This window comes from Vulpes lagopus, chromosome X (genome assembly GCF_018345385.1).
Source record: "Vulpes lagopus strain Blue_001 chromosome X, ASM1834538v1, whole genome shotgun sequence".
In the NCBI taxonomy this organism is placed as follows: Eukaryota; Metazoa; Chordata; class Mammalia; order Carnivora; family Canidae; genus Vulpes; species Vulpes lagopus.
Window position 1 is genome coordinate 45,935,110 of NC_054848.1, and position 246,423 is coordinate 46,181,532.

Sequence of the window (246,423 nt, forward strand, 5' to 3'; positions counted from 1 at the left end):
ATTAATCTTAAAGCATGAGAGTGAAATGATCTATGTTCAACCTACTTGGCATACAAGATATTTTGTTCAAAGTAATAGTTGCTGGCATTTATGTAGCACTTACTATGTGCCATGTAATATTTTAAGCACTTGCATTAAATCATTTAAGGCTCACAACAAAGTGTGTGATGCAGGTATAATTACTACCCTCATCTTCCAGATAAAGAAACTGAGGCACAGATAGGTTAATTTGCCTGTTTACATAGCTAGTAGGTAGGAGAACAAGGATTTAAACCCAGGCAATCTGGCTCCAAGATCTTAGCCATTATGCTACACTAATTATAAGAAAAATGTTCTGGAAAAAGTTTAAAATGCAACTATATTGTTTTATAATATGCTAAAGATAAAGGATTTTGGTGTCAAATATATTTAGGTTTGTATCTTGGCTCAACCATATTCTAGCAGTGCAACCTCAGGCCAGTGGCTATACTGAGTCTGTTTTTATTTTAGCCATAAAAAATGGAGATTAATACATATCCTGAGGATAGTTATGAGGATTAAATGGCATAATGAATCTATGTAAGATACTCAGCCCATGTGGTAGCTATTATTACCACAACCAAGAGGGAATTTATTCTATAAATACATTGCTAGGCAGCTACCAAACTTACTTAACAGCTCTGAAATTCCATTTGGAATTTAAGTTGATTTACATGGAATTAATATATAACATTATAAAACACAGGCTCTAAACTCTTATCTGACCTTTAAAGCTCCCCAGTTAGTCAATCAACCAATCTCTCTCTCCCAACAACCATTATTGTATACAATGTGTCAAGCCCTAGAAGCAAATCCCTGCCCTCTTGGAATTCAATTAAAAGAGAATTATATACAAACTTCAGCTTATAAAATAAATAACTTCTGAAGACGTAATGTACAGCATGGGAAATAAAGAGAACTAAAATGAAGTGATATGAAAATACTATGAAAGAGAATAAATGAGAGGTAATTAAAGAGCATTTGTGTAGCACATCATTCAGGCTGGCTGGAAAAGATTCATAGTGATAACTTTTGAGCAACATGTAGTAATTTGCTATGCCAAGAGTGAGAGTAACATAGACAAAGCACTAGATGAGAATACTCTGTAATCCTAGGGAACTAAAAAGTTCAGGATGGTTGAGACATACCAATGGTTGGAACAGGTATGGGCAGAGTAAGCACCAAGTAACCTGGAGAGTTTGGGATCAGACTGTAAAAGGCAACTGCAATGCTGAAAAGTCTGGTCTTGGGAGGGTAGGCAGAAAGTAGCCAGTCGGTATCTTTGGGCACACAATGAAGTCAGCTTTGGTCTTTAGGATGGTATCCCGGATGGCAAGGTGTAAGATGGATTACGGCCCAGAAGTGGTAAAGGGAAAAGTGAAGCTATTTTCATGGTTAACATAAGAAATGATGGCAGCTTGAACTAAGGCAATGGGGGTGGGAGTAGCTGAACTCAGAAGACATTTTTGAGGTAGAAGTGAGAGGACTAGGTAACCAAGTGGATATGGAAAGTGACAGGAGAGTGAAGAATTAAGGACTCCAGTATCTCTGGCTTGAAATAGATAAAAGACAATGTTCAAAGAAAAAGCGAATACTGGAAATAGAACAAGTTTTGGGAGAAGATGAGTTACATCTTGAATACTATTAAGGTTAAGTGACCTATAAGACATTAGTAGTAGAACTGAAAAGATATGTCAAAAGCTCATGAGAGGGCAGGCCGGGTGGTTCAGCGGTTTAGCGCCTGCTTTCCACCCAGCGCGTGATCCTGGAAACCCAGGATAGAGCCACATCGGGCTCCCTGCATGGAGCCTGCTTCTCCCTCTGCCTGTGTCTCTGCCGCTCTCTGTGTGTGTGTGTGTCTCTCATGAATAAATAAATAAAATCTTAAAAAAAGCTCATGAGACAGGTTGAGGGTAGGGAAAGAGCTATAGGAATCATCAGAATATAGTTAATATTTAATGCCATAATAATGGTAAGCTTGCTCAGGAAGTGAATATAGAATAAAATGACTAGGACAGAAGCTTTGAGAGAACCAAAGCTTAAGGAAGCAGGCAGAGAAGAGTAACTAAGGAAAGGAGAAAGAAATAGAGAATTACAAAGAGAATCAGAAGTGAGTAGCATTATGAAATCCAAGGAAGGCAATTCAAGGAATGGATGGCTCAATAGTGTTAATTATTTCAAAGAGGACCAAGAAAGGGTAAGAGTGGAAATGGATGTGGCAGCTTGAGAATGGTGACATCAGATATCAAGTGACAACAGGCTAGGGAATGGGAATTAATAGTCTTCTTTGTTCATGATTAATGGCTAAAAGGGAAGAATGGGATAAGGATCATGACTTAAGGGAATAACAAAGTAAAGGCAAAGTTTTTGTTGTTTAAAGGTTGTTTATGCTGTAAGTCCAAGAAACCAGAGGGAGAGACTGAAAATGCAAAAAAAGAGATTGGTATGACTTACTCATTTGGCACTTAGCTTACACATGTGCTTTACATTGGTAGTATTGTACATTTAGCAATGCTGGAACAAACTAAGTGCTCAACAAGTTGACTTATTATTGTTTTTCTTCTTGTATTTATGCATATTATCTGGCCAATAAGTGTACAATCTTACACAGGAATATACAAAAAGAAGGAAATAGTGTGGTAGAAATGTGGAAAGGGACTATGAGCAACACAGACTCAGAACAAGGATTTTTACCCAGCATGTAATACTGTACAGATCAAAAAAATATCATCCCACCTCTTTGTACCTCAGTTATTCAACTGTTAAATGGGGAAGAATACTGTGCATTCTTGCAAGCTTGTGAGGAATAAATGAGATATTTAAAAAGCACTTTATGTACAACTTGGAACTCAAGAAGTAGTAATAATTATTATTAGAAGCATTTTTCTGGGGCATCTGGGTGGCTCAGCTCTTGAGCATCTGCCTTTGGCTCAGGTCATGATCCCAGGGTCCTGGGACTGAGTCCCACATCAGGCTCCCCGCAGGAAGTCTGCTTCTCCCTCTGCCTATGTCTGCCTCTCTCTCTCTCTGTGTCTCCCATGAATAAGTAAAAATCTTAAAAAAAATCATTTTTCCTACCATTAGGGACCTAAGAAGTATCATCACGATGTGTCTATGACTGAGGGTAAATAAATAACTCAGAACCATAGCAGCCATTGCTATACTGTATGCTATACAAAAGCATAAAAAGACACCAGCTCTTGGTCAGACTTTTCAAAACTTGGATTGTTCACCTACCACCAATATGATTTCTGCCACATCCAAGTACTGCAACTTAATACTTTTCTTTAAACCAACTAATTTTTCTTTAATTGGTCCCATTCTAAAGAATTAACTGTGAAGAGGTGGGTTTGATGTGTTCTTTTTTTCTAATATATATTAACCATTAAAACAAAGCAATCATCCCCAGAGCCACCCCCATGTCATCTCCCAGACTACATTCCAAAACTGCTTTTGGCTGCTCGACTTTTGAGACCCTTAGGAAGAGATCAGGCTAGCAATTTGTCAGTTTACTTAATTTTCCTGCTATTGACAATTACCACTTATAAAGGTTTGCAGAACATACCAATGAAACCAAATGACAAAATTCAAGCCAACAATATACATTGACTCTTTTAATGGGAAGTCTCAAACTGTCTAAAGCTAATAAACAGCCCAGCAATTTATCTTTTATTTAATCACTCCACCTTTATTTTCTCTGTTACAAATGAAAATGAGATTAGGAGGGCGGCTGTGGCTCAGTGGTTTAGCACCGCCTTCAGCCCAAGGCCTGATCCTGGAGACCTGGGATCGAATCCCATGTCTGGCTGCCTGGGTGGATGGAGCCTGCTCCTCCCTCTGCCTGTGTCTCTGCCTCTGCCTCTCTCTGTCTCTGTCTCTCTGTCTCGCATAAATAAATAAAAAAATAGATATGAAAATGAGATTAGGAATAAAGACCCATTTTGTGGTCTAGGCTGAAGAATAAAACCAAGAGGAGGAGAAATACAGTAGTAAGTTTTGTTCTGAAGCACTAGCAGTTCAGTCAAAAGAAACGGGACCCATACAATCATCCAAGTGAAAAACTGCTATCTTAAAGACAGTGGAACACACTCCTCTATAAAGGCAAGCCATTATCAGTTATTAACCAATAACTTTTAAGTCTGTACTATAAACCAGGAAGTTCTCCATCACTCCAACAACAAAAATCACCAACCATAACCAGAAAAGAGAACTTCATTCATTGTAACAACTACAGATACCTTACTATATGTGACTTTGGAGCCAGTTTTAAATCCACTAGATTAAGAGTCAGACTACACACTTTTTAAAAGTTACTCTTATAAACCACTCTCTTAGAATTCCTAAGAGAATGTATCCTAAACCTAAAATATACAAGACATTATGGAGAATATGAAAAGATGAAAGAATTTGTTTACAATCTAGCATAGGGAACAAGATTTATATATTCCCCAAATGGTAGTTCTCAGGACTGAAGAGGACTTTTGGGGATTTTTCCCCAATATCCTATTATGAAAAACTTCAAACATATGGCAAAGTTGAAATTTTGCAGTGAGATTCCTCCATTTTCACTAGCCTTATCAATCCATTTATCTAATCTATCTTATTAGAATGAACTGCTGGAATTTTAAAAATTAAATAATGTGCGATAGAGAATTTTGGTAGGCCGTACTAAGGCTGCTTCTCAAAACTTTTGATTGATGGGATGCACGAACAAAAAGTTTGGAAACCACAAATCCACACTTAGTGTTTAGCTCTCTTGCCAACCTACAATCAAAATCCATTCAGATCTCATGGCTGGCCATTTTAGGTCTCCACACCCTTGTCCACTACCCAAATTATCCTTCCCAGCCCTCTTCATGGCTAAGCACCAAACCGTGAAGCCTCTCCCAACTTTTAAACCCTCACTCAGAATTAACCATGCCCCCTGTGGGGCCATATTTTTCATCATTTGCAATTAGCTCACAGTATCATATCTGCAACTTGGTTTTGTCTTTTACTAAACTGACCTCCTTAAGTATAGGGATTCTTTTTTTTTTTTTTTTTTTACCTCTTAACCCCTGGCAACAGGCATAGTACCTAGTCTACAGCAAGCAATAAATGAAATAAATTAATGACCCAGACCTGTCTTTATCCAGAACCAGGAAAGATTTTAGGTGAGTAGGGGGAATGATCTAATCACATTGGCACTTTAGAAAGATTCATCTTAGAGCACCATTGTTAAGAGCATGAGCTCTGGAGCCAGACTGCCTGGGCATGAACCTCAAAATCTCAGCTCTGCCATTTATTGCTGGGTGACTTTGGGCAACTTTCTAAACCTCCTGTGCCTCAGTTTCCACATTTGGATAACAGTGATAATACTGCTTCACAGGTTATTGTGAGGATCAAATGAAAGAAATTTTGTTGTTACAGCACATAGATTAGCACCTGGCACAAACTAAGCATTTCATCAGTCATTGTCACCAGCAACCAGGTTAATAATGCCACTGAGTTAAAAAGTCCTTAAAGCTTGAGTGGTAGCAATGAAAACAAAATGGAAAGAACCGTCATGAATGAAGAATCTACTGAAAAATGTTCAGTCTTGAGGGAAAACAAATGAATGCCTGCTATATTATTTTTTCTTACTTTGTATATTTGAGATGGCTCTTTACTGGATGTTGTATCCAACCCAGGCACAGATTTAAGAATATGCACAAGGAGTTAAGTTTGTAGCCACAAACTCTCTGACCACTGCAAGCTTCTTGTTGCAGGTCTTTATAGTCTCTCAGATGAGTTTTCCCTCCACATTACTCTACCCAGGACAATTTCTTTATGATGCTCACAATTCCCTGTCCTGTCTTCTAATTGTGACCACATACCCAAGAGCCTTGGTTGGAAAATGGGTTTGAGGTTTTGTCCTACCCAACCCTGTACTACTTTTTCTTCTTCCTGCCCACCTCCTTTACTTCTCAAAAGCCTTGGTATTCCTTCCCCACACGTAAGAACTTGAAACCTGAGTATGGGAGAGCAACAGAGCAATAGGAGTGGTGCCAAGAACTGGAGATGCTGCTGCCCAGCTGTTCCCCAGACCCCATATGCAGTGATCAACTACATGCAGAGATTGGACTTAACTGTCCATGGGGCCTGACATGCATATTCCTTTTTGCTTCCGCTCATTTTCTTTCTCCCACATAAAGCAGCCCTCCCAAACCTGTAACCCGTTCAAATCCAACCCATCCCTGTAGAACTAGAGATCCAGTTCTTCAAGGAAGGCTCCCCTGATCCATTTAGCCCACAAATATCCCCCAACACACACAGATACTGTACTTACAGTCTGTATCATAAAAGCATAATCACATACACTTAAACCATTAAATAAATCTTTCATGTTTATATACTTGATTTTCCAAGGGCAGGAAATCACGTCTCACATGTCCTTTAAATCCCTCACTCTCAGTGGTCTAATATTTGTTGAACAGTGACTGAATCAGTGTTTTTTTTTATTTGTTTAGGCTAAGGCAGGAGGAGATATCATGTAGAAGTGAAAAAAGGCTGAATGGACAGAAGTAAAAAAAAAAAAGCGGACAGGGTCAAATGGTGGGGAAAAATCTAGAAAGGTATTCGGTTAACATGTTTGATTTGCTGCAAGGTTGGAAAGAGACATACAGAGGTACCAACTGGTAAAATTTGGAAAAAAGCCATTTCAGCGTGAGGCAGAAGACAGCAGGAGAAAGATGGGGCGACAAAAGAAATTCGGCTAAAACCCTGGGATAGGCCACTGGATAAACGAAGGTAAAGGGAGTTATTGGGATGACATGAGTAGAGATGTGGTTGTGTTGGTGGGCGAATTGGTATGAGGTGGTATGAAAGGGTGGGTAAATGGATAGAATAATAGAGGATAGTTAGGCAAGTGGATTAGCTGATAAGGCGGTGAGTGAGTAAATGGGGAGCAAGTTAGTGGGTGGGTGGTTAGGTGTTTAGCTGGGAGGGAATAGGTGTGGGCATATTATTTAAGATCCGGCCCCTCCCTCACCTTGACCCGGAAGCGGATGAGTGCTAGCCTCACGCAGTGGCTCAGGCAGGCCGGTGGCAGGAACCAGGCCCGTGGAGGAGGGGTGCCCTTGTTGCCCACGTGTCCCACGATCAGTTGCGCTGTCTGCCGCTCGGCCTGGCACCGACGGCCCCATTCGGCCAGCCGGTCCTTTCCAAGGCCCCCAGGGAACATGACCACCAGCTCCAGGCCGTCGCCGCCGGGATAGGCACAAGCCTGGCACAGCGCTGACAAGTAGCCCAGCATGGCGTTCCATTGGCCGCCACACACCCAATCCGTCTGGTAGCCACCATAAAGCCGCGGAAGCGCCGAGCCCGCGTCCACAAGCACCCGGGCCCCGGGCAGCGGAGGGGGAAGCGGCGGCGGTGGCGGGTGCAGCCCAGGGTGCGCCTGGCCCTGGTGGTGGAAGTGGTGAGCGGGGTGATGGTGACGAGTCGGCCCCGAGCCCCCGGAGTAGGCACCTAAGGCAGCGGGCGGGAGCGGCGGTTGCAGAGGTGAGGAGCCTCTGGCGGCGCGTGGAGCCCCGGGTGCTAGCGCTGCCGTAGGCGGCAGCTGACGATGCTGGTGCTGTTGCTGCTGGCGCGAGACCGTGCGCGCGAGTTTGAGGAGGTCCACGGGCACCACGGCCCCGGGACAGCGCTTCTCCAAGAACTCTTGGAAGCCCTGGACGCCCATGCTTCGTCGGTGGGCAGACGAGACGGCGGCTGCGCGAGCAGGTTAGGCGGCGATCTGGGCGCGAAGCTGGGGGCGGGCGCGTGCGCACTCCGCAGGGGGCGAGGGGGCGGGAAAAGGAATCCTGAGGGGGAGGGGGGAAACGAGCGAGAGGACGAGGGCGGGGTGGGGAGGAGGGGTGAGGCCGACCGGACTCAGGAGAGGCTAGGAGGATAAAAGCGATGACGGGCTCTAGTAACTTCTTTTTTTTCTCCCCCCTCTCTGGCCGATCTTCACCGCTTCAAAAGGGGTGAAACCTCTTCCTTCCACCTCCGGGAGCCATGTTGCCTCGTCTTCTCTATGGTACACGCTTTCTAGCTTGGGGGAGGGGTAGTGGGGCGGGGCGGAGGGGGCATCCTGGGAGTTGTAGTCTTCTTTACGGCCTCAGAATGCAGTCGAGGAACAAGATTACCAACCCTTTCTGCCCTTGCGCTCACAGGACTCGAGGTGACGGGGCGTGAAACGTGTTTAGGATTTGCAATCCCAACTCCCGGCATCCGCCGAATTGCTTCAGGCTATTTACCTCCTTTCCCAGGAAAAGGAGTTTGGGGGAAGAAGTGATGCATCATGGGAAAGGAAGTAGAGTGGATTAATTGAGTTCAGCTAAACAACGCTAAAATTCCTGAGGAGGGAGCATTTTCCTGGGGGGGGGTATAATATGCGTATCTTTTAATGAATGAGATGGGACACACATGAAACGTAAAAGTGGTAACCAACATTTCTGTAGTACTCTACTTAACTTTTAACTACCGTAATTCTTCGAAGAGTTGTTGGCCCCAGTTTATGAGTAGTGAAGTTGACCTTATTTGCCCAAGGCAATGCAGAGACAAAGTGAAATTATCACTTTTTTTTTTTCCAGAACATCTTTGGTCTGGGAAATAAGCACCAACACAAATTAAACTGCAAGGTAGTCATTGAGCTACAGTGTCTTTTAGTTCAGACCTTTGTTTCCAAACCTCATTGTGAATCTGGGAGCTCTTGCAGAATAACTGCAAGGGCTACAATTCCAGACGTACAGAATCATAATCCTTTGAAAAATAGACTTTCAGCATGCTTTTTAGTTGATTCTGATGTAGCATCAGTCTTCTGACTGGCTTTTAGGGCCCACTCTTTTAGCAGAAGGACAGCAAAATAGAAGATCTGTTTGTAATAGGGAGTAGTGTAGCCAGACCTGGCTTGGAACATAATGAAAGATGGGAGATAATGGTAGGCCAAGTTAGAATGCAAAAGTGCAGAACCCAAGAGTAGTCCAGATAAATGAAAGTCTGAGAACAGTCTATCAGGATGCAAAAGCTGAAAATGCTTCAAGCTCCATAAAGGAATTTATCATGAAAGAATAGTGCAGATAGAACAAGCCATACTGGCAAAGAATAGATGGTGAAGCAGTGCACATAGGTAACTCTTAGTAAAAGGAGAGAGCAGTGGCTCAAAGGGATGAAAGATGGAAAGAATAGAGGTTTTCTAGTTCATATAACCATAGCTGAATGGGTCAAAGATAGACAATCCAAGCTGGATCAATCAGAATCTCATTCCCTGGAAAGTTGGAATTGGACCAGAGAGATCAGTTTTTCTCTAAACATAAAACTTGGAAGCTGTCAGCAATTTCACCACCAGAGGGAAAGAAGTAAAATGTACTCTATAGAAAGGGAAGAAAAATGCAGATTCTCAGCACAGAGGTGAGATATAGTCTTGTGTTTAAGTTCCAGGTTCTGTATCATTCCTGAAGCATTCTTGGTCATTGGTTTCTGTGAGGCAACCCCATATCCTTACTATTATTACTTTTAAGACCGAATTGGATTAGAAACTACTTATGATGGAAAAAAAATCCCTTCAAAAACTGATAGGAGAAATGGAGTGTGGCAATTTACAGATCCCAAAATATGGAACTGGCAGAGATTAGTGATTTCCCACATCAGTTAATGGGAAGTTGGCATTTTGTGTTATTTGGCAGTGAGGCAGTTGCTTATTACTCTCAGGACTCTAAACAGAGCAGCCCTTCTGTCTGTATCAAGAGATCTTCAATTGCTGAGTGTCAGATGTTCATGGGCTTTGCTAACTTAAAGCAGAACTTTCTCATTTCAAATGTTCACTGATTAGGAAATTGGCATCTAGGTAATTGGAATGTGGTTATCTGTCTAAGCCTCCATAGATTCCTTGTCCTCCAGATCCCCAAATGTGATGATATTTTCCTCTGTAAATACATTCAGCTGAAATGCAAAGAAGAGAGAATAGGTATAACATGCCCAAAGCAGATCGGAAAAGAGAGGCAGGGCACCTGGGTGGCTCAGTCAGTTAAGCTTTGGCTCAGGTTGTGATCTCAGGGTTCTGGGATCAAGCCCCACATCAGGCTCCGCACTCAGGTGGAGTCTGCTTCTCTCTCTCTCTCTCTCTCTCTCTCTCATAAATAAATATTTTAAAAGACACACACACACACACACAAACTTCACAGCCTTGAACTCAGCCTATTATTATCTACCCAACCTCTGAACTTGGGTAGAGCTTGAGTAGAATGCCAGGGAGAATAAACCAAGTCATTCAGTAGAGTGCTAAGAGAAGCTGCAACAGGCTGAGCCAGATTATTCCCTTTAGTAGATCTTAAGATTCAAAGATTATAATTTGACAAGGTTCTTGGACTTGTTATTAGCATTCTGAGTCCCCTCAAATGAAATCCACAGGCAGTCAAGTGAGGTTTTGAGGAAGTTGTATCACTAGAAAATCATACCTAGTGAATAGAGACCATGAGTCATGGTGATTTTCAAAGGATGGTCCCTGGACCTGCACATCAGCATCACCTACAAACTGTTAGAAATTCTCAGGCTTCACCTCAGACCTCCAGAATCAAACTCTGTGAGTGGGGCCAGCAATCTGTGTTTTAAGTAATGTCAAAGATAAACAAAACCTGACATTAGTTAAAGCAGTGAAAACTGGGTGATGAGGGCACTTGTGATGAGCACTGGGTGTTATATATAAGTGATGAATCACTAAATTCTACTCCTGAAACAAATTTTACCATGGTCACTAGAATTTTTTTTAAAATTTTGAAATAAAAGCAGTGAAAACATGTTATTCAGTAACTACTGTCAGTTGGGGGAAAAGCTGGGCTCTGTTCCCACTTGTGCAGAGGTGACTGGGTATTTTAAAGGAAGGATGAGGGAGGATGAAGGAGGGTGCAGGGGCTCAAGTAGAGTCAGGGTAGTAAAAAATTACAAAGAGTGGGCAAGAGCGTAAAAGTGATTAGGCCAGCTAGGTCTGCTAGCTGGCACTTATGGAAATTAGGGTGCTGTCCTACAGAGACTGGGAAATAGAGGCCTAACCTTCCTGATGATTACATTTCAAAGGAATGGCTCTCAGGTCCTTAAAGATCTTTCTGAGTTGTAAGAGGGGACGGAGGGAAGAGCTCACAGGTGTAAGCCTTTTTTAGTAAATGCTCTAAAAATGGGAGGTCAGGGGGCTATCTTTAAGTGTTGGCTAAAGCAAACTATAAATTCTGTTGACAGCCCTGAGCTTTCCAAATGAGAAATGAGTCATCTCAGGGACTAGCCTTAGGCTTCTAGAAGCCATACTAAAGTTTGGTAAAGTCTCTTGACCTAGGTGTTTGAAGGGACTGTTTGTGTTGAGAAAGTTTTTGCAGGTCTCACCTTCAGGTGACTATTATAATGCACTCTCAAATTTGAGAATCACTTCTCTTCTAGAACATGCCCTCGGCCCAAGTAGACTGGTTAAGTGAGAAGGTGCATCAGTAAATTGACTCCCATAAGTTTTTCTATGCCTGTAATTTACTTTTATTCCTATCCAGGCGGAAATAGTGCATATTTGGACCTGGTAGCTGATAATGGTGTGCCTCTCTCCTCTCCTAAAAGGGGATTTTGATCATGGTTAATCTATTTCTCATATTAGATCTATTGGTAGTGGTTAAGTTTACAAAAGCTTGCAGGATCAAGAGGAGCCACATTTAGACTGTCACTGAAGTAGAGGAAGGGGCATGTGACTTGTAGTTAGCCGTGGATTGTTAGGTATTTGCGTTTTTGGAATTGTAGATATAGGGAAAGTGGCATGTGTTTATGGGCAGTTTAAGAGGAGGAGTATAGGTAAACATCTATTGTTTTGTCTTCCCAGCACCCTTTCTCTACTTTATCCTCATGGTTGCAGCAGGAAGCATTCTTTATGTACCTTCACAGAGAATTTGGGATTGAGTTGGTGAAGAGGTGAAAAATCCTGGCTGCATTCAAGCACCTGATGTATTTGTTCCTAAAGCCCATTTGCATTATCCCTGGGTTTTGTGAGACACCACCATCTTTATAATAAATTCTTTTTGCTTAAGCTTGTTCAAATTGATTTCTATTACTTGGACACAGGAGTCTTAACATACCTAATACAGGAGAAACTTCATGCTGGATAGACCAGAGAGGGTAGAGATAACATAGGTCAAAGCCCTGAGAGCAGAAGGGGATAGTAGATGTCACAGAATAGTAGTTAAAGTGCGTGCTTTGGAGCCAAGATCTGGATTCCAATACTAGTTCAACTCCTTATTAGCTATCTAACAAGTTACTTAGCCTCTTGATCCCTTACTGTATCTGTGAAATAAGAACTTATTAATTCATTCTACAGATTTGGTACCTGCTACATGCCAGGAATAAAGCTGGACACTGGGAGAAAGCAGTTTTCGACAGTTGAGGAGCTTAGAAGGGAAATGGTAATGATACTTACCTCAGAAGCTTGTGGAGGTTAAATGATGTAGAGTGCTTAGCATAGTAACTGGCATAGTACACACCTAATTAACATTCATTCTTATCAGGAAAGGTGGAAAGAAGCATAAGAAGTTGGTATGGAGAGTTCACATTGGACTCAATCTTCTGATATCTTCCACTCAAGTAGCAACAAGCTGTTCAGTTTCTGCAAGGGGCCCACTTAGCTTTCTCTATTGCCCAGAACCTTGGGGCCTGTATGAGAGGCTATAAGCTCATATGGTTATAGGAAATAGTTCATTAGGAGGTCTAATGAGGCTGCCATATTTCTTGTTTTTCTTGAACCAGCAACTGGCTAGTAGCAAGCAGGGAAGTCATTTGATTAGTAAACAAGGACAGTGGTTCTCAACCCTAATTACATTAATATGTGTATGTAACGATACTGGTTGTAGGGATGGGACACACATGCGTTTTTTTTTTTTTAATTGTGGTAAAATACATACAAAATTTACCATTTTAACCATTTTTACCTGCACAATTCAGTAATGTTAAGTATATTCACATTGTTGTGCTTTACATAGCTCCCCAGGTGATTTTAATATGCAGTCAGGGTTGAGAATCTCTGAGCTGGGATGAAGAAACCTTACAAATACTGGTTAAATTCCTGAGGCTATCTTCTCATTTGTAACATGCATGTGAGCTAGTCCAATTCATTTATCTATCACAAGGTCCTGCTCCTATTTGGACCATTACCTATGCTGTACACCTTTATTTCTGTCTTGAGCTTCTGTTGTAACACCGTACCCTCTTTTCCCCGACTATTTCAGCTCCTTCTAAACTCTTTAGGCCAGACAATTCTGCCATCTCATTCTTTTATCTAGTGGTGCACACTTTACATGGGTTTTATATGGTCTTATCCCCCAACATAGACACTTTCACCTCTGAACCCCACTCTGTTACATCCTCTAGTACCTTTTGGGCCAATACCTAATCTTTTCCACCAATGAATCTCACATTGACTCACAGGTTGGGTTCAGTTTTGTCACCTGTTTCCTCTTCTTTTAAAATAGTGATAATGGTCCCTTGAGTAGTCGTTACTATTATTTGAGCAAACCTACTATGTACCAGTCCTTTATATGCTTTATCATTTAGTCTAGAAACAGCCCAACTAAGGCAGCTATCCTTTTTTTACAGATAAAGAAGTTGAGGTGGAAAAGTTTAGCAGTTTTCCCAAGTTCACGAAGCTAGACTACAAATCCAGGTCTGCTGCACTCTAAAAAGTATATCTGTATTAACTGTAGTAAGAATGAGGGCCAATTTCCAAACCAGCCTGATTCCTAATTACAAATTTAGTGTGAAAGTCACCGGAGAGAGATATCTCACAATAAACACAATTAGTTCATTAGGGACAGACATAGCTGCTTCTACAGATCTCATTTAATACAACCACCTCATTTTACAAATGAGAAAATGGAGGTTTGAGAGGTCTGTGAATCAAAACTCATGCCATGCTTGTTCCACTATGTACCTTGTATCCTTCCTTTAGGGATCATCTAAGATAGAATGCCTCAGCATTACTGGGTCAATATATCAAGGTAATAGATTTTTAAAAAATATTTATAAAATCCTCAGCTAATCTTAAATATTTTTGATAGGCTTCTAACCTCCCCCAGGGCTGTTTGCATAAACATATGCACTATTCTAATAAGTTATCAAAGTGAACAAGTGATCGCACCTCATTTGGCAGTTTCCCAAGTCACTGTGGTGTGGTAAATGAGAAATGTGGGAGGGAAGTTTCCAAATGTAATTTTTTCTAAGGGTGTACCATATACATTGTCAATATGAAAGGAAATCTCCTTAATAAGTTTGCACAAAGGACACATTTTGAATCCTTATTTGTACCATAAACACATACTTCTACTCCTAAAATTATGAAACAAGCACTGGCTACAACCTAATGAAAGATATGTTAAAAAGAGTACATACTAATCCTAATAATAGATGAAGACTTATTGTAAATGTATTTGCATTACTTTTCCTTACAGTATATCCAAGAAGTGTGTGGCCTGGGGTTTTTCCCATGAGCTTGGGAGTCAGACAGACCTGGTTCTGGATTCAGGCTTTGCCATTTCCTAGCTATATTACCAGGGCAAATTCTTTAATCTCTCCGATACATTAATTTTCTCTGTAGAGACAGTAACAGATTTAGCGTATAGGATTGTTTTGTGAATTAAAACTATCACAAGTAAAAGTCTAGATAACACAATAAATACTCAGAAAATCATAGTGACAGTTACAAGTATAGTTCCTTGACAAGAGTGGAGAAGAGGTACAACTCAATTTTTTCTAGAGCTGTATACATCAAGAGATAATCTTGATTATCTTGGTTAATTTGTTCAGCCAGCATAATTTATAGGACTAAATTTTTTAAAAAGATTTTATTTATTTATTAATGAGAGACAGAGAGGGAGAGAGAGAGAGAGAGAGAGAGGCAGAGAGACAGAGGCAGAGAGGCAGAGACACAGGCAGAGGGAGAAGCAGGCTCCATACAGGGAGCCTGAACGTGGGACTCAATCCCGGGTCTCCAGGATCAGGCCCTGGGCTGAAGGCGGCGCTAAACCGCTGAGCTACCGGGCTGCACTTTTTTTTCTTAAGATTTTATTTATTTAGGACTACATTTTTTAAATCTGCTAAATTACATTTGATAAATGAAGAATCAGTTTAAGACAGGTGATTGCAGTGACTGTGAAAGCATTTTAATAAGATAGCATACTCATTTTATAACACAGCCTTTATTTTCGTTTCAAAACAAAACTTCCAAGAAACAAAACAAAATACTTACAATGGCTGGGTACAAATGAAATAAAAATCACAGTTTCAAAGAACCAAAAACAGACAACTGCTTAAAGGCAGATCACTTGGTTTACAAAAAAAAAAAAAATGTCAAGAAGGATTAAAATTGAGTTTAACAACATTCTATATAATGCTACATTCCCCAATTAAGAAAGGAGAGTTCACATAGACAACTAAATGTTAAGTGTAGAGAAGTGGCTGAAAGTCTGCATACTTCATAGTAAATTATGCATGAAAGTTTATTAATTGCATAAACTTCCTGAGTGGCTCCCATGCTGCACTAGGTCTACATGCTTAATATTCATATCAAACAAATGACAGCTTTAAGAGATTGAGCATGACAGACCTTGAACAACTGCACTTTCCGATCAGTCACTATTTCTGCTGCGGGTATGTCCTAGACCACAAACCTCAATCTGAAATCTTAGCTTATAGTGAAAAAGAAATGCAACTTAAAAAACAAAAACAAAAACCTAAAAGGATGACAAGCACACATTTAGGAGTTTATTTTACACCCGCACATTTTTTCTCAAGGGGCCAGTTTCTCTTTTCCCTTCTTGCTTGACTTTAGCCTTTTTGAGTTTTTTTTTTTAATTAAAAGAAAACCTTCCAGAATGGAAGCTGTGGTTTGTATACTCTTTCAACTATCTCAGTTGAAAATAACTTCAGTGTAACCTAGCCACTATCCCAGGCCCCTGCCTATGTTAGCTAGCAAGGACCCTGACCAATGTTTGTGTTCATCCTTCACATACAAAGACTACTTCCATGATGATCTGAAAGCATTTGGCTCCAACAAAATTTCATACCAATTTCAAAGGATTTTACCAAGTTTGAGTGTCACAATTTTACAGTCTGGATTGTTTTTAAAAGAAACTGAATCCCAGAAATTACATTTATCAAATCAATGGCCTTTTCTACAACATACCCCCTTTCTGGTTCATCTTCAAAACAAAGGGGGGGATAAAAAGTCCCCAGTACACTACAGAATGAAAAAATGAACAATCTATTGTAGAAAATGGCCTGCACACCACCTCAAATCTCAAGTTTTTCTAAACCAAACAGAAGATTAAATAACCAAATTTCAAACTGATCAAATAAACCTCAGGAATGTATTTGTGCATGAAGCCTGAAATACAGTATTTGCTAACATTAAATATGCTGTAGTGTTACAGTAAACATGTGAAACAAGGAGCATGTGGCTTACAAACATTAGCTAGGTTTTCTGGAAAAAGAAAAGGAATGCATCATTTCATCATTCAGAAAAGACAACAAAGAAAAAAGTCAATGCCTCCAATAAACTTTAGAGATCAAATAAACAGTTACCACCAACTACAATTCAACTAAAAGCATATAGCCATTTTAAGGTAACAAAATGCCACTGCAAGTACCTACCAGTATGCTGAATGACAGGCCACTGCTATAGGATTTATCAAATATTTCATTGTGGTAGTTAAAGCAATTTCAACCTTTAGCCCTTTAGGCACACAGACAAGAAATGCATCTTTAATAAAAGATGCACAGTTACAGGCACTGTACTGTCTAATTTAGATACTTTCTTAGCATTTATTTTATGACTGACCCCTAAACCAAGTCCTATATTGCCACCAGCTGGATTTATTTCTCTGCTGTCATCCACAAATCCCCAAAGCTTATTCTGCAGAGGCACATGGCTCTCATCACTTAAACACAGATTGGTGGCAGAGTGATGGTCCCTCTCAACTCGAACTCATGGTTAGCACTGGGACTAGGAGGCAGGCCAGATTTATAACCTGAAAGTATACTGAGAATCAAGGCAAAAAAAAAGCAAGTTTCACAGGCAGTGTTCACTTCTGTACCCCCAAACAGCACTGAAAACGAGGTAGATAAACAAAAGTAACTGGACTGGAATTAAATATGGGGTTCTAAAATGATACATCCCATCATACTGCACATAACACTCCACACTCAATCCAAAAATTATAGCGGAAAAGTGCCTTTTAAACTTTCACAGATAATTTTGCTGTCAAACCATTAGAATTCATGCTTGATATAAAATTGGCAAGAAAAGGATGAAAAACAAAATGGATATTTGTTATATTACAGCAAATTACCTTAAATAGAGATTCAAGACTGCTACAAATATACATAGGGTTATTTTCATTAGATTTAGACCAATACTGGTTTCATAGTCTTATGATGTTACACCCAACTTCACAAACATAGCAGCATGTACTTCATGATGAAATGCTCACATTGCCACATATGGAGATACAGTACTATTTGTCAGACTTGTACTTTGAGAAGTAAACATGGTGGTTGAACATAGAGACTATCCCCCAAATAAACTTTACAAGCAGGGTACTTTAGTACAACTGTTTTTCTCCTATGAAAAGGACAGGTTTGTGTGTTTTTTTGGAAATGGGAAGAAGGCTCCTGTTATATAGTAGGCTCATAGTTAAGTAAGAAGGGAATTTCTGAGCTTCACCTCAAGAGTTAATTATTTCTGGGGAGGAAAATCACCTCAGCAAGGATGAAAATAGCACTATTATATGAGTTCACAAAATTATGAAATAATGCAAAACCCCTAGATAAAAAACTAGCCAATATTCACAAAGTGACTATAATCTGAATCAACATTTAAGTAATGGGAAAAAAAAAAACCTACAGTGATGTAACACCGTTTCTTAATTTCTGCACAAACTCACTTTTTCTGTATTTTTAAACTTATACATGTTACATATACATAATATATACATAACATATATGTTAATCCAACTACTGCAGTCAGCACGGAGACAGCAGTACACTATTCACCATCTTCAAACTTTAGAAGACTACTTTTCTTTCCAGCAAAAAAATCTGAAAAGATTCTAAATATTACAAGGCACTGCAAAAGTCTGCAGGCAAATGAATGATGAATTATACATAAAACAGAGGTGGTGGCAAAATGTGGGACATTTGATGTAGAGCAGTCAATAATAAATGTAATTGTGCATGTCATCCATGGAGGTTTTTTCATCCTGGGGTACACGGTTTAAAAAGATTACATCTAGAGAAGAAGGGATCTTAAAACCTGCAGGATTTTTACTTTATAGGTTGTAAGTCTTAGTGTAATTACACAAAACCAACTATTATAATAAAACATGAGCAGTTTTAAAGAATTATGGATTTTAGGTGCATTGTTTTTGTACACATGGAAAATACTGCAATGCAAGCATTTGCATTAATGCTAATGTCCTAAAATCACTGCAACTTGAAAACCAATACTGTAGAAGAAATTTGAAGAATCTGTACATAAGATTTAGAAAGAATCACCCAAACCAGAGTATGTTTTATGAAAAGAAACTGTGACTCTTATAAACGGTAATTCTGAAAATGCTGCCTTAGACACCCCAAAGGATAATGACAGAATCAATCTTTATGATGTTTAGTGTGATCCTTAGCTAAGCAATATTAGACACATTTTTTGAAAAGGGGTACTGAATGTCACAAAGTAGGCTATGCAAAAAAAAAAAATGTATACCTATTAAATTTTCCTCATTACCTGGCAAGCTCTTAGGGTAAAAATTTTAGGGGAATATGGAGGAAAATCTGTTAAAAGAAATGTTGGGTGAAATTTTGGAATGTTTACCAGTAGACAGCTCATTATCAGGTAAATGTGTACTAGAAATTTGAGCTTGAAATTTTCAGAGTGGAAAATATTTTAAACATGTATATGTGGTAGTTGATTAATACCATTTAAGAATTCTATTTGGGTTTCACAGACTGAACATTAGGTAACTCTGTGACTAGCCTTTTAAGATTATTATAGTTAACCTCCTCAAAAGCCAAAAGTGTATTTTGACACTGCCTCACCTCCTCCTAAAACTGGATAAAACCCAGTAAAGTGCAACTTGACAGTAATCTCTCTCAGATTTTAAAGAGGCTGCCAAAATCATCTAAGATCTAAAATCATCTAGGATGCTATATATACTAATAAGAAATTATAACAACTAAAAAAACTGTAGTAAAAAAAAAAAAAGCTAAGGGCAACTTAAATAGTGTCCTTCGAGGGTCTACTATCTCACTGCAGGACAGTGTATACCCCACATCTTAGAACCCTGTAAAGCCAGTGTTTCATGTGTAAGTCTCAAAACCTACAACCAACTTGTCAAGTACATTTTACTTCAGAAGAATGGATTGAGAGGTGTAACTTGAATCCTCTTTGTTAGGAATACAAAGATTCCCCCAAAATGAGATTCATATCAGCTGCAATATATCCCTTGCAAAAGAATGCAAGCCAAACCAATGCCTCTCAGATGCCCCAAAACAATGTAGTGTGCACATGAGAAACAAGGAGATAGCTGCTTTGAATTACTATTGAAATCCTAAAGCAGCTACAGTATCTGCAGAATCAAGGAACTGTTACAGTTCTGTTTTTTCCTTTCTCTCCGCCTCACCTAAAACAAGGCTTCACTTCTCCTACTGTGAAGACGGGAAGAAAATCACATTAAAAAGGGCTCACGGTCTATATTGGTTGACAAAGTTATTCTAATTTTATATACCAAAATGTTTCCTGCAGTAAGTTACCCTGCCTTCTGTGAAAGTAAACCTAAGATAAACATGTGAAGAATCCCATAAGACTCCAGCTTTTGGAGGGTCTCACTTCATCCATGTTTGGGGAATATCAATTTAAATAGTTTTTATACATTTTAAAGTATCATCCAGCTGCAGATAGCAGCAGTAAAAAATGGGGGCTTCTCAGCAATTCATGGAAAGTGTCCTGGAAATGGTAATGCTCAAGCTGAGCTTATTAAAGCATTCTGAACGGTATTTTTTAAAAAATCAAGTATCAAAGAGGATAGGATTTGAAGTGAAAAAACATTTCTGTGTGCAGCGTTCTATGTACAAACTGCACAGTTCTACAGAATGATGAGCTATATAAAATACCACAATGGAATGAAAAAGTACAGTGGAAAGTAAACTCAAATGAGGGAAAATGTGGCAGAGCCCAAGAAGAAGAACGTTTAGTATCTTAGGTGTCCTGAAAATAATTCTGAAAAAATCTCCCATTTCTTCATCATCTACTCTGATTCATTTGGGACCAGGAGGGATTGCAGATGGATTCTGCACTGATGAAGCTGGAAATGCCTGTAAATTCATTCCTGGCTGGAATGGTCCCCCAGATTGAGTAGGAATTACTACAGACTGTTGTGGTGTTCCTGAAATTCCTACCCACTGTACTGGGTACCCTGGCCCCCCCACAGCATTATACTGACAAACATGGGGCATTCCATATGATGATAATGGCCCAGGAAATGAAGGGAGTGGGAGTCCTTGTGGCATGGAGGTTGGGACAGCTCCACGGATTTGGGACAGAGAAGAAATCCATGTTGATGTGTAGCCCATAGTAGATGGAGTATTCTAACAAAAACAAAAATAAAAACAAAAGATCAGTTCATTTGGTTGATGCTTTTACCCATCTATATTCCTTCCTATTCTTTCTGGCTTACTATTCCCATTATTACTATAAGTGGGTACCACTTTTAGACCACCTATCTGTGTACCAAGCATTGTTGCATACCTTCTTTCACTTCCTCTTCACTACTGCCCTGCAAAGTAGGCATTTTCAGATTAAGGAAACTGAAGCTCAAAATTGGTAACACCTAATATCACTAAGCAACTTTATAGCGAGGTAACGATTTGAATAGAGTTCCAGCCTACTCCAAGGACCCTGCTAAATGTCTGTCCAGTTAGTGTCATCGCCTTTCTTTATGCTAGCACTACTCTTCTATCTTTATTTCCTTTTGCCAGCCCTATGAATTCTCTCATTCAGCACCACAGACAATAATAGCCCAGCTTACTACATAATTCTTTGGAGACAGAGAAGCATGATTTAGTGTGACACAAGGGAAAAGAGCCTGGCATATATAGTAAGTGCTCAACAAATGTCACCTCCCTACCCACTTCTACTCATTGCCTTAAAGTCTAATGTTCCTGTAGCATTTTTGGAAGTTTAAACTCAAGACAATTATGTTTTTGGCAGTATTGTGAAAATATATTCCTGCCTGACTCTTCTTATCATGTCCTCTTGTGATTATGTACACATACAGAGATTACTGAAATCTTATGCACATGGTAATAATATGTCTAATGAAAGTAAATAAATCCCACTTAGAGTTTGGTATCAGTCCCAAATGCTTAGTTCTTCTAAACTGAATAGTCAAGCTAAAAGCCTTTCAAATAAACTTTCAAACTAAAGCTAAAGGCTTTTGCTTGATTCAAGAATGAATGACTACATCTCTTGAGGTGAAAAAAAACTTTCACTTCAAGTTCAGTAATCCCTTCTTCATATCAGTGTTTTTGTCCTGTTAAAGTAAAATTAAATTTAATACTTCTGATTCAAAAGAGCATATATATATATGATTGCATTTTTATAAAGTCATTTCCACGTATCTAAATACAGACATAGAAAGATATCTGAAATGGTGTTTATCTAAAGTTAGTGACAATAATTTCTAGGTAGTGGGATTAGAAGGTGCTGTTTTAAGATCTGTACTGCATTTATTAAATTCTATGATGAACAATATTATTTTACAAATAATGTGATTTTTATTTTTAAAAAAGACAATGAGAGATGATTTGTTATACTTAACCTTCTCTTGCATATTTCAAAGGGATTTGAGATTCAAATAACCCATGGTCTTTTCCTCTACCAAAACACACACATGTTCCACATCTCAGTAATTGGCATGCTGGAATGAAAGCCAGTAATGCCAGCCAGAAACCTAGTCTTGATACCTTCCCTCTGCCATACATCTATTCCATCACTAAATCTTGTCCATTTTCTCTATCTCCTTTTTTTAAGTAGGCTCCATGCCCAGTGTGAAGCCTAAAGCAGGGCTTGACTCATGACCCCAAGATCAAGACCTGAGCTGGGATGAAGAGTCAGACACTTAACGGACTCAGCCACCCAGGCTCCCCCATTTTCTCTCTTAAACATTCTTGGAATCTGTTCACTTTTCTTCATCTCAACTTCTCTTTATCTGTACTACTGTGACTAAATTTTAACCAATCTATCAACTCGTATCCTTACCCCCAAAAATCCTTTCTTCTTGCTTCAAGTCAGAATAACCTTTTCAAAAAGCAAATGTGATGTTAACCCTAGGGCTTCAATGGCTATCCAATTTTTTTTTTTTTTTTTGCTATCTAGCTTTCTTAAAATAGACAAAGTTCCTTATCATCACTACTTTTAAGGCCCTCCCAACGTCCTTAGAGTCACTGTGCACCAACTCCTCTCTGCTCTCTTCACTTCAGCCAAATGGGCCTATTTTCAGTCCCCTTGTGATCCCTTTAGCCATACATGGCTTTTGCATATGCTCTTCTTTCTGCTTGGAATCATATCCCCTCCCTTTTTCACCTAGTCAACACCTACTCATTCTTCAGATCTCTGTTCAATCATCACTTTCTCAGGGAAAGCTTGACTTCCTTTTATTAGATCAAATCTCTTACTATGATATCCTATATTTTTCCTTTGTAGTCCATATTACAGCTACAATTTTATATTTATTTATATTAGTCTGTTCATATCTAACTGTCCCACCAGAGTGTAAGTTCCATGAGAGAGAGCACATACTTGTTTTTGCTCATCAAACCCAGTGCCTAGTAGGGCGCTTGGCACAAAGTAAAGGGCCTGACATAATTGTGACAAAATTTTCTAAGTAAGGCCACAGACCAGTAACAAGCAAGAACATTAGATTAGGAGATGAGCTTTCCACACAAAGATGTAATCAACTGAACTCAAAATACAAAAATATTACTACTTTGTGCTAGTCACTTTATAGGTATTACACCTCATTTAACCCTCACAGCAATCTTATAAGGCAGGTAAGTATGTCTGTTTTAAGGACATGGACATTGAGGCACAGATGACTTGCCTATAGTCACACAACTAGTAAGTGACTGAGCTGACACTGGAACCCAATTCTGTGTCCTTCACCACTTTTGTTCATACTCCATTTTCTACTCACTCTCCCTCCAAAAATCCCCCATTATACTGCAAAAAACCACCCTCCTACTAGTCAACAAAAGTCTCCATTCACAGTATTCAGAGGATCTCTCAATGGCAGCACCAATGCATTTATGCCTTGAAACTTGCCTCTAAAGCCTTCCAATTTTTACAATGGTGATACTATCTGTGTATAAATCAGTGCCATGAATAAGATAAATACACAAAGTCCCCAAGAAGATATGCTGCTTACTAGTTTGGGAAGTCTAGGTTTTTGAAATTTCTATTCAAGATTAACACTAAACATATTTTCAGACTTTCTTTACTAAACTATATACAATGACTACAAATATATACATACATACATGTGTACAAATATACACATACATAACACAACACACACACACAAATATATTTCTTTCAATTATGAGGGTTCAGATTCTAAACCCTGATACACATTTTAATAGATTTACTAATTTTGAAAAATACTTTAAAAATCCAAACACAGAAGTACAAAGTAAAATAAGGCCCAGATTATACCATCCAGCCTATTGTTAATGGCTTTTCTCATTTCTATGTGTATATACATATATCTAATATACGTAATTTTAAACAAATACTGTATGTACTGTTCTGTAAGCCTGCCTTCTTCCCAATCCAGAATGCATTCAGGACATCTTTCTATATCTCAAATGCATGTACATCTGACTAAGGCCATATGCAATTAACTAGGCATCTCATCTGTAAACTTAAGATGCCTTTTATAGTATTCTAGCTTAAAAAGCTTTGAAATTATTTTTTAAACTGAACAAATGAGATCACTTAATAGTTCTAAGAATATTGACATGTAACATATGATACCTTTTCCTCAAAACCCAAACTTTTCTTGTACCACAGGACTGAATTAATCCTCGCTACAGATGCTTTCTTTTGATACTTGATGTTTATTTTTTCAGGTATAAGAGTCTTAAACAAGGGACAGAAATCTACAGTCTGCCACCTCTTTTTGCAAATCAAGTTTTAATGGAACAAAACCACATGCACTCATTTATGATTTGTCGATGGCTGCTTTTGCCCTATGACAGAATTGACTAGTTGCAACTACATGGCTTGAAAGTATTTCCTAGCTGGCCCCTTCTCAGAAAAACTTTGCTGACCCCTTATCTAAAAGATAATTTGCTCCAAGACATAATGAATCTAGACAAGGATAAAAATCTCTATGTTGTCAAATCACACCATTCTCTCATAGTGATTTTAACCATAGGCCTAAGTGAATCAATTTTTATGGTTTTAGTTCTTTTTTTTTTTAAGTAAGCTCCATGCCCAGCATGAAGCCCAATGTGGGGCTTGAACTTACAACCCTGAGATCATGACCTGAGCTGAGATCAAGAGTCAGATCCTTAACCAAGTGAGCCACCCAGGTGCCCCTGGTTTTAGTTCTCATAAATAAAGAGGAACACATAAAACCAACTTACTTCATATACTTTGTTCCAGTTTTCTGTCTCGAGTTTGTGTTGACTCTGTTTGAGTTGGTTTAAACTTGGCTTAATTAGAGAATTTCCTACTGCTTCCTTTGTCCAGTCATCCACCAATTTATGTAAGTCGTCTGTGAACATCCCTTTTTTACTAGCTGGAGATTGCTGGCATGATGCTACATTACTTTCCACACACAGTGGATCTAGAAGAAAAAAACAGGAAAATCATAAAAAGGAATTAAAACTGATAAATACTGATTTTGGCCAATAATGCTGTTGACAGAAATTCACATATAGGGTACATATAGGGTAACCAGATATTTGAGTTTATCTGGGACAGTTCTGGTTTAAAAGCTGTTGTCCTGGAGTAATTATTAGCTTTCAAAAGTTTCCTCTATTTGGATGGCAAATTATATGGTCACCTTGGTTTAAGTCAAATAAGGTATAAGTTATAAGTCAAATATAATAAACAATATTTCTAAAAACAGTATCAATTATAATCTTTATGTTAGTTTCCTCAGATAGATATTTAGAAGAGTTCAAAAAACAACCATAGAATGTTAAAATTGCAAAGAATCTTAAAAGTCTAATCCAAACCACTTGTTTTATAATGGGTGAATGAGCCCCAGAATAAGTATGATGAGTTCTTGCAATTAGTTACCAGCTGAATCAGGCCTGTGTAGACAAGGATGCTCTCTCTTTTCAATATACCATACTGACTTTCAACCAGCATCAGAAAACCAGAATCTAATTTTCTAACCAATATTTTTGTTTAATGATAAATGGCAGAAACAAGAATGCAGATGGTCTGTGAACCTCAAGAGTTGTAGAGCATAAGATGTCCAAATAAATGAAACAAATCAATTATAGAAGTCTCTGCCAAAAAAAAAATTTCCTAATCTGAACATCACACTAAGTCTTTAAATTATTTAGTACTATTATACACATTCACTAAATCATTTTCACAGAAAAAATTCATGAAGTTCCAATTCCTCTGATTTACACAGCAAAACTTAAGAGAGTGGGTTTAAAATGAATTTTAGGAAATAGAGTTGTGAAATATAAGCACAATAACATTTTCAGGGATTTTATTAAACAAGCATATGAAAATTTCTTGTACATTTATTATGGTACTTTTTAAATTATGAAAATATAGAAATTGCAGAAGATGATACAAAAAGCCTCCATATTGACATTTTCAAAGTAATTTTCTTTATCATTTTTGAGACTTACAACGGGCCTGTGATATAGGCTCAACAAGTATTCTTTTTTTTTTTTTTTTCAATGAGAAGAATGGGATCCAGAAGCTGAGGCTATGTGCTCAGCTGGAACCCAGGTATCCAGACAATTAGGTCAGTGTACCTTCTACTGTACCACAGAAGACACTGGGAAATGAATGGGGAAATTGCTTCAAAAGGAGGAACATGATAATCTTAATGATTGCTTATACAAAATCTGTGATTCTCAACGAATTCTGCACTACTAAAAGCTTAGATTCAAGGAGATTAAATCTTAAATGAAAATATATTAATGAAATTTGCTTAAGAATAGCTTAATGAATTAATTGGACCATATTCACATATACAAATGAGTTTTATCAAAATCATGGATACTACATTTTGGGCAACCATGAGATACCAAAAGGACATACCAATTTTGCTGGAAGTCTCTCCTTTTCTTATTTATTCATTCATTCATTCATTCATTCATTCATTCATTCATTCTCCTTTTCTAAGACTTAAAACTCAAAGACACCAAGTCAGCCTATAATAAAGACATTTTTTCCTGTAATCCCTCTGCACATTCATCTAATTCTCCATCAACTCCAGTGATGGAACAAATAGAATGATATTGGGTAAGACTCTGGAGCTGAAACCTAAGATTGTCTTCTTACCCTGGAAAAATGTCAGCAGGCAGGAGTAAAAAGGAGAAGATAGCCAGAACCATATTCAAGTTAGTGCCAGCATTTTTGCCCACCCCACTTCTTCCAAGGAGTACTTTTGTGCTTATTCCCCTTAGTTTCTTAAAAAAAATTGTGTCACATAAAGCTAAGTTGGAATGTCATTCATTTAAGAACATTTCTGCACTAAGGGAAAGCCCAATGTCAGGATTCTTGTGTACAGCTCTGATGGAACAAGTGATCTCAATTGATGGTAATGATGGATGTTGCACCAGTGGCACAAAAGCCAGCAAGTGAAGAAAAGATTAGCAAACCAAACAGGTATTTAAATGAAATAGGGGCCAAGGGCAAGACTCCTAAGTAGGCAACAGAATGATATGCACACACATACCTTCCAGAAGTTATCAAGAATAAAGTGCTACATGAGAAGCAGAAAATGTTATTTGAACGTTATCCAGGGCCTAACTATACTATACACATGAAAAGGACAATTATTTATTGATTTCATTTAAGAGTTTTTCATATACCATAAAAGATCACTTAATTTGAAGTTCACAAACGAGAAAATACCTACATGAAAAGAAGTACTGTACAAATGTTTTACCATTTATAAAAAATGTCAACATTACTTATGACATTACTTAACTTCAAAGATGTTCTTTAATATTCATTTCTTACTGATGAAATGAATAAAACCAGAGTATGGTACTTGGTGTTCTTTTTGTTTGTTTGTTTGTTCCCCAAGGTGATGCCCACATTCAGATAGTTTTAGTGACCACCCAACTGCAATGGGTTCCCATCTCTTATCTCAGATCTTGACTCCTCTTCAATCCAATTTCAAAACCCAAATGTGTTTTTTCCCCTTGGATGTCAATAAATTGTTCAATTCAATACACATAACAGTTCACCTAAGTATCCTATTTCTGTGATATCTTTCACATTTTCTCCAAGTCACTTGACTCTGAACATTTGGATCTAACCAAAAACAGACAAATATCTAATTCATTACCACATCATTGCAATTCATCCTATACAACACCTCTTGCCTATTTTCACTTCCATAATTCTCTAAGCCCTTAATCATCTCATACATGGAATGCTGTGAGTACAATGATCTAAATGGACTCACTCCCTAGCTCTAGCCAATATATTCTTCACACTACCACCAGATTAGTATCAGCTAACTATTTTCGGTGTCACTCCTCTTCCTCCTCCCCCTTAAAGGTTTCTTTTTATTTTTAAAAGATTTTATTTATTTATTCATGAGAGGCAGAGACACAGGCAGAGGGAGAAGCAGGTTCCATGCAGGGAGCCCTACGTGGGACTCAATCCCCCGGGTCTCCAGGATCATGCCTTGGGCTGAAGGTGGCGCTAAACCTCTGAGCCACCGGGGCTGCCCTAAAGGTTTCTTAATACCAACAACAGTGGGTTTTTAACTTGTTGACGTGGTAAAGTCATTGTTAGTAGTCATGGTTATCTTTGCAGAACAGGTTTTTATTATCCTTATACATACTATATCTCATGTATTAAGCTTAAACATATCATTATGTGTTAGATAAATTATCTTACACCAAACTGGAGCATAGACAAGCCAAAAGTTCTTCTTGTAAAGTATGTAAGAAAAACCTTCTAATTCTAATGTAAACCCTCCATTTCACTCAACTGTTATATTTTCTTTCTTGGAAATAAATCTTAAATTTTACCATTTGCATGCCTTTATATCATGCAATTCTACCTATTGACAATACTCTTCCCACAGCACTTCACCAATTTTAATCCTGTCTATTTATCCTTCAAGACCAACTCAAATACTACAATCTATATGTAGCAATCTCAGACCACTATCATCCACTATGATTCTCCATTGCTTCCTCTCAACCCACTGCAGACACAATTTTTGGTATTGGGAGGCAATGCAGAATAATAAAAAATAACCAAGTCTTTGGGGTTAAACAGATTTGGATTCCCTCTATTATGAACTGAGGTCTTAGGTCTTAGGGAAGTTGTTTAGCCTCACTAACTTTAGTCTTCTTACCTATAAAAGACAGACATTAACTTCTATCTACCTTAAAGTTCTTTTGAGGATTGAGATTATGCAATTATGTTTCAGGGTCCTCAAAACCACTCACAGATTCAGTGATTCAAAGTTCTGAGGACTCAGCATGTAGTTGTACTCACAGCTAAGTTTATTACAGCAAAAAGATGCATGATAGATCAGCAAGGGAAAAAGACAGGAATCTGGAGAAATTCATGCACAGACTTCCTTATGCTCTCTTCCTATTATGAAGGGGCACACCTGAGCATACTCCTTTCTCTCAGCAACAAGAAATGCAGTACACCAAAGACATGAGAACTGAACTAAAACAACTGCCAAAGACTGAGATTGACCACTTGGAGACCCACATGTGGGAAAGATCCAAAGAACACCACAGAGGCAATGCAACTGAGCTAACATTGGAACAACAGACCAAAGAAGATAGGCTACAACTCACAAGGTAAATTCACAGGGGCGCTTAGGTGGCTCAGTTGGTTGGGCAGCCGACTCTTGGTTCTGAGTCAGGTCATGATCTCTTGGGTCTTCGGTCTGAGCCAGCATAGGGTTCCACACTCAGTGGGGAATCTGCTTGATAGTCTCTCCCTCTGCCTCTCCCCCCTCTTGTGTGTGTGCTTTCTCTCTCAAATAAATGAACAAATCTTAAAAAAAAAATAACTGGGTCCATTACTTCTTATAAAAAATAAGCACTCTAGATAGGGTTTTTTCCTAAAGATTTTACCTATAAATCTTTAAAAAATCATCTCAGCAACAAAAAAAAAATCTTAGCTTCCATTTAAGGAAATTAGAGAAAGGGGCAAAATAAAAACAAGGCATGGGTAAGAAGAGAATATGAAGAGCAGAAATCAATGCAAATTAAAACAGGTAAACAATAGACAAAATCAGTAAAAGCAAACACTGGATCTCTTTGAAAAGATCAACAAAATTGATAAGCCTTTATCAAGACTGACAGGAAAAAAGAGAAGACAAAAATAACAAATATCAGAAATAGGTGATGTTACTACAGGTTTCCAAGAGCTTGAAAAGGTAATAATAAACTCTAAACACAAAGATTGAACAACTTAGATGAAATGGACCAAGCTTCAAAACCTACAAACTACCAAAACTTACTCAACACAAAATATATAAACTGAAAAGTCCCACAACTACTATTAACTAATTTGAATTTGTAGTGAAAAATGTCCTTAAATAGTAATCTCTGAGCCCAACTGGTTTCATTGGAAAATTCTTCCAGTTAAAGAAGAAATAAGCTCTTTCAGATAATAGAAAAAGAGAAAAGAGAAGGACTTCAAAAATGCAGAGTAAGGGCCTAAGGTGAATGTGGGTTTTTTTTTTTAGATTTTATTTATTTATTCATGAGAGACACAGAGGGAGAGGCAGAGACATAGGCAGAGGGAGAAGCAGACTCCCCATGGGGACCCCGATGTGGAATTTGATCCCAAGACTCTGGGATTATGACCTAAGTCAAAGGCAGACACTTTATCACTGAGCCACCCAGGTGCCCCAGTGAACGTGCTCTTTAAGATAATAAAAATATGGGCAAAACAGCTCACACCAACCATTTCAGAACTCTGACAATTATCCAAAGACACAGAATGAAATAAAAATCATTTATCCAAGACAAATTACTGAGGTCTGTGACATTTTTAACTTTTGGCACTTCCCATCCCTGCTTCTTCCTCAGCTCAGTGTTATGATAGCCAAAACCCAGCAGCAACTGCAGACAATAGAGACTAGACCTCTTTTTGAGTTTCTTTAAAAGTACCAACCCCAGAGCACAGTCAATATTGTGTCTAAATTGCAACAACCTAAAAAATAAATCTCTATTCTTAAAGTGCGGTGGATATTTGGTTTCATTTCAGAGCTCAGGTCAGCCCAGGGAGGCTGGGCATGGGGAGTGGGGTTGGGTAGGGAGCTACCTCCAGGGCATTACTGAAACAACAGCAAAATACTGGCAACACCTTAGATGCAGAAGGCTGTGATTCAGTTGGGGCAAACTAGAGGCTGCCCTAAAATTTAAAAAATTCTAGGATAGTTAGATGACCATTGGAAACTTTCAAAACCCCTGACATATTCCTAGGAATATAAATGTCTGGCATGCCAAGAAAGACGTGAGAAAGGAGAAAGTACCACTCAGTTCTGGCTGAACTTCAGTTCCTGGCAAGCAGAAAATTATTTCAAAGGTTGTCTTATAAAGTGAAGCTTGAAAGTGTGCCTTCTCATAGAGATCCCCTTGGCAAAAACATCCAGATGAGGCATTTAATGAAAACCTCTGAAAACTCATTGGTTCACCACTAAATGTACTGGCCACTGTCCACATGTGAACATTAGCATGCCAGATTTAAAAATAAAAACAATTTTTTTAAAGTTGCAAAGAATTCAATGGCCATACACCGCAGGGAATATAGAGTAGTGTTGGAAACTCAGTAAACAAATAAGCAGCAACAAGAAAATACAATAATAAACAAACAAAATGGGAAAGAGGGTGGAAGAATCTGATACCAGAGTTGTTACAATATTTTACCTATGATGTCCAGTTTTTATCACAAAACTAAGAGACATTCAAAGAAAGAAGAAAGTATACCACATATACAGAAAAAAGTCAGGAAAATATCCTGAAGGGGGCCTAGATCTTGGTCTTGGTAGACAAAACCTGTATTTGAATTTTAGGAAACTATGCCTAAAAGTTTAAAGTATGATATCTGTATCTCACATCAAATAGAGATTATCAATAGAGATAGAAATTATTTATAAAAATATAAATTCTGGAGTTTAAAAGTATAATAATTGAAATTGAAAAATTCACTACAGTGGTTCAACAACAGATATGAGAGGGCAAAAGATAGAATCAATCAACAAGATTGATTAATGGAGAAATCCACTCGAGAAACAGTAGGAAAAAGGAGTAAAAAATAAACAGTGCCTTAGTCACCTGTGGAATACCATCAAGCATAAGATGTGCATAATAGAAAAAAAATCAATGATAAAAAATATCAATGAGAGCTATACCTATACATATCATAATTAAACTGATGAAAGTTCATGTGTTTAGGTATGGATCTTGCTGTGTTTATTCTAGAGAAAGTAGAAAAAGAACAATAAACTCAAAGCAAGCACAAGGAAGAAAATAATAAAGATTACAGTGGAAATAAATAGAGAAAAGCAACAGAATCAATGAAACCTTTTTTGAAAAGATCAGTAAAACTGACAAACTTTTAACTAGACTGACCAAAAAAAAAAAAAAAAGAGAAGATCCAATTACCAAAATTAAAAATGAAAGGAGGGACATCACTACAAATCTTCCAGAAATACAGAGGATAAGAGAATACTATTAACTACTGTATGCTGACAAATTAATTTAGATGAAAGGGTCAGATTTCTATAAAATTACAAACACTCAAGAGAAAATTTTAATAGAGCTATAATAAGCAAAGAGATTGAATTAAAATGAAGGCCCAGATGGCTTTACTGTTTAATTCTACCAAACATTTTAGGAAGAATCAACACCAATCTTCTATAAATCGTTCTACTTCTAACAAACAGGAAAGAAAAACTGATAAAAGACTTGAGCAGGCACTTCATCAGAGGATATATGGATCACAAATAGGCACAAGAAAAAATGTTCAACATCACTAACCATTAGGGAAATGAAAATTAAAACGACTATGCTATACCACCACATACCTATTAGATTGGCTAAATAAAATATACTGATAATACCAAGGGCTGAAGAGCATCCAGAGAAACTGGAAGTCCCATATAGTGCTTATGGGAATGGAAAATGATATGACTGTTTAGGAAAACAGTTTTGCAATTTCTTAAAAATGTTCTATATATATGTACCATATGACTCAGCAATCTTCTGTTTTATCCAAGTGATCTGAATACTTATATTCACTCCAAAAGCTATACATGAATATTTACAGTGGCAGTTTCATTTGTAAAACCCAAGATGGGAAACAACGTAAGTGTCTCTCAACAGGCAAATGGATAAAGAAGCTGTGGTACATCCATACCACAACATATTATGCAGCAACAAAAAGGAATAAGTATTATAACATAAAATAATTTGAAGAATCTCAAGGAGAATATTCTGAGTCAAAAAAAGCCAGTCTCAAAAAACCTGTTTTTACCATGAGATTACTCGCCTCTAGCTATAGTTGACTAGAAAGAAGTGGTATAGTGTAAGTGCCTGACAATCAGCTTTTCTGATTGTAATGCATGCACCTGATGTTAAGCTGTTGATTTTTGAGGCATTCATTTCAAAGACATCCATTTCCAATAAACACATGGCCAGCTACACAACTAGATAAAAAGCCAGTCTACCCCACCCATGACATTCCACTTTTAAAAAGTCTGGGTTGACCCAGGTAACTAATCACTTGAGTGACCCCATTTTTCCTTTCCTGTGCTTTTATTCCTGCTCTTATTAAAACATAAGAGCAAATTCACCAATAAAAAGTGAACCTGCAAAATCCCTGGCACCCTACCCTCAACCCAACAAAAGCAGAACTCAGGTCTGCTTGTGGACCCCAGGCATGTCGTGTACCCTCCAGGTCCCATGAATAAACTTTGCTTTTTCAAAGTCCCTGATGGCTGCTGCATCTTGTAATCAAACCATAGATTAGTGACTAACATCCATACCAACATAACGCAAATTTATCATCTTATAGTTCTGTAGGTTAGAAGGCAATCATGGGTCTCACTGAACTACAATTTAGGTGTTGGTAGGGATGCATTCCTTCTGGAGGCTCTAGAGAAGATCTGTTTCCCAGCCTTTTCCAGCTTCTAGGGGCAGCCTGAATTCCTTGGTTTGTGGCCCTCTTCTTTTGTCTTCTTTTATTTATTTTTTTGTTATTATTTAAGACCTTTATTAATGGGTGCTTGCTGTTTGTTGACTTTTTTGAAAAAAATCAAGTTGTAAACTTTTATTACAAATTAAAAATGAGGTTCTTAAAAAAATCTCAACTTCACCAGATATGAAACAATTTAAAAACCTTTAAAGGTGTATTGAGAAAAACCAGGCTTTAAAAAAAAAAAAACCACGCTTATCATTACCAAAAAGAGACGTCTTTAGGTAAAAATAAAAAAACCCCATGCTGCATAGATAATGCAGATAGTTTTATTTATCTGGTCAGTGGGCAAAAAGCAAGCACTTACTTAAGGTCTTCAGCTCCAATCTTTTGTTCATTTCTTATTGCTGGAATTTCATCTTCATTTTTTCATACTGGATGACTAAACCAGATGATGGTAGAGATGGTAAACTGGCATTTACTCAGCCTTGCCCTGCTCAGCCTCGGTAGCAGACGAATTCTCAGCTGGTGGAACGGCTGCTTTGGTCTCTTTGCCATCTTGTGGTTTAGGGTTTTCTGGGCGTCTGTGGTGGTAATTGAGGTTGCTGCGGTACTGACATTGAGGTGGCTGATGACCTTGGGTCTCATCTCCTTGATTTTCCTTATCTTCCTCATTGCCATCCTCTCTAGGTTGTCTTTGGCGAGGAGGACCCCTACAGAATTGTGGTCTATAACCTCGATACATATTCTGTCTCACTGGTCTACCTTGCTCTGCTGCACCCTAGTTCTCAACACCTTCCATCACTTCTTCCTGCACAGGAAGGTTGGAATACTGTGGTCGATGCCCATAGGGTCTCTGCATGTAGTAAGGTGGGAACCGTTGCCTGTGGTAGGGCCAGCGCTGTTGGGCCTGGCCTTCAGGAGCACTTTCTGATCCCTCGTTCTTTTCCCCACTCTCACTATTCTGGTAATTCTGCTGGTAATTGCGTGGAGGACCCCTGCGACGTGGATAGCATCTATGATGGTTACAGTCTGCTGCATATTTACTGCCTTGCACTGGAACTCCACCAGGGCCTGTAACGTGTGCTGCCTCCACACCCTTTTTTCCTTCAACAACATCAAACTCCACAGTCTCTCCATCTCCTACACTGCGAAGGTACTTCCTGGGGTTATTCTTCTTTATGGCAGTCTGGTGTACAAATACACCTTCCTTGGTGTCATTCCTGTTGATGAAACCATATCTGTTTCTTACACTGAACCATTTTACTGTTCCCAAAACCTTTGTTGCAATGACCTTTTTGTCCCTGCTGGCAGGTGCGGCTGATGTAAGGCCGCTGCTTCCTATGGTGCCAAGCTTGGTATTGGCAGCACTGAGGGCGGGGGCGGCAGGTGGCTGCTGGGTCTCCGCCTCGCTGCTCGTGGTTGCGGTGATGGTGACTGGGGCCGGCTACCGGGGTGTGATGGTAACTAGGCTCCTCCCGGGGTGTGATGGTAACTAGGCCGGCAGCGGTGGTAGGGCTGCTCAGGGCTCTCTGGGGTCAGCTCTCTGTTTCTGCTACTGATCGAACTTCTCTCTTCTTTTTTTTTTAAGTTTGTTTGTTTGTTTGTTCGTTTATTTATTTATTTGTTTATTTATTTATTGAGAGAGAGAGAGAGAGGCAGAGACACAGAAGAAGCAGGCTCAATGCAGGAAGCCCGACGTGGGACTCGATCCCAGGTCTCCAGGATCACACCCCGGGCTGCAGGCGGTGCTAAACTGCCTGCGCCACCGGGGCTGCCCACAAACTTCTCTTTTATCTTCAAATCCAGCAATGTTACATCTGTCTGCCACTGTTCCCCTCCTCACATCTTTTCTTTACCCCTGACATATTCCTTGGAATATAAATGTCTGGCATGCCAAGAAAGACGTGAGAAAGGAGAAAGTACCACTCAGTTCTGGCTGAACTTCAGTTCCTGGCAAGCAGAAAATTATTTCAAGGTTGTCTTATAAGTGAAGCTTGAAAGTGTGCCTTCTCATAGAGATCCCCTTGGCAAAAACATCCAGATGAGGCATTTAATGAAAACCTCTGAAAACTCATTGGTTCACCACTAAATGTACTGGCCACTGTCCACATGTGAACATTAGCATGCCAGATTTAAAAATAAAAACAATTTTTTTAAAGTTGCAAAGAATTCAATGGCCATACACCGCAGGGAATATAGAGTAGTGTTGGAAACTCAGTAAACAAATAAGCAGCAACAAGAAAATACAATAATAAACAAACAAAATGGGAAAGAGGGTGGAAGAATCTGATACCAGAGTTGTTACAATATTTTACCTATGATGTCCAGTTTTTATCACAAAACTAAGAGACATTCAAAGAAAGAAGAAAGTATACCACATATACAGAAAAAAGTCAGGAAAATATCCTGAAGGGGGCCTAGATCTTGGTCTTGGTAGACAAAACCTGTATTTGAATTTTAGGAAACTATGCCTAAAAGTTTAAAGTATGATATCTGTATCTCACATCAAATAGAGATTATCAATAGAGATAGAAATTATTTATAAAAATATAAATTCTGGAGTTTAAAAGTATAATAATTGAAATTGAAAAATTCACTACAGTGGTTCAACAACAGATATGAGAGGGCAAAAGATAGAATCAATCAACAAGATTGATTAATGGAGAAATCCACTCGAGAAACAGTAGGAAAAAGGAGTAAAAATAAACAGTGCCTTAGTCACCTGTGGAATACCATCAAGCATAAGATGTGCATAATAGAAAAAAAATCAATGATAAAAAATATCAATGAGAGCTATACCTATACATATCATAATTAAACTGATGAAAGTTCATGTGTTTAGGTATGGATCTTGCTGTGTTTATTCTAGAGAAAGTAGAAAAAGAACAATAAACTCAAAGCAAGCACAAGGAAGAAAATAATAAAGATTACAGTGGAAATAAATAGAGAAAAGCAACAGAATCAATGAAACCTTTTTTGAAAAGATCAGTAAAACTGACAAACTTTTAACTAGACTGACCAAAAAAAAAAAAAAAGAGAAGATCCAATTACCAAAATTAAAAATGAAAGGAGGGACATCACTACAAATCTTCCAGAAATACAGAGGATAAGAGAATACTATTAACTACTGTATGCTGACAAATTAATTTAGATGAAAGGGTCAGATTTCTATAAAATTACAAACACTCAAGAGAAAATTTTAATAGAGCTATAATAAGCAAAGAGATTGAATTAAAATGAAGGCCCAGATGGCTTTACTGTTTAATTCTACCAAACATTTTAGGAAGAATCAACACCAATCTTCTATAAATCGTTCTACTTCTAACAAACAGGAAAGAAAAACTGATAAAAGACTTGAGCAGGCACTTCATCAGAGGATATATGGATCACAAATAGGCACAAGAAAAAATGTTCAACATCACTAACCATTAGGGAAATGAAAATTAAAACGACTATGCTATACCACCACATACCTATTAGATTGGCTAAATAAAATATACTGATAATACCAAGGGCTGAAGAGCATCCAGAGAAACTGGAAGTCCCATATAGTGCTTATGGGAATGGAAAATGATATGACTGTTTAGGAAAACAGTTTTGCAATTTCTTAAAAATGTTCTATATATATGTACCATATGACTCAGCAATCTTCTGTTTTATCCAAGTGATCTGAATACTTATATTCACTCCAAAAGCTATACATGAATATTTACAGTGGCAGTTTCATTTGTAAAACCCAAGATGGGAAACAACGTAAGTGTCTCTCAACAGGCAAATGGATAAAGAAGCTGTGGTACATCCATACCACAACATATTATGCAGCAACAAAAAGGAATAAGTATTATAACATAAAATAATTTGAAGAATCTCAAGGAGAATATTCTGAGTCAAAAAAAGCCAGTCTCAAAAAACCTGTTTTTACCATGAGATTACTCGCCTCTAGCTATAGTTGACTAGAAAGAAGTGGTATAGTGTAAGTGCCTGACAATCAGCTTTTCTGATTGTAATGCATGCACCTGATGTTAAGCTGTTGATTTTTGAGGCATTCATTTCAAAGACATCCATTTCCAATAAACACATGGCCAGCTACACAACTAGATAAAAAGCCAGTCTACCCCACCCATGACATTCCACTTTTAAAAAGTCTGGGTTGACCCAGGTAACTAATCACTTGAGTGACCCCATTTTTCCTTTCCTGTGCTTTTATTCCTGCTCTTATTAAAACATAAGAGCAAATTCACCAATAAAAAGTGAACCTGCAAAATCCCTGGCACCCTACCCTCAACCCAACAAAAGCAGAACTCAGGTCTGCTTGTGGACCCCAGGCATGTCGTGTACCCTCCAGGTCCCATGAATAAACTTTGCTTTTTCAAAGTCCCTGATGGCTGCTGCATCTTGTAATCAAACCATAGATTAGTGACTAACATCCATACCAACATAACGCAAATTTATCATCTTATAGTTCTGTAGGTTAGAAGGCAATCATGGGTCTCACTGAACTACAATTTAGGTGTTGGTAGGGATGCATTCCTTCTGGAGGCTCTAGAGAAGATCTGTTTCCCAGCCTTTTCCAGCTTCTAGGGGCAGCCTGAATTCCTTGGTTTGTGGCCCTCTTCTTTTGTCTTCTTTTATTTATTTTTTTGTTATTATTTAAGACCTTTATTAATGGGTGCTTGCTGTTTGTTGACTTTTTTGAAAAAAATCAAGTTGTAAACTTTTATTACAAATTAAAAATGAGGTTCTTAAAAAAATCTCAACTTCACCAGATATGAAACAATTTAAAAACCTTTAAAGGTGTATTGAGAAAAACCAGGCTTTAAAAAAAAAAAAACCACGCTTATCATTACCAAAAAGAGACGTCTTTAGGTAAAAATAAAAAAACCCCATGCTGCATAGATAATGCAGATAGTTTTATTTATCTGGTCAGTGGGCAAAAAGCAAGCACTTACTTAAGGTCTTCAGCTCCAATCTTTTGTTCATTTCTTATTGCTGGAATTTCATCTTCATTTTTTCATACTGGATGACTAAACCAGATGATGGTAGAGATGGTAAACTGGCATTTACTCAGCCTTGCCCTGCTCAGCCTCGGTAGCAGACGAATTCTCAGCTGGTGGAACGGCTGCTTTGGTCTCTTTGCCATCTTGTGGTTTAGGGTTTTCTGGGCGTCTGTGGTGGTAATTGAGGTTGCTGCGGTACTGACATTGAGGTGGCTGATGACCTTGGGTCTCATCTCCTTGATTTTCCTTATCTTCCTCATTGCCATCCTCTCTAGGTTGTCTTTGGCGAGGAGGACCCCTACAGAATTGTGGTCTATAACCTCGATACATATTCTGTCTCACTGGTCTACCTTGCTCTGCTGCACCCTAGTTCTCAACACCTTCCATCACTTCTTCCTGCACAGGAAGGTTGGAATACTGTGGTCGATGCCCATAGGGTCTCTGCATGTAGTAAGGTGGGAACCGTTGCCTGTGGTAGGGCCAGCGCTGTTGGGCCTGGCCTTCAGGAGCACTTTCTGATCCCTCGTTCTTTTCCCCACTCTCACTATTCTGGTAATTCTGCTGGTAATTGCGTGGAGGACCCCTGCGACGTGGATAGCATCTATGATGGTTACAGTCTGCTGCATATTTACTGCCTTGCACTGGAACTCCACCAGGGCCTGTAACGTGTGCTGCCTCCACACCCTTTTTTCCTTCAACAACATCAAACTCCACAGTCTCTCCATCTCCTACACTGCGAAGGTACTTCCTGGGGTTATTCTTCTTTATGGCAGTCTGGTGTACAAATACACCTTCCTTGGTGTCATTCCTGTTGATGAAACCATATCTGTTTCTTACACTGAACCATTTTACTGTTCCCAAAACCTTTGTTGCAATGACCTTTTTGTCCCTGCTGGCAGGTGCGGCTGATGTAAGGCCGCTGCTTCCTATGGTGCCAAGCTTGGTATTGGCAGCACTGAGGGCGGGGGCGGCAGGTGGCTGCTGGGTCTCCGCCTCGCTGCTCGTGGTTGCGGTGATGGTGACTGGGGCCGGCTACCGGGGTGTGATGGTAACTAGGCTCCTCCCGGGGTGTGATGGTAACTAGGCCGGCAGCGGTGGTAGGGCTGCTCAGGGCTCTCTGGGGTCAGCTCTCTGTTTCTGCTACTGATCGAACTTCTCTCTTCTTTTTTTTTTTAAGTTTGTTTGTTTGTTTGTTCGTTTATTTATTTATTTGTTTATTTATTTATTGAGAGAGAGAGAGAGAGGCAGAGACACAGAAGAAGCAGGCTCAATGCAGGAAGCCCGACGTGGGACTCGATCCCAGGTCTCCAGGATCACACCCCGGGCTGCAGGCGGTGCTAAACTGCCTGCGCCACCGGGGCTGCCCACAAACTTCTCTTTTATCTTCAAATCCAGCAATGTTACATCTGTCTGCCACTGTTCCCCTCCTCACATCTTTTCTTTGACCCTCTTTTCTCTCTTTCACTTTATTTTTTTTTAATTTTTTTTTTATTTATTTATGATAGTCACAGAGAGAGAGAGAGAGGCAGAGACATAGGCAGAGGGAGAAGCAGGCTCCATGCACCGGGAGCCCGACGTGGGATTCGATCCCGGGTCTCCAGGATCGCGCCCTGGGCCAAAGGCAGGCGCCAAACCGCTGCGCCACCCAGGGATCCCTCTCTTTCACTTTAAAGGGCCCTTGTGATTACATTTGACCCACCCAGATAATCCAGTATACTCTATTTTAAAGTCAGTTTGTTATCAAACTTAATTCCATCTACAACCTCCATTCCCCTTTGCCACATAACCAAATGTAGTCACAGGTTCCAAGAATTTGCATAAGGACATGTTTGAGGGCTGTTATTCTGTCTACTACAAATTCTGTTGAGATCTCACATATATCCTTATGGTTCAACGAAAACCTCCACTTGACTATGCACATGTAAGGAAGAAGTCTGACTCAATTAACAACTTCTTTATTAAGTAGAGACTGATCCTCTTTTTTCAAATCAAATAAGTACATTTTTCTAATATTCTCATAAATAATAAACGATGATCTCTACATCACATAGAATATGACTGTAATTTTAAGATTGTCTTTGTTACCTAGAAATTCCTCAACAAACTCCAAATGCAAACCCACAGTTCCCACTGACTGCTAACATTTCAAAAACTACGTGGGGGATTGATGTTGGGCTTCCAGGTATTTTTTTTCCAAGTAAAAACATAAAACACACTCACCTGCTCTCCAAAATCTATCATCTGTCCTTACCATTATTTCATAAAAGAATATTTAATATCAAAAAGGTAGAAAAGAATCTCAGGATAATGTGTACTTCTTTAAAGCATCTTAGCTTAATAAGAAATAAATTATAAAAAATAAATATATTATCATGATATTTCTAATTTTGCTGATCTTTGACCATGTTTTTTAAATCACTTTTAAGACCAATTTACCTGCAGCAGCCGCACCACTGTCCACTTGTGTCAAGGACTGGGGGCGGCTACGAAGTTTGCTTTTGAAAGATCTTGGTCTACGTGGTGATGAAGGTGGCTGAGGAACCTCTGATGACTGGATTTTGCTATCTTTAATTGCCCGAAGGCGTTCATAGAGCTCCTGCAGCTCCTTATTCTGCTGGGTTTGAAGATTTACCACCTCCTGAATGTGTCTAAATGAAAATCATGCAGAAAGCATTTTAATAGCACTGGCACCATATAGATTATCCAAGAAACTCTATGTCAATACAAGTAAAGTTTAACAAGGAACTTAGATTAAGAATGTGAAAATACAGAATATTCCCAATTTTAGGATGGGATATGCCTTCCTAAACACATTAAACTAATCAGACACTAAGGAAAAAAAGTGAAAAAATTTGACAAGAACAAATTTCTAAAACTTCAATATAGTGAAAGAGAATAAAATAAAATTTAAAGTCACATAATATTGATAATGTTAACCTTTATTATATGCTGCAAATATAAATAACAAAATATTTGCAACATATAGTAAAAGGCTACTATTCAGAATATACAGATAGTTCCTAAAAATCAATAAGAAAACAAGAAACAACCTTATAGGGAAAAAGGGGAAAGAATATATGAAGGCAACTCCAAAGAGGAGGAAATAAAAGGAGCCATATGAGATGATGTTCAACTTCACTATTAATTAGGAGACTACAATTATTTCTTAAGAAATATTTTTAGTTCATCTGCTTGGAATAAAAGTAAAAGGATCAATAATATCCAGTCCAATGTTGTTAAGAAGTGGGGAAAAAAGGTACTATCATGTATATGTATTTTTAAGTAATCTCTATGCCCAACATGGGGCTGGAACTCATGATCCTACAATCAAGAGTCACATGCTCTACTGACTGAGCCAACCAGGCACCCCACTTCCACATATATTTGTTTGGTGTATAAAATGGTATAGCTACCTTGGACAACAATTTTAGCAGTAGCTATCAATTTAAAGTGTACAAACCTTTTAACCCAGATATTCTACTTTTAGGGATCTATCCCACAAAAAATATGTAAGTATGTAAAAATAGAAGGATGTTTACTTCAACATTATTTACATAAGCAAAACATGGAATAAAGCTGAAATGTGTATTAATGATGGACTAAATAAACTTTAAATGACTAATGTATGGAATAAAGATTATTTGTGCAAATATGTATATATATATAAGCAATAATGTTAAATAAAAAACTACATAATAACATGTATATTATGACCTCACTTTTATAAAACACAAATGTATATATTTGTGAATGCAGAGAAAAATGACAGGCAAGATATATAACAAACAATTCATAGTGGTTGCCTCTGAGAAAGGAGACTGGGGCATGAGAAGTAAGAGATTGATTTGTGTGTTTTCTTACTGTTGCGATATTATGATTTATATTAAAATATATACATTTGGTCTTTATCCCTGTTCCTGGAATACAGCTCCTAAAACCCTAGTAATCTCCTGAGCTATAAAGGATTAGGAGAATCTTTTTTATCATTTTTTTTTGTTAAAGATTTTATTTATTTATTCATGAGAGACACAGAGAGGCAGAGACATAGGGAGAGGAGAAGCAGGCTCCATGCAGGGACCCAGGATGCTGGGATCATGCCCTTAACCAAAGGCAGATGCTCAAATGCTGAGCCACCCAGGAGTCCCATGAGAATCTTTTATTTTAATATTTGGTCTGTTGTCCTCAAATAGCTTCAGTTCCAAAGTAGCTCTGGAGTGATAGAGGTGAAAGGAATCTTATTATTTATAACAAGCCCCTTGGAATCACACCTAAGTTTATATAAATGCACTAACTTGGGACGCCTGGGTGGCTCAGTGGTTGAGCGTCTGCCTTTGGCTCAGGGTATGATCCCAGGTCCTGGGATCAAGTCCCACATCAGCCTCCCTCTATGTCTCTGCCTCTCTCTGTGTGTCTCTCATGAATAAATAAATAAAATATTTTTTAAAAATGCACTGGGATGCCTGGGTGGCTCAGTGGTTTAGTACCTGCCTTTGGCCCAGGGCATAACCCTGGAGTTCAGGGATTGAGTCCCGCATTAGGCTCCTTGCATGGAGCCTGCTTCTCCTCTGCCTATGTCTCTGCCTCTCTCTCTCTCTCTCTCTCTCTCTGTCTCTCATGAATAAATAAATAAAATATTTTAAAAAATGTACTAACTTTTAAACAGCCCCTAAGGATGGGGGCTGATTGCCAGGAGACCCAACCAAGTGATTAGGGAGAGGAAGGACTTTCAGCCCCTCCCACTATCCCTCTGGGGAGGGGTTAGAAGGTAGAGATTCAATTAATCACCAATGCCATTAATTTAAATCAATAATACCTACTATAATGAAGCTTCCATAAAAATCCCTTAACTATAGGGTTTGGGGAGCTTCCAGGTTGGTAAATAAATGAAGGTGCTGGGAGAGTGGCACTCCCAAGAGGGCATGGAAGCTCCATGCCCCTTCCCCTATATCTTGCCATCTGGTTGTTCCTCAGTTGTGTCCCTTTATAATAAACTGATGATCTAGTAAGTAAACTGTTCTTTCTGAGTTCTGTAAGCTGTTCTAGTAAATAACTGAACCCAAGGAAGGGCTTGTAGGAACCTTTGATTTACAACAGGTTGGTCAGAAGCATACGTAATACTACCTGGACTTATGATTGGCATCTGTGGAACTGAGACCTTAACCTGTAGATCCAATGCTATCTTTGTAGTTTTCAATCATCAAAAATTCCCAATCATTAAAATGTCACCAATTGTGGGAGACCTGGGTGGTTCAGTCAGTTAAGTGTCTGACTTTTGGCTCTGGTTCAGGTCATGATCTCAAGGTTTTGAGTTAGAGCCCTGTTCTGGGCTCCACTTTCAGCATGGAGTCTGCTTGAGATTCTTTCCGCTCTGTCCCTTCCCTGCTCACTCTCCCTCTCTCTCAAATAAGTAAATACATATTTTTTTAAATGTCACCAATTGTAAATTAGCTATCAGTCAAATACTTAATTCTATAAAACTTCAGGCAGAATTGTGATAAAAGAGAATCAAAAAAAAAGAGAGAGAGAGAAACAATCTTACTTTTCTCGTAATCTTTGAAGCTCTGCCTTCAAATCCTCATCCTCTATTTCTGACTCATCATCACTGCTCATTGGAGAAGATGGCAAATAGAAGAGTGAGCTCTGTATTTGAGCACAGGCTTTTTCTTCACGGAGTGGTAAGCACTGACCACTCTCTGGACCAGTGTTTGCCACTGACTTCCCTCTGACAGCAAGAGTGGCTGAAAATTCACTATCAGAGCTTGGCTGTTTCCCAGCAATAAGTATCTCTCTCTCTTTAAGCAACAATTCAAGTCCAGAATGCATACTACTTTCCGTGGCTGAGTTTTCCCCCAATTCTTTTTCTGGGGTCATTGAAGATACATCAGCTTCATGAGCTGTGCTGAAAGATGTGAGGTTGTCACCTTGTTTGAGAATTTTTTTATCTTCTTTAAAGGTTTCATGAAGAACTCGTAACTTCTGAGAAGGAAGTGAAGTTTGTGGATTGTATGTGGCAGGTTCCATTTCCACTAACTGAGACTTTGCCATGTCCGTAAAGACGAAAGCTTCTTCACTAGAATGAGTTGTCATTTTATTAAATGCTGGTGTGCGTTCTATTCCAAAAGATGTCACTTTCACTGACTGTTGCTGAGGAACTGTAATCACCTGAGAAACAAAAAGGCAAAAGTGGCTGGTTCTGTCTAACCAAAGAGTAAACCCACAAAGAAATTCAATATCAAAATATGGCACAGACAAGTGGACAGTCTGCTGTGATGTACACACATTGATAATATCCAAACTTAAAATCCCATCTATAATTCCCATTTTCAAAGTCTTTCACTCGGGCTCCTTGGGTAAAGAGAGTGGGCTTCATATTACTCAAATAAAATACTACAATTTAAAAATTTTTGATAATTCAAGTTGCTGAGATTCTAAAGGACAAGAAATAGATTTATAAAAAAGATGATCCAACCACCCACTGAAAAATGATAACTCATTTCTGTGCTCTTTTCCAGCTACTAAAATTACTACTTCTTTAGACTTGCCTTTTACTGGAAGGCTACGAAAGGTAACGGGCTGTGTATAAGGGGAAAAAATTAAATATGACAATAATCTACATCTAAGATAAATATCCTCTAAATACCAAGATCTTCAATGCCCGTGTAGATAAAGATTCAACCAAAGACACAAACCTGGAATCGACCCCGCTGAAATGATCCACTCATTGCTTTACATCTACTCAAAGCCCTAGTATCAGCTGTGGACTCTCCTGTCAGAGGAATGGGATCAGGACCAACTGCTGATCTCCTATCTTCTGTTTCCACTGCAAGTTTTATGCAATTGTAAGCAGAAAAGAGAAAATTGTTTGTTAAGACTAAATTTGTTTATATTACCAAAAAAAATGAAGAAATGTAGAAAAAGCTTAACCCTGCTAGATAATTAAAAAGTGTTAATGTAATAAGCAACATTGGTAGAAGTCCCTAACTCAAAATCAGACATTGTAAGACTTATCCCGAGACTTAGTATCTACATGAAATGAGTAACTATAAAATCAAATTAGTTACAAAAGGAAAAGGAAAATGGCAATGACATTAATGGGACATGTCACATACATGGGCTATGTGGAAAAAGTGGTTAAGATTTGTATATGAACAAACAAACAACAACAACAAAAAAAAGAAGTAAATGAAAAGTGATGTTACCTAGTCTATGTCCCTGACTGTAAGCACACTACCTTGACGGACTTTTGATCTCTTGAAAAAGCTGGTTGACTGCCGTAGCCTGTATGCCCAGCTTTTTAATTTGCGAGTCCAGGATTTCTTGCTAATAGGATTTTTGAGACTAGGACAAGTAAAGCTTAGGCCAAAATATCCACCTCCTGTCTGCAGATGAATGGCTCCACCGCTTGACACAGCAGCAGGATAGGCCTCTGGATCTCCTGGAAGTGAAGCATCTGGAGACATCTCCTAATGGAGACAAAAAGAGAAAAACCAAAATGGTAATAATTTATATAAGGTGAAGCAGTTGTGTACACCACTGGAGTTTCTTGCATGGACTAATGAGTAAGCATAAATAAAATGCTATATATATTTACATATCAGAGTGAATCTGAAATAGTCAACTTCTAGGAATTAATCCTTTCCTTTTCTTTAAAAATATTATCTGAACTTCAGATAAATAAAGAGCAGAATATTAATCTTCCACCCTAGAATATTTTCCATTATAGCAACTTTGAAAACTGAAGATTAAAATTTAAGTTATTTCCTTCATAAACTTCATTTAATAAAAATGGTTACTGAAACCCTATGCTCTTAAAATGAAACTTTCGTTTATGCTCATATTTGTGAGAGTTAAAGATGCCTAATACACATGATAACATAGAAAAACAAGATATCTAGGCATTTAGATTTGTAGAGAAATCTTACCAAATTGAATTTCTTACTTTATGTAAGCACACAGAAGTTTACAATGGGCCTCAAAATTATTTCAAATTCTTGCTCTAAAAATTGTTAACATCAGGCCATAGTTGGCTATAAAATCACTCTCCTCTTCTTGTCTTCCTACCTCTCCCAACAACATGTCAGAATTAACTGCTGTATTCTGAGTACTTTAAAAATAAATCCTCCATAATAATTAATACAAAAAATACTCACTTTTGAGAAACATGAAACTAGAATTTGAACTCCCATTCCTGACTTACTCACTGAATGGGAGAGTAAACTGGTTGGCGTACCACAGAAAAAAATATATAATGCAGTTCTTTCCCTCCCTATCTCTATACAAGCAAAAGACAGCAGGGGCATCTGCTCCCAAATAAGAGTGGTGAGAGGAAAATGTGGCCAAATCAGCAATGTAGGAAGGAGACAACTTCCACGAGGAAGGAAAAGCACTTCTATCTTTGAAGACTATTAAGCAGCATTTGGAGAAAAATTATAATATTCAGAGCCAAAGAACATGTCCCATGCCTTTCCCACAATTATCAGAGGAAGGCTACAATAATTATATATAGCATTTAGAGAGACAAACAAATAATCTTAACAGGGGAAAAAGAAGAGTACACAACTAAGAACCATCAAATGTGGGAAATTGATACTATAAGAAAATACTAGGGGCACCTGGCTAGTTCAGTCAGTGGAGCATATTACTCTTGACCCCAGGATTGTGAGTCCACACTGCGTGTGGAGCCTGCATAAAAAGTAAGTAAATAAAAATTTTTAAAAAGAAAGCAAGCACTAAATTCAACAACAACAAGAAGAATAGCCAATAACACAGAATAAGACTCTAATTAATCTCTAGAAAGATGTGTGAAGATAATACAAACATAAGAAAAATAATGAACTATAGTTACTGGAAATTAAAAATGTAATCCTTAGGGTGCCTGGGTGGCTCAGTGGGTTAGGTGTCCAACTCCTGATTTTGGCTCAGATCATGATCTCAGGGTTGTGAGAATGCATCCTGCATTGGGCTCCAGGCTGGGTGTGGAGCCTGCTTGAGCTTCTCCCTCTCCCTCTGCCCTTCTCCCTGCCCCTTTCTTAAAAAATGATAAAAGTAAAAATAATAAAAATGAAAAAACAAAAATAGAATCCTTGACATAAAAAATAGCTGAACAGGAAATTGGAAACAGCTTAAAAATTGAGAAATTCTCTACAAAAAGCAGAAGGGCAAAGAGATGGAAAGCATGCAATGAAAAGTTAATAGATAAGGAAGTGAAGAAATAAACTATCTCTTTGCAGACAATATGATCTTATGTATTATACATATAATCCTAAATAATACACAAATTCAGCAAAATTGAAGGATACAACATCAACACTTCAAAATTAGTTATACTTTTATACAATAGCAATGAAAAATCTGAAAAGGAAATTAAGAAAACAATTCCATTTATAATAACAACAAAGAATAACAATGGGCTGGAACAACTGGACAGTCAGATGCAAAAGAATAAGGTAAACTCTTATTTCACACCATATATATATATCAACTAACTCAAAATGACCCTGCCACGTATACTTAATCAAGTGTGAAACAAACAAAAGGCATTTTTGGACTTTAAAAAAATAGTCACCCATACAACATACTTAAAAATATTACTCATAGAAGCATTTCAGGGGGGGAAAGGGAATTCTAGGACACCAGAAACAGTGGCAAGTTAGGACTGATCCAGATGTAGCAGCGGACACTTAAAAGAATCTATTTGACCTTGACATTTGAAAGAATGTCCTCTGAGCAACAAAATTTAAATGACAGAAAAATCTATTTCATTTCCTGTGCTTTTAATCATATTACATCATCAGATACACATATAATCATAATATAAATGTTGTTTATTGATCTTCAATTCTTCAAATCAACCTACAGACAAAGCACAACCAGTGTTACAGAAAAAAATGTAGATGTTATAAACTTTGCCAGTGTTAAAAAGTAATACAAGTAATAAAAATTGGGAGATGTATGGGAAAGAAGAGGAAAGGGAAAATACAGTAATTTCCTCACTCTTCACAGCTGTGAATTATTAGATATTATCTAAAATTATTACATGAAAAAATAGATGAATAAGTATATTATTTACAAGTTATTAATGCCAATGGCCTCAAGAATTAAAACCAAGAACTTAACAGTGTTTGTGAAATAGGATGGGGTATTAGAAGTTGTTAACATAATTACTTTAAATTTTTTATCCTTCTGAATTGCTTTCCTGTTTATATATTAATTGCATAATTTAAAATTACTAGTTTATAACTATAAATATTTGTTATATCTATTCGATGGAATGTTATGCATTGTTTAAAAAACATAAGTGAAGTGGAACTACGTGTACCAACATGGATAAATGTTCATAATTGAAAAAAAATGCAGAACAGCACAAGTATGTAAAGAACCATGTGTATATAAACATATATATCTATGTCTTTGTAAATATGTAATAAGGAAGTATGATTAGGGCACTTGGGTGGCTCAGTTGGCTAAGCATCTGACTTTGGATCAGGTCATGACCTTAGGGGGAATGGAGCCCCAAGTTGAGCTCAGCCGGGAGTCCTCTATCCCTCCCCCCTGCTCATGCTCTCTCTCAAATAAATAAAATCTTTTTTAAAAAATTAACTATGATTACATAAATATTTGTATGTTAATTAAAACCATGTCTGCAAAGATTCATTAATAGTTATATCTAGTTTGAAATGGGATGGATTTTACTTTATATACACACATATACTACTTATATAATAATAAAAAGATATAGTGAAGATTTAGAAATGTATCTATATATACTATAAATGAAAAGGTAACTTTGCAGATCAATATGCATATAGCACACTCCTATTTCTGTAAATAAAAAGTTATAGGTATGTAAACAGATCCGTGTAAGCATAAGAAGGGTAAGTACCAAATAGTGGATAAATGCCAGATAGTTGTTACCTCTGTAACAACTTAAAAAACCTTCAAAAAATACCATAAGATTTCACTTATATGTGGAATCTAAGAAACAAAACAAACTGAGGCAGGGCAAGAGGAAAACCAAGAATCAGACTCTTAAAACTATAGTGAACAAACGTATGGTTACCAGAGGGTGGTGGGTAGGCTATGAAGATTAAGGAGGGCATTTGTGATGACACAGGGTAATGTATGCAAGTGCTGAATCACTATATTGTACACTTGAACTAATATTATACTCGATGTTAACTGGAATGTAAATAAAAACTTCATAAATAAACCATTTTTTTCAAAATAAAACCCACCAAACAAGATTAAACTTAAACCATGAACTTTTAAGAAAGGAAATGGATAACAGGCACTTTTAAGTGGAAATCTAAAAGTCAGTTCTTCCTACCCACTAAAACAATCTACAAATCAGCCCTATTGCGCTATTTTGCCACTAATACAAAAAACAAAACAACAACAACAACAACACCCACATACACACACAAAAAAACAAAACAAAATAAAAACCCATCCTTGCAAGTTCCTAGCTAATTCACCAGAGGGCTCTCTCACCAAAAACTTCTGTCATCTCTTTCTAGAAATTCTAGGCATCTGCAGCTTAAGCCTTGGCCTTCTTAAATACCTGTGACCTCAGAATCTTGTGACATAGACAATTTCATTTTAAAGGATAGAACTTTAGAAAACAAGGAATTTCTTTAAAAGAGTAAGGGTAAGAAATCGATTAGAAAGAATAATACTTACATGTAAACATAATTCGCTGGGTATAGAAGTTATCACATTCAGGTCCCTTTTGAATACTGATATGTTAGCAGGCTGACTTGCAGCCACATTGAACAGAATCTTAGAGCCTGTCTGCTGAAAATTAGGGGACTGTGCAGGACTATCTTGAAGTCCACTGTGGCTGATGCCTATGACTTCTGGCACTGGACATGAGAGCGTATCTTCAGCAGAGGAAGAAAATGGAGAGTCTATGCTTTGGGTATCCTTCTGACTCTCAGGATAGATGCTAGATATGCTATGCTCCTGATAGAGCAAGTTTCTTAACTTTTCATCCAGAGTTTTAATTCGGTTGTCTGCAAACTCCATTTTTGGAGGTCTTTCCCCTTCTGATTCCAAGACAGCAGTAGGTAGAAGGGCAGTCAGTTCAAGGCCAGGGGTCTGAGTGGGAATGACCATCTTAGGAGAACTTGCTTCAGCGTTCATTGTGGTTTCTCCTTCTTGGGAAATAAACTCTGCATCCATAGATGGCTGCTGCACTACTAAGGACTGAGGCTTTTGATCAGACATAAATGCGAGAGTTGTAAGAGAGTTACCAGCAATCTGAGTTGACTCGCCAGGAGGGACCATAAGTACATCAGCCTGACTGGCAGCTTGGTGACATGGATATACAGGTAGAAATATGCCTGCTTGGTTAGTGAGTCCCTCACATTCAACTGCAACTGCACGAACTGAAGTAGCAGTATAACTTGAACTACTAGTAACTGGTGCCATTATCTGCCTGTCATCTTCCACTTGGTAAAATATAGCTGGATGCTTAGTTTCTACACTGGCATATTCAGAAATCTTACCATCAACTACATCCTTGAGTTCTGACTTGGAGGCAAAAAGTACACGCTGGCATGGATTACTTTCTAGAGTGGGCAGTGTGTCCTGTGATAGTTCCTTATTACTTGTGGTTCTTGGACCTGGAACAATAACAGAGAATAGCTAGGCATATATTAATAAATACAAAGTACAGACTGGTAACCAAACTCAAAGGGGACAAGAGGAGCAAGGGACAAACAAGAACCTGTGTGAGTAAGTCTTATAAATAAGACTCAAAATACACAGAATTCAAACTGTCAAGGAATAAAAACCTCTTATTTTTTCATAAATATTATAATTTTAAAAATATTAATTTTAAAATGTTTTACATTATACCCTGATAATAACACTTTCAAAAATGCTTATGAAAATTCTCCTAAAAAAAAAAAAAGAAAATTCTCCTAAGAATGAAATACCCATGAACACAAACTAAAGATATGGTAAATATTTTGTGACCCCTCCAAGTCTGGATAAAGTTGGCAGACAATGAACACTTACTAGGAAGTCGAGATAGCCCAGGAACTGTAGACAGGGACTGCTGAAGAGAAGGAGGAGACTGAACCTCACGGTTTCTTATTGTCTGATTGATACAGAATCGCCACCGTCCAACTGGGGATGACTGAGAAGCAGATTCATCTGCAGAAATAATTAGTAAAAATCAATATGCTAAGCAATTTTCAACATGTTTACCCTATTAAGGAAACCAAGTTAAAACATCAATTTGTCTTGTATCTCCATTTCCAACAGCACTGGATATGTGTAATTTATAAGACCAGACCTCCCAACACTGGCAAATACTCTAAAGAACTAAGCACAAGATAACGTTAGGGAAGGATTTTATAATCTATGAAACAAACATTTTATCAATAGCAATTAGAAGCAGGGCACATTTCTGGGAAAAAATGGAAAGCACTTTCTCCAATAAAATCTGTTATCTCCTGTTCTGTATCCTGATTATGATGATGCTTACACAAATCTATGAGTATTAAAATTTACAGAACTATACACGAAAAGAAAAACATCAATTTTACCACATGACAACTTAAAGTAAATCCCTACATCTTTACTCCTACATTGTAAACTTGTCAAATAAGTAATTTTTTAAAACTCTACCCTACTTTATTAGTCAGAAATCTGCTCAAATTCCTCCTAACAAGAAAGAACAGCGGAGGACCCTGGCATCCTAACACAAAGTAAATTTCAGGGTAATGGTATCTGATTTCATGACTCCCACACCACCTGTTGCTTCTTCATGTTGTTATAATTCCTTCACAGGTCCTCATTTGTCTATGGCTCTTCGCCCCCTCCCAGATACTCTAAATATAACCATGACCAGAGCTGAAAAGAATGGAGAGATAAAGTCATCAGAAAAGAAAACAGAAGACCCCATTTTTAGTCCCTGGAAGTTTAGTTAGTATCTGATAATTACAAAAACTTATCAGTGATCACAGCAGAAGTATAACACTAGTGGAAGGAAATCAAGATATAAATGACTATATTAAAACATGAGGCAAACTTAGAACATAGTGATATTAGTTAAGTTCTGTCTATCTCATATTAGTGGTTAAAAAAAAAACCAACTTACCAGTTAAGTTCAAACAGTAAAGCCGTTAAAGGTCATCAGTACTGTGACTGCTTTTCTGGTAACATACCATGCAACGACTCAGAAATAAATTAATTGGGTAAAGAACCAACACTTGAAGGAAATCTGGAGAATGGTTTTACTTCTTACGTCTGGCCTTTTTAAAAAGGCCTTTCAAAGTACAGGAAAACCTACATTAATAATTTACTAATTTCCTTTATTGGCTAAAGGAAATGTTTCCCAATGAAGATGTGTAAATTAAAGTTCAAATGTCTTCAAAAGCCACATGGTAAATTTTATTAAATATACTTACTGCTGGTTTGAGTGGATGCAGAACTTATCTGTACTTGTTCAGACGATCCTGTCTGAATTAAAAATGAACAGATAAATAAAGAAGTTCCTGATATAGATCTGAGAAGACCTATTTGCTAAACAACTGCTCTTACTTGGCCACTGTTGGGTTCCACAATAATAGAATCAATTCCGATGGCTCTATCTGCAGCAGACTGGACATGAAGCGTCTCCTGGGCTTGACCTACAATAGCCCTCAGTTCTTCTACAAATTTTTCTTTCTCACTTTCTAGCACGAAGTTATCTTCAACCTGTCCAAAAGTAAGTCTATTAATTTCAGTTTTCTCAAAATTATAATATTGTATCAATGTTGACTATCATAAAGAAAAATAAATTAAAATTAATTATTTAGATACAAATGCCACAGTAGAATTAAAAACGACCAGCATGGGGCACCTGGGTGGCTTAGTCGATTGAGCATCCAACACTTGGTTTCAGCTCAGGTCATGATCTCAGGGTCGTGAGATCAAGCCCTTTGTCGGGCTCTACACTCAGTGGGGAGTCTGCTTGAGATTCACTTACTCTGCCCCTCCCCCTGCTCATGCTCTGGCACTCTCCCTCTAAAAATAAATAAATAAATCTTAAAAAAAAAACTGACCAGCACTAAAATACCACATTATACATTAAATTATTCTCTTTTTGAGACCACTGCCAATTGTCAGATTGTAACTACCTACCAGCAAAAAAGCCAGCATTTTAAAAAATATCTTGCATTCTATAAATTATCATTTGAGGAACATAACTGAGACAATCTTTATGATTCCCACTAGATATCCAAGCCCAAACATTTTTAAATCACAAAATGAAATATCTCTAAAGTTATAAAGAATGGCCTGGAGAGAGTTCAGAAGATACTATGTTAAACAAGAGGCAGAACTGACAACATTATTAACTTTTAAAATGCTTAATTCTATTTCTCTAGGAATGCATATCTAAAGAAAACTGGCAGAAACAAAAGCATTATGTACTCTTCCTTCCACCCTTGCTTATCTGCATTTAAAAAGGGCAAAACTACTAACTTAAGACTAACAATTCAAAGAAAATATGAAAACTAAATGAAATGATGAGCATTAAACATCGATTAGTAAGATGATATATCAGAAACTAACACGTTAGGATTATGTGGCATATACTAAAAACTATTGATGCTTAGGCATTATGTCCAAAGATTCTAATTTAATTAGGGACCCAGGCAATGGATTTATTTTAAAAACTCTTAAGGTGACTTTAACATGCAGCCAGGGATAAGTATCACTGACCTAGATAATGTCTTAATAAAACCCCCTCACATGTTAGAAATAAATATATTGGAATGAAAAAAGGTACAGTGACTTAGTTTTGATCATAAGCAGTGTAATTCTGTGCAAATTTTAAAAACTAATGGTACCCCCAAAAAGGTTGCTTTGAATAAATGAGGGGAAAAAAAGAGAATGCTGAAGGGAAGATAATTTGGTTTCATTGTATTTACCATATAGTCTGCAATATCCTCTGGTGCATCACCATCAACATCAAACTTGAAGGTGACCATCTTATTGTTGTGTGTCTCCAGTTGACACTCCACCATATTGTCTCCAGATACTGACACCTGGGCACAAATATTTCACCAATTTAAGAGTCACAATTATTACCTTCTCTTTGCAAATGGACCAAGGAACATGTATGTAGATGAGCTAACATTCAAATATATGGAAAAATAGTTTAAGTTGCTGAGAAGATAAAAAGAGTGCTTTTCCCTATTGAAATACTGCCTTAACACCCATTCTATGAAAATATGAGTTAAATTAGCAAAATATAAATTAGAAATGTGATCCCAATGGGAAAGAAAAAGGAACACAACTTTTATAAAAAGACAAAAAAGTCAGAAGACTCACTATATTTTTCCAAAATGCAAAGATTGTTCAATCATCCAAAATTCTCTTAATCCCACAAATTGGCTCTTTAAACAAAAGAAAATGCACCGCTAATGGGGGCAGCCTGTGTGGTTCAGCAGTTTAGCACCGCCTTTGGCCCAATGTGTGATCCTGGAGACCCGGGATCGAGTTCTGCGTTGGGCTCCCTGTATGGAGCCTGCTTCTCCCTCTGCCTGTGTCTCTGCCTCTCTCTGTCTCTCATGAATAAATAAATAAAATCTTAAAAAAAAGAAAACTCACCACTAATGGAAATGTATATTGGTCCAACCTTTTGGGACAGCCCATCTACCAATACATATTTTTAAATTTTTTAAACCTTCATACAGTTTCACTAGTTTTATTAATTTATTTTAAATTGAAATATAATTAACATACAGAGTTATACTGAATTCAGGTGTCCAACATACTGATTTAACAATTCCACATGTCACTCAATTGGAACTGGCTCATCAAGGTAAATGTACTCACCATCTGTCACCAAATATCGTTATCACAATGTCACTGACTATATTCCCTTTGCTGTATATACATCCTCCCCAACAAAACGACAAATCCCCAACAAATCCTGCCTGCCAACCACTTTTATTTTTTGTATTAATGAGGTTAGTTTTTTGCTTTTTGTCACTTTTTCACCCATTAATTCTAAGAATGAAGCATTAAAAAGAATCTGGGAGGCTTATAAAGATCTGTGTTCAAAAGTGTTTGCTACAGAGAGACACACACAGACAAATAGACAAAAGGAAAGAGAAAGCCAAAAAGTTAAAGATGACAGACTGGCAGACAAAGAGACTGACAGAAAGAAACAACCTAAATGACAAACAACAGAAGAAATTAAACTAATTACAAAAAATAGAGAAGGAAAATTTCCAAATTCATTCTATGAGGCCAGCATTAACTGGATGCCAAAAGCAGATAAAGAAACTACAAAAAAAAAAAACTAACTATATGCCAATATCCCTGATAAACATGGATGCAAAAATACTAAACAAAATACTACCAAATTGAATCCAACACAATAAAAAAATCATTCACCACAATCAAGTGGAATTTATTCCTGGGATGCAAGGGTGGCTCAATATTTGCAAATCAATCAACATGATACACACATCGACATGAGAAAGGATAAGAACCATATGATCATTTCAATAGGTGCGGCAAAAATATATGACAAAGCACAACATCCTTTCATGATAAACCCCTCAATAAAATAGGTTTATAAGGAACAAACCTCAACATAATCCATAGATAATATCTATATTATATCCATAGACATATATAATATATACATAGATAATATATCCATAGATAATATCACGCTCAATGATGAAAAATGGAAACCTTTCCCCCCCAAGGTCAGGAAAAATTCAAGGATGTTCATTTTCATCACTTTACTCAACATAGTACTGCAAGTCCCAGCCACAGCAATTAGATGACGAAAACAAATAAAAGGAATCCAAATCGGTAAGGAAGATGTAAAACTTTCATTATTTGCAGGTGACATGGTACTAAATATAGAAAAGCTAAAAAAAAAAAAACCCTACTAGAACTGATAAATGAATTTACTAAGGTCGCAGGATAAAACATCAATGGACAGAAATCAGTTGCATTTCAAAACACTAGTGATGAATCACCAGAAAGAGAAAGAAAGCAATCACATTTACAAATGCACCAAAAATAATAAAATACCTTGGAGTAAACTTACCAAAGAGGTGAAAGACCTGTACCCTGAAAACTATAAAATACTGATGAAAGATGAATATGACACAAATAAATGGAAAGATATTCATGCTAATGGACTGAAAGAACAAATATTGTTAAAATGACCATACAACCCAAAGCAATCTATACATTTAACACAAACTCTATCAAAGTAATAACATTTTTCACAGAACCAGAACAAAATATACTAAAATTTGTATGTGACCACAAGAAACCCTCATTAGCCAAAGCTATCCTCCAAAAGAAAAGAAAAGCTAGAGGTAACACAATTCCGGATGTCAAGTTATACCACAAAGACGTTAGAATCAAAACAGTATGGTAATGTTACAGAAACCAACACCCAGATCAACAGAATAGGACAGAAGGCCAGAAATAAATACACAATTATATGGTCAATTAATCTTCAACAAAAGAGGCAAGAATATACAATTGGAAAAAGACTGTCTCTTTGAAAAATAGTGTTGGGTAAAACTAGAGAGCTACAGGCAAAAGACAGAAACTGGACCACTTTCATATACCATACACAAAAATAAATTCAAAATGGATGAAAGAATTAAATGAGAGGCCTAAAACCATAAAAATCCTAGAAAGGGACACAGGCAGTAATTTCTGTGACACTGGCTGTACCAACATTGTGCTAGATATGTCTCCTGAGGCAAAGGAAATAAAAGCAGAAATGAACAACTGGGCCTATATCAAAATAAAAAGTTTCTGTACAGCAATGGAAACAATCAATAAAACTGAAAAACAGGGATGCCTGGGTAGCTCAGCGGTTGAGCGCCTCCCTTCAGCCCAGGGTGTGATACTGGAGTCCTGGAATCAAATTCCGCATTAGGCTCCCTGCATGGAGCCTGTTTCTCTCTCTGCCTGTGTCTCAGCCTCTCTCTCTCTCTCTCTCTCTCTCTCTGTCTCTCATGAATAAATAAAATCTTTAAAAAAAATAAAAGATAAAAAACTGAAAAACAACCTACTGAATGGGAGAACATATTTGCAAATGACATATCCAATAATGGGTTATTATCCAAAATACATAAAGAAATTCTACAACTCAACACAAAAAATAATCTGGATACAAAATGGGCAGAAGAGAGAATCAGAGCTCGGCAAGATGGTGGAGTAGGAGGACCCAGAGTCACCCCATCCTGTATTTTCAACTGGGTATCATTCACATCCAAGTCAATAAACTGGAGAGTGATCCAAAGACTGGTAAAACAAACTCCATAAATAAATATAGGGAAGAAGCTTCATCTCAAAGGTTAGTAAGGTGAAGGAGGCCGCCTGCAGAAGGGACTAGTTGTGCATACAATGAAAGCAGAGAAACAGGCCCTCACACCAGGGAACTCAAGTAAGGAAGACTACTCCCTATAAAGTTTGGCTTTAAGAACTAGAGGTGTTGAATTCTAGGAGTTTGCAAAACCAGTGGGGCTTTAGAGGTCAGCTGAATCAGCACTAGGCAAGCCAGGAAGGCAAGTGATAGCTGGGCTATCACCCTTAAAGAGACAGCAACCTGTGGAGAGGCAACATAAAAATGGCAGTTCACACAAAGCTGGAGGAAAACAGGAGACAGATATGTTCGTACTGATTTTGGAGCTGGCAGGTGCCAATTTTCTCCACTGCACCTCAGCCTAAGCACAGAGACATCCGGAAGATGGGACTGCAAAAGTGCTTGCTACCTAACCCACTAGCACTGTGCCACACCCATGGTTTTGGCTGAGAACTTGCCTACTACAAACCTGCTAGTCTTGGTGCTAGGCTTAGGGCAAATTTTGTTAAATATGCATATGTACCCCACTCAGCTGCAGGGTGCACAGCTGCCATGGGGCAACAGGTACATCCACCATGTCCAACCATACAAACCCACCAACCCTCATGTGTATTGCCCAGCCATGATCCCCCAGCCACTATTGTGAGTCAAGCTCAACCACATGCCCCTGGCCTCAATAGCGCATAGTCCCCAGACATGGCAGCACTTCAGGGGATCCTGGATAGGACTCATGGCACAGCACAAACTTTGCTAACATGGCAGCCCCACTCCCAAGTTCCTCAGTGGGCACAGCCTCTCAGATGGGCCTGCCTGGGGCCCACTAACACCAGAGAGAGCAACCACAGCCACAACAAGTAAAGAGACACTGCAGATGACTGCAAGAAAGGAAAACTGACCCAGACACAACAGCAGGTTGTAAACAACACACATAGGATACTCTCCTGAAGTCCCAGTTTCTGGTGAACAGAGGTCCTTGAACTCCAGAGCACTCCAGGGCCCCTTCCTCATAAAGTCACTAATTTCTTTCTTTTTTTCCCCCAAAGATTTATGTATTCATTTTGAGAGAGAGAGAGAGAGAGAGAGAGAGTGAGAGAGAGTGCAGGAGGCAGAGGCAGAAGGTGAGGGAGAGGGAGGAGGGAGAGGGAGAGAGAATCTCAAGCAGACTCCATGATGAGCATGGAGCCTGATGCAGGGCTCAAGGTGGGGCTCAAACTCAACTCTAAGATCACAACCGGAGCTGAAACCAAGAGTCAGACACCCAACCATCTGCGCCACCCAGGCGCCACATAAAGTCACTACTTTCAATAGCAAAAGATACAAGTGACCATCTTGTATCTTGTATCAGAGCCAGACAAAATGAGGAGACAAAAACTTACCTCAAATAAAAGAACTGGACAAGGCCATACTCAGAGACATAAGTAACATGCCTCATAGAGAATGTAAAAAAAAAGATAAGGAAACTCACTGAACTGAGAAACGAATGAAAGACATAAGTAAGACCCATAACACAGAGATAAGTAAAGACATAACAGAGATAAAAGGGCACAAAGAAATGAGAAACATACTTCATGGAATGAATAGCATGATAGAAGTAGAGAAATTAATTAGTGACCTGGAAGAAAGACTAGTGGAAAGTAATTAAGCTGAACAAGAGACAAAAGAACTATGCAAAAAAAGAATAGACTTAGGGAACTTGGTGAATCCATCAAACGTAATAAGATTCAAATAACTTGAGCCCAGAAAAAGAAGAGAGAAGGGGGTGGAAGCAGAAAATTTATTTCAAGAAATAATAGTTGAAAACCTCCCCAATATGGGGAAGGAAGCAAAATCCAGTTCCAGAAGCCACAGAGAACCCCCAACAGAATAAAAAAAAGCAGAGACTGACACAAAGACATACTGTAATTAAATTTGGAAAATATAGTAACAAAGAAAAAAATTTCAAAAGCAGTAAGATGAGAGAAATCCTTAACTTACAGAGGAAAAACCATAAGACTAGCAAGAGATTTTTTAACAGAAACTTTGCAAACCAAAAGAGAGTGGCATGATCTATTCAAAGGGCTAAGTGGGAAAAAATCTGCAGCCAAGAATATTCTATCCAGTAAAGCTATCTTTCTGTATAAAAGAAGAGATAGAGTTTCACAGACAAAAACTAAAGCACTTCATGATCATTAAACCAGCCCTGCAAGAAATACTAAAAAGGACTCTGAGTGGAAAAGAGAATGCAAAAGTGACAGTTACATGGGGCACCTGGGCAGATCAATAGGTTCGACATATGACTCTTGATTTCAGCTCAGGTCATGATCTCAGGATTGTGAGATTGAGCCCCATGATGGGCTCTGTGCACAGCAGAGGGTCTGCTATAGATTTTCTCTTCCCTCTCTCTCTGTCCCTCTCCCACCTAGTATGCAAGTGCTCTCTCTCTAAAACAAACAAACAAACAAACAAACTTTACAAGTAAAAACAAAAAAGTGACAGTAGGGATATAGGAAATAGAAAGTAATAAAAGTGAGTATTTTTGTAAAAAATCAGTTAAGAAACTCACTTAAAAAAGGATAAAATGAACTACCATATACCTGAACTACCATATACCTGAAACATGGGGAGGACAAGAGTTAAGAATGGGTTCAAACTTAAATGACCATCAACCTAATACAGACTGCAATATGCATTAGATGATATATCAAATTTATCATACATCAAACATTACATCATATATCAAGACCACTAATATTCAAAGAGAAAGAAATCCAAATATATCACTAAAAAATCAATACATGAAAGAGAAAAAGCCAAGAAAGGGTTGGAGAAAATCTTTAGAAACAACCACAAAACAAGTAATAAAATGTAATAAATACACATCAATTGAAGTAATACATCAATTACTTTTGATGTAATAACCAGATTAAATGCTCCAATGAAAAGACATATGGTAAAAGAATGAATAAGAAAACAATGCTCATCTATATGCTGCCTATAAGAGACTGATTTTACACCTAAAGACACCTGAAGATTGAAAGTGAGAGGATGGATAAACATCTATCATGGCAAATGGATGTCAGAAGTAAACCTGAATAGCAATACTTGCATTGGACAAACTAGACATTAAAACCAAGAATGTAAGAAGACACAAAGAAGGACATGACAAATAAAGGGGACAATCCAACAAGAACGTATAACAACTGTAAATACTTACAAACCTGACATGGGAGCACCCAAATACATAAAATGGTTAATACATAAACATCAATAATAATACAATAATAGTAGGGGACATTAACACCCCATTTACATCAATGGACACATCATCTAAACAGAAAATCAACAAGGAAACACTGGCTTTGAATGAAATACTGGAATAGATGGATTTAACAGATACAGTCAGAACATTCCATCCTAAAACAGCAGAATACACGTTCTTTTCAAGTGCACACTGAACAATCTACAGAATAGATCACATGGTGGCTCTCAAAACAAGCCACAACAAATTCAAGAAGACTGAAGCCATACCATGCATATTTTCTGACCACAATGCTATGAAACTAGAAGTCAATCACAAGAAAAATCTGGAAAGACCACAAATACATGCAGGTTAAATAACATGCAACAGTCAATTAATGGCTCAACCAGGAAATAAAAGAAGAAATAAAGAAACAAATGAAAATCGAAACACAAGGTCCAAAACCTTGGGGATGCAGCAAAAGCTGTTCTAATGTGGAAGTTTATTAGCAATGTAAGCCTACCTCAAAAAGCAAGAAAACTCTCAAACAACCTGACCTTGCACCTAAAGGAGCTAGAAAAAACACAAAACCTGAAACTGGCAGAAGGAAGGAAATAATAAAAATTAGATCAGAAACAAATGATACAGAAACTGAAAAAAACAAACAAACAAAGAAAAACAGTAGAACAGACCAGTGAAAGCAAGGACTAGCTCCTCTACCGAGACTTATCAAGAAAAAAAGAAAAGGCTTAAATAAATAAAATCACAAATAAGCTAAGAGAAATAATGAACACCACACATAGAAATTATCTTGAGAATATTATGAAAAACTATATACCAGAAATTGGGCAACCTAGAAGAAATGGATAAATTCCTAGAAACAAACTATCAAAACTGAAAACAGAAGGGAATAGAAAATTTGAACAGATAACCAGGAAAGAAAGAGTAATCAAAAAATTCCCAAAAAACAAAATTCCAGGTCCAAATGGCTTCACAAGTGCATTCTACCAAACATTTAAAGAACAATTAATACCGGGAGGCCCTGGTGGCTCAGCGGTTTAGCGCCACCTTCAGCCCAGGGCCTGATCCTGGAGACACTGGATTGAGTCCCACATCGGGCACCCTGCATGGAGCCTGCTTCTCACTCTGTGTCTCTGCCTCTCTCTCTCTCTCTCTCTCTCTCTCTCTCTCTCTCTCTGTGTGTGTGTGTGTGTGTGTGTGTGTGTGTGTGTGTGTGTCATGAATAAATTTAAAAATCTTTAAAAAAATAAAGAACAGTTAATACCTATCCTTCTCAAACTATTCCAAAAAATAGAGAAGAAAGGAAAACTAGCAAATTTACTCTATGATGCCAGCATTACCCTGATACCAAAATCAAATAAAGACACCACTGAAAAAGACAACTACAGGAGCTCCTGAGTGGCTTAGTCAGTTAAACATCTGCCTTTGACTCAGGTCATGATTTCAGGGTCCTGGGATCAGGCCCCACTTCAGGCTTCTTGCTCAGCGGGGAGTCTGCTGCTCCCTCTGCTTCTCCCCCTGTTCGTGTTCTCTTTCTCTCTCAAATAAATAAATAAAATATTTTTAAAAAGAGAGAGAATTACAGGCCAATATCCCTGATGAACATACACACAAAAATCAGTGTTTAAAAAGGAAAAGCAGGGGCACCTGCATGGCTCAGTAAGTTAACTGTCCAACTCTTGATTTCAGCTCAGGTCATGACCTCAGGGTTGTGAAATCGAGCTTCACATTGGGCTCCACACTCAGTAAGCAGTCTGCCTCTCTCCCTTTCCCTGTACCCCTCCATCAATTCATGCACTCACTCACTCTAAAATAAAGAAATAGATCTTTAAAAAATGAAAAAGGAAAGAAAACTGGAGGCTTCACAAATCTTCACGAATCTGGACATCAAGTTATACAACTGAGCTGTATTAATCAAAATAGTATGACACTCACACAAAAATAAGCATATAAATCAATGAAAAATAATAGAAAATCCAGAAGTAAACCCACAACTTTAGGGCCAGTTAATCTTCAACAAAGCAGGAAACAATATCTAATGGTAAAAGGACAGTCTCTTCAACAAGATGGTGTTGGAAAAACTGGACAACACACAAAAAATGAAATTCCACCACTTTCTTACACGATATACAAAAATAAATTCAAAATGGGTTAAAGATCTAAATGTAAGACTTAAAACTAAAAATCCTAGAAGAGAACACAAGCAGTAACTTCTTGACACCAGCACTAACAACTACTTTCTAGTTATCTCCCGAAGAAAGGGAAACAAAAGCAAAAATGATCTAATGGGACTACATCAAAATCAAAAGCTTCTACACAGCAAAGGAAGCAATTAACAAAACAAATTTTGTTTTATATATCTGTATATATCTGCTAGTATAGTGTATACTATATTGCTAGTATGCAAAATATATAAAGAATTCATAAAACTCAACACACAAAAACAAATAATCCAATTACAAAGAACATAGACATTTTCCAAAGATTTTCAAATGGCCAACAGACATGTGAAAAGATGCTCATCATCACAGCAACAGAAATCAAAACTACAATGAGCTATTATCTCTCGCTTGTTAGAATGGCTAAAATCAACAACACAAGAAAGAACCGCTGTTGAGGAGGATGTGGAGAAAAAGGAACCCTCAAGCACTGCTACTTGGAACACAAACTGGTGTAGCCATTGTGGAAAACTGTATGGAGGGTCCTCAGAAAGTTAAAAATAGAACTACCCCACAATGCAGCAATTGCACTATTGGGTATTTGCATAAAGAATACATAAACACTAATTCAAAGGGATATATACACCCCTGTGTTAATAGCAGCACTATTTAGAATAACCAAGATATGGAAGCAGTTCAAGTGTCCATCAATTGATGAATGGATAAACAAGATGTGGTATATTTATAAAATGTAATACTATTCAGCCATAAAAAAGAATGAAATCTTGTCAATTGCAACAAAATGGATGGAGCTCCAAAGTGAAATTCTAAGCACAGGAAGTCAGTGAGAGAAAGACAAATACCATAGGATTTTACTCATATTTGTTATTTAAGAAATAAAACAAACAATTGAAAAAAAGAGAGACAACCAAGAAACAGACTACAGAGAACAGGTTTTTAGCACAGGGGAGGAATATGAGGGATGGGTGAAATAGATGATACAGATTAAAGAATACACTTATCATAATGAGCACTAAGGATTGTACATAACTACTGAGTAACTATATTGTATACCTGAAACTAATACAACACTGTATGTTAACTATACTGGAATTAAAGTTAAAAACCTAATAAACTTAATATATTTGTTCTGCGTGTATGTGTGTTCAGCAAAAGAAAAAGAATATGGAATTATATATATAGGTTTAAGCATCCATCCAAAACATATATCACATTGGTTAGAAATAACAGCTTTAAAGTCTGAACTGGATTCAGATCTATCACTTGCTAATTCAATGACCACAGGATAATTACTTTACTTCTATAATCTTTAGTATCTTTATTCATAAAGATGAGTATACCAACACCTATCATACAGGGTTACTGAAGGATTAAATGATAAAACAAATGCATAACATTTGAAGTTCTACCACAAAAGAATACAATAAATTTGCTACTATTACTAGTACTATTACAACCTTAATCATGTAAAATACTACACATACATACAGAGGGAAAAAAAGATGAAAACTAAAACACTGATAGGAATTATTTCTGAGAGGTGATAAAAAGTAATTTTTATTTTCTTCCTAATATTTCCTAGTACATAATACTCGTACCAGAAAAATTTTTAATGAAAGATATGTTAGCATTTCACAATGCTCTATACTCATGTCTAAAGCAACATGGCCCCAATCTGTCAACAAAGACCTCTACACACACTCTTAACCAAATAATATTTACACACTGACCTGAAGGACAGTAAGTTGGAATTTAGTCCCCTTCTCTGGTCGAGGACAGGAAGCTCTTCTTTGTTTGATCCGATCTTGTTTGCCATTTCCACATGGGATATCGGGGGTATTGATGTTTTCCTTCACAAATGCCACATCATGATTCAAACTAGTTATTAGAAAAAAACAAAAGCAACTCCTATTCAATTTCTCAGAGAAAACAGTATTCGATGATTCTCAAAGCACAGTACTTAACCCAAATCAGAATTAACATCTGAAATTCTATGATGTCTAGAAGAATTCCATTCTGATGGTAAAATTCTAGAAAAACTCCAATTATAAAATTATACATAATGAGTTTAAGGAAAATAAGAAATATAATATCTGAGAATATACAAAAAGCAAATTTTATACTTAAGATTGGTTAATTTAATGGTATGTGAATTGTATCTCAATAAAGATGTTTTTCAAAGTTATGAAAAACTGAGATAATATGTATTTATCTGGCAGTCACCTGACAGTAGTAGGAATGAAAGAAAAACACTGTCATTGATGGACCTTTATGGAACCTTTTATCAGAGGATGCTCTTGATCAATTTTATCTTGTTTGTTTTGGGGTATATTATTAATGTGTTCAAATACAACTCCTAACAATTTTCTATCAAAATATAACTGTTTATGTATTGAACTCAATAGGGTATAGACAGATGAAGTGCAGGACATAAGAACAGGGTAGGAGAAAAAAACAAAAAATGAAAATGAGACTAAAAATATGTAGTAGTGACTTCTTGGAAGATGGTAGCAGAGGAAGAGGACCCCCTATGCTCACCTGTCCCATGAATACAACCAGGTAACTATCAAATCATCCAAAATACACCAGAAATTAACCTGAAGACTAGAAAAATGAACTACACAACTAAAAGTAAAGAAGAGGCCACACTGAAGAAGACAGAAAGTGTGGAGACGTGGCTGGGGAGAAAAATAGACTGCAGCCACTGGGGTGGGGAGGAAGCAGTGGTCACAGGAAAGGGTTACAGACTACCCATACAGGGTAGTGAATGGGAAAACAAGTCCCCGTAGCAAGAGAGGTCAAATTTTGTGACTCTTGGCAATCAGTGGGGCATAAAGCCTGGAGTTTTAAAGCTCACTGGGCTTGGCTGGGATACAATCCACAGGGGATTGTTCTGCTCTTGCAGAGTAGACAGACAAACAACCTGTGGGTATACAGTGTGGAAAGAGTGATATGAAAAGTAACTGGAGTACAAAGTGGGGAGGTTATTTATTCATTTCAGACCACATCCCAGAAAGGCAACATTCACGGAGAGAAACCTTTAGGAAGAAAGGAGCTAGGTGGTGCTATTTCCTTCCCCTGACCCTAAGTGTAAGCACAGGGCCACCACAGGAACCAGCACAACTCTGACAATCCCTACCTAACATGCTTACACCAAGCTCTGCCTCTCCCACATTCCAGTGGTACCTCGATTTCCCAGCTCTTTGCCATACTCCCACCTTGGCAGGCCACCTCCCCAGAAGACTGGCCCCAAACTCTGCTTACACATTGTCTCCTGACAGGAATTTTGCAGAGCCTCAGTTACAGTGGTGGTGAGAAACAGACCAGAGCACACCTAGTTAAAACATGCCACTTCAGGAAAGGGGACAAAACGCTGCCCACAACCAGCAAGCAAAGTCTCTGCAGACAACTGATCTGAAGGACAAAATGCCTAGGACAAAATAAGAGCATACGCAGGACATACTGGAGACACTCCAGCAAGCTACAGGCCCTGTGGAACAGGGATACTACTGAGCAGGGCACAAGGACCTATTCATCATAAGGCCATTATCCTTAAGAACAGAAGATGTAGCTGACTTTCCTAACAGAGAAAGAAGCACAGAAATATCAGTAAAATGAGAAGACAGAGAAATTTATCCCAAATGAAAGAATAGGACAAAGCCACAGCCAGAAATCTAAGCAAAAAGGAAATTAGTAACATGCCTGATAGAGAATTTAAAGTAATGTTCACAAACATACTCATTGGACTTGAGAAAAGAGTGGAAGACATTAGTGAGATCCATAATACAGAGATAAGGAATAACATAGCAATGATAAAGGGCTCATTAAACAAAATGAGAAGCACACTTGACGGAATGAAGAGCAGGATGGAAGAAGCAGAGGAACAAATTAGTGACCTAGAATTCAGAATACTGAAAAGTAATCAAGTTGAACAAGAGAGAAAAAAAAAATTATGAGAAATGAAAATAGACTTAGGGAACACAGTGACTACACCAAATGTAATAACATTCGTATTATAGGAGTCCTAGAAGAAGAAAGAGAAAATGGAGTAGAAAATTTCTTGTAAGAAGTAAAAGCTGAAAACTTCCCTAATCTGGGGAAGGTAACAGACATCCAGATCCAGGAGGCACAGAAAATGCCCAACAAAATCAATAAAAGGAGATCCATACCAAGATATATTGTAATTAAATTGGCAAAATACAGTGATAAAAAAATAAAAGCAGCAAGGCAAAAAAATATAGTAACATAAAAGAGAAACTCCATGGAGCACATGGATAGCTCAGTTGGTTAAGCATCTACCTTCAGCTCAGGTCAAGATCTTGGGAGTTGCGGAATCAAATCCCACATTGGGGTCCCAGCTCAGTGAGGAGTCTGCTTCTCCCTCTCCCTCAGTTCCTCCCCCCACTCATGCTCACTAAGTAAGGCTCACAAAGTGGGGCCAGCAGAGGATTTTTCATCAAAAGCTCTGCAAGCCAGAGGGGAGCGGCATGATAGATTCAAAGTGCCCAATGAGAAAAATCTGCAGTCAAGAAAACTATCCACCAAGGCTCCCATTCAGAATAGAAGGAGAGATAAAGAGTTTCCCAGACAAATAAAAACTGAAGGAGTTCATGACTGCTAAACCAGCTCTGTAAAAAATATTAAAGGGGATTCCTAAAGTGGGAAGGAGAGAACAAAATTATAAAGGTAGGAAACTAAGCAGTAAAGATTAATATTTCTGTAAAAATTCAGTCAAGATATTCACAAAATAAATGCAAAACACGTAAAATATGTAACTATATGAAATATGACAAAATATATCTAAAATGTGGGGAGGAGAGGAGTAAAGAATAGGCCCAAACTTAAACAACCATCAAATTAATACAGACTGCTACGTGCAGAAGAGGTCATATACAACCTAATGGCAACCATATCTCAAAAACCACTAATAAATATGTAAAGGACAAAGAGAAAAAAATCCAAATATAGGAAAATATATATAAGGAAAATCACCAAACTGTGAAAAAATAAAACAATAAAGTATCAGAGAAAATCTTCAGAAACAAACCACAAAACACAGAATAAAATGACAATATATCAATAATTACTTTGAAGGTAAATGGACTAAATGCTCTAATCAAAAGTCATAGGGGGACAGAATGGATAAGAAAATAAGATCCATCTGCAAGTGGCCTATAAGAGACTCATTTTAGATTCAAAGACACCAACAGATTGAAAATGAGGAGGTGGAGAAACATCAATCAAGAAAATGGATGTCAAAAGAAAGATGGAGGAGCAAAGCTTATATCAGAGAAAATAGACTTTAAAACAAAGACTGTAACAAGAAACAAAGAAGGACACTATATAATCATAAAGGGGATATCCAACAAGAAGATATAACAATTATAAACATCTAGGCACCCAAGAGATGAGCAACAAAAGACAAAAAGTTAATAACAAATACAAATAATCAATAATCATAGTAGTTGAGTACTTTAACACCCAACTTATATCAATGGACTGATCATTAAACAGAATACCAGGGTGCCTGGGTGACTCAGTTAGTTAAGCATCTGCCTTGGGCTCAGCTCATGATCTCAGGGTCCTGGAATCGAGCCCCGTGTTGGGCTCCCTGCTCAACAGAAAGTCTGCCTCTCCCTCAACTCCTCCCCTCACTCATGCTTGCTCGCTCACCCTCTCTTAATCACTCAAATAAATAAATAAAATATTTTTAAAAAGATAGCAACAACACTGGCTTTGAATGAAATACTGGAATAGATGGATTTAACAGATACAGTCAGAACATTCCATCCTAAAACAGCAGAATACACGTTCTTTTCAAGTGCACACTGAACAATCTACAGAATAGATCACATGGTGGCTCTCAAAACAAGCCACAACAAATTCAAGAAGACTGAAGCCATACTATGCATATTTTCTGACCACAATGCTATGAAACTAGAAGTAAATCACAAGAAAAATCTGGAAAGACCACAAATACATGCAGGTAAATAACATGCAACAGACAATTAATGGCTCAACCAGGAAATAAAAGAAGAAATAAAGAAACAAATGAAAATGGAAACACAATGCTCCAAAACCTTGGGGATGCAGCAAAAGCTGTTCTAATGTGGAAGTTTATTAGCAATGCAAGCCTACCTCAAAAAGCAAGAAAACTCTCAAACAACCTGACCTTGCACCTAAAGGAGCTAGAAAAAAACACAAACAAAACCTAAAACTGGCAGAAGGAAGGAAATAATAAAGATTAGAGCAGAAATAAATGATATAGAAACTAAAAAAATAGAACAGACCAATGAAACCAGAAGTTGTTTCTTTGAAAAAAATTAATAAAACAAACCTCTAGCCAGACTCATCAAAAAGAAAAGAGAGAAAAAAAAAAAAAAGAGAGAGAGAGAAAAAAAAAAAAAAAGAAAAGAGAAAGGAGGTGCACCTGGGTGGCTCAGTTGGTTAAGTGCCTGCCTTCAGCTCAGGTCATGATCCTAGGACCTGGGATCAAGGCCCACATCAAACTTCTGCTCAGCAAGGGGTCTGCTCCTTCCTTTCTCTCTGCCCCTCTTCCCACTTGTGTTCTCTCTCAAATAAATAATTAAAATCTTTAAAAAAAAATGGAAAGAGAAAGGACCCAAATAAACAAAATCACAAATGAGAGGAGAAATAACAACTGACATCACAGAAATATGAACAATTATTGGAGAATATTATGAAAAATTATATAACAAACTGGACAACCTAGAAGAAATGGATAAATCCATGGAATTATATAAACTCTCAAAACTGAAGCAAGAAGAAATAGAAAATTTGCAAAATCAGATAAGGGTACCAAGAAAAAAGAGAACCACAGGCCAATATCCTTTATCCTTGATGAATACAGATGCAAAAATCCTCAACAAAATACTAGCAAATCAAATCTAACAATACATTAAAAAATCATTCACCACAATTAAGTGGGATTTATTCTTGGATTGTAAGGGTGGTTTAATAGTTGCAAATCTATTAATATATTACATCACATCAATAAGAGAATGAATAAGAACCATGTGATCATTTCAATAGATGGGGCAAAGCATTTGACAAAGTACAACATCCATTTATGATTAAAACTCTCAGTGAAATGGGTTTAGAGGAAACATACCTCAACATAATAAAGGCCATCTATATAAAACACACAAGTAACATCATACTTAATGAGGAAGAACTGAGAACATTCTCGTTCTCCTAAGGTCAGCAACAAGTCAAGGAAGTCTATTGTTTCACTTTTATTCAAGATAGTACTGGAAATCAAGCCACAGCAATCAGACAACAAAGACAAAAATAAATAAATAAAAGGCATCCAGATTGGTAGTAAGAACTAAAACTTTCACTATTTGCAGAAGACATGATACTGTATATAGAAAACCCACGGGCAGCCTGGGTAGCTCAGCAGTTTAGTGCCACCTTTGGCCCAGGGCATGATCCTGGAGACCTGAAATCGAGTCCTACGTCAGGCTCCCTGCATGGAACCTGCTTCTCCCTCTGCCTGTGTCTCTATCTCTGTCTCTGTTTCTCATGAATAAATAAATAAAATCTTAAAAAAAGAAAAGAAAATCCAAAAAACTCCACCACAAACTGCTAGAACAGATAAAGAAATGCAATAAAGTTGCAGGATACAAAATCAATATACAGGTATCTGCTGCATTTCTTTCTTCGTTAAAGATTTATGTATTTGAGAGAGTGAGAGAGAGCGCGAGTGAGCATGAGCAGGGGAGGGGCAGAGGGAGAGAGAGAGAGAAAAAGGATCTTAAGCAGGCTCAACGTGGGGTTTGGCCCCAGGTCCCTGAGATAGCAAATGCTGGCAAAAATGTGGAGAAGAGATAACTCCTGTGCAGTTAGTCAGACTGTAAACTGGTGCAGCCACTCTGGAAAACAGAATGGAGGATCATCAAAAAATTAAAAATAGAACTACCATATGACTCAGCAATTTGACTTCTGGGAATATATCCTCAAAACCAAAAAAACTAACTCAAAAAGATATCTGCACCCCTGTGTTCATAACAGCATTATTTACAAGAGCCAAGACATAGAACATGGAAACAACCTGTCTGTCCATAGATGGATGAATGAATAAAGAAATTGTGGTGTGTGCATATATACACATACACACATACACTCACACAGTAGGATATTATTCAGCCATAAAAAAGGGAAATCCTACCATTTGCAACATCATCAATGGACTTTGAAGGCAGTACGCTAAGTGAAATAAGTCAAAGAGAAAGACAAATAATGTATAATCTCATAAGTGGAATGTAAAAAAAAAAAACAAAAACAAAAAAGTAAAAAAAAAAAAAAAACCCTACACAAATTCATAGAAAAAGAGATCAGACTTGTGGTTACCAGAGGTAGAGGGTGGAGGGAGGGAAAACTGGAAGATGGTGGTCAAAAGGTACAAACATCCAGTTACAAGATAAATAAATACTAAGATGTAATACACAACATGCTATATTTAACACTGCTGTGTGAGATACAGGAAAATTGTTAAGAAAGGAAATCCTGTGAGTTCTCACCACAAGGAGACAAATTTTTTCCTTTTTTTTCTTTTCCTTTTATTGTATCTATATAAGAAGTTGGATGTTAGTTGAACCTCTTGTGGTAATCATTCCACAATGTATATGTAAATTAAACCATCATGGTGTATGCCTTAAATGTATACAATGATGTATGTCCACTATTTCACAATAAAACTGGAAAAAATTACAATCATAGAATTAAAAACTCATCAAATGGGTACAATAGCAAAATGAATCGAACAATGGAAAGAATCAGTGAACTTGAAGAGAGAACAATAAAAGTTATCTAATTTGAACAAACACAGGGAAAAATATTAGTTTACAACTACCAAAAAATAACAGTTATATACCTAGTTGTAATTTATTTCTTTAAATTAGATGGGCTTTTACTCTAAATTGCACTATTCTTTCTTTCCTTTAACTCTCAGAAGCTTTTCTTAAAAATAGAGTATTATAATAATGAGAACAAGAAAATGGTGAATAATTTAACAATCCATATGATCATTATTAACATAAAAAAGTAAAAAAAAACTTTTTATTTTTATTGAACATACACACAAATACAAGAACACAGAAGCTTCTCTAATCAAGAATCAAGATTCACCAAGGGGATGCCTGGGTGGCTCAGCGGTTGAGCGTCTGCCTTTGGGCTCAAGGCATAATCCCGGAGTCCTGGGATCGAATCCCACATCAGGCTTCCTGCATGGAGCCTGCTTCTCCCTCTGCCTATGTCTCTGCCTCTCTCTGTGTGTCTCTCATGAATGAATAAATGAAGGAATGAATAAATAAATAAATAAAATCTTTAAAAAAAAAAAAGATTCACCAAGCACCTATTGAGTACAAATACTTCAAAATACTCTCATTGTTTTCATGGTATTAATGTGAAAATACTCACCTTCTAACTAAATCCGGTTTTAGAAAAGCTGCTTGTTGTTCAATTCCAATGGCCTGGGATACAGGCTGTAAATAGTACAGAGATAAAACTTGTTATAATAGTAAACTTCAAGCTAAAAATGCAATCTGCAATTATTTCCAAAAACATGGTTGCTACATTCCATATTTTGGTTATCTCACAAACTAGGTAGAATGTCTACATTACTGAATGTTTGCTGTTATTACCAAACATAAAGAAAAATAAAATATACCAGTATTTATATTCATCAATATTTTTCATTTGAAAAGGTAGCACTATCTTATATACATACTTTGGTTTGTGTTATTTTTCAATGGAGAATATGGACATTCAGTTTCCTGTCCTGACTGTAAAACCAGTACTAAAAGGAAGAGTTGCCATTTCACAAAAAGATAAATAAAATGACTCAAGCTTTAACTTACTTTGTGCTCTGGCTCTTTCTTGCTCTCTTTCCACTAAACTACTGACAACTATCTTTTTTGAGGCATTAGTAATAGTAGTTGTAATACTGGTCCTCTAAGAAGGAAAATGTCAACCATGTTGGAAAACAATTTTAAACATTTATATAACCCATCCTACATACTCTCATTGGTGACAGCAGAACATATTTAAAATGCATATCTACCAAAATTGATCTCTTTCCTACCTAGTTTAAACCCTCTATGATGGCTCCTCATCTATAAGGTTAATTTCCTTTGGATGGCAAAGTCTTCCATGAACTGGTACCTGCCTCATTCTCAGACTCCTTTACTTGAAGCCACACTGAACTGTAGCTCCTTTGAATGAGTTGGGTTCTTCTATATACTATGACTCTAATTATGTCCCTTCATCTTCCTGGACTATTTCAACTCCTCCTCAGTCCTGTCCAATCTATGAACAGAACTCCTATATACAAGAAGCCTTCATTACAACAGGTTCCAGAAAAGCCAGCAAAACCACACTGGGTACTCTTTATAAAACATACCTTAGCTCATATCTTGTTTTCTAAACTATAAGGGATGAAGGTTTCCTAGAGAAATGGCTGATTCCAACATTAGGGCAAAGAAAGTACAAGATGAGGCTGGATTATCTTGTTATGTCAAAAAGTAAAGAACTGCTCAAAGAATGATGGGAATATATCAAAATTATACAGGAGCCAGCCTGAAGGGGTTCCTACTGCTCAAATATTGGACAATTTGGGCATCAAGATAATGATAGTAACAATATAACCAATTTGATAGGATGAGAATACATAAGTTCATACCGATACAAAGTTTCTACAGCACAAAGCCAACTAATAAATATAAGAAATGATGAAATCAGAAAATCATCATTAATGATAAAACTAGTGGGTAAAATTTACATAGTTTAAGAATATATCCCCACAGATTACTTATTAATTACAAAAGCAAAAAAAAAAAAAAAAAGGTTACTTTATAGTAGAACACTATATATAGCAGGCCCCACCTTAACCAAAGAATTAAACTTAACCTCAGCAATAATGGGACAAACTGATATCACATGCCTCATAATATGGTATGATGTGCAAAGAACACATCATCACTTATATGGTATTCCTGACAAAAATGCATGATCTGAATCTGAAAAAAAGGAAACTTCAAACAAACTCAAATTGAAGGACATTCTTTTTCTTTTCTTTTTTGTAAGTAGGCTCCATGCCCAGTGCAGACCCCAATGCAGGGCTTGAACCTACAACCCTGAGATCCTGGACATAAAGCCTAAGGAAATAATACAAAGGTAGAAAAAAGTACATAGTATAAAGTTCACTTCATAGTAAATACTCAATAAATGGTAGATGTCTCTGTGTTTTGATTGTGGTATTATACATAATAAAAACTGCTGCAAGTTAGTTGTTCAGGAATAGGGATTAAGTTAGGTAAATATGAATATTTATTGCACTATCGTGTGGCCGTTTAATACTGGAATTATGAAGGACAAGTAAAGGCAGGAAAATTACTTACCCGTACTTGTTCCATTAAATAAATAATGGTATATTCATAGAAAGGATATTATGTAGCTCCTTAAAAATGTATTAAAAGACATAAGTTAACACTATAGGTGAAAAAAATTATAAAAGAGTATGTATAGTATGGTTACATTAAAATTACATATATGTATAAGCATATAAAATGGTCTGGAAGAATATATGACAAGGTGTTAAATAAGCTTACCTATATATTCATCTTTCTTTGATAATAAGAAGAAAGATAAATTCAACTTTGTACAGATTTATCAACCCTCAAATCTGGTAATTACAGGGCAGGTCCCCATTATTTCAATGCACAACATTATAGTCATTTTAAACAAAAGTAAAAAGGGAAAATTTCATTAAATCTGAAAGACATGTATAAAAATAGCCCAGCATCGATTTGTAAATATTAGTTTTGAAACTCCTCAAAATATTATGAGAGAACTTGATTTGAAGCTTTCACATAAAAAAGACAGATGAACCAACTATTAGCCATGATTCTGAGGACACAAAATAGCATTAATAATCCTGTTTATAATTATAAGTGGTTATAAAATATCATTCCAAATTATTATCATAGTAACCATGTCTTGTTTCTCTTTACTTAATCCATAGGCTTTACCTCCAGATTTATGCACCAGGACACCATGTCAGAAAACCTATATATCTACCACTTACAGTCTACAGCACTTTAATATATATTTTCCATATAATATATATGTTCCATATGTTCCATCTTGCTGGGACTCAATATAATTCTTTTAAACTTTCTTTAATACAACCATTTGTTAAGTTGGATACATTTCGTTGAATCTTGTGTGTATGAATAAAAGAAATCTCATTGCCAAAATACTTGTTTTCATGTTTAAATAGTGATTATGTTAAAAAGCTAATTATCTAACCTACAATTAGAAGCTAATTTGTCCAGGAAAAAACCTCAGGAGGGGTTGACTAGGTTGGAAGGGAAAAGAGAAGGCAGGAAATGATACTTTGTGCTTATTTCTCAACTACTCCCCACCTTAAAGTCCAAATGAAAGACAGGCACCAATCCCCTTTCCTAATGAGACCTTGATAATCTGGATGCCTGAGACCTTAGTAACTTGCTAGCAAAGTTCGATAATAGTGAAGTACATCTGCACACATGCAAAATGAGGACAAGGCCAAAATGAGAAGCAAAATTAGGCTTGGATTCCATGGGCCAGACGATCCCCTCCTCTCCATTTGGACATTTAAAACACTCTCTTATATTTGTTTTTAGATCTTTCTCACCCATGAGGCTGTGAGCCATTTGAGGAAGCTGTAAAATTTATCACAATATTGCCAGTGCCTAACCAACAGCTGAAATAGGAATAGATGCTCAATAATAGTCTTTCATTATTATAATATTCTCATTTTTATTAGTTTTTATTTTTATTATAGCAACAAACCGATCACTATTAAGCATTCGTTTAAGCTAAGCATTTCATATACATTATTTAACTAAATTTAACCCTATAACAACTCTGAGCAGTAGGCATTGCTATCTTCATTTTACAAATGAGCAAACTGAAGCTGTGATGGAAGCAAAAATTGAGTCACTAAGTGGAAATTAATGAACAGATAAATGATTCCGAAGAGTATTGAGGATGTGCACACCACAGAGGCTTTTCTGTTAGTTTTTGTTGGTTCCTAACCCTCTTTCTCCTTTATTTAACTTCATCATTACTTGTCCTCCTCCCACCAGTGATTCTTAGCCCTGGATGCAGTTTATAATCTCAAGGGAAGGAGAAGAGGAGGTAAGAAAGAAAAAGGAAACAAAAAACAAGAAACATTTAAACATTTCATAAACTGCCTTATTGTATTCACAACACTACAAACCATGTCTTCCTATGATGTGCTTTTTTTAACAACCACCATTTATTAAGCACTTACTACATGTCAGGCACTTCTTACATATATCTCATCTAATCCTAATAAGCCTGCAAGGTAGGCATTTTTTTTCTGACAAGATGAAAATTATCCACATACAGAAAAGTTGAATATTCGTTCAGTGAAAACCTATATATCTACCACTTACAGTCTACAGCACTTTAATATAATTGCATATCACATGTATATCCATCAATCCATCTAACTTTTTACATTTCAAAATAAGTTACAAATGCAAGACAGGCATTTTAAAATGTCATTTTACAAATGAAAAGAATCAGAGCTAAAATAAATTAAGTAACGTTCCTCAAATCATATAGTAAATAATTCAGAAACGTTATTCAAACTCAGGTCTAACTAAAGATGCAAACTTCTCAAAGCTACATGTATGATGTATATAGCTGTTTAACAGTGAAATTCTTATTTTTAAAAATTATCATTGTATATGTCAACTTCCATATCTTTATAAAGTTATTCATCTATAAAGTCATTGCTTATCTAAGGCCAATACCTGGCCAACCCAAGATTCTGAATAATGAAATTTACTCTAAGAAATAACTGATCCACAGCACAGTTCCATGGATAAACTCACATGACACCCAAGCTATTAAACAGGCAAGGAAAAAAAGATGAAAACATATCAGCACCACAAAGATCAACAGATAAGAGTGACAGAAACTAAGAGGAAGATTCATTAATTATAAGGCAAGTAGAACTAGATAAAATAAAAAAAATTATGTGGGCTTTACTCCACAGTCTTCCAAGGGAGTACCTCATGAAAGGGAACTGAAAGTCAACTTATATTTTATACTTTGCCCCTATTATCTGTCCCCAGTTCAGTTATCAAGGGTCTGTACCAACCATCAAATTGATCAGACGCTGCTCTTGGTACAGCCCTCCAAGCTTTCTACAGCTATTTGGAGAGAGCAACTAATCCTGTTTTGGTTTTTGTTTTTTTTGTTGTTGTTTTGTTTTTTGTTTTTTGTTTTATTTTGTTTTGTTTTGGAAGCAGTGAGAAAGCCTAACAGTAGGGTAGAGAGAGAGAGAGTCTCAAGCAGAATCTGTACCAAGTGCAGAGCCTGATACCATACGGGCTGGATCTCACAACCCTGAGACCATGACGTGAGCCTATACCAAGAAACCAAAGCTTAACTGACAGATCCCCTAATGTGCATTTTATTTTATTTATTTTTTTAAAGATTTTTAAAATTTATTTATTTATAAAGATTTTTTATTTATTTATTTCAGAGAGAGAGAGCACACAAGAGAGGAGAGGGGCAGAGAGACAAGCAGACTCCCCCCTGAGCAGGGAGCCCAGGATCATGCGGAAGGGGTAAAGGGAAAAGCAGACTCCCTGTTGAGCAGGGAGCCTGATGTGGACTTGATCCCAGGATCCCAGAATCCCAGGATCATGACCTGAGCTAAAGGCAGACCTTTGCATTTTAAAACAATCACTCTGCTTCTTAGAATGAGAAAAGGGTTATAAAGGAACAAAAGCAGGAAGAACAACAATTAGGTGGCTACTCTAATCATTCAAGTAAGAGAGATTAGACCATCACAATAATGATGGAGGTGGTGAGTAGTCAGGTTGTAGATATATTTTAAAGGAAAAACCAAAAGGCTTTCTGATGATTTGAAGGGAGATATGAAAAAAAGATAATAAAAGATGTGCATAGATATATGGCTTGAGTAAAAGGAAAGATAGTTTCCATTTGCTGAGAAGGGGACAACCAAGGAAGGAAGACCCTTGGGGCAGTGGTGGAGGGGAGTGCAAAAGAAAGTGTTTTATTTTGGACATACTGAATTTAAAATGCCCATTCTATATAATCAAGTAGAGATATTGGGTGTAAAATGAAGAAATATAGGAAAGACAAACAAAAACAAACATTCTTTCCAAGAACACAAAGTCAAAAGCAAGGTGGGCTGAAAATATGAAATACGCGCACATGTGCACACACACGCACACACATATTCTGGTCTGTCTGCTGAGAACTCTGGTAACTATAACCCGCAAGTAGCAGCAAACACACCTAACATCCATATTTTGGTTTCTAAATTATATTGCCACTAGTTAGGGCTCCATGGAGAAATGACCAATTCCATTGATGGGGCAGGGAAAGTACAAAATGAGCATGAAACATCATGCTGTGCCAGAAAATAAAGAAGTACTCAAAGAATAATAGGGACATGTTAAAATGACACAAAATCTACCCTGAATGTGTGGCGATTAACCAAGTCTGGGGTACTTTAACCATCAAAATAAATAATGATAACATTATATCACAGCCTATTAAATAATAGAAGGCCCTATGAGTCCACACCTAATAAATAAATAAATAAATTAATTAATTAATTAATTAAAGCCAACTAATAATAAACATAAAGAGGAATGATGAAATTAGAATATCATCAATAGATACACTGGTGGATGAAAGTTTTGATGAAAGGGATATTTACAGTCTCAGACAGCTACCTACAAATAATTCATAAATTATAAAGGTAAAAATGGCAATTTATAGTGGAAAAGATTGGCAGGCCCTACTTAAAACAAGTAATAAACGTTAGTATGCCCTGAGCAGAACAGAATGTCACTTACATGGTATTCCTTACAAAAATCCATGGAATCAAGTCATGAGAAAAGTTCAAACAAATACGAACTGAGGGATATTCTACAAAAAAAAAAGGCCTGTGCTTATCAACACTGTCAATAAAACAAAGAAAGGCTGAAGAAATGTTTGACATTAAAGCAGACTAAAGAGAAAAACAATCACCCCAAAAAAAACCCTGATGAAGCACTTCACAAAAGAAGATATTTGAATCTCTAAGAATTACCTGAAAAGATGCACAACTTTGTTACTTATCAGAGAAATGCAAGTTAAGACCACAATATATATTACATCACGTTCACCAGAATGGCTACAATTTAAAATACAGGTCATGTTAAATGTTGATAAAGATGTAAAGAAACTAGAACACTCATGCATTGCTGGTAGGAATGTATTTTGACACAACAACTTGGAAAACTGTGTAAAATTACTTAGTATAGTTAAATATACCTTTTCCCTGTGACCCAGCAATCCCACTCTTACATATATACACACAAGAGAAATCAGTGCATGTGTCCATCAATAAAACATATGGGAACATTAACAGCAGCTTTATTCCTAAGAGTCAAAAACCAGAACCAATCTCAATGTATGTATACAGGAGAACTGATAACTGAACTGTGGCATATTCTAAAATAGAACATCTCATTTTTTTTTACAAAAAAATAAACTACCTATACATGCAACAATATGGGTGGATCTCAGTGAAACTTCTAGGAGCATAAAAATATTCTCTATCTTCATTTGCACTTAATGGAGGAATACATATGTGAAAATTCAGTAAGCTGTATATTTAAGATTATGGTACTTTAATGTATATGTGCCTTCTATACTTGAATAGCAAGAAGAAATCTTCTTAGAAACTGATATGATCCAATTCTGATAAAATAATACTAAAAAATGTTCTGTATATGTGTATGTATAGAAAAATTTCTGAAAAATCTTAAAGGTTTCGTTTCTGAGAGCTGAGATAACTGGTAATATTAAAACTTCAGGGCAATTTGAATGTCTTTTATTTCTTTCTGTTGCCTGATTGCTGAGGCTAGGACTTCTGGTACTATGTTGAATAGCAGTGGTGGGAGTGGACATCCCTATCCTGTTCCTGATCTTAGGGAAAGGCACCCAGTGTTTCCCCCATTGAGAATGATATTGGTTGTGGGCTTTTCATAGATGGCTTTTAAGATGCTGAGGAATGTTCCCTCTATCCCTACACTCTGAAGAGTTTTGATCAGGAATGGATGCTGTATTTTGTCAAATGCTTTCTCTGCATCTATTGAGAGGATCATATGGTGAATGTTTTTTCTCCTGTTGATATGATCTATTACATTGATTGTTTTACGAGCATTGAACCAGCCTTGTATCCAAGGGATAAATCCCACTCGCTCATGGTGAATAATCTTCTTGATATACTACTGGATCCTATTGGCTAGTATCTTGTTGAGAATTTTTGCATCTGTGTTCATCGGGGATATTGGTCTATAAGTTTGGAAGTATTCCATCTCTTTATATCTTTCCGAACAGCTTTAGTAGAATAGGTATTGTTTCTTCTATAAATGGTTGATAGAATTCCCCTGGGAAGCCATCTGGCCCTGGACTTCTGTATCTTGGGAGGTTTTGATGACTGCTTCAATTTCCTCCCTGGTTATCGATCGGGCTGTTCAGGTTTTCTATTTCTTCCTGGTCCAGTTTTGGTAGTTTAGGGTTTTCCAGAAATGTGTCCATTTCTTCTAGATTGCCTAATTTATTGATGTAAAGCTGCTCAGAATAAGTTTTTAAGATCGTTTAGATTTCCTTGGTATTGGTAGTGATCTCTCCTTTTTCATTCACGATTTTACTAATTTGAGTCTTTTCTCTTTTGTTTTTAATAAGGCTGGCTAATGGTTTATCTATCTTATTAATTCTTTCAAAGAACCAACTCCTGGTTTTGTTGATCTGTTCCACAGTTCTTCTGGTCTCTATTTCTTTGAGTTCTGCTCGAATCTTAATTAACTCTCTTCTTCTGCTGGGTGTAGGTCTTATTTGCTGTTCTTTCTCCAGCTCCTTTAGGTGCAAGGTTAGCTTTTGTATTTGAGTTCTTTCCAGTTTTTGGATGGATGCTTATATTGTGATGTATTTTCCCCTCAGGACTGCTTTTGCTGTATCCCAAAGATTTTGAACTGTTGTATCTTCATTCTCATTAGTTTCCATGAATCTTTTTAATTCTTCCCTAATTTCCTGGTTGACCCTTTCATCTTTTAGCAGGATGCTCTTTAACCTCCACATGTTTGAATGTCTTCCAAATTTCTTCTTCTGATTGAGTTCTAGTTTCAAAGCATTATGGTCTGAAAATATGCAGGGGACGATCCCAATCTTTTGGTATTGGTTAAAACCTGATTTGTGACCCAGTATGTGGTCGATTCTGGAGAAAGTTCCATGCGCACTTGAGAAGAATGTGTATTCAGTTGCGTTTGGATGTAAAGTTCTGTAAATAACTGTGAGATCCATCTGGTCCAGTGTATCACTGAAAGCTCGTTTCTTTGGAGATGTTGTACTTAGAAGATCTGTCAAATACAGAAAGTGCCGTGTTCAAGTCTCCCAGTATAAGTGTATTATTATCTAAGTATGTCTTAACTTTGGTTATTAATTGATTGATATATGTGGCAGCTCCCACGTTAGGGACATAAAGATTCATGATTGTTAGGTCCTCATGTTGGATAGATCCTTTAAGTATGATATAGTGTCCCTCTTCATCTCTTATTACAGTCTTTGGGATAAACTTTAGTTTATCTGATATGAGGATGGCTACCTCTGCTTTCTTTGGAGGACCATTTGAATGGTAAATGGTTCTTCAACCTTTCATTTTCAGGCTGTAGGTGTCCTTATGTCTAAAATGAGTCTCTTGTAGATAGCAAATAGATGGGTCTTGCTTTTTTATCCAGTCTGACACCCTGCTCCTTTTGATGGGATCATTAAGCCCATTCACATTCAGAGTTACTATTGAAAGATAGGAATTTAGTGTCATCATAATACCTATTCAGTCCCTGTTTTTGTGGATTGTTTCCTTGGACTCCCTCTTTCTTTTACAGGGTCCTCCTTAATATTTCTTGCAGAGCTGGTTTGGTGGTCACATATTCTTTCAGTTCCTGCCTATCTTGGAAGCTCTTTATCTCTCCTTCTATTCTGAATGACAGCCTTGCTGGATAGAGTATTCTTGGCTGCAGGTTCTTCTCATGTAGGACCCTATATATATTGTGCCAGCCCTTTCTGGCCTGCCAGGTTTCTGTGGAGAGGTCTGCTGTTATCCTAATACTTCTCTCCATAAAGGTTAGGGATTTCTTGTCTCTTGCTGCTTTAAGGATCTTCTCTTTATCTTTGGAATTTGCAAGTTTCACTATTAAATGTTGGGGTGTTGAATGGTTTTTATTGATTTTAGGAGGGATCTCTCTATCCCCTGGATCTGAATGCCTGTTTCCCTCCCCATGTTAGGGAAGTTCTCAGCTATGATTTGTTCAAATATGCCTTCTGGGCCTCTGTCCTTTCGGCGCCTTCTGGAACCCCAATTAAATGTAGATTTTTCCTTCTGAGGCTGTCATTTGTTTCCCTTAACCTTTCCTCGTGGTCTTTTCATTGTTTTTCTCTTTTTTCCTCAGCTTCCTTCCTTGCCATCAACTTGTCTTCTAGGTCACTCATTCTTTCTTCTGCCTCATTAACCCTCATCGTTAGGACCTCCAGTTTGGATTTCATCTCATTTAATTGATTTTTAATTTTGGCCTGATTAGATCTAAATTCTCCAGTCATGAAGTCTCTTGAATCCTTTATGCTTTTTTCAGAGCCACCAGTAGCTTTATAATTGTGCTTCTGAATTGGCTTTCTGACATTGAATTGTAATCCAAATTCTGTAACTCTGTGGCAGAGAGTACTGTTTCTGATTCTTTCTTTTGTGGTGAGTTCTTTCTTCTAGTCATTTTGCTCAGTGCAGAGTGGCTAAAAGCAAGTTGCACTGGAAAAAGGAAGGAAAAAGAAAGAAAAAAAGTGGAAAACAAACAAAAAACAGGGAGGAGTATCCTCTGATTCTATATACTGTAAGCACCTCGACTTCCCCTGGAGCTTTCCAGTGCTGCTTGGTCAAGAAGTTGCTCTTCCCCTGTCCTTCCAGAGGTCTTCTGGGGGAGGGAACTGCTGTGCTGATTCTCAGGTATGTGTACCTGGGGGAGCTGCCCCACCCCCTTCCAGGTGCACGGCTCACTGGGAGTTGTTTATCCTGTGAGGCCCCTGCTCCTTGGTGGCCCTGCTCAGTCCCAGGCACAAGGGGACACCAGGAGGAACAACAATAGTGGCAACAACAGCTCTACAGCCCTGGAGTCAGCTCCAGCAGTAACTACCAGTCTCCTAGTCCACCGGGGCCTGGATGCTCCGGGGGCCAGGGGCGCTGATCTGCACAGCTCGGGACTGCCTGGCAGTAGGAGCATCCTCGCTGTGCTGTGTCTTCCTGGCCTCCTCCTGTCCCAAGACGAGCACCGGATCCTGGGCTGTGTCCCCCAGCGCCTTGGGCTCCATGTCCTGCGCTGCTGGAATCTCCCTCCCGAGGGCCGTGCAGCCCCCTCCGCGGGGAGCTGCCGCCTGAGCTGCTCCCGAGGGCCCGTGGGGCATGCACTCCAGCCCTTTAGGGAGCTCCACCCGAGATGTGTGGTGCGCTCTCCCCTGGGGCACACTTCCTCTGTTAGTGACCCCAGGAACCTGGAGGCTCCACTGCCCCTCCTGGGATGCTGCCCGAGTTGCCTGCAAGCCTTTCCCTCTGGGAAGATCGATAAAGTTTCTGCTTCTCCCAGACTGGGCTTTCATGCCCTGGAGGCTCTCGCTGCCCGGCCTTAGCCAGGCTCCTCGCCAGGGCTCCTCCCTCTTGAATGCTTTTTATTTTGTTTCCTGTCTTCCTACCTTGTTAGAAGCGCAAACTGTTCTCACTGTAGAATTCCAGCTGTTCTCTCTTTAAATCTCAGGCCGAATTACTAAGTTTTCAGGATTATTTGGAAGTTATTTAGATAAGTTGGTGGGGACAGGTGACTTGGGGATCCTACTCTTCTGACATCTTGCCCCACCTCCACAAGATTTTTTTTAAACTAGAATAAAGTCATAACATCCCAGAAAAATAGAAAAAGAGTGCCATCCACAGATCATAAATAGTGGGCAATCTCCAAAGGAACAGAAAACAATAGATCACATCCACAGGAAAACAAAATCTATGGAAACCAAAGCTTCAAACACATACGTGGAGAATACTACTACAAAGTTAGGATTTATTTGGGAAGCACCAAACCTACTCACAGTGGATGCTAAAACATGAAGTGGCTTTGGGAAATTCATCTGGATGATTAAATGGGAAGGTAATGGGGGAACAACCAGGCAATTCTACCCAACCCAAACCTCTCTTGTGCTACAACGTAAGCAGCAATGAAGTTTGCCCAAAAACTCAAACAGGATCTGAACCAGAAAACCAGGAATCACCAAACCCCTGAGAAACACCAAAGCTTAGAAAAAGAGAAGCACCAAACTCAATAAAGTCTTTCTGACAATTAACTTGAAGTAGGTATTTAATGCTTCCTGGCAGTCTTACTACCATTTATTTTATCATTCTCTTAGAAAACTAATTTATACCTTCTCCTCTCGCCTCAAACTTTTAACACATACTCCCTCCCTCAAATTCATGCTCTGACGATGACCATGCTTCTATTTCACCAAGAAAATAAAAAAGAAACAAGAAAAGAATTGCCATAAGCTCCCACTACCACATCTACTCACCTATTATCATTTGTGCCCACACTCTCTGCCTTCACCCATACTATTAGGGGCAACCTGTCTGGGCTACTATGCTAAGGCCAACCCCTCTATTTAGAAACTAAACTTCATCTCCTCTCACCTTCTCAAGAACATCACTCCAGTAATTCTCCTTTCGCTTTCCTATATTGCCAATTTTCCCCTCACTTTGAAATCATTCCTATTATGAGACTCTATCCCCATTAAAACAAACCCTCACAATCAGAATCCATTGAGCTATGACCAATTATGATGCTAGGGCAGGGAGTAATTGAATAAGCCTATAATAACTTGTTGTAAGATAAGTTACATTGTGTAAATGTAGGTTCAAAGAATGATGGGGACATGTCAAAAGTGTGAAGGAACAAGCTTGAAGAGGATCCTACCAGCTTAATATGAGATAGCTGATGCATCAAAATAATGATACTAATGAGTTAAAACCCATAGAATAAAATAAAAATCTCTACTGTTACACATTTAAATAAATCAATTAATAAATAAATGGGAAAGAATGGAAAGCTGTAATCTAAATAATAAATACAGAATTTGAAAAATACCATCCGCAATCACCATAGTAAAAATTATTATAGGCAACAATCTTCAAATGGCTACCAAAACTGTGAAAAAAGGTTTATGATAAACATAGTCTCAAAGTAACACCCCACAAATTACTTAATTATAACATAAAAATAATGACTTTTCAGTGGAAAACTATAGTAGACACCACCTTAAACCAGTGATCAAAATTAATATCACAAATAATAAGACAATGGATATCATGTGCCTCTTGTTATAATGCACTGAAAAGGACCCAACATCACCTTTAGAGTATTCCTGCCACAAATGTATAACCTGATCTAATCATGTGGAAACATCAGGCCAACCCATTTTGAATACTGATCTATAAAATAACTGGCCTATATTCATCAAAATCATCAAGGTCATGAAAGACAAAGAAAGGCTAAAACAATTGCTCCAGATTAGAAAAAGCTATTCAAGGAGCATGACAATAAAATGAAAACAGTTATCCTAGATTGTATCCTGAAGCAGAATGGTTTTTTCTTTGCTATTAGGAAGAGAAGTCATATATTTTAGAAGAAATCTTCTTTAGAGAACAGTTAAAAATGAAGATCTGAGAGGATTCTGGAACACTCATTAAACATCCCACTCAGTACAGCTAACTACAAAAGATCTCACTGCTATTGCAAGCATTCATAAGATGTGAGGTGAGGCAATGTTAACCTAGCAGTTACAAACTTTACACACTTTAATTGAGGAAGCCCAAATTAGCTATCAACGTTGATCAATCAGGCTTTCATTTTAGGTATAAAGCAACACCCCCAAAAAAATCACTAAACATGGGAGGAGATTTAGCAACTATAAAATTAATAACTTATATTCTGTCCCAAAGGAATGACGCATGAACATGGAAATAAGCAAATTAATGGATAGAACTCAACTGTACACCAATGGGAGAAAGGGAAGATGAATGAACTAGAGCTACATATATGAACATGGATGAATTTCATAAATAATATTGACTTTTAAAAAATGCAAAAGAATGTATATGCTAGGATACTATTTACATGAAATTTTAAATCTTGCAAAAAAAATAGGTATCCAGAAGACAGCAAATGTGCTAATAACTTATTTCTTAAGGTGAGTAATAGGTATATGGGCATTCCTTGTGTTGTTCTTGATATCCTTGCATATATCATAAAGATTTCACTGTAAATATTTTAAGTCAAGAATATAGGATAACTAATGAAATATTTTAGCAATAGTAAATCCTGTTATATAAGAGGTTCTTACATATACCAATTATGTAATCCTTAATACAAAAAATGTACTTGCTTGGGACACCTCGGTAGCTCAGTGGTTGAGCATCTGCCTTTGGCTAAGGGTGTGATCCCCGAGTTCTGGGATCAAGTTCCACATCAGGCTTCCTGCATGGAGTCTGCTTCTCTCTCTGCCTATGTCTCTGCCTCTCTCTCTCTCTCTCTGTGTGTGTGTGTGTGTGTGTGCGTGCGTGTGTGTGTGTGTGTGTGTCTCCCATGAATAAATAAATAAAATCTTTTTTAAATGTGCCTTTATTTATTTATTTATTTATTTATTTATTTACTTAAGACAGAGAAAGAGAGAGCACAAGTGAGGGCAGGGGAAGGAAGGGCAGAGGGAGAAGCAGACTCCCTCTTGAGTAGGGAGCTTAACACTGGGGCCGATTCCAGGACCATGAGATCATGATCTGAGCCAAAGGCATACACTCAACCAACTGAGCCACCCAGGTGCCCCAGAATATGCCTGCTTTAAAAACAAACAAAAAACAACTATCGATAGTCCCATCAGTTCAGATCAGGTTTGCCACCAAATGAATTTAGGCAAGAAATTAAAGAAAAATCCTTTCAGTATACAGAAATTTTTAGAATTAAGGCATTAGGAACTATAAGAAGGAGAAATCTACAATCGTAGTGGGATACTTCGACACATTTTTCTCAGAAAGTAAAAGAACTGGACCAAAAAAGATATAAAGAATTTGAATATGATAATTAGGAAGCATGATGTGATACAGAGAAAACTTGGAATACTCCTCCCAGAATGGAAAATATAAATCATTAGCAGATAAAGGAAAAAAAATTCCAAAAAGTAGAAAGCTGGCCCAACTACATGAAGAAAAAATTTTATTAGATGAAAATATAGAAGAATGTTTTATGCTCATGAGCCTTCCTAAGCAGGATACAAAATCCAAAAGCAAAAAGAAAAAAAAAACAGTGAATAGATTTGATCTTATAACAAACTTAGCAGATAAACAAAAGCTTCTGTCTGATAAGGGACACTATAAGCAAATTAGAAAGACACTAGAAGAAAGCACTTGCAATATATTTAACAAATAATTAGTATCAGAACATATAATAAAATCAAAGAGAAAAAGGGGAAACCCTCAAGAGACAAATGGGCAGAGAATATGAATGGTTATTTTCAAAGAAAAAAATGAATATGCAGTAAACAAATGAAGAGTAAACAAACTATGGTATAGCTGTATAAGGGAATACTATACAAACAATAAAAATAAGTAACTAGTGATACATGTAACAAGTTGAATGGATCTCAAGTCAGTTTCAAAAGGTTATACATTGTATAGCTCCACTGATACAGTATTTTCCAAGGACAAAATGGTCATGATGGGGAACAGATTAGTGACTGCCAGGGGTTGGAGGTGGAAGAGAGTGTGACTATAAATGGATACTCAAAGGACTTTTTTTGAGTGATGGAACTGTTCTGTATTCTGTTTGTGTTGATTGCTATACAAATCTATACATTAAATAAATTAATAGAACTACAAATACACATAAAGTAAGTGAGTGCATGTGATAACTGGCAAAATCCAAACAAGGATTTTAGTTTAATAGTATTGTATACCACCAATATCATGGTTTTGATGATTGCACTACGATTAAATAAGATGTTGATATTGTGGAAAGCTGAGTGAAGGGTACACAGAAACTCTGTAGTATTTTGGCAACCTCTATGTGAGTCTCAAATCATTTCAAAATAAAAAGTTAAAAATAAACATATGAAGATATGTTCATCATCTCTAGTAATCAAGGAAATGTAAATCAAAACAATATTTTATTTTTAATGTATCACCTTAGCAAAAAAATCTGATATTATCAAATATTGACAGATTGTGCCACCAGCTGATGAGAATTTAAATTGGTCTAGTCCCTTGAAAAAGCAATTTGGCAATATGTATTAATATAAAAAATGTATAGAACTATGGTCTAATAATTCTGCTCCAGTGTCTCCTCTAGCATGATCTACTTTGTTCATTGTAATATTAGTAGTGAAAAATGAAATAGACAAAATGTCCATCGGTAGGCAGAATAGCTAAACTGCAGTATAGTCTTATTAATGAATACTATGGGACAATTAAATACAATCCAATATACCTATATGTAATGACATACATATATTTCCAAGACACATAATTAAGTAAAAAAAAAAAAAAACAAGGTACAAAGTGACACATACAGTAGAATCTCTTTTAGGCGCTTAAAGACAAAAATCTAACCAGGAAATGGTGCTATGTATAATTTAAGCATGCTATATATCTATATATGTAACTACATAGAAAAAAATCTGGAAGAACATACATTAACCTGACAACACGAGGAGCAAGGACATGGGTGGGTCAAGTGAGGCTTCTCAGCACTGTTTTAAATTTTTACCAAAAGTATATAGTGGCATATTACTCATGTGATTAAAGTAATTGAAAAAAGACTTTTTAAAGAGGAAAAAGGCAATTGTGGTAAAGACTCAAAGTGATATTCAAACATTATATTGAGTAGGAATGCAACTGCATACAAAATGCTGAGGTTTAATATTTCTCTCCAGCATCTGAAAATGAAACCATCTAAATAGATGTTTGATGTCAATGTCAAATGAAAAGAAATCAATCTTGACCACCAGAAGTACTAATTCACTAGTACTAACACATCACACCAGAGGAGGTAAGAAATGCTGACCTTAGTAATAGATAAATATCAGAATAAGTGGTTTTCCATATGATTTGATAAAATTATCAAAACCACAATTGGCACATTTGAACTCATGATTCATTTCCTGTCTCTTATATGCCCCTGGTCCATTGCTAAGTAGGAAAATAAAATGGACAAAAAAGAACAGATATTATTAGGTTGCCCACTAAACACAAGTTCATTATCAGTTTGGAAGTCCTGATTAGCAACAAGAATAATTAATATCAACAAAGAATCCTTCTGCCACTGAGAACAGGCTGACAGGTATCTACAGATATTCTTATTAATTTATTCAACAAACATGTAACAAGCAACTATTTGTATCAAACGCTGTGCTAGGTGCTAGGAATACAGAGGCAAATAGTGTACAGATCTCTGTGCAAAAAAATTTCATTTTTATTGTGGAGGCTGACAGAAAATATAAGCATAGCTTGCTATTTGACCGGACTGAAGATGTCTCTTTCCTCTACCTTAGCAGTAAATTAACCCAAGTATCAGAAACTGACGCCATCCCTTTGTCATCAACTTTCTAGGGTTTACTGACAAGATTACAGTGGTTATCTCACTTAAGTGATATTTTGCAATGACAAAATTTAGGAAAGTGAGGTTTTACTTCTAATACCCTCTTCCATTCCCAGCAGTTACCAATGAAAAGTGCTGGACAATGTAAAAAAATGACTCCCTAAAGGCATAAGAGAGAGCAAGCAAAAGCAGATAGAAACAGGTAGGAAGGTGACAGTGGGAAAAAAGGAAGGACAATGGATTGAGTTTGCCATTTTTATGGCTTTTCACCTGAAAACAAGCCGTATAGCAGCTAAAAATCAGAAGAACCCCAACATTCTTACAAGATTGAACAGAGGAAGGAATCTGACAATACGGAGCCTTAGAGATCACAAAGCTCCTGGTGCTCCACCACACAGCAGGAAAAGATCCAGGCTACACAGATGCCTCCTGACACTTCATCTAATGGCAGAAGGCAACCCAAATCATTATGTCCCCACCCTCCATCCAGTGGCAAGAGCCCATATAGACCCCTCAAGTCCTGACCAGCAGTAGATAGTGACCAGATAAGTGCTTCTATAATCTAGTGGCACTAGAAGAGATCAAACAAGAAGGGTACCAGCATCAGGTGGCCAAAAAAGAGGCCAGGGAAAATGCTTTCCATACTTCAGCCAAGCATACAACACTCTTGAAATCTAACACTTGCAGCCCAGAAAAGCCCTTTCTACTAACTGCACGTGGCACTAATAAGGGCCCAGAGAGGGGTCAACCTGAGCCAGAAGACCAAGCACACCAGAATAGCATTGCAAGAGCTCAGGAAACTAAATTATCTTTGAAACTAGAGGGGATCCTAGTGGCTCGGTGTTCAGCGCCTGCCTTCGTTCGGCCCAGGGCCTGATCCTGCAGTCTCTATTTATTCATGAGAGACAGACAGAGAGAGAGGCAGAAACATAGGCAGAGAGAGAAGCAGGCTTCATGAAGGGAGCCTGATGTGGGACTTGAACCTGGGACTCCAGGATCATGCCCTGGGCCGAAGGCAGGTGCACTCAACTGCTGAGGGATTACTTAAAAATAAAATTTTAAAAAAGAATTGTTCTACCAAGATGTCCTTTGTTTTTTTAAAGATTTCATTTATTTATTCATGAGAGGCACACATACAGAGAGACAGGGAGAGAGAGAGAGAGGCAGAGACACAGGCAGAGGGAGAAGCAGGCTCCATGCAGGGAGCCTGATGTGGGACTCAATCCCAGGACTCCAGGATCAGGCCCTGGACTGAACGAAGGCAGGCGCTAAACCACCGAGCCACCCGGGCTGCCACTGTTGGATCCTCTTGGTTAGCATCTTGTTGAGAATTTTGCATTTGTGTTCATCAGGGATATTGGTCTATAATTCTCCTTTTGATGGGGTATTTGTCTGGTTTTGGAATCAAGGCAATGCTAGCCTCTTAAAACGAGGTTGGAAGTATCCCATCCCTATCTATCCTTTAAAACAGCTTTAGTAGGATATGTATTATTTCTTCTTTTAACGTTTGATAGAATTCCCCTGGGAAGCCCTGGACTTTTGTGTCTTGGGAGGTTTTGGATGACTGCTTCAATTTCCTCCTTGGTTATTGGCCTGTTTAGGTTTTCTATTTCTTCCTGTTCCAGTTTTGGTACTTTGTGGTTTTCCAGTAATGCATCCATTTCATCTAGATTACCTAATGTGTTGGCATATCGTTGCTCATGATACCTTTTTAAAATTATTTGTATTTCCTTGATATTGGCTGTGATCTCTGTTTCATTCGTGATTTTATTAATTTGAGTCTTTTTCTTTTTAATAAGGCCGACTAGGGGTTTATCTATCTTATTAATTCTTTCAAAGAACCAACTCCTAGTTTTGTTGATTTGTTCTACATTTCTTCTAGTCTCTATTTCATTGAGTTCTGCTCAAATCTTTATTGTCACTCTTCTTCTCCTTGGTGTAGGTTTTACTTGCTCTTCTTTCTCCAGTTTCTTTAGGGGCGAGTTTAGCTTGTGCATTTGAGTTTTTTCCAGCGTTTTTGAGGGAGGCTTGTATTACGATGTATTTCTCTCTTAGGACTGCTTATGCTATATCCCAAAGATTGTGAAGGGTTGTATCTTCATTCTCATTAGTTTCTATGAATCTTTTTAAGTCTTCTCTAATTTCCTGGTTGATCCATTCATCTTTTAGTAGGATGCTCTTTAACCTCCATGTGTTTGAATTTCTTCCAAATTTCTTCTTTTGACTGAATTCTAGTTTCAAAGCACTGTGGTCTGAAAATATGCAGGGGATAATCCCAGTCTTTTGGCATCAGTTGAGACCTGATTTGTAACCCAATTTGTGGACCATTCTAGAGAAAGTTCCATGTGAACTTGAGAAGAATGTGTATTCATTTGCATTTGAATGGAAAGTTTTGTATACATCTGTGAAATCTACTTGGTCCAGTGTATAATTTAAGGCCCTTGTTTATTTCGTGATGTTCGCTTAGAAGATCTGTCCTTTGCTGAATATGCCGTGTTGAAGTCTCTTACTATTAGTGTATTATTATCTACGTATCTCTTTACTTTGGTTATTAATTGATTGGTATACTTCGCAGCTCCCACATCAGGGGCATAAGTATTCATGACTGTTAGGTCTTCTTGTTGGATAGACCCTTTAAGTATGGTACAGTGTCCCTCTTCATCACTTACCACAGTCTGGGATAAACTTTAATTTTTCTGACATGAGGATTGCTTCTCCAGCTTTCTTTCAAGGACCATTTGAATGGTAAATGGTTCTCCACCACTTCACTTTCAGGCTGTAGGTGTTCTTAGGTCTAAAATGAGTCTCTTGTAGACAGTATATAGATGGGTCTTGCTTTTTTTATCCAGTCTGATACCCTGCGTCTTTTGATGGGATCATTTACCCATTCACATTCAGAGTTACTATTGAAAGATAGGAATTTAGTGTCATCGTACTACCTGTTCAGTCCCTGTTTTTGTGGATTGTTTCTTTGGACTCTCTCTCTCTTTTTTTTTTTTTTACAGGATCCCCCTTAATAGTTCTTGCAGAGCTGGTTTGGTGGTCACATATTCTTTCAGTTTCTGCCTTTCCTGGAAGCTCTTTATCTCTCCTTCTATTCTGAATGAGAGCCTTACCGGATAGAGTATTCTTGGCTGCATGCTCTTCTCATTTAGTACCCTGTATACATCATGCCAGCCCTTCCTGGTCTGCCAGGTCTCTGTGGAGAGGTCTGCTATTCATCTGATATTTCTCCCCACATAGCTTAAGAATCTCTTGTCTCATGCTACTTTACGAATTTTCTCTTTATCTTTGAAATTTCAAGTTTCATTATTAAATGTCGAGGTGTTGGTTTTTATTGATTTTTGGGGAGTCTTCTCTATCGCTTGGATCTGAATGCCTGTTTCTTTTTTTTTTTAGAGAATTTTTTTAAGATTTTATTTATTCATAGAGACACAGAGAGAGAGGCAGAGACACAGGCAGAGGGAGAAGCAGGCTCCATGCAGAGAGCCTGATGTGGGACTCGATCCAGGGTCTCCAGGGTCTCCAGGAACACGCCCTGGGCTGCAGGCAGCGCTAAACCACTGCGCCACCGGGGCTGCCCTGAATGCCTGTTTCTTTTCTCACATTTGGGAAGTTCTCAGCTATTATTTGTTCAAATATACTTTGTGGTCCTCTCTCAGCGTCTTCTGGTATCCCAATTAGACGTATATTCTTCCTTTTCAAGCTATCATTTATTTCCCTCAGCCTTTCCTCATGGGCTCTTAATTGTTTTTCTCTTTTTCCTTCAGTTTCCTTCCTTACCATCAACTTGTCTTCTATGTCACTCACTCTCTCTTCCACCTCATTAACCCTAGCAGTTAGAACATCCAGTTTGGATTGCATTTCATTTAATCTATTTTTAATTTCGGCCTGATTAGATCTCAATTATGCAGTGAAGAAGTCTCTAGAGTCCTTTACGCTTTTTTCCAGAGCCACCAGTTTTATAATCGTACTTCTGAATTGAATTTATGACATCGTATTGATATCCAAATTCTGTAACTCTGTGGCAGAGAGTACTCTTTCTGGTTCTTTCTTTTGTGGTGAATTCTTCCTTCTAGTCATTTTGTCCAGTGCAGAGTGGCTGCATGAGCAAGCTGAGTCAAAAATATCAACCACAACCTAAGTAAAATACAGCCTAGGTGATTCCGAAGAGGTCGGAGACCAGAAAATAAAAGAAAAAGAAGAATAGAACAAAATAAAATGACCACTAAAGTGAAAAATAAATTTTAAAACAAAGTAGTAAAAATAGAAAGCCAAAAAATCAAAACAAAGAAGAAAAAAAAAAGAGAACAAAAAGTAAAGAGGGAAAAGAAAAAAATGAGAGGATGATGATGGTGAAGAAGTGGTAGTAGAAAGAGAATGTAGTCTACCTGAGGGGTCCTAGAGAGTGATCCTCTTTGTTCTGAGTGTATTTTGTTCTGTATGTTAGAAGATGCTCAGTCCCAAATTTATATAAACCAGCAATACTTCTAGAAAGCCTCAACATTGACCACGAAAACATAAAGAAGATAAAAGAGGGGGCGCAGAACGGGAAGGAAGAGAGAATATAATCTCACAGAATGAACCCATACAATGTTCCACTTGGTTTTGTGTGTATGTTGGTCATGTTTTAGAAGGTACTAACTTCACCACTGAAAAACAAAATGAGGTAGAAAAAATTAAAAACAAAACACACACACAAAAACCCATATCTTGTATATGTACCAAATTTTTTTTAAATTTTTATTTATTTATGATAGTCACACAGAGAGAGAGAGAGAGGCAGAGACATAGGCAGAGGGAGAAGCAGGCTCCATGCACCGGGAGCCCGACGTGGGATTCGATCCCAGGGCTCCAGGATCGCGCCCTGGGCCAAAGGCAGGCGCTAAACCGCTGCACCACCCAGGGATCCCTATCTACCAAAATTAAATTGAATATGTAGAAGGGAATGCAGAAGTGAAAAATATATCTAAGACATGTAATTGTAGAAATATGAAAGTCAAAAAGGAAAAAACTTAAAAATGAAGAGCTGGTAAAATATTGTAGTTAAGGTGGGGAAAAGAGAAAAAATATTGGAAATTTTTAGTCTGATATAAAAACGAGTTGTAATGGAAAAAGAAAAGGAAAACAAAAGGACCCTCTAGTTCTATATACTATTTTCTCTTAGTCCTGGAGCTTCCAGTGCTGCTTGGTCAGTAAACTTGCTCTTCCCTTGTTCTTTCAAGTGGTCTTCTAGGAAAGGGGTCTGCTATGCTGATTCTCAGGTGTGTGTGCCTGGGAGGAGATACTCCACCCCCTGTCGGGCTCAGTGGGAGCTGTTTACCCCCTGAGTCCTTTGTTACCTAGAGGCCCCACCTCTCCCAGTCACAAAGTGAAACAAAGAGGAAAAACAACAATGGCAGAAGCCAAATTTCCAGCTTTGCAGTCAGCACCCACTTGTAACTAACTGCAGACTCCCAGTTTGCACTTGCCTAGATGTTCCTGGGGGCAGGCCAGGTGCACTGATCTGCATAGCTTACTGGGCGCCCAGCAGCAGGAGAGTTCTCACTGTTCAGTGCTCTCCCCATTTCCGCCTGTTCCAGGGGGCACGGAGGATAGTCAGGTTTGTCTGCTTGGGCACCCTGAGATCCGGGGCCCTGTGCCACTGGACCCGTGCTCCCAGGGACCGCTTCTCTCAAAGGGATTGGGGCACAGCCACCTTCATCCGGAGCCAGGCTCTAAGGTAAAAGCAGCTCTGGAGCTGGCCCCCCTAACTGACTGGCTTTTCCCAAATGCCCCAGAGGGCTGTGGCGCCCTTTACCGAGATTTGACCATGGTTTGTGGTGAGCTTTCCCCTGGGCACCCCTTCTCTTATAGTGACTCCAGGAATCTTAAGGCTTCACTGCCCCTCCTGCTAAGCACTTTTCTGTCAGGGAAAACTTAGAACTTTTAGAAGACAAACTTAGGAGAAAATCTACATGATCTTGGAGTAGGCAATAGTTTCTTAGATACAACATCAAAAGCACAAAGCAACCAAAGAAAACAAGTAAGTTGGGTTTTATCAAATTAAAAAATTTTAAGCTACAAAGGACACTATCAAGAATGTGAAAGGACAATACACTGAATGGGAGAAAATACTGGCCAATCACAAATCTGATAAGGGTGTATCACCCAGAATACTTACAATTTAACAATGAAAAGACAAAAAACTTAATTAAAAAATGAGCAAATAAAAAAAAGAGCATATGATTTGAATAGATATTTCTCCTAAAAAGAAAAAGGAAGCTATACAAAGGGTCTACAAGCATAGAAAAAGATTCTCAACATCATTAGCCTTTAGGGAAATGCAAATCAAAACCACAATGAAATACTACTTCACACCAATTAGGATGCTACAATCAAAAAGACAAGTAATAAGTGTTAATAAGGATGTAAAGAATTTGAAATCCTTATCCCCAGCTGGTAGGAATGTAAAACGGTTATAGCTGCTTTGGAAAATTTGGCAGTTTCTCAAAAAGTTAAACATGGAGTTACCATATGGCCCAGCAATTTCCCTCCTGCGTATCTAACAAGAGAAATGAATGTTCACACAATAACTTATACACAAGTGTTCATAGCAGCATTATTCACTACAACAAAAAAATAGAAACAACCCAAATGTCAGTCAACTGATGAATGCATAAACAAAATATATCTATACAATGGAATATTTGGTTATAAGAAGGCATGAAGTACTGATGCAAGCTGCCCCATGGATGAACCCTGAAAACACCATCATAAGTGAAAACCGGACACACAAGAACATATATTATATGATTCTATTTATGTGAAGTGCCTAGAATAAGCAACTAAATAGACAGAAAGTAAGAAAGTGAATGGCAGGGGCAACAGAAGTAGGGATAGAGAATAAAGAATCACTGCTAATAAATATGGAGTTTCTTTTTAGGGTGATATAAATATTCTGGAATTTGTGGTAGTGGTGATGGTTGCACAACCTTGTAAAAATCATTGAATTGTACACATTAAAAGGAAGAATTTTACGGCATGTGAATTATATCTGAATTAAAAATGCCTAGATAAATAAATTTGATAGAAATTGTGAAAACACAAAAGAATATTTAGCTAAAAAGACAACAGAAAAATTAAAACTGGGGACACCTAGGTTGCTTAGCGGTTGAGCATCTGCCTTCAGCTCAAGGTGTGATCCCGGGTGTCCGGATCAGCTTCCTGTGTGGAGCCTGCTTCTCCCCCTGCCTATGTCTCTGCCTCTCTCTATATATATCTCTCATGAATGAGTAAATGGAGGAAAGAAAAAAGAAAAGAAAAGAAAAGAAGAGAAAAGAAAAGAAAAGAAAGAAAAGAAAAGAAAGGAAAGAAAGAAAGAAAGAAAGAAAGAAAGACACATTAAAACTAGATTCCAAAAAGAATTTTTTTTTTACCCAAAGAAGCCTGAAGAAATAAAAATACAGAGGGATAAAATGAAAAAATAGTAAAATGGTGTATGTAAATTTAGTCATGTTATCATATCATTTCAACAGATACAGAAAAAGCGTTTGGCAAAATTCAACATCCACTCAAGATTAAATATTTTTAGTGAATTAGGAATAAAGGAAAATCCTTCATCTGATAAAGACAATCTAGAAAATTCTATAGCTAACAGTGTACTTAATGGGGAAATATTGAGCACTTTCTCCTTTACACCAGAAAAAAAGCAAACTGAACAGTGTCTTCTTTGCTATTTAACATTGTACTGGAGGTTGAGGCCAGTGCGATAAGGTAAAATAGAAATAAAAAGCATAAAGATTAGAAAGGAAGACATAAAACTGTTTCCATTTACATATCATATTATTTATATTGACAATCCCAAGGAACCGATGAAATAATAATAAATTGAACTTTGTAAAGTCACAGAGTGCAAAGACAAAGAAAAAACAATTTTATTTTATATACTAACAGCAAAGAATTAGAAAATGTCTTTTAAAAGTCAGTTCCGTTTATAGTATTGTCAAAACATAGAGTATTAGGTATAAGCTTACCAAAAGATGAGTTCTGACCACAACCACCATACACACACAAATGATATGCCAAAATCCCATATTATAAAACATTGCTGAGAAATGAAAGAAGATGTAAATAAATGAAGAAATAGGCCATGTTCCTGGGTTGGTAGATTCGATATTGTTAAATCATATCTTCCAAACTTATCTACAGATTTGACACAATCCCTACTAAAATTCCACCAGATACTTTTTTTGTAGAAATTGTCCATGTAATTCTAAGATTTATATGGAAATGCAAAGGACCTAGAATATCCAAAGAAATCTTGAAAAAGCAAAACAAAATAGAAAGACTTATACTACCTAACTTCAAGATATATTATAAATCTAGAGAAAACAAGACAGTGTGATAATGGACAACTAACAGGATATACAGACCAGAAACATATTCCCATTTATAAAGTTATTTTACTTTTGAAAAGGTACTAAACAGTCCAATGGGAAAAGGAAATCTTTCAACAAGTGAAGCTTAAACAATGGGATAGTCATATGCAGGGGAGAAAAAGAACTTTGAGTGCCTACTTCATACCACTCATAAAATTAATTCAAGAAATACCATAGACCTGAACATAAAACCTAAAACCATAAAGGAGGAAAGTATTTTTGTAACATGGGTGTAAGCAAAGGTTTCTGAGGCCACAGAAACAATAACCACAACAGAAAGACTTCATCAAGATTAAATACTTTGTTTCATCAAATGAAGTCATTACAAAAATTAATGAGCAGTCCACAGATTGGAGGATATATTCTTAGAACATATATTTGCTAAAGGACTAGTATTATCCAGCATATATAAGAACTCCTACAAGTCAAAAATGACAAGACCAACTATATCAGGCAAAATAAAATGGGAAGATTCCTTGAGTAGATACTTCACAAGGAAAAATACACAAAGGCCAATAAATACATGAAAAGATGCTCAACAACACAGTCATCAGCAAAATGCAAATTAAAACCATAAGATACCACTACACACCCACCAGAATACCTAAAATGAGTGTTGGCGAGGGTGTGGCACTCATATATTACTGGTGTTAATGTAAGTTAGTGCAACCAATTTGGAAAACTGGCAATTTCTTAGAAAGAAAACAAACACCTATGCCAAGGCCTAGTGATTCTACTGCTAGGTATTATCCAGGAGAAATAAAAACACATTAACAAGAAGACTTCTACAAGAATATTCATAGCAGATTTATTCCTAATAACCCAAAACTAGAAACCACTCAGGTATTCATGAATAGTAAAATGGGTAAACAGATTTGGTATATTCATACAATAGAATACTGCTCTGCAGTAAAAAGAAATTACTGATATACACAACATGGATCAATGTCAAAAACATACTGAGTGATAGAAGACTTATACAAGAGTATACATCATATAATTCCAATTATATGATGGTCTAGAACAGGATAAACTAAGGTGAAAAAACAATAGCGGTTGACTCTGGTGGGATGTGGGAGCTACTGACTGGGGAGGGGCACAAGCGAACTTTCTGCAGTAATGGCAGTACTCTATATTGGGTGGGCAAGCTACAGCCTGCAGGCCAAAGCCTATGAATAAAGTTGTACTGGAACACAGCCATGTCTATTTTCTTACACATTGCCCATGGCTGTTTTCATGTATGTAATAGCAGAATTGAGTGGCTGCAACAGAGACTATACAGCCCACAAAGCCTAAAACAGTTACTACCTGGACCTTTACAGAAAATGTTTGCCAATACCCAGTCTATATTTTTATAATGGTTTGAGTAATACAAGTGTAAGCATCTGTCAATTCTCACTGAACTCTAATGAATTTTACTGCATATAAATTTAAGCTAAAAAAATAAATACTGAGTTCTAGCCAAAAGTATTGCTAAAGTATTTATGAAGTATACTCATGTCAACAACTTTAATTTTGAAATGTGCCAGAAAAATGAGATGGATTGATAAATGAATAAAGAGATGGATATATGATTGAGCAAATGCAGCAAAAGTTAACTGTAGATTCTAGTTGGTAGGTATATGGGTATCTATCATTTTTCAACTTTTCTGTATCTTTGAAATTTTTTAATAAATTTTGGGGAAAATTTTTTAACTAGATAAGGAAAGTATACAGCACATGCCCACAGAAATGAACATTCCAACCCAAAATACTTTGTGAAGAAATTTATTCTAAAGAAATAAATCCCAGAATAGCATGCTTTGTCTGAAGAAACTTTAACTGCAAAGATCTTTATTAATCCTTGATCATTCCTGTTAGCAGTCATCTTGTACACAGTGAATTAATTATGATTTATTACCTTGGTGAAGAGAGAATTTTACAAAACACACAGCATTTGAGATAGTAGATAATCGCAGGCTCCTAACATTTTACAACTAACAATTCCACTGGCCCCCTTGCTGTTCTTCAAACATGCCAGACACTCTCCTTCCTTGGGACCTTTGCACTGGTTATTCTCTCTGCCTGAAAGGTGCACTGTGGAATGCCTCACCTCCTTCAGATGTTTGCTTGAGTGTCACCTTTTCAATGAGGCCTACCCTAATCACCACCTTATTTAAAATTACAAGCTGCTTTCCTCCTCCTTATCCTGATCCACATTTCCTCCAATCTCCTGGGACCATACTCTAAATGTACTTACTATTAAGGTTATCGACAGTCTCCCCCATTAAGAAACAAAAGCCAATGACAGAAGGGATGTTTGTGTTTTATTCACTGATACATCCCAAGGAGGTGTTTGGATGTTTTATTTGTTAACATCATCTGGTTTAATGCCTCCAATTTTACAGATGTGGAAACTCCAAAGAGACTTAAGTCAAGTCCACACACTGAGCTAAGGGAAAGATCCAGGGCTAGGGACTATGGCTCCCTGTCCAATGCCGTTTCTACCTAGCTCACTGTCTCCCTGACCTTTGGACATTAAAGAAAAATCACAATCATCTATATATCCCCCCTCAGGAAGACATGCCTTCGGAATTCCTAGGTTTCACAAATGCTGTTGTATCTGTAACATAAAAATGCTCTGAAAGGGATGCCTGGGTGGCTCAGAGGTTGAGTGTCTGCCTTTGACTCAGGGTGTGATCCAGGGGTCCGAGATCGCGTCCCACATTGGGCTCCTGGGAAGAGCCTGCTTCTCCCTCTGCCTGTGTCTCTGCCTTGTTCTCGGTATCTCATGAATAAATAAATAAAATCTTTAGAAAAAAAAGAAATGCTCTTCAAGACAGTGGAAGACTGTACTGGAATACTAAGTGTTGACAGTGAACAGAAGAAGATGGCTGATTTAAAAGAGCTATCCCAGGGCTTTGATAGAGGATCTGCTATTTTAATTGTTCCTGCTGACCCCAAAATGAGTGTTGAGCCAGAAGATGGCTGCTAGCATAGCTGGACAGACTGCTGCTAAATGCAAGCTGGCTGGTGTTGCACTAGGGTTTTCTTCAGGGGAAAAGTCTGACTGCTATCTAATGCCTGAAGCACTTGAGGCTGCTCTAAAGGCTGTATTACATATTGTTTTTGCAAAGGAGGTATAATCTGTACCATGTTGGGGCACCTGGGTGGCTCTGGCTCAATGGTTGAGCATCTGCCTTAGGCTCAGGGCATGATCCTGGAGTCCCGGGATCAAGTCCCGCGTTGGGCTCCCCACATGGAGCCTGCTTCTCTCTCTTCCTGTGTCTCTGCCTCTCTCTCTGTGTCTCTCATGAATAAATAAATAAAATTTTTAAAAATAAAAATCTGTACCATATTTATAATGGCCTTTGACATATCTGGTAATGGCTGAACCTGGTTCGGTACCTGTGAAGGAGGTAACTGCTGCTGGAAAGTAGCATGCCTTTGACATATCTGGTAATGGCTGAACCTAGTTAGGTACCTGTGAAGGAGGCAACTGCTGCTGGAAAGTAGCATGGTGGCTACCCAAAGACTGCTGTTGATTTATGGGACCTTCTTGAATAGATGGCTTTTCTATGCTTATCTATAAGATGAATGAGTCATCTGCTGATGCTGAATGAAAGTTGAATGAGAGGGGGCACCTGGGTGGGTCAGTGGATTAAGATCTGTCTGCCTTTGGCTCAGTTCATGATCCCAGGGTCTTGGGATCAAGCCCCACCATCAGGCTCCCAGCTCAGCGGGAAGACTGCTTCTCCCTCTCCCCCCATCCCCCCCCTTGTGCCCCCCTTGTGCTCTCTCTCTTGCTCTATCAAATAAATAAAATCCTTGAAAAAAAAAAAAGAAAAGGAAAGAAAAAAGAAAGAAAGAAGAATGAGAAATCTGGCTTGGTGTTAGATGTGATTGCGAAAGCTCTGTAGAGAAGTATGGGGGCTAGATCTAGGCCTGTGAGGAAGCCTACTGAATGACGGACATCTATGCAGGGTGTTGAAGCTGCTCTTCCATGGCCCTTTGAGATGTAATGCTAATTGGGCTTCTAGCTGCTGGCGACTAAAATGGACATCTGGGGCAGCCCGGGTAGCTCAGCAGTTTAGCGCCACCTTCAGCCCAGGGCGTGATCCTGGAGACCCGGGATTGAGTCCCACATTGGGCTCCCTGCATGGAGCCTGCTTCTCCCTCTGCCTGTGTCTCTGCCTCTCTCTCTCTCTCTCTGTCTCTCATGAATAAATAAATAAAATCTTTAAATAAATAAATAAATAAGACATCTGCTTTTGATGGGGCTGCTGAGTGCTGGACATTAAATAAAGGCTCCATGGAATGTATCTGTATATCTAAGGTTGATATTAAAAATGTCTTTTGCTCCAACTTTGAAGAATTTCTACCACCTTAGGGTTGTGTTAAATAGGCTTGTTGGTCAGAAGTCTTAGCTACATAAGGTGGTACTGAGTGTAACTTCTGATGTGCAGAGTTTGTAATATGTACGTGCTTCCTATCAGGAGGGTTTACCGTGTATACTTACTGGGTTATGAAGGTTACCTGTTCAGTTATCTATCTGGCTGGTGTAAACAGTTTGTGTTGAATAATGGGTATGGTCAAGAGGCAGTAACTGGTAAGTAAACTGTTCTATAGACTGCACAGAGTAAGCTGCTTGGATCACATATGCTGCCTGGTCTGGAAAACGTGATGAAACCCAAGGTTGTACTAGAAAGGCAGGCTGCCCTTGGCCTAGGGCCAAATAAGAGGGCTGTACCGCAGATGGGACTAGATAAGAAGTCTGCATAGAATGGATGGACTATGATCCTGGTGGTTGCACAGTGTAAAGAGGATACTCCAGGGCTGATAGTGAATAAACATGCTGTGCTGGAGCCTGGATCGGGTAAATTAGCTGTGATGGGCAAGAAGCTTGTTCCTGGGCATCTATCATAAATGGCAGCTGCCCAGGAGCCTTCAAATGGGAAGCATGGCAGTTCTGCAGGTGGTCCTGGATAAGCATGTTGAACAGAATAAGATGGCCATTTCAGGGACTGAATCACACTTTTAATACCCACCCTTTGGCTGCTGCTCACTTGCACCAGCTTCAGATACTCACAGAATACAAACCTACTGATCATTATTTTGTAGGATGCCATAATCTTAGGTTGTAAAATTAATATCTGCTGCTGAATAGAGGCTTGCAAACAAGATTTCTTCAAATGCACAGCTTTGCTTTGTAGCACTGAAGAACCTAGAGCCACAGATTCCTGATCTACTACTGGATACAGGTGGAATAATGAATGTATCTTTTGGGAAGGCTGATTGGCCCCTGAATGCCCTCCAGTGAAATTAGAAGGGAACTGAGCTGTACCAGCAGCAGTCTGTGCACAGCTCATGTATTGGGCAGAATGACTTGACAAAGCTTGAGGATAATTAACCAGGAAAAAACTAGACGTCTGGAGCACCTGGATGGCTCAGTGATTGAGCGTCTGCCTTTGGCTCAGGTCATGATCCCGGAATCCTGGGATCAAGTCCCATATCAGGCTCCCCGTGGGAGCCAGCTTCTCCTTCTGCCTATGTCTCTGCCTCTCACTCTGTGTCTCTCATGAATAAATAAATAAAATCTTTAAAAATAAATAGATAAAAAGAAACTAGATGTCTAATTAGTATCTGGTGATTTGGTTAATGCCAGATTCCCATTTCTAGGGTGAGGCTCAAGTTGAAGACCAATTGTTAGATATTCGGGAGTCATTTGTGAAGCAGGCAATGTCAGAGGAGAAACTACAGAAAAAGACTGATTGTGGAATTTCAATGACTGACAAGTCTAAAGTCATAGATTTTGCTGAAGTTTGTCCATCTACTCCAAAGGTCAGCTGCAGTTCCTGGTTCTGGTGCAAAGAAAATTCAAATTATAAATGCATATACCATGCCCATTTTAATGGGCCTGTCCCAGACAAAATGATGGACAAAATAATATTATGTTCTAAAAATTCCAGCAAGTTATCAAAAAGGTGCTGGGCATAGTATTAGTACTACAAAAATCCTTAATATCATGAGTAAATGCTAGTTGAATACATTAAGGGATTGAGATAGTCCCAGTATTATACTGCTCATGGCTTCTCATTTATTGCACTTGCCACATAATTCATTCAAACCCTGGCAGAGATTCAGAGTAACTGAATCTAACACCTTCACACACCAGACACTGGAAGTTCTAAGAAAAAGCTCAAAAGGATTTTAATAGCATAGCTACAATGAACACAGAAGCTTTCTAAAGAGGAGAGCAGAGAGTTGGATGAATAAATATAGGTTGGTTGCAATAATTCCTAGAACTTGAACTACCATGTTCATAAAAAGACACCAATGGTCAAAGTGCTTGCTTATGTGGTTTCTATATATGGTGAAGACAGTCCAAAAAATAGCAGGTATGTGATATAGATGTATATATAAACAAACATATATATATGTATACATAGGGGAAAAAAAGACAAATCTAGAGGCTTTACCCACAAATGTAAACAATAGGTTTTCTCTAGCTGGAGGAATAACCAGTGATTTTCACTGTCTGTTTTATAATTTCATAGGCTTTATTTTTATTTTTTAATTTCTATTTTTTATAATTATATATTTCAAATCTTTTTTTTAAAGATTTATTTATTTATTCATGAGACACACACACACACACACAGAGAGAGAGAGAGAGAGAGGCAGAGACACAGGCAGAGGGAGAGGCAGGCTCCACGCAGGAAGCCCGATGTGGGACTCGATCCCGGGTCTCGAGGATCAGGCCCTGGGCTGAAGGCAGCACTAAAACGCTGAACCACCTGGGCTGCCCATAGCTCTTATTTTTAAATGGGTAAATAACCCTCAATTTTTAAAACTTTTACAACATTTTGGAAACACATTTTAAAATACACATATCTGCATACTATGTGGTTGAACCCAAGTTAATTTAAGCATCCATTCAACACACTTTGCATGAAAGTCCTAAAAAGAGACAAACCATAACAAGAGCTCAATTATGAATATGTACCATGTTACCTACAAACACCAGCCAAATACCAAGCACTGTCAACTCCATCAGATTAAATTTACCTCAGCAGATTTTCTTTTAAAGAATTTATTTATTTATTAATAGAGACACACAGGGAGAGAGAGAGAGAGAGAGAGGCAGAAACACAGGCAGAGGGATAAGCAGGCTCCACGCAGGGAGCCCAACGAGGGACTCGATCCCGGTCTCCAGGACCACACCCTGGGCTGCAGGCAGCGCTAAACCGCTGCGCCACTGGGGCTGCCCTACCTCAGCAGATTTTAAATGTACCTGACATTTGTCAAATGCCTTCCCCTACAAAACTGTGAACTACCTGAAGGTAAGAATCATGTTTTATCTTACACCCACAGAAATGGCAGTCATTAAAAATTGTTGATGAGCCATGACTTACTATATACCAATCTCTTAAAAGAAATAGACATGCTGAGATGCCTGGGTGGCTCAGCAGTTGAGCATCTGCCTTTGGCCCAGGGCGTGATCCTGGAGCCCCGGGGTCGAATCCCACATTGGGCTCCCTGCGTGGAGCCTGCTTTTCTCTATGCTTCTCTCTCTGCCTTTCTCTCTCTGTCTGTCTCATGAATAAATAAATAAAATCTTAAAAAAAAAGAAAGAAACAGACATGCACATGCCAGCTGCTAACTGAATCATATACAGCGAATGCTCAGACCATCTCATTCCCAAAGAAATAAGGCACATACAGGGGAGGGTAAGGTTGAGAAAATAAAATGCAGTGATGGCAAAAAGCTGAACCATGTGCCCAGGCCTCATTAACCAAGGGAACCAGATTATAATCTTAATATATGAACTCTCATAAAAATGGTTTACTCCTTCTCAGAAATGAATAATGCTGACTTTGAGAATCAAAGAGACAAAAACATTTATTTCTCCTATAGAAATATACATGAATCAAAAAAGCCAAGATCCAATAAAGAGTCCAATAACCCAAATATATAAAGAATTTATATAATTCAATATCAACACAAATAATCCTATTTAAAAAATGGGCAAAAGACATGAACAGACATTTCTCCAAAGACGACATACAAATGGCCAATAGACACATGAAAAGATGATCAACATCACTCATCATTAGGGAAATGCAAATCAAAACCACAATGAAATATCACCTCACATCTGTCAGAATGGCTGAAACCAAAAACACAAAAAACAAGGGTTGGTGAGGACATGGAGAAAAAGGAACCCTCTTGGGAATCCCCTGGTGGGAATGCAAACTTGTGCAGCCACTGTGGAAAACAGTATGGAAGTTCCTCAAAAAAAAAATAAAAATAGAACTATCATGATCCAGTAATTCCATTACTGGGTACTTCCTTCAAAGAATATGAAAATACTAATTCAAAAAGATATATGCGCCCCAATGTTTATAGCAACACTAATTATAATAGACAAATCATGGAAGTAACCCAAGTGTCCACCAACAGATGAATGGATAAAGAGGTGTGTGTGTGTGCACGCGCGCGCGCGTGCACACACAGGAATATTATTAGGCCATAAAAAAGAATGAAATCTTTTCACTTGCAGCAACATGGATGCATCTAGAAGGTATAATACTAGGTGAAATAAGTCAATCAGATGAAGGCAAATACCATATGATTTCACTCATATGTGGAATATAAAAAGCAAAAGAAAAGAAAAGAAAAGAAAAGAAAGAAAAAGAGAGAGAGAGAGAGAAAAGCCAAAAAGCAGACTCTTAAGTATAGAGAATAAACAGTTACCAGAAGAGAAGTGGGGGGGGTGAGTAAAATAGTTGATTGGGATTAAGAGTACACTTATCATGATGAGCACTGAGTATAGAATTGTTGAATCACTATATTGTACACCTGAAACTAATAGAACACTGTATGTTAACTATACCGGAATTTAAATTTTTCAAAAAGCCAAAAAAAATTTTTTAAAGCCAAAAATTTAGGGACACCTGAGTGGCTCAGCAGTTGAGTGTCTGCTTTTGGCTCAGGGTGTGATCCCAGGGTCCAGGATTGAGTTCCACATCGGGCTCCTTGCAGGGAGCCTGCTTCTTTCTCTGCCTATGTCTCTGCCTCTCTCTGTCTTTCGTGAATAAATAAATATAATCTTTTAAAAATTTTTTAAATAAATAAAAGCCAAAAATTTAGATGAAAGTGTTAAAAATTGTAAGCCAGGGATCCCTGGGTGGCGCAGCGGTTTGGCGCCTGCCTTTGGCCCAGGGCGCGATCCTGGAGACCCGGGATCGAATCCCACATCAGGCTCCCGGTGCATGGAGCCTGCTTCTCCCTCTGCCTGTGTCTCTGCCTCTCCCTCTCTCTCTCTGTGACTATCATAAATAAATAAAGATTAAAAAAAAATTGTAAGCCTATAAAATACTATTTCTAATTAACTAGGGAAGAAATCCCTCTAGGGGTACCTGGGTGGCTCAATAGGTTATGCGTCTGCCTTCAGCTCATGTCATGATCCCAGGTCCTGGGATGGAGCCTCTGCTCAGTGGGGAGTCTGCTTTTCCCCCTCTCTTTGCCTGCCCTCTACCCCCACTCATGTGCATACTCTTTCAAATATATAAATAAAATCTGTAAAAAAAAAATAGAAAGAAAGAAAGAAAGAAAGGAAGGAAGGAAGGAAGAAAGGAGGAGGGGGAGGGGGAGGAGGAAAGAAAAGAAATCCCTCCACATTCACACCAGGCTAGAAAAGTCTAATATAAAGAACAAACCATCATCACCAGGAGCAAGAGATCTGAGTCCTAAATAAGTTTGTTTATCCATATATGGAGTTCTCAGTTTCTTTTCCAATTATACGAGCAGTGTCTCATGACTCTAGCTTCACAATGTTAAGCACATCCTCAAGAACATCTTAGGTGAAGGAAAACATAAACAACTTTTGGCTTTCAGTGAGTTTTACATAAACTATAATGAATTTGTGAAAGAGAGCCTTTGCTTGTCAGAAAATCTAGACAGTGTTGAATATATTTAACTGAATACAGAGCCCCTAAAATATATCTTACCTTCATCTGTGAGACCTTCTGGACAGTTAATGGGGAAACCTGGGGTTGTGCGACAACTGGAGGTCCAAGGACATGTACAGGCAAAACAGAAGACTGACCTTGAACCAAAGGCAAGATGTGGGGCTGAGTCAGCTTTGGCTGCTGTTGCAGCTGTTAAATAAGAAAAAAAATATATTAAAGATAAACTCTCTCATTTACAGTAAATATATGGATTATATATTTAAAAATGTAACAGTTCACCTCACCCCTGAAATCTGCTGGTAATGTCCTACTAGCTGCTGGGATGGATAAATCATCCCTGGAACATTTCTTTCAGCCTGTGAGATGTTGGAAACCACTTGAGAGCCTATCATCTGGTCTGAGGAATAGGCTATACTGGGCTGACTTGAAGTATCTGAGTGTACAGCAGATCCAGCTCCCACTTCGGACAAATTGTCACCTATGACAAAGAAAATAAGCAACAAGTAGAAGGAAAACTTGAAGCACAAGGTCCTAATGACATAGAAAATAAGTGTTTTATATTTCTTTTCCCTCTGAAAACCTAAGACAACTTGAAATAAAACATGCACATTACAGTTAACCAAAAACCATTATATAAACTCTCCATGCAGACACTGTGGTATAACTAAAATTTTCTTAGTAAAGTAAACCTATAAACAAAGAATCACATAAAAATCAACTCCATTTGCTGGCCATTTCATGTATAACCCCAACTAATCTATACTTGCCATTAGGACTTCAGAAAAATCTAAGTGTCATATTCTCATTTTCCTAGAACCTGGCTAGAAAATAATACTGTCTTTATAAAACAATTGGTTATTACTATGAAAATACTGTGTCCTTCTGACTAGAGAATGTATTATAGCAGAAAAATCAGAGGAAAAAAAAGAAAAAGAAAAATTAGAGGAACCATGATTTTATACTTGAGTCTAAAATACAAAGGATCTAAAAAAAAAAAAAAATAAAAAATAAAATAAAATAAAATAAAATAAAATACAAAGGATCTTAAAGTCTAGAAAATTCCTTCTTGAGGAATAAATATAGTTCCAAATTTTCTTTATTAAAGGATTTACATTAGACCTTTAAAAATAGTAAAAAGATTATAATCCTTACTCAATTAGCACCTTGGACAAGTCACATAACAAAATAGTTTCTTAATTTTATTTTATTTTATTTTATTTATTTATTTATTTATTTTTTTTTTTTTTAGTTTCTTAATTTTAAAACAAGGAAACTAGCTGGCTTTGTCTGTTTCAGGGATTTTGTAAAAAGACTGATGAAATGATAGATAACAGAATGCTTTGAAAAACACAAAAGTACTGTTTTGAGATAAGGGAATACAATTACACATTTGTGTGCTTTTATAAATTGTGCTGTTACCTGTAACAGAGGGATGGGGCTGCTGTGGTTTTCTTTTTAGAAGCTGTTGTCGAACATGTTGATCAACTTCAGTTTCTTCACATTCTGCTCCAGTGTGCTGAGCAGGAGCAGAGGGTAAAGTTGTGTTCTGGGGCTGAGGAAGTACATTCCCTGCAGACTTGGACTGGGAATCCCTGCGTTCTTCCAAAAAGCCACTTGGCTTCTTCTCCCTCGTCTTCTTTATCAGAGTGACCCGGTCTCTAATGGATTTAGCAACAGCTTTGGAATCACTTTCATGGAAGAATCCTGACTTGACCTACAAACAAAACATAATAAGCAAACTACATCTTTAATATTTAAGATTTTAACTTTTTTTTACTAGAAGAGTTATTTTGTGGCCCCCCCCCCCAAATTCCAAATGCTATTAAATTAACAGTTAATTTGTTTACATGTTTTTTTTTCAATTCAATATGATTGACAGTTTCAGATGTACATCATAGTGATTCAATATTATGGATGTATATTTATGTTCTTTTTAAATCAGACATACATAAATCGAGAGCCTTTAATCAGCACAAGAAAAACAACACCATTACCAAGCATTGTTAAAATAATTCTGGCTTTAAACAAAAGCAGACAAAAAACTTGATGTTTCAGTACATGCAGTCTTATTACAGTTAATTTATGACTCATTAAGGTTTGTGAAAGATTAAAAAGGTTTCCTCATTCAACATTAAGTGCCTACAATGTGCCCAGTACTGGACTCCAGAGACATATTAGTTACTACATTGGTCCTTTGTCCTGTATGAGCACACAATCTGGTGGTAAGATGGTACAAATTTAACTTAAAATAAGGTAGAAAAGCCCTAAAGGAAAAAGTAGAGAAAGTGTCACAGAGGAAGGTAAACTCTAACTTGAATTAAAACAAAAAAGGAACTTGCTGGCTATTAAGGGAGGTATGAATGAAGTTTAGAGATCCACACTCTAGGCAAAGGGAAATATGCTCACAGCAAAGTACTACATCTTACCAGGCGTTAGAAGAGTGAGAGAAGAGAAGTTAAGGGCTTGCTGTCTGAGAAGAGCAGGGCTGAGTAGCAGAGAAGATGACTTGAAGAGGTGTCATGGCATATCATTCTCAGTCCTACAATCTGTTTTTTAAAGCATGTCTTGGGGGTCTGCAGACTCAGGGAAATTTCATGGTAGTTGAAAGATGATTAAAATGTTAGATGGAATCCATATATTTAATTTCACTCCCTCCCGAAGCTCCAAAAACAAAACAAAACAAAACAAACCCCATACTAAATGGATTTTTAGGTTGTAAACCACAAGGACAGGGAGAATAAGAGAAAGGCAACAGCAACAACATTTTGGACACTCCGGAATGTGGAAAACAGATTAAGTAATAAGTGACCTAGCAGTCCTGAAAAAGGTGAACTAGGGAAAGCTGAGATTCATTAATCATTTATACTGAAAAATACTCATAAGGCACAGGAACTGGCAATATCAGTTACTTCCAGAACTGGGTAAAGTCAAAAGAGATGACTAAAATAAGGAAGACTAAGTGAAAGGGTTGTGAGAAGCAGTTAAATATTTAGATCCCTGTACCCCACCCTCCATTCCACACTTTTGGGTGATTGCTTCTCCCTACCCAAGAAGCCTGGAGATTTGTTCTCTAGAGAGGGTAAAAGAGAGGGTCTCTGGACTATGGCACACTAGACACAGTTGAGGGTTAAGGCTACCGTGTGGAAAACAAAATTGAATGACCATATGCATGCTGAATGCCATATGCAGAAACCCTTAGCTCTTTACCCCACTTGGCTACCAAAATACCAGTAACCAAACCCTTGTCCTTCAGGAAGGACATTGGAAGATGATTATCTGGGGAACCTGACCAATCCAAGAAGACATACCTATAAATATTGATGTCAAAGATTCCCTAATTAAAGGCCTACCCAGATACCCTATGGTATAAGTCAAAGTTAACAAGTCTAACACAAGCAATCACATCATCCAATAGGCTGTAAGTTCCTGTGTTTGGCAAAATTAAGGCCCCTCAAAGATGTCCCATCCTAATCCTCAAACTTGTGATTATAATGAAGTATCACTCCCATTATTTTCATGAACAGTTGTGAATTATTTTCATGAACTTGTGAATATAATGAAGTATCACTCCCATTATTTTCATGAACAGTTGACCTTAAAATAGGGATATTATCTGTGTGAGCCTTTTACCAGCAGGTGACTCTAGAAGGATTCAACAAGGCATTGCTGACTTTGAAGATGGAGTGGGGGTACATGAAAAGACTGAAAAGCAGCCTCTAGAAGTGGAAAGTAACAACCAGCTAATAGCCATCAAGGAAACAGGGGCCTCAGTCTTACAACCATAAGGAACTGAATTCTGCCAACAACTCAAAAGCAGCCCCCCACCCACCTCCACCAACCAAGAGCCTCCAGATAAGAGCCCAGGCTACCAACAACTGGATTTTATCCTGTAAGATCCTAAGCAGAGAATCCAGTGAAGCCCACTTAGGCCTTTTGACCTCTAGAACTGAGATAATAAATGGATGTTGCTTTAAGCCATTGAATTTGTGGTAATTTGTTACACAGCAACAGAAAACAAATATAGTCTCCTATAATCTATTAATCATAAGCAACTAGCCAAGAATTATCAGAAATATCAGAAAAGCCTCTAACAAGAAAACAGCACAAAACCAGCAAAAGTAAAACAGCAATATGTAGAAAAGAGCCTACACAGGGAGAAAAAATGTCAAAAACACTCTCTTTACTAGTGTTACAGAGAGGTGTGATAATATTGCCTCCATGAAACAAAAAACAAGATGTTTACTCTAAGGAAGGAACAGACCAAAATATAAAAAGGAACTCTTAAAATTAAAAAAATGATAGCAGAAATGAAAAACTCATAGAAGGGGTAGAAGATAAAGTTGATAATATCTGTCAGAAAGGAGAATAAAAAGACAAAAAGATGGAAAATAGAAAAGATAAGAACATTGGAGAATTAATCCAAGAGTCCAACATCCAAATGATAACATTTCCGGAAAGAAAACAATGGGGAAGAAATCAATAGAATACTTTAAGAAATTTCCAAGAAACTAAAGGATATGAGTTGACAGACTGGAAGGGTCTGCTGAGAATCCAACACGGTAGATGAAAATAGACCCAAATCAAGACACAGAGCTGTGAAATTTTAGAATACTAACAAAGAAACAGAAATTATTACAAGCTTCCAGAAAGCAAAAAATGGATGACATGCAAAAGATTCAGAAAACAGAACAGCTTTGTACTTCTCAGTATCAATACTGGAAGCTAGAAAAGCATGGAACAATGAGTCTAAATTTTTTAAATGCAAACTAAAATGCCTTAGTCAGCCAATCAATTAAATATCAATATAGAATAAAAGTATTGTCATACATGCAAGTCTCAAAGAATTTCCTTCTCATACCCATTCTGTTAAGAAGCAGACCAGAGGAAGTATGTCACTAAAACAAGAGAATAAACCAAGAAAGAGAAAGACATAGGATTTAGGAAATATGAAACCCAATGAAGAGAGGAAGAGAAATCTAGAAAGATGGTTAAGAGAAATATCAGGATAATAGTTGTGCACCAGATGTCCAAGGCAATCATTCCAGATTAGGACAGTATGACTATAAAAATAGTCATGTTAAAGGCTATCATCTCCAAGATCCCCACTGTCAATGTTCCATCCTTCTTTTTAACCTGAGGACAGAATGCCCAGGTAAGCCTGGCTCAAGACTATCTGTACTTGGCTAATTTGTCTATGTGCTGCCAAAGCTCCTACACACCTTCCCTCCAAGCACTGCAGCAGCCTGGATCAGGTGTGGACACACATGTAACCCCACAGAAGTTATCTGCTGTCATCTGCTATGTAGGGAGAGGGATCATGGGGTGAGTAGAAGTAGAGAAGTCAGAAGGGCCCACTCCCCATCAAACCATATTGTTATCAGACAACTAATTTCTGGTCCACACAAAAGCCCATCAGTGACCTGACTGGTGAGCCATGTGTGTTCTTCCCTGAACTCACTCATGACCTTGCCTGCTGACTTCCCCAGAAATGGCTCTTATAAACATTAAAGGAAGCTGAAGCCAGACTATGACCAAAAGACTGTTCAGCTTATGCACTCCTGGGTATCTTCGCCTAATAGTAACTTCAGGAACCAATGAGATGTGGGCTTGCCACTCAGGTTTTTAAAACAAAACAAAATATTACTTAAACTATAAGTAAAAGCAAAGGAATGAGTAACACAAAAGTCAGGGTAGGTATTACCTGTTGTGATTAGGGAAAGGAATATAACTGGGAGGGGCACAGAGGTGGCTTCTAAGGTATGGGTTGTGTTCTGTTTCTTAACAACAGTAGTGTTTGCATATTATTCATTATGCTGTACATACAGATTTAATATACTCTGCTGTAGAGATGCATTTCACAATAAAATAATTTAAATAAAGAAAAGGAAAAATGAGAGGGAATAAAGCAATAAGGAGAAAGGAATCAATCAACTCTGATATTATAAAGGGCAGCAGTGGGCAGGGGCATGGGGAGGCGGTGGAGAGCAGCGGTAGGATTCACTTACCATTTCATACGCTACTTCCTCAGAGGTATCTGTTTCTAAATTGAAACTGAATTCAATAGCTTCATTGTCTTTGTGCTTGCCTTTCAATTTTTTAGGATCTTCAACCCAGAGTCTTAAAGCCAGGGATGAATTTGAGGAGTCGTCTTCCTCTGCTAACTCCACCCTCAGTCCTGTATCCTCAGCAAAAAATGCGTGGTTTAGTAGGTCCCTGATAGACAACCTAATAAACAAAATACGTATCTCATTATCAGTTTTTCCAATCATAAATAAGATATAGAATCCTTAATTAGTAAACATCAATTATATAAAAGTAACAATCTTATTTAACTCTTCTATTAATTACCCCATTAATCTGTCTTGTTATAAAAACCAAATCTTAAATCCAACTTATTGTTTACCAAGGATGCAAAGAAATCCCAACTAACACACACTTAAAGTCACCTTAATTAAAGATTATTACCAGTAGCATAGTTATATACTCAAGTTTAACATACCTATAAGTATGCCTAGAGAACTGTAGAAGTGCTGAAGTATATGTTAGGTGGAGTGACTAGCTTCCCTAAGCCACTGGCCTAAGTTACTAAAATTCAAACAACAGATTGTCAGTAAAGGAAACGAAAAGCTCTTCTGGATATATAACCTCTAAAGGAAATCAGAAATTCAAACTCTTTTACAAATAGAAGTTATTGACTCCATCAACAATAATCAAGTCAGTGTACTTCACTCTTTAGAGAATGCTCTGAATGAAACTAATGAGTTCGGCAAAGTCCCATGGTTTTCTTAAAGTATCTAAGTCTAGTGTTTTAGGCCAAAGTATATATGCAAGGATACACCTCTATCTAAAATTAGGGCTTAACTATCTCTGAAGAGAAAAAAAGGACAGGGGTTCAAAAGATTCTTTTACAAGCTGGGAGCAGTTAATTTCCTTTGCTTGGACCAATTTCTAAACAGATATATAATATCTAATCTATCTATATTATATGCCAAAGAGAGCTCAAACTAACATATTCCACAATGTCTACATTGAAAACCTCTCCTATACTATTTAAAGATAAAATATATTGACAGCATGGTATGCTGTAAGTTGATGATTTTCCACCCTCCTGATCATTTTTTTTTTAGTGATCGAGGGACAAATAATTAAGAGACTGGTATAAAATAAAAAGAATAAGCTTCTTCAGACTAATTAGTTTTAAGGTTACAGTGAGAGGTGCCACCAAGGGGCACCTGGGTGGCTCAGTCAGTTAAGTGTCTGCTCAGGTGATGATCTCATGGTTCTGGGATCCAGCCCTGTGTCTGGCTCTCTGCTCAGTGGGGAGCCTGCTTCTCTCAATCCCTCTGTCCCTCCTCCTGTTCATGTATGTACTCTCTAATAAATAGGTAAAATCTTAAAAAAGAGAAGACATAACCAAGTTAAGACCTCTGCCTTTCAATGAAAATGTTGCCTGTGTATTTTTACTGTGGGATAATTATAGCAATAGCAGCAAAAGATATGATTAAATACTTATTACTCTGTTAGTTGTTTTGTATGTATTATCCTTTTAATCATCAAAATAAATACCTGCTTTGAGGAACAGCTAAGTAACTTGTTCAAGATCACACTGGCTAAGTGTGAGTCCACATTTAAATTTTAGTCTGATGCAGAAGTCTGTGCTCTTTCTAATACACTAATATGCCATGAATCCTTTTGAATATTCCAATGTTCTTTGGTAAGAGATCTCAATTAAAATGCTGCAAAAGCTATAATCAAAATCCAAACTAAAACGGCTACTTCAATATAGTACAACTGGCCCTCGAACACTGTGGTGGTTGCAGGGAATGGTTGGGGTGCCGACCTTAGTTGAAAAATCTGTGTCTAACTCTTAGTTCCCCAAAAGCTTAACGACTAATAGCCTACTGTTGGCCAGAAGCCTTATCAATAACATAAACAATTGATTAACACATATTTTCTATGTGTTATATACTATGTTATGCATTTTATACTGTATTTTTACAATAAAGTAAGCTAGAGTAAAGAAAATATTAAGAAAAACCATAAGGAAGAGAAAATACATTTACAGTACTGTACGACTTGTTATCCAAGGGTCAACTGCACCTTTAAGTAGTTATGTATTTTAATTGTGATAAAAATTACCACTTAAAAAAAAGGCATGCATAAACTCTTACAACTCAAAATAGCCACAACAACAAAATAAACAATCTAATTTTTTTAAAAGGGCAAAGGACTTGAACAGACATTTCTCCAAAGATATCCAAATGGCCAACAACCACATGTAAAGATATTCAACATCATTAGTCATTAGGAAAATGTAAATCAAAACCACAGTGAGATACCACTTCATAACCATCAGGATGGCTATTATCAAAAAAATGGAAAAAAAACAAATGTTGGTGAAGATGTTGACAAATTTGAACCTTCATACCTTCCTTTCTGGAAGGAATACAAAATGGTGGAGCCACTGCAGAAAAAAACTGGCGGTTCTTCAAAGAATTAAATATAGTATTACCATATGTTCCAGTAATTCCATTCCTAGGTATACACTGAAAAGACCTGAAATCAGGGATTCAAGCAAATACTTATTCACCAATGTTCATGCAGCATTATTCACCATATAGCCAAAAGATAAAAATAACCCCGGTGTCTATCAACAGATGAATGGATGAATATACAAAATGTGCTATATGTGTGTATGTATTTCTGCCTTTAAAAGGAAGGAAATTCTGATACTTGCTTTAACATGGAAGCCAAACTTGAAAAACATTATGCTAAGTAAAATAAACCACACACAAAGGACAAGTATTGTATTGATTTCACTTACATGAGATACTTAGAAGAAGCAAATTCATGGAGACAGAAAGTAGAATAAAGATTACCAGGGGTTGAGAGGAAGAGAAAATGGAGAGGTACTATATAGTGTTTGGTGATGAAAAGGTTCTGGAAATAGAGGTGATGGTTGTATAACAATGTGAATGTGCTTAATGTCACTGAATTGCACACTTAAAAACGATTAAAATGGTCACTCTTAGGGTGTGTATAGTTTACCATAATTAAAATACATAACTACCTAGAAACAGCCTGTTGGTATAATAGCATTCTGTAATAAAGCTATAATTAAACAGACTTAAAAAAAAATGAGCAGGCTTTACCTTAGTGGCTTTATATATCCTCAGATACACAACACTAAACTTAGAAAACTAATAAAAATGGGGGGCAGTCAATAAAATGTGGGTGAAAATAATTTCTGTAAAGGACCTATCACCTATATAAATCATAATTAATATGGAGATAAAAAAAATCAAAAGACTAACTTACTGATTTAACTCAGCAACTATCCAAACCTCAAATTAATGGGAAATATAAGCTAAAACTAAAGGGATGTGTCCATGAGGAAAACACAAATTGGGTTACAAATAAACCTAAAATTATACTTCTTGAACAAAAATAGCCCTATCTACTTTACCATTATCATGACACAAGGACATTGGTCAAATACGAAACATCTGATGAGTGGATGGTCAATTCTTTTTAAGCTATCTTTTTTTAAGTACTTACGTAAAGGTGACACTGCAGAAGCTCTCTACTATCAACTGTTAGAAGCAAGTTAACTGGGGGGTCCCCAGTGACTGTTAAACTGAAGGCTGAAGGTGATGAAAACTTGCCATAACACATACAAACAAAACTCAAATTTCAATTCTAGAAAAATTTAGCACATGATATCAAAGCCCAAAATGGCAAACAACATGCACTGATATACTTCACTCTAGATGGTATGGTTTGTTTTCCATTCAAAAGTAATACCTGGTATTATTCAAAGTCAGAAAATGACTCAGTCCAAGGTAAGAGATCAATGTATCCATCTGTCACATCATTTCACTACATTTGTACCCACCTTTCTGATTTGTTTTGACGAATACATCCTTCAATGATTTCTTTCACTTCAGGATCAGTGACTTTATTGAAACTGGCTGGTTTTATGCCCTGGGGGAAAAATGGTTTCTAGTCACAAATTAAGCAAGTAAAATCTCAAGTCAACAGGACACTTATTAACATAATAATTTTTATCACTAACCCATATTCAAACTTTACATATGTATATATGTATATACATATACAAATATGTATGTATGTTTACATATGTAAACTTTACATATGTATATACATATACATATATGTATGTATGTTTACATATGTATATATGTATATATATAGTGTAAGTTTCACAATTTTTTGATGAAGATATTGTCACACTTCTAATCTACAAATAACAGTGAAAAATTGTGAACAATCTAAATTTCCAACAGAGATACAAATTGTGTGATACATATATATGCTAATGTTCTGCAAAATCTAAAAATGTTCTCAAAGTATTTAATAACATGGAGAATTCTCATATTGCAGCATTAAATAGGGAAAAAATATTTGATCCCAAAATATACATTTAAGTATAACCCCAATTAATAAACTATAATAAACAAGTCTTCCAGAATGGCTAGAAGCAACAATCAATATATATGTATGTATGTATGAAAGATATATATATATAACTTTTGAAAAACCTGTATTATTTTTACCATTAAGCAATACTAAAATATTGAGAGAAACTCAAACTAATTATCAGGTTCTAGGAGTTCAATGATAAGTTAGTAAGGTCCACACAATTAAAAGTGTTTCTGTAACTGTGTTACTGCCTGAATCTGCTTATTTTACATTCTATTACCCTTTAAATTATGAGGTTTTTTAAAAAGATTTTATTTATTTATTCCTGAAAGACACAGAGAGAGGCAGAGACATAGGCAAAGGGAGAAGTAGGCTCCCTGCAGGGACTCGATCCCAAGTCCCTGGAATCATGCCCTAGCTGAAGGCAGACGCTTAACCACTCAGCCACCCAGGTGTCCCAAATTATGAGTTTTAGACTTTAAAAAAATCATTAGGGGTGCTGGGGTGGCACAGTTGGTTGAGCGTCCGACTCTTGGTTTTGGCTCAAGCCATGATCCAGGGTCCTGGGATCTAGCCCCATGTCTGGTTCCATACTCAGCATGGAGTCTGCTTAGGATTCTTTCCCCCTCTCCCTCTGTCCCTCCCACTTGTGCTCTCTTTTCTCTCTCTCTAAAATAAACAAATCTTTAAAAAAAATAATTGTTACAGTCATTTAACAGAAAACTCCAAATTAATCTAGAAGGAGAAAGATATAGAATAATTGTCATGAAATAAGACAATCTAAAAACTATTTCTGGGTCTGTCACACTACTTCATAGGATACAGAATCAGAAAACCTAGTATCACATACTAAATAAATTTGGTGAGATTAGAAGTTAATTTAGATATCAAATTCAAGAAGCTTTAATATAGATGGAAACGTGAATTGTGATATGGCATTTTTTTACTTTAATATAAAATAATAAAGTCACCATTCAAAAAATGGAGTTACATTATTCTTATAGAAAAAGTCCTATCGTATAGGATATAGATATTGTATATTGTGAAGTAGGTAATAGAGGGTGGGGTGGGTGAAAACCTCGTGGAAATACCATGTAAGTTCCACTGTGTATCCCATTCCCAATTCTGCCTTTACTGAGATCACATTGGTAACATAAAATCAGTCACTGAGGGAATATTTAACACCAAGGAAATCAGCAAGTGTTAGAAATAAGCGCTTTCTCTTTTTCAGAGTCAGTTGTTAAACATTTACCTGCTCAACACTACTTTATGTCTCTTCTATTCTTTAAGAGTCCCTCCTCCCCTTTTGCTTTTTTTTCATGAAATTGATTTGTTGGACAAACTAGGTCATTTGTCCTACAGAATGGCCCACATTCTGGATATTGGCCTTATTTCTTGTCTCATTACACAAGTATCTCCAGAGTCAGACAGGTCTAGAGTCAAAATCCAACATTACTAGTAGCTGTGTGAACTTGGGCAAGTCACAATCTCTGATTCTCAGTCTCATCATTCATAAACTGAAGATAGTGCCATCTTGTAGGGATTTAAATATGAAAGTATGCAGTATACAGCATTTATTTTAAAAGGGTACCTATTAGTTCAAACATTCTGACAATCTCTTTCTTGGCCTATTCTAGAGCCACCCAACTGGATATGAAATAGACCTAATTTTGAACAATCTTAAGACTTGGCTTCTACCTTCCTTACATCCTTTAATATACTCCTATCCTTTTATTTTTATAGCTATTTGTGAATTTATCCATACTAAAACTGCAAGCTCTTTATGGGTAGCTTGCAAAAAAAATACCCCTAACAGGGGACCAAAAACTGTATCTGTTGAATAATATTTTGTTCTTTTTAAATTTTTTTAAATGCTTTTATTGAAGTTCGATTTGCCAACATATAGTATAACACCCAGTGCTCATCCCATCAAGTGCCTGTCCCTCAGTGCCTGTCACCCAGTTACCCCAACACCCGACCAACCACCCCATCCACAACCCTTTGTGTTGAATAATATTTTGAATGCCCTTTTAAAATTAGGCTTTGCATCAGAAATTTTCAAAACCATTTAGTCAATCTTCATTATTCAGCTTTGAAAAAAAATTCCACCTAATAAATCTAAAAATTATCAACAAATGCATACTGATGATATGTCTGTACATTTACCCAAAGATACTAATAGCGTTTAATGCGACCCCAATAAAGCATAGGTATATAGCATAAATCTAAAGTTTGTTTCATTACAATTATGTTAAATTTAGCATGTTATATAGCACTAAACCAGAATTAGTTTTAATGTCAGTTGGTAAAGTCGTCACATGAAATGTGACGATCTAGGAAGTAAAAAGAATAAAGTTATACCTACACTAGTTACTTTACGGTATATTTGAGCTGCATTCTGACACTCGGAATAAGGGTACTCTGAAGTAGCCATTTCCAGCATACACATTCCAAAAGCATAGACATCTACAGATTCATCGTAGTGTTCTTCATACATCTCTGGGGCCATAAACTCAGGAGTCCCTACAAAATAACACCACATCCACATCTTTATTAAAAAGAAAAATGAAAAAAAAAAAGAAAACTGTATCCATCAATATCATAGGAAGGATTGAGGGTTTGCCATAAGGATTATCTGAGTTAATTTCTGCTACCTAAACCAAATTTATAAAAATTGGCAGAATATTTTCTATATCTATATAAGTATATAAGGAATTTCCCTAACTTTCTATACTGATAAATTATAATTTGTAAATGCTCAAGATCAGGCAATGATTTCTAAAATCTGTCTTTATTTCTATCCTTTCTTTATAATTTTTTTCTAAACTAAATTAGTAAATCTTCTTTCTTAAATCTTCAGAACCTTTTAATAACCTTTAGTATACCCCACAAAAGAAATACACTAGGATGTCTCTGTAATAAGGAAATATTTCAAAGCAAATTCACATTCTAGGCCAGGAGTCAGCAAACTTCTCTGTAAAGAACCAGAGAATAAATATTTCAGAGACAATGGTCTCTGTCACAACTATTCAACTCTGCCACTGTAATGCAAAAGCAGCCACAAACAATACATAAATGAGTGGGTAAAGCTGTGTTCCCATAAAACTTTATTTACGAAAATAGGCAATGGGGCCAGATTTGGCTCATGAGCCATAGTTTGCTGATCCCTATTCTAGACATATACAGTTAACAAAATCTCTCTTTATCCAACCAATAAAGTATAAAATTTTAATCACCAATGACACTCTTAGCAAATGATGTTCTCATTAAGGTGGCTAGTCCAAGATCACCAATCTTCACAGATCCAGTGGGTCCTGTGATGAAAATATTGTCACACTTCAGATCCCGGTGAATAATGGGAGGAGTCCTAGTGTGCAAGAACTGCAGCCCCTTTAAAATTTGCCTGCACCAGCTCCTTAAGACCTTTGGTTTCATGACTTTAAATCGTTTTAAGTACCTATGCAAAGAAACAAAAGACCACATGTAAACAAACACAGCTAGCTTATTATATGAGCACTATTAGGGTAAATCATGTAAGCTATTCTCAGTGCTATTACTGCCATCACTGAGTTGTTTACTATTTTTGTTACAGAAAAATCATTTTTTAAGATTTTATTTATGTATTCATGAGAGACACACACAGAGAGAGAGAGAAGCAATGACATAGGCAGAGGGAGAAGCAGGCTCCCTGCAGAGAGCGTGATGCAGGACTCGATCCCAAACCCCAGGATCATGACCTGAACCAAAGGCAGACACTCAACCACTGAGCCACCCAGATACCCCTAGAAAAACAATTTTAAATATAAGGCTTCATTCTTAGAGAAGACATCCTGCCAAGTTTAGCAATTTTTTTTAGCATTTTTAATTCAAAACAAGAATCATTCTAATCAGAGTAACCTTTTGTGAAAGGGTAGCACAATTTTATAAAGAAAATCCTTCACTACTTTCTAATAACTGCTTATATAAGGTCACCAGGGGGTTTAACTAGGTGAAATTTTAGTGCAAAGATGCTAGGAAACAGAAGAAGTATAGCCCACATTTAATAGTTATAAATAAGTGATTATACCATTGAATGAAAAACTATAGTCAGAAACAAAATAAACTATAATTATACAGTACTGCTCACTAGATAGGTGAACCTGACCACAACCCCGATCTTTCATTATTTTTACAAAATGACATTTATTACTTCTTTTTTAAATATTTTATTTATTTATTCATGGGAGATGCAGAGAGAGGGAGAGGCAGAGACATAGGCAGAGAGAGAAGCAGGCTCCATCCAGGGAACCTGATGTGGGACTTGATCCCGGGACTCCAGGATCACGCCCTGGGCTGAAGGCAGGCACTCAACTGCTGAGCCACCCAAGCGTCCCAACATCCTAAATTTTTTAACCTGTCCTGAGACATAGTCACTAGATTCAGATGCTACAAATTCTCTAATAAACAACTGTTAGGACTCTGGGAAATGATTTCCAAATAAAACTTCATTGGCACTATCAGGGTCAACTTACGTCTTTAAAGTTCCTGATGTCATAAGTTCAGTCACCAATACAATACATTTCTTTCCTTTTAATATAGACTCCCAGGAATCATAAAATCGAACTATATTGGGATGTTGGAGACCCTTTAACATTTCTGCTTCTTCCTTGAACCTTTGCTGCTCAGCTTTGGTTAATTTCCGGTCCTGAAATGGAATAAGAAGCTCCAAATTAGAATCTAGAAATTTGCATGCACATTTCTAACATCATTCAAATGTGTGCTTTATTTTGTTGTTTTCATTTATGTATATATTTATCTTCAACTGCAATTTTTTTTTCCTCAGGACCTATATAATCACTGACATATTTTATTAAGTAGATACTTTGACTCCTGCCATTCAACAATGCAGTAACTGTTATAGTTCAAAAGTATGTTATAAACCCACCTGCAAAATAAATCAATAACTTAAAAATCAATCTTGTATAATAACTAAACTTTCTGTGGTAATCATTCCACAATATACACATATATCAAATCATTATGTTGTACACATTGTTATATGTCAATTATATCTCAATAAAACTGGAAAAATAACTAAATAAAATTTCCTATGCTGAAAAAGAAAAACAATATATCAAAATAAAAAAAACAATAATCAAAACAAATAGGAAGTTTCCCCAAATCCCTAAATTTCCACATCTATAGGATCTATAATGTCAGGGCAGGAATAATCAAAATGTTAGACATGTAGAATTTATGGTGGTTAAATATGTGAAATACCAACGTATTTCCAGACAGAAATACAAGATTACCATCCAGTAAAATACCTTCAAACAGGAAATGAACCTCTAATCTGCTACATTAAATGCTAGAAGTCAAAGGAACAATGTTTATAGAATTCTGAGAGAGGACTGTAATCCTAAAACTCTGAACCCAGACAAGCTACCAATCAAATTTAAAAGGGAAAAATAAACACATTTTCATGAAAACAAGGACCCAAAGTATACCATACCATACAGCTTTTCTGAAAATACTCAAAGAATTTCAATAAAAATATGGCCACATAAAATTATTAGCAAAGGAGAGTGTGGCATACAATAAATAGTATGAAATTTCCAATAATGCTTACTTAGAGTCAAGGCTAAGTAATCCTGGTTAATGTGGTTAGAAATATTGAATGAATTTTATTTTTTAAAAATATTTTATTTATTTATTCATGAGAGATATGGAGAAGAGAGAGGCAGAGACACAGGCAGAGGAAGAAGTAGGCTCCCCAAAAGGAGCCTGATGTGGTACTCGATCCTGGACCCCAGGATCACACCCTGAGCAGGAGACAGACACTCAACCACTGAGCCACCCAGAGGTCCCAAATAAAATAAAGAAAGAAAAAAGAAAAGAAAAGGAGAGAAAAGAAAAGGAGAGAAAAGAGAAGAGAAAAGAGAAAAGAGAAAAGAAGAGAAAAGAAGAGAAAAGAAGAGAAAAGAAAAGAAAAGAAAAGAAAAGAAAAGAAAAGAAAAGAAAAGAAAAGACAAGACAAGACCATCCATTCTATGTTGAATTGTCATTGCATCTTTTTAAAAAATCACTTGACTGTATCTGTTTGGGTCTATTTCTAAACTCTGTTCTGTCCCATTTATCTTTGTGCCTATCTTTGCCAATACCAAACATGTCTTAATTACTGTACCTTTGCACTAAGTCTGAAAATCAGTTAACATGAATTCCTTAAAGTTCTTTGTCAAAATTGTTTTAGTATTTCAGTTCCTTGCCTTTCTATGTTAATTTTAAAATCAGTTTGTCAACAACAACAAAAATTCCCACTGGGGTTTTGATGTAATTATCTTGAATTTCTAGGTCATATGGAGAAAACTGACATCTCAATATTGAGTTTTCCAATAAACCAATCCATTTATTTGGATTTCCTTTGATTCCTTCTATCAATGTTTTTTTTGGTTTTCAGCATACAGATTCTGCACATACTTTCTTACATATATACTTTAGCAGGTTTTTAAATAGCAATTTCAGGATGCCTGGGTGACTCAGCGGTTAAGCATCTGACTTTGGCTCAGGTCGTGATCCTGGAGTCCCAGGATCAAGTCCCATATCGGGCTCACTGCATGGAGCCTGCTTCTCCCTCTGCCTCTCATGAATAAATAAAATCTTTTTTAAAAAATAGCAATTTCATGGTAACATTTTTATACACTAATAATAAAATAGTAGAAAAAGAAATTAAGAAAATTCCATTTATAATTGCACCAAAAAGAATAAAATACCCAGGAATAAACTTAATCAAGGAAGTGAAAGACCTATACACTGAAAACTATAAAACATTGATAAAAGAAATTAAAGATGACACAAATGGAAAAATACTCCATGTTCACAGATGAGAAGAATTACTAATGTTAAAATGCCCATACCACCCAAAGCAATCTACAGATTCAATGCAATCTCTATCAAAATACCACCATTTTTCACAGAACTAGAGCAAAAATTCCTAAAATTTCTATGGAGCCATAAAATACCCTAAGTAGCCAAAGAAATCTTGAGAAAGAAAAATAATGCTGGAGTATCACAATTTGATTTCAAGATATACTACAAAACTGTTGTAATCAAAACAGTATGGTCTGGCACAAAAACACCACATAAATCAAAAGAACAGAACAGAGAGCCCAGAAATAAATCCAAGCTTATATGGTCAATTGATCCATGACAAAGGAGACAAGAATATACTATGGGAAAAAGTCTCTTCAATAAATTGTATGGGGGAAACTGGACAGCTACATGCAAAATAATGAAAATGAACCACTTTCTTACACCATACATAAAAATAATCTCAAAATGGAATAAGGACCTAAATGAGACCTGAAACCATAAAAATCCTAGAAAAGAACACATGCAGTAATTCCTCTGACATCAGCCATAGCAACACTTTTCTAGATAGGTCTCCTAAAGCCAGGGAAACAAAAACAAAATAAACTACTGAAACTATATCAAAATAAAAAGCTTCTGCATAGCAAAGGAAATCATCAATAAAAAAGTCAACCTACTAAATGGGAAAAGATATTTGTCAATGATATATCTAACAAGTGGTTAATATCTGAAATTTATAAAGAATTCACGTAATTCAACACCAAAAAAAAAAATCAGATTAAAAAATGGCTAGGGTCACCTAGGTGGCTCAGTCAGTTAAATGCCCAACTTTTTAATTCAGCCCTGGTCATGATCTCAGGGTGGTAAGATCAAGTCCCACATTGGCATCCATGCTCAGTGCGGTGTCTCCTTGGGATTCTCCCTCTCCCTCTGCCCCTCCTCCCTCACTCCCCACTTGCATGCTCTCTCTCAAATAAATAAATCCGTTTAAAAAATGGCTAGAGAATCTGAGCATTTTTCCAAAGAAGACATACAGATGGCCAACAAATAAAAATATGCTATCACTCTTTATCAGGGAAATACAAATCAAAATCACACTGAGATATCACCATAATCTCTCAAAATGACTATAAACAAAAAGAAAAGAAATAACTGATGGTGAGAATGTGGAGAAAAAGGAACCCTCAAGCACTATTAGAAGTAATGTAAATTGGTGCAGCCATTCTGGAAAACAGTATGGAGGTTCCTCAAAAAAATAAAAATAACAAATGACCAAATAATTCCAATATTGGGTATTTACTCCCCAAAATTAAAACAGTAATTCAAAACTATACATGTACCCCTGTGTTTACTGCAATATTATTTATAATACCTAAGATATGGAAGCAACCTAAGTCTATCAGTAGAGAAATGGATAAGGAAGACATGGTGTATATATACAAAAAGGAATATTATGCAGCCACAAAAAAGGTGAGATTGTGCCATTTGAGACAACATGGATGGACCTAGAGGGTATGATCCTAAGTGGAAAAAGTCAGACTCAGAAAGACAAATACCGTATGATTTCACTCACATGTGGAATTTAGAAAACAAATGAGTAAACAAACAAAAGCAAAATTAAACCTACAAATCCAGAGAACAAACTGATGGTTGTCAGAGAGGAGGAGGTAAGGGAATGGGCAAAATGGGTAAAGGGCAGGGGAAGATACAGGCTGTAATGTTGTTTTTCTTAATGGATGTTATCAGGTTATGAAAGTTCCCTTCAATTGCAAATTTACTGAGTTTTGATCAGAAATGGATACTAAATTTCTTCAAATGTTTTTTTCTGCATCTATTGAAATGATTGTTTTTTTCTTCTATAGTCTCTTAATACATTGAATTACATTCACTTTCAAATTTTAAATAATCCTTGCCATCCTGGGAAAATCCCATAGTCAGTCATCACATGTTATCCTTTCTGTATATTGCTGGATTTAATGTACTAATGTTATGTTCACGAGGGATATTGGTCTGCAGTTTTCTTGTAATGTTTCTGTTTTTCTTATCATGTGAGAAGGGTATGGCTTGACTCTTGCTCTGCTGCTTTGAGGCAATCATTGCTCTGAGAAAGTATACAAATTATGGCTTGGACCTTCACCTTGTCATCCTATACCTTCTATCTTCCTTCTATCTTCTTCTTCTTTCTCTAGAGAAAAGGTATTAGAGACTGAGATTTTCCAAGTATTACATTCTATCACCAACAGGGAAAGATAAAGTTATCTCTTTTACAAAGTACTGTTTATTTTCTTTCTGATTTTGCTAAGACATCCACAATACTGGAAAAAAAATGGTGATAACAGCTATCACTGCCTTTTATTGTATTTTAATTAAAAGTATTATTATCTCACATCTTACAATGCTTATTGTTTTTATTTTTGCAAAGTTTAACATTTTGAAGTAATTTCCTTACATTCCTACTTTACTTTTATTTTTAAATTAGGAGTGGCTGCTGAATTTTATCAAATGTTTTCTCAGCACCCACTGATGTGATCATATGGTTTCTTGATAGGTTCCTGATACAAAACTATTAAAATCTTCAAGGCCTACCTAGGTGCAGCACATTATTCTTTTGATCCACTGGTGAGTCTTATTTGCTAATATTTTGCTAAGGATTTTAAGATCTATATTCATATGTAAGATTAAGCTATACTTTTCTTTTTTGTAAAATATAAGGATTTGTATTCAGATTACACTGGCCTCATGAAATTAACTGGGGTTAAATAGTTTTAATATTGGATTCACTTGTCACTTAAAGGTTACCTAGAGATTGAGCTCTGAATTTACTCGCTTTCTGTTTTTGAATTACAAGAAAATTAAAACATAAAGAGTAAGGTATAACAATCAGCTTTGTTGAATTTTAACATTTTGCCAAATTTACTTCCATTTAAACAAGACACTTAAGACATAGTTGAAGTCCCCTAGGTATCTCTCCTTGATTCTATCCCCTTCCTTCCCATCCGAGAAGTAACCATCTGAATTAGGTTTTTAATCCATGCATGTTTTAAAAATATTTTTATTATAGGCTTGTATCCATAAGCAAATTAATTTTATAAGTGTTAAAGCTTCATACAGGTGATTATCATGTGTTCTGTTCCTTTTGCAAATTATTTTGTTCAATATAACATTTTTGTATTTACCTACTTTGATATGTATAACAGTTCCAGTTTATTTATTTTAACTACTGCATTGTATCTTATTATATAGTTCTACCACAATTTATCCATTCACCTACTGATGGACATTTGGGTTGATTCAAGTTTTCTCTATTACAAACAATGCTGCACTGCATATTCTTGGGTGCTTCCTTGTCCCAGTATTAACAACAACAAAAAGAATTTAAATCACCTTTCTATAATAACCGGCCTATTCAACTTTTCTACTCTTGAGTACATTTTGAATTATACTTTAAGAACAAGCCATTACTTAAGATTTAAAATGTGTTATCAATGTTATAGGTAGAATCTAGATGGTGGATATAATGTATGTCCCAGGCAGGTCTTTCAACTTTGCTCTGTATTTGAAATGTCTCATATGAAAATATTGGAAAAATTTTGTTGACAAAGTTGCACATCATGTTCTCTTATACTTCTTTGACTCTTTTCCAAAGCACTGCTATATTTCATTTGTCATTACTTCTCTCATGTATTTTGCCCTCTTTATTAGGTTCATTGATCATTTCTCAGAAAGCCAAAATGAGTAGAATTTATCATATTTTTAAGTTTACAATTTTTAAATTAATTTCAGTTATCTTTAATTCCTTCTTCCTTTAATTTGCTTTATTTTGTTATTTCCCTAATCTCTCAAGGGTACAACATCCCTTCTAGTTATTATTCATTAATAATGAAGACATTTTAGGTAATAAATTTTCTTCTGGGTATAGTTTTTGCAATGATCCACAAATTTCGTTGTAATGTCCTCTTTTTCATTGCTTTCTTGGTAGTTTATAATTTCAGTTTTGATTTTACCCTCAATCCACAATTTATCTAGAAGTGTTACTTCTGATTTCCAATTAAGAATATTTTGGTTGTTTCATTATTTCTAATTTTACTGAGTAATACAAAATATAAAATCTCTTTTCTTTAACTTAATGTTTTCTTTAGGCCACATATTTAACCAACTTTTTAATAAAAATATATATATATTCTCTTTGAAGGATATAAAGTACTATATAGCCATCAAATGACTATCTAGTTCTTCTATGTTTATTCTCTTTTTGCCTACTAGATCTGTCCTATTTTGAAATAATAGGACCTGAAATCTCCTACTATAGCCACATGTTTATCCATTTTCCTTGAATCTATTACAGGTTCTTAGTTTAAATTATCAGCCAAAATATTTTTTGTGCCTATGGCTCTTTTATATATCTTCTTAAACTATGAAGTAAATAATTTCATAAAATCCTGTTTAATGCTTTATTTCCTTGCTTCTGTGATAGATATTAATATTGACATGCCTCTCTCTTTCTTGTTCATACCTTTATTTTAACTTTTATTTACCACTGTCTTAAGTATGATTTTAGTAAACAACATATATGGGCTGTCTTGTTTTTTGTAAATTTATTTTTTATTGGTGTTCAATTTGCCAACATATAGAATAATACCCTGCGCTCATCCCATCAAGTGCCCCCCTCAGTGCCCATCACCCAGTCACCACCCCCACCCCCCGCCCACCTCCCCTTCCACCTCCCCTAGTTCATTTCCCATAGTTAGGAGTCTTTATGTTCTGTCTCCCTTTCTGATATTTCCCACACATTTTTTCTCCCTTCCCTTATATTCCCTTTCACTATTATTTATATTCCCCAAATGAATGAGAACATATAATGTTTGTCCTTCTCTGATTGACCTACTTCACTCAACATAATACCCTCCAGTTCCATCCACATTGAAGCAAATGGTGGGTATTTGTTGTTTCTAATGGCTGAGTAATATTCCATTATATACATAAACCACATCTTCTTTATCCATTCATCTTTTGATGGACACTGAGGCTCCTTCCACAGTTTAGCTATTGTGGACATTGCTGCTATAAACATCAGGGTGCAGGTGTCCCGGTGTTTCACTGCATCTGTATCTTTGGGGTAAATCCCCAGCAGTGCAATTATGGGCTTTTATTTATTTATTTATTTATTTATTTTTATAAAGATCTACTGAATATTCTTTTTTTAACTTTTTTTTTTAATTTTATTTATTTATGATAGTCACAGAGAGAGAGAGAGGGAGAGAGAGAGGCAGAGACACAGGCAGAGGGAGAAGCAGGCTCCATGCACCGGGAGCCCGACGTGGGATTCGATCCCGGGTCTCCAGGATCGCGCCCTGGGCCAAAGGCAGGCGCCAAACCGCTGCGCCACCCAGGGATCCCTGGGCTGTCTTTTAAACCCATTTGACAGTCTCAGTTTTTTAACAAGTAAATGCAATACAAACATATTTGATTTTGTACAGGATATACTTAATTTTACTTCTTCCATCTTATTTTAGGTTTTTCATATATTTTACTTTTAATTTCCATTATTTCTATTAACTTAGAAATATATCACATTTTTTTCATGAATAAGTAGTAAGCTTCCTTTTCCTGGCACTCAAAATCAAACACTAAAGCTCATTCAGTAAAGTTGCAGGATACAAAATTACATTCAAAATTCAGTTGTGGGGATCCCTGGGTGGCGCAGCGGTTTGGCGCCTGCCTTTGGCCCAGGGCGCGATCCTGGAGACCTGGGATCGAATCCCACGTCGGGTTCCCGGTGCATGGAGCCTGCTTCTCCCTCTGCCTGTGTCTCTGCCTCTCTCCCTCTCTCTCTGTGTGACTATCATAAATAAAGAAAAATTTAAAAAAAACAAAAACAAAATTCAGTTGTTTCTATAAACTAAAATTAATAACCCAAAAAGGAAATTAAGAAAACAATTCCATTTACAACAGCATTAAAAAGAATAAATATGTAGGAAGAAATTTAATTAAGGAGGTGTTATTTTATAACACTGAAAACTACAAAACATCATTAAAATTAAAGAAGACGTAAATAAATGGAATTTAATTGCTGGAAGGCTTAATATTGTTAAGTGTCAATGCCAAAGGAGAGCTGCAAATTCAATGTAATTCCTATCAAAATCCCAATAACATTTCCTGCAGAAATGAAAAAAAATCCTAAAATTCATGTGAAATCTCGAAGGACCTAATACCCAAAAAATCTTGAAAAAGAACAAAGTTGGAGTTCCTCACTTCAAAACTTACTATAAAGCTAGAGTAATCAAAACAGTGTGATACTGGCATAAGGGCAGACAAAAATATCAGTGGAATAGACTACAGAACCAAGAATAATCCTTCTATATATGGTCAAATAAATGATTTTCAAGAAGGATGTCAAGATCATTCAATGGGGAAAGGACGGTCTCTTCAACAAACGGTTGGGGAAACTGGGTATTTGCATGCAATAAAAGTGAAGGTGGATCCTTACATCATATACAAAAATGTATTCAAAATGTATTGAAGACCTAAACATAAGAGCTAAAAATAAAAACTTCTAGAAGAAAGCAGAGGGGACTGCTTCATGACGTTGGGCCCAACAATGCATTTTTGGATATGACACCAAAAGCAGAGTCAACCATAGAAAAATAAACTGGAGTTACTCAAAATTTAAAACTTTTGAACATCAAAGGCACTATTAAGAGAATGAAAAGATTAAAAAAAAGAGAGAGAATGAAAAGATAATCCACAGCATGGAAGAAAATATTTGCAATTCATATATCTGATAAGCAGTTAATACTCAGATCATATAAAGAACTCATACAACTCAACAACAAAAAGACAACCCAATTTAAAAATTAGTAAAGGAAAAAAAAATTAGTAAAGGACTTGAATATTTCTCCAAAGAATGAAATATAAATTAACAAGAAGCACATGAAAAGAGGCATAATATCACCAGTCACTAGGGAAATACAAATCGAACCCAGAATGATATAGCACTTCACATCCATTAGGATGACTATTAAAAAAAACAAAACAAAACAGAAACTGAAAATAAGATTTGGCAAGGATGTGAAGAAATTGGACCCTTGTGCACTGCTGGTAGTAATGTTCTAAAATGGTAGAGCCACTGTGGAAAACAGTATGGCAATTCCTGAAAAATTAAACATAGAATTACCATATGATCCAACAATTCCACTTCTAGATACATGCCAAAAAGAATTAAAAGCAGGGACTTAGGGATCCCTGGGTGGCGCAGCGGTTTAGCACCTGCCTTTGGCCCGGGATGCGATCCTGGAGACCTGGGATCGAATCCCACGTCGGGTTCCCGGTGCATGGAGCCTGCTTCTCCCTCTGCCTATGTCTCTGCCTCTCTCTCTCTCTGTGACTATCATAAATAAATAAAAATTTAAAAAAAAAAAGCAGGGACTTAAACAGATATTTTTACACCAATGTTCTTTTTTTTTTTTACACCAATGTTCTTAATAGCATTATTCACAACAGCCGGAAGAAGCAACAAAAATAGATAAAACAAATGTAGTGTGTGTATACATATACATACACACACACACACACACACACACACAATGGAATATTGTTCAGCCTTAAAAAGGCATGAAATTCTAATGCATGCTATAACATATATGAAACTTAAAAGCATTATGCTAGGTGAAATAACCCAGACACAAAAGTTAAATATTGTGTGATTCCACATTCCACTTTTACAAGATACCTAGAATAGGCTTATTCATAGAGACAGAAAGTAGAATAGTGGTTACCAGGGACTGAGAGAATAAGGAAGGGGGAATTACTGATTAATGGGTATACAGTTTCAGTTTGGGATGATAAAAAGTTCTGGAGATGGGAGGTGGTAGTGGTGTACAACAATGTGAATATACTCAATGCCACTGAATTGAATACATTCAATGCCACTGAATTATTTCCCAATGTGGGGCTCGATCTCAAGACCCTAAGATCATGACCTGAGCCAAAATCCAGAGTCAGACACTTAACCAACTGAGCCACCCAAGCGCCCCAAAATGATAAATTTTAATGTGTATATTTTGCCACAACAAAAAAAGTCATTTTAAGGAAGAGTTAAGGGGCTTCTGGGTGGCTCAGTTGGTTGAGCATCTGATTTCAGCTCAGGTCGTGATCCTGGGGTCCTGGGATCCAGCCCTGCATCAGGGCCCTCACTCAATGGGGAGTTCACTTGTCCCTTTTCCTCTCCTTCTGCCCCTCCCCCTGCTCATGAGTGATCTCCCTCTCTCAAATATATAAATAAAATCTTTTAAAAAAGAGTTAAGGAACTCATACATTATTTGTCTTTCTCTATCTGACTTATCTCAGCATAATGCCTTCAAGGTCCATCCATGTCATAAATGGCAGGATTTCCTTCTTTCTCATGGCTAAATAATATTCCATTGTGTGTGTGTGTGTGTGTGTGTGTGTGTGTGTATATATATATTGTTTCCATACCTTGGCTATTGTGAAAAATGCTACAGTGAACATCAGTGTGCAGATATCTTTCTGAGATACACTGTGTGATATCATTAAATGTAGCATCTAAAAAATTAATTTGTAAAAACAGAGAGTAGAATAGTGGTTACCAGGGGGTGGAGGAAAGAATGTGAGAGATGGTGTTTAAAGACATAAATATATATAAAAAAGACATAAATATAAAAAAATAAAATAAAAAATAAAGACATAAATATACAACTAGTAAATAAATAAGTTCTGAAGATTAATTATAAAGTTCAAAGTTGCTAAGCTACTAAATCTTAACTGTTTTCAGCACAAAGAAATGATAAACATATGACATGATAAATTGCTAATGCTACTATAACAATCATATTGCAATATATAAATGTATCATACACATTAAACTTACACAATGTTACATGTCAATTGCATCTGAACTTTTTTTTTAAATGCTAAAAGAGCTAAGAAACTTCAAGAACAAGAGCAAAGAATGCTACACTTAGAAGAGACCTGGAAATAAGTACTTATGCTTTTCTATCTAACTTAAGATGACTAATTAAGTCCTAAATCTCCCTATAATTAGCTGGAAGTCATCTACTTGTGATAAGTCAGCAGATCTATTCTGAAGAATAATGAATAAATTTTGATGCCTTCTGATTAAATTAATAGAATACAAGTCTTTCATGTGCCAAACTAAACTACTCTATCTTATCCTTTGATCCTAGGAATCAAAGGTAGTCAGCATTAGGAATAAACATCTTTGCAGAATTATAACTGCTATCCCAGATGTATTGCTGGAGGTAAACTCCACTGAAAAGGGATGGCCAAGATCTTCCAAGATCCACTTCTAATTCAGTGAGTGAAAAGTAAACCTACCAGTGGAATATATATGCAATGGAATATAACTCAGCCATAAAAAAAAGAATTAAATCTTGTTATTTGAGACAACATGGATGCTGCTAGAGAGTATTATGCTAATTTTAGAGAAAGACAAATTACCTTATGATTTCACTAGTATGTGGAATTTAAGAAACAAAAGAAATGAGCAAAGGGAAAAAAAAGAAAAAGGCAAACCAAGAAATAGACTCATCACTAGAGAACAAACTGTTGGTTACCAGAGGGGAGGTGGGTGGAGGAATGGGTTAAATAATAGGTGATGGGGATTAAGGAGTGCACTTGTGATGAGCACAGGATGTTATATGGAAGTGCTGAATCACTATATTGTATACTTGAAACTAATATTACACTGTATGTTAACTAGCTAGAATTTAAATAAAAACTTAAAAACAAAACAAAAAAAGAAGCATTTCATTTCCAAAATGTAAACTATAGCCTTATCAGCTATGGCTCTTAATGCAAACACCAACAATGAACTACATAACCAGGTCCGTGGCTTATGTGGCTCTGTTTCTGCAAAGGTGAAAAAAAGAAGTCATCAACAATGTTATAAAAGCTGTATTGTAACTTGTTCAAATAAGGAAACCACAATGAAGGCTCCGAAATGATGCTTAACTTAAAAAGCAGTCTATCAATGAATATTTTGAATAAATATGAGGCTGTTCAATATCTTATCACTATCATTTATTGAACACTCAAACATGTGCCACATTTTACAATCATTATCTCTGATCCTCAGCATTTTTATTTCTCAAGTTGAGCAGTAGGTACAAAATTTCCATCATGTTATTCTTTATTGTCTTTTGCATATCAAAAATATTACATTTCTTTTTAAAGAAGGCTCCAAAATGTTAAGCTGCTTAGCTTGCCCGAGGTACCCAACTGGCACAGGCAACACTGGAACCCAGCTCTGCCATATTCTGAATCCTGACCAGTTTCTAGTTTATCACTTCACCTCTCAAAAGCAGTATTCGCAGCAATGACTGCAGACACCTCATTCACAGACCACGTTCCTTGGAGAGACAGCATAGCATCCTAGAACTAAAGCTATATGAAATAAACACGCACTAGGATAATGGTAATTTGCAAGTGGTAACACCAAAGTACTAATGATGAAATCAGCATGTAATAGTTATAGCCTGGCCATATTAGCATTTTACAGCTTTTAGACAGCACCTTTTTGATACCTTTTTAAAAAGTGCTCATCGATGGTAGAGCACATCAAGAAAGCACACCAGAAAGGGAATGAACCAAATACAGAACCAGGTTCACTCGTCTTCCAGTACCATTGAACAAAGAGGATGTCCTCATCCGGTCAGGACCTGAACAAACAGTTCATGTGCTTGCTCTATTGTCTTGCTAAAGAACACACACAGGGAATTCTAGTTCCTTTGTTCTGACTCTTTTCTTACCTAGCCAGTTACTGATTATAATTTAGCATCCCATGTACCTAGCCTACAGAACAACTAGACCATTTGACCTACCAACTGTACTCCTCATTCTAAATTAATAAATTTGTCCTAGATTTAGGCTTTTGAATTAGCACAACTCAGTCTCACCAACATGTCCAACCACCTCTGGACACTGATAGAGATGAAGGCCAGACATTTAGCCAAGGCAACCCAACCATTAAACTGTTCCTCAGAGGCCCCAAGCCAGAGAGTGTTCTTAAATGACACTATTAAGTAGCCCCTGATCGTTAGTAGTTTAAGAACTGTATTTTAAACAGGGTCCATTTATGAAACTGCATATTCTAAAATTATTAAAAACAAAAGAATGATCTACTCAAATAACTGAGGGGGAAATTCTTAAATCATCTATGTAAATGTTTTATACACATTTATACACACTTGATGAATACAACTCCCTGCTCTCCCGTTTTGGGTAACTTACTCAATGTATCTAAACCTCAGTTCCACCATCTGAAAATTAGTCATCTCTACTTCATACAATTGTTGTGAAGATTAAATAAAATATTCAAATTAAGTACCTATCCAGGTACTCATACAGTCCTCAATTAACATTAATTTTGATAAATGGAGGGGATCCCTGGGTGGCTCAGTGGTTTAGCGCCTGCCTTTGGCCCAGGCCCTGATAGTCTCAAAGTATCTACTCCCAAGATATTAATCTACAAAGGGAAAAATATTAATTTTACAATAGAAAAAAATCTATTAGACACCACCCTAACCAAGTGACCAAGGTTATCATCACCAATAATCTAAACCAACATCACAAATGAGTGGGAAATATCAGAAAGGGAGACAGAACATGAGAGACTCCTAACTCTGGGAAAGGAACAAGGGGTGGTGGAAAGGGAAGTGGGCAGGGAGTGGGGGTGACTGGGTGATGGGCACTGAGGGGGGGCACTTGATGGGATGAGCACTGGGTGTTATGCTATATGTTGGCAAATTGAATTCCAATAAAAAAAATAAAATAAAAGGAGAGGGAAAAAAATAAAATAAATAAAAAATAAAAAATAAGCCAACATCATGTACCCCCTGCTACAATGCACTGAGAAGGTTGTAACACCTCTGTGGTATTCTTCCCAAAATTTATAACCTAAATCTAATCACAAGAAAAAATGACAAACCCAAATTAAGGGACATCCTATGAAATAACTGAGCAATACTCTTTAAAAGTTCAAGATCAGGGACGCCTGGGTGGCTCAGCGGTTGGGCCTCTTGCCTTTGGCTCAAAACTCTCAGGATCGAGTCCTACGGCAGGCTCTCTACATGGAGCCTGCTTTTCCCTCTACCTATGTCTCTGCGCCTCTCTCTCTCTCTCTCTCTCTCTCTCTCTGTGTGTGTGTGTGTGTGTGTGTGTGTGATGAATAAATAAATAAATAAAATAAAATAAAAGTTCAAGATCATGAGGGACACCTGGGTGGCTCAGCAGTTCAGCGTCTGCCTTCCGCTCAGGGCGTGATCTCGGAGTCCTGGGATGGAGTCTCACATCAGGCTCCCTGCATGGAACCTGCTTCTCCCTCTGCCTCTGCCTCTGCCTCTGTCTCTGCCTCTCTCTCTCTCTCTCTCTCTCTCTCTCATGAATAAATAAATAAAATCTTAAAAAATGAAAGTTCAAGATCATGAAAAACAAGGAAAGACTGAGGAATTGTCACAGTTTGGAAGAGACTAAGAGGATGTAGCAACTAAATGCAATGTAGGATCCTAAATTGGATCACAGCATTGAAAAAGGACATCAGTGGGAAAACTGGTGAAATTAAGTTTTCAAATAAGTTCTGTACTTCATTCAGTCAATATTATTATAATTTTAATTTCTTAAGTTTTGATAAATGTTCTCTGGTTAAGATATCAATATAAGGGGAAACTGAGTGAGTGGCATACAGGAACTTTCTATACTACCTTTGCAACTCTTTAGTTAGTAGCAAATTATCTCAAAATAAAAAGTTAAAAAAAGAAAATAAAGTAGTAAAGGAGTGGTATCCACATTGCCGATACTCCCAACCCTACTATTCCCTTCAAAAAAAAAATCTATATTTAACAGCCCTTTGATCTTTTCACTAATTCTAATCTCTAAGCCACCTTCTTTTTTTAAAGATTTTTATTTATTTATTTATTCATGAGAGCCACAGAGAGAGAGAGGCAGAGACACAGGCAGAGAGAGAAGCAGGCTTCATGAAGGGATCCTGATGCGGGACTCGATCCCGGGACCCGATCCCGGAACCCGATCCCAGGACCCTGGGACCACACCCAAGGCAGGCACTAAACTGCTGAGCCATCCAGGGAGCCCCTCTAAGCCGCCTTCTTACTATAAATTCTCTCTAATGTAAGTTTTATGAAAATAGTGCCTGTGTCTGCCTTTTCTCCCTATTATGTCCCTAGTACTTAGTACAGTTCTAACACATTGTAGAACTGAATATTTATTTGTTGAATGAATGGACAGATGAATGGCAGCTGTGTGTATTGCATTCATTTCCTACTTCTGTTGTAACAAATTGCCATAAATTTAGTGGTTTAAAACAACACAAATTTATTATCTTCTACTTGTGAAGATCAGACATCCAAAACGAGTCTCACTAGAATAAAATGAAGGTATTGGCAAGGCTGTGTTCCTTCTGCATGCTCTAAGGAAGAATGTGTTTCCTTGCCTTCTTAGCTTTTAAAGGTTGACCACGTTCCTTGGCTCACGGCCCACTTCCATCAATCACATCACTCCAACCTGTTTCCATCATCAGATCTCCTTCAGACCATGGCCATCTTTCCTCTCTCTTATAAGGACCCTTATGATTATCTTTGATCCACCCAGATAATTCAGGGTAATCTACCCCCCACAAAATCTTTAATCATATCTACTGAGTCCTTTTTGCAATATAAGGTAACATATTAATAAATTCCAGATATTAAGACATGGGCATCTTTGGAGTGCAAAATTATTCAGTCTACTAGATATATCAATTTGTTCTCTTAGCCATCAGTTAGCTCAAAACTAATTTTGAACCAAGAAAATAAATGATATTTCCCAGACCAAGTCTGTCTCCTGCCACTCTCACCCTTTGTCATTTTATGAAAATATCTGCCTTTGGTTTATACTTGATAAATTTACGTGACCAGTTTTTAAACAAAGAGACTAGAACAAATATATTTAAGCAAGCTTTATCTCTCCTCCCTTCAATGGAATCTTCTTTGTCCATGAGAGTATTCCACTTTGAGGGCAAGGTCAGATGAAGAGAGAGGGGAATCAAACTGAATATCACTATTTTGGGTGTGCCTATGTGTAATGAAGTATTTTCTTATGTGGCTCAAACAGAATCTGGAAACGTTTCCAAGAAGACCATAAAAAAATATTTTGAGAGCAAAATAACAAAAGTATCCCAGAGTGAATACTTTGGACCACAATATTTATTCAGAAACAGAAATTCTAGCATATATTTTTTTAAATTTTTCTTTTAGAAATTCAGCTGTTTTCATGTTATCTAATTCTAATTTTACAATTAACTGTAGGGCTGGTATTGAAAAATATACTTCCCCAAAGTGCTTTTAGATAGTGAATGAAATTAAAATGGAAAAATAAGTTTCTCCACAATTTTAAAACTGGTTATGTTGCCATGTGTAAAAGGAGAGTGCTGTTGATTTTCAAGTTGTTAGTGCAAGAGGAAAATATTACAAATTGTTGTGATTGACTCCTTCTAAGAGTTACTAAGCAAGCCTTTCAGTAACATCTGACCAGGTCTTTCAACATTATGAACTAAAATAGTCTTCCAGACAGAACTTATGACTGATAGCCCTGACTCACGGTAAATTACCAATTTACCAAGTTCTTTACAAAGAACAATAGATCAGCCTTTCCACTAAAGCATAAATCAAGTTATAGAGACCATAAAATATGACAAAGTGTTGAAATGCAGATGTTTACAGCCAAATCCTAAATCTGACCTATATCATCAAAGGGTTGGTTTGTTTAACATCCTCAAAGTCAAATATCAGCAGTAAAATCTCTCTCTCGGGATCCCTGGGTGGCGCAGCGGTTTAGCGCCTGCCTTTGGCCCAGGGCGCGATCCTGGAGACCCGGGATCGAATCCCACGTCGGGCTCCCGGTGCATGGAGCCTGCTTCTCCCTCTCCCTGTGTCTCTGCCTCTCTCTCTCTCTCTCTCTCTCTCTCTCTCTCTCTCTCTGTGTGACTATCATAAATAAAAATTAAAAAAATATGTTAAAAAATAAATAAATAAATAAAATAAAATAAAATCTCTCTCTCCCGATTCTTTGCACTGCCATAAGGTCAATGTATTCTAAACAAATGTACATGGAGCTTTTAACAACTGCTACACAAGGCTCAAATATCCACAGTAGGGGGGAATACCATTAAGAGAAAAAGGTGTAAAAGCCTTTTGTTAAGCTATTAAATAGAACATGCAAAAAAATAAAATTAAAAAAGAAAAGAACTGCTAATTTCAGGGAAGATTTAAGCAAGAGGTGTTGTAAATGCAATAAAATATAGTTTAAATATTTTAATGATGTTAATAAATAGAAAATACATATCAAATTGATAACAAAAGTATGGACATACTCATTCTTTGTATTATACACACAGACACACACACACACACATAAAGATTGGGGAAGAATTTGGAATACTTTAAATTATTGACTGGGATGTTTTTCTAGAAAATTGTTTAACTATATAATAAGACTTTGTGAAAAAAATATGAGAAATTATACATTACAAACCGCATCGTACTCAAGGTAGTTTTTCCTAATTCCAAATATGCAGAAAATTATGTCTAAAAATTGTATTGATTAAATCCACTAATTCTGACATTCCTTTCAGAATAGAAAACTGCAATTGTTCTCAATGCAAATTAAAATGTATTTTATATATTTACAACATTTGCTCCACATGAGATATTCCCAAATCTGGCTATGTGTCTAATCAACTGGAAAACTTTCAAAAAAAAAGGTCCTGGGGCCTTTCTCTTAGAGAATCTGATTTGGAAAGTCTGGACCAGATATCAGGAATCAGTATATATGATATAATATAAAGTTCATGTTGGTGTATCAAGGGAACCCCTCCTCTGATCAGCTAGCTCTTGCACTGGTACCTTTTTTCAAGGCTTTTCAAACACTACTGTGCCTACTGTGTGTACATCACCTACGGATGCCAATAAGAAGCAGATTCTGATTCAGTAGGTCTGGAATGAGACATAGGAACCTGTAGTTTTAATAAGCTCCCAGGTGATGTCCATGCTGCTGGTCCAGGGCATCACTATTCAAAGTATGGTCTGAATACTTTGAATAGTGAGACCTTATGGGCTCTTTCAGTCTCTCCACAGGTGAATGATAGAAGGTACTCCCCTAAGCAGTCTCTACCACTAGAATATTTTAAGTTTTACCTAAGCATCCTTTAGCATGGCTATACAATTTGCAAAATACTTGACATATTTTTACTATGTATCCTACTACCAAGTGAATGGAAATTATTTCCCCAATTTACAGAGCATCACTAAAAAATGAGCATTACCAATATCACAATGCAGAGATGAAATTAAAATGTACATAATTTTCACTATATCTGCAAGGATGTTGATCACAACCATGTTTATAATAGTGAAATACTGGAGAAAATTCAGGATGTCCAACAATAGAGGACTGATTAAATAACTTATAAGGGTGTCTATTAAAAATAATAATGTAAATTCACAATTACTGGTACTGAAAAATGTTCATGATAAGTAAAAAGAAAAGGTTTTGTAAAACCTTATAGTAACAATCCCACTTTGTGGGGAAAAAATAGTCATATATACATTTTTGAAGAAAAATAAGAGTCCAGGGGATCCCTGGGTGGCTTAGCGGTTTAGCGCCTGCCTTTGGCCCTGGCCGTGATCCTGGAGTCCCCAGGATAGAGTCCCGCACTGGGCTCCCTGCATGGAGCCTGCTTCTCCCTCTGCCTGCCTCTCTCTCTCTGTCTCATGAATAAATAAAATTTAAAAAAAAGAGAGAGCCCAGAAAGATATAAACTAAAATGTTTAAAAGTATCCTCAGAAAAGTGGAATTTCAGGTGATTTTGATGTTTATTTGTTCACATGACCTAATATTTCTACTGACACAGACCTTATAAATTCTGAAAGGGGAACAAGGGAGGGAGAAGAAAACCAAGCAAATCCACAGATGCACACATCTTTCAAGAACTACTAGAATGGCTTGACTGCTAGTTAACTTGCATTCCAGAGAGCTAAGGGACTTTCTACATTCAAAGCACTTAAAAAGCTTGTTAAAATTGCAGTCTGGCCTCCCATCCCAGACTTACAGAATCTGAACCTCTGACAATAGGCTCTGGAATCTGCATATGAAACAAACACTAACTTATAAACAGTGAAGTTTCAAAACCATGTTGTTAAACAAAAAGCTCCCTAGAAATGCAGGAATCTGGACTAAATTTCAACCTATGTAAAGAGCAATGAGCAGGGATGCCTGGGTGGCTTAGCGGTGGGAGTCTGCCTTCAGCTCAGGGCAGGATTGAGTCCCAAATTGGGCTCCCTGTGAGAAGCCTGCTTCTCCCTCTATGTCTCTGCCTCTCTCTGTGTCTCTCATGAATAAATAAATAAAATCTTAAAAAAAAATAATAAATGGCAACCTACAGCAAATTCAGAATGTGTGAAATCACAGCACCTACATATACATCAACATGAACAGAGACCACTGGAATGTGAATAACAAAAACCTGTACTTAGTGACTTGCTCTGTTCAATCTTAATTTTAAGCATCTCGTGTGAACACTGACATTTCCCATGAGCTGACTGAGGTCACAAAGGTTTTCTTTATATTTGAACTACATCTGCCTAAAACAATTCTTCTTATAGCCCCTTCTATGATGTTCTGTTCCCATTTAGACCTTCATTAGTTAAAAGTACCACATAAATATTATGGAACCAAATATCTAGGTAATTCAACTATTCTGTTGTTTTCATTTCTCCTTTCTAAACACATTCCAGTTGACTACCTCACTCAGCAGGTTCTAGTGATTATTTCTTCCAGAGATCCTCTTTGAGGTAAATTTAAAGCACAGACAAGTTTATATTAATAGAAGTCCTCCAAGAATCAAGCTTAACATTTTCTGTTCTGAAAAACACCATGTAAACCCAAAAAAAACTGTTGAAAGAAAAAGAGAAAAGGGATGTATCACACGAAATATATCCCTGACATACCATGTTCCCAAATACTTAGTACAACAATCAACTAACTAAAAGCATACACTTACTAAAAGTTTTCAAAGTGAGACCTCAAGAGTTTTGGAGATGTACCAAAGTTAATAAATTAGGGTTATTTTCCCAAAGAAAACACTCATAGACGTTTCCCCCTTTAAAACAGAAGGGAAAACAACAGGAGGAAAAAAAAGGCTGCCATGGGTTCTCAGAATATCTAGGAAAAGAGCATAATTTCAGGAAGGTGGGGGACAAGCCTTTAATTTTATTTTAATCCATGATATATATTAATCCTGGATCATTCAGAAGGCCAGGCCTGTTAAAACTGAAATTTATTAAAACCAAGGAGACTATGTACCCACCTGCAGCTCACACCAAGCAACTTCAACCCAGGTTTCAGTGTCCAATCCTTTATATACTGTTTTAAATGCTCCTCTTCCCAGCTCTATGTCGAATTTCAGGAACCTGCCACTAGGAGAAGTAGCTACAGCCTTCATTTCTGCTTCTTCTTCTATTTCCTTTTCATTTTTCTCCTTGAAACCATCTTTTGAGGACTCTGAGGTTGCCTTTGAACACTGTCCGTATCTGACTTCTTGTCCACCTGCTAGCACGTTTGTCGGAAGCTTTTCCACTCTTGGCATATTTATTGCGGTCTTCATTCTCTCACCTTTGGAGGAAGATTCAGCAACTTTATCATCTTCCATCATCTCGACACTCTTTCGGAAGAATCTTTTCCTTTCTGTAGTTTCCCCAGAAGCAGAGAAAGCACTACTTTTTTCCTTCAGTCTGGCTTCCACCGTTAAAGTTGCTACAACCCGAGGAGCTCTGTCTTCCAGTGAAACTCCATCAGGTTTCTCAGAATCTTCTGTACTAGCTGGCTCTCCTGAATCAGTAGCCATTGTAATTGAGGTTGGTACTACAATTTTTCCTATTCCACTCTTTAGTCCAGTTACATCTCAGGTATCAGAATTATCAGAACAGACTTCCGTTTATGTAGTCTTATGTTTCCATAGCAACCTGAAAGGGGGAAAAGGATATTTTAAAATCACCCCACAAAGGAAATCATTAAGGAGAAAACAAGTCACCTGATTGTTTAATCCTTTTTTTTCTTAATAAGAAGTTTGTTCTTATTCTGTCCAACCTTAGCAACCAGGAGACTCCAGGGACTGCGTCTTATCTTGTTTACCACTGTAGTCCTCAGTGCCCAGCAGACTACTTGGCATACATAGCTCAGTAAATCTTCATATTGCATAAATGTTGGTTAGGAACTTAGTTCTCAGCACCAGCTATCTATCAGTCTATCATATTTATTTTTTTTAAAGATTTTATTTATTTATTCATGAGAGACACAGAGAAAGAGAGAGAGGCAGAGACATAGGCAGAGGGAGAAGCAGGCTCCATGCAGGGGGCCTGATGTGGGACTCGACCCTGGGTCTCCAGGATCATGCCCTGAGCCGAAGGCAGGCGCCAAACCGCTGAGCCACCCAGGGATCCCAGTCTGTCATATTTAAAACAAGTATCCAAACTCCGAGTTCACCTAGCTACAAGGTAGATAACCCACAATAAGTAAAATAAACACATAAACACATAAAATAAACCACCAAAAAAGTGGTTTTTATCTAAAATTCTGAAATTAATCCAGTAGTAATTTTTATTGTAGTAAAGTATACTTCATATCAAATTTAACCATTTTTCAGTGTACAATTCAGTAGCACTAAGTACATTCACAATTTCCAGAATTTTTTCATCATCCCAAACTGAAATTCTGTATCTGTTAAACTCCCCATCTCCCCAGCCTCTGGTAATCTCTATTCTTCTTTCTGTCCCTATGAGCTTGCTTATTCTAGGTACTTCATATAAGTGGAATCATACAATATTTTGTATGAATCCTTTTGTGTCTGGCTTTTTCACTTCACATAATGTTTAAAATTCATTCACGTTGTAGCATGTATCAGAATTTCACTCATTTTTAAGGCTTAACAACATTCCATCATGTGGATATACCACATTTGTTTGTCCATTCATCTGGTAAATGGATTGAGTTGTTTTTGTTTTGTTTTACCTTTTGACTATTGTGAATAATGCTGCTATGAACATCTAATGGTAGTTTCAAATAATGCAAATACTTGTTTATGAGCTTACCTTCAGATATTGGCAGAAAGAAACTGCTGCCAAATATTAACACAGTATCCAAAAAATGGCAAAAAAAAAGATTTAAAAATATGCATCTATGCATCCTGTTGAACCAGTAATTTCATTTATAGGAATTTGCTTAGAAAATAGTCAAGAACCAGGATGCCTGGGTGTCTGCCCTCGGCTCAGGACGTGACCCCAGAGTCCCAGGACTGAGTCCCACATCGGGCTCCCTGCATTGAGCCAGCTTCTCCCTCTGCCTATGTCTCTGCCTCTCTCTGTGTGTGTCTCTCATAAATAAATAAAATCTTTTAAAAGAAAATAGTCAAGAATCTGGGCAAAGATTTAACTACAACACAATTTGGAAAAACTATCCTAAACATAAGCCTAATAGAGGTTTAAATACCAAAATGAGATGTGACATAGCATTAAAAAAAACACTGCAATTCTGGGGTGCCTGGCTGGCTCAGTCAGTAGACTATGCAACTCTTGATCTCAGAGTCATGAGTTCAAGCCCCATGTTGAGCAGAGTCTACTTAAAAAAAAAAAAGTTAAAAAAAAAACACTGCAGTTTTTAGTGAGATGAAAAAACATTCCCTATATGTTATATGGTTAAATGAAAAAAGAAATACATACAACAAGCTTCCATACACACATGTACACACTATATTAACTCTGAATGGTGGAATTATGAACATTTTTCTTTTTGCTTTCTTGTATTTTCTAAAACTTTCCATAATGAATGTGTGAACCTATAAGGAAGAAAAATTTTTTCAAAAATGGTAAACTATCAATAAGAAAATTCTTCCCTTCTCACCACAAACATGCATCACAAAGTTAAGCCTATATACCTTTATCACGTTATGTGCCCTAAAAGGCACAACTTGTCATGTCAAACCAAGAATATACAGAACTATCAAATTTGAAAACCTGAAGAAAAACCTCCCTGAACTATAACAAAATGAGGAGAAACACCCCAAACTGTTCTATACATTTTACACAAGTCCTATACAAAATTCCAGCTGGTTTCTCTGCAGTAATTAACCAGCTGATCCTAAAATTCATATAAAACTTCCAGGGACCCAGAATAGCCAAAACCAAAGCCATCTTGAAAAAGAACAAAGTTGCAAGACTCATACTTCCCAATTTTAAAACCTACTACAAAGCTATAGTATTAAGACAGTGTGGTACTGGCATAAGGATGTATACATAAGCAGAGCAAAAATAAACAGTCCAGGAAAAAAATCCACATATTCATGGTCAATTTAATTTTCAACAAGGGTGCCAAGAATATTCAATAAAGAACAGTCTTTTCAACAAATGGTTCTGGGACTACTGGATATCTACATGCAAAACCTGAAGTCAGATACTCTAAGTAAGGTTTCCTGGAAAAGATACACAAATTGAGTCTTGAAAAAAGAAAATTAAAAAAAAAAAAAGAAAATTAGCTGATCCAAGCAAAGGGAAGATCACAAGCAAAGTCATGAAACAGTGTGGAGTAAGCGTATATGAGTGGTACCATGAATAGTTTACTCACACATTAGAAGCAGGTAGATGAGGACAGAGAGGCAGTAGTCATCAAAGATTTCTATGCCATACAATGTAAAATAGGGATACCAGTTAGAGAGCTACTGCCATAATCCAGGAAAGAGATGCTGAGGTTTGAATGAAAATAGTGGCAAGAGGGGGCAGATTCCAGACATGCTAAGGAAATACTAAATACAAGATTTACTATCTAAATGAATATGGTTGTGAGGCAAAAGGAGAATCTATAAAAACCCACGGAAATTAGCCTATCAGATGACAGTACTAGGATATACTTGTTAATTAATACCAGAGCTAAAAGGTGCTGAGGTTACACTGACAAATCAATACACTTGGAAAGTCATCTAATAAGACGAGTATCACCTCCAAGTGAGAAAAAGCATCTAACAATGCCTCAGTGAGGTAGAGATTTTCTCTTTAACTTTTTCTAACATAATTTTAGACTTGGGGGGAAAAAAAAGCCCTGCAAGAATATACAGAGGATCTAGTATGCCCTTTACTCATATTCCTCAAATGTAAACATTTTAGGTGAGATATTCTTAAGAATAATATTATTCACTTCACTTAATTAACGGTCACTTATCCAGAAACCTCAAGAGCAATGATCCATAAGTAAGATAAAAAGACTTCTAAGCAGACAAAAATAGATAAAACTAGAAAATTTAAGTTGGAAAAAGCCTTCAAACATTTTTAACTGCATAACCTCTTTTTAAAAATTAATTCTTACTCAGAACCCTAATATAAAAATAGAGGAACCAATAGTGCTGCTCTGGTATAATAATTCTAACATGTTTAGTCACCTGGTTTCCCAAACTACAAGGATAAGAAGAAACAATTAAGAGGAATGGGGAAATGAGTGTTCCCTCAGTCCTCTTAATTCTAAAAACCAACCCAAGACAAAAATTTTCCTAGAGACAAGGAGGGACATCTGTAAGTATGACAAAATGGGAAAGAAATAATTCAATAATAACAGTGGAAGATTTTAATACCCCATTCTCAGTGATGAACAGAACTAGACAGAAAATCAAAAATAATCTGGAAAACTTGGCCAATACAACCAACCTACTTGACCTAATGGCCATCTACAGAACACTCCTATAAGAGCAAAATATACATTCTTTTCAAGCACATATGCAAAAATTTCCAGAGCAAATCATATACTATACAATAAATCTCAGTAAGTTTAAAAGAATTGAAATCAAACAAAGTGTGCTGTCCTACCACAAAAGAATTAAATTAGAATTGAACAAAATAAGGATAGATATATATATAATTGACCCTTGAATAACATGAGTTTGAATTGTGCAGGTCCATTCATATGTGGATATATGTATTATGGTATTGGGAATTTGCTTTCCCCTTTTTCTTAATAACATTTTCCTATAGCTTACTTTATTGTAAGGATACAGTACATAATACATATAACATACATAATATGTATTAATCAATTGTTTACATTATTGGTAAAGCTTTGGTACACTATTATTACTAAGTTTTTAGAGTCAAGTTATATGCAGATTTTCCACTGCACAGAGGTTGGTGCTCCTAACCCTCACATTGTTCAAGGGTCATTTGTAGATAGATGGAACAGAATTGAGAGTCTAGAAGTAAACCTTAACATTTATGGTCAACTGATTTGCAAAACAGAGGCCATGACCACTGAATGGGAAAAGAACAGTCTTTCAACAACTGGATAGGGCAGCCCCGATGGCGCAGCGGTTTAGTGCCGCCTACAGCCCGGGGTGTGATCCTGGAGACCCAGGATCGAGTCCCACGTCAGGCTTCCTGTAAGGGAGCCTGCTTCTCTCTCTGCCTGTGTCTCTGCCTGTCTCTCTCTCTCTCTCTCTCTCTCTCTCTGAATAAGTAAATAAATAAATCTTTTAAAAAAATAAAAATAAAAAAAAAAACAACTGGATATACCACATATAAAAGAGTAAAGTTGGACCCCTACCTCATACGCAAAAAAAAAATGAACTCAAAGTAAATCACAGACCTAAATGTAAGAGCTAAAACTATAACGCTCTTAGAAAAAACACTGGAGTGAATCTTAGTGACTTTGGGCTAAGCAATGATTTCCCAGGTACAATAACAAAAATACAAGTGATAAAAGAGAAAATTGACAAGATGAACCTCATCAAAATTTAAAAGTTTTGTGCTTCAAAGGATGCTACCAAGAAGGTGAAAAGCAAAAAGACTGACCAAAACTATGTGTAAACCACATATCTGATATGTGGTAACCATATATCTGATCACTGTTTAGTCAGAATATATAAGGAATTCTTACAACTCAGTAATGAAAAGATAAATAATCCAGTGGGCTCTTTTTTTTTCCAATGGGCTCTCTGAATAGACCTTTTTCTAAATAAGATATACAAATAGCTAATAAACACATGAAAAGATGTTCCACATCATTACTTTTCAAAGAAATGCAACTCAAAACCACAACAAAATGCTACTTCATACTCGTGAAGATGGCTACAATAAAAAAGACAGACCATAACAAGTGTTGGTAAAGATGTGGGAAAAATGGACCCCTCATACATTGCTGAAGGGAATGCAGAATGGTACAGCTGCTCTGGAACCCAGTCTAGCAGTTCCTCCAATTAAGCATTGAGTTAATATATGACACCATCTTCCCAAGAGAAATGAAAACATATGTCCACACAAAGCTTTTACACAAGTGTCCATAGCAACATTATTCACAAAAGCCAAAAGGTGGAAACAATAGAAATGTCTGTCAACTGATAAACAAAATATGTCATATCCATGGAATGGAATACTATTTGTCAATGCAAAGGAATGAGTTACAGATACATGCTACAACAAGGATAAACCCTGAAAACATAATGCTAAGTGAAAGAAGCCAGAAGACAATAGTCTGTATGGTTCCACTTATATGAAAAGTCTAGAATATGCAAATCTATAGAAACAGAAAATAAGAGTAGTTGTCACCTGGGGCTGAGGTATATAAGAATATGGGGATCCCTGGGTGGCTCAGTGGTTTAGTGCCGCCTTTGGCCCAGGGCGTGATCCTGAAGACCCGGGATCAAGTCCCATGTTGGGCTCCCTGCATGGGGCCTGCTTCTCCCTCTGCTGTGTCTCTCTCTGTATCTCTCATGAATGAATAAATAAAATCTTTAAAAAAAGAATTCTATAAAATTTACGAAAGGATGTTTTTTTAAGATTTTATTCACTCGTTCATGAGAGACACAGGAAGAGAGAGAGGCAGAGACATAGGCAGAGGGAGAAGCAGGCTCCGTGCTGGGAGCCCGATGTGGGACTCGATCCCGGGTCTCTAGGATCATGCCTGGGCTGAAGGCAAGCACTAAACCGCTGAGCCACCCAGGCTGCCCAAGCCTCTCATTTCCCAAAGGAGATCTGGGGCCAATTACTTTGCCTCATTCATTCTTGATTTCATTTGTGAAATTTCACAGTACTGATATGAAAATAGACATATAAACCACTCAGCACAGTGCCTGGCACAATATAATAATTAATAAATAGAATCTTTTATTGTCTACATCTTAATAACCCTGTGGGGCAGCACTAGATTAAAGCACTATTCAACAGTACTCTAAAAATCATTAAATGATTTTCAGTAGACTCACTTAGCAAGGCTGATAAGTATATAATACACTCTTTTAAAGCTTTCCAGTAATAAACCATGTTGGCATTGCTTCAGTTACAAGGAAATATCTTTCTTCCTCATTCAGCAATACAGAAACACACTTCACTGAAATAGTCTTCAAAACTCAGGCCTCAAAACTGAAGTCTCTTACTAAGTTCAACGGCTGTACATCATAACCTTTCCATGACTACTTTTTCCTTCATAAAATGGTAACAAACTAGAAATAGATATAAAGGTAACTACAAAAGCACTTCTATAGACATTGAAATTATAGGGAAAATCTCAGAAATGTGTACCCTTATCTACTCCTTTAATCTGTTTGATAAATAATCCTGGAGCATCTGAGTCAAAAGTCTGAAATAATTTTCCCCCATAGCTTATCATGGTTCTATCCATGAGAAATTCAGCATAAAATCAGTACTTGGTCAATCAATGGCTCAAGAATTTCAACTTTAAAACCAGCAATTGAAAGAAAACATGTAAAGTCAACCTACCTAATGGGAGATAATATTTGCAAATGATATATCTGATAAGGGGTTAATACTCAAAATTTACAAAGAGCTCATATAACTCAATACACAAAAAACAATCCAATCAAAAATGGGCAGGGGTGCCTGGGAGGCTCAGTCAGTTGAACATCTGGCTCTTGCTTTCAGCTCAGGTCATGATCTCAGGATTGTGAAATGGAGCTCCATGCTCAGCACAGAGTATGCTTAAATTTCCCTCCCTCTCTCTATGCCCCTCCCCCTACTCATACTAAACTAATTAATTAATTTTTAAAAATAGGTGGAAGATCTAAATAGACATTTTTCAAAGACAAAGAGATGGCCAACAGACACATGAAAAGATGCTGAACATGGGGTACCCAGCTGGCTCAGTTGGTAGAGCATGCAACTCTTGATCTCAGGGTCATGAATTTGATCCCCACATTGGGCTCAGTAGAGTTTACTTTTTAAAAAAGCTCAATATTACTAATTATTAGGGAAATGCAAATCAAAACCACAGTATCACCTCATACCTGTCAGAATGGCTAGTAACAAAAAGACATGAAATAACAAGTGTTGACAAGGATGTGGAGAAAAGGGAATTCTGGTGCACTGACGGTGGGAATGTTAATTGGTGCACCACGTTGGGCTCAGAGCTGAACATAGAGCCTGCTTAAGATTCTCTCTCTCCCTCTCTCTCTCTGCTCATCCCCCTCTCTCTCCTAAAAACAAACAAACAAAAAACCCTAATAGTAGAAGTAACCTATGATTTGGTAATTCCACTACTGGGTGTTACCTGAAGAAAACAAAACACTAATCCAAAAGGATATGTGCTCCCCTATTTTACTGCAGCATTATTTGCAAAAGCCAATATTGGAAGCAATCTAAGTGTCCATCAATAGATGAATGGATAAAGAAGATATGTTATAGGGATCCCTGGGTGGCGCAGTGGTTTGGCACCTGTCTTTGGCCCAGAGCACGATCCTGGAGACCTGGGATCGAATCCCACGTCGGGCTCCTGGTGCATGGAGCCTGCTTCTCCCTCTGCCTGTGTCTCTGCCTCTCTCTCTCTCTATCATAAATAAATTTTAAAAATTTTAAAAAAGAAAAAAAAGAAGATATGTTATATATACATGATAAAGGATTAATTCCATAAGAAAGAATGAGATCATGCCATTCCTGATAACATGAATGGACCTGGAGGATAGTATGATTGGTGAAATAAGTCAAAGACAAATACCATACGATTTCACTTATGTATGAAATCTAAAAACCAAAACTAATGAAAAAACAACAAAGGGAAATAAATAGGCTTACTAATACAGATAACAAACTGGTGGTTGCCACAAGGGAGGGTAATGAGGGGATAGGGAAAATGATTAAGAGATACAAACTTCCAGTTCTAAAATAAGTCACAGAGATGAAGAGTACAACATAGGGAATATAGTCAATTATATTGTAATAACTTTGTATGGTGACAGATGGTAACTACACTTACTGTGTTGAGCACTGCATAATGTGTAGAATTGTAAAATTACTATGCAGTACACCTAAAACTAACACAATGTTGTATGTCAAGTATAGTTCAATATAAATTTTTAAATAGTCATTATTATACAGTAAATTTCCCATTAATAATCCTCTCTCTCATTCACACACACACACACACACACACACACGTATATATACATATATGTATTCAAATTAATAAACATTTACCAAGTGCCAAGCACTATCAGGGGCTGGGGATAAAATAAAAAGTCAGTCCTTGTCCTCAAGGAGCCTACAGTTTACCCAAGTTTAAGATATATAACTGTTGACTTCTGGTAAGGTGAACTGAACAGTTACATCGCTTGTACTTTCCAAGACTCTGGAAAAGTGATGGTAAAAAAAAGTACAAAAGTATAAGTCATAAGTCAAGGACACAAATGGAAAATGGCATAGCAAGTAAAAGATTTCAATAATTTCTGACAGAGAGCAGATAGGAAAGAACTGGCTAGTAACACAAATCAAATGATGCTACAACCTAAAATATGTAATAGAAATGGTTCCAACCCAGGAGGGAGAAGACTTGCAGGACCAAATCCCAGAAATAAGTGATCCCATAAAGTGCCAGAGTAAATAAAAGGCTGAAAAAGGGACTAAATTATGATACAGTTAATGAACTCTCCTCCCCATTCCATAAGAGACAAAAATCCTTGCATGCAGAATATCAAATTCAACAAACCAGGATGAACGAGGGCACCACAGGGCAAAGCCTTTGCCCTCTGGTATTTGGACCCTCCAAATGTATTAGCCAGCTGTACACCCACTCACCCCAAAATAAAGCCTACCAGTTGACAACCCTGTCTCAGTACACAGAACTCCCAGTCAGCCCTTCTACTAGCTCATTCTTAAATATGGACAGATCAGGAGACAGTCATTTGGAGAAAACCTGTAACACAGAAAAGAAAGATCAAGAAAAACAAAAATGTTCTTGGAGGAGTTGAAATAATTCAAGAAACCATTTTTAATTTAATTTTTAAAACTATAGTCCTAAAATTCAAAAATCAAAGAGGTATATAATTAACAGGTTCCCTCCCAACCTTGTTTTCCATCCATTCAGTTGCCATCACTCCCCCAACAGGGAACCACTCATTAGATTATTGCGTAGCTCTCTGGAGTTTCTTTAGGCAAATAAGCAAATAGAAATACATGTTCTCTTTCTCCTTCCCTACACAAAAAGTAGCATATATACCAGACTTTTGTTTATAGTCACAAGTTATTTTTTTCCCCTGTCACTACATAGAAGTTCCTCATTCTTATTTTTTAAAACCTATATAGTATATATTATTCAATTATTTTCTATGTAATTATGACAGACAATATCGCATACTTTGCATATATGTATGTATATATGCGTGTGGGTGTGTGTGTATATATATGTATTCCCTGAAGTGAGATTGTTGGATCAAAATAAATTTGCATATTTAACTTTCATTGAAGTATGCTAATATATCCAGTATAATACATATAATGCCTGTGCATCTTCTTTTTGTGTGTGTGCATCTTTATATAACGCTGCCAAACTGCCTTCCATGGGCATTATACCAATTCAAACTTCCACCTATAATGTATGAAGCTGCCCTTTACCCCAGAACCTTGAAAACAAAAAGGTGTTATCAAACGTTTTGACTTTTTTTTTTAAATTTTTATTTATTTATGATAGTCAAAGAGAGAGAGAGAGAGAGAGAGGCAGAGACACAGGCAGAGGGAGAAGCAGGCTCCATGCACCGGGAGCCCGATGTGGGATTCGATCCCGGGTCTCCAGGATCGCGCCCTGGGCCAAAGGCAGGCGCCAAACCGCTGCGCCACCCAGGGATCCCCAAACGTTTTGACTTTTAACACTGATAGATTTTTAAAAGGAATCTCAGTGTGGTTTTAATTAGCATTTATCTTATGAGTGAGGTTAAACATCTTTCACATAAACAATAATTAAAGTCATGAATAAGCCAACAATTCTTATTATCACTGCTACCACTTAAGGAAATAAAACATGTATGAATATTGGAAAGTATGTAACAAAATTCAAAACTTGCAGGCTATATGATTATCTATCTAGAAAATCCAAGCAAATCAACTAAAAAACTATAATAGGAACTAACAAGAGAGCTCAGAGGAAAGGCCAAAGATGAAATCAACAAACAGAAATCAATAGCTTTGCTATACATCAGCACTAATCAGTTAGAAAATGTAATTTAAGAAACAACTATTCTATGGGCACCTGGGTGGCTCAGTGGCTTAAGCATCTGCATTCAGCTCAAGTCATGATTCCAGGGTCCTGGAATCTAGTCCCACATTGTTGGGCTTCCTGCTCAGCAGGGAGCCTGCTTCTCCCTCTCCCTTTGCCCCTTACCCCTGCTTGTGATCTCTCTCTGTCTCTAATAAATAAAATCTTGGGGTGCCTGGGTGGCTCATTCAGTTAAGCATCTACCTTCAGCTCACATCATGATCCCGGGATAGAGCCCAACGGAGCCCTGCGTGGGGCCCCCTGCTCAGCGGAGAGCCTGCTTCTCCCTCTCCTTCTGCTGCTCCTCCTGCTAGTGTGCGCACATGCTCTCTCTCTCTCCCTATCAAATAAACAAATTAAAATATTTAATAAATGAATAAAATATTTTTAAAAAATAAAACAACAACAAAAAACAACTATTCTAAGGTGAGGGCACTGGAGATGGGCAGCACGAGGAAGGGGAGGGAAGGACTGGGTGTAAAGAAGGTAGGTCACTGAGATTTTAAACACACACACACTATCCCGTACATAAGAGCAACAAAGTTATATTCATCTAGGAATAAACTCAAGAAGAAACATGCAATACCTATATAAAGAAAACTGTAATATAATACAGCCATAGTCAGTTAAATAATGTCGTTTCAGCACAGAACAAATAGCATAATAAACATTGTCAGAACAACTGGTTCTCTATATGGGGGGGGGATGTTAAAGCCCTACATAAAACCAGTCACAAAAATAAATTCCAGGTAGGCTAAAGAGCTAAATGTAAAAGCAAAACTATATAACTATTAAAAGAAAATATGGCTGAATATATTTTTAACCTGAAGAAAGGCTCTCATAAAAGGACAAAATGCAACGACCATTAATAAAAAAGCTAACACATTTGGCCATTCAACCATGAACAAGGTTAAAAGCTAAGCAACAGACTGGGAGCAAACATCTGCAACATGTACAGCAAAGCATTAATATCCAGAATATATAAAGAACTAAAATAATCAGTAAGAAATAAAAAATGGCCAATATATGGATGGTAGAAAGATGGGTCAAACTCTAGTAAGCAGGGACATGCAAATTCAAACAATTTAATATTTTTTGTCCATCAGATGAGCCTAAAACTCTGTTAATATTATATATTGAGAAGCATATGAGAAATTCAGCACTTCATGCACTCTTGGCAGATAAACTGTAATAGCCTTTTCATTTGACAAATTCCAAGTATCTTAATGCATACTTATCACCAGCAATCACTTTTTAGTATGTATGTAAGAAATATTCTTGTATGTATACAAACTTATGTATGCACTAGGACTCTTACTGAAGCATTGTTTGGAATAGCAAAAAATATTGAAAAGAACTTAAATATCCATCTATAAGAGAGAATGGTAAAATAAGCAGTGATACATCTGTACTACATAATAATATACATGTTTTAAAACTGAGAAATGGATACATATGAAGTATAAAATCTACACATAAATACTATTAAGTGAAAAACAATAAATTATAGGACAACATATATATATCTTATGTGGAAAAAAACTCACAAAACCCTGTTTCTAAATGTACTCATGTATGTTTAAATGCATACAAAACAGCATGGAAAAATATGTTCCTAATTTATCCTACAGGTTAAAGAAGCAAGTTGTATTAAATACTATGTATTCATTAAAGAGAATGTGTGTGTGTGTGTATATATATATATATATATATATATATATATATAGCTACTTCATTCTCCACATATATATAAATATATATAGAGAGAGGATATATATATAGAGACAGACAGACAGACAGACAGACAGACATGAAAAGAATCCTAAGTCATATCTTTGGGAAAAGAGCAAGTCATAAAACATATATATTTTTTACTTGTATATGTATATGCATGTAAATACAGAGAAAAAAGGACAGTACAAGTTTACAGTCAACTCTTCTTTTTAAGGATTTTTCTATGATTTTTAAGTAAGCTCTACACCCAAAGTGGGGTTCAAACTTATAACCCTGAGATCAAGAGTTACATGCTCTACCAACTGAGTCAGCCTAGTGCCCCTACAGTCAAGTCTTAATAATGGTACCTACCAGAGGACAGAAATTGTGTAAAGGTGGACCTTAAGGTTTTAATCTATCTCTATGTTATTTTAATCCTTTATAGCAGAATTGTCCATCAACAATCTGTACAAAAGAACCAGTTAAGGATATTATCATTTTGGGGACAGCCCAGGTGCCTCAGCAGTCTATCGCCGCCTTTGGCCCAGGGTGTGATCCTGGAGACCCGGGATCGAGTACTGCATCGGGCTCCCTGCATGGAGCCTGCTTCTCCCTCTGCCTATGTCTCTGCCTCTCTGTGTGTGTGTGTCTCTCGTGAATATATAAATAAAATCTTAAGAAAAGGATATTATCATTTTTCAAAATAACTGAAGGAAGGAAAAAACAAATAAGGCATGTATAACATAAAACCAAATAAATATCATCAATTAACACTCCTTGAGTGTTTTGTGCCGAGCATTGTAAGCCCCTTCATGCATTTTCTCATGTAATCATTACAAAAATCTTGAGGTGGATAATATTTTTATTCCCATTTTACAAATGAGGAAACTAAGCTCAAAAAATTAAGTTAACTTCTCTAAAATCACACAGCTAGTAAAAAACCAGGGCCAGAATTCAACTCAGGCACTGTACTCCCAAGTCTACTCCTTACTCATTAGTATGGGGCCTCATAAGATGTGGCACCACGTGCATAACACTATACACAACCCTGAACTACACAGGTACATACAATACACAACCACATTACAGTCCTTGGGAGTTTGTAACACTAAAACTATCTTCTTTCTCATTTCCATCATCCAGTTTTGCTTTGGCAAGATCATTTCCTCAATTCAAGATGCTCATTTTGTGTGACGAAACCTCTAGGTCCAAATTTAAAAAGGGGCTGAAATGATCTCCACCTTCTTTCATTATCAAAATTAAACAATTTATATTTATCGGGGCACCTAGCTTTATATTTATCAATCACCTACCCTCAAATCCCTAATTATTTTTTTAAGTTAGTTTTTTCTTTCTTTTTTTAAGATTTTATTTATTTATTCATGAGACACACACACACAGAGAGAGAGAGAGAGAGAGAGAGAGAGAGAGGCAGAGACACAGGCAGAGGGAGAAGCAGGCTCCATGCAGGGAGCCCAACGTGGGGCTCGATCCCGGGTCTCCATGATCACCCAGAGGGCCGAAGGCGGCGCTAAACCGCTGAGCCACCCAGGCTGTCCTCAAATCCCTAATTAACACTTTATTCTGCCTAACCCTTTATAACAGTGGTGGAAAAACTACATACAGCCCTCAGGCCAAACCCAACTCCCCTCACTGCCAGTTTTTGTACAACAGGTAGGCTGAGAAAGATTCTTATATTTTTAAATGGTTGGGGGATAAAATCAAAAGAAGAATAGTATTTTGTGACAGAAAAATCATTTGAAATTCACATTTCAGTGTTCATAAAGTTTTATTGGAACATGGCCACACTCATTCATTTACATATTGCCTATGGCTGCTACAACAGCAGAGCTGAGTTGTTGCAACAGACTTCATGGCCCACAAAACCGCAAAACCCGCAAAAAAAAAAAAATTTTTTTTACAATCTGGTCCTTTACAGAAAAAGGTTCTCAAACCTTGCTTTATAGTTTTCATAAGAACTTCATGTATTTAACTTGATTACTCCTAACAACAACTCCGAGAGCTATTTGGTATTGCCCTGAATTCTGAAAATTAGGAAGGCCAAAAAAGTTTAGCATCATGCCCAAGTCACAAAGCCAGTAAGTGAAGGGGAGAATTCTGGAACCCATTTTATAGCTCCAAATCCAACATATTTTCTACCACACTACCACTTTCTAAGAACCCAACCCCTCCTGAATAATCAATGTGTTTCAATATTTGGTGTTAAAATTTACCAGATGGTTAGAGACAGGAAAGCTTTAAATTGGTAGGAAAACATTTCTCAATTGAGGAACTTTGACTCCAAAAATATGTTAATAGAACACACTGTATTTCATGCGTAGTTGTAGAATTTACAAAGTATATTTTTTCACTTAATTAGCCAAAAAAAAAAAACCCTGCAAAATAGGTAGGACTTTTGTTTTGTTTAGTAACAAGTGAGGAAATCGATGCTTACAGACTTACACAAGATTACACTGAAGTTAAGACCAGAACCCAGGCTGACTCCTACTCCAGTGACATTTTCACTTGCAGACACAATCTCTTCTCATAAGGAATGTACCTGGGTTTAGTTTTTTTTTTCCTTAGAAACAAAGACAGGTAACTCACACATTTAAAATATTAAGAAACCTGGGGCAGCCCCGGTAGCCCAGCGGTTTAGCACTACCTTCGGCCCGGAGTGTGATCCTGGAGACCCGGATCCAGTCCCACGTTGGGCTCCCTGCATGGAGCCTGCTTCTCCCTCTGCCCGTGTCTCTACCTCTCTCTCTCTCTCTCTCTCTCTCTCTCTCTCTCTCTCTCTCCCTGTGCCTCTCATGAATAAATAAAATAAATTCTTTTAAAAAAAATAAACAAAATAAAATAAAATATTAAGAAACCTAAAGTGTTTAGAAGAGATAAATTAACAATTTAATAAAATAAAAATTAACAGAAGGGATACTAAGAACTGCTGGTCTCTTAACATTCAGATATCTCTTCAAAGTCACCTCCTCAAAGAAGCCTTCCAAACTAACCACCTGAGCTAAAGAGGCTTCTCTCTAACATCCCAGCACCATTTAAGAAAATTTCTTCTCAGGGTTCCTGGCTGGCTCAGTCGGTGGAGCATGAGACTCTTGACCTTGGGACTGTGAGTTTGAGCCCTATGTTGGGTATAGAGACTACTTAAAAATAAAATCTTTTTAGAAAACACATTCTTCTCAGCATTTATGTTCTGATAGATTTGTTAACTGTCTGTTGTCCACCAACCATAAAGTAAGTATTCTCAAAGAGACCAGAGTCATTGCTTGCTTTGCTTCCTTTTCATCTATTCCCAACACATCAACTCTGCACACTAGAAGAACACAATAAATGTTAAATGAATGACAAATATGTTTGGTATGTCATACTCCAAAATTCACTTGGACTAACAGCTTCAGAGTAAGTTATCAATGCATCTGAAAGGTTCCTTACTTGGTAATGAACCACATATGATCAAGGGTTTTTTTTTTTTTTCTCTTGCTAGAAACCTTCAAAGGCTAACTCTGAATGGAAATGCCACAGTAGCCTCAGTTATGCTCTGGGCAGCATTGGATATCATCAGAGCTGAACTAGTACCTCATAGGTCTTGGGGTTGATCAAGCCAATTTCCCACTCTCCTATTCAACACATGCACATGCCCTAGTGTTTAAAACAATTTGAGATAATGTCCCTATTTTAATTATACTTAACTACAGGCTGAGATTTACAAATCAATTGTACCATGCTAAATTTTAATTCTCATTTTTACAAGTTTAGTTCTGTTGAACTAAAATAATCTTACATGATTCTTAAATGAATAGGACAATGTACGGGTGATTATAGCCTAAGCTACAAATAAAAAGTCTCCACAAGGTACTGATTGATATATGTTTTGGTCAAGAAGCCAGCTCAGAAACAATGTAACACATAGATATGTCTGCTTTTAGGATAAATCCAATGCCAATTTCTGGTTAATTATAATCTAAATCTGCTCCCCCCCCCAAGTTTTTTTTAAGGTTTCTTTTTTAAAGATTTTATTTATTTATTCATAGAGACACACAGAGAGAGGCAGAGACACAGACAGAGGGAGAAGCGGGCTCCATGCAGGGAGCCCGACATGGGACTGGATCCCGGGTCTCCAGGATCACGCCCTTGGCTGCAAGCGGCACTAAACCGCTGCGCCACTGAGGCTGCTCTCCCCCCACAAGTTTTAAGCAAAGATTTCACCCTACACAAACAATCTGAAAACAAAAATAATACTCTTTATAAAAAAAAAACTTATGTAACTTTACCATAAGGATTAGTCTAGCTTGCCATATTGAAGTTTCCTGACCATGAAAGTCTCACTGCCTCACAAAGAGCTTTAGAATATCCCCACTCTTCAAATATAAAGCATGACCTTCAAAAATGCATTTAGAAACATTTCGCCTCCACAAATGCCCAAAGAATAACTACATATTGCTACAAAATAGCATCACTTAAATACATGTATAATATTGTATATTATGTATCTTTTTGAAGTATAGTTTACACACAATGTTACATTAGTTTCAGGCATACAACATAGTGATTCCACAAGTCCTTACATTATGCTATGCTCACCATAAGTGTAGCTACCATCTGTCACCATATAATGCTATTAAAATATCATTAACTATGTTCCCTATGCTGTACCTTTTATCACTGTGACTTATTACTTCCATAACTGCAAGCTTGTACCTCCCACCCCCTTTTCTATTTTATAGTTTATAAAACGTCAAGATAGGGCAGCCCCGGTGGCACAGCAGTTTGGCGCTGCCTGCAGCCTGGGGTGTGATCCTGGAGACCCAGAATCGAGTCCCACATCGGGCTCCCTACATGGAGCCTGCTTCTCCCTCTGCCTGTGTCTCTGCCTCTCTCTCTCTGTGTCTATGAATAAATAAATAAAATCTTTAAAAAAAAAAGTTCTGGTTTAAAAAAAAGTCAAGATAATCCACATACAAAAGAATAGAGCTGGACCCTGACCTCATACCATATACAAAAATTAACTCAAAATGGATCAAAGACTTCAATATTAAAGCTAGACCAATAAAATTCTTCAAAGAAGAGATTGTCTTGGATTTGGCAATGGTTTCTTAAATATAACACTGAAAGCACAAGCAACAAAAAATTGATAAACTGGACTTCAAATTTCAAACCTTTTGTGCATCAAAAGACACTATCAACAAAGTAAAGACTAGGGATCCCTGGGTGGCGCAGTGGTTTGGCGCCTGCCTTTGGCCCAGGGCGTGATCCTGGAGACCCGGGATCGAATCCCACATCGGGCTCCCGGTGCATGGAGCCTGCTTCTCCCTCTGCCTGTGTCTCTGCCTCTCTCTCTCTCTGTGGCTATCATAAATAAATAAAAATTAAAAAAAAAAAACAAAATAAAGACTGGACGCCTGAGTGGCTCAGCAGTTGAGCATCTGCCTTTACCTCAGGTTGTGATCCCGGAGTCCTGGGACCGAGTCCCACATCAGGCTCCTCCTGGGGAGCCTGCTTCTTGCTCTGCCTATGTCTCTGCCTCTTTCTGTGTCTCTCTCATGAATAAACAAAATTTTAGAAAAAGTAAAAAGACAACTCAGAATGAAAGAAAATATTTGCAAATCATATGTCTGATCAGGGTCTAGTATCTAGAATATATTCTTTAAAAACTCTTCCAAGTCAACAATAAAAAAATTTTAAACGGGCAAAAGACTTAAATAGTTCTCTAAGGAAGAAATTCAAATAGTCAACGACCACATAAAAAGATGCTACACATCATTAGTTGTTACAGAAAGACAAATAAAAACCACAATGAGATCCCATTTCATAAAAAACCCAGAGAGTAACAAATGTTGGTGAGGATGTGAAGAAATTAGAACCCTTGTACATTGCTGGTGGGAATGTAAAATGGTGCAGCCACTGTGGAAAACAGTTTGGTGGTTCCTCAACAAGTTAAAACTGAATTACCATATGACTCAGTATTTCCACTTCTAGGTACATACCTGAAAGAATTGAAAACAGGTGTTCAAACAAAAACCTGTACACAAATATTCATATGAGCATTATGCATAAAGCCAAAAGGTAGAAAGATCCCAAATGACTATGGACTGATGAATAAATAAACAAAATGTAATATACCCATACAAGGGAATATTATTCAACCATAAAAAGGAATGAAATAATAGGAACACCTGGCTGGCTCAGTCAGAAGAGCAGGCAACTCTTGTCAATGTTGTGAGTTTGAGACTCACATTGCATATAGAGATTACTAAAAACAAACAAACTTTTTAAAACAAAGGAATGAAATACTGATACATGCCACAACATTATTGAATCTCAAAAACATGTGAAGTGAAAAAAGCCAGACAATAAGGTAATGTAATGCATGATTTCATTTATATGAACTATCTAGAATAGGCAAATCCATAGATGAAAATGTTTTGGAACTAAATATGCAACATCATGAAGTTACTTAATTGTGCACTCTAAAATGGTATAATGTTATGTGAATTTTATCACAATAAAAGGTTACCAGGTTAAAACACAGAAAACAATGTTACTTCATTTCTGTTAATGAAAAAAATAGCCCTGAAGAAAGGAGAATTAAAGGCTCACTACTGCAACAACTTAACCTCAACATTTCCTAAATCAAATATCTCAGGACAAGTTCTACCAAAACAATTTAAAATGGCATCAAATTCTACTCTCAAAGTTTTGGAAATTTCTGAATGAATGCTTTTATAGATGTCCTTTACAATCATCAAATATTTCCTAACAGTGCCATAATTTTTATGATCTCAAACAAAAAATGGAAAAAACCCACCTCTCTGAAAGTATAATGGACTTTAGCCAAGAGACATAATCAAGTAAATCTGCAAACAGAGCTGGTCTACTTATGCTAAGATGGGGTACTGAAGGGTTTTTTTTCCTTGCACACAATACCCTCCCCCACAAACATATACACAAAAATTTAGACCTTCTGTTAATTTTTAAAGTAAATTATCTGACTAGAAATCTTATAGTAATATAACAATTCTCATTTATTTCTATTCTGGTTCTATGCAACCACTGGCTTTATCATTTACTGGCTAAGTAATGTACACCTTAATGAAAAATTCCTGTACTTTATGGAAGAAGATAAAGTTTGAATTACAGAAATTTAACTCCTAAAACACCATGGAATAATTACATAAAAAATGCAGACTTGTGATATGAGGATCAAATTGGTCTAGAAGTCAAAATTCCAGGGTCCACCACTTACTTAATAGAGCAGGTCTTATCTTTCTGTGCTTTATTTTCTCTTAGGTATTAAAAAAAGGCAAATAACTTTCCTGCTGCCTACCAACAGAAGCACAGTAATTAAAATATGTACAAGGTGTGATGGGACCACTAAAGAGGGGCATCTAATGTAGCTTAGTGGAGGCTGCTAGGGAAAGGAAAAAAGACGGGGGGAAAGCAGGAAAGGCTTTCAGGAATAACTAATGACAGAGGTTAGTCTAAAAAGGAGGAGCTCAAATTCAAAGAGAGAGAGAGAGAGAACATTCCAGGTTGGGGGGGGGGGGAATGGGGGCGGGTTGGGACATCAGAAGCAAAGGCAGAGAGATGAATACCAAAAATCTGATTAAGTTATTCCCCTTCTTAAATAGTCAAAGGCTCCAAATCCGGCAGGGCAGTCCTTCACCCCAGACTCAATCTAAGATTCCAGCCTTATTTCAACCCACTCTCCAGATATACCAAACTTAAACTTCCTAGCCTCAAAACCTGAAAGTTCTTCCACTCCAAATATCTAGTTCAAAACTGGGAGGCTTCCTTGCTGCCAAAGTTGGTGCAGCATTCCCAGGCTCTCACGGTGCTTTTATACTTCTACTCTATTGCTTAATACACTAAGTATTCATTTTAATCTATGAGAATAAGAACATAGTATCAGATTCTGTATTTAAATTCTGGGTAGCCAAAACAAGGATTACACTCTTTCCAACATCAAAGCAGAATAAAAGAAAAAGGGCATGGGAATGTTCTCAAATTTGCAACATTTCCAAGATAATGAGTATATGTCAGTAAAGTTTGTAGAAAGTAACCATGAACAGTTACAAATCCATAAACTATTAATCTTGACCCAGAACAGAATGAGACCATCACAAGGTACCCTTACCAAAAGATAAGTAATGTATTCGAGAACAAAATGTCCTAGTAATCTGCTACAATTTAAACTCACAGGAAAAAGCAAGTGCCAATTTTCAAACAAGGTAAATTCAAAATGACCAAAAAAGATCACGTATAATTATTTTAGCATTCAAAATCAGCTTTAGTACATTTTAGCTATCCTTTAATGCAGAGTATGCTTTCCTTTAGGCTCCTGACTTTAAACAATTTTTAAATTCATCAATTTAAAGGTTAGAGACTATCTAGAAGACACCTGATGCTCTGTCATATACTGAGATCTCTTCAAAAGTTATCTTGATTGTTACAACTTACTGTAAGTGAAAAACAGGTAACAATGCCTCCCAAAGTTGGACGCAATCACTACTACACAGAAGATTTTCACAACTTAAAAGAGTATTTATTCATGTAATTGCTTTAGTCAAAGGCAACTCTTAAGAAGGAATATCCATACCACTCGCATCTGTTTTGAGGGTTCAATTTCATTTTAACAGGGTCTATCCGGATGCCTGGGTGGCTTCGTGGTTGAGCGTCTACCTTTGACTCAAGGCATGATCCCGGAGTCCCAGGATGGAGTCCCCCATTGGGGTCCCTGCATGGACCCTGCTTCTCCCTCTGCCTATATCTCTGTGTCTCTCATGAATGAATAAATAAAATCTTTTAAAAAGAAAATAAAACACAGGGTCTATCAACTCCCAAGATAGGGAAGGATTTCCACCCACAGCCCACTCCATAAATGTTTCACCTTCTTAACTAGTCAAACAAAACCTCTTTCAGTACAGTGAAGTCACCTCACCACTTTTATACTAAACCATACGATTCCATCCCCACCCCCAAGCTGTCAGTCACAGAAAACACCACCCGTTCCCAAATAACACCTCTCAATCTCCTTGAACCTAACCCACTTACACAGACAGTAATATTCCCTCACCTGATCCAGTCCTATCGACTTTCACACATCAAATGAATCTCTAAATTAAATCCACTTTCCCCTACCGCATTACCCACTGAAACTCAACTTCCCACACCTGAAGCGATCTTCTCTTTCAGCAGCCTCAATCGCACTCAAACGATCACTCAGTCCTTTGTCAACCATCTCCCGGTCCCCCTCAAGTATCCACCTCACCTTCCCCATTCCCTAGTCTTCTTCCATCAACTCCCAAAGTTGCCACCCTCAACAAAAGCAGCAAAGAAGACAAAAAATGCACCTCAACCCCAAACCTGCCCTTCCCCACTTGTCTCCCTTAGAATTTCTCTCTCTGCCCATTCGCTCGAACGGACAGCGGCTCCGACAACCTCGAAGACCCAAGCCCGACCTCGTCCCATACCTCTTGGCGACAGCAATCACCCAGCCTCGGTCAAGCCGCCCCCCCACACACACACTAGGGCGCTTACTGGGAACAGACTCTTGGCCGCTGCTGCCTCCCTCCATTCATCCCCGGCCCATTCATCTCTCAGCCGGATCCCAGACACGCCCCCCGGCCTCCTCCCTCTCTCCCAGAGCCCTGGCCGGCCCGGGACCCTCACCAGATTAGAGGCTCTCACGGACAGAGACTCGGACTCTTTTCGCTTCTCCCTCGCCCTCTTTCAAGCCTCCGCTCGCCCCTCGACGAGCCACACGGTAGAACACACACAGATACACACACCGCCTCCTCCTCTACCGCCTCTTCCGATGCTTCTTACTCCCCTCCTCGATGTCTCGAGCTCCGCTCCGCGTTGTGTGCGCGTGCGCGCGCGAGCGTCTCCCGCGAGCCCACCGGGCCAGCTACAGCCGGTAGGTAAAGAGCGGGCGGGGTTAGGGGAGCGGGGTATGAGCAAAAGCTCGCGCTCTCCCGGGAGCAGAGCAAGCGCACGCGTACTCCAGCCAGGGAATTCTGGAGAGGAGAGGAGGGTGGAGGGGGGCGGGGAAGGGAGGGGAGGAAAGAAGAGGGGGAGGGGCGGAGAAAGCCGACGGAGCAGCCCCAACTCCGAACAGCCCCTATCACTGCGAGGTGCTGAGTGGCTAGCCAACTAGGGCGTGCGCACTCCTCCCCCGCCCTTGTCAACGCAGCGGGAGAGAGGGATGCGCATCGAGCAGGATAAAGGCTTCTCTCCTTTGCAAAACACGCGTGACACCTCCTGTGTGTTCAAAAGCTCTCTCTCCACGGCTGCTTTACCTTCTTCCCCTCCAAAAAAAAAAAAGTCTAAGCACACACTACTTCCCAGCCACCCACCATCCACTCTGTTATCCACAACCCTCTAAATGCAAATGTGGTACCCGCCAACACCTTTTCACCCACCACCCCTAACTCCCTTTTTCCAACTCCCGTCTTTTCTCGCGAGACCCATACCTGCCGGCTTCGGGATTAGAAATCGAAGCACAGATTTACAAATACCGGTCTCCTGGTTACGTTGCGAGGGCAACGGGCACGGCATGTCCCCCCCCCCCATCCAGAGCCGCAGTGCGCGCGCGCGGGGGCTGGGCAACAACGAAAGTGGGGATGGGAAAGGGAAGCTATGAAACGGAGTTTTGACGGCCTGTAACCGCTAGGCCTAGGCACGTGCATTGCGCCTCGCAGGCGGGTGAGGTGTACCCTGGGAATTGTAGTTTTTGTTCCCGTCTCCCGTCTCCTTTCCATCCTCAGCTTTACTTAGGCCTCTGGCCCGGAGGGAAGTTACCGACGCCATTTTGCTGGGAACAATGGCCTTCGGCCTAGGCAGTGACGGGTGGGGGAGGGAGTAACGTTTTAAGGGTTCGGTTAACCTCCTCTGGCCCCTCGGTGCCATAGCAACCCCTTCAGAAACCTAGCCCCGCCCCTTCTCTGCTCTGCTGGTCTCCTTGACTGCGCACATGCGGGGGGAAAGGCCACCTCCGCCTAAAGCAGGCTCTCGCCATCTCCTCTCGCTCACCGGCCCTCTCCTCTAGTTGGTAGTGAATGCTACCTCCTTCAAGCTTTCACTACACGTTAACCTTGGCACAGCGGCTTTACGATCTGTTTCCTGCATTGTATCAGGCACTGTAACGGAATTGTTTCTGTCATTTTTTCATGAATAATCCTGGCTCCACAGGGGAAGAAACTGAGGCTCAGGAGGGGAAAACGGCCGTGACTTGCTCAAGTTCACACAACTATGTGTGGAAGAGTCAGAACTTGAACCCAAGTGTACTCACTCCAGAGCCTGTGGCTTTTCAATCCCCTAGGCTGCATCTGGTATCTGAGCCACTGAATGACTTCTCCTAACCCTAAGGGCCAGGATTTCCTTCAAACGCCCCTCAAGCCTTAGCAGGATGCCTTGAGGGTAGGAGGCTGTGTGAAAAACGCAAGGCTAGTATTTCCAACTGCCCAGCCTCAGAGCCCTAGTAATGGGTTATATCAATCTCTCTCCACATTTTTTTTTCTTTTCCTACCATAGGCCTCATAACCTCAGCCTTTTCGGCTCTTTAAAAAACCATCAATAAATTTAACTATGAAGTTTCCAGAATCCAAATGGAGTGAAACAGTGAGAGGCCATGTAGCCCTCTTTATTATCTTTACATCTTTTCTCTTGAAAGTCATTTATTGATCCAAGGATTGCCAAAACATGTATGAAAACCAGACTATGCCCTTAATAAATTCAAATCTCCATCTTCCACTTTTGACAATGGAAATAGACTACATGAATGAAATTCAGGGCTAGGAGATCCAACTACTTCACCTGTGGAGATCTTCCTGGCAAAATTTGGAAGGGCAGGGTGTGATTTCTCCAAATAGTACCATACCAGACTCTAAAAGATCTCTGCATTCCAAATTAGCGCTATAGAATGAATGGGGTCTCCTAAACTCCTTTTCTCACTGCCCCTAAAGATAGTCCCTTTTCCCTGTTGAATTGTTGCCTACAATGTAGAAAACAGGAGACATAGCCAAGTAACCATTGAAGGACTATTTCAAAGGTTACCAAGTTATTATAAGCCTTTTTATCCCCCTGACTCCCACTGAGATGATAACTAGAAACTTGTGCTCACCATTTTCTTTAATTGAACCACAAGTTTTACTTCTGGGTGGTACCCTATTCCCGCCACCACCACACCTTTAGGAAAATCAACAGGTAGGTACCTCCCTTAGCTATGGCCTGCTCCTCTTCCTTAGTCTCCAAGTGCCATGATGTAATCAATACAGAGCAATATCTGAAAATGTTAGCCCTTCAACCTGCTCAGATATTAACCCTCCTGAGAAGTCCCTCTTTGACAGTCAAGGTGTGCTAAATAAATGTAAAGTAGTGTGACTTTTACAACCTTCAGATATTAGGAAATCAGTCTGTTCCCTATTCAAGCACAGGCTCTTCTCAGTTTAAACCTTTTATTAACACACATGCCCTTCTATTTGAAACAACCTGTCCATAACTCAGAACAAATGCCACTATAGACAGAAAGGGGAGTGGTCAATTATAGCTAGTCAACAATGGATGGCAGAGAATATTCCTTTCTAACCCACTGGTTTCCACTGACTGTCAAGTTGCATTTGTGATGTTCCTATACATCAAATAGAAAATTTGATTTATATTAAGTATGTGCAACTTGACTTTATATTATTCTAGGAAAATATTCTTCCAATAATCTAGTTCATCTTAAGTGAAGGCTCTGGTGCCAAGAAATTACAAAAGCTTTTGCTAGAACCATTTTTAGACCCCAGCATCCCACAGGGGTGGGGCTGGGGGATATTTTCATGGCCCTTCTAGCTGTTGATCTCCTCCCTACCATACAGAAGTTAACTCCTTCAATTAACAAGATGGAATGGAGATGAATCTCAAAATTTACAGCTGACTGCTACAACCATAGGTAGAGTTGTGACTATTCCTGAAACTCAGTTTCTGACCCTCCTTTTACTAGGTTATTGGGCAAAAAATATGTCATTCCTAATGTTCTTTTCTCTCATCCCAGGTGATGCCACAGTTTGGGGATCTTATGTAGTACCCAGGCATGGGGGTAGAGAGTAGGGATAGGTTAACGATATATGCTTCCAGGTCCTTTAGAGGCTATCAGTTACAGCTCAACCGTCTGCCCACATGGGTCCTTTCAGGTGCTATAGTTTTCTCCAATGTCTCTGCCATACTTGGAGCACAAAATTCATTGCCAAGGTCACCTATTGGTCCATCCACCTAGACATTGCACACAGCCCTTCCTCTCTTGAGTCTTTCAGTAACCAAATGTTGCTCCTGGCAGTTTGTGCTGGTTGATCTCCCACAGAGCTCTGTTTGCGCCCCCTCCCAAGCACCAAGGAGAGGGGAGTGAGGAAGAGAAGAATATTTTTTTAGCCTTATGCAAATCTTTCTTTCTTCTAGTTTTCTGGCCCAGATACCTTATCTTTCCCTCTGGACATTAAGCCATTCCCAGGGCTTCCACTTTTGGAACACAAAAGCTAGAGAGACTAACAGAGTATTTGTTTTCCTGTCTCACCTCCTTCCTCTGAAATATACCACAAAGCTGACTACTTTTTTTGGGGGGGGGGTAAGAGAAAGTGGGGGGAAATACAGGAAAGAAAAAATCAATTTAGGTCTCAAAATATTGCAGCCACATTCTCCCTCTATTAAATCTTAGCATCGGGCAGCCCGGGGGGCTCAATGGTTTTGGGCCACCTTTGGCCTAGGGTATGATCCTGGGGACCCAGGATCAAGTCCCATGTCGGGCTCTATGTATGGAGCCTGCTTTCTCCCTCTGCCTGTGTCTGTGCCTCTCTCTTTCTCTGTCTCTCATGAATAAATAAATAAAGTCTTTTTTAAAAATCTTAGCATCTAGGGCAAAGAAAATTTACTTCTTTTACTGAAAGGATACAGAAATACAGATTTGAAGGTGTACACGCACCCCAATGTTTATAACAACATTATCAACAATAGCCAAACTATGGAAAGAGCCCAAGTGTCCATCTGCTGATGAATGGATAAAGAAAATGTGGTATATATAATATACATATATATAATAGACTCTTATTCAGCCATCACAAAGAATGAAATCTTGCTATTTGCAATGATGTGGGTGAATGAAGCTAGAGTATATTATGCTAAGCAGAATAAGTCAGTCAGAAAAAGACAAATACCATATGATTTCACTCATATGTGGAATTTAGGAAACAAAACAGAAGAACATATGGGAAGGGGAGAAAAAAGAAAAAGAGGGAAGCAAACCATTAGACACTCTTAATGATAGAGAACAAACTGAGGGTTGCTGAAGAGGAGGTGGGCAGGGAATGGGCTAAATAGGTGATGAGTATGAAGGAGGGCATTTGTTATGATGAGCACTGGGTGTCATATGTAAGTGATGAATCACTAAATTCTACTCCTGAAACCAATATTACACTATATGTTAACTAACTAGAATTTAAAGTTTTGGAAGAAAAAAAAGAAAATGTACTTCTCTTACTTAAGCCCCCTGCTCAAGACAGTAATTCCCAGGGCTTGGATCCTGGATGATCTTTTCTCCAGGCAAGCCTTGGTACTGGGGGATTTCTTACCTGAATCATCTAGGGTCTGTTAATATCCTCCCAGGAGGCTCTCTTTCCTTCCAGCAGAAGTTGAGTGTCCCCTGAGTAAGAACAAACATCACCTAGCTCAAAAATGAGCAGATCTCTCCAACTTTCAAATTAAACAGTACGGGGATCCCTGGGTGGCGCAGTGGTTTAGCGCCTGCCTTTGGCCCAAGGCACGATCCTGGGGACCAGGGATCGAGTCCCACGTCGGGCTCCCTGCATGGAGCCTGCTTCTTCCTCTGCCTGTGTCTCTGCTTCTCTCTCTCTATCATGAATAAATAAATAAAATCTTAAAAAAAAAACAAATTAAACAGTACAATTTCTGGATCCTTACTATGGAATACAATCTCCTCTTCTAGACACAGTCTTTCCTCATGTGCCCCAGGCCAGATAACAGGTAGAGGGGTAAATTTAAGATAAATGCCTTCACCTTAACAACCTGAAAAAAAAAAGAGCAAACCTAACCTGCATCATTTCTCTAAAACTTACTAAGTATCTGAAATCTTAATTCCTCTACAAAGTCCCCATGTGGACAGGATACAGAGCCTGAGTTTGGCATGCTGAAACAGCCCTTTCCCTCTCCAGGAGATCATTTCTGTAGAAATGTGAAGTCCAGGGGGTGCTTGGGCAGCATAGTCAGTTAGGGGTTTGACTCTTGGTTTCAGCTCAGGTCATGATCTCAGGATCATGAGATCAAGCCCCATGTTGATCTCCATGCTCTGCTTGGGAGTCTCTCTCCCTCTTCCTCTGCCCCTCCCACTTGTGCTCTCTCTCTCACTCTCCAAAATAAATTTTAAAATCTTTTAAAAACAAAAATAAAAGGGCAGCCTGGTGGCTCAGCAGTTTAGCGCCGCCTTCAGCCCAGGGCCTGATTCTGGAGACCCGGGATTGAGTCCCACATCAGGCTCCCTGAATGGAGCCTGCTTCTCCCTCTGCCTGTGTCTCTGCCTCTCTCTGTGTGTGCCTCTCATGAATAAATAAATAAAAATCTTAAAAAAAAATAAACCCACAACTATATAGTCAATTAATCTTCAACAAAGCAAGGAAGCATATCCAGTGGGAAAAAGACTGCCTATTCAACAAACAGTGTTAGGAACGCTGGACAGCAACATGCAAAAGAAAGAAACTGGACTATTTTATTACACCATACACAAAAATAAATTCAAAATGAATTAAAGCCTTAAATGTGAGACCCGAAACCATAAAAATCCTATAAGAGAGCATGGGCAGTAACGTCTTTGACATTGGCCCTAATAACTTCTTTCTAGATATTTCTCCTGAAACAAGGGAAACAAAAGCAAAAATAAACTATTGGGACACCATCAAAATAAAAAGCTTCTGCACAATCAACAAAACTAAAAGTCAACCTACTGAATGGGAGAAGATATTTGCAAGTAACATATCTGAAACAAATATTTTAATGTTTTCTGTAGTTACTCCTTTTAATTTTTTTATCTTACTCTCACACCCTTTTGCCCCCATACCCAGGTTTTATTGCCTCAGGACAAGGGAATGTGGTAGAACAAAAAGCAGATTTCACTTGCCAATCTCTTTTTGTGTTTCAAAAGCCCAAGTCCTTAGGGGATGAGGATTAGGGGCAAAGACTAAGTGTCTTGGCCAGAAAATATGAAGGGCAAAGTATTTTACCCAGCTTAGAAAGAGATTTTAGCACTTCCTGTCCCTAGAGCTGAGGATAATGTAATGCTATCAGGGAGACCCATGGGTCCTGGGTAGAACGGACATGCATTTTGCTTCCTGGCACCATCTCTGGATAGACAGGAACACTTGAGAAAACAGGGGCTGTTCTGGCAGCCTTAACAAAAATTCCCAAGCCACTGGCAGGATCCCAATATAACAAGGTCATAAAGGAATACTGTGGACAGAGGCAATAGACCTCTGACTGCTAAACTGTGTTGCCTGATGGCCAAGGACTTAACGGGCTTCTGCTCCCAGGCCTTAGCACTTGTAATAGCCCAGAACTATGGCATGAGCCTAGGGTGGAGAAATGCCAAGAAGAACTGAGGTTAAGTCACATAGTGAAGGAAGCAATCAATAAAACAAAAAGACAACCTACTGAGAGGGAGAAGATTATTACATATCTGATAAAGAGTTAGTATCCAAAATATATAAAGAACTGATAGAACTCAATACCCAAAAAACAAATAATCCAATTTGAAATGGGTGGAAGACATGAACAGACATTTCTCCAAAGAAAACATACAGGCCAACAGACACATGAAAAAATAATCATCACTTATTATCAGGGAAATACAAATCAAAATGACAATAAGATATTACCTCAAACCTGTCAGAATGGGTAAAATAAAAGACACAAGAAACAACAAGTATTGGTGAGGATGTGGAGAAAAAGGAACCCTCTTGTACTATTGGTGGGAATACAAACTGGTCTAGTCACTGTGGAAAACAGTATAGAAGGTACTCAAAAAATTAAAAAAAGAACTACCCTATGATCCAGGAATCACACTACTGGGTATTTACCCAAAGAATATGAAAACAGTAATTCAGAGGGATACATGCACCCTTACGTTTATTGTAGCATTTCTTAAAATAGCCAAACTATGGAAGTAGCCCAAGTGCCCAAAAATTGATGAATGAAGATGTGATATATATATATATATATATATATATATATATATATATATATATATATATAATGGAATATTATTTAAAAAAAATATATATATATATAATGGAATATTACTCAGGCATAAAAAGAATGAAATCTTGGGGCGCCTGGGTGGCTCAGCGGTTGAACGTCTGCCTTTGGCTTCGGGGGTGATCCCGCGGTCTCAAGATCGAGTTCCTCATCGGGCTCCCTGCATGGAGCCTGCTTCTCCCTCTGCCTCTGTCTCTACCTCTCTCTCTTTGTGTCTCTCATGAATAAATGAATAAAATCTTTTAAAAAAAGAATGAAATATTGCCATTTGGAACAATGTGGATAAAGCTAGAGAGTATAATGCTAGGCAAAATAAGTCAGAGAAAGATAAACACCATATGATTTCACTCATTATGTGAAATGTAAGAAACAAGCAAAGGAGAAAATAAGAGAGAGAGACAAATCAAGAAACTCTCTATTTTTTAATATTTTATTTATTTATTCATGAGAGACACACAGAGAGAGGCAGAGACATAAGCAGAGGGAGAAGCAGGCTCCCTATGGGAAGCCTGATGTGGGACTTGATCCCAGAATCCTGGATCATGCCCTGAGCCAAAGGCAGACAGACACTCAACCACTGAGCCACTCATGTGCCCCAAGAAACTTTATTTTTTTTTTATTTATTTATGATAGTCACAGAGAGAGAGAGAGAGAGAGAGAGAGAGAGAGAGAGGCAGAGACACAGGCAGAGGGAGAAACAGGCTCCATGCACCGGGAGCCCGACGTCGGATTCGATTCCGGGTCTCCAGGATCGCGCCCTGGGCCAAAGGCAGACACCAAACCCCTGCGCCACCCAGGGATCCCAAGAAACTTTAAATTATAGAGAACAAGCTGATCATTACCAGAGGGGGAGGACTGGGGGATGGGTTAAATAGGTGACAGGGATTAAAGAGTGCAATAGTCATGATAAGCACTGAGTGATGTATAGAAGTATTATTGAGTCTCTATATTGTACCCCTGAAACAAATATAAGTGTACATTAACGAATTACAATAAAAACTTTAAAATTAAGAAATAAAAATAAGTATCTGTTTCCAATCTGTGCAAAAGGGATAGTTTCTTCAATAATTGGTGCTTCCAAAATTGGTCATCCAACTAGAAAAAAAAAACAAAAATTTCTACCTAATGCCACATACAAAAATAAATCCCAGATGAATGACTATTTCCCTGTTTCCATCCATTGCTGATAGAAGTAGGACTCACTACTACCTTTTTTGAAAGTAATCTGAAGAATCTAATAAAATTCAAAATCTACAGTATTAGTTCAGAATGGTTTGGGCTTCAAGTGACAGAATATCTGACTAATAGTGGCTTAAACAAATAGAGGCTTGTTTTTCTTTCTCACATATCAAGAAATATGGAGGAACACATATGCTAGCATTGGATCAGCTGCTCAACAACATCTCAAGAATCTAGGCTTTTTTCTAAAAGGCTTTTTTCTAGGCTTTTTTCTAATCAACCATCCTTCACATATTGCCTTTTTGTCCTTAGGCTTTTTACTTCATGTAAGATGGGCTGCTGAATCTATATATCACAACTGAATTCAAAGGTAGAAAAGGAGAATGGCAGTGGCCAGGTAAGCAAGGGATATGCCACTCTCCTTTTTTGAAAGAAGGCAGTTTTTTTCCAGACATCCCCCACAAACTTGCCCAGGCATTTCCTTTGCCATACATGTCACATGTAGACCATGTCACATATAGATCAGGGAGCAGGACTACCTTCCTGAGGTCAGAGTTCTCTGCCTAATACCTGAACAAAATTAGCATTCTATTAACAAGAAAGAAGTGGGAAAATGCCAGCTGATTGTGTCGGCTACATACATTCACCCTTTGACCAAGCTGTTTGAAGTCTATCCTACAGAAATAAAAGCACCAAGAAACCTGCATGCCCATCAATAGAGAAATATTTGAATAAATTATGGTATAGCCACACTAAATTATATTATGAAGCTATTAAAGATGATGAGTTATGGGGCATCCCTGGGTGGCTCAGTGGTTTAGTGCCTGCCTTTGGCCCAGGGCATGATCCTGGAGTCCCAGGATCAAGTCCCACATCAGGCTTCCTGCATGGAGCCTGCTTCTCTCTCTGCCTGTGTCTCTGCCTCTCTCTCTCTCTCTCTCTGTCCCTCGTGAATAAATAAAATATTTTTAAATGATGAATTACATTGCTTTTGATATGCATAATTTTAAACCATGCATGCCTTTTCAAGAATGTATCCTTGCATGTGCCAAGGAGTGCTTATAATTACCTCGGTATACTATTTCTGTTAAGAATGCTGATTAGTGGAATAGTTAAAAAAGAGTATTGGACTGAGAGTCAGGAAACCTGGACAAAATAATTACACAAATGCTGCCACTTGGGAAAAAGAGAAGCACACAACTACAGTCCCTGCTTAAAGTGGACACAGACTACAGAGGAAGAGATAAGGCATCAACAAGTGAAAATGAAAATAATAATTCGAGAATTGTTACAGGATACTGAAGAACAAGTTAACATGTACATATTTTTTATAATAAGTGCTACAGGCATTCATTCATTCATAGGATTTTAGTGCATAAGCCAAGATGTCAGACCTTGCCAGGCAAGGAAGCTTCTGCTCTAAAAGATTATATTGCTTCCAACAAGAAGTCTGCTATCATCCTTATCATTGTTCTGTACATGAAGTATCTTTTTTTTTTCACTTCAGAGAGAGAATCCTCAAGCAGACTCCCTGCTGAGCCTAATGCAGGGCTTCATCCCAGGACCCCCAAGATCATGACCTGAGCCAAAATCAAGAGTCACTGATTAACCCACTGAACTATCTAGGCACCCCCATCAAGTATCTTTTTAAAAATAAGTTGCTTTAAGATTTTCTTCGACATTGGATATTGCAGAAGAAAAGATTAATGTACTTGAAAATATAACAATAGAAACTATCTAAAGTTATGGGGTGCCTGGGTGGTTCAGTTTGTTAAGTGGCTGGCTCTTGGTTTTGGCTTAGGTCATGATCTCAGGGTCCTGGGATAGAGCCCTGAAGAAGACTCTGAGCTCAGTGGGGAGTCTCCTTGAGTACTCTCTCTATCTCTCTCTGCCCTTCCCCTTGCTCTCTCTCAAATAAATAAATAAATAAATCTTTTTAAAAAGAGAAAAAAATATTTTTTTTAAAAAAAAGAAACTATCTGGTGCACCTGGATGGCTCCATGGTTGACCTTCTGCCTTTGGCTCATGTCATGATCCCAAGGTCCTGAGATCAAGCCCGTGGGAGGGAGCCTGCTTCTCCCTCTGCCTATGTCTCTGCCTCTTTCTGTGTGTCTCTCATGAGTAAATAGAATCTTTTTTAAAAAAAGAAAACTATCTAAATTTAAACAGAAAAATACTGAAAAAAATGAACAGAGCATTAGTGAGCTGTGAGACAACTTCAAGGGGCCTTAATACACATGTCATTGGAGTCTCAGAAAAGGGGGTGTTGTCAAAAAATATTTGAAGAGTTATTGGCTGAAATTTTTCCAAATTTGTTGACAATTAGAAAACCACAGATCCAAAAAACTAAATAACAAAAGCAAAAACAAAACCCCAAGCAAAAGAAACATACAGAAAACTACACTAAGGCATGTCAATAATGAAATTTCTTAAAGCCAATGATGAAGAGAAAATCTTAAAGCAGCTTGTTTTTAAAAAAGATAACTTATGTACAGAACAATGATAAGGATGATAGCAGACTTCTTGTTGGAAACACTATAATCTTTGGGAACAGAAGCTCCTTTCACAAGTAAGCCTTACACTTGAAAGCATTCTACTTTCAAGAACTGTATTATCTCTTCTATGGACCTCAGCAAATATTTGTTGGAAAACAAATACATTACATTAATTAATTTAATACTTTGTGTTCAATTTACAGTGAGAACCCAGAACAAGTTAGGCCAAGTCCTAAGACTTGAGCTTATGATTTAGTCAGGGGCTGAAAAAAAGGTCTGTGGTTTTATAATCTTCAACAAATTTTGAAAAAACATTGGCCATTAGTTCTTCAAACATGGTTTGATTTTATCTTATTTTTTAAAGATTTTATTTATTTATTCATGAAAGACACAGAGATAGAGACAGAGACATTGGCAGAGGGAGGAGTAGGTTCCCTGCAGGAAGCCCGATATGGGACTTGATCCCGGGACCCTGGGATTATGACCTGAGCCAAAGGCAGATACTCAATCACTGAACCACCCAGGCATCCAAACATGGCTTGGTTTTAATGTTGGGAAGAAGGACTTGTTGATAATGACTTTCAAAAGATTAAGCAGGGAATTTTCATATTGACTTTGAGGTATCTTTTCCACTCTCTCTTTTTAAAGATTTTATTTATTTATTTGAAAGAGAGAGAGAATGAGTGGGTGGGGAGGAGCAGAGGGAGAGGGAGAAGCTTGCTCCTTGCTGAACTGGGAGCCAGACACAGGGCTCTGTCCCAAGATCCTGAGATGGTGACCTGAGCTAAAGATAGATGCTTAACTGACTGAGCCTCCCAGGCACCCTTCTTTTCAACTCTCTTAACAAATTTATTTCAAGGAAGTTGAACACTAATCTTCTTTTTTCATTTGATAGCACTGTACATAGTAAGTTGTGCCCTAATCAATAGCTCTGTGGAACTGTGAATTTCTCTGATTCTAGAAGCCCATATATATACTAGTACTCTATAGTGATTCTCAGTCTAAAATGTAAAAAAAAATTCTCAATTTCCTTCATCATTACACTGTACCTTTTTTGACTCTATTTTCACTGATGTATTTTCAATCATCCGTATATACTCTTTTACCTTATTGTTTTTCCTTCATAATTGAATCCCCTGTTGACCAGCTGCTCTAATATGTTTGTCTCAAGTCACTGCTTTTGACATGTTTGATGTTATTAGCCTTTGTCTAAATTGTAGTATTAGCCCTTTCACTTTTTTGGCTTCCATTTGTATTTTTATAAAATAATAAGAAAAAATATAATACTTGATCACTGTGCAAAATCTGCTTTGCCAAGAGGGCTTCATTGTAGGAATTGGAGGGTTGGGTGGCAGGCAATAACTTGAAATATTTGTTGTCTGATGGATTCAAGTTCAAATTCAGTCAAAAAAGATGGTTTGGGTATGTTGATATATAATATATGACTGTGCAGATGCTATAAAAGTAAATTGCAAAATCTGAAAACCTCCTGTGAAATCAAATAACCCTAATACAAAGTAGAAAATAATGTGTGGGGACAGCCCAGGTGGCTCAGCAGTTTGCGCCTGCCTTCGGCCCAGGGTGTGATCCTGGAGTCCCGGGATTGAGTCCCACGTCAGGCTCCCTGCATGGAGCCTGGTTCCCCCTCTGCCTGTGTCTCTGCCTCTGTGTGTGTGTGTGTGTGTGTGTGTGTGTGTGTGTGTGTGTCCCATGAATAAATAAAATCCTTAAAAAAAAAGAAAATAATGTGTGCTATAAAGAGATACCAACTTAGAAGAGCTGGGGGGTTATGAGGGACTGGGTGGAAGAAACATTGATCCGGGCCTTAAAATATTAGTAGGATTTAGACAGGCCAAGATGGTGGGAAGGGACATTCTAGCTGAAAACAAAGGCTTAGATTTTGGAAGTTTGTAACTTACTTGGGTTCATGGGAAGAGTTCAAGTTTTCCTTATTCCCATCTACTCCCAAAAATGGAGACCTTGTAATAAAGTTCAAGGGTACATAATTGAAGTGGTTTTTTTTTTTTTTTAAGATTTTACTGGGACGCCTGGGTGGCTCAGTGGTTGAGCATCTGCCTTGGGCTCAGGGTGTGATCCTGGATTCCCAGGATCGAATCCCATATCAGGCTCCCTGCATGGAGCCTGCTTCTCCCTCTGCCTATGTCTCTTTCTCTTTCTCTCTCTCTCTCTCTCTCTCTCTGTGTGTGTGTGTGTGTGTGTCTCATGAATAAATAAAATCTTAAAAAAAAGAAGCTCTGTTTCTTGTTACTGAAAATTGGTACTGAGTGGTAGTAGGGATGCTCATGACTACTGGAGTGGTATTACTCCAATGCCCTCTCAACTGACAACCTGTATACATGGTATTTCTTTTTTTTCTTTTTTAAATAGTATTATTTTTAATATTTATTTATTTATTTATTTATTTATTTATTTATTTATTTATTTTATATGCATATAGATAGAAAGAGAGAGAAAGAGAATGAGCAAGCACAGGGAGGGGCAGGGGGAGAAGCAGAGAGAGAATCTCCAGTAGACTCCTCAATGAGCACAGAGCCAGATGCAGGCTTGGTCTCAGGACCTTGAAATCATGACCTGTGCCCAAATCAGGAGTCGACCGCTTAACCAGCTGAACCACCCAGACACCTCTTTCTTTCTTCCTCTCTTCCTTCCTTTCTTTGTTTTCTTTGTTTTCTTTCTTTTCCTTCTTTCCTTCCTTCCTTCCTTCCTTCCTTTGTCTTACAGCACTAGCTAGGATTTCTAGTATAATATAAAATGGGAATGTTCCTAGTTTTAAGGCAAAGATATGACTTCCATATATGTTCTATGCTTTCAGTTAGACTTCAAACTAAGCTGATGTACATCTTTTTGTTTTTTTTAAAGATTTTATTTATTTATTTATTTATTTATTTATTTATTTATTTATGAGAGACACACAGAGAGAGAGAGAGAGAGAGAGAGGCAGAGACACAGGCAGAGGGAGAACCAGGCTCCATGCAGGGAGCCCGATGTGGGACTCAATCCCGGGTCTCCAGGATCAGGCCCTGGGCTGAAGCCGGCGCTAAACTGCTGAGCCACCCGGGCTGCCCGATGTACATATTTTTGGCTTATGTTCTTCCCATGGTGAATTTATTCTCTTACTATTACCTTCCCACATATTATATGATTGGTTTATTAATATGTTATTGCCGCCATAGGGCAAGGATCTTTGTTTTGTGCACTGATGTGTCCCAAACACCTTCCTGGCACATATCCAGGCACACACAATAAATACTTGTGGAATGAATTGAACCTCTTGAGTTGTTTTGGGTACCACTTATTTGTTTGTTTGTTAAATTTTACTTATTCATGAGAGACCCAGAGAGAGAGAGGCAGAGACACAGGCTGAGGGAGGAGAAGCAGGCTCCATGTGGGAACCCTGATGTGGGACTCAGTCCCTGGAATCCAGGATTACACCCTGAGCCAAAGGCAGACGCACAACCGCTGAGCCACCCAGGGATCCCTCAAGGGCACATCATTGAATCACTGTTCTGGGGGTGAGGTTTTATGAGGTAAGAACTGAGAGGTTAAAAGCTGTTGCTATGGGGATCTCTATTTTGGCATATCTCTGTCTTGACTTGTCCTCATTTGGACATCTTTCTTTCTCTAGTTAACCTGTTGAACTATGCCTTTTTTTTCCTGTGCAGGTAGTAGGGTAGAAATGCTCATCCCAGACCATCATTCTTCACTGAGCACACTAAGAGGGAACATAAATGGAGTCCAAAAGTTTGGAGGCCTGATAGAAGTGAGACATATTCTGCTCTAAGTCCTATAAGCCAAGGTTTTTCAACTTTAGTACTATTGACATTTTTTTGTTTGGAGAGCTGTTTCATATGTTGCGGAATGTTTAGTAGCATCTTTGGCTTTTACCAAGTAGATGTCAGTAGTACCTCCCCCAAAGACACTTGTGACTACCAAAAAATGTCTCCAGATGTCCCCAACGTGCCCAAATGCCAGATGTCCTCTGGCATGGTGGAGGGGGAGGGAACAAAGGCATCCCTGGTTAAGAATTACTACTTTGAGCCTTATGAAAAGGTTTTCTAGGGGCATCTGACTGGCTCAGTCAGGAGAGCATCTGACCCTTGATCTTGGGGTTGTGAGTTCAAGCCCCACATTGAGTGTAGAGATTACTTTTTTTATTTGACACAGAGAAAGAGAGAGCACAAGCAGGGGGAGTGGCAGAAGGAGAGGGAGAGGCAGGCTCCCCACTGAGCAGGGAGCCCCGTGCAGGGCTTGATCCCAGGAACCTGGGATGGTGACCAGAGCTGAAAGCAGACACTTCACCAACTGAGCCACCCAGGGGCCCCAAGATTACGTTTAAAAAAAAAAAGGTTTTCTCTGCCTTTTAATGCCCATAGTCTGGGTAGTATGACTGAGAGGAACAGAGCCTGGGGTATAAGCCCAGAGGGAAAGTGACCAAGTTGCTTTATTGACCAGTCTGTAGTTTAGACCTTGAGCTGGAAAAAGTCATCCCTTTTAGATTCCTTGTGGCTCATGCATGTTCTAGTTCCTCTTATTGGGGTAAGACCTAGATATTTTACTGATCTTGCATTGCAAAGTTTCTTCTCATGGAGCACAATTAACATCTAATGTGGCTCAGTCACCTATGGTTGATATATACACACATTATGTGGTGATGCCAATACCACTACTTATTGTTTGGGGAATGGTAGTGGATACCTCTCAATATCCTGTGGAGGTATGGAGGGTAGGCAGAGATCATTGGAAGGGGCCAAATGATCACTCGCTGGCCAGTTTGTAGATCTTGGCATTTGACATAGAGTATAGAAAGCCAGGACAGCCCTAAGGTTCATCTCAGCAAGAGTAGACCTCTCCTCTTCTTGAGGACTTCTTTCCAAAGCCAAACAAAACAAAACAGCAGCAGAAGACATCCCAGGACATGACAACAGAATTAGGAATTTGGGCTTCCACCAGGCACCATGTGAGATTCCTCTGACTGAAAAAAAAATGAGAGATAAGATGCTTTGGATATATTTGGGGCTTTAATTTTTCTTCGGGAAGAAAGAATCATTTGTTTATTGAAAGGACTTGATATTATTTTTTAGGGCTTATTTATTTATGACAGAGAGAGAGAGAGTGGGGAGGGGGTGGGCAGAGGGAGAGGGAGAGAGAAACTCTAAGCATACCCTGTACTGAGTGTGCGGAGCCTGATGATCCCAGGACCCTGAGATCACAACCTGAGCTGAAACCAGGAGTTGGATGCTTAATCAACTGTGCTACCCAGGTGCTGCAGGGCTTGATAGTATTAATTTATATTAGGCATTGTATAAGTTATTGTAGTTACTCGATGCATATTGTGAAATCCAATATGTAAAGCTGATTCATTGCTTTCTTTTTTCTAAGATTTTATTTATTTATTTGAGCAAGAGTGAGAGAGACAGAGAGAGAGAGCACAGAGGAAGAAGAAGCAGACTTCCTGCTGAGCAGGGAGCCTGACATGGGGCTCAATCCCAGGACCCTGAGACCATGACCCAAGCCAAAGTCAAGATGCTTAAAGGACTGAGCCACCCAGGTGCCCCTGGTTCATTGTTTTCCATTGTCCGACTCCCCATACTCACTTCTTACAAAACCTTCCCATTGCCCCACTGAATGGGCAATGTGCCATTGTCACCTCATTCCCAGGCTGCAGCTGATTGGACCAGGATAGACTCCTAGGCTAAGCTAATCAGCTTCTCTTCACTAAGATTTTAGAAGGGGACTCAGACCCTTCAGTTAGTTAACTACAGGTGCTATATTGATAAGGATATAAATCTGTAGTTTTGGAGGTCACATTTGGTCTACATAAACTAACGAGCTGGCAGAGAAACGGAATCTTCATCCAGTCCATTTAGTGTCTGTCTCCTCTATAAGAGTATAAGTTACAAGCACAGGAACTTCCCCTTTTTGAACACTAGAACACCAGTCTTGGAGTCTGGTACTGTGCATGGTATATAATAGAGACTAAGGAAATGCTCATTGAATGGAGTTATGATCCACTTTACCACTTAAGAGTATAAATAATGGTTGTCTTCTGTCCCTGATGAACTGTTTAAGCACTCATCTGTCTTTATTCATAGGAAATTACCATCTCCCTTTTGAGGCCTCTGTCCCTGCTAACTTGGTAAAGAACCTAGGTATCTGTTCATTCCAATGTGTTGAGTTCTATTTCTAACCTCTAGGCAGAAAGAGAGAGAACTAGAAAGTCCACTCAGTCCACTAGCTCTGTTGCTTCTCTTGCCATCTCCCCTTATCCCACACAGTGCAAGAGTTTGGAGTGCTAAGGTTACAGCTCTTTGAGTTGATTCTTCATGCTCAGCTGTTGACTCTCAAAACACACCACTATGCCTGCCAGGTTCAGTCCAAGGGCTTTATACTTTAGAACCAGCCCAACCCTCAAGAACCCTTAGGTTCTGGTATTGAGATAAACAGCTTGAATAACCAGCCTAGATTCTTGCTGCCTTCAAGGTAATTTCTCCTTTGGCACACTGGCATTCTTTCTTACCACTCCAAAAGGTTTCTAAAACCTTAAATCTAAGCAAGAAGGTATTGAATGCTCCCCTCCTTTGCTCTATGAAAGCACCTTGCCTTCTTATGCAAATTGAGTCTACTTCCTCCCAAAGACTCTCCAGAACTCTGAATAATGTTGCTAAAACACAGAAAAAAAGATCTTGTTATTCCTTAGCTAAGATTAAAAAAAAACAACAACAACGAAGTGACCAGAGTGAATCACAGTCTTTATGACATAAAGAGATTGGGATAATTTTATTTTATTTTTTTTTTTTAATTTTTTTGATTGGGATAATTTTAAATTCCACTTTACTAGATATCTGATTATAAAAGAACAAACAGAGGTGCAGTTATTTGGAATGTGTTTCAGCATAACTCAGGAATCTGCAGAGGTAGTACGCCAAGGACTTGGGCCATCAGTGATCTGACTGTTTTCTGAAGTGCCTAAAAACATGCCAGGGCAAGAGAGAGGAATATCCAGTATGACCTCATCTTAACTTGATTACAATTGCAAAGACCCTATTTCCGAATAAGGTCACATTTACAGGTACTGGGGGTTAGGACTTAGACACATCTTTTTGGGGGACACAATTCAACACAGAGTAGAGGATAACATCCACCATGACAACACCAACATCTGCATGAAGGGTTGTGTCTCTTGTTGCTTCCAATCTTTGAATTGCTAGAGATATCCTGCATTCTGTGTAGAACTAAAGACAAGTTTCATTTTCTCCACTTTGTGTCACCTTTTGTCTCCCTGTGTCTCATGGCATCCCTTATAAAATCAACTTCTTATATCCTGCTTGAAACCTCTTTTTCCACAAGGTTTAGACACCAGTCCACAGGGTTAGTCAGGTGACAAATATAAATAGAGTGGTCAAGAATGTAGACTCTGGAGTTAGACTTTCTGGATCTGCTAGCATGTATGAGGTTGAGTAACTTATTTTTTAAAAAGATTTTATGATTTTTAAAAATTTATCTCTATACCCAATGTGGGTCTCGAACATACAACCCTAAGATCAAGAGTTGCATGCTCTACTGACTGAGCCAGTAACACATCCCTCCAATGGATGTTTTTATATGTTTATTTTATATGATACTAGCCATAAACAATATTCATTTTGTTTTTGCATAAATGGTCTAATGGTGCATGTATGATTTTGCAGCTTATATATTTTTAAGATTTTATTTATTTATTCTTGAGAGACACACACACAGAGAGGCAGAGACATAGGCAGAGGGAGAAGCAGGTTCCATGTGGGGAACCCAATGTGGGACTTGATCCTGGGACTCCAGGATCATGCCCTGGGCCAAAGGCAGGCGGTAAACCACTGAGCCACCTAGGGAATCCCCCATATTTTAAACTCAACCTTGAAATCTTTATTTATTTCTTTTTATTTTTTTAAGATTTATTTATTTATTCATGAGAGAGAGAGGCAGAGAGACACAGGCAGAGGGAGAAACAGGCTCCTCATGTGGAACTTGATCCCGGGACTCCAGGATCACGCCCTGAGCCAAAGGCATGCGCTCAACTGCTGAGCCACCCAGGCGTCCCAAGAGGTATTTTTATTTTATTTTATTTTATTTTATTTTATTTTATTTTATTTTATTTTATTTATTTAAAGATTTCAATGTTGGGACGCCTGGGTGGCTCAGCGGTTTAGCGCCTGCCTTCAGCTCAGGGCATGATCCTGGAGTCTCGGAATCGAGTCCCACATGAGGCTTCCTGCATGGAGCCTGCTTCTCCTTCTGCCTTTGTCTCTGACTCTCTCTCTGTGTCTCACATAAATAAATAAATAAAATCTTAAAAAAAATAATAAAATAAACTCAACATTGTTTTCCAGATTTATTCAAGTTGATTCATGTAGATCTAGTTCTACTATATGTTATGTTCCATTGTATGTATGAATAAATCACAGTTGCTCTATCCATTCCTTTACTGAGGAACAGATGAGTTGGTTCCACTTTTTTACCATTACATACATTGCTGTAGTGAACATCCTTGTACATATCTACCTATATTCATGTTTGAGATTTTTCTGTAGGGCAAATATCTAGAATTGGATTGCTGGGTAACATGGGATATGCATCTTAAATTTTCTCACTAATTAAATTTTTTTTAACTTTGCATATACCTTTATTTCAAAACAACAATCAAGGGCAGCCTACTTATCTTGTGTTAATTTAATGTTTGCTTAATAAATAAATTACATCAATAAATAATAAAGATACTCCTTATACTAATGATCTATTGGGGGCAGGGAATTAAATGCTATAAGAAAAAGGGAAATATTACAGACTTATAGTTTTTTGTCCGATGACTCTAATGTTCTGATAATCAGAAGACCCAAATTAAACTTATATTTTCTGAATAAGTCACTTGCTTCCAGAAAGGAAATCACTTTATCCCCATGTCTCCTATTAATGAAATGGAGCTCTTTCTACTTCTAAATATGTAACACATGGCAGAATAAACAAAATTGTGTAAGCTGTGATGTGATGGCAATTAAGTGAGAAAATAAACTGAGGATACTTACGGAGACAATTTCCAAAGAGGATAAAAGACCAAACCTTGGAAACAGTCTTGTATCTCAGTTTACTAGATGTGGGACTCAGGTAACTTAATGATGCCTCAATTTTGTAAATTGTAAAATGGGGATAATAAAACTATCTTCCCACAGGAATGCTGTGAACATTGAGATAGTGCATGCAAAGTGCTTACAACAGAAGCTGGTACAAAAATGTTCAATACATATTAGCTATTATTGTTTTTCTTAAGTTACAATATTTTAGAGGATACTATTTGCCTCCTCCCAAAGCATTGGTTTGGTTATTTGGGCAAGAAAGAGGTTTCAGAATCTCTTTGTTTAAATATGCAGTAACAATTTGTAATGGCAAAGTAACATGAGCTCTTTAGAACAACTCAAGTTGGCCTATTAACTAGATCCCTCGCCAAGGTCGTCTTCCGGGATCCGTACCGGTTTAAGAAGCGGACGGAGCTGTTCATCGCCGCCGAGGGCATCCACACCGGCCAGTTGGTGTACTGAGGCAAGAAAGCCCAGCTCAACATAGGCAATGTGCTCCCGGTGGGCACTATGCCCGAGGGCACCATCGTGTGCTGTCTGGAGGAGAAGCCTGATGACAGGGGCAAGTTGGCCTGAGCCTCCGGGAACTACGCGACCATCATCTCCCACAACCCGGAGACCAAGAAGACCCGAGTGAAGCTGCCGTCCGGTTCAAAGAAGGTCATTTCTTCCGCCAACAGAGCTGTGGTGGGTGTGGTCGCCGGAGGTGGCCGCATTGACAAGCCCATTCCGAAGGCTGGCTGTGCTTACCACAAGTACAAGGCAAAGAGGAATTGCTGGCCACGTGTGCGGGGTGTGGCCATGAATCCTGTGGAGCATCCTTTTGGAGGTGGCAACCACCAGCACATCGGCAAACCCTCTACTATCCGCAGAGATACCCCTGCTGGCCGCAAAGTGGGTCTTATTGCTGCCTGCCGGACTGGGCGTCTCCGGGGAACCAAGACTGTGCAGGAGAAGGAGAACTAGGCTTGAGGGGCTCAATAAAGTGTGTCCTTCTGCCACCAAAAAAAAAATTATGAATATATTATGAAAATTATATATTATGAAAATTTCCAAACATACAAAAAAGTTGAAAAATTGTACAGTGAATTCATATGTATCCACCACCTAAATTCTATAATTAATATGTTACTCTACATTTTTAAAAAATACAAATTCAGTTAGCCAACATATAATACTTCTCTAGTTTCAGATGTAGAGTTTAGTAATTCATCAGTTGCATATAACACCCAGTGCTCGTCATATCTCACACCCTCCTTAATGCCCATCACCCAGTTACCCCACCCCCCACCCACCTCCCCTCCAGCAACCCTCAATTTGTTTACTATAGTTAAGAGTCTCTCATGGTTTGTCTCCCTCTCTGATTTCTTCCCATTCAATTGTTTCTCTGGTTGACTTATTTTGCTCCACATAAACCCTCCAGTTCCATCCACGTTGATGTAAATGGTAAAATCTCATCCCTTTTGATGGCTGAGGAATATCCCATCCTATATATAATATATTCTTCATCCATTCATCTGTCGACTGATATCTGGGCTCTTTCCACAGTTTGGCTATTGTGGACATTGCTGCTATAAACATTGGGGTGCAGGTGCCCCCTTGGATCACCACATGGTATACTTGGGGTAAATGCCTAGTGCAATTACTGGGTCTAGGGTAGCTCTATTTTTAACTTCTTGAGGAACCTCCATACTGTTTTCCAGAATGGCTGTACCAGGTTGCATTCCCACCAACATTTACTATACTTGTTTTATCATATGTAACTATCCATCTACCCATATCTCCAATAATCCATTAATCCTTTTATTTTTAAAAAAAGATTTTAATGAATTATTTATTTCAGAGATTGAGAGAGTGAGCAGGGAGGGGCAGAAAGAGGAAGAATCTGAAGGAGACTCTGTATGGAGTAGGGAGCCCAATGTGGGGGATGAGAGCCCGATGCAGAGCTTGATCTCACAACCACAAGATCATGACCTGAGCTGAAATCAAGAGTTGGCCACCTGACTGAGCCACCCAGGCACTCTTCATCCATCTCATTTTTTTGATGCATTTCAAAGTTACAGATATCAATACACTTCATTCCTAAATATTTCAGCACACACATCATTAAATACAGTTGAATATTTATGTTTTCTTCTTTTGAGGTAAAAATTTATGTGTAATAAAATACACATGTAATTAAATATAATCTTAAGTGGTAATTCAACAGATTTTGACAAATGCATATACTTGTATTTTCGAAACCCCTATCAAGACACAGAGCATTAGCATCAGCCCGGAAAGTTCCTTCACATTTCTTCCCAAACAATTATCTCCACCATGGGCAACCACTGTTCTGCTTTTTGCACTATAGATGGGCAGTTTTACTTGTTATAAAACTTCATATAAATTAAATTATGCAGTATATATTCTTTTGTGTTAGGCTTCCTTCACTCAGCCTTTTTACTACTGAGTGTATTTTATTGTATGAATACATCATAGATTGCTTATCAATTTTCCTATCAATGGATGTCTAAACTGGGTGGGTCTGTTATGAATAAAGATACTGTGGTAGACAATCTCTAAATGGCCCCAAGTGGATGCAGCAAAAGCTGTTCTAAGATGTTTCTAAGAAGTTTATAGCATACAGGCCTAATTTAAAAAGCAAGAAAAATCTCAAATACACAACCTAACTGTATACCTAATGGAGCTAGAAAAGGAAGAACAAACAAAACCCCAAACTACTAGAAAGAAGGAAATAATAAAGAGTAGAGCAGAAATAAACAAAATAGAGACTAAAAAAACAATAGATCAGATCATTGAAAGTAGGAGTTGTTTCTTTGAAAAGATCAACAAAATTGATAAACCTTTAGCTAGATTTATCAAACAGAAAAAAAAACAGGATTAAAATAAACAAAATAAGAAACAAAACAGGAGAAATAACAATCAATACCACAGAAATACAGAGGATTGTAAGAGAATATTATAAGAAAAATATATGCCAACAAATTGGGCAATCTAGAAGAAATAGATAAATTCCTAGAAACATATAACCTCCCAAAACTCAATCAGAAAGAAAAGAAAAATTAGAACAGACTTATGAAGAGCTATGAAATTGAATCAGTAATCAAAAAAAAAAAAAAACTCCCAACAAACAAAAGTTTAGGGTCAGATGGATTCACAGGTGAATTCTACATTCAAACATTTAAAGAAGTGTTAATATTCTCTTCTCAAATTATTCCAAAAAATAGAAGAGGAAGGAAAACTAAATTCGTTCTATGAAGCCAGCACTACCCTAATACCAAAACCATATAAAGACACCCCAAGAAAAGAGAATTACGGGTCAATATCCCTCATGAACATAGATGCAAAACTCCTCAACAAAATATTAGCAAACCAAATCTAACAATATATTTAAAAAATCATTCACCACATTAAAGTAGGATTTATTCTTGGGATGCAAGAGTGGCTCAATATTTGCAAATCAGTTGTGATACATCCTATCAATAAAAGAAGGATAAAAACCATGTGATCATTTCAATAGAAAAAGAATTTGACAACGCACAGTCAAGATTTAGTATATGTGCTGCCGAAGCGAGCACCATCTAGTCAAGATTAAAAAAAAATCAACATAAAAAAATCAACAAAGTAGGTTTAGAGTGAACATGCCTCACTCAACATCATAAAGGCCATATATAAAAAACCCACAGCAAACTTCATACTCAATGTGGAAACACAGAGCTTTCCCTCTATGGTCAAGAATGAGAGGGGGGCAGCCCTGGTGGCTCAGTGGTTTAGCGCCGCCATCAGCCCAGGGTGTGATCCTGGAGACCCAGGATTGAGTCCTACATCAGGCTCCCTGCATGGAGCCTGCTTCTCCCTCTGCCTGTGCCTCTGCCTCTCTTTCTTTCTCTGTATCTTTCATGAATAAATAAATAAAATCTTAAAAAAAAGAATGAGATAGGGATGACCACTCTCATCACTTTTATTTACATAGTACTGGAAATCCTAACCTCAGCAATCAAACAACAGAAAAATTAAAGGCATCCAAATTGATAGGAAGAAATACACGTTCAAAATTTTTTTTTAAATTAAAGAAAAGAAATACACATTCACTTGCAGATAGCATAATACTATACATAGAAAACACTGAAGACCACCAAATAACTACTAGAACTGATAAATGAATTCAGTGAGGTCACAGGATACAAAATCAATGTATAGAAATCCTTTGCATTTCTATAAACCAATAATGAAGCAACAGAAAGAGAAATTAAGAAAACAATCCCATTTACAGTTGCACCAAAAATAATAAAATACCTAGGATTAAACCTAACCAAAGAGGTGAAAGATGTGTATTCTGAAAAGTATAAAACAGAGACGAAAGAAATTGAAGAAGACACAAAGAAATGGAAAGATATTTCATGCTCTTTAATGGAAAAACAAATATTGTTAAAATGTCTATACTACCCAAAGCAATCTACAGATTTAATGCAATCACTATCAAAACAACATCATTTTTCACAGAACTAGAACAAACAGCCCCCAAATTTGTATGAAACCACAAAAGATCCCAAATAGCCCAAGCAATCTGGAGAAAGAAAAGCAAAGCTGGAGGTATCATAATTCTAGATTTCAAAATACACTACTACAAAGCTGTAGGAATCAAAATAGTATGGTACTGGGACGCCTGGGTGGCTCAGCGATTGAGCATCTGCTTTTGGCCCAGGGCGTGAACCCTGAGTCCCGGGGTCGGGTCGGGGTCGAGTCCCACATTGGGCTCCCTGCAGGGAGCCTCCTTCTACCTCTGCCTCTCTCTCTCTGTGTCTCTCATGAATAAATAAATAAAATCTTAAAAAAAATAGTATGGTACTGACACAAGATAGACATATAGATCAATCAAACAGCACAGAACCCAGAAATAAACTCATGATTATACGGTCAATTAATATTCAACAAAGGAGGCAAGAATATGAAATGGGAAAAAGTCTCTTCAACAAATGGTATTGTGGAAACTGGACAACTACATGCAAAAGAATGAAACCAGACCACTTTCTGACACAATACACAAAAGTAAACTCAAAATAGATTAAGGACCTCAATGTAAGACCTGATACCACAAAAATCCTAGAAGAGAGCACAGACAATAATTTCTCTGACATCTGCCATAGCAACATTTTTTTTCTAGATATGTCTCCTAACAAAAGAGAAACAAAAACAAAAAAATATTGGTACTACATCCAAATAAGTCTTCTGCACAGCAAAGGAAGCTATCAACAAAACTAAAAGATAAACTACTGAATGGGAGAAGGTATTTGCAAATGATACATCCAAGAAAGGGTTAATGTCCAAACTATATAAAAACGTATACAATTCAACCCCCCCCCAAAAAAACCCCCCAAATAATCCAATTAAAAATGGGCAGGAGACATGAACAGACATTTCTCCTAGGAAGACATCCAGATGGCCAACAGACACATGAAAAGATCAACATCACTCATCATCAGGGAAATGCAAATCAAAACCACAATGAAATATCACCTTACATCTGTCAGAATGGGTAAAATAAAAAACATAAGAAACAAGTGTTGCCAAGGATATGGAGAAAAAGGAACCTTCATACACTGTTGGTGGTAATGCAAACTGATGCAAACACTGGAAAACAGTATGGAGGTTCCTCAGAAACATTAAAAAGAGAAGTTCCATATGATCCAGTAATTCCCCAATTGGAATTTACCCAAAGAATATGAATACCTTAATTAGAAAAGACACATGCACCCCTATGTTTGTTGCAGCATTATTTACAACAGCCAAATTATGGAAGCATCCCATGTGTCCATTGATTGGTGAATGGATAAAGAAGAAGTGGCATATATACACAACGAAATATTATTCAGCCATAAAAGGAAATGAAATCTTGCCATTTGCAACAATATGGATGGATCTAGAGGGGAATGCTGAGTGAAAAAAGTCAGAGAAAGACAAAACCATATAATTTCACTTATATGTAGAATTTAAGAAACCTAAGAAGGGAAAAAAAGGGACAAACCAAAAAATTGACTCTTAATTACAGAAGACAGACTGATAGTTACCAGGGAGAAGGTGGGTGGAAGGATGAGTGAAACAGGTGAAAGAGATTAAGAAGACACTTATCATGATAAGTACTGAGTAATGTATAGAATTATTGAATTACTATTTTGTACACCTGAAACTAATATAACACTGTTAACTATACTGGGGTTAAAATTTTTAAAGGTTAAAAAAATAAAATAAAATTTTTTAAGGATTAATAATTAAAAAACAAAATTACCCCAAACAATCTCTGCCTCCTGGTATGCGTGACCTTTTGTAATTTGCTCCCTTTAGTTGAGGTTTCAGAGGAAAGCATAGCCACAGATGATGCATTAATTGCAGCTCTGTGAGAGACCTGGAGGCAGAGGCATTCAACTAAGCCATGCCTGAAACTACAGAAACTATTAGATAATATTTGTTGTTTTAAGCCATTAAATTTTGAGGTAATTTGTTATGTAGCAATGGATAACTAATACAGTAGCTATGAACGTTATTGTAGAAGTCTTTTTGTGAACATGTGTTTTGATTTCTCTTGGACATAAATATTTAATTTTACTAGGTATTTCTGAGTTAACATCCAACGTAGTTGTACTGATTTATACTGCAACCATTATTGTATGAATTCCTTTTTCTTCGCATTTTTACCAATAGTTGATATAATCAAACCTAATTAACTTTTTAAAATTTACTTAATTTTTGACAATATGATTGTTGTGAAACATAGGGGTATAACCAGGAAAACTGGAAAGGCAGTAGTTAAAAATCTTTAAAGAGGTATTGGTTATTTCAGTGAATCACATTTCAGAGTCTGGTCCTCAGACTTGCAGGTGCAACATGGCTAGATAAGTTTTAGGTGAAAGTTTGGTGGCTAAATTTTTATTGAAGTATTACATATATAGAAAAAGGCACAAATCTTAAATGTAGAGTTTAAAGAATTTTCATTGGGACCACAGCTGTGTAACCAGCATCCTGATCCTAAAATAGTACATGGCCAGTTCCCTAGAAGCCCTCCTCATGAGCACTCCCAGTCACTATTCATCTCATAGATAACCACTATTCTGAGTTCTAACACCAAAACTTAATTTTGCCTCTTTAAAAACTTTATATAAGCTTTACATAAATTGAATCATACAACATGTACTCTTATGTCTGGTTGGGTTGGTGAGATCCCTATGTATTTTATGTAGAAATAGTTTATTCATTTTCATTGCTGTATGTTATTCCATCGTATGAGTATACTACTCTTTATCCAGTTACTCTTTCTTTTTTTTTTTTTTTTAGAAAATAGTGTCTAGTATCCAAGATCTATAAATAACTTATTAAACTCAGTATCCAAATACTCTTGATGAGCATTTGGATAGTTTCCATTTGGGGCTATCATTAAGTAGTGCCTCCATAAACATTCTTAAATATGTTTATTGATAAACAGATATATATGCTCATTTGGGGTATATATCTGAGTGGGAATTGCTATAGTTGTTTAGCTTTAGTGATTAATGCATTTTCCAAAGAGGTTACCATTTTATGTTTCCCAATTAGTTCCACGTCTTTGCCAACATTTGATATTGTCAGTCTTTCCCACTTTAAGCATACTGGTAGATGTAGAGTAGAATTGCATTATGATTTTAATTTGCATTTCCCTGATGACTTATGAAGTTGAACATTTTTTCATGTTTATTGGTCATTAGGATATCTTCTCTTGTGATGTGTTGGCTTTACGTAATTTTTCAATTGGATTGTCTGCATTTTTTACTGCTTTATAGGAACTTGTTATATATTCTTAACATGAATCCTTTGTTTGATATATGTATTTCAAATATCTTCTTCCTTTTTTTGTCTTGCCTTTTCACTCTCTTAACAGTGTATTTTGGTAAACAACAGTTCTTTATTTTAAGGAGTCTAATTTTTCCCCTCCACAGTTAGCATGCTTTTTCTTAAAGATTTTATTTATTTTAGCAAGGGGGGAGCAGAGAGAGAGGGAGACAAGCAGAATCCCTGCTGAGAGGGGAACCCGACATGGGGCTCAATTCAAAGACCCCGAGATCATGACCTGAGCTGAAACCAAGAGTCAGGTGCTTAACCAACTGAGCCACCCAGGCTCCTGGTTAGCATTTTTGGAGTCCTATTTTGAAAACTTTTGTTTATCTTCAGTTATTTTGAAATATTAGAGTTTTTTCTTCCTGTATTTCACCCTTTCCTTTTCTTACTTTCTGGAAGATTGTGGACCCTGTACATTTTTACCTTCTAAGAAGTATATGGCTGAGCTGAAAGCAGGTCAGCTTGCAAGATAGTTCTTTTAGTTCTTTTCTAAAACTTTAGTTCTTTAGTTCTTTTAGTTCTTTTCTAAAAGCCCAAGCACATAGGAGAATTGGGTTAGAGGGAGAATGGGACTTTCATCAGATTCAAAAGCAATGTCCCATGGGCCAGGGAGCAGAAAGGTGGGAGAAGTCAGCTGGCACCCGGACCTTGCTTTCCATGCCTCCTGGTGAGGCCCCAGAAAGGAATATCTGCTTTAATAAACTTGAGGGACTGAAATGGAAGGCCTGGGGTTACAAATATTATAATGATTTCTATGTTCTAAAACAAGCACAGAAGCCACAGAGAGACCACCAATCTGAAGATGCCAAGTGGACATTGTCCCTCAGTTATAATCTGTGAAGACAAATGATCCTCCTCAATACCTATTCAAGATTTGGCATTGCGTAAGAACCCAGAACCAGTTAGGAAAACCCCAAGGGAAAAAAAAAAGGAAAACCCCAAGAATGTAATGGAGACTGGTTCCCCTCTAGCACCAATAGAAGTAGTTCTATCTACTTCTTTATGTGACAGTTTCTGAAGTTGGATATTGATTTGAGAAGGGAGAGCACTAAAAACTATTTAAAGATGTAGACGTGGAACATGGATGGAAATTACTTGATGTGAACTGCAGATGAATGTATAATCTTCTTAATAAATTCCTGTTTTAGCCAGCATAGCTTCCTGAATGATCTAGGATTAAAGTAAAACCATAGTTTAAAATGGAAGACTTTTTTTCTTTTTCCCTGAATTGTATTCCTTTTCTTGATCCTCTTAGGAACTCACCAAACTTTTCTCCCTTCTGTATTTTTCCTTTCCATTTAAAAAGTGAACTTGGCTGTTCTCTTTAGATGTAAAAAAAAAATGCTTTTAATTTTCCATAATAAAATATAAATATGCTCCTCATTTGTTTTTTAAAATGCTTTAAGTGAAGTAATATTTGATGCATTTAAAAGAATGTTTGTAACTATGTCTGATTTATAAATCTTAATAATAAAACACTCATGAATCTACCACCCAACCTAAAAACTAGAAATTACCAATAACTTACATTTATCTGTATGATTCTTTCTATCCCACACCACATCTCCACATAACTAACCACTATTTTTAATTTTATATTTATCATTTATTTTTTAAAGTTCCATTGCCTATGTATGTATTCATATTCCTTACTTCTAACTCTGTAAGTATAATATCATACTCTCCATAGTCTTCTGCACCTTGCTCATTTCACTCAATATTATGTTTTTAAGATTCATTCATTTTGTTATATGTAGATGTCATTCATTTATTTCCAAAAATATATAATATTTCACTGTATGCACTTATTTATTTATTTATTACAATTTATTTTTCTCTCAACAGACGCTTCAGTTGTTTCCATGTTTTCACTATGACCAATAGTGTTGCTGTGAACATGCTTCATGGGGCACTTTTCCCAGGGCATATACCTAAGTTTGAAATGTCCAGATTGTAGGATATGGGTATGCTCAACTTAATTAGTTAGGTAATACCAAAATGTTTCTAAAGTGGTTGCCCCAGTTTATGTTCCCACTAGTAGCATATAAACATACCCTTCTATTACTTTGCATTGGCAGACTTTATTTCTTTATTCATGAGAGACACAGAGAGGCAAAGAGCCTGATCCAGGACTCCAGGATCATGCCCTGGGCCAAAGGCAGGTGCTAAACCGCTGAGCCACCCAGGCATCCCGATTTCTCACTTTAATGGCATGTCTTTCGATAAACCAAAATTCTTAATTTTAATGTGGCCTATATTAGATACTTATCAATATGTAATAAATTCAAAACTTAGGAGCTTTAAAACAACAAACTTTGATTCCACATTTTCTGTGGGTCAGGAATTTGAACATGGTTTATTTTCAGGCTCAGGGTGTATCATGAGGTTGTAATCAAGCTGTCAGTTGAGTCTGTGGTCTTATCTGAAGCCTTGACTGAGGGAGGACCACTTCCAAACTCACTTATGTGGTGATTAATGGACCTTGGTTTCTTGTCATGGGTGTCTCTCCATAGAGCTTTCTCATGACATGGCAAATGGCTTTTCTCAGGGTGAGCAATCAAAGAGGGAGAGTGAATGAGAAAATGGGTAGAATATCTTCTACCCAAGATAGAAGCCACAGTCTAGATGACCTAATCTCAGAAGTGAAATCCTATCACTTCTGCCCTATTGTATTCATCAAAAAGCAATTTAGTACACTCAGGCCACTTCCAACAATAGGGATTACACCAGAGTGTGAAAACCAGAAGGGGGGGACCATTAGGACCATATCAGAGGCTGCCTACCACACACTCAAATTTATCAATTCTATTCTATATTTAACAACATTAACATGCTTTTGTGTATTATTTAAGAAATACATCATACCCCAAAGTGCTAAAAATATTTTTTGCTAAATATTGCTCCAAGATTTTTTGCTAAAGGTTTTTAAGTTGTCAATGTCCTCTAGTCAAAGAGGACTTAAAATTTAGCAAGTTGAATATATTATTCATTGCAGCAAGGAAGAACACACACCATGAGGAATCCAGGGGTATTTCAGTAAAATTAAATTAGAAAAAACCTTTTACTGGAATTGAACTTCAGTTGAATGATTTGGAGGAAGTCCTAAGAAAGTGGGAGATTGTTCTAAATTGGATGCCAACAAAAAGTGAGAGGGGGCAATTCTATGATCAGGTATCTCAATAAATCTTTTCTATATATAGAGAAAAATAGCATAAGGCTAAGATTATAATGGTAAAGTAGAAGTCACTCATTTTGGCCAAGAGAGGGGGCATTTGGTACTCTGTGAGTGGTTTAGACAAAATTATGAAATGACCTTGCTTTGTCTTAATTTATTATGGCCTCAGAGTAACCTTGTCTGAGGTGGGTGTTCTGTGTTTATGTCTAAATATGAGGATAACATGGCCTAGATGTGACTGCCAGGCCAGCTTCTGAATGTCAAGGTCTATTCTTTTTTTTTCTTTTTCAAAATATTGCCTTTATTTTTAAGTGTCTAAGAAGGCTAGAGTTGGATTTTGTATATGGTATACTATTAGCCTCCAATTTCAGTTTTTTTTTCATATGTATAACCAATTGTTTTACTATCCTTTGTGGCCAAACCTCTGATCTTTAACTCCATGTTTTGAGAGCTTTTAGTAAATGTTATGAGTTGATTGTTTTACTATTGTTTTACTTACTTGAGAGTAGGATATATTACAGGTATATTCAGTGTGATACGTATTTACCTTTTCTCCTCTTTAAACAGATTTGGGGGGAGGGGTTCATGTGGTGCTTTTCAGAGCCGGAAATACTTGATTCTTTGAGGACCTCTACTAATAAATCAGTGTATCTTTGAGTTTACTTCAAAGAGGTTCTCTGGAAGAAATAATCACCAAAACCTATTGAGTAGTCAACTGGAATGTGTTTAGAAAGGAGAAATGAAAGCAACAAAATGATTGAATCACCTAGATATTTGGTGCCATAATAGATGATTATGTGGTGTTTTAACTAACGGAGGGCTAGATAGGGACAGAATATCACAGAAGGGATTATAATAAGAATGGTTTTTTTTTTTAAAAGAATAGCTTTAGACAGATATGGATCAAATATGAGGAAATTTTTTGTGACCCCAATAAGCTTTTTAGAAGTAGTCAGTGTTCACACAAGATGCTTAAAATTGGGATTGAGGGATGCCTGTCTGGCTCAGTTGGTAGAGCATGCAACTATTTTTTTTTTAAGATTTTATTTATTTATTCATGAGAAACACACACACACAGAGAGAGAGAGAGAGAGAGAGAGAGGCAGACACATAGAGGGATAAGCAGGCTCCATGCTGGGAGCCCTATATGGGACTCGGTCCCAGGACTCTAGATCCTGCCCTGAGTCAAAGGCAGGTGCTCAACCGCTGAGCCACCCAGGCGTCCTGAGCATGCAACTCTTGATCTCAGGGTGAGTTTATATTGGGCCTAGAGCTTACTTTAAAAAATTAGGATTGAATTTAAATCCTATTAAAATCCTTGGGATCCCTGGGTGGCACAGCGGTTTAGCGCCTGCCTTTGGCCCAGGGCTTGATCCTGGAGACCCGGGATCGAATCCCATGTCGGGCTCCTGGTGCATGGAGCCTGCTTCTCCCTCTGCCTATGTCTCTGCCTCTCTCTCTCTCTCTGTGTGTGACTATCATAAAAAAATTTTTTTAAATTAAATAAAATCCTTTAAAGCCAATAGCTCAATACAAGTTGTTTGTTGTTGTTTTTTAATAAACATAAAAGGGGCCTTAAAGATGAGGTTAAAAACTGGAGTCCAGGAAAGTGAAGTAACTTAACTGGGTGCATTAATTGCTAAACCTGAATCTAAACCTTGAGTAGTATAATATTGTTTTATTGTGAGCTACCATTTATGGACAATTTACTATGTGCTCAATGCTTCACTTATAGGCCTGTTTAATCCTCACAGGGGCCCTGTGAAAATTAAATAGTCTTATTATCATCACTGTTTTACTAATGAACAAAGAGGCTCAGAGAGATGGAGTGGCTTGCACAGGATCACACAGCTGATAACTGGCAGGAGCTAGAATCAAATCTAGGCATTCCCCCATGAAACTCTATGCTCTTGATCACAGAGCATTATGGCTGCTTTAGTGGTAGAAGAAGCATGGACTTTTAAATCAAAACAGCAGAGTTCAAGTTCTGCTTCTTCTACTTAATAGTTGTGCCACTCTGGTCTAATTATCTACCCTCTCTGAGCCTCAGTTTTCTCACCTGTGAAATGAGAATCATATTTAACCATGGTGGGTTGCTGTGAAATGCCTGGTTAGCCTGTGTAGACATTTGAACCATATTGGTTCGATTGTTTCCTTCTTCCCTTTGCATCCCTGCTCAGTATTCTTTTCATTGAACCCTGATGCCTCCTATTTGATATAACATTAAACCAGCAACTAATGTAATCTCATATCTGGCCCTTCAAATTCCAGTGGTTTCTGTGAGTGTGGATGTGTGTGTATAAAATTCCATGATTTCACCCATTTCAAATTTGAGTAAGTTGCCATCCACATAGGTTGGAACATATTCTATGTCCCTGAATTTCTAGAAATATTTTGTTTTAGTTTGTTTATTTTTTTTCTCATAATTTGTTTATTTTTAAGTGAATAACACATGGCCATTTATCTGTGGCAGAAATTCCAATCCAGAGATCTGTCTGAAGGCTAAAAATGAAATACCAATCAGACCTACCATTTCTTTAGCGCTTATTAGGAGCCAGGCACTGTTTTATGTCATACAGATTAATTTTTATATATTTCACAACAACCTATTTTTACTTTAAAAATGGGAAACTGAAGCACAGAGAAGGAAAGTCATTTGCCTAATATCACACTACCAGCAAGTGGCTAAATCAGAATTAGAACCAGGCAGTCTGACTCTAAAGTCTGTCTTAATCTGTATGGTATTATGCACTGTCTCTCAAGAAGAAATAAGGATCTTGGTTAATATTCACTGAACTCAGATGGTGCCAGATGAGAGCTATTGTCACATTCTTTTCCCTTCTCAACACATTGTGAGTAGGTGTTGGTCCCTACTCCCATAAAATTGTCCTTGGCAAGGCCACAAGTGAGCTCTAGGTTGCCAACTGCATTCAGTACTCCTTTATCCTAATTTTACACAACAACTTCCAACTTTTGACACTGAATGTGTCCCCTCAAAATTCATCTGTTGAAATCCTAATCCCCAATGTGATGGTTTTAGGAGGTGGGGATCTTTGGGAGATGATTAGGTCATGGGAGTGAAGCCTTCATGAATGAGATTGGTGCCCTTCTGAGGTGGACACTTGATGGGATGAGCACTGGGTGTTTTTCTGTATGTTGGTAAATTGAACACCAATAAAAATTAATTAAAAAAAAAAAAAGAGATTGGTGCCCTTATAAAAGAGGTCCCAGAAAACTCTCTTGCCCACTCCACCATGGAAAGATAAGTGCAGAAAATGGTTGTGTGCAAACTGCAAGAGAGTCCTCACCAGAACCCAACCATATTGGCACTGTGATAATGGATTTCTACCCCCAGAACTGTGAGAAATAAATTTCAATTGTTTATGAACCATGAAGTCTGTGGTATTTTATTTTAGTGGCCCAAACTGGCTATGACATCAACATCCAACAGAATTAATAATTTCATTTTCACAACACTTTCTTCTCTTAGTTTTTGTAAGACTGAAACCTCATAGTGTTCCTTTTATCTTTTTTAAAAGGACTTTATTTACTTATTTATGAGACCATGCAGAGAGCCTGATGTGGGACTCGATCCCAGGACCCTAGGATCACACCCTGGGCCAAAGGCAGGCACTAAACCACTAAGCCACCCAGGCACTCCGTGTTCCTCTTATCTCACTGGCTGCTCTTTCACATTATCTTATGCTGACTCCACTGTTTTTCCCCCAGCCCTCAAACGTTAGAGTGTTTCTGGCTCATTCCTCAGATATTTCTCCAGACAATCTCATACTAGTCCTTGCACTTTAACTACCATCCATTTATATACTAATTACTCCCAAATAGTCAACCCTATCCTATACTCCATATTTGTGTATTCAACTGTCTACTTGAACTTCCCACTTGGCTGTCTTATAGGCTTCTTTAATTTAGCATGTCCAAAATAGAAACTTGATCTTCCCACCACCACAAACCTGCTCTTCCTGCAGTCTTCTTCATCTTGGTTAATGACAACTTCATCTTTCTAGTTGCTTAGACTAAAAACCTCAGAGCTATCCTTGATATCTCCTCTTCCTTCACACTACAACAATCTATCACCAAGTCCTCTCAAGCCCAATCTCCAAAATGTATATTAAGTTTGTCTACTTCTCACCATTCACACTTTGAAGTCTTAGGAATCATTGATAAGGGGCAGCCCCTGTGGCGCAGCGGTTTGGCGCCGCCTGCAGCCAGGGGGTGATCCTGGAGACCCTGAATCGAGTCCCATGTCGGGCTCTCTGCATGGAGCCTGCTTCTCCCTCTGCCTGTGTCTCTGCCTCTCATTCTCTCTCTGTGTCTCTATAAATAAATAAAATCTTTAAAAAAAGGAATCATTGATAAGAAAAGAAGGAGAATTTGTATTTTCCCTAATCAGAGTACAGCACATTTTTTTTTTTGTACCCATGGCAAATGAGCCAGGGGTGGGGAATGAAAAACGTTATAGTGACTGCTGCCATTAATCATAATTGAAGTCCACAGTGTGATAGGCTCACTAATAGCCTCTTTATTTACTTATTCAGAGGAATTTTTTAAAACTCCTCAGGAGCATCACACACCTTGCTTTCTAAAGAGTGTTCTCCTTATGCCTTGTATGTATGTGCACTTTCTCTCACCTGAAATTAATTATCTCTTCACACTTGTCTATCCAACCAACTCTTAACTCCTTCAAGTCTTAGACTAAATCAACTTTCCTTTTAATAACTATTTATTAAATTGAATCTATAAACCAGGCTATGACCTTAGATGTTAGAAAGATAAAGATGAATGATACTCTGTCCATTTTCAAGTAACTTCACAAGTTGATACCAGAGAAAGGAACATAAAGGAACAAATAAAATGAAAGTTATAGGTGTTATGACAGAAGTCTGAATGGATTTTTTTAAAAGATTTTATTTATTTATTCATGAGAGATACACGGAGAGAGAGACAGAGACACTGGCAGAGGGAGAAGCAGGCTATGTGGAGGATGCCCTATGTGGGACTTGATCCCAGGACTCTGGGATCATGCTCTGAGTCAAAGGCAGACACCCAACCTCTGAGCCACCCAGGCTTCCCTGAAAGGATTTTGATATGAGCAGATCCAGTTCTGCCTGAGGGTATCAGCTGAGTCTGGAAAAACATAGCTGTTCACCAGGTGCAGAGAGAAGCAAGAAAAAAGATACAAAGGTGTGAAACAGCCTGGTAAATCCAAGAGTTGTGAGCCATTCAAAATGGATAGATAGGACATTAGGGAGGTAGTTTGGGCAGTTTGAGAGATAAAGCTAGTAAAGTCTATAGTGGCTAATTCACAAAGGAATATGAATGCTGAGCTGAAGAACTTGGGTTTTATCCTGTGGGTATGGGAGAGTCATTGAAGTTTTAATCAAGGGAGTAACTTGGTCAAATTTGCATATTACAAAGATTCATTTATACCAGTGGTTTTCTGCAGCTGGCTCCTACCAGCTCCCAAGACAGATGATTCTTACAATTTTAGAAATTTTGCAAGCCAACTGATATGTTAGTAGCTTAAAATCAGTGATGATGGGAATATTTACGTAATGGGTGTCAGCAAATGCTACAAATTAAAACCTCTTTTCCCCTAGAAAGCCTGTTGTTAAACATTTACCAGGACATAAATGCCAATGGCCATTGTGGCAAGTAGACTGAAGGATGAAAACTGTACTGAGAGAGGCAAATGCAATAATCAAGAAGAGTGATGTTGAGGCTAGAAATAGGGAGATGGCCATAGGGATAGAAAAAAGGGTACTGATTTGATAGACCTTTAGTTGTAGAGTCAAGCCTTAATTGGAGGAATTTAGCAAGGAACAGGAGAGATTATTACTTAGTTCCTGACTTAGGTCATTTTGCAGGTAACAATGCCACCAATTAAGGTAGTGAACATAGAAGAAGAAACAAGTTCAGATAAGAAGATGGCAACTTTGGTGATATTTGTTGAATTTGAGGTGCTTATGGGATATTTACAGGGAGATGTCCGGTAGGTAATTGGAGACCTAGGTCTGAAGCTCAGGGAAGAAATTTGAGCTAGAAATAAAGATTGGGTATCATATTCATAAACAGCTATGATCCATATATTTGTTTGGTTCACTGACTTATTTAAGAATTTCACACTAGGGCAGCCTGGGTAGCTCAGCGGTTTAGCACCGCCTTCAGCCCAGGGTGTGATCCTGGAGACCTGGGACTGAGTTCCACGTCAGGCTCCCTACATGGAGCCTGCTTCTCCCTCTGCCTGTGTCTCAGCCTCTCTCTCTCTCTCTCTCTCTCTCTCTCTCTCTGTTTCTCTCATGAATAAATAAATAATTTTTTTAAAAAAAGAAGAATTTCACACCAGTTCTGGATCTTAGGAAAATACACATCAACCCAACTGGTAATGTATTTAATTGCACTGAGAATAGCAAATACAATAAATATCTTTGGGAAGAGGAAGATGGCAGCAGAGTAGGAGCCTCATCCCCTGAATACCACTAGATAACTACGAAATCATCCTAAATACTCTAGAAATCAACCCAAAGACTGACAGAAAAAGCTCCACAACTAAAGGGAGAAAAGATGCCGCATTGAAGAAAGTATGAAGTGCAGAGTTGGAATTTAGAGGAGAAAAGGACTACAGATGCCAGGAAGGGGAGGGAGCCTTGGTTGTGGAGAAGGGTGAGAGAGATAGGAGTACATGGGAGAATGCACAAAGAGAATATTTCCCAAAGCCATTGGCTTGGAAAATGAAAAGAGCTGAATTTTGTGAGTTCTTGCAACCAGCAGGGCTTAAAGTGTGGAGTTTTAAAGGTCAGTGGGTTTGGCTAGGATAGAACCCAGAGGGCACTGAGTTGCTCCTGGAAAGAAGGGAGGCAAACAACTCAGAGGCAGACAGCAAGTAAACAACAATCTGAAGAGCATCTGGGACATGCAGGAGGGAGATTATTTGCTCTTCTCAGAGTGAATCCCTGGGAAGCAGTATTCAAGGAGACATCTCTCCAGGAACAAAGGAATTGCCTGGCACCATTTCCCCCCCCTGCCCCTCAGTATAAACACAGAGCCATCTCAGGGAAGCACCACAGCACTGACACTGGTTGCCTAACTTGTTTTTTTTTAAAGATTTTATTTATTCATAGAGACAGAAAGAGAGACATGGTTGCCTAACTTGTTTACAACAAGCCCTATCTACCTTGTACTCTTATGGGACTGCCATTCTAGTCAATCTTGCTTCAGTCCCAGCAAGGCAGGCCCCTCCCCCAGAAGACAAGCACAAACACCTGCCCACCTGACAGGAGAGTTTTTTCAGGGCCTCAGTTCTGCTGGAGGTGGTGACAGGTCTCATTTCACAAGCAGATCAGAGCACGCCTAGTTAAAACTTGCCATATTTCAGGCCACGGACCAAACAAACACTGCCCATAGTAGGTGAGGAGAGCCTATGCAGATGACTGGCCTGAAGGACAGAATGGCCAAAACACAAAGCACAGTGCATGCAACACATACCAGAGACACTCTGAAGCAGCAGGCCCTGGACATTACATGATGCCTTCATAATAATGCCATTGCTTTCAGGAGCAAGAGACATAACTGGCTTTTCTAACACAGGAAAGACAGAGACAGACAAAATGTGAAGCTAGAGGAATTTGTCCCAAGTGAAAGAAGACAAGGCCATGATCAGAAATCTAAGTGAAACAGATATAAGTAACATGCCTAATGGAGAAATTAATATTTTTTTTCCTAATGGAGAATTTAAAGTGACAATCATAGGGATACACACTGCACTTGAGAAAAGAATACAAGATCTCAGTGAGGGCAGCCCTGGTGGCTCAGTGGGCAGCCCTGGTGGCTCAGTGGTTTAGCTCCACCTTCAGCCCAGGGTGTGATCCTGGAGACCCAGGATAGAGTCCCGCGTCGGGCTCCCTGCATGGGGCCTGCTTCTCCCTCTGCCTGTGTCTCTGCCTCTCTCTCTCTCTGTCTCTCATAAATAAATACATAAATAAAATATTAAAAATAAAATTTAAAAAAATAAAAAAAGACCCCAGTGAGACCTGCACCACAGAAATAAAAGACTTAAAAATGAATTAGAGATGAAGAGTCCAATAAACAAGATTAGAAACAGGCTTGATGCAATGAACAGCAGGATGGAAGAGGCAGAGGAACAAATTAATGATCTAGAAGACAAAGTAATAGAAAGTGATAAGGCTCAACAAAAGAGAGAAAGAAGGATTACACAACATGAGAATAGACTTAGGGAGCTCAGTGACTCCATCAAATCTAATAACATTTGTATTATAAGAGTCTCAGAAGAAGAAGAGAGAGAAAAGGGGACAGAAAATGTATTTGAAGAAGTAATGGCTGAAAAATTCCCTAATCTGAGGAAGGAAAAAGATATCCAGATCAAGGAACCAAAGAGAACTGTGATCAAAATCAATAAAAGCAGGGCAACACCAAGACATATTGTAATTAATTTTGCAAAATATAGTGATTAAGAAAAAATGTAAAAGCAGCAAGACAAAAAGAGTCTTTCCTTACAAGGAAAAGCCCATAAGACTAGCTGGAGATTTCATGACAAAAACTTGGCAAGCCAGAAGACAGTGGCATGATATATTCAGAGTGTTGAATGGGAAAAATCTGCAGCCAAGAATACGCTATCCAGCAAGACCATCATTTGGAATACAAGGAGAGATAAAGAGTTTCCCAGACAAACAAAAAACTAAAGTTCTCTGCAAGAAATCTTTTTTTAGATTTTATTTATTTGTTCATGAGAGACATAGAGAGAGGCAGAGACATAGGCAGAGGAAGGAGAAGCAGGCTCCATGCAGAGACCCCAACCGGGCACTTGATCCTAAGATTCCGGAATCATGCCCTGAGCCAAAGGCAGACATTCAACCACTGAGCCACTCAAGCATCCCTCTGCAAGAAATATTAAAGAGAACTCTTAGAGTGGAAAGTAGAGACCAAAAGTGACAAGGACAAGAAAAGAACAGAGGAAATCTCCAAGAAACAATGACAAAAATGTAATAAAATTGCAATAAATTAAAAAATTGCAATAAATATGTATCTATCAATAATTACTCTGAATGCAAATGTACTAAACATTCCAATCAAAAGGCATAGGATGGGGCAACCCCGGTGGCTCAGCAGTTTAGCACTGCCTTCGGCCCAGGTCATGATCCTGGAGACTCGGGATTGAGTCCTGCATTGGGGTCCCTGCATGGAGCCTGCTTCTCCCTCTGCCTGTGTCTCTGTCTCTTTTTCTCTGTGTCTCTCATGAATGAATAAATAAATCTTTTTTAAAAAGGCATAACATTACAGAATGGATAAAATAAAAAATAAAAGACCCATCTATATGGTACCTAAGAAGGACTCAATATATATCTAAAGACACTTGCAAAAAACAACAACAACAACAACAACACTTGCAGATTAAAAGTGAGGAGATGGGGAAACATTTATCACACAACTGGATGTCAAAAGAAAGCCAGAGTAGCAATATTTATATTAAACAAATTAGATTTTAGAAAAAGACGTAACAATGGGACGCCTGGAGCTCCCTTGGTTGAGCTTTCAACTCTTGGTTGCAGCTTGGTTCATGACCTCAGGGTTATGGGATCAAGCTGTGTGTTGGGCTCTGTGCTCAGTATAGAGTCCCCTTAAGAAATCCTGTCTCGGGTGGCTCAGCCGTTTATCGCCGCCTTTAGCCCAGGGCGTGATCCTGAAAACCTGGGATCGAGTCCCATGTCGGGCTCCCTGCATGTAGACTGCTTCTCCCTCTGCCTGTGTCTCTGCCTCTCTCTCTGTGTCTCTCATGAATAAATAAGTAAAATCTTTAAAAAAGAAAAAGAGAGATTCTGTCTCCTTTTTTCTCCCCCACCCGTCCCCCAACATGTGCGCACGCGCGCGCGCGCGCGCGCACACACACACACACACTCTCTCTCTCTAAAAGTAAATAAATAAAATCTTCAAAAAAAGACATAACAAAAAAAAAAAAAAGACATAACAAGAGAAAAAGAAGGGCACTATATCATAGTAAAGGGGAAGATCCAACAAGAAGATATAACAATTTAAAATATTTATGCATGCAAGAAAATAGATGAAACAATAACAAAAATAAAGGAACTAATTAATAATAATTAATAATAATACAATAATAGTAGGGGATTTTAACACCGCACTTTAACACTACATCAGTGGGCAGATCATGACCTAAGCAGAAACAAACAAGGAAATAATGACTTTGAATGACACACTGGACAAGAAGGACTTAATAAATATGTTCATATCATTCCATCCTAAAACAGCAGAATATCCATGCTTTTCAAGTGCACATGGGACATTATGCATCACATACTAGGTCACAAAACTGGCCTCAACAAATACAAAAATATTGAAGTCATACCATGCACCTTTCCTGACCACAATGCTATGAAACTAGAAGTCAACCACAAGAAAAAATGTGGAAAGACCGTAATTACATGGAGGTTAAGCAACATGCTACTAAGCAATGAATGGGCCAACCAAGGAATCAAAGAAAAAAATTAAAAAGTACATGGAAACAAATGAAAAAGAAAACACAATAGTCTACAACCTTTGGGATGAAGCAAAAGTGGTCCTAAGAGGTAAGTATATAGCAATACAGGTCTACTTCAAGAAGCAAGAAAAATCTGAAATAAACAACCTAATCTTACACCTAAAGGAGCTAGAAAAAGAACAACAAACAAAGCTTAAAGCCAGCACATGGAAGAAAATAATAAAGATGAGACCAGAAATTAAGGATCTAGAAACTAAAAGAACAATGGAACAGATCAATGAAATAAGGAGCGGGTTCATTGAAAAATAAGAATGTTCAGGACGCCTGGGTGGCTTAGCGGTTGTGGCTTCTACCTTCAGCCCAGGGTGTAATCCTGTAGTCCCGGCATTGAGTCCCACATCTGGCTTCCTACATGGAACCTGCTTCTCCCTCTGCCTATGTCTCTGCCTCTCTCTCTGTTTGTCTCTCATGAATAAATAAATAACATCTTTTTTTTAAAAAAAGAATGTTTATCAACATTCTCTAACCCTCTAACCAGACCTATCAGAAAGAAAAGAGAAAGTATCCCAATAAATAAAATCACAAATGAGAGAGAAGAAATAACATCCAACACCACAGAAATACAATTATAAGAGAATATTATGAAAAATTATATACCAACAAATTAGATAGCCTAGAAGAAATGGATAAATTCCTAGAAATTTATAAACTACCAAAACAGAAACAGGAAGGAATAATAAACTTGAACAGACTATTAACCAGCAAAGAAATTGAATCAATAATCAAAAAACTCCCAACAAACAGAAATCCAGGGCCAGCCAATGGCTTCACAGCAGAATTTTATCAAACATTTAAAGAAGAATTATTATTTATTGTTCTCAAACTATTCTAAAAAATAGAAAGGAATGAAAACTTCAAATTCATTCTGGCCCAGGCACCTGAAAGAGAATGTTTTTTAAGATTTTTTTTATTCATTCATGAGAGACACAGGGATAGAGGCAGAGGGAGAAGCAGGGTCCATGCAGGGAGGCCAATGTGGGACTTGATCCCAGGACCCCAGGATCATGCCCTGAGCCAAAGGCAGACACTTAACCACTGAGCCACCCAGACGTCCCAACAGAAAGAGAAATTAAGAAAATGAATCCATTTGTAATTGTATAAAAAAGCATAAGGTACCTAGGAATAAACTTAACCATGGATGTTAAAGACTCATATTCTGAAAACTATGAAACATTGATGAACGAAATTGAAGATGACACAAACAAATGGAAAGATATTCCATGCTCATGGATTGGAAGAACAAATATTATTAAAATGTCTATACTACCAAAGGGACCTGAAGTTTCAATGAAATCCCTATCAAAATACCAACAGCATTTTTCACAGAACTAGAACAACCCCAAAATTTGTATGAAACCACAAAAGACCCCAAATAGCCAATGCAATCTTGCGAAAGCAAAGCAAAGCTGGAGGCATCATAATTCAATTTAACATTTTTGAAATGGCAACCTTTTACAATTTGAGGACAGATTAGTGGTTGCCAGAGTGGGCTTGGGGAGCGGGTGCAGTAGGGAGGTGGAGGCAGTTAAAAAAAAATTTGAGGGATTCTATGGTGATGGAACTGTTGTGTATCTTTTCTGTGGTAGTAGGCACATGAACCTATACAGATAATAAGATTGTATAGAATTTAATATACACTTACACTCACCCATACACAGGTATTAGCAAGACAAAATCTGAATAAAATCAGTGGATAGTTGATACTCAACATTCTGGGCATGACATTATACTTTTGTATACTTTTGCAAACTGTTGCCATTGGAGGAAACTAGGTAAAGCATAGGGAGGGATCTCCCTATTATTTCTTACAACTGCATGTGAAACTACTTATATAAAAACACTTTCCATTGAAATGAAAGTTTAAAGTAAATGTACTAAGAATCTGCTGCTATTATTTGTCATGAATTTGGGAGTGATCTTCAACATGAAAAATCAATTCTAACCTTTTTTATGAAAGGGAGAATAAAAAACATAAGCCTAGCTACTACATATGTAACAAACTATTTAGAGTTCCCACAGCTTACTTTGCCAGATGAAAATGCTGTGTGAAGAAAAAGTAACTTCTCCAAGCCCATTGGGTTGAATTCAGGTTGCATCATTTGCATCACCTCCTGTGTTTTTCAAGTAAATGAGGTCTGAACCACTGACCCTTTTTACACCAATAGCAAAATGATTGCAACTCCATGTTTTAATTGTTAAGGCTATCTGGAAGTATTCTTTAAAAACATTTAGGTTGCATTTCTAGTTAACTGCAGACTTGTATCAACAGGACCTTGTCATTCTCAACTCTAGCCTATAAGTACTCATCAGCACTAGAAAATTAGGGGGATTATATATCTAATATATATACATGACTGTTCTAAGACTAGGGGAGTGGTATGGTCTTGAAAGCCCAAACTAACTGTAGGCTTCAGACAGTGATGTAGATAGTAGATACTAAAAATTAAAATGGTCTTTTGAATAGTTCAAAACAATCTTGAAAAAGAAGAACAAATTCAGAAGACTCACACTTCTTGATTTCAAAACTATGCCAAGTAAAGCAGTATAGTAATGGCATAAGGGTAGATATACAGATTAATGAAATAGAATTTAGAGTCCAGAAATAAACCCGTATGTCTAAAGTCAATTTATTTTCAACAAAGTTGCCAAGACCATTCAATTGGACAAGAACAGTGTTTTGTTTTGTTTTGTTTTGTTTAGAGCAGGGAGAGGGGCAGAATGAGAGGGAGAGAAAAACGTTAAGCAGGCTCCAAGCCCAGCATGGAGCCTGACTCAGGCTTGATCTTACTACCCTGAGATCATGACCTGAGCTGAAATCAAGAGTCAGATGCTTAACTGACTAAGCCACCCAGATTCCTCTAGAACATTTTTTTAAACAGAGGGTGCTGGGAGAATGGGATATTTATATGCAAAAAGAATGCAGTTAGTCACACCTTATCTCATACCATATACAAAAATGAACTCAAAATGGATCAAAGTCCTATGTAAGGACCAATATAAGAATTCAAACTATGAAATAAATTCTTTGAAGAAAACATAGGCACAAATCTTCATAATCTTGGATATGGCAAAGTTTTCTTGAATATAATATGGAAATCATAAGAAGCCAAAGAAAAAATTGATAAATTAGACTCATCAAAATTGAGAATTTTTGTGCATCAAAAGACACTATCAAAAGAGTGAAAAGACAACTCCCAGAATGGGAGAATATATTTGCAATTTATATATCTGATAAGTGACTAGTATCCAGAATATGTAATAAATTCCTGAACTCAACAACAAAAAGACAAATAATCAAAAATGGGCAAAGCACTGGAATAGATATATATCCAAAGAAGATATATCAGAGCAAATCAAAACCACAATAAGGAGGAGGAGTTAAGATGGCAGACGAGTAGGGGACCTTAATTTTTATTTTTTTAAAAATTTTTTTTTAGGGGACCCTAATTTTGTCTGGTCCCTGGAATTCAGCTAGTTATCAAATCATTCTGAACACCTGGGAAATCAATTGAAGATCTAAGAAAAGAAATGCTGCAATTCTAAAAATAGAAAAGCAACCACCTTTTGGAAGGTAGAGGTGCAGAGATGTGAATCTAGGGTAATATATCCAGGATAGAGCGAAGGGAAGGGACCAGATTTAAGGAGGCTACCACAAAGTATTATAAGCACTGGAGGGCAAAATTGGAACTTTTAGAAATCTGCCTCAGTGGGGGATGTCCCTGGCTTAAAGGTGCTCAGGTAGCAAAGCAGGGCAGAATCCCAGGTGGGACAGTGTGGTCTCAGGATCCTCGGTGATCCTAAGAAGAGTGGAGGTGCCTCAGTGCCTCATGGTTCGCAGTCATCAGAGTGGGGAAGCCAGCTAAGCCAGCTGAAAATGTTGAGTCTAGGTGCTGGCTTTCTGCTGTGTGTTGCCATAAACCGTGAGCCGCCGCACAGAGGTTCGACTACTCTCTTGGCAGGTGCCCAGCAAAAGGCAGAAGCATGGCGAGACAATGCCTTCCGTCTCTCCCCCCTCTCCCCCCGCCCCAAGAATGGTGTGGGTCTGTGCCGCAGGATTCTGTAAAATTTGGAGACGTGAAACTCAGTCGTGCGCCTGAGATAAAATCATTCAGTCATAGCCGGGGTGAACACAGAGTATGGATGGAAACCAGGGAAACAAAAGTGGTTGACTGCTTTTTTTTTGTAAGGGCTCACTGAAGTCAGGGCCTGAACTTTTAGCTCCAGGGCAAGAAAGCGGGTACTGCCATTTTAATCTGCCCATCAGTGCTGAAAGCCTTCAGAAAGCAAAACAGCACCACATAGTGCAATTCGGAGACCTTTACCCTGAGCCTGGCCCCCTGGCAAGGGAGGCACAAATCCACCAGGCAAAGGCACCTGGGAATCAGCGCAACAGGCCACTCAGCCAGAAAACCAGCAGAAACAACTGCTCACACCAAGTTTACTCATTTTAGACTGCAAAGCTTCAGCTCTTGGGGAAAACAGTATATAGAGTATATAGCATTCGTGGGGTTTTTATTATTATTATTATTCTTTAGTCTTTCAGTGGTTATTTTTTCAATTCTTTTTCAATTCTTTTTAATTTTATTTCTTTTTAAATATTTTATTTATTTATTTATTTGAGAGAGAGAGAGAGAGCACAAGCAGTGGGAGGGGCAGTGGGAGAGGAAAAGCAGACGCCCCATGGAGCAGGGAGCCTGACACAGGACTTGATCCCAAGACCCTGAGACCATGCCCTGAGCCAAAGGCAGATGCTTAACTGAATGAGACACCCAGGTGTTCTTAATTTTTATTTTTATATATACGTTGTATATATATATGGTTACCTTTTATTGTATTTTATTTTATTCTTGTATGTATATGAGTTTTTCTTTCTTTACTATTTTGGGATGTAGTTTCTCTGAATAAGCAGATCCAAATACACCCAGGATCTAGTTTTTTGTTTTGTCCTGTTTTGTTTCTTACTTGATTTTTTTCTTATTTTGGTTTGTTTTTGTTTTCTTCTGATTTCTGTTTTTTTTTTTTTTCCTGTTGTTGTTGTTGTCTTCTCTCTCTTCTTTTCTGGGCAAAATGAAGAGATGGAGAAATTCATCCTAAAAGGAAGAACAGGAGGTAGTACTTACTGCCAGGAATTTAATCAATACAGTTATTAGTAAGATGTCTGAACTGGAATTTAAAACAATGATTAGGGGCAGCCCTGGTGGCTCAGCGGTTTAGCGCCACCTTCAGCCCAGGGCATGATCCTGGAGATCTGGAATCGAGTCCCACGTCAGGCTCCCAGCATGGGGCCTGCTTCTCCCTCTGCCTGTCTCTCTCTCTCTCTCTCTCTCTCTCTCTCTCTGTGTGTGTCTCTCATGAATAGATGAATAAAATCTTGAAAAGTAAATAAATAAAACAATGATTATAGGGCAGCCCGGGTGGCTCAGCGGTTTAGCGCCACCTTCAGCCCCGGGGTGTGATCATGGAGACCCGGGATCGAGTCACACATCGGGCTCCCTGAATGGAGCCTGCTTTTCCCTCTGCCTGTGTCTCTGCCTCTCTCTCTCTCTGTGTCTCTCATGAATAGATGAATAAAATCTTGAAAAGTAAATAAATAAAACAATGATTATAAAGATACTAGCTGGACTTGAAAAAAGTATAGAAGACACTAGAGAATCCATTACTGTAGAAATAAAAGAACTAAAATCTAATCAGGCCAAAATTTAAAATGCTATTAAAAATGGAAGCTTTAAAAGTGAGGATAAATGAAGCAGAAGAGAGTCAGTGATAGAGAAGAAAAAATGATGGAAAATAAGGAGCTGAAAAGAAGAGAGAAAGACAACTACTGTAATATGAAGGGAGACTTCAAGAACTCAGTGATTCATAAAGTGAAGTAATATCGGATAAAAGGGGTCCCAGAAGATGAAGAGACGGAGAGAGGAGCAGAAGGTTTATTTGAACAAATTCTAGCTAGAACTTCCCTAATCTGGTGAAGGAAATAGGCATACAAGTCCAGGAAGCACAGACAACCCACCTCAAAATAAAAAAATTGGTCAATACCTTGACATAACATAGTGAAGCTTGCAAATTTCAAAGATAAAGAAAAAATCCTGAAAGCCACTTCAGACAAGAGATCCTTTTTTTTAAAGATTTTATTTATTTATTCATGCGAGACACACACACACACACACACAGAGACAGAGACACAGGCAGAAGCAGGCTCCATGCAGTGAGCCCCATGTGGGACTCAATCCCGGATCTCCAGGATCAGGCCCTGGGCTGAAGGCGTCGCCAAACCGTCGAGCCACTCGGGCTGCCCAAGAGATCCTTTAAGTCCAGAGTAGACATATAAGGCTGGCAGCAGACCTATCCACGGAGATCTGGCAGGCCAGAAAGGACTGGCAAGATATATTCAATGTGCTAAATGGGAAAAATATGCAGACAGCCAAGAATACTTGATTCAGCAAGGTTGTCATTCACAAAGAAGGAGAGATAGAGTTTCCAGGACAAACGAAAACTTAAGGAATTTGTGGACATTTAAACCAGCCCTGAAAGAAATAGCAAAGAGCAAAGATGGAGCCCAAAAGTAACAAAGCCCAGAAAGGAACAGAGACCAACTATAGGAACAGTAACTTTACAGGTAATACAATGGCAGTAACTTCATATCTTTCAATAATTACTCTGAATGTAAACGGACTAAATGCTCCAATCAAAAGACACAGAGTATCAGAATGAATAAAAAACAAAACCCATCAATATGCTGTTTACAAGAGACTCATTTTAGACCCACAGACACCTCCAGATCGAAAGTCAGAGTGTGGAGAACCGTTTATCATGCTAATAGACATCAAAAGAAAGCTGGAGTAACAATTCTTATAGCAGACAAACCACACTCTAAACCAAAGACTGTAATAAGAGATGCAGGACACTATATCATAATAAAAGGATCTATTCCACAAGAAGATCTAACAATTGTAAATATTTTTGCCACCAACTTGGAAGCAGACAAATATATAATCCAATAAATAAAAAAGTTAAAGAAACCCATTGGTAACAATACAATAATTGTAGGCAAATCTAACACCCCATTAACAGCAATGCACAATTCATCTAAGCAGAAGATCAACAAGGAAACAAGGGCTTTAAATGACATACTGGACCAGATGGACTTAACAGATATATTCAGAACATTTCATCCTAAAGCAGCAGAATACACATTCTTCTCAAGTGTGCATGGAACATTCTCCAGAATAGATCACTTACTGGGTTGCAAATCAGGTCTCAACTGGTACAAAAGATTGAGATTATTCCATGCATATTTTCAGACCATAGTGCTTTAAAATATGATGTCAACTACAAGAAAAAAATTGTAAGGACCACAAATACATGTAGGTTAAAGAGCATCTTACTGGGCAGCCCCAGTGGCCTAGTGGTTTAGTGCCTGCCTTCGGCCCAGGGCATGATCCTGGAGTCCCAGGATGGGTCCCACGTCGGGCTCCCCGCGTGGAGCCTGCTTCTCCCTCTGCCTGTGTCTCTGCTTCTCACTGTCTCTGTATCTCTCATGAATAAATAAATAAAATATAAAAAAAGAATGGGGGAAAGAATATAGGAAGTTGATATTTGAAAAAAAGAGCATCTTACTAAAGAATGAATGAAAATAAAGGAAATAAAGACAAATTTAAAAAATACATGGGAGCAAATGAAAATGAAAACATGACAATTCAGAACCTTTGGGATGAAGCAAAGGTGGTTCTAAGAGGAAAGTATATAGCAATACAGGCCTTCCTCAAGAAACAAGAAAAGTCTGGAATACACAACCTAACCTTAGGAACTGGAAAAAGGAACTGGAAAAAGAAGAGTTAAAAAATAAATAAATAAAAAGAAGAGCAAATAAAATAAATAAAGCAAATAAAGCCTAAATCCAGCAGGGAAAGAGAAATGGTAAAGACTACAGAAGAAATCAAAGCTATAGAAAACAAACAAACAAAAAACAAACAGTAGAACAGATCAATGAAACTAGGAGCTGATTCTCTGAAAGAATAACATTGATAAACCCCTAACCAGACTTGTCAAAAAGAAAACAGAAAGGACCGAAATAAATAAAATCATAAATGAAAGAAGAAAGATAACAACCAACACCAAAGAAATACAGTTATAAGATAAATTATGAGCAATTATATGCCAACAAATTAAGCAATCTGGAAGAAATGGATGCATTCCTAGAAACATATAACCTACCAAAATTGAAACAGGAAGAAATAGAGAAGCTTAACAGACCTATAACCAGCAAGGAAATTGAATCAGTAATCAAAAATCTCTCAACAAACAAGACTCCAGGGACAGATGGCTTCCCAGTAGAATTATACCAAACATTCAAAGAAGAATTAATACCTATTCTTCTGAAGCTGTTTCAAAAAATAGAAATGGAAGGTAAACTTCCAAACTCATTCTATGAGGACAGCATTACCTTGATCCCGAAACCAGACAAAGACCTAGACCAATATCCCTGATGAACCTGATGTTGGTGAGGATTCGGAGAAAGTGGAACTCTCTTACACCATTGGTGGAAATGCAAACTGGTGTAGCCACTTTGGAAAACAATATGAAGATTCCTCCAAAAGTTAAAAATAAAACTACCTTAGGATCTAGCAATTGCACTACTAGATATTTATCCAAAGGGTAATTGTAGTATTTTAAAAGGGCACATGCACCCCAATGTTTATAGCAGCAATGTCCACAATAGCCAAAATATGGAAAGAGTTCAGATGTCCATCAATAGATGAATGGAGGGCAGCCCCGGTGGCACAGCGGTTTAGTGCCGCCTGCAGCCCGGGGTTTGATCCTGGGGACCCTGGATCGAGTCCCATGTCGGGCTCCCTGCATGGAGCCTGCTTCTCCCTCTGCCTGTGCCTCTGCCTCTCTCTCTCTCTGTGTCTCTATGGATAAATAAATAAAATCTTTAAAAAAATAGATGAATGGATAAAAAGTGATATATATACATATATATCTATATAATTCAATATGTAGCAGAATATTACTCAGCCATCAAAAAGAATGAGATCTTGCCATTTGCAACAACATTGAAGGAACTAGAGGGTATCATGCTAAGCAAAGTAAGTCAGAGAGAGATAAGTACCATCTGGTTTCATGAATATGTGGAATTTAAGAAACAAAACAGATAAGCATAGGGGAAAGGAAGGGAAAATAGACCAAAACAGGGAGGCAAATCATAAGATACTGATAAGTATGTGAAACAAACTGAGGGTTGCTAGAGGAGAGGAAGGTGCGGGGATGGGATAATTGGGTGATGAGCATTAAGCAGGGCACTTGAAGTAATGAGCACTGGGTGTTGTATGCAACTGATGAATACAGTTGCATACATCTAAATTCAGTTTTATAGAATCCAAATTCTCTGTCTGAAACTAATAATATAGTATACGTTAATTAAATTGAACTTAAATAAAAAAACAGAATGAGATACTACTCTACTTCATACCTTCCTGGATGGCAATAATAATAATAATAATGATGATGATGATGATGATGATGTTTTGGTGAGAACATGGAAAAATTAGAACCCTTATACATTTCTGGTGGCAATATAAAATGGTGTAGCCAATGTGAATAGTTTGATGGTTCCTTAACATGTTAAACAGAATTACCACATAAGCTAGAAATTCTACTCTTAGGTGCATACCCAAAAGAAAAGAATTTATTTTCAAATAAATCCTTGAACATGAATATTTGGAACAAAACTATTTACAAGTGCCAAAAGGTGGCAACACCACAAATGTTCTTTTTTTTTTTTTTTTAAGATTTTATTTATTCATGAGAAACACAGAGGAGAGGCATAGGCAGAGGGAGAAGCAGGCTCCCTGCAGGGAGCCTGATGCAGGACTTGATCCCAGGGCTCCAGGATCACCACCTGAGCCAAAGGCAGATGCTCAACCACTGAGTCATGAAGACGCCCCACCACAAACGTCCTTGAACTGGTAAGTAGATAAACAAAATATAGTATATCCATTCAATGGAATATTATTCAGCCACTGAAAAGTAGTGAACTACTGATACATGCCATGACATGAATGAACCTTGAAAACATTACACTATGTAAAAGAAGCCAGATGCAAAAGGCCACATATCATCTGATTCTAAAACCATAGTAGAAATGTAAAGATGAATGCACTAATGCTTCAGCAAGGCTTGACTTTGAACAAATTTTTCTCTTCCTCATTCTTGAAGACTTCTCCTCTCCTTCCTTTTTTTTTTAGAATCCTTTGTTCTAGGAACTCGGTATCGATATTGACATCTTGTTGACCTCAACGTATAGTTAGTAAAGAGACTTGGGCAGCCGGTGCCAGACTCATCATGAGATCATACTGAAAACATGACAAATGGGGCTGGCAGCACATACCATATTCCAATTGAAACTGCCTGGGTCCTGTATTTTCCTACAAAACCCCTCACCCTTTTATGCTTGGTAGGTCTGCAGTTTTGAAGGCATTAGAGCATGTAGCCTCTTTTGCCTGGCAAAGTAATAAAACTATTGTTCCTCTTTATCCCCAAGCTCTTTGTGTTATATTTTGGCTCCAGAGCACGTAGGTTGGTTTTTGACTACAATTCTATTTATGTGAAATACTCAGAATAGGCGAATTAATACAGCTAGAAAGCATATTTGTGGTTTCAGCAGTTAGGGACAGAGGGATAGGGAGTGACTGATTAATGGACATGGGGTTTCTATTTAGGGTAATGCAAATGTTCTGGAAATAGATACTGGTGATGGTTATACTTAATGCCACTGAATTGTGCACTTTAAAATGATTAAAATGGGGACACATGGGTGGCTCAGCAGTTGAGCTTCTGCCTTTGGTTCAGGATGTGATTCCGGAGTTCTGGGATCGAGTCCCACATCGGGCTCCTGCATGGAGCCTGCTTCTCCTCCCTCTGCCTGTGTCTCTGACTGTCTCTGTGTCTCTCATGAATAAATAAATAAAATATTTTTAAAAATAAAATGATTAAAATGGTAAATTTTATGTTATGTAGTATTTTACCACAATAAAAAGTGAAAAAAAGAAAAAAAAAGAAATAGAGATCTTACCAAAACAGCTAAATTAAATATATTGTCCTCTAAACCACAATACGAGATGCTCTCTGATATACCATATAGAGTAAGGAATTGCCTAGATACCTGTGAGATTGCAGAAGTGATAAAATTGACAACATAAGCAAAGTCTCAATGATGAAGATGTAGGAGTTATCGGAATGAAGATGGGACCACCCCCCCACTTTAAAAAACAAACAAAAAACCCTAAAAATACTCATGTATGTGCCAGGAACTGTTTTAAGACATTTACAAAATTAAACTCAGGTATCCTTATAACAACCTTATGAGGAAGATGCTAATATTATCTCCATGCAGTACCTTGTCCAGATTGATGATGAAGTCACTAACTGGGGAATATGACTGCATTGGTGTTCTACTGTTGTGTAACAAATTACCAAAAATCCAGTGGCCTAAAACAACCCATACGTTTATTATCAGTTTCTATGGGTCAAAAGTCTCTTCATAGTTAAGCTGAGTTCCCTGTGTCAGAATCCCACCAGGTTGCACTACAGGTACTAGCTTCTTTAGAACCAACAAGGAAGAGTCTCTCTGACCCCAGTCTTGTTAGGTGGAGTCATGTATAACATAATGTTATGGGAGTGACCAACCTATCCCCTTAGCCGTGTTCTATCGGTTAGAAGCAAATTACAAGCTCTGTCTGCCTAAATGCATGAACATCAAGAGGTAGAAATCTTTGGGGGCTCATCCTAGGATCTATCTGCCACATGACTGGGCAAATAAAGTCCCATTCTGGGCCCCAGAAAGCCAGGATTTAAAACAGTTTGAAAGAACTTAAAAAAAATTTTTTTTAAAGAAAAGCAAAATTCCCCAGAAGAGATTCATCTTCATCTTGGTGGCAGGAGTACTCTGCAGACCTCTTGCTTCCTTGCCCAGCTTTGACACTTGCTCTGCAGGCATGGCCTTACATTTCCTGCCAAGATGGCCATAGTAGTCAGTACCATTTAGGACCTCATCACCTCCTTGTACTTCCTTATAGCAATTGTCCAGCAATTCCTTTAGACTGAGCCTCCTGCTTCATTGCCTAAAAACATGACAGTTGTTGTTTTTTGGGCTATCCAGTTTCATACTTTCCACAGTGTGTAGTCTTGGCAGGAGGGGAATTCCCAACACCTGCTCCCCACTACTGGCTCCCATTACAAAAGCCAAGCCAAGAGGGCCAGATCATTTTTTTTTTACCTCCCCCTGGTATAGACACCATGTGGGCACTTGACCCAAATTTGGCTCTCTTTTAAGACTGAATCCTGAGTGAGTAATGCAATGATGGAAGAGACTTTGAAAGTGAGAGCATTCCAGTGATGTCACAAACCTCTTTTTTCTTCCCACTTCTCAGGATCACTAATCAAATAAAAATGTGCTCTGGGTACTAGTTTGGATCCTGTAGAACTGAGGGTATGCTGTCTGTGATGAGGAATCAGGGATGTGGATATCTGGAGGAAGAGGAATCCAGGCAGAGAGAATAGCAAGCACAAAGATCCTGAGATGAGATGGACTTGGTGTGTTTAATAAACAGCAAGAAGTCTAGTGTGTCTAGGATAAAAATGATGAGGAAGAGAGAGGTGAGAGTTGAGATTATAGAGGTATTGGGAGATGAGATCATGTAGGGCCTTGTAGGACACTGTAAGGACTTTAATTTTGACTCAGAGTGAGGTAGAAGCCATAGGAGGATTGTGAACAAAAGTGGGATGTGATTGACTTAGGTTCTCAGAGGACCCCTTTGGTTGCTGTGAGAATAGATTAGAGGAGGCAAGGGTGAAAGCAAGAACAAGGTTCCTGTTCAGGTGCTATTTGCCTGTCAATGTGTGAATTGGTAAAAGGTGCCATCTCCAGGTAGACATGGCCTTATGGCACTTGGCTTGGGAAAAAGGGCCTTTGTATAAGGAGAAATATGCCCCTTCTTCCTGCAGATGCAGCCCCACATCAGCATGCATGAGTTAGCACCAGAATACAGGCTAGATTTCAGCCCCTACTGGGCCCCTCAACCAGATGCCCTTGTGCAGTGCACAAACTGCACAACTGTCTACAGTCATCATCAAAGAAACTAGTAGGAGGCTGTTGCAGTAACTCAGTGAGAGAGGTGATGGCTTGGGTCAGGGTGGAAGCAGGGTAGTGGGAGGAAAATGTACAAGGGATATGCTGAGGAGATCCTTAGCCCTGGGTCTCAGCCCTAGCCTCTAGAAGAATAGAGTATTATTGCTTTCCTAAGAGCAGCTCTAAGGTCTCCCAAACATGAAGGCTCAGACTCATTCCAGCCCTGAACAACTACCCCAAGGGAGGGGTGGGGTGGTTAGTACTTCTCTCCCCATGGAAAGAAGCTATAGCTCCCAGGAAGCTTTGATCCCCAGGAAGAATAACAGCCAATAGGCTGCACTCCCAAAGGAGTCCAGAAGCAGTTGTACATTTGTGCAAATCATGAGAAATGAGACTATTAATCCCTCCTTAAGGTTATAAGGTTGTGAAGATCAAATATATGTTCAAAGCAGCAGTACTAGGCCTGGTGCTTAGTAGGCACTCAGAAGACCTTGGCCTTAGTCCTAGTCCCTCCACAAACACACTGAGAGATCTGAGACATATCTCTTTCACTTTCTGAGACTCAGTTTCCTCATTTGTGAAATGGGTATAATATTCCCTGTAAAGAAAAAATTGTTGGAGCCAATAGAATGAAACACTGAATGTGAGGGAAGCCTTTAGAAAGGTGGCCATGAGGTAACTGGTGACATCATGATATCTCAGCCCTCCTTTCTCTTTAAACTGTCCCACTAGGAACAGAGCTCTTTGCCAGAACTTGTGAAAAATCCTTCCAGCTAGTTACCTCTCCTTTAGTCTCCTTGCTGCCTGACTCAGTTTTCCTGAATCTCATCCCTAGGATCTACCCTTGTTCCCAAACCTGTATTAGTTCCTTAAAGTCCACTGGATTTGTACAGAGAGGTGACAGCTAGGTGCCCTGCAAGCCCTGCGAGGACTTGGATGTGAGAGAAATGAGATTACCCTAAGAAAGCCTAGCAGAGTGGTACTCAGAAAATGGTGATCATTCCCTCAGGGAGGTTAGAGGAGTTAGTTCCTACCACTTTTCTTCACTCTTTCTTGTCTTCCTTTATTTCTCTCTCTTTCCCCTAGTCTTTCTCTGACTTTTTCTCCTTCTTAATCCCCTGTGAGCCTCTTCTCTTCCCTGTGATTCAAATTTCTGCTTTTCTATTTCTTTTGTCTCTCTCCTCCTTCCCTCCAATGGATTGGCCTTTGGGTCATCTAACTCTCCACCCACCTCTCAGCTATCTTTCTTGTGACCACCCCACCCCCTCTCTACCCTCCCCCCTCCTCCCAGGTTTAAGGATGAGCAACTTTCAAGACTCAGGAGCTTTGGAAGCTATTCTAAGCCACTGGGGCCTCCCACCCCCCAGGTCTGAATAAGGCTGACCCTCAGGAGTGGCAGAGGGGGAGAAGTAGCAGGAAGAAGGAGGGTTGTTACACTTGTAGTCTTTTTTCTTGCCATTCATTTTGGAAGGGAAAAGTAAAACAAATGAGGAATTAAAAACTCTCTTTTTGTCTTGCTCCAGATGCAACTAATGATGGTCAAAGTTTGGTTTGACTCTCTAGGGAAAAAAAAAAAACTCTAAGAAACTGCATCGTTGAAATGCTAGGTTTGCCTAGACCACAGCATCTGATAAGACAATGAAAAACAAAAAAGGCTTTTTTATATAAATTTATTTTTTATTGGTGTTCAATTTGCCAACATATAGAGTAACACCCAGTGCTCATCCCATCAAGTGCCCCCCTCAGTGCCCGTCACCCAGTCACCCCCCACCCCCCGCCCACCTCCCCTTCCACCACCCCTAGTTTGTTTCCCAGAGTTAGGAGTCTCTCATGTTCTGTATCCCTCTCTGATATTTCCCACTCATTTTTTCTCCTTTCCCCTTTATTCCCTTTCACTATTTTTTATATTCCCCAAATGAATGAGACCATATAATATTTGTCTTTCTCCGATTGACTTATTTCACTCAGCATAATACCCTCCAGTTCCATCCACGTCGAAGCAAATGGTGGGTATTTGTCATTTCTAATGGATGAGTAATATTCCAGTGTATACATAAACCACATCTTCTTTATCCATTCATCTTTCGATGGACACCGAGGCTCCTCCCACAGTTTGGCTATTGTGGACATTGCTGCTATAAACATCGGGGTGCAGGCGTTTCATTGCATCTGTATCTTTGGGGTAAATCCCCAGCAGTGCAATTGCTGGGTTGTAGGGCAGGTCTATTTTTAACTCTTTGAGGAACCTCCACACAGTTTTCCAGAGTGGCTACACCAGTTCACTTTCCCACCATCAAAATCCTGGAGGAAAACACAGGCAGCACCCTTTTTGAACTTGGCCACAGTAACTTCTTGCAAGATACATCCACGAAGGCAAGAGAAACAAAAGCAAAAATGAACTATTGGGACTTCATCAAGATAAGAAGCTTTTGCACAGCAAAAGATACAGTCTACAAAACTCAAAGACAACCTACAGAATGGGAGAAGATATTCGCAAATGACGTATCAGATAAATGGCTAGTTTCCAAGGTCTATAAAGAACTTATTAAACTCAACAGCAAAGAAACAAACAATCCAATCATGAAATGGGCAAAAGACATGAAGAGAAATCTCACAGAGGAAGACATTGACATGGCCAATAAACACATGAGAAAATGCTCTGCATCACTTGCCATCAGGGAAATACAAATTGAAACCACAATGAGATACCACCTCACACCAGTGAGAATGGGGAAAATTAACAAGGCAGGAAAAGGCTTTTAAAACCAAATTAACCCACACACAAATGTAGTTCTAAGGAAGAATCAATAGTCTAGTGGATCATTTTTCCTGCAACTCCTTGGAGAAGCTTAAAGAGACTTTCAATCAATGGTGTGGATAGTGAATAAGATGTTCTTTTTGAAATAAATTGAGTTGAATTAAAGATGAAGATTAAATAAATAAGAACAAGGTGATGCTTGACCTTGGCAAACATTCTAAGGTACTTCTCCAGTGGCTACAAACACTGATCTGATGAAAGCAATATATAGTGCAAGGCAGCCAAGTGCCAACAGAAATTCAACAGGGCCATGAACACATCCGAAGGAAAAACTGGTTCCCTGGACAACCACGCCCACCCTTGAAAAGGAGAGATGTAGAAATTAGAAGAGTGTGTCCAATGGTCAGTAGTCCTGTCTAGGTAAGAGAGATGTGGGGATATTGCTTGTTGATTTATGGTTGCCCAAACACACTGCTTCCCCTTCATTTGTCATCCTTGGGGAATTCTCTCTGACCCACTGTAGCAGGCCTTGTCAGTCACCTCCCTCCTCTAGGCTGTCAGGGCCCTGCTTTGGCTTCAGGGGCCCCCTCATCCCCTGTGTGACTCAGGACTAAGGCCTGATTGATTTAAATCAGTGGTTCTGAAGGTATAGTATGGGAGTCCTGGGGACCCCCAAGACCTTTCATACTGCAAGGTTAAAACTCTTTTCATGATGTTCTTTTCCTTTTTTGTTCTCATTACTTTACAAGTATATGACGGAGTTTTCTAGAGGTTATATGACACATCATGATGTCATCACTCTGACAATGAATAGAACGTGTCTTTGTTATTCTCATATTTTCTAGAATTTTCCAGGGTTTAACATAAATATATGTGTTTTTACAGGTTAATTCAGTTTAATCTCAGTATTTCTACCATGCTTTTGCTAGCTATAACCCCTGCAACCTTATTATCAGCCAATACATCATTACTTTTATTTTTTATTTTTTTAGCATGTGCTCTTTTTCTTTTTTAAAGTTTTTTTTTTTTTTTTTTTTTTTTTTTTTTTTTTTTTTTTTAGTAATCTCTACACCCAAGTGGGGCTCAAACTTATGACCCTGAGATCAAGAGTCACATGTTCTTCCCAGTCAGCCAAGCACCCCTCATTACTTTTAAATCCTGAAGTTTTTAAAAGATTTTATTTATTTATTCATGAGAAACAGAGAGACAGAGAGAGAGAGAAAGAGAGAGAGAGAGAGGTAGAGACACAGGTAGAGGGGGAAGCAGGTTCCATGCAGGGAGCCCGACGTGGGACTTGATCCCAGGACTCTGGGATCATGCCCTGGGCTGAAGGCAGGTGCTAAACTGCTGAGCCACCCAGGCATCCCAAATTCTGAAGTTTTTCTTACATCTACATGGAAACACACACAAGAGGTTAGTACATTTTGTTGTTTTGATTTGCAACCATGTTTTAAAATTTTTTCAGTCTTAATTTTTAATATTCTAAAAGTTGTCAACTATTGCTCATATATTGTCAATGATTGAAGTCAATAATTTTAAGGGTATAAAAATGCTCTGAAGCCAAGAAATTCAAGAACTATTGGTTTAAGCCAATCATAGGGCTCCCATTCCTCTTTCCAGAAATTGGTTGAGGAAGGAGAATGTGACACTGTCCTGACTCATGGGACAGACAGGTCCTCTATGTGGTGGTATTATAGGAAAGGTTTCCTTGATCTGAAAAGGAAACACATGAAGAAGCAACCATTCCTTGGTTTGTCTTTTAATATTGTCCTGTATGGAAGTGATGCAGGGACTCAGCAGCCAGCAGAACAAGGTAGCCTCTGAGAACAAAGTCAATGCACTGAGTTTCACATAATGGTGAGGTAGGAAGGACTGGGTCCTTAAGGTACTGAATTAACCAACACACAGGCCTCCCCCACTCACCTAGGACTTCTTGTTTTGTGAAATAATACATTATCTCTTTTCTCCCTAGTGTGTTGAGTGGAGTGGGCTTATAAACTAAGTTTAGCCAGCCAAATGCTATCTTTGAATCATGGGCAAAGGATACAAGGATGGAAGGAAGAGTGTGAAATTATTCATTTACCTTAGCATTCCAGCAGTCCCTGTTCCCCTTCTCAACCTGGTCTTGCCTCTCTCTCTGTGTCTTCTCACGAATTTATTTATTCTCATGAATGAATAAATAAATAAAATCTTTTTAAAAAAGGTAGGGGAAGTGCACCAGGCGAAGACAACCATATCTTTTTTTTTTTTTTAAGACAACCATATCTTGTCAAAGTCCACAGGTGGTACATTCAGGGAAAAGAAGAAATTCCTGGTTGTTTGGGGCACAAAGTGAGGGGAACAATGGGCCAAATGAGGCTAGAGAGGTGACAGAAGCCAGAAGTGACTTTGTAGGCCAGCCATTCTTTTTTTTAAATTTTTAATTGTGGTAAAATGCATATAACATAAAATTTACCATCTTAGGGGCACCTGGCTGGCTCAGTTGGAAAAACATGTGACTTGATCTCGGGGTTGTGAGTTCGAGCCCCATGGGATGTGGAGATTACAAAAACAAAAACAAAAACAAAACAAAACAAAAAAACCTTGAAAAAAATTTACCATCTTAACCATTTTTAAGTGTATGTTTCAGTGGCATTAACTACATTCACATTGTAGTGCAACCATCACCACCATCCATCTCCAGAACTCTTCCTCTTGCAAAACTGTAACTCTGTACCCATTGAACAATAACTTCTCATTTCCCTCCCCTCTCCAGTCCTGGGAAACTACCATTCTACTTTCTGTCTCTACAAATTTGCTTGTTCTAGGTACCTCACAGGAGAGGAATCACACAACATTTGTCTTTATGACTGTCCTTTCTCACTTAGCATAATGTCCTCAAGGCTCATCCATGTTGTAGCATGTGCCAGAATTTTCTTGGATCAGCCCTTCTTAAACTGTAATTCTGCTGCTCTTTGGGCTTACTTTGATTAGCAAAGTTGTAGGCCGTTTTAAAAATCTCAGGATACAGGGATGCCTGGGTGGCTCAGCAGTTGAGTGAGTGTCTGCCTTCGGCTCAGGGTGTGATCTCTGGACAAGGGGTCAAGTCCAGCATTGGGCTCCCTATGAGGAGCCTGCTTCTCCCTCTGTCTACGTCTCTGCCTCTCTCTGTGTCTCTCATGACTAAATAAATAAAATTTAAAAAAAATCTCAGGATATAATCTTGCAATCCTAATATTTGTGCTTGTCTTTTTTCCCCTTACCTTTCCTAACTCTTCTACCAGGAGACAAGAGCATCCATATTTGTATTAGTTTCTTGGGGCTGCCATAACAAAATAATACATACTGAATGGCTTAAAACAACAGATATCTATCCTCTCACAGCTCAGGAGGACAGAAGTTCAAAATCAAGGTGTTGGCAAGGCTAGTTCCTTCAGGAGGCCCTGAGGGAGACTCTGACCCATGCCTCTCTCCTAGTTTCTGGTGGTTGCTGGTAATCCTTGATGTTCCTTGGTTCATAGATCAATCATTCCAATCTCTGCCTCCATCTTCACATAGCCTTCTCCCTGTGTGTCTGTTTTCTGTATGTCTGTGTTCAAAATTCCCTTTTCTTCGAATATAAATAATAGTGAAAGGGAATAGAAGGGAAGTGAGGGGATCCCTGGGTGGCGCAGCGGTTTGGCGCCTGCCTTTGGCCCAGGGCGCGGTCCTGGAGACCCGGGATCGAGTCCCACGTCGGGCTCCTGGTGTATGGAGCCTGCTTCTCTCCCTCTGCCTGTGTCTCTGCCTCTCTCTCTCTCTCTCTCTCTCTCTCTGTGACTGTAATAAAATGGATAAAAAATTTAAAAAAAAAAAAAAAAAAGAAGGGAAGTGAGAAGAAATGGGTAGGAAATATCAGAAAGGGAGACAGAACATGAAGACCCCTAACTCTGGGAAATGAACTAGGGGTGGTGGAAGGGGAGGAGGGCGGGGGGTGGGGGTGAATGGGTGACGGGCAGTGAGGGGGGCACTTGACGGGATGAGCACTGGGTGTTATTCTGTATGTTGGCAAATTGAACACCAATAAAAAATAAATTTATTATTATTAAAAAAAACAAAATTCCCTCTTCTTGTTTTTTAAAAGATTTTATTTATTTATTTATTTATTTATTTATTTATTTATTTGAGACACACAGAGAGAGGCAGAGACATTAGGCAGAGGGAGAAGCAGGCTCCCTGTGGGGAGCCCAATGTGGGACTTGATCCCAGGATCCTGGGATCACGACTGGAGCTGAAAGCAGGCACTCAACCACTGAGCCACCCAGGTGCCCCAAAATTCCCTCTTCTAATAAGGCCACCAATCATTGAATTTAAGGCCCATCCTAATCCAGTATTCACTTCATCTTAACTTGATTATATCTGCAAAGATAGTATTTTCAAATGAGGTCATATTCAAAGGTTCTAAGTGAACCTAATTTTGCAGGGAAGAAACCATTCAATGCAGTACATTATCATCTCTAAGGGAATTAGGAATTAAAATTGTTAGAGAAGAAACAAACACAAAGGGAAAGTAGATAATGCTCAGGTTTTTGTTTTGTTTTTGTTCCTAACTTAGACTTTTGTGCAAAGTTAATGAATTTTGTGCAAAAGAGAAATCCTTGATTAGAACAGAACATATTATAATAAAGATTAGAAAGAGAAGAGAGGAGAATAGAAGCCATCTCCCCCTACCAGATGCCAGATACTACTTGACAGTCATTTAATCTGGTATGGGAAAGGAAAGAGTAGTGGCAGTGAATTTAGAGGAGGTTAAGAGGCCTAAGGAGAAAGGATTGAATGGGGGCAGGGACCATGAAGAAAAGCAGGCACAGGGTATTAACAGTGCCGAGAACTGTTGGTGGCAGCTCAGGGAAGCCCCAGTGAAAAGGACTGCTTCTGGTGTATGTAGCAATGGGAGTGGCTATGGCACCTAGCAGAAAGTGCAGAGTAGCAGATGGGCCGAGAATAAGTAGGAAATCTGGCCAGGGTAAATGAGATTTTCCAAGAGTCTTCAAAAATATGAGGGGAGATACTGGATTTTCCAAGTGGCTAGGATTTCAGCTATTTTATTAGAATGTTAAAGAAATAAGAGACAATATCAGGCTGTACTTTTTGGGTACATCTAAGCAGAAGGCATTTTGATGACTTTTGACCAGTATCATTGCCTGTTTTGAAGCCCCACAACACTGATATCCCATCACATTCATTATTGGAGAAATATTTGTTGAGCACCTATCATTTGCTAGGTTCTGGGGATGCAGGGATGAATAAGGCAAGCAAAATCTCTGTCCTTCTTAGTATTTTCTTGTCTTTGGGAAGAAAGACACTGAACTAATAATTACATAAAAACACATGTAGACTATATGAATAATTTTATAAGTCTCGAGGTGCAAGTAGAGTCTTATCTTTTGTATTTCTCCAAAATAAATGAAAATAGACTTGAGCCTTCGTGGGCCAGATTAGCAAAAAAGTTTAACACCACCTGCTTTGGCTCTTCTCTTCCTCTGGCTTATTCAGAAGGATAAGTCCAGAAAGGACTAGACCATAGTCCACAAAGGAGGTCAGCCGGATGTCTATACCTCAGCAGAGAAAAACCGCCACTCCCATGCATGCATTGTGCCTCATTGCCACAATGTATCACTACTGAACATTGCTCTGTTTCCATCTGGCTCAGCTGTTCTACTCCAGAACAAAGCTTTGCTGTTTCCACCTTCCAGGGAAGTCAGCATGGTCCTTCAAATATTCTCCAAATTGCAATTCTAAGTAACCAGTGTTTCTGGGCGTACACTTAGCTCTTCTCAGAGACTTCACTGCCTCAGAGGCACAGGTTTCAGACTGAATCAGGTATTTGCCCATCACAAACCTATTCCCTAAGGATTTATCCCAGGCCTTGTGAGGCTTTCCTTTTCAAGCCCCTGAAATTCCCTTTCATAGGCAAAGTAACTTCATTGCCTGCAAGGTGGAACCAGATCTAATGAACACACAAAGTTTTATTAACCCTTCCTGGGGGAAAATATCTTCCAAACCTCACCTTCCCAAAGAACACCAAAGGTGAAGTGGTTATTTATTTGGTTCTTTGCTACTCAGCATGTGTTCCCCATTTGTTTGGTAATAGCACTTTGATTTGGGAAATCTAAATGATAACTTCCCCCACTGGAAATAGTCTGGCAGGAATGTCAACAATAGTATATGCCCGCCTCCAGTCAAGGGATGGGCAGGTTACCCAAACTAGACCAGCTGAATCTTGAATGGGACAGGCTTCTCTGAACTCTATATGAATCACTTGGGAGTCTTGCAGGTTCTGAGTCAGTGGGCCTGGAAATCCTGCATTTCTAAAAAACTCCCAGATGTTGCCAACAGGTCACCCTTTGGGCAAAAAGAGCAGAGCGGGCAAACAGCTGGAATACCTTTACTCAAAGGCAGCAAACCTTAAAGACTCAGTCTAGAGCTGCTCTGGATCCTGTCCTCTCTTCTAGAGAAAGGAAGAAGAGGGAAATCCAGAGGGAGGGAAATAGAAAGGGAAGGATGTAGGGAAGGAGAGTGAGAGAAATTTCCTTTCAACATGCAGCTAGGTCAGGGAAGCCTGGGTGGCTCTGTGGTTGAGCTTCTGCCTTTGGTTCAGGGCATGATCCTGGAGTTCTGGGATCGAGTCTCACAAAGGGCTCCCTGCATGGAGCCTGCTTCTCTCTCTGCCTGTGTCTCTGCCTCTCTCTTTCTGTGTCTCTCATGAGTAAATAAAATCTTAAAAAAAAAAAAAAACATGCCAGGTCAAAGTGCCATTGTCTCTCCCTATAGCCAGCACCTAATTTTCAGCCTTTGTGTGCTGTGATGTCATCAAAGACATTTTATTTTGTGAAACCTTTGGGAGACAATAAAGGCCCTTGGGCATCTTCAAGGTGGTTGAAAATTTCTTTGTCCAGCAACAACTGGAAGAAAACTTTGGGAAACTATGTGCAAAGATGCTTGACTATTTATCTAGTTTTGCTGCTTTGGTAAGAAGCTTTTGGTAAGAAGCTTTTGGTAAGAAGGTCTGCACATCACTAAGATTCTTTGCATTGGTGTCAAAGTCTCCATTAATAATTGTTTTGGTTCATTAAGTTGCTGGAAGGCCATATTCAAAAGATTTGGCATTACAAAATGCAGTAGCTTATTAAAGGGTTTGTGGCGGGAGGGAGATATGGTTAAGGAGTGAATATGGTTAAGCTTGACGTCCCAAACTCCCTGTTCTCTTCTCACTACTCAGGTCCACAGGTACAAGACAAAGTACAAGTTGCCCAGTGTGTACCCAAGATATTGCTATCAGCTGATAAGGACAATTCAGAAATTTCCTCCTTAAAAAAATAAAAATAAAAACAGCCCTAACTTCTCTGTGAGGGTTAATCTTTGACTAAAACCTTCAAATGAAGCCCTGGTTTCCAGAGATAGAACGAATGCCCAAGGACATAGGCATTATTGTAGATGAGGCCCAGCAGCTGGGAATTCCAGGAACTGTTCGGCTCTGGTTTCTCCCTAGCAAGGTAACAGAACACTCTTATTGGATTTCCATCTAGGGCCATATTTGGTATGGAGCAGATTCTATGGTGGTGTAAGCAAAAATATGGGTGCGTTTTGCTTGTTTGCACTGTTCTCACAATCGATAGTTCCGTCTTGCCCAATATTTTACCCAAGCCTCCAGAAATTTTCTGACAGCGAAGGGGATAAGGAATTATGTTGACTCAAACTTTAGTTTACTATAGGTTTATTATTCCATATCACATAGTAATTTATTAGAGTCTGCCCATAAAGAGCAAAACTTGAGGCTCTAAGACTTCATTCATTAGTATTCAGAATGCTATTTGAGGGTCTCCCCTCAAAATCATTCTTGTAAGGTTAGTGGAAGGCCAGCCCGACTTCATCTCTCCACTTCTAAATGTGGGTTTTGATCAGGATTCTTTGGCTGCAAGTAAAAGAAAGTAAGAGGGATGCCTGGGTGGCTCAGCGGTTAAGCATCTGCTTTTGGCTCAGGGCATGATCCTGGAGTCCCAGGATCGAGTCCCACATCGGGCTTCCTCCATAGAGCCTGCTTCTCCCTCTGCCTGTGTCTCTGCCTCTCTCTGTCTCTGTGTCTCTCATGAATAAATAAATAAAATCTTTAACAACAACAAAAAGAAAGTAAGAGTAATTCACAGGATTGAAAGGAACGCTGGACAGACCAAAGCCCTTCAGCTAGCAAGGGAACTTGATAATAACAGAAAATTATTAACAGGTTCCCCCAGGTACCACTCCTTGAAGAAATGAATGAACACCAATCATTTTCCCCATCTTTGCATTGCTGGATACAAAGCCCCAACATCCCAATAGAAAAATAAGCAAGGGATATGAACAGACCATTCACAGATAAGGAAATATGGTGCAGGAATGAGTGTGAGAGTACACTGTAAGAAACATGAGATGATCAGAGGTGGTCTCTGGCCACAGGGGGTCACATATGCTATCAGGATGTGTCCCCTAGGTCAGGGCCTAGGTCCCACTCCCCTCTCTGGGCTCATCAAGTGCTTTGCATTAAGTAGTCCTTTTAATCCTCAAAATAGCCCTTTAATTTAAGTATGATTATGTCTCATTTGTCCAATGAGGAAACTGAGGCTCAGAGAAGGAAGGTGGCTGGCTTTAGGTTGTCTAGCTGGGAGATGGCAGGGATAACACTGCCTCATAGTGGTTATTTCCCCCTGCACATGCCACTTTGGCTACTGTATATGGTTGCGTAGTTTATGCACTTATAAATATCCAATCTAGAGGATAACTGGGGGCTGGGATGAATGCAATCTCACCTGTGATCCACTCAACAAGGCAGCAATGCCTTTGTGAACCTGTGCCTATCCAGTGGAAGAGGCTCATTTGCCTAACTTGTCCAGCCAGGGGAGTGCCTCTCTCACTATGTTCAGAGAACAACACTATATGGGCTAGTAGCAGCCTTACTTGCTGCATCTCCCTGGGGTAGGTTGTAGAGAGGACACATAGTGGTGGCTGGGAAGGATGAGACAACATAGGATACGAGGCTGTTAGCTTGAGAAAGGCTGAGGGAAACAAGGTGAAACCTTGCAGGAGATCCAGGTGGGTACTTAGGGCAGGAGATTATGTATGGAAAAGGACAAGTTAGGGGCATGTCCTCTCTCTGGGAATTTACTCAGGCCTATGTGAGCTTCTTGGTTCAGTCAAGGGGCTTGATTTAGGGGGCATCAAATATATGGGGCTCTACCTTAGGATCTCAATTTTAGGGCTCCATTTAGGGGGGCTCAGTTTGTAAGACTCTCCTGGATGGCTAGGTCCTAGATGTAGATGGCCCATCATCATACTGGCCTATCACTTCTCTGACTTCCTCATTTCCAACCTTCTTCTCCAGCCACCTCAGCCTTCTACTTTCACTGTCACAGCCTGACCCTCATCCTCAGCAAAAATGGAACCTCCTCTCCAAATCTCAAGTTCAAACATACCATCCTCTAATCATTTCCTGGTCTTCTAGCTGATTTATTTTTATACCTATCCTGCATGAGAATTCTTCAAATGCATCTCAATGTCTGATTCTTTCACCCCACTATCTTTTCATTGCCCTGTACTTCTCTTATGCTCTCACTTCCTTCCTCACCTAGTGTGGGAGGCAGAACTCTAAGATGGTCCCCATGATCTCTACCTCCTGGTATTATGCCCTATATAATCCCTTTCCCTGGAGTATAATCAGGACTAGTGACTTGCTTCTAACCAAGAGAATATGGCAAAGGTGACGTGAGATATTTCTGTCTATCTATCTATCTATCTATCTATCTGGTTTCATCTTGCTATCATGCAAGAAATTCAACTGCTGGCCTTAAAGAGGCAAGCTGCTATGTGATGAACTGCCTATAGTGAGGGCCACATGGCAGGGAACTTTGGGCAGACCCTAGGATGTGAGAACCTCAGTTCTATAATGACAGAGAACTGGATGCTGCCAACTACATGAGACTGGAAGAGAATATGAAATAATATGTGGCTTCATATGAGACCTCAGCTCTGGCCAACATCTTTATTGTAGTCTGTGAGACCCTGAACAGGGAACCCAGGTAAGCTATGCCTGGACTTCTCACACATAGAAACTGTGACATAATAACGGTGTGTTATTTTAAATTGCAAAGTTTGTGGTAATTTGTTCTGTAGCAATAGAAAACTAACACACAGGGATCCCTGGGTGGCACAGCGGTTTGGTGCCTGCCTTTGGCCCAGGGCGCGATCCTGGAGACCCGGGATCGAATCCCACGTCGGGCTCCCGGTGCATGGAGCCTGCTTCTCCCTCTGCCTGTGTCTCTGCCTCTCTCTCTCTCTCTGTGACTATCATAAATAAATAAAGATTTAAAAAAAAATGTTTAAAAAAAAAAAGAAAACTAACACACTCAGCTTAGATTTCATTATCCATCATTATAATCAACTCCCTTACAAGCATCCTTACTATTCTAGCCCTTGTGGCCAACAGACCCTAAGGCAACTCCCAGTAATCCCCACTACCTGGTGTTCATGCCCTGTGTAATCTCCTCCCCCTGACTGTAAGCAGAATCTGTGACTTGATTTTTGACAATAGAATATGACAAAAGTGATGGAATGTCACTCCCTTAAGACCACATTTTAGCAGTTTAGAATTAGAGACACTCTTGCTGCTTTGAAGAAGTAAACTGCCTTGTTGTGAAAGGGCCTATAGAGAGGATCATGTGGCAAGGAACTTGGCTTCTAGCAGTTGAGAGCCATCCCTGCCTGAAAGCTAGCAAGAAAATGAGGACCTCAGTCTTCAAAGAGATAAATTATTCCAACAGAAGCAGATATTTTCCCTAATCAAGCCTCTGATAAGACTGCAGTTTTAGTTGGCATCTGTATTGCAGCCTGATGAAATCCTAACAAAGACCCAGCTAATTTGTTCCTAGACTTTTGATACATAGAAATTGTGAGATAATAAATGCATTTTGTTTTAAGCCTCCAAGTTTGGGGTGATTTGTTTTGTGGCATAGAAAACTAATACAGCCCCTCCCTCCTGTCTTTATACTGGCCTGGCCTAACACAACCCAGGTTAATCACAATGCCCTACCTACGCTACATCTGTATCTGAGTGGCTGAATGTTATTAACAGAAAACCAAAACCACACAGCAAATCAATTGATTTCACTCTAAGTCATTGATTGCAGACCTCAAATGGGCATTAATAGCATAGTAATCCTGATATGCTCACTTACCTACTCTCAGAGATTACTATTTTAGACCTTCTCTGCTCCTCCCAAACCTCCCACATTCCAGTATCTGTTCTCACCTCAGCTTATTGGCTTCTTATCACCTTCCATTAAGAAGATAGCTACATTCAAATGGAAATTCCCTTATCTCACCATCAGATCTACAATCCTCTCTGCATCCAACTTCCTTTTCTTCTGACTTGTCATGGGAAGGAACCATCTTCACATAAAAGACCAGTCCCTGCACTTCTGCTTTACACTCCTTTCACCTACTCAAGGTCTTTACTCCTTCAGTTACTCCCGCCTGTCCTGTATCACCAGGTTCTCTTTGGGGCCATCCCCATCAGTGCATGAATGTGCTCTGTTATCTACCATCTTTAAGAGAACCTCTTGAATTCCATGAGCCCCTCCTGCTACTGCCTATTTCTCTCTTCCCTTCACAGCAAAACTTCTCAAGACATGAATTACACATTGCTGTCCCCACTTCACCTCCATTCACTTTTCAACCAACTTTAGTCTAGTTTGTACCACCTCATGAAACTTGCTCTTGTTGAAGTCACCAAAGACTTCATGTTGTCAAATCCAGCAGATGGGTACTTGTCTTTGCTCATCCTATTTGTGCTCTCAGTAGCATCTGACATGGTAGGTCAACCAGTTCCTCCTTCTTGAAACATGTCTATTTCTTCTCATCCTCCTTTGCTGGCTTCTAAATGTTGACATTCTGAGTTTATAGACCCATTGCCTCTTGTTATCTCCGCTTGAATATCTAATAGGCACCTCAAATTAAACATGTCTAAAACATAAATCTTGATATCTTCCCTAAGTCTGTGTCTCCCACCACTTTCTCCTATCTCAGTACAACTACCAGTTACTAAATTAGAAAACGGAGAATCATGCCTTTCCCTTACCTCCTCTACACTCAGTGGTACTTATGGAGCACTATTGGTTTTATCTCTAAAACTTGTCTTGAATTTGTCCACATGTCTCTGTCTCCACTATTACTAACCTACACTAAACTACTATTATCTCTTCTTTAAACTGTAATAGCTTCCTGATGGTCTCTCTGCTAGCACTTTTGCTTCTCTGTAATTCATTTTCTACACAGTAGCCAGAGTAATCTTTCAAAAAGGTAAATCATATCATTTTATTCCCTTGCATAGAACATTTTCCATTGCATTTCAAATAAAATTCAAAATTCTTGCCAAGGACTAACAAGGCCTCACCTCCTGTACCTTTTTTCCTCTTGTACTGAGTTCCATTATCCTTGTCTTTGTGCTTGTTACCTTTTCTAGGACCATCTTCTTTGGCCTTCTCTCTCTTCCTTATGAGAACAATTTAAATGTTATACCTTCAGAAGTGTTTTTCCTGACCACCATATTAAAAACTGTTCCTCCCTCCCTTGTTATCTTATTTGAATATAAGCTCTGTGAAAGCGGAGCCTTTGTCTTGTTAGCTCAGGATTTAGTGCAATGCCTGGCACATATTCAGCACTCAATTGATATTTGGTGAATGAGTGAATGAATGAATGAATGAATAAGGCACTGAGGATTTAAGTGCAATGTACTTCAATGTGAGGACTGAGAATGGCATGAAAGACAAAATATACTGGACAATTAAGGGCATAATTTTATTCAGCCTATTGCAATAGAAAGACTGTACACTAATGAGAAATGTCTTAAAGGAAAGAAAGGGAGACTGAAATTTTATGGAGGAAAGTAGACAAGGGTAGACAGTTTAGTAGTCTTACATGATGAGAAAGAATAGAGACAGGTCTTATTTCAGTCACTGAGGAATGGTGGAGCTGAGTCTCGGAATATGTGGGAGCAGGGATGTCCTTGGTAGCTAGCCCTTCCTCAGAGCACAAAGACTGGAGGAGTTTTGGACCATGGTTGCTTACCAGGAACACAGGGCTCAGGTAAGTTCCAACATTGTTACTGGCTATCTCAATTTTAGTACAGGAGCTTGATGTGAAAATTTCAATTCGTGGAATCATTTTGTGGGCATAGCCTAGGCACTCACTCCGGGGGCCTATATTTGGGTTCAATCTGAACAACTTGAGTAGACCACCTAGCACTATCATTGGAGGTGATTCTGGAGTTTTAGCCTGAGGGACTTGATCTTGGGACCTTAGTTTGGCAGATCAGCTTCAGGGAGATTTATCAGGGAATTCTACTCTGGAGAACTCAGTTTGGAGGCTCAGATTAGAGGATTCTGCCTACTAGGCACAGTGAAGAGGCTCATTCTGGTTGTAATTAGGTTGGTGCTCCATCCAGTGGTTCATTCTGAGGTTGGTAAGGAGTTTCATTTTGGGGGGTTCAGAATGTGGTCTCAGTATGGGGTCTGAAACATTGTTCTGCAAACTGTCTCTTGCACACAATCTGGGAAACTTCTTCAGGGAACTCAGGCAGGATATTTGTTCTGGAGACATCATTTTGGGGGTTTGGTCTAGAAACTGTTTCAACCACTTACCTCATGGTTGCCTGTCTAAAGGTTAAGACACTGCTAGCTTAGTACTGGGGATCAGTCTCACTGTACTGGTCAGTCAGGAGCTCTGTCTGGATCACTCACTGTTAGGTGCTCAGCATCAGCATTTGGGTGTGGACTGCTGAGTCATTGTGGATGAGACTTCAGCCCAACCAAGGGAGCTCAGCAGGCATCAGATGCAATTGCATGTAACAGAACCAACAAATACTGATGTTCAAACAAGATAGAAGCCTTTATTTCTCACATGTAAAAGCAGTCCCAAGAAACTGCCTATCTCTTCCATTTAAATCTTATTGGCATCCCGATGTTTATAGCAGCAATGACCACAATAGCCAAACTGTGAAAGGAGCCTCGGTGTCCATCGAAAGATGAATGGATAAAGAAGATGTGGTTTATGTATACAATGGAATATTATTCAGCCATTAGAAATGACAAATACCCACCATTTGCTTCAACGTGGATGGAACTGGAGGGTATTATGCTGAGTGAAGTAAGTCAATCGGAGAAGGACAAACATTATATGGTCTCATTCATTTGGGGAATATAAAAAATAGTGAAAGGGAATAAAGGGGAAAGGAGAAAAAATGAGTGGGAAATATCAGAAAGGGAGACAGAACATGAGAGACTCCTAACTTGGGAAACGAACTAGGGGTGGTGGAATGGGGGAGGTGGGAGGGGAGTGAGGGTGACTGGGTGACGGGCACTGAGGGGGGCACTTGATGGGATGAGCACTGGGTGTTATTCCATATGTTGGCAAATTGAACACCAATAAAAAATAAATTTATTAAATAAATAAATAAATAAATAAATAAATAAATAAATAAATAAATCTTATTGGCCAGGGATGCCTGGGTGGCTCAGCAGTTGAGAGTCTGCCTTCAGCTCAGGACATGATCCTGGTCTGGGGATTGAGTCCTGCATTGGACTCCCTGTGGGGAGCCTGCTTCTCCCTCTGCCTATGTCTCTGCCTCTCTCTGTGTGTCTCTCATGAATAAATACATAAAATCTAAAAAAATAAATAAAAATAGATAAATCTTATTGGCCAAAGCTTATAGCACATGGTCATCAGTTGCAAGGGATACTGGAACTGTAGTCTTTTAGCTGGACTTATGTTCACCCAGCTGAAAATATGGGTTCCATTCCAAAGAAGAAAAGGGAAAATGTAAATTGGAATGTGAAGCTAGCAGCCTTGCTGCACAGATGTCTCAGCCTGGGATTCTCAGTCAGAGCCCCTAATTCTGTGGATGCCATTTTGAGTACTCGTTCTGGGGGTATGAATTTAGGGTCTGAGAGACTGAAAGTTCATTCTGGGGAATCAGTTTCATGATCAAGGTTGGGGGACCTTGGTCTAGAAGCTTACTTTAAAGGATTCAGTTCAATTTATGAGTCTACAATGTAGATTAACCCAAATAAGAAGAGAAGGGGGGAAGGTTGAATAGAAGTGTTCCAGACTGCTACAAGTGCAAGGAAAGTTTGGCAAGGCTGTCTGGGACTCCTGAACCAAAGTCATCAAAGTATCTCTGTCATACTCATCAGGCTAGGAGTAACTTATGGGAAGCATGGTCTTTGCAGAAATGTAGGGATGGATTTCAGACTACAGCAGCTGGGGCACTTGATCAGTCATGCTCCTTGAAGTCCATGAAGTCCATGAGACGCTTTCTCATGGCTACCATGGGATACATACTGGTGGTTTTCACTGAGGATTCCCTCTAGGGCTCATTCTAGGCATGTTATTTGGAGGCTCAGAGACATTAGGTCTTCATTCTGGAGGAAGCTGTTTCAGAACATGGACTCAGTTTGTACTTTCAGTGAGGGGATGTATCTGTGGTCTTAGCATGTCATTATGAGAACATGACTTTGAGGGCTTGAACATTGACAGTTTATTCTTGAAAAACCCAAGGATTCAATATGAAAGCCTGATTTTTATCTAAGAGGAGACTGAGCCTCTCATTTAAGTGATTGCTTAGCTCAAGACTCAGTCTGGGTGGCTAGGTCTGGCCTGCTTTGGGAGGATCAAGTTTTGGGAGTTCAGTCCAGGATATTTTAGCCTGAGGGTCAAGCCTAGGGGATCTCAATATGATGACTTCACCTGGGGATCTCTGTCTGGTGGGGTCTCTTGGAATTTCAGGCTGGGTTCCAGTCTAAAAATTTCCATCTGGAACTACCTGCTGCATTAGACACTGGCAGTTCAGTTTGGCAACTCAATCTGTGTTTTAATCTTGGATTTCAGTCTCAGGTTTTATGTTGGGGATTAAGTTTAGGCTTAGGTTTGGGGAGTTTAGTCTTCAACACGTCATTCTTGCCCTCTTCATCTGAAGGCTTGATCTAGTCTGAAATGTTCACTCTAGAATAGGGTCTAGAGTAGGAGTAAAGTAAGTGTCATGCATAGAATTTGAGTGGGTATTTATTTATTTAAAAATATTTTATTTATTTATTCATGAGACACACACACACACACACACACACACACACACACAGAGGGGCAGAGACACAGAAGGAGAAGCAAGCTCCACGCAGGGAGCCTGACGTGGGACTCGATCCCGGGACTCCAGGATTATGCCCTGGGCTGAAGCAGGTGCCAAACCGCTGAGCCACCCAGGGATCCCCAAAATTGTCACTATTTTAAAGACATTTTTCATAGCAGATCTTTTTTTTATTCTTTTTCTTTTTTTAAGAAAAGATTTTATCTATTTGAGAGAGAGAGCGAGAGAGCATGAGGGAGGTGAAAGGCAGAGGGAGAAGCAGACTCCCTGGTGAGCAGGAAACCTGATGTGGGGCTCCATCCCAGGACCCTGAGATCATGACCTGAGCTGAAGGCAGATACTTAACCAACTGAGCCACCTAAGCACCCCGCAGATTTTTTTTTAAAGACCTATTTGCTTATTTTAGAGAGGGGGGAGGGGCAGAGGGAGTGGGAGAGAGAATCTTGAGCAGACTCCACCCTCAGTACAGAACCCAATGCAGGGCTACATCCTATGACCCTGAGATCATGACCTGAGCAAAACCAAGATCATGGGCAGCTCCGGTGGTGCAGCGGTTTAGCGCCGCCTGCAGCCCAGGGTGGGATCATGGAGACCCTGGATCGAGTCCCACGTCGGGCTCCCTGCACGGAGCCTGCTTCTCCCTCTGCCTGTGTCTGTGCCTCTCGCTCTCTCTCTGAATAAATAAATAAATAAATAAACCTTTAAAAAAGAAAAAAGAAAAGAAACCAAGATCAGACGCTTAACTGACTGCACCACCCAGGCACCCCTCATGGCAGATGTCTTAAAATATTGTTCACAATCATCATTAATTTGAAATCAGAGTAGTCATTTAACTGCTAACCTGCTAGTAGAGCATAGTATTTAATGCACAAATAAACATGTACATTATAATTAGTTTTTGTAATGTTTTGATAACTATATTTTAATATATAATTGGTTTCCTTTGTAGCCTAGATTTTATTTTATGCATTTATTTTTTTTTATTTTTTTATTTTTTTTATTTTATGCATTTAAAAACATTAATCTGGAAAGGGATATATTGGCTTCACCAGATTGCCAGATGGGCTCAAGGCACAGAAATCGGGAAGTCTGTCAGGGTGGTGATTTCACATGCCAAAATCGCACTGGTGGCAAGTCCATCTATGGGAAGAAAATTGATGATGAAAATTCCGTCCTGAAGCATACAGGTAAGGGCATCTTATCCATGGCAAATGTTGGACCCAACATGAACAGTTCCCAGTTTTTCATCTGCACTGCCAACACTGAGTGGTTGGATGGCAAGCATGTGGTCTTCAGCAAAGTGAAAGAGGGCATGGATATTGTGAAAGCCACAGAGCACTTTGGGACCAGGATGGCAAGACCAGCAAGAAGATCAGCATTGCTCTAATAAATTTGACTTGTGTTTTATCTTAACTACCAGACCATTCCTTCTGTAGCTCAGGGGAGCACCCCTTCACCCTTATCTGCTCGAAATATCCTATAATCTTTGTGCTTTTGCTGTAGTTCTATGGGTTCCATATTTTCCTTACTCCAAGTCTAGCTGGATTGCAGGGTTAAGTTTATGATTATGAAATGAAAACTAAGCAACAACAACAGCAAATCACCATTGCCCAATGATTCAATCATGGCTATGTATGAAGTCTCCATAGGAATCCTGTCAGAGCCCTTCCAGGTTGATCACATGGAGATTTATAGAAACCATGGAAGCTCCTCATTCCTTCCCACCCACCTTGCACTATGCATCTCTTCCATCTGGCTGTTCCTGAGTTATATTCTTTTATAAACCAATAATCTAAACTTTTAAAAAGTTTATTTATTTACTTTTAAGTAATCTCTATACTCAATGTAGGGCTCCTGCTCATAACCCCAAGATCAAGAGTCACATGCTTTTCTGGCTGAGCCAGCCAGGTGTCCCTAAACTGATGATCTAGTAAGTGAAATGTTTCTCTGAGTTTTGTGAGCCGTTCTAGCAAATTAATTGAGCCTGAGGAAGGGGTTACTGTGCCCTCTCATATGTAGCCCTTTGGTCAGAAGCACAGGTGGCAACCTGCATTTGTGATTGGCATTTGATGTGTGTGTGGGGGAGGTGGCAGTTTTGTAAGACTGAACCTTAAGCTGTGGGATCAGAGGCTATCACAAGGGAGGCAGTATTAGAGGTGAGTTGAATTGGAGAACACACAGCTGGTGTCAGAGAATTACCTGGTGGTGTGGAAACCCCCTCCACAACACACTGGTATGGTGATCAGAATCTTACCTACTCTCTTCATGTACATTAGAGGCATTAAACCCTGGAAACTCACACAGAGATGATTAATCTCAGATCTTTGTTTGGGCTTTAAGTTTTAAGTTGCTGAGTCTGTTGGAATGAGTCTCAGTAGCTCTGTAGGCATTGATGCTTCCTGAAGTTATCAGCCTGGAAAGCTCATGGTTATCATTACACATCATGTGGTTTTCTGCTGTGTCTTTGTATATACATTGTTTCCTCAGCATGAAAGTCTCTCTCTTTTTATTCTTTTTTTTTTTTTTTTTTGGTAACACTCCACCACTTGGCAAAATTCCATTCAAACTTTTAAAAAGCCTCTCAAGCATCATCTCTGAGAGCTGGCCACAACCCCTGAGGCTGGGTCAGGGGCCCCCTCTGCTGGACTCTCATGAGCCCCCGTGCTCCCTTCTTTTTTTAAAAAATATTTTATTTATGTATTTTACAGGTGTGCGTGTGGGAGAGCACAAAAAGGAGGAGTGGCAGGCAGAGCAGAGGAGAAGCAGGCTCCCCACTGAGTAAGGAGCCTGATGCGGTTCTCGATCCCAGGTCCCTAGGACCATTACCTGAGCCAAAGGCAGAGGCTTAACTGACTGAGCCACCCAGGGGCTCTCCTGTGCCCCCTTCTCCTCTAACATTGCACAGAGATGGATTTATTATAAAACTAGTAAATCTTAAGCCTCAGTACCCCACACTTACACAGGCCACTTCTGAGTCCCTGGTTATTGAGCACTGTCAGTTTGAAGAGCATTTAAGATTTGTCGCTGCACAAGAACAGTTAGAATACCCTGAAATTTTACAGTTCACATATAAAAGAAACTAGATGGAGGTTTCCCCAAATTCAACAACAATTTTATTTATTTATTTATTTATTTATTTATTTATTTATTCATTCATTCATTCATTCATTCATTCGAGATACAGTGACAGAGAGGCAGAGACATAGGCAGAGGGAGAAGCAGGCTTCCTGTGGGAACCTAACATGGGACCCGACATGGGACTCAATGTGGGATTCGAGTGGGACTTGATCCTGGGATTCCAGGATCACGCCCTGAGTGGAAGGCAGATGCTCAACCACTGAGCTACCCAGGCGTCCCTTGACACCAATCTTATTACCTTGCTAATAACAATTTTTTTTTTCTTTTTACACAGAGAGAGGCAGAGACACAGGCAGAGGGAGAAGCAGGCTCCATGCAGGGAGCCCAGGATCACGCCCTGGGCTGAAGGTGGCGCTAAACCGTTGAGCCACCAGGGCTGCCCGCTAATAACAAATTGTGAGGTTGAAACTTTTTTATTTTTTATTTTTTTTGAAACTTTTTAAAACTACTGATAACAAAAGTTTTTTTAATCAACCGAATGGCATTGAATTCTCTTGAATTCCTTGTATTCTCTCAAGAAAATGTTATTGTAAAATAATTGTCATATTTATGTAGAAGAGGGTATCAAGGAACTTGTAGCCAAAAAAAAAAAAAAAAAAAAAAGAAAGAAAAGAAAATAGTGGTGAAGTGAGTCAAGGAACTGATAAAAATTTTTACTTTGGGGGGTTTGGGAAGGTTTATGGTATTTATCAGTTTTTTCTTTCTTTATTTATTCATGAGAGACAGAAAAGCAGAGACATAGGCAGAGGGAAAAGCAGGCTCCCTGTGAGGAGCCTGATACAGGACTCCATCTCAGGACTTTCTGGGATCACGACCTGAGCCAAAGGCTGACACTCAACCACTGAGCCACCTATATGCCCAAGTATTTGTCAGTTTTCTTAAATTTCATAATTTGTAACATTTGTGATTTCTTTTATAAATACGAAGCAATGCTTTTTTTTTTCTTTAAGATTTTATTTATTTATTCATGAGAGACACACAGAGATAGAGAGAAGAGGCACAGACACAGGCAGAGGGAGAAGCAGGCTACATGCAGAGAGCCCCACGTGGGACTTGATCCCGAGGCCTCCAGGATCAGGCTCCGGGCTGAAGGTGGCTCTAAACCGCTGAGCCACCCGGGCTGCCCCAAAGGAATGCTTTCATACTGAATTTGTACTATTTCTCTTTGAGACAGTTTGTAAAATTCTATCTCCTTCTGGCCCTTCAAAACCTAGATTCACCCAGAGCAGTGATCATTGTCTAGGGTCCTTGACCAATCTTGCACGACAGACCGTAAACTCCTTAGGCATTCTATCAAACTCCATACATGACCTAGCAGCATTTAGCATAGTCCCAGGCACAGAAGAGTCAGTACTATTTGTGAACATGGTTTAGTCCAAAGTTTGCAACCCTTGCTGTGAGAGGGAATCACCTATCCTATTTTTCCAAAAACAGCTTTATTGAGATATTATTTATATGCTATAAATTCCACCCACTTAAGGTGTAAAAGTAAATGGTTTTTAGTATATTTACAGTGTTGTGCAGCTGTATTAGTTAGCTAGGGTTGCCATAATGAAATACCAGAGACTGGTGACTTTAACAACAAAAATTTATTTTCTCGAAATTCCAGAACTTCGAGATCAAGGTGTCAGCAGGTTTGGTTTCTTCTGAAGTCTTTCTCTTTGGATTTAGATGTCTACCTTCTGTGTTCACATTGTCATTTCTTTGTGCATCTTATGTCTCTATGTCCTAATCTCCTCTTCTTATAAGGACACCAATCATATTGGATTAGGGTGTACCTCTAAGGCCTCATTTTACCTTATTTACCAATTTGGAGGCTCTGTCTCCAAATCCAGTCACAATCTAAGGTATTGGGGATTAGGTCTTCTTTTTTTAAAAGATTTTTAAATATATTTATTCGAGAGAGAGAGAGAGAGAGGCAGAGACACAAGCAGAGGGAGAAGCAGGCTCCATGCAGGGAGCCTGATGTGGGACTCAATCCTGGGGCTCCAGGATCACGCCCTGGGCCAAAGTCAGGCGCTTAAACCACTGAGCCACCCAGGCTGCCCAGGATTAGGTCTTCAATATATGAATCGGGGGGTGGAGGGGATGACTCATAACTCAGCCCCCAAACATTACTACATCTAATTTTAGAACATTTTCCTCCCTGCCAAGAAAACCAGTATCCATTAGAAGTCACACCCCATTCTCCCCCTCCCCAAGGCCTGGGAAACCAGTAACCTATTCTCTATCTCTGTAGATTTGCCTGTTCTGTGCATTTATATTAAATGGTATCAAGCAATATGTAATCTTTTTTAGCTAGTTGGTAGTGATGTCACCTCTTTCATTCCTGATTTTAGTAATTTGAGTCTTCTCTCTTTTTTACTTAGTCAATGTAGCTAAAAACTTGTCAATTTTGTTGATCTTCTCAAATAACCTACTTTTGTTTCCCCTGATTTTCTCTATTGCTCTTCTGTTTTCTA

The 246,423-nt window shown here is 38.2% G+C and overlaps 4 protein-coding genes and 1 pseudogene across 8 annotated transcripts in view; 1 reads left to right on the forward strand and 4 right to left on the reverse strand.

Annotated features, from left to right (window-relative positions):
* The window catches only part of LOC121482516 (constitutive coactivator of PPAR-gamma-like protein 2), an 85,703-nt gene extending 77,857 nt beyond the window's left edge, over positions 1-7,846 (reverse strand). The window contains exon 1 of the mRNA XM_041740410.1: positions 7,028-7,846. Within this exon, the coding sequence (XP_041596344.1) occupies positions 7,028-7,720 (693 nt within the window). The 5' untranslated portion in view covers positions 7,721-7,846. The remainder of the gene's footprint in view (positions 1-7,027) is intronic.
* Positions 7,847-15,021: 7,175 nt separating this feature from the next.
* On the reverse strand, positions 15,022-167,601 carry WNK3 (WNK lysine deficient protein kinase 3). 5 transcript variants are annotated; one of them, XM_041740785.1, is made up of 23 exons: positions 167,491-167,601; positions 144,093-144,747; positions 123,364-123,536; positions 122,089-122,309; positions 121,218-121,375; positions 118,305-118,393; positions 114,415-114,634; positions 109,829-110,123; positions 108,694-108,887; positions 108,449-108,598; positions 72,689-72,753; positions 64,978-65,125; positions 54,405-54,521; positions 53,032-53,187; positions 52,899-52,950; positions 51,502-51,639; positions 50,161-51,104; positions 45,854-45,944; positions 45,171-45,301; positions 44,021-44,643; positions 40,918-41,129; positions 24,736-24,938; positions 15,022-20,676 (listed from the first exon to the last, which is right to left on the reverse strand). In XM_041740785.1, the coding sequence occupies exons 2-23, from the start codon at positions 144,627-144,629 to the stop codon at positions 20,347-20,349; spliced, it is 5,247 nt and encodes a 1,748-aa protein (XP_041596719.1). In that variant the 5' UTR covers positions 144,630-144,747; positions 167,491-167,601; the 3' UTR covers positions 15,022-20,346. The 5 variants fall into 5 exon arrangements, with proteins under 5 accessions (XP_041596719.1, XP_041596718.1, XP_041596717.1 ...); XM_041740784.1 differs by lacking the exon at positions 167,491-167,601 and adding an exon at positions 166,805-167,436; XM_041740783.1 differs by lacking the exon at positions 167,491-167,601 and adding an exon at positions 166,688-167,436.
* Positions 31,933-37,923, reverse strand: LOC121483023 (Y-box-binding protein 1-like). The gene is given in 2 exon segments (XM_041741239.1): positions 31,933-34,928; positions 37,918-37,923. Coding segments are annotated over 2 exon segments (975 nt in total). The 3' UTR covers positions 31,933-33,959.
* Positions 36,527-40,722, reverse strand: LOC121483024 (Y-box-binding protein 1-like). Its single transcript, XM_041741240.1, is given in 2 exon segments — positions 36,527-39,513; positions 40,702-40,722. Coding segments are annotated over 2 exon segments (990 nt in total). The 3' UTR covers positions 36,527-38,544.
* Positions 167,602-175,875: 8,274 nt separating the features above from the next.
* Positions 175,876-188,128, forward strand: LOC121482517 (annotated as a pseudogene).
* Positions 188,129-246,423: the final 58,295 nt, after the last annotated feature.

Bases quoted from the DNA above. Each gene is read 5' to 3' on its own strand.
- WNK3 (XM_041740787.1), bottom strand. From the start codon at position 144,629: ATGGCTACTGATTCAGGAGAGCCAGCTAGTACAGAAGATTCTGAGAAA. The intron at 108,599-108,693 runs GTGAGGTGAACT...CTTATTTAACAG, and splicing joins ATTACCAGCAGATTTCAGGG to CTGCAACAGCAGCCAAAGCT. The intron at 41,130-44,020 runs GTAAGATTGTTT...ATTTTCATTTAG, and splicing joins CTTCAAAGATTACGAGAAAA to ACACATTCAGGAGGTGGTAA.